The sequence below is a fragment of the Mustela nivalis genome (genome assembly GCF_964662115.1).
Source record: "Mustela nivalis genome assembly, chromosome: 7".
NCBI lineage: Eukaryota > Metazoa > Chordata > Mammalia > Carnivora > Mustelidae > Mustela > Mustela nivalis.
The window spans coordinates 5160508-5440438 of record NC_139026.1 but is presented as its reverse complement, the minus strand read 5'-3'; the positions used below and the strand labels follow the sequence as shown (position 1 = coordinate 5440438).

Genomic DNA, 279931 nt, shown 5'->3' with positions numbered 1-279931 from the left:
CCTGGACTCCAGGTTCCCGTGTCCCAGGGCTCTCGGGGCTGGCTGTGGGGTTACACGGCCCCGCCCTGATCTGTGTAGACTCCGCCTGACACCTGCCCAGCAGCAATTCCAGGCAGGGCTGGCCGTGTGTGTGGAAGGGGGGTGGGGGGTGGCTGTCTTTTAACCCAGGGCCCAGCGGAAACTCCCCGACCCCACCATGTCCCTGGACTCCCAGGGGTTTGCTTTACTTTCCTCCAGGGGAACCAAGCCCCTTTCGTTTCTTGAGAATGCCCCCACCTCCTCCCCTGAAAGCTCCGCAGGCACCAGCTTCGAGCTGTCACAGAAACTATTTTAAAATGTGGTTTGAGGGGGAGAGGTGATTCAAGGGCAGAGGGAGGAAGCAGACCTAAAACAGGGAAGCGCGAGGTGCTGGCAGAGTCCTGACGGAGCCGGAGCCCTTCCTCTCTGAGTCCAGAACACACCGTCTGGCTTAGTCTCAGTGGGGAGCGGGGTTCAGACAACAGACCCGTTTGTGAATCCCAAAGGTTCTGTGGAGGAAGGTAAAGCAAACCAGGTGACAAGTCGCCTGCCGGCTACGGAGTGACCTGGGGCAGTTGTGACAGTCTCTTCCCGCACCAATGCTGTGAGCTGAGTGTCCGTGCTACTGGGCAAGTGAGAGAAACTGAGGCTTCCAGGCCTTAGACTGTGTTCCTGCTCACAGAGGTGGGAGCGGAAGCCCCCGCCCCCAACCCCCGCCGCATCCCGGTGCAACCGCACCTCTCTATCACCTCTCCATCCTACGGATCAGCATCAGGGGGAGCGCTGAGCCTCAGTCTCCGGACTTGCAAAATGGGATCATAATGAGGTTCCCAGAGACTTCCCAACAGCTCCATCCATAGAGGCACTAGCTGTGGGGTAGGGTACAGCACAGGAGGGCCAGATGTGCAGACAAAGTGGAGGGAATGCTGCCGGCCAGCTGCAGGGGTGGAGGCCAGGTGCAGGGGGCAGGCCAACTGCAAGGGGGAGGGGCAGCTGGGCCTTTCCACTAGTTGGGTGGAGGCGAGGCCCTCTCAGACTCAGGGCTTCATTTGCCCTCCAATACCAGTTCACATGGCTGGCAGGTCCAGTTCCTGAAGATCTAGTCCCTCTCCTGCTCAAAGTCCTTCCGTGGCTCCCCAGTACCCACAGGACAATAGGACAGAACCCATCTTACTCTTTTGGTCAAAATGCAGCCCCTTCTCCTAGCCTTCAAATCCAGCCCTTCAAAGACCTCCTCTTCCAGGAAGACTTTCCTGATATGTTTGAGTCCTCTCTAAGGAGCTGGACTCAGTTTTCCCTTCTTTTCCGTCTCCTGAGGTCTAGCACTTTCTGCCTGAGACCTGTTATGTACTGCTGTCCTGGTCTTATCTCACTTGGAGCTAGGGATTTGCCATTGTCTCTGGCCTAGCTCCATCCTGAGACAAAACCAATCTTTAGGGCCATCTGAGTGGCTCAGTGGATTAAAGCCTCTGCCTTCAGCTCAGGTCATGATCCCAGGGTCCTGGGATCGAGCCCCATATCAGGCTCTCGGCTCAGTAGGCAGCTTGCTTCCTTTCCTCTCTCTCTGCCTGCCTCTCTGCCTACTTGTGAAAACAAAAACAAAAACAACAAACAAAAAACCAAAAAGAAAACAGTCTTCATCCTTGTCTTAAAAAAAAAATTTTATTTTTTTGGATTACCAAGTTAATACACGTATCTGTAGAGAAAATCTGGAAAATACAGAAAACTACAGAAAAGCACAAGGCAAGAAATTATACCACTTATCCTTAGGCCTAGAGATGACCACTATTCCCATTCTGCAGTCCTATATTTCTTTCCAGACTTTTTTTTTTTAAGATTTTATTTATTTATTTGACAGACAGAGATCACAAGTAGGCAGAGAGGCAGGCAGAGAGAGGAAGAAGCAGGCTCCCCACTGACCAGAGAGCCCGATGCAGGGCTCCATCCCAGGACCCTGGGATCATGACCTGAGCTGAAGGCAGAGGCTTTAACCCACTGAGCCACCCAGACGCCCCTCTTTCCAGACTTTTCTACATGAATTTTTTCAAAATGTGGGATTGTACTGGGCACATTGGTTTGTAAAAGTGTGTTATTTCATTTAATAGAACATGTACCTCCAAGATACTGCTCCTTTGCAAACATGTCAAGTGGACTCCTTGAGAAAAGCCTCTGGGCTCCCTGACCACCTACTGCGTGCCAGGCACCACCCTGAGAGCTTCCTGTCTTTTACTCCCTCAGCAGCAGGGGAGATAGAAAACTTCCAGAAGCCATCGTCTGTGGCCATACAAGATATCAAGGCAGGATCCACATTCAGTGCCGAGGGATCCCACGGTCCCAGGTCTCACTCACTAGGCTGCAGGCTCCCTCTCCAGAAAAAGCTTATATTATACCCCACACGAAATTCTCCTCCATTTGAAGGGGTTCAGACTTCCTGAAGCCTATCTACAGACCTCACGTTAGACAGGATGGAGGGACCTGGATTCAAGCCCCAGCCCTCGAATCTCTTGGCTATGTGGCCTTGGACCCGTTAGGACACCTGTCTGACCTCAGTTTCTTCATCTGTACCATGGGGATACCTACCCTGCAGGGGTGCAGGAAGGTTACAAGAAATGACCCCGGCAACACGCCCAGCCCAAACAATTCTTGACAGCCTCTCCTCTCACCCCACAAAGGTGCCCCCCCAAACATCCACTGGGCTGGCGCGGGTGATGGGCTGCTGGGAGGGGCCGGCTCCTGGAACTCCTCCTGGCAAGGACCTCAGGCGTAACCCAGGAGAGAACAGCAAAGCCCTTTAATGGGTCCCTCCTGATATTACAAAGCCTCTCAAAGCTGGAGAATTTTCCAGATAAGGTGTCCCAAGGCGAGGACAAGAGTCTGGGATGGTGAGTGGAATGATAGGACTATTGAAAAATCTCACCAGAGCCTGGTTCCCCAGGGGGGGCCCTGGCCATGGAGGCTGGCACTTTGCAGACATACTTTCTGGGCCAGCCCTCTGGGATGCTCCTAACTCTTCCTCCTCCCCTCTCCCGCCTTGGGCAGGGGACCGTTCTCTCCTGCAGAAGGCCCCGTCCTCAGTTCTTGGTCTTTGCAGGAAGTCTCCTGTGGCCATCCTGGCTAGAAGGCTCCACTGTCCCTCCTTGAGCACCTGTGTGTGCCAAGCTGCCCATTGCCCTGTCTTCCTGTTGATTGCTTTCTCCTCCACCAGCTCCAAGATTTAGGGGGTGCTCCCTGCTGGCCTGGGTCATCTCTAGACCTCCGTCAGCTACCACCCTGCCTGCCACAGGGTGTCAGTCAATATTTGTTAAATGAGTGATCCCCCCAAAAAGTCATATCAAGGACAAAACTCAACCCTAATTTGGTGCCAGAGGAACTACTGGATGGTGGATCCCTAAACCACTGAGAGAAGGGGTCACAGCCTCAGCAGGAGGGTTTCAGCTGGTGCTGGAGGATCCAAGACCCCTGGAAGCAGCTCCTTGGGATGGAGGACCCCTGGGAAAGAAGGGGCTGTCCCTCCGGGTCATGATGTTCTCTTACAGAGCAGGATCCACGGCCTGATGGCCCTGGACCAGGCCAGCAAATCCCTATGGAGAAAGGAAAACTGAGGTTCAGGAGGTTTGCGCCAGCTGTAAAGGGGCGAAAAGGGTAAGAGGGCACTGTAGGACGTGGCACCAGGACTCTCTCTGCTGCCCAAGGGCCGGCTGGGTGGTCTTCAGCAATTGGCATCCTCTTTTTTTCCTTCAAAGATTTTATTTATTCACTTGACAGAGAGAGACAGAGAGGATGCGGGGAGAGGCAGAGGGATAGGGGAGCAGATGCCCCGCTGAGCAGAGAGCCCGACACAGGGCTCCCTCCCAGGACCCCGAGATCATGGCCTGAGCCAGTCAGACACCTAACCCACTGAGTCACCCAGGTGCCCCTATTTTTTTAAGCTTATTTATTTAAGTAAGTAAGACCCACACCTCATGTGGGTCTCCAGCCCAGGACCCAGAGATCAAGAGTCACACTCTCCTCTGATTGAACCAGCCAGGCCCTCCAGCTTCCTTTTCGAGAGCCTCAGCTTCTGGATCTGTAAAATGGGACCATAATTCTCTCTGGATTGTTCTGAGACCGTTGATGGGTGCTCTGGTGTCTGTGACACCAGGATGGCCATTTCTGTTGCAAGACGAGGTCATGAGAATTACAGGAGACAATGCAGAGTTCGGCCTGGGGGACCCGAAAAGGCAGTGGTGCCTGCCACCCTTCTCCTTAGTGGTGGTAGTGTTTACCTTAGACATCTGGCCTGGGGCTTTTTCCTGGCCTAATAGGAAGCCAAGGCCAGATAGAGGCCCCATTCTTTTTTTTTTTTTTTTTTTTTAAAGATTTTATTTATTTATTTGACAGACAGAAATCACAAGTAGACAGAGAGCCAGGCAGAGGGAGAGGGAGAATCAGGCTCCCTGCTGAGCAGAGCCCTATGTGGTGCTTGATCTCAGGACCCTGGGATGATGACCTGAGCTGAAAGCAGAGGCTTCACCACTGAGCCACCCAGGCACCCTACAGGCCCCATTCTTTTTTTTTTTTTTTTTTTTTTTAAAGATTTTATTTATTTATTTGACAGAGAGAGATCACAAATTGGCAGAGAGACAGACAGAGAGAGAGATGAGGAGAAACAGGCTCCCCGCTGAGCAGAGAGCCCCATGCGGGACTCGATCCCAGGCCCCTGGGATCATGACCCGAGCTGAAGGTAGAGGCTTAACCCACTGAGCCACACAGGCGCCGCCCCTACAGGCCCCATTCTTATTCAAAAGTTTTTGCCTCCTCCTCAACTATTGGATCAGCCTATTATGTTAGGACCCTTGCAAAGCAAAATATTTTCACCCACCCCTCCCTTGCGGACTCCCGTCCCCCATCTGTCCCGGAACTGTCCTTCCTCATCTGTTCCACTAATGTTTGTTGAACACCTACTATGTGCGTGGGTGCCTTCAGCCTCAAAACCCCTCGGGAAGCATTCTCCGCAGAGAGGTCACGCCTGTTTTGGCCCACGGGACCCAGGGTCGTTGTTTCCCTTCTTTGAGGCTCAGAGGACGCACTTAGAGAGGCGCCCCCTCTTACAGCGCTCCCCACTCCTGCCTGTAAGGCAACCCACAGCTCGCGAGAGGGATGGGATGGTGCCGGCTTTCTGGAGCTTCAAGGAGATGTGACACGGGGGTCCTCAAGGGATTACAAAATCTGAAGGTGTCCGAAGAGCCTTTAGGGAGGGGCCTTGAAGTTTAAAAGTCTGCTGGTGTTTACTAAGGATTATCTGTGGGTGGTCACAGATCAGATCTCCTCTGATCCTCCCTACAGCCCTGCGGGGGGGTGGGGTGGGTCAGCCCACTGGAGGAAAACTGGGCATCACTGCCAGCCACTCCGGAAGTGGGAAGAAGGGATCAGGGGGCCCCAACAGGTAGCAAGCAAATGGCAGAACTAGGAGGAGGGGAACTCCCTTGGACCTGCTCTTCCTCCTCCCTCAGAGCCTGCAGGCCTTAAGGTAAACAAGCCTTGTTGTTGTGTTCTTGGGAGGGTGGTTACTTTGTAATCACAGCCTGGCCTCTGCCTTGCTCCGCCTCCACCAGGTTCCTGCCCCCACCTGCCGATTGTTCTCCCTTTCCCTAACCCGCCCCAGGCAGGGTCCCACCCTACCAGAACCTTTCTGATTCTCCTTACCCCCTAGGGGCTCTGCACACCTCCCCCCCCCCCCCATTTCTCCAGGCCCAGGAGCTTCAAGGCAGCGCTGGCTTGGAAGGCCAGGGAATGGGGGTGCGGTGGGCGGTAGAGTTGGTAGGGTGGGGTGGGGAGGGTGTGGGATGCTGCTGATGCTGTTTCTACCAAAGCATCACCCAGTATTCACATCTGTGAAATAGGCTCAAAAATACCTGATTCCAGGGCCGCCCCGGAGGCTCTGTGGGTCAGCGTCTGCCTTCCGCTCAGGTCGTGATCCCAGCCAGGGTCCTGGGATCGAGCCCCACAAGAGTACCTCTGCTCAGCCGGGAGTCAGCTTCTCCCTCTGCCTCTGCAACCCCCCCCTGACTGTGCTCTCTCTCCGTCAAATAAATAAAATCTTAAACAAACAAATCCTAATTCCAGGTGGGGGTCAGGGCCAGGGCGGGGTGGGGGGGTGGGCAGAAGAAAATGGGGAGGTGTTTTGTTTTGTTTTGTTTAAATAATCTTTACTCCCAGAGTGGAACTCAGAACTGTGATGGGAGTTTTAGGAGTCACCCGCTTTGACGATGGAGCCAGCAGGGAGCCCCAGGAATGAGTTGTTTTGTTTCTTGGATTTTTTTTTTTTAAGATTTTATTTATGTATTTGACAGAGCAGAAGCAGGACAAGCAGCAGGCAGAGGGAGAGAGAGGGAGAAGCAGTCCCAGCTTCCCGTTCAGCCGGGAGCCCAAAGTGGGGCTGGATCCCAGGACCTTGGAATGAGGACCCCAGCCGAAGGCAGACGCTTAACGAACTGAGCCACCCAGGTGCCCCAATGGAGAGTTTTTAATGGGTATAGAGTCTGTTTTACAAGATGGAATTGTGGGTGGTGGTGAGCACTGCACGCTGTGTATTCAATGCCACTGAACAGTACACTTTAAAACGCTTAATACGGTAAATTGTGTTGTGCGTATTTTACCACAATAAAGAAAATCGAGAGAAACAGAACAAAACCTAACTCCCCAAATGGCTGGCGCAGAAAAAGCATCACTCTTCCAGAGGGGGATTCCCGCTGCCGTTCGGTCTCTCCCACGCTCAGTTTTCTTATCGGTAAAAGGGGCTTGGAAAAAAGCACCGAGCTCTCAGCGCCCCTTGGAGGGCGCAGGGGACAATCCGTGTCAAGACCCTGGATCATACACCCGGATTCGGCCCGCGGGTGCGTCCACTAGGCGCGGGCCTTGTGCACCGCGGAGCGCAGACGGCTGGCACTGCACTTGCCACCGAAGAGCCGGGCCCGGATCCCGAGCCGCGGGGCGGGAGCGGGAACCGCAGTGGCTGCCCCGGGGGCGGGGCGGGCCGGGGGCGGGGCGGGCCCGGGGCCGGCGGTTTATAAGCTCGCGCGCCTGCTGCCGGCGCAGACAGTACGCCTCCCGGCCCGAGCCCTCCGGCCGACGCGCCCGCCGCCACCTCCAACGCGAGGTGAGTCCGAGCCCCTGCCGCGACCCTCACCCCGCTGCCCTGCGCCCCTGCACCCCTGCGCCCGGCCCGCTTCCGGCAGGTGGGCGCTCAGGGTGCTGCCCTGGTTGCCGAGCGGCTGGAAGCTTGGGGACCAGTGCCCAGGATTTTCCGCCCGGGGCACCTGTTGGGTGTGTCCCTTTCGGGCGACCTTTCGGGACCCCGGCTCCGAAACGCCCGTCTCCCCGGCAAGGTCTGCAGACCCCCGCCGGGGATGGCAGCAGCCGCGGCCCCCGCGGGCCTCAGTCTCGGCGACCGCGCAATGGGGCGGCCCCCGGATGCCGCGTCGCTCCGCACGGCCCCTCGGCGCGGCCTCCCCGGGTCCCACTCCCACGCCTTCGGGAGGGCTGCAGCGGGGAGGCCGTGCGGGCAGAGCCGGGGCAAGGGAGCGCCAGCCACGGGTCGCGGCCGCTCAGCCGGGTGTCCCCCGAGGCCGGGAAGATGGCGTCGGGCGCTGGTCCCCGCGGGGACCCTGGGGGCCCCGAGTCGCCGCGCACCTGCGGAGGGCCGGGGAGCGCCTTTGTCCGGAACAGGAACTGCGCGCGGAGCGGGGCGCGGCCGCCGCCCCGCACCTGCCCTCGCCCGGCACAGGTGCGCCCCGCGGGCACGTCCGGCCTCGCTTTGCAAACCCGAGCGGCCCGCGCGCGCTCGGCGCTGCAGTGGCCGCGGGCGTTCCGTGCGGTGACCGGGCGGGGTCCAGCCGCCAGCCCCGCGCGCGCCCGAAGCGGCCCGGGGGAGCTCCGGGCTCCGCACGCTCTCGCTTTTTGGCCTGGGCGCGAAACCGCTTTGTAAACCGTTAATCGTTACTGTAAGGTTCGCCCGCCTGAGCCGCTCCGGGGGGCGGGACGCTGTTGTTGCCGCTGCCGCTGCCACATTTCCCCCCGAGCACCCGCGCTGGCCCGGCCCTCGGCCGGCTGTTCTCCCTGAAGCTTCGCTCGGGCTCCCCGGGAAGGGCGCGTTATCGGCGTTGTCCTTCCCGCGGGAGGAGGAGGGCGGGCCGCCCGTTGAGCTCTGTGCTGCTCCGAAGCCGGAGGCCTCATTTCGCAGGTGGAGAAACTGAGACTTTGTTCCAGGCGGCAGCAAAGGCAGGCAGAGCCGTTTTTCTGGGAGCCCCAACAAAACCCTCCACGCAGCCACCTCCCAGCTGTGTTGTCTTCGACGGGCTACTCCACCTCTGAGCCTCAGTTTGTCCCTTCTGCAGAATGGGTCCGTGTGGTTTCCCACCCAAGTGTTGGTGCCTGATCGTGTTTGAGAGCGAACACTTTAACCTTTAACCGTATTTCTGATTACCTTGGGCATGCCTTTGGGGTAAATAATCCGAGTGGCACATTTTAGGTGGTTATGGTTATGTATGGCTTTACACTTAGTTCCCTAAGCAGTCTGAGGCTGCAGCCGGCTGGGCCTTCACACCTGGCTGTTGGTGCTGCTCGTGTCCACAGCTCCGGCTGTCCTCCACCCTTCCCTTCCCGCTCCAGGATTTGGGGATTTCCCACACTTCTAAACTCAAGGTCACGGGGCTGTCAATGATGGCTTTAGCTGTGGTTCCTTCAGCTTTCAGCTTTACCAGTGTTAACGTTGTATATGTTTATTTGTGCTTGTTTTTGGTTTAAAGTGTCTAGAGCATCTGGTGAGACTGGCTTTCCGTCTGTGCCTCAGAGCCCTCCCGGGAGGTGGGGGGGACCTATTTACCTATTTAATCAACCTTCTAAGATGGCTGCCAGGGTTTTTTTTTTTTTTTTTTTTTTTTTGTGGGAACACTGTCAGCAAGGATATTTCCCCAAGCACCAGGGGTCCTGTGAGGCCCTTTGTGGGATGGAGTTATACACTTAGCAGCGTCCCCCTGGGTGTCCTTTTTCCCTGTCTCCATTTTCGTGCTTGCCTCCTCTGAGAAGTCTTCCCTGACTACCTCATCTAAAGGTGCAGCCCTTCCTCTCTTCCTATTGGTTCCTCTGTGCAAGGACCTTACTGGACTGTTTACGGACGCTAGAGACAGATTGAAATTACCTACTTGTGCAAGTCCCTTAGCGTGATTCTAGCTTGCAGCTCCATGAGAACAGGAGGACCAAGTGTCCCACTCAGTGGAGTATCCCCACCATGGCACGGCCTGGGCACACTGGGAAGAGGCTGGACGGAGGGCCGTATGCAGGTTCTGTCTGAAGTTTTATTAGGGGGTTGGTAGGTATGAAAGCTCTGAGCTGAAGAGAAACCGGAGAGCAACACGAGCCCATTTGTTCTGTTCTGCTGGGCTGACATGCAGAAGCGGGTGCTTGGGGCCCGGCTCCATCCGCTGGTTGAGTTTTGAAGCTGGCCTGGGAGGTTTTTCCCCTCTCCCTGGAAAGCATCCTGTTTTTAGTGAACCTATGAAGTTTGTAGACAATTAATGGCTTCTTGCTTCCCCTGCCTCGAACATAGTGGATCCCACGAGAGTCCGGCTGTTTTTTTCTCTCTGCTCAGAACAATTCCAAGAGGTTTCAAGGAAGTCCCAGGCACGCTCGGGTTTTGTTGTCGGCAGCCACCGGGAAGCCTGCTGTGGGCCCGGAGTGGACACGTGGAGCCGCTCCCTCCCCTCGTCTCTTTGTCCTGCCGGGGCCAGGCTCTGGGCGAAAGACAGAGCGTAAGCAAACAAGGTCATGGCCCCCAGTTCCTCTTTGGCACCTCCCCACTGGGAGGCCAGGGCTGGTGGTCAACGAGCAGGCTGAGGCTGAGGCGGGCCCAGGGATTACAGCTGATTTCCCTAGTGTCAATATTAGGGTGTGACAATACGAAACACCCGCAGGGCCTTGGCGGGCCCTGCATGGTAAACCTGTTTTTCTGGAGGGAGAATACAGCCGATCACCCAGACTGAGAGGGAGTGCCCTCCGGAGCCGGGAGCAGCCCCCGCCCGGGGCTGGGGCTGGGGGAGCATCACTGGGATACAGACATTTAGAACTGAACACTCTTGCCCCTGCCTTCTACTCCCCCCCCCCCCCCCCCCCCCGCGTGTTGGCATTTGTGTGTCTGTGGCTTGGAGCTTAGAAGAAGCTAGATCAAGGTGAGGACAGAAGCTGCCCATTTTCCTGTGTGCAGACGATGACACATCAGGAAAATCCCGGCTCTCACTGAGGTGGTCAGCATAGTATGTGGGTCTCCTGAGCTCCCGGCTCATAGTCCTAATGGTGCATTAGTGAGCGCCTGCTGTGTACCGTATTCCCCCACCTCAGCCTCTGCCTCCTCCTCACAGTGACACTTCCTGCTGGCAGGTGCTCTGAGCCAGGACTTGACTGTCCCTGTAGCTCCCTTGTTCTGTTTTCCACTCTACTGTCTGCCCCTCCCGCCCCGGACTGTCCCGTGCACTAGGTCTCTGCTCTGAGCTGGGGCAGACAGACAGGTAAACATTTAATGAGACTAGAATGGGCCAAGTGCCCAATCCAGGTTTGTTTACTGAAGGTGCTGGGACCATGCAGATGAGGAACAATGAATTCTGGGCGGGGAGGAGGTGGGTTTGGGGCCAGGCCTGTGCCAGCCCCCCTGTAGCAGCCTGGGGGAAGCAGAGGGGCGCCAGTAGAATCAAGTTGAGGGTTCAAAAGGGCCAGGACAAGTCCGGGGGGGGGACTAAGGACTTTGTCCTAGGGAGGAAGTGGGAGCCCCCAGAGCTGCTGACTGGAGGGGGTGTCAGGATTCAGTGAGTCATTGAAACTGCTCTGCACAGGGGTGCCTGGGGGGCTCAGTCAGTGAAGTGTTGCCTTCAGCTCAGGTCGTGACGCTGGGGTCATGGGATGGAGCCCTCGGTCAGGCTCCCTGCTCAGTGGGGAGTCTGCTTCTCCTCCTCCGGCACCCCCTGCTTGTGCTCACTCTGTGAAATAAAATCTTTAAGAAAGAGGCGGGGAGAGACTCAAAATTCTGGAATAAAGGACCCCGAGGGCTGCATCTGTCTCTCTTGGCTCCTCAGAGCTTGGGCCTAGCAGGGCACAAAATTTTACTTTAAATGCTTAAGAACTTTATTGTTTTATTTTATTTTATTTTTTAATGATTTTTTTAAAGATTTTATTTATTTATTTGACCGAGATCACAAGTAGGCAGAGAGGCAGGCAGAGAGAGAGAGGAGGAAGCTGGCTCCCTGCTGAGGTGGGGCTCCATCCCAGGACCCTGGGATCATGACCTGCACCGAAGGCAGAGGCTTAACCTACTAAGCCACCCAGGCGCCCCTAATGATCTTTTTTTAAAAGTAATCTTTGTGCCCAACTTGGGGCTCAAACTCGCAACCCCAGGATCAGGAGTTAGATGCTCTACCGACTGAGCCAGCCAGATGCCCGCAAAACTTCTTCTAAACACATGCTTCTCAAACTTACAAACTGCAGGCCCAAGTAGTATCTTGGCCGCTGTCCTTTCTGCTGGTGGTGGAAAAGCAGACGGGCCCACTTGGGTCCCCTTTCGGGTGTCAACTGGGAACGCCTGGGTTGTCGTCATGTTCCCTCCATCCCTGTTTTCGGTTGTTCATGTCGTTGGAGCTGTGCATGACACCACCACCGACCGGGAGGCTTGTAAACCACAGGCTCTGGATCCTTGAGTGGGGGGCGGGGGACTGGGGATCTGAAGGGAGCTCTCCTGGGCCTCTCACTCAGGAAGATCACTAATCCCATTAGGAGAGCCCGCAAGGTCTAATCCCTCTCAAGTCCCCACCTCCTGATACCGTCATTCTGGGCTTTAAGAATTTGGGAGTGGACACAAACCTCCAGGCCACAGGGAAACTGGCGTAACCCCTGTCACCGAGAATTCCTCTGTTCTGCCTTCTCTGGTTGTGGGGATCTTTACAGATATGAGCAGGAAGGGACCGAAAAAGAAAATCTCCCTAATGTTTGTTTTGCAGACAAGGAATGAGGGGGTTTAGAGGGGCCAGGGAACTTGTCCAGAGCCGAATGGCCACGCTGGACTAGGACGCGGGGGTCCCCCTCTGTAAGTGACGATCAGAAGTGGTGAGCCCTGGACATTTGCATAAGTGGCTCCCGGTGGCGGCTCCTCTCGCTCCTGTTGCTCAGCAGCCAACCAGGACTTCAGCCTGTTGCAGACCCACTTGTGGCCAACCTGTCCCAAATGTGGATTCGGGGAGGACGAGAGGGTGCTGGTTTGCCTCATTTCTACTAACGGACCTGAGTGCACTGAGCCAGGCCTGGCGTGGGGCCCTGGGGACCTGCTGCCGAATCTGGCCAGAGCATCTCCCGCCAAACAGACCCAAACTGGGTGCACGACCCAGATCACGCCTCCCTGGAGCTGAAGGCCCGTTTCATGGGTGTGTGAAAAGGGGCTTCCCTTTCACCTCTGGGCCAGCCTCTCCGCTCCCGTGCCCAGAAGGCCGGATGCTGACGGGAGACGTGACAAACCATCTGGTCCTGGCCAAGCCCCATGTACAGGGCCGCAGTGTGTTCGGTCCTTCACTATCGGATTCAGTGGAAACTATTTGGCATTTCAGGCCTCAGAGCAAGACTTTTTTGGAGATTGTCAAGGCGGCCTCCCTACACCTTTTTTTTTTTCCAATTTACTTTTTGATTTGAGAGAGCACACACAGAGGGAGAGAGACGCAGTCTCCCTGCCAAGTGGCGAGCTCAACATCGGGGTTGATCCTAGGACTGCAGAACCCTGGGATCCCAACCTGAGCCAAAGGCAGACGCTTAACCAACTGAGCCACCCAGGCGCCTCTTTCTTGCTGGGGGTGGGGGGGGGCTTCCTTTTCATCCTGCTGTCAGCCAGCACTGCTGGGCGGGGTATTTTTGGAGCCCCGGGGTGGGGGGGGCGGGGGCGGGATCGCATGGTCAGGAGGCTCTGAATTTCCGTTCTCCCCCATCCTGGGTCCCCGTCTGTGAAGTGGGACGACTTCTGGGGGAGGCTAGGCAGAGCGATGCAAATAAGGTCTTGGGGTGACCAGGAACAGACTCCTGCAGGTGGGAGAGGACAGTCCTTGCCCAAGGCCATAGGGGCGGGCCTAGCCCACCCATCCTGTGGATGGCTCTGCCTGCAGCACCTGGGTTCCCAGTGACTCAGGCCAGCCCCTGCACTGGGGTACGGGGCGGGGGCGGGGTGGGCACAGTGCGGGTGAGGAGGCAGGATTGAGGGGCTGTGGCACTGTGGGCCCATTCCAAGATGACACTTCCGGAATCACTGAGCAGCCCCCACACCCCAGCACAGGTGAGTTTCCAACTTTTTACCTGAAACACCTTCTCTCTCCCTCCTTGTCACTCCCTGTCTGTCTTTTCCCCCAGTTGCTTCTCTATCACCAGGGAAGTCAGCCCTGCCTACCTGGGAGGAGCACTTTCAGGCCTCTGGGGTTCCTGATGGTGGAGGCGGAGGTGGGACTTCCCCACCAGGTGGGGACAGGCTGGGGGCGGGGTGGCTTGATTCCTGAAATAGACCTTTAAGGCAGACCTTTTCCAGAGGTGCCTGAGTGGCTCAGTTGGTTAAGAATCTGCCTTATGGTTTCAGCTCAGATGATCTCAGGGTCCTGGGATTGAGCCCCCACCCTCGGACTCCCTGCGCAGCCTGGAGTCAGCTTGATATTCTCTGCCTCTCCCTCTGTCCCTCCCCCTGGTCCCACATCTCTCTCTAAAGTAAATTTTTTTTTTTTTTAAAGAAACTTCTTTATTGCAACTTCAGCTTTAAGATGTATTTATTTATTTGACAGACACAGCAAGAGAGGGAACACAAGCAGGGGGAGTGGGAGAGAGAGAGCAGGTGTCCTGCCGAGTAGGGAGCCTGATGTGGGGCTCAATCTGAGGCCCCTGGAATCACGACCCGAACCAAAGGCAGACGCCCAACCAGCTGGGCCGCCCATGTGCCCCTTGCTGTATTTCTGGAATCCACGAACCAAGCACATGCGCGGTAGTAAAAGTTCAAGAACCCAAGAGCACAGAATTTCAAATTCAGGCCCCTTCCCAAGTGTGTCCCAGAGAGACCCCTTCTCTCTTAACCTCCTGCCACTCAGGAGATGACCTCTGCAGATGGAGGTGTGTGTCTGTTAGTCCTTTATATTCACACATGGCCGCACGATTGCAGACTGTTCCTTGCCATGTGCACAGAGCCACGTGACTTCCAGGTCCCCGCATGGGAATGCCTACAGACCCCCTGCTCATGGTTTCATGGCCACCGGGTACCTCCAGCAGGACATGCAGGATGCACCCTAGAAGGCACGGATAGGTGCACTTGGGACTTCAGGGGCTCCTGTCTCCCACCCTGCGTTTGTTGATGCCTTAGCCAGCCTTGGAGCCCCTGCTGGGTGGCAGGAAGTAGGCAGTATCCATTTCTCTTAATCCTCTTAGCTCTTGGGAGGCTGTGCTATTTTCAGGCTGGAGACCCCTCTCTGAGCTAGGCTCAGAATCTGTTGACTGATCCCGGTGGCACCTCAGAGCTGGGAATGGAGCCTGGATCTGTCTTGCTGAGGTCTGGGCTTTGCTGCTCGACGACACCCATGCTGCGACAGCGGGTGCTCCCTAAACCAGTGCACCGTCCCGTCCCCCACAGCGGCAGGGCTGGTGGGGGGGCAGGTGTGGGTGGGAAGCTTCCGTGGAAACATCTGGTGGCTAGGTCTCAGCTCGGTCCCCCCAGCAGCCGCTGGCCTGACACCCAGGACTTTGGGGACCAGGTGCTATTGCTGGAGCCCCCCGGTGTCCCCAGCTGCTCCTGCTTGGTCACCAGCATGCAGGGACACACAGGCTGGGCTGGGGGAGACAGAGCGTGCACCTGTCCCCACGCTGTTCTATGTGGGGGAGGTCATACGTCATGGGAAAGTGCACCCCGGAGGTTGGGAGCCTGCCCTCTCTCACAGGTGTCCCTGTGGCTGTGCGGGCGACTTTCTTCTGCCCAGAGGTGGGGTGGGCATCCTGAGCTCTGTGGGTAAGAGCGTGTTCCTGATGGCTTTTTTTTTTTTTTTTAAAGATTTTACTTATTTGAGAGTCCGGGAGCCTGACTGAGGCTTGATCCCAGGCCCTCGGCAGACACTTAACCGACTGAGCCACCCAGGCGCCCCCGTGGGCTCTCTCCACAGTGTGTCAGCAGGTGCGCGCATGGGCTGCAGCCGGGTGGGGACAGGTGGCTAGGTGCGCCTTCTTTCACCCGAAATGGTCTGAAACTGCTTCTTTGCAAATCTGCTGGGGGGGGAGGGATGCTTAAAAGCAGTGCGGGCTCCTGGGCCAGCGGCTTTCTCGGTGCTGGGCGGTGTTGGATCATTTGACAAACATGCTCTGTGGTGTGGGCTGGGGGCCGGAGCCGAGTAACAGTGGCAGCTCCTGGTTCGTTGCCTTCCGGGGTGTGGGGGCGCTGAGACAGGTTCCGTCGCGTCGTGCTCCCAGCTCCCGGGGACGTGCGTTCCTAGTGTCCTCACGTGGAAGGGAAGAAGCGGGGGGCACAGAGAGTGTCCGTGCTCTAAGCTACCACAGAGGGAGAAAGAGCGCCCCACGGTGAGGTTGGTTAGAGATGGGAGGGGGAGCCCCCAGCCTGGCCCAGGTGAGCTAGAAAGGCAGGGCCAGGGCTGAGTTCCTTGGTAACCAATGAGAGGGCGTGGACTAAGGGGACAGGATGGCCGGCCAGCAGCAGGGGTGGGGGCCTGACCTGTCCGCGCGCTTGGGCGCCTGGGGTGCCTGGGGTGCGGTAGGAGCGGGGGAGGGGGCGGGTGGTTGGGGCTGGGGAGGTGGCCAGGGGAAAAGGGCCCTGATAGCAGCATGACACGACCCCTGAGTGGAGCAATGACCAGGTCAGATTGGAGAGGGTCCAGCGGGGACTGGAGACCGGGCAGCCGCAGTAGAGCTGGACAGGAAGAGACCGGCGCCGGCCTGCCCTGGCGTGGTGGGCCGGCTGCAGGGACCTTGCCGCCAGCTCTGTGGCCACACTCTGATTTCTCCGACTCCGACCTTGAGCCCCAAGGCCAGCCCAGGCCGGGCTGGTCAGTCCTTTGTGAGAACCTTACCCAGGGCTTGGATTAGGACCCAATGAGGTGGGTGCAAAAATCTCAGCCACGGTCAGAACAGGTGGTTGGTGCTGGTTCTTAGAAAAATGAACCCCATTAGTGCGGGATTATTCCCATTTAATGGACGAAACTGGAGGTCTCGCCCAAGGTTCCCACTGCAGCTCAAGTGAGTGGTTGGGTTAGAAGGTCAACCCAGGCAGGACGCCCCCAGCTGTGGTTGGGGGAGGCGCCACCCCTCCGCTCACCCAGCCCCAGGGCTTGTCAGACGCGGGTCTCGGGCCCCATTCCCACTTGGTGTCCAGGGATTCTGGGACTGTCTCTGCTGGAGGCGAGGGATGTTTAGACCGTAGGTCAAGGGGAGGCGCAGAGGCCACGTCCAGGCCCAGAGCCTGGGGCTGGTGTGGAGGGTGGGGGCGGGGGGGCTCAGGGGGCGCATGCAAAGGAGGGCTGGGACTGCTTTTCCTGGGAAATTGCCATTTGCATAGTTATCAAGCCCCCTAGGGCCTGGGGGCAACAGAGGTGGGAGCTCTGTCCCCAATCCTTAAATGCTACCCTTGGAGCTCAAGGGCACCCAGACCCCCAGCGTATGCTCCCTGTGCAGTGTCAGTTTCTGTCTGGCTCCGTTACACCCTTTAAATCCTTCAGTAGAGTTTTATGTTTTTCTCTGTAAGTTTTAAAGCATTTTTTAAAAAAGATTTTATTTATTTGATAGACAGAGATCACAAGTATGCAGAGAGGCAGGCAGAGAGAAAGGAAGGGAAGGATGCTCCCTGCCAAGCAGAGAGCCCAATGGGGGGCCTGATCCCAGGACCCCGGGATCATGACCCGAGCCGAAGGCAGAGGCTTTAACCCACTGAGCCACCCAGGCGCCCCAGAGCATTTTTTTTTTTTTTTTAAATCACATTTCTTTCCTGACTAAAGGCCTCTGTACCTGCACATGCATAGTCGGTCTGCTACCGCATTTTCTGGTCGCCTTGTGGTTATTGATTTTTTTTTAAATATTTTATTTATTTATTTGACAGACAGAAATCACAAGTAGGCAGAGAGGCAGGCAGAGAGAGAGAGGGGGGGAAACAGGCTCCCTGCTGAGCTGAGAGCCTGATGCGGGGCTTGATCCCAGGACCCTGAGATCATGACCTGAGCCGAAGGCAGAGGTTTAACCCACTGAGCCACCCAGGTGCCCCAATGGTTATTGATTTTTATTTATTTATTTATTTATTTATTTATTTTTTAAAAGATTTTATTTATTTATTTATTTGTCAGAGAGAGCGCACGAGCGAGAGCGAGCACAGGCAGACAGAGTGGCAGGCAGAGTCAGAGGGAGAAGCAGGCTCCCTGTGGAGCAAGGAGCCCGATGTGGGACTCGATCCCAGGACTCTGGGACCATGACCTGAGCCGAAGGCAGCTGCCCAACCAACTGAGCCACCCAGGCGTCCCTGGTTATTGATTTTTATATGTCCATCTGGTATCTGGTAACCTTGAATCTCCTGGTGGTTCCAAAAAGTGATTCTCAGGACTCCTGGGTGGCTTAGACTGTTAAGCGTCTGCTTTTGGCTCAGGTCCTGGGATCCAGTCCCACAGGGGCTCCCTGCTCAGCGGGGAGCCTGCTTCTCCCTCTTCCCCTCCCCCCGGCTAGTGCACACGCACCTGCTCTCTCTCTCAAATAAATAGATAAAATCTTATTAAGAAAGTACAAAAGGTGATTCTGTGTTTTCTACATAAAGGCTCATTGCAGGTCTGCTAGAAATCCCTCTTCTGCCTCATCAAACTGATCACATGTTCTCTGGCGGCTTGAATGTTCTCCGTCTTTTCTTCTTCGAGCGGCTTCCTCTAACTTGCTGAGACCTCATCTGACTGAAGTCCGCTTGTTGCCGTTTGTGCTGGTGCCGCTGCCCTGACCCCGGACTGTTCTCCTGTGTGGAGGCTCCCTTTTCTATTTTTATTATTTTATTATTATTATTATTATTTTAATTTTTATTTTCTTATTTGACAGAGACAGCAAGAGAGGTAACAGGGGAGCAGCAGAGGGAGAGGGAGAAGCAGGCCTCCCGCTCAGCAGGGAGCTCGATGTGGGGCTGGATCCCAGAATTCTGGGATCATGACCCAAGCCTAAGGCAGATGCTTAACAACTGAGCCACCCAGGCGCCCCTTATTATGTTTCAAGATTTTATTTATTTGACAGTGAGAGACACAGCGAGAGAGGGAACAGAAGCAGGGGGAGCAGGAGAGGGAGAAGCAGGCTTCCCGTGGAGCAGGGACCCTGATGCGGGGCTTGATCCCAGGACCCTGAGATCATGACCTGAGCCGAAGGCAAACACTTAACGACTGAGCCACCCAGGCGCCCTCCTTTTCTGTTTTTAAACAAGCAAAACTGAAGTCTGACAGCTGGGTAGGGTGTCAGCGCCTAGGGGGTGGCTGGAGGTGGGTCCCTAGGGCTGGGGTCCTAGCTTTTAACTGCTGCCTCGCCATCTGGACCGGAGGTAGAAGGGTTACGCGCTCCCAGCAGTACCTGTGCTGCAGTCAAGTTGCTAGCGGCATCGAGGGTTTTTAGAAATGTCACCCGATCCTCCCCGTGGGGTTCTGGTTCATGCTGGTCTGTTGGTTTTGGAGGGGGCGTCGTTGCCGGGTCTCAGGCCTGCACGCTTTTCAACCCTGCCCGCAGGTGCTGCCCTCAGCAGGTGGTGAGACCCCCGCCACCGCCAGGAGCCTGCAGGGGAAGGTGCTGTCCTCACAGGTGCGGGTGGCGCGTGTCAGGCCTTTCGTGGCTGTCGTGGCTGTGTTTACATGTCTGATTTCTCTTGAGACCAATTCTGGGCACATACTCTCCCCGGAGCAGTGGTGTTCTTCTGTACCGTTTCTCAGAGAGCCCTCAGGTACCTGTCTGTGCCCTCGATGACATCGCCGCGTGTCCATCTCTCTTGATCATGTTTTGGATCCTCTGTTTCCATCTCTCTTGATCATGTTTTGGATCCTCTGTTGACTCTCCTGTCTTGTCTCGCCCCGAGATACCCGGAGGCTCCACACTGACCTCTGCGCCCCCGTGAGCTTGTGCCCTGGCTCTGTGTTTCTAGTCACCACCCTTGAATGGGGAAAGCACGTCGTGTGCACACTCTCGCCTACACCCCGCGTCCCCGGCGGGCACCTGTGCTTGTCCTGCCAAACGTGAACACTGTCCACCCTGGCCTGGGGAGCAGGGGGACTTGGCTCTGGCCCTTCTTGGCTTCATCGTGAACTTTTCCGGGTCTCATCTTAATGAATACCTATCTTGAAGGTTAGGGATCCAACAAGATAATGAGAGGGTCCTGTCCACTCAGGCTAATGTGAAGAATTACAAAATTTTTAAGACAGTGGGTTGATGTGCAGAGGTCCCTCAGCATCACACAGGTGCTAAGTAACAGCTGGGATTTGAGCTCAGGTCTGTGGGTTCCATATTCGCCATTATATTCTAGCCCTAAGTCTGTTTGGCATGGTGTGGGCTAAGTTGCGGTGGCCTCGGTCACGGACTCTCCTACCCTGCTATCTCAGGATGATGGGAACAATTCCTACGTGGGAATCCGTGGTTGTAATAGGAGAGCCTTTGGCTGCAAGGAACTGGAAACTCACTGAGTTGGGTGTTACTTTTCCTACACAGCGAGGGTGGCCGTGACTCGCAAAAATACAAGTGTTCCAGAAGGCCATCAGAGAGCCAGGCTCCGTCCCTCTCTCCTCTGCTTTCTTGGCGTCTTAGTTATTCTTAGTGTTCAGCACCTTGGTGTCACAAAGTGGCTGCTGCAGCTCCAGCCTTCCCTCCTGTACTGAAGGCAGCAAGCAGGGAGAGGAGCTGCCCTGGCTAAAACCCCTACGTCGGACTCTGAGACCCCATTGCCCAGAACACCGGTTGCATGCCCACCACCAGCTGCAAGGCATGCTAGGCAGGTGTTCAGTCTCTGTCTTTTCTGTCTTTCTTCTCCCCCAGAGAAGAAATGTCCCACACAGGACCCCTCTCCAGGAACCTCTTTCTGAGCACCTTTCTGCAGGAGCATGGCCCGGAAGTGCTGAACGTCCCCGGCATGACTAATCTCGTGGAGCACTATGGTCCAGGGCCCTCCCCTAACAGGTAGGTCCTATCAACACTCCGTGGGCCCCACCCACTCCCATTTCTGGCCAGTGACCTTGGGGGTACAGTTGGAAGAGCAGGGCCCCAGGGCAAAATTCCCCAGGTGTGCTCATGGAGGCCGGGCCCCTTGGCGCTGCTGTCAGCCCACAGAGGCCCTCAGGTTCCAGCATATTCCCAGGATGGACCTTGGGCACTGCCGCCAAAATGGCTTAAACCTCTGACTTTAGGACTGGGTATCATATCACCTGGCCCTCACTGACCATGATGTCTCATCAAGGCCTCTTGATGAGATGGTTCTAATTTTAGAAAATCAGAAGCAGCCTGAGGAAGCCCCTTCACACACACCGTCTGGGGCCCAGGCTGCCGGGACAGAGGAGAGAGGATCTTCCCAGGGCCGGCCCTAGGTTCCAGGTGCTTCCCTTCTGCTTTAGGTCTCAGGAGTCTCTTAGGCATTAGGGCCTGGACCTGGGGATGGGGGCTGGCTGGGATTTTAGAGCTGGAGGGACCTGAAAATCTGCCTCTTGCCCTGTCCTGCTCCACTTGGAGATGACAACAGGGGACGTTCAGCGTGGGGCCGTGTCTTCCTGAGGTCCCACGGGGTATCGAGATAGAGGTGGGACCTCAGGCCCCCGCCGGGGATTGCCAGCCAGACCTCCCCAGCTTCGCATCCAACCTTCGGCACCTCTGGACTAGAGAGCACAGACCCCAGAGAGGCCGGGCAGGTGGCTGGGGCTGAGCTGGGAGCCACTGGGACGCCTGTCCACTTGGAAGTTCCAGATGAAATGTGGGCAAAGCCCTGAGAGCAGGACTGAAGCCAGCCCGGAGGCTGTGGGCTGTGGAGGTCAGGTGTGAGCGCGCAGACCTCCTTCCCCATCCCGGACTCGGTCAGGGAGAGCAGGAACTGGTGAGCCCCTCCCTTCCGAAAAGGCTGAGGACAACAGGTGGTTTCACGATTGGGGGCGCAGGGAACAGGTCCTAGAATCCCTCCCCACGAGGAGGAGGGAAAATCGAGACCCCGTGGGAAACCAGTCCCAGCTCCGGGGGGTTCAGGAGCCCCAGCACGCCCTGCCCCGCTGCCCACCTTTGCCATCTTTCCTGGCAAGCCTCCGGTGGGTGGCCTCTCCCAGGGCTCCCCAACCCTCCGTGTTCCCTGAAGGGAGAGGAAGGCTGTGACAGGGAGGCGCATCTGCTGCTCACGGGCCCTGCACATGTCTCTGCCCTCCCACAAGACGAGAGGAGTGGAGCCCCCCAGGGATGGGACCTCGCCGAGGAGGGGTGCGTGAAGGTTCCCACCTCGCTCTGTGCCACCCCTGGCCTCCCAGAAGCCTGGGGCCCGATCTGCCAGGCGGGCCCAGGTATGTGGGGCGTCCCTGCGTCACCCCTAATTGTCCATGCTCTCCCGCAGCAGCAGCCCCAACAATGTGGCCATGCGGCTGGCCTTCATCGGGGACGAGATGGAAGGGAGATGGATGCTGCCCCGCGTTGGCGAGCTGCCCGGGATGGCCGTGCGCAGGTGGGCGGCCCCCAGGCCCTGGGAGGAGACGCTCCCCTTCCCGGCAGCCCCGCATCCCTCCGCCGGGAGTCCCCAGTCCCTGCACCGCGGCTGCACAGCAGAACCCAAGTGCCTTTCTCTGCTGCTTCATCAAGCCAGGACCGAACTTTTCCCAAAGGGTCTTGACCTCAAATGCTGACGGGAAGGTGGCGAGCTCAGCGGAGCTGTGTGTCCTGCTTGGTGGCCTCTGTCCCGAGCCCACTGTACTTTCATGGTTGACCAGCATCTCTGTGGGTTTCCAGAGGCTCACAGGACCGCTCACGCTGCGGGTGTATGAGCCCATCTCAGGGCCGCAGCAGTGTGGTCTCTTGGTCCCCAGAGAGGCAGCCTTCTGCTGGGGTGCCCAGGCCTCCATCAGAGCAAGGTCCTCCAGGGGGAAGACCTGCCTTCTTGGGCCCGTGAACAGTGGAGCCTTTTCCCCATGGCCGGCTTCAGAACCCCAGACCAAACCCCCGTGGACTGGTGGGCGGCGGAAGGAAACAGGAAATCAGATGGCCGTGGAGAGAGACGCTCGTTGGCGGAGCCACCAGAGCACGGGGACAGAGTGGCAATGTGGGGGGGGCAGCCCTCTTCTACCCACAGGGGTCCCCTAAAGGAAAGGCTGCAGCCCTGTCCCTGTTCCCGCAGTAATGGCGCTGCTCCCCCTCCCCTTTGTCACAGCTGGGCTTTTACCTACAACCAGATGCGCCTGAGAGGTGTTCTCCGAAGTTTCGTGGATGGTCTCACTAACCTCAGGGAGCACATACGGATCTGGAGCTTCCTGACCTTCAGGAACAGGGTAACTAAGCCTTAAGATTGACTTACCTCCTGTACATGGTGCTGCGAAGCTCTGCAGTGGCGCGATGCCGCAGACCCTACCGCTCCCTGTCGCCCTGCCCGCTTACCCCCATCTGCTGGGCTCAGGCTTTGAGAGCCGTGCTTCACGGACTCAGTGCTGGGACTCTTCAATGTGTTTGGCTGCTTCCACGCCTGTTCCCTGCTGTTGCCTCCCCTGGGAAGGCCTTCCGCTGGCGAAGGGACCGGCTCCTCACTCGTCTGCCCGGCAGATGCGTCTCCTCCTGAGCCGCTTTCCTGACCACTCCTCCTCCCTCCCAGCAGCGCCGGGGACGGTCCCTCGGGCAGCTCGTGCTCCCACAGTCCCCAGCCCATGAGCAGTCTGGGTGGGCTGGCTTCTCCTCTGCCCCCTGTCGCATCCTCGGCCATCTCCCCACCTGCCTGTGCTGCTCTTCCTGGTTTTTGTCCCCGACCGGCCTGCTTCGGAGGTGCTCCTGCATCGCCCACCTTCCCTGACTAGTCCTTCCCCACCCCGGGCCCGGCCTCAGCCTCGCGGGCTCATCCCTGTGTCCACAGGGCGGGCACAGAAGGAGCCGCGGAAGGAGCCACCCCTGTTCTGGGCTGGAGGGCCTCACCTCTCCCCCCCTTCATCCCGCAGGTGTCCAACCCCGGGCGCGGGCTGGTGCTGTCCCTGCTGCTGCTGCTGGTGCTGCTGCTAGGCTGGGGGCTTCAGGTCCTCCAGTGAGCGAGCTGCTGCTCTGGGCGGGGGGGCGGGGCTGGCCTCCCCACCTCCCTGGCCGCCACCCTGGAGGTGGCCTTGTTGGGTTTGTTGTCTTTTTAACTGTTTTCTGATGATGCCTTTTTTATATTTAAAACAGAGTGCTGGGACACTACTGAGGTTTCGTACTAGTTTTTTTCTTTTTCTTTTTGTAAGAGAAATGAATTCATTATACCTCTGGGGTCGTTGCTGGTTAACTGCCCGTGCCAAGGCCTGGCTGGGCCTGCTCTCCTGGCCCCAGCCCACGTGTGGTGGCCTGTCCCAGGAAGGAGCCTTCCTCTTGCTGGGGGGCCCTGTGGTGGGCCGTGGGGGGAGTGCTGGCCACACCCCCACGTCTGTGATACCCCGGGGCAAAGGGAAAATCTGCTGGAATAGATTTCTGAGGGGTGAGGAGAGCTCAATAAAATGTTGGTTTCCAGCTGGTCTCTGGTCCTCTCTGGGGGTTTGTCGCATGGGTTGCCTCTTGCCCCTGGCTCGAGAATCAAGGGGGCGGGGAAAGAAGGGGCGGGGCGTGCGCCTAGCCACCTGTGCGTGATCACACACCTGCGGGCTCTTTCCTGCACCTGCTGTCATGAAGTTTGGCCCGACACAATCAGGTTTACGCCGCCTCTTGTCATGCCTCGTGCCTGAGATGTACCATTAGGGATTATTTCCTTTGGGCTGTCAGGCTCTTACAATTGGGCTGCCTCCCCTCCCCACATTTGCTCATCCGGCACTCCCTGCTGGAGCAGTGCAGCCTGGGGGGCCACTCACGCAGGTGTGCTGCGGAGAAGGGGCTAGACCAGGGGCACCCACTGCGCGGGCTCAGCCCGCCCCAGACCTGGGCCTAGTGCTGTTCCTAGACCCCATCAGGCCCTCTCTCCAGAACTAGAGCTCTGACTCCTCAACCCCCCACCCCGTCCCAACAGTTCCCCTGTCTCAAAAGCCATCCCTGGGCTGGGGTGAGTCCCCACCTTCGGCAGCCTCCTCCCTGTCCCCTTCAGGTCCTGGATTCGGAGAGCCGTCCCTGCCCTCCACTCCGCCCCAGAGCTGATGCAACAGACAGTGACTCGCTTACCCTCCAGCCCGGCCGGTCAGGTCCTGCCCGCTCCCAGCTGCCCCCTCTGGCCCTCGTGACTGAAGGGACCCTCCCAGCCGCCACCGGGCTTTCCATGTCACAGCGCTCCAGAGTCTGGCCCTTCACAGCCTGACTTCACCTCCTTCCCGTGTAAGTGGCCCCGTGGGGCTGTGTCAGGCCCTCCCATGCCTCCCAGGGCAAGCCCAGAGCCTGCCAGTTCCCAGGTGCTTGCTGGGAATGTTCCATCCTGACATCCTGCTCCACCCAAAGGACACTCCGCCCCTGGACAGATACCCACCAAGTTTATAGACCTGGAAGTGAACCAGGGCTTTCCTGTGTGGCTGCACTGACCCCAGGCCCTGGGGCTCCACTGGAGAATCCATAGCTGGGGATGTGGGGAGGCCAAACCCAGATGAACCTCTTCCAGGAAGTCCTCCCTAACCACCCGGGAGCAGCTCCCAAGCACTCGGGTCAAACTGCCCACCCCTTTCTCAGTGTGGCTGGGGCCGCCTCAGCTTCTCAAGGAGCTTGGGGCTCTTCAGAGCGGAGGGAATGGAGATGCTAAAGCCATGTCTTCTCTCGGCAGGAATCTGGGGGCCCTCTTCCCAAGTGTCCTAGGGTTTGCAACATTCTTCCCGCCCGTGGATGTCAGAGGAGCCCCTACTTTGCTAAGCTTGGCCACAGGTTCTGGGGTTGTGAAGATATGGTCCCTCAAATCTCACATTCTATTTAAAAAGCACCCAAAGAAGCTAAGAACTGGGGGCTGTGTTCTGAGAGCAATAAAGGACTGAGAAAATGGGGGGGGGTGAGATCGCAGGACCAGGCCTATGGAGAGAATGAAGGATAGACAAGTGTCCTCCAGCTACGGGGGAGCAGCACATACAAAGGCCCTGGGGTGGGAGACCTGCCTGCGCATGAGGAAGGTGGAAGCTTGGGCTGGAGCCTAATCGACTGTCTTGTCTGTTCATGCCCACCCTGGGGCCGCGAGGACCTTGCCAGTTTCTGTGCCCCCACACGAGGGGCAGCCTCCTGACCTCCAAAGCCAACATGGAGCTGGCACTTGACTGATCTGCTCAAGACAGCCCAGCCTGTAAGGGGGAAACTGAGGCCCAGAGAAGAAAAGGGTCAGACCAGAGTAGCACTGGGATCTTCTGCCCAATCCAACCTGTGGGGGTTGGTGAGATCAAGGCCCAGATGGGGAAAGGGTCATGGTCAGACCCAGTCTGGCGGATCTGCGTGGCAACTTCCACAAGCTGCAAACAGGTGTTCAGCAACAGTGATAGCAGAAATCAACCCCAAAAAGGAAAGGACTGGAGGCCCATCCCTCCTAGGAAGGGGGCAGGGGTGCCATGGTCACCCAGCAGCCTCATGATCCCTAGACCATCGGCTCAGGTTGCTCCCATCTCCTGCGGCCCCTCTGCAGCGGGGCCCAGGGACACTGCCACGGGGCGGGGGTGGGGGGGACACAGACCCCTACCCTCTGGGGGCCTGGGGTGGAGGCCGCTGGAAACAGCCCCTTCCCAGAGGTGACAAGGCTGCAGGGGCACGAGGGGCCCATCATCTTCAAGGTTTTAGAGGCTTTTGATCACGGCCTTTGTGGTCCAGTCAAGATTTCTGGAGGCGAGAGCTGATTCTCAGAGAGCATGTGCCTAGGGAAACCCACTCCTTCCAGGCACCCAGGTCTAGGCTGGCTGAGGGAGGCAAGCCGCTGGGAAGAGAAACAGGCCCAGGGTCTCCATGGGCGTGGGACGCAAACGTGGTAGCAGCTGTGATTCCTACCCCGGGGCGGGCCAGCACCATGGGAACAATGATGGCGCGGGGTGGTCTCCTCAAGGGGGCACATGCTGGCCCAGATTCTGCCAAGGAACAGGATATAGGATCCACCACAGCCCCTCAGGCCCTCACCCCGGACCCCGAGCTCCCCCCAGAACTCCCCTCCCCACCCCGTGCTTCTGCCACTTACCCAGACTCAAAGTCTGCAGGGGTGGGGAGGGCGAGGGCCCATCTACCCCACCCAATCTACCCCACCCAGGGCTCCACAGTGGAGGTGAGCACTGCCTGCCTGCACCTTTGGGTTCCCCAGCTGGGCGGCCCCTGCAGTGCCGGCAGAGACGGTCGTCAGCTTTCTGGAACCAACCTTAAGGCAGCACCATATGCCCTTGGATTGCTGTTTCTTCTCCCTCCTCTGGCCTGGAGCCTGGCCAGACCCTGAGGAGAAAGGCCATGCCCAGAGAAGCAGCAAGGCCTGCCACGCGGGAACACTCACCCTCCGCTGCTTCTCCAGGGCTCCCTTACGTGGGACCACGATCTGCAGAGTGTGACTGTGATGCTGTCCTGCCCACGGCACAGCCAGAGCACCTGAGCCCAGCCTGCAGAGTCCCAGGGTCGCTGGCTAGCGCAGTGCTTGGAAGAGGGTTCCCACAGACTCTGCACTCTTTAAAAATAATAGCAAGGTTCGGGCAACCCTCTGGGTCCCCTCCCTCTTGGGGAGCTCTGTACTACTCCCCAAACTTCACTTTGCTGCCCACCGAAAATAATAATATAATAGCAAGTTTCTTTGCAAATGTTTAAAAATTTCTTAAAATGGAAGTTTTAAAAGATCGTTCACTGAACTCTCATTGTCTGAGAACACAGACTCAGGCCATGGGACAGATCAGTTTCCCTCGTCCTATGCAGGGCTCTCGGCCTGGGCTGTGGACACACGTGGGCATGTGGGGGGGTCATGACATCTGGAAGGGCTCGTGGCGCAGAGTGGCCGGGAGCCAGGACAGTGGCCCACGCTGTGCATGACAGTTCCATGCAATGAAGGCCAGTTCTGCGCAGAGGTTGACAGCGCCCCTGCTGAGAAACCCTGCAGAACTGAAAATGCGAAACCTACCCCGGATTGGACAGGCGTCTACACCACAGCCAACATTTATGGACAAACACAGAGATCTCACACCCGGACGAGTTTCCCACTATCGCTGTTGGTAAGGAAAAAAGCCACCAAGACGTCCAGAACGTGACTTCTGCTTGTTATCAGCGGAGCTGCCCATGTCCAGAACCACCGTCTGCTCCTGGGGTGTGGCTGTGCCATGGGAGGTTCACAGACACAGAGCAGACCCTTAGCGATCACCGTCTGCAGGGAAACAGGGCCCTCAGCCAGCCACCTTACACGCTTCCTGCCTGGCTAAGGACCTCTTCCCCCCAAGCGGGAAGGCCGCTCACTCACAGGTAGCCGGCAGGCGCTCAGTACTGGCTGTTGGGAAGATAAACCAGTGTGGGACAGAGTCTCCCAGCGACAGAGTGTGGGATGGACAGAATGGCTGCCAAGGCCAGCGACGTCTGGAAGCCCTTTGCTTTCAGTGACGAAAGGGCTCAGAAGCCGGTTGTGGGGACGCACGGGCTCATGGGGCAGTGGGGGCCCCTCTGGCACTGGCCTGCCTAGTGGCCACGCCAGTATGCCGATGGCCCCCTCGTGATGGGGTAGGGCACGACAGGCCACAGGCTGAGCCTTCCCAGCCTCCTGAGCACACCTGCCGGCCAGGTGGTCTCAGCCTATTTTACAAAGGAGCCCAGAGGTGTGAGATCTGCCTCCAGGGTCCCCGGGACTCTTCTGGCCCTGCTGCAGCTTCCCCCCAGCCCTGAAACATATCTCAGGGGAAGAAGCGGACCACGGCAGGTCAAGAAATACTCGCTTTTGGGCTTTTATGTGGCCTTCAAAGCACTTTGCAAACAGTGCCTCCCAGTCACTTGGACGAGGAGGCCTAGGGACAGACGGGGCAGGTCCAGGCCCGCTGCAGCGCCGCCTGGTCCCCTTCTCCCTCCTAAGCTGCGCCCCTGCCACCCCAGGCCCCAGGAGCTCCCACCGCGGGGCGAGGGGGCCCGGCCTAGGTCCCGTCATCCTCCAGCACCTCCACGTGCCGGTATGACTTCCAGGCCTGCAGGTTGCAGCTCTTCAGGATGGCTCCCAGCTGCTTCCCGGGCCCCACCTCGAAAGTCTGGGGGAACTCCGTGCCCCTCTTCCTCTCGTAAATGGCGTGCATCGTCTGCTCCCACTTCACCGGGGAGACCACCTGCCGCACCAGCAGCTTCTGGATGTGTCTGGGCTGCATGTATCTGTTCCCGTCGACATTTGAGTGGACGGACACCAGAGGCTTCCTGACACCGATCGACTTTAGAACTTGTTCGAGGGGCTCCAAGGCCGGCTCCATGAGGCGGGTATGGAAGCCCCCGCTAACGGGCAGCATCTTGGTGCGCCTGAAGTGATACTTGGAGGAATTCTTCCGCAGGAACTGCAGCGCCTAGAAGGAAAAGAAAGGAAGTCTCAGCCAAGGACATCTTAGGGGAGGAAACGCACAGCGAGGCGGCCTCCCCCGGCCCCGGTTCTGCGGACAGAAGAGGCTATGGGCCCTCCGCATGCTTCACCCCGCAGACAGCTGCGAGGACGGCCTCCATTCCCTCTTTGTTCCAGTACAAACCAGTCATGTGCACGGTGGCCCGGAAGTCCTCCTCTGGGGCCATGACTGTTCACACAGCCCACCTGCGCAGGCGGCCCCGATGGGACTGAAAGGCCGAGGCTGGGGGGCGCGTCCCCCCCAGCTCCCCACGCCCACTCGGCCTCTCGCCGTCTGTCATCCACAAAACGAGCACGATCTCAGCGGCTTCGCGCGGTTGCTGGGAAGCGACGGGACGGGAGGGGTGAAGGAGTGTGACCCCGTGAGGACACACTGTCTAGTGGGAGTTTTCCATTGTAAGCCCGCTACCCTTCACAGTTTCTAACAAGCCCGTTTTCTTACTACGCCGTAACCCTCGAGATGAAAATTCTGGAGACTCCAAGCCTCGTGTCTTTCGGTCAGAAGCCCACCATCTGAGCTTACTCTAGAGAAGAAAGGAGCTCTGTCCCCTGGAAGCCAAAAGCCTTGCCTCCCAGGCTAAGAGGCCCAAACTTGGCCCTGTTTGCAAACAACATAATTCACAAATATTTTAAAAATATTAGAGATTCTTAAAGAGACCCTAGGCCTCCAGGACACGGCGTGGGGCCTGCCACCCAGATGGCCCTTCCCGCCGAAGGGCGTCCTGTGGCTGATCGGTCTGTCGCCGTCTCTCTGGCCCTGTCTCTGGCCTGTCACCATCCGCAGCGATGCTGGGGCTGGGCCCGCTGTTCCCGGGAAGACTGAAGGTGTCAAGGTCCCAGGAGCTGCCTGACCTTGGGTGATTGTGCCGCCTCTCCTTGCCTCAGTTCCCTCATCTAGAAAAAGGGGAGCACCCTAGTTATCTCACAGGTTATCAAGGTAAACTCTGGTGCCCAAGTGCTACGTGACGGTTAGCAATCGTCTTGTATGCCGAGCCCATCCAGGTCCACTGGAAAAAACCACGTGATGGGATGGCTGCGTGTGCCCCCAGAGGGCAGGAAGGGCTCGGGCGTCCGGCTGGATGGCACTTGCTCACCCATCTCTGTGGGCCCCGCCCTGCAGGAGGCCAACACATCATTTGCGCCTTCCGCGTTTAAGGCCTCTGGACTCATCCGGCCCACATCCTAGGCGGGGCCCACAAGAGTCAAGGCCAAGGCTACAGCCTCAGGGCCCAGGAAGCAGAGGGCAAGGGTTTTTTGTCCCATCATCCGTGGTTGCAAAGGGAACTTCCTGCTCAGGGAAGCCCTGCCCTCACCTGAGCTCTTTGCTTTGGCACCGTAAGGCGACCGAGGGGTTGTCCACCCGCGCACCCAGCTGTGCGGGGGCTGCACGAGGAGATGCCAGCCCTGGTTTGGGGCCCCTCCCCACCCACTTCTGGGGTTTCCAAGGCCATTAATGGGAACGAGCAGTGAGCTCCACAAGCAGCGTGGGGCCATTGTCGCCCATCTTCCTCTCCTCTCGGGACTGTCACAAGAGAGACTCGCTGGTTAGAGGAGATTCACACAGACACCGGGCAGACGGGCAAGGCAGACGGGCAAGGCCTCATGGGATGGGAGACGGAGTGCAGTCGAATGGACAAGGAAGGTTCTAGAATGAGACAGACTGGAGCTCTGTTCTGCCGCCACCATCTCTAAGCACTAGCCTCTCGCTCTGCCTCAGCTTCCTCGTGTGTAACATGTGCGTGGAACTGCCTCCCGGGGAGCACCAGGATGCAAGCAAGGCCTATGGGACTCGAGTGGTGTAGACACGCGCCTTGCAGCCGTAGCTCCTTGTGCAGGATCCAGCATGGACTCACTCAGCATCCCGGGGCCAGGCCCCAGCTGCCCTTTGCCATCGGCCGGTCCTGGCCTCCCTGCTGGGGACACCCCCTTCCAGCAAACACACCGTCCACACACCATTCCCAGTGTCACCTCCTGAGGCCTCCTGGCAGCCAGCCCAACCCCCACTGTGCCCCAAACACACAAGTTCCTGGCTTCTCGGTCCATGTCCCCTCAATGCTTGTTACAGAGGAGCTGCTTGAGAAATGTCTAGGGAAGCGTGAATGGAAGGAAGGACAGAAGGAAAGAAAAAGAACTTGAACTTGGATAAAGGCAGACCCCTAAGACAAGGCACAGTGGGGCGGAGTAACCTAGCAGGCATGGCTCCTCCTTTTGCTAAGGGAGCAACCAGAGGTTGTGAGAACCCCAGAATTTACCCCAGGAAGGCCCTGGGGATCATCTGGTCCAACCCCTTTACCTTCTAGGAGGGCTGGGTGACTTGCTCAAGGTCCTGGTCTACGCACGGTGCAGTGGGACGGCATCCCAGCCTCGACTTCCTCTGCAGGGCTCGCCCCCCCCCCCCCTTGCCCTCAAGTACTTCGCATAGACCACAGCTTGGCAGAGCACCCATCACACCACCACGGGCTTTCTGGTGTGGGTGGGACAGTTCCAACATTCTCTGTGGACTGGGGCCTAGGAAGGCTGTTCCCATCAGCACCAACCTCCAGATGTCCTGATATCACCCGGCAATCAGGAAAGAGGTAGTTGGCCACCTCGCACACGGGGCTCTCTATGCCCAAAGTCTTGCAGTGCTCCCGGGCTTCCAAACACGCAATGTTGAACTTGGACTGAGGCTGGCCGAGGACAGACAACATCCCGCTGGGGACAGCTTCCGAGGCTTCCTGCATGGCCTCAGCTCGGACTTTCACTGCATACAAACCTATGCAGAAAGAAGTGCATTTGGAAAAAATCAGGGCATGTGAGGAAGGTGGGGGAAAGCCCAGATCTGAGACAAGGCACGAGTTCACACAGCGTGCTGGAGATGCGGACCCGGTAGTTACAGCCGTCCCCAGGGCCATGGTTCTTCCTCTCTCTATCTACTTTGCTGAGACAGCACCACCATCCTGAGAGGCAGGTGCCGTCCTTTGGCACTACACACATGAAAACACGGAGTTCGCAGCCTTAAAGCTGGCTTGCTGTGGGATGGGGGTCCTTAGCCAGGTGTGATTTTGCCTCAAGGCAAGGTCTGGGGGCCCTTGTCATTGTCACAACAGCCGAGTGTGTGTGCACGTGGAAGGGGCAGGTACGTTTGCTATGGACATCTGGGGGAAGTCAGGGATGCTGCCCCACATCCTACAATGCAGGGCCCTACCACCAAGTTAGTATCTGGTCCAAAATGTCGACAGGCTGCTGGCGAGAAAGCCTGGTGCGGGGAGTGGGGTGCACAGGAGAAGACTCTGAGCCACATAGTGTTTTGGACAAGTCATGACCTTTCCGGTCAAATTTTCAGTTAGCAGAATGAGGATGATACTATCTAATCTGCCTGGATTGTTGCAAAAACTGGGAATGAAAGTTTCAGTACCACAGCTGTCCCATACATCAGGCTTTACTGCCCCCACTTGGAGCTGCAGAAGCTGCCACTGCCAAGGGCAACGGAAGAGCAATGCAGAGCCGCTGGTGCGTGCGGCTCAAGTGCAAGGTGAGAGGTCTGTGCCCGGGGCAGGCAGCTCCCACGATCATGATGTAAGAAAGCCTGTGACTACTGGACATCTGTCCTCCTGGTTCTGGGTCTGCTCCTTGGGGGGGGGGGGGGGATGACGGGGCCAAGGAGAGGTTAAGGGACTAGTCCAGAGTTTCCTGGGACCACAGAGAGGCTCTGAGGGCACAGCCTGCTCCCCTCTTAACACATCTGCCTTCCCTCAGGACCTACATACATTTGTACTGGACTCTTGGCCCCTTACACAGACAGGGAGCAAACTGCAGAGCAAATACAATGACAGCCTGAGGTAGGAAGTAGCCGAGAACCCACAGGAAAGTGGAGAGGGCACGCGGAAGTCCTCCCGTGCAGGCATTAACAACTGCAAAATGTCAAGTGAGAAAACACAGGACATACACAGGCTCTAGCTCTGCATTTATGTGCGCAGAAAACTATGTGTGTATAAAACAGTTTTATTCGGAGATGTGCACATGCAGCATTTTTTAGCATTTCCTTACCCGTGCTATAATGCTGTTATTTTAAAAACACGGAAGTAAAAAAAAAATAAAACACTGAAGTAAAATAAATACATCAAATACAATGTTTCAAATGTGTAGTTCACTGGTAAACCACCAGCTGGCTCTAGTTTCAAAGCTTTCCATCCTTCCGTAAAACACCCGTATCACTCACCATCTCTCCTCTCCTCTGCCCTCCAGCCCTGGCACCTCTAGCTGCTCTCTCTGGATTTGCACAGTCAGGACATTTCACACACAAGGGGCCGCCTCTCTCATCAAGCAGGCTTTGAAGGCTCATCTGTGTAGTGGCGCACATCAGCCCTTTATCCCTGTTACGGCTGAAGGACACTCACTGCACGGACCGAGCACGATTTTTTTGATGAGGGGCATCTGGGCTGTTTCCATCTTGGAGCTATTTCGAATACTGGTGGGAACATTTGTACACAGGTTTCTCTGTGAGGACGTACGTTTTTATTTCTTAGGCATATTCTGCAGAACCACTGGGCCGTTCGGTAGTTCTGTGTGCAACGGCTTGAACCGTCAAACTGGTTTCCACAGTGGCTGCACCATTTTACACTCTCTCTAGCCACGTCTGCAGGTCCTGTTTTCTTTCCTTTGTAAGATTTTTATTTATTTATTTGGGGTGGGGGAGAACACAAAGGGAGAGTGAAAGAGAGAAGCAGCCTCTCCGCTGAGGAAGTAGCCTGATGCGGGACTCGATCCCAGAACTCTGGGATCATGACCTGAGCTGAAGGCAGAGGCTTAACGGATGGAGCCACCCAGGTGTCCCTGAGGGTCCGATTTGTTCACATTCTTGCCAACACTTATTATTATTCTTATTATATATTTTTTAATCGAAGCCACCCTAGTGGGTATAAGGTGTGGTTTTGATCTGCACGTCCCTAAGGGATTAGTGATGCTGAATATCTCTTCGCATGCCTGTTGGCCGTTTCTGTATATCTTCTTCGGAGAAAGGTCTGTTCACATCCTTTGCTCGCATTTAACTATAAGCAAAACAGTTTAACTGGTTCACTATGAGCAAAAATCTTAAGTGAAACTAGTATGCTCACGATCAAACATTCATTTACTTTTTCACTCCAGGACTATCTGCTGGCCATCTGTCAAGTGACAGGCACTGGTGCTGTGGGAGTGGACTGAGAGCACCCAGGACAGGGTGGGGGACAGTCAAGCAAGCAGAGTTCAGGAGACTACGAAAAGAAAATCCCCGGCGAACCCTTCAGGCTTAAAAGAGATTCAAAGGTGAAGTGTGGTCCTCCCAACGTCATTCTCGCCCATGTGTTCCCTTCTCCATCACCCGAGTGGCTCCAGAATTATTTTTGGCAGTGTCCTTGGTCCCCAGCGAACCCAGCAAGAAAACACCCCGGCACAAAACCAAACCATTCCTGTGTACCTTCAGAAAATTCCATGGCTCCAGCAAACACTAGGGCTGCAAATTCTCCCACACTGAATCCAGCAGCAGCAACACAGTTCTCAATCACCTGTAGTGACAGATGCAGGGCATGAGGCCAAGGTCTAGGGGTAGGGGCAAGGGGTTCAGTCCAGGGCTCTGCACTGCAAGCCGGCAGACTGTTCAGAGGCTCAAGGAGGCAGGAGTGGGGAGCCACCAGCCTGGTGCTCTGGCTAGAAGAGGACACAAACAGAAGAGGCCTTGGCAAGCCCTGAACCAGCCCTTTTACTGATGAGGAACTTTGCTGGCAAGTTAAAGCCCGCTGCCTGATTCTGGTGGAGCCGTGTCTCCAACGCAGGGCTCTGGATCCGTCTCTGCCCTGGAGATGCCTCTCAGGCCCAGGGAGCCGGAGGGAACTACACAGAGGAGAGAGTGACTCAGTCTCTTGAATTTGATTCTTAGCTTGGGAGAGTTCCCTGACTTCGAGCCTCGGCTGTCCCATCTGCAGGATGGGGAAAGGGCAGGACCGACCTCACAGGGCTCCTGGTATGAGACCAAAAGCAGGTCTCTCAAGCGCTTAAGCACAGACCCGGCGGAGGGTAAGGGCTCCATGAATGCCCACCACTTCTCCTTGCCTCACCCACAAAGTAACTGTTTCCCGACGCGGTTGTTGTGAGAATGGAGTGCAGGGTTCACAGCAGAAGCTTCACGTTTACTGTTCTGCTATTATCAAATGATAACAGCCACCAATTCGCACCTTCAAGTGCAGTGACATACTCACACCATCCTCTTAATGGGCCCTCACTCAAGGTTGGAGTTCACCTGTCTAAAATCATTTAGTAACAAATGACTGAGGATCATTTAAAATCGTTCAGGGGCGGGGCACCTGGGTGGCTCAGTGGGTTAAAGCCTCTGCTTTCCGCTCAGGTCATGATCTCAGGGTCCTGGGATGGAGCCCCGGCCGGCTCTCCGGGCAGCAGGGAGCCTGCTTCCCTCTCGCTCTCTCTGTCTGCCTCTCTGCCTACTTGTGAACTCTGTCAAATAAACAAATAAAATCTTAAAAAAAAATTTAAAATACCGTTCAGGGGCATAAGGAGGGCACTGATGGAACGAGCAGGGGGTGTTATATGCACCTGCGGAATCACTAAACTCTACCTCGGAAACGGATAAAACATTACATGTTAATTAACTGACTTCAAATAAAAAAAAAAAATAAAAAGAAACACACACACAAAATAAATAAAAATTTTAAAATCGCAGCCGAGGCTCTGTAGGTGGGACATGCGACTCTTGATCTGGGGGTCGTGAGTTTGGGCCCCAGGGTGGATTTAGAGAATAGTAGTAATAATACTACTAATAATAGTAACTTTTTAAAAATAGGTAGAATAAAATCGCAATCCAGCCCAGACTCCTCAGCCGCTTTCCCTGCAGTTTTCGGCCCTGCGACACCGCACTTAACACGCCCAGGGGTTCACACCACGTTTTAGTCCCCAGCCCCCTCCCCTAACGCGCCCCCCAGCGCCGCGCCCCCCGCTCCCTCCTCGCCGGGACCTGGACAAGCCCCCGCCCACTGCGTCCCACGCGGGAGCCGGGGCCCAGCGCGTCCTCCCCGGCGGGCGGCGGGCCTCACCGCGGGCTGCAGGTGATGCAGCTTCTCCACGGCGGCCAGCGAGGCCACGAAGACCGCGGGCTGGCAGTGCGCCGTGCGGTCCAGGGCCTCCTGCGGCCCGCGCAGGCTCAGCTCCAGCAGGTCGTAGCCCAGCACGCTGCGGGCGGCGGCGTAGAGCTCGCGGACGCGCGGGTAGCGGAGCAGCCCCCGGCCCATGCCCACCACCTGGCTGCCCTGGCCCGGGAAGAGCAGCACCGAGCACTGGCCCGGCGGCCGCCGCGCCGCCGCCTCCCGCGGCTCTTCCTCCGCGGCCGTGGCGTCTCGCAGCAGCTCCGCCACGTCCACGGCGCGCGGCGGGGGCGGCGGGAAGGCCGCGGCGCCGCGGCGGGAGCCCGCGCCCCAGCCCCGGGCCCACGCGGCCTGCGCCACCCGCAGGCTCATGGCGAGGCCGGGGCCGCCGCGCGTTCCCGCGGCGACGGAGGCCGGGGGGCGGCGGCGCGGCGCGGTCCCTGACGCATTTCCCGCCGGGCGGGCCGCGGCTCCCGGGGGCGGGAAGAAAGGTTCCGCGCGGACGAGTTCCGGCCCGGGGCGCGCAGGGAAACCCGCGCAGGAGCCAGCCAAGCCCGCGCCGCCCCGCCGTCCTCCCGCCGGTCCTGAACGAGCAGCGAACGCGGTGTCTCGCTCTTTCCACCTCGCCTGTGCGCGGGTGTGAGACGCTCCGGCGCTGCTTCTCGTCTGGTTTCTCAGCGGCGCCGTGCCGTCCGCCGGCCGGCAGCTCTGCCCCCGTCTCCCCTGCAAGCCGCGCGGGCCCGCGGACGCCGCCGGTTCGAGTCCGCCCCCCGGACGTTTCTCAGACGGCAGCTTCTTTGATGCCTCCCCGCAGCGCGGTGGCGGGGGCCGCCCTCCTCCAGCCCTGCTCGAAGGCTCCGAGACGTGAGGCGCAGGTGGTTAGAGACGGAAGCGGGATCCGAGCCGGTTCGAGGCTTGGGTGCAGGGCGGGAGGCGGGTCCTGGGGGCGACTCCGACCTCACGCCTCACCCGTCCGACCCCACCTGCCCTCTGCTCCTCTCTCGTTTCCTGCCAGCCCGCCTGCAGGCCGGGGAGACCGACAGACACCCCCACGCCCCAGCACACACATAACTGATGAAGCTCTAGAACCTAGTGAGGTTCGGTGGGCTGAGGTCCGGAGCCGATGACCAAGAAAGAATTCTTGAGACCTCTTTGGTGCAAAATGGTGGTTTATTAAAGCACAGGGACAGGACCCATGGGCAAGAAGAGCTGCTGCCCCGGGTTGTGAGGGTCGGCATGTTATATACCTCGCGGTTGGGGGGAGGTGGTGAAGGGATGGGAGGTTTCAACAGAGTTTTCCCATGTTAGGGAGGGCCTACAAGGTGCCGGGGTTGGGGGGGGGGGCTTGCCCTTATGGCTTCATCAGTGTCGTCTTTAGGTCAGGCATTAACATCAAGATAGTTGGGAGATTCTTGGTGGGGTGTTATGATCCTGCTATCATTTACATTCCCTTCTACCTCAGTCTCCTCCAGTTAATGGTGGGGAGGGAGACATTAGGGCTTCAGGAACTGAGAGTTATTTGCCTATGGAAATTTGTGCTATTGATCAGGTAACCTCCCTGTTTAGGTCTCTAGGACATCTGTAGAGCAAGGGAGATTCCTGTTCTGCAGGATTGCGATCCCTGCAAGTTAACTATTTATCGTTTTATGGCAGTCGGGGGTGCCTGAGGAATGCCACACATATTATGGAGGGGAGCGGGTGGAGAGGGGGTGCAAGGTGCCAGCTTTTGCTCTGTCCTCAGCCAGCCTCCTGCTCCCTCATCATAACAAGAGAGACCTAGACGGAATGACACCAGCAAAGCGACTTCAGGGAGTTTGTCTAAGAATCCGATGCACAGAGCCCTAACTCGGAACAGCCAATGCAGCCTTGCTTTTGACAAAGAAAAAGTGGGGGGAAGCCCTATATTCGACGAGAGGAGGTTCGTTAAACGGGGTTCCGGCAAACCTATACCACTCTGTGGTCATCAGAGATGCGGAGGAGATTCTCAGGTTAAGACATGAGCAGAGCTCACTGCCTGCGGAAGCCCATAAATCCGCAGGAGGGGAACCTTCTAAAGACCTTAATCCACAAGGACGGGGAGAACAGGAAAGGAAAGAACCCTTTCGAGCTGAAAAGCCGGAAGACCAGTATTACCTGACTTAGCTGACTCCAGACTGCCAAATTATTATTATTTTTTAAAGAGTTTATTTATTTGACAGAGATCACAAGTAGGCAGAGAGGCAGGCAGAGAGAGAGGAGGAAGCAGGCTCCCCACTGAGCAGAGAGCCCAATGTGGGGCTCGATCCCAGGACTCTGGGATCTTGACCTGAGCTGAAGGCAGAAGTTTTAACCCACTGAGCCACCCAGGCGCCCTGGACAACCAAATTCTTCTGGACAGTGTGGAGAGCTGAGCCACCGTCCTCCATACAAGAGCCTTCTCAAAAGGTTGGGAACCGGCAGCTCTAGCCGCTTGTAGAGCTAAGGGTGAAAGAAGATTAAAATAAAGAGGACTGTTTGAAGGTATCTCTGAAGAGCAGATCTTTAGACCCCTGTCTCTAGCTACTAAGTGATGCCCCTCCTTCATTCTGGCAAACCTCTGGGGTTTAGCTCTGGAAAGGGCTGGATGGGCCAGGGACAGAGCTGAATGTGGGTGCTTTGCCAAAACAGGTGAATACTGAATGCGGGGTGTTCTCCCCCACTAAGCTCCCAGAAACCCAAAGCTAGACCCTTACCCTCCACACAAGTGACTGAGGGACCCTGGGGAATCTGATTAGTCCAAGAAGAAATCTGAAAGACATTGACAGTCCCGGAAGTACCCAGACAAATGGGCCCCCAGGTTCCAACTTACAGTGATGCTAAACCAACAAATGCTGTGCATAGACTTATTTTCTTCCCTCCTAATCATGAGCAGCCAGCCAAGAATTCCCAAGCATCTGAGGAAAGCCTCTTACAAACAGAAAACAAGAACAAAAAACCCACAATGCATAGGATTTAGATACTGAGAAGAAAAAAGTTTTTTAAAGAAAACTATCACAGATAGTTGAGAGGTAAGAGAACTGGCTGTATCCATGAAAAATGAACAGAAAGGTATATTTAAAAAGAACATTTAGAAAGCAAATAAGAATCTCTTGGAAATTAAACATACTAAAGCAGGGGGGGGCCTGGGTGGCTCAGTCGGTTAAGGATCTGCCTTAGGCTTAGGTCGTGTTGCCAGCATCTTGGGATTGAGCCTCACAGTGGGCTCCCTACTCAGCAGGAAGTCTGCTTCTCCTTCTCCCTTTGCCCCTCCCCCTGCTTGTGTGCACACACTCTCTCTCTCAAATAAATAAATGAAATCTTGAAAAAAAATTTTCTAAAGGAAAGCAAAGCCATGTTTAACTCACAAGTTAAATGAGATCTTGGGGTAAACGGAGTACTCAGAGAGAATACCAGGAAGCCCCTGGGCCATTGGCAATCACCTGTTCCTTAACCTGGGGGGTGGACACTCAAGTGTCTTTTAAGTATTATTTTAAAGCATACCGTGTTTTATATACATTTCTGTTTGTATGGAGCATTTCACAATTAAGAAAACCAAGGCAGCAAATGTTTGTTACTGTAGAAAGAGGCATCTGATTTATTGTAAGGGGAAGAAAAATTATAAAATCATTTGTAGCATGAAGGCATTCTTGTAAAGATAGGTGTGATATGCTTAGAAAAATTCATGCAGGGGCACCTGGGTGGCTCAGTCCTTAAGTGTCTGCCTTCAGCTCAGGTCATGAACCCAGGGTCCTGGGATTGAGCCCCCACCTTGGGCTCCTTGCTCAGCAGGGAGTCCACTTCTCCCACTCCTTCGGGCCCTCCCTCTCCCCAAGCTCACGGTTGCTCTCTCTCTGTCAAATAAATAAATACAATATTTTTTTTTATTTATTTATTTGACAGAGAGAGATCACAAGTAGGCAGAGAGACAGGCAGAGAGAGAGAGGAGGAGGAAGCAGGCTTCCTGCTGAGCAGAGAGCCCGATGCGGGACTCGATCCCAGGACCCTGAGATCATGACCCGAGCCGAAGGCAGCGGCTTAACCCACTGAGCCACCCAGGCGCCCCTATAAATACAATATTTTTTAAAAAAGAAAAAGTCATACAAACACTCACTGAAGTGTTGACAGTACTTTGCTCTAGGCGGTGGGAGAGGAAGTTGCTTTATTTTTTTTTTCCCCGTATTTTCCAATTCCTTTGCAATAATTTTGAGTCACTCATATAATTAATAAAATACATAAATGAAATACAAGGATATACTGTACTTGAATCACACTTGGAAACGGAAGCTGAATGACCCACCGGTTAAGAGTGCAGATCCTGGGGGTACTTGAATGGGAATCCTGACTCCAAGGCTGACCAGCTGTGTGATTCTGGGATGTTCCCTATCCTCTCTGAGCCTGTGAAGTGCGGTTAATCCTCTGGGGCTTGGGAGGGTGTTGCCATGCCTTGTTCCTAGATCAACGGAGTCTAGAGGTAGGTTTTTTGTTTGTTTGTTTTTTAATATTTTATTTATTTATTTGACAGGCAGAGATCACAAGTAGGCAGAGAGGCAGGCAGAGTGAGAGGAAGGGAAGCAGGCTCCCTGCTAAGCAGAGAGCCCGATTCGGGGTTCGGTCCCAGGACCCTGGGATCATGACCTGAGCAGAAGGCAGAGGCTTTAACCCACTGAGCCACCCAGGCGCCCCTAGAGGTAGGTTTTGCTTGTGTCAAATCCTCTAGGGTTTGGCCCAGACCTGGCCGCCCTGAGATGCTTAGGTATATATGCCAAATGCCCAAGAGAGGCTCTGTGTTTAGTGCTATGGAGTTCAGAAGTCATTGCCCACTTAGAATGGGGGTGGCCCAGACTTGGGGTTCTGGAAGAGCTTTCTGGCATGACACTGGAGAGCCATCCAACTCGGACATGTGGACTTGCCCAGGGTGGGGGTGGGGTCGGGGGTGACCTAGACAAGGGCATAAAGGTGGGAAAGGGTGGGGTGGTCAGCTTGACCCCAGGGCCAGGGAAAAGGATGGGACAGGACCCTAAGTAGTGGGAGCTTTGGAGGGTCCTCGGCAGAGGAGGGGAGTGGCAGGAACAAGAGGGGAGCTGGGGGCCAGCTGCGGCTGCTGCTCAGAGGAGGGACAGTGGCTGCTCCGCAGGCTCGGGAGGGGTCCATGGAGTTGGACAGGAGGGAGAAAGCAGTAAGGGGAAACTTCCAAGACCAGGGGGGGGAGCATCTGCATGCAGACCTCCAGTGTGAACCCCTCTGACCCGTAGGTTGTGTGAGCTTCAGGAGGGCAGGGAGCCATGAGTGTTCGTTCTCGGCCCCTCCCTTTGGCCCTGGCATGCAGCAGACACTTGGGGGCAGAAATTTCCTTGAGCCCCATGTGTAGTAGGGGTGAGGCTGGAGGAAGCTGCCTTGTCTCCTCCCCCCGGGTCTTCCGGGGGAGGTAAGGGTGCCGTTTGGCCAAGCCACAGGCACCTCCTTACAGGAAGAGGGTGAGGGTTGGCAGCTTGCTGGGAGGTGTGGCCAGAGGGAGTTCATCCAGTAGGGCGGGTGCAGTGCCTAGGGCCACAATACTTTCAGGGACCCAGGGAAATGTTTTAACTTCTTTTAAAATTAGGAGAAAGGGGCGCATGGGTGGCTCAGGGGGTTAAAGCCTCCGCTGTTGGCTCAGGTCATGATCTCAGGGTCCTGGGATTGAGCCCCCCCCCTTGGGCTCTCTGCTCAGCGGGGAGCCTGCTTCCCTTCCTCTCTCTGCCTGCCTCTCTGCCTACTTGTGATCTCTGTCTGTCAAATAAATAAGTAAAATCTTTTAAAAATAATAAAATCATAAGAAAAAGAAACAGTCCAGACTGGATTATGCTTGTCTTTATATCAAAGCAGTCGAAGCAGGAAGGGCTCACAATGGCCAACATGGCAGGGCTTAATTTTTCCGTCTGCCGTCCAGGAGGCTAGCCGCTATGGCTGGGGACAAGAGTTCACATGGTCCCCCAAGGAGCGGTTTGGGCCACTTTGGCTCCTGCAGGCTGCGGGGCCCTGCTTGACCAAGTTAGCCCCGGGCTGCAGTGATAAAGCAGCACCCACAGGCGAGCTGAGGGGTCCAAGGCCTGCTGCTGAAGGTGCCATGCCTATCAGGGTGTGTCCCGGCCAGCTGGAGGCCACCTCTGGACCGTGACGGTTGCAGTCTCCCCTCACTGAGTGCCCAGCGTCTGCAGGGCGGCCTGCCCCATTACCCTGTAGCATCCTCATTAGTCCCACGATGTTGTGCCCATTTTACAGATGAGCATTTTACAGGCGGAGAGAACCAGTCACAGAGTGTCTGAGCCGGGACTCAGAGCCCCGCCTGCCGTCGGCCCCGGGCCCCAGTTCAAGTGACTGGGGTTTTCCTCTGGCGATGGGAACCCAGGGCTACTGTGTGGGACGGCGTTCAGGGCTTTGCTTTCAAGCGCTGTAGTTCTCCTCTCTGAGGTCGGTCCGTTTTCCCATTTTACAAACGGGAAAGGTGAGTCTCAAGAAGAAGCGACCTGCCGGTGACACGGCCGGGACGGCGGCCACGGGAAGGACCAGAGCCTCAGAGCCGCTCGGGGCCGGCCGGGGAGGTAGAGGCAGAGGGGAGCAGGCGCCGAGCGAGCTCTCCGGCCGCCGCGGCTTCCAGCCAGGCCGGGCGGGGCCGGCGCGGGGCGAGGCCGGCGCGGGGCGGGGCCTCGCGGCCGGGGCGGGGCAAGCCGGGGACCTGGGCCGCCACCTCGCGCCGCGCAGTGCCTTCCCGGAGCGCGTCCTCGTCGCTGGTGAGTGGGGACCCGACGCCGAGGGGGCGGCGGGCGGGGCGACCCCGCGCAGGTGCGACCCCCGACAGCGCCCGCGCGCCGGCGCGGGGCCCGGGGGCAAACGGAGGCAGGAGGGGGCAGGCTGGAGCTGCGGGGCGGGGACCCTAGCGGGCCGCAGGGGAGCAGCACCAGGGGACTCGGTGCCGGGGTGGCGGGCTGCCGGGACCCTCACCTCCGCGGTCAGGGCTCCTGTGCCGCGGGATTCCCGGGGCGAGCGGGAGTTCGGAGGAGGGGAACGGGCGCAATCCGCCCCGGCTCCGCCCCGCCCCTCCTCCGGCCCCCGCGCCCCGCCCCCGCGCCCCCGCGCCCCGCCCCTCCGCTCGGGTCTGGCGGGAAGCGGAGCCACCGGGAGGGACCCGACAGTCCCGATTCCCGCCCCTTCCGCCGTTGAGCAAGCCGGATGGCGGTGGACGGGGAGGGCGGGGGTGGCCGAACAGGGTACCGAGAAGGTCACGAAGTGCCCTGGCTCCGGGTCCGCTTGAGACTTTCCGTTTCTAGGCGGGGAAACCCAGAACACCTGGGCAGGCTATTTGCGCACAGCCAGTTAAGGCCCCCGAGTGTCCTAGAACCGGGTCCCGAGCTTCCCAGTTCAGTGCTCGGGTGCGCCGTCGCCTGGACAGGGGTCTGGTGTGGGCAGAAGGTGGCCTGGGACCTGCCTGCCCGTTGCCGTCCTGCAGCTGTAGGGCGCTGGGGCTTCCGGCCGTGAACACCTTGCAGAGTTCTGGGGACCCGCCTGCTGGCCCGGCCGGCCGGGGAGCCTGTCTGGCTGGCCTGCTGGTGCGTCGCGGGACCCGTACCAGCCATGTGCTCTACAGGCGGGGGCGGGGGGCGGTGCTGGGCTGGGGCCTCCCCTAGGGACCAGGCTGCGGTGTTCCGAAAGGGTACAGAAGGGTGCCAGGTGCCTGGCATGCAGCAGGCCGTGGACCAAAAGACTTGGCTAGCGGAGTGTGGGCCTCGATCCTCCGGTTCCTCGGTGGGGTGAAGTGGGGAGCCCTGCGGGGCATCGCACTGGACGTCTGCTTCATGGAGAAACGCTGTTTGTCCACTGCCTTGGAAGGACACCAGGAGCAAGGGGAAGGGGGGGCGGGGGGCTTGTTTACAGATGGCTGCGCAGCACACCCAGAGGGGGGCTCAGAGGGGACCCTTTGAGCTGAGGGAAACTGAGGCTCACCCAGGAGCCCCTGTCCAGGGTGATATAGTGACAAGGGGGGGGGGGGCAGGGCTTGAACCATTAGGGTTCCAGCCTCTGCGGGCTGCGTGCTGCTGTGTCAGGGGCTGAATCAGCCAGAAACCCTTGACCGTGGGTTGCTCAGGGGTGGGGTGAGGGGCTGGGGCTCCAAGGGAGGGAGCCTCCCTTTCCCAATATACACTTACATCTTCATTATTTTGTTTCGGAATCTGTTTCTTTTATTTGTACTTCCATTTACTTATTTCTGATTGGGCAGCCATGCCTGAATATGCTCTGTGTATTTAGAAAAGGAGTCCTTCTCGGTGGAGCAAATTCCCCCTTGTCCCTCCCAGCCCCACCCCGTCCCAGACCTCCTGGTTACCAGCTGGCAGTGGACCCTTCCCGACCTGCTGGCTGGTGTACTGGGTACTTGCATAATGAAAAAGATTCACAGAAGTCCTAACGCAGATGATTAGCAGTGAGTCATTTTAGAAAAGAAAGGAGCCTCGGGGCGCCTGGGTGGCTCAGGGTTAAAGCCTCTGCCTTCGGCTCACGTCATGATCCCAGCGTCCTGGGATCGAGCCCCGAATCGGGCTCTCTACTCGGTGGGGAGCCTGCTTCCTCCTCTCTGCCTGCCTCTCTGCCTACTTGTGATCTCCATCTGTCAAAAAAATAAATAAGTTTAACAACCAAAAAAAAAGGAGCCTTAACACCAGTCAGGGGACAGCTCGTGGCTTGAGTGAGAGATAAGGCCTAGGAGGGCCGGGTACAGTGGGGAGGAGGAGAGAATCAGAGAAACAAACTCTTTGTTCTGTGTGTGTGTGTGTAGGGGGGGCAGTTTCTGCCACCTTCTGCAGGGGAGGCCTTGGGGAACGGGGGGGCCCCCAGGGATTCACTAGCCGAGCCCCCACTTTACAGATGGGGACAGAGAGGCCTGGGAGGTGGGACCATAGGGCCAGAAATGGGTCTGGAGTCTCTTGCCGGGATGCAGGAGTGCAACTGCTTGAGGACAGGAGATCCTGAGCGCCCCCACCTCCTTGGGAGGACGGAGAGGATTCAGTTCCTGTCACTGCTGCCCTTGGCTGAGAAGGGGTCTAATGCCCTATGGGGCCTGGGACACTGGTGCTGGAGGGAGTGAGCCTCTTGGCCCTGAGAATCTTGTGACACGGGGCAGAGGGCAGGACCGCGGAGGTAGGGTGGGAGGCCCCTCAGCCCTCTGGGCAGGCCGAGTGCCATGTTGTGATGAGAAGGAGGTGACACGGTCATCGGGTGAAGTGGCCTTGTGGCCCAGATCTGAGGCCAGCAGACTCCCTGCTCAGGGGTGGGAGCGCCCAGGGCCTGAGAGTCACACAGGCCTGGAAAATTCTGGGACTCCCTGTGCCGCAGTGTCCTCATCTGGACAGTGGGACTAGTAGTGTCCCCTGTGGAGGCCAGGAGGGTGTGGCTCGGGGCCCCCAAGAGAGAAGCAGCTGGTGGCCACCCCTGCCGCTGCCGTGAGGAGTGAGTGAAGTCTGAGCATCAGGGTGAGCCAGCATGGTCACTGCTCTTTTCCCAGAGGCCTAGAACCTTCTCCTGATCCCAGGTCCTGAGCCCTCTGCTCTGGCTCTTCTTGGCCTCTGTTTTGGAAGCGCTCCTCGATGAGTGGCCCCAGGCCCGGGGGTGGAGCCGTGTGTGAAGGCTTCTGCCCCGCTGACCGTCCAGCGCCCGCCTGGCTGATGTCTTCCAGCCTTGGGTCTGTGCCACGGGGCTGCTTCTTCCCCCGGAGGAAATGGGGCAAGTGACCCCAGAACGGACAGCCACAGCCACTCACTGTCTGTTCCTTGTGTGAGTCACCGATGACCCCACAAAGCAGGCAGGACAGGTTGTACCTGCCTGATGTGAGGGAAACTGAGGCCCAGAGGGGAGCTTTGGCCTGGGATTGCACAACAAATTGGAGGCAAGCCAACATCTGGGTTCACAGTCACCGCTGTTGTTGATGGAAGTCAAGGGTGTGTGGGTGGCTTTGCCCTTCTACCGAGTCCTTTCCCAGTCACAGGTGCTCCCTACTTTCCCCAGCCCTCCCTGGGACCCCATCCCAGAGCAGATCTCTCTCGGGTCTGCCTGGGCTCGCCCAGCCCAGCCCAGTCCAGCTGAGCATGACTCAGCCTGGTGGGCCCCGCAGTGGGGTGATTCAGAAGCTGGGCAGTCCCCGAGAGGCCACAGGAAGCTCCCCATTTGGGCTTTCTCTGGGTGAGGCATTTGGCCTTTCTGTGTTTGACCTGTGAGCTGGGCAGACTCTCCGATCCCCGAGGCTCATGAAACGTGAAACACAGCCAGGGTCTAGAAAGCGCAGCGGAATGGGGGCAGGAACATGTTCTGCAGGCTCAGACCCTGCTCTGTCACCGAGGCCTTAGGAAAGACACCACCCTCTTGCGGGCTGTGGTTTGTTCTGTACAGCAGGGGGCTCAGTTGATGGGCTCTAGGGCCCACTTGGCGGGCACCGTGGGCAAGTTCTGTGTGGCACTTCCTGGGCACAGGCTGGGACAGGAGTGCTCCTGCCCACGGAACCTTGTGGAGAAATATGGGCCGGTGCTGCAGGGTGCAGAAGCTCAGAATCATGCTTGGTGGCAGAGGCCAGACCCCAAAGGCCACATACTGTTTGATTCCATTTACATGAAATGTCCAGAAAAGGTAAATCGGCAGAGACCAAGGGCAGATTGCTGGTAACCGGGGCTGGGGGAGGGAGGGCCACGGCGTGACTGCAGGGGGTGCGGGCGTTCATCTGGGTGATGGAAATGGTTTGGAACGTGGCATGGACGGTGATGGCGAGACGTCGGAAGTGCGCCAAATGTCCCTGAACCGTGTGCTCTAAATGCTTAATTTCATGTTCTGCAGATTTTACCTCGATTAAAAAGAAGAAAGTCCCGGGACAGGAGCCACTGACAGTCTCAGAGCAGGCGTGATGTGTTGGGAGGAGTGGGAGATGCTTAATTTCATGTTCTGCAGATTTTACCTCGATTAAAAAGAAGAAAGTCCCGGGACAGGAGCCACTGACAGTCTCAGAGCAGGCGTGATGTGTTGGGAGGAGTGGGAGGCTCGGAGGGCCCTGGGGGCAGGGGGAGCGGGGGCTGGGGCTGGGGTCCGGGCAGAGGTCAGGGACAGTGCAAACTGTTATCCAAACCAGGACACTTCCTTTTTAATGTTTTACCTTGAACCAATTTTAGACTTACAGAGAAGGTTCCAAAGTAGTAGAGAGAGTCCTCCCCCCGCTGGGAAGTCACCAGTGGTGTGGCCCTGACCGCCGCCACAGCCCCCTGGAGCTCCGCCAGGTGGGGTTTTGCTTTTTCGGCGAGAGAATACCGCAGCGCGTCTGTCCGCCTCTGCAGACCTTGTCAGGGGCTCGGGCTGCCCGTGTGTCTTGCCCTGGAGGCATTCACACTGAGCGCCCGTAGGAGGGACGCCTCAGAGCGTGAAGGGGACCCTCCGTTTGAAACAAAGTGGGTATAAAGTGGGACCGTCCCGTGCTGTGGGAGAAGGGACAAAGGGTGACACTGAGGAGACTCGAGGTCTGGCCCGCTTTGGTGCCTGACCCTCCAGCCCCTCCTCTCAGCTTGTGGGCCTCAGTTTCCCTGTCTGCATGTGAGGGTCAGGACGGCGTGAGGCGTCCCACCTGCCCAGCCTCGTCACGTTCCAGGGGAGGCCTCGGGCTTTGACCACAGCTCCAGTGGTGGCCCGAACCCTGTGGCTTCGCTGTGGACCTGACATTTGTTAGGCGGGCAGGGCAGGGCTGGGTCCCCGCGGCTGCTGAGGAGGCCTGAGCCCGCACCACGTGACCCGGTGGTGAGCCCACCGGGGCGGCCGGGTCCCGGGGATGTGTCTGGAGACCCACCCCCACCTGGCAGGGGCACAGAGCCAGCGTCCTCCGATGGTGGTGAAACAGACCCTCCCGCTCACCCAGGGACAGTCCTGTGCACCCCGGAAGCCGGCGGGCAGGGCAGGAGGGCAGGGGAGGGAGGAGCACAGAACATGGACCGCTGGGCGCCCGCATCACATGCCCAGCCCTCGACAGTCACCTCACAGCGCACCTGGGTCTCGGCCTTGGGGGATGGAGGGACTGTCCCAATGCTACAGGTGAGAAGACGAGGCCGGAGGAGGGAGGAGTCAGTCACTAGAGGGCAGAGCTGGAATCTGCATCTCCCTTCGTCCTGTTTAAAATGATGCTCGTTGGGGCGCCTGCGTGGCTCAGTCGGAGAAGCGCTTGCCTCTGGCTCAGGTCATGATCCCGGGGTCCTGGGATCGAGCCCCACATCGGGCTCCTGGCTTAGTGGAGAGTCTGCTTCTCCCTCTGACCCTCCCCACCCCGCTGTGCTCTGTCACTCTCTATCTCAAATAAATAAAATCTTTAAAATAAAATGAAGCTCATTATAGACCTTTTGGAAAACGATAAACAGAATTTTATCTATTTATTCTATTTTTAGAAAACAGAAACAGAATTCCCACTGCCAAGGGCAGCCCTTAGAATCCCCAGCTGCCCGCTTGCCAAGGGGCCCTGGGCCAATGCCTCCCCCATTCCCTGCCTCGGGTCTGCGCTGGCCGGTGGGATAAGAGGGGGCAGTTCCTGGCAGGGCAAGCAGCGTTAGCTCTGTGGTCATGAAGGCTGTGATTAGAACACCTTCGTGAATGTTAGTTTTTAAAATGCCTGTCTCTGTCATCTATTTTTTTTTTAAATCGGGGTGATTCTGTAGTCCACTTTATATGCCTCTTTCTTTGCTTAACATTATGTTGACAATTTTTACATTATTAGAGTCTTCAAAAGCTGGATTTGGGGGCTTGAGCAGGCCTTCATGGTCCCTGCTTGTTGGGGATGAAGGTTGCTTCACATTTCATGGGGCTTTCCGGGGCCCCAGGCTGGCAGCTGCCCCCGTCCCCAGGGCAGCCGTCACCCTTTGCTCCGAAGGCCTGATGACTGCACAGCCTTTCCCCTGCATCTGCTCTCCCTTCCTGTGTCCCTGTGCGGGAGGTGCTCACGGTCCTGGCCGGGGCCATCTTTTCCTTGGCCCCGCATCCGGGGGTGCCCTTTCTGAGCTCTGTGGTCCTGCAGGGAGTCTCCCGTCCCGTCTGCCCTGGGCCCCCAGCCCCCACCCTAGCTGGTTGAGCTGCGGGTTTGCTGAACTTGATCTGGATGGCTTCCTATCTCATGCAAACAAACACCTCCAGTTTCTCCAGGTAGGATCAGAGTGGCAGTGGGGGCCTAGCCTCCTCATTTTATGGTGGGGAACCCGAGTCCCAGTCGGGGTGCTCACAGACCGGGGATCCCACAGCAGGTCCAGTCAGAGCTGGCCCGAGATGCCTGGCCAGGGTCCCCCCGCCCGCCGTCACTCTGGACTCTCAACCCCGATGGGCAGTTCAGCCTGTGGGCCTCACCCTCTGCTGGGCGCCTAGTAGGTCCTCGAGCAGACCTCAGGGCCGCTGGGGAAGGGGACATAGCTGATGGGCGCGATGGACAGACCTGATGACTGGGTCCCCAGCCCTCAGGGTGGCAGCTCCCAGGCTGGACACAGGGCCCTTCCCTGCCTAGCCCCTGGCGAGCCTCTCAGGGTGGCGAGGGGCCCTCGCTAGTTTGAACTCTCGCAAACTCCTGTTCTTTCCCGCCTGCCACCTCCGTGAGCTGGGCTGTGGGGTGGGAGCCGCTTTTTGACTGGGCAGAGCCTGGCCCCAGAGTGCTGTGTGACTCCAAGCAGGCTGCTTTCCCTCTCTGACACAGAGGGGAGGAAAGGTGATTCTAGGGTGGGCCTTTAGGGGGGTGGTAAAATACCTGTGCGCCGGGGTAACACCCCCCCCACCGGGCGGGGCCCAGGTAGACGGTGTTGCTATCCCACTCTACAGAGGGGGAAACCGAGGCCCAGAGAGTTGAAGGGACTTGCCTGAGGTCACAGGGAGGTAGTGGGGAGTCAGGATTTGAGCAAAGCTCTGTGATGCAAGTTATTGAATGAATGAATGATTGAATGAATGAATGAATGGTGAGAGAGGGAATGAGAGGTACTAGAACGTCGCGCACGGGGTGTGGGCCGATGCGGGCTTCTCCGAGCGCTGGGCTGTCAGTTGGGCTGGGGAGGAAGGGCTGGGAGGCTCTCTGGGTGGAGGGGACATGAACTGGCCTTGAATCAGAGGAGGGGTCACTTGACAGGAGACCCAAGGTCAAGGGTGGGGGTGAGAGAGAGAGTACAGGATGCTGGCAGCAGGGAGAGGAGCCGAGGTGGGACAGGCTGTGGGGGCGGGGTCACCCAGAGGCTCCTGCCTCTCCGGGCAGCCTTTGGGTTTGGGGTGGGCGGGGCAGGAAATTTTGGGTGGAAATGTGCTCACTGGAGCCATTGCACGGGGCTGGCAGGATCTGCCCGGGTGTGCCCAGCCCCTCCCTGCCCAGGGCTGGGGGAAGCCTTGCCCCAGTTCTGGAGCACCTCCCCCTCACCCCACCCCTGTCTTCTCTTGCAGAATTTTCCAGAGCAGCAACCACCACAGCAGCAATGGCCCCGCCTTGGGTGCCCGCCATGGGCTTCACCCTGGTGCCCAGCCTGGGGGGCTTCCTGGTCTCGTACTACGTCCGCGGGGAGAGGCTCCGCTGGTATGCCAGCTTGCAGAAGCCCACGTGGCACCCGCCCCGCTGGGCGCTGGGCCCCATCTGGGGCACCCTCTACTCAGCCATGGGGTAGGTGGGCTGGGCCATCCTCTCCCTCTCGAGGCCTGGGGGCAGAGCTTCTCCTCCAGCAGGCGTTTTCTGGGCCGGAACTTTCTCCTCCAGGGCGTCCAGGGAGGGGCGGGCCGGATGGCTGGCACCCTGGCTGTTTTCGCAACTCCAGGGGGAGGCGGGCTCAGTGTGTCAAGTTCAGACCTGGGCAGCTTCCAAGACCAATAGTGGCAGCAACAGTAACAATTCTCTTAGCTACCGCTGTTGAGCTCAGTGCCAGGGTCTGGGTTAATTTTCAAGACCACCCACTTGACAAGGGGCCTCCTGCAGGAAACCCTGTGACTACACCCCTGGAGAGGAAGAGTAGGATGGGGAGGGCACCCCCTGGTGGCTCTAGTGGGAACTGCATCCAGCCTGTGAGGCCAGCTCCCTGCCCTCCTTCTGGAATGTTCCCTGCATCTTGGGTCTAATGCCAGTCCAGTACAGGGTGGGGCTGCAGATGCCAGGCACCTGGGGAGCAGGTAGCAGAAACCAGGCTGGATGCCATGGGGTCCTGATGGGAATAGTCTGTACAACCTGGGGGTCATGTGGGCACCAGCCCCAGCCAGCCCTGGGCCCTGCCCAGCCAGGCTCCCAGCTCTTCCTGTGTCCTGCTTTCTCCTCCCTGATCCTGGCCCAGGCACCTCTGGTTCTGCCTCTCCTTGTTCAGCCTCCAGGCCTCCCCACTCCTTCTTGGCTTTCCTCCGCTGGTGAGATCCTGGTAAAGCCCAAATATGACCCTCGTCTCTCCTTAGAGGGACGCTGCAGACACTTAGTGATACTGATAAGGTCAAATCTCTCATGGAGTATAGAGCTTGGACTCTGGCCCCGGCCACCTGGGTTCAAATCCTGCCTTCACCGGTTGCCTGCCAAGAGATCTTAGTCACTTTGCTGCTGCATGCCTCAGTTTCCCCACCTGTAACACAGGGGTGATAATACTGCCCATTTCACAGCATTATCATGAAAGTGAAATGAGTTAATACTTGGAAAGAGCCAGAGCAGTACCCACATGTGTACATGCTGGGGCCACTCGTTCTTATTAGCAGTGTAACTGCCTCCCCCTCGTGGTTCTAAGAACCCCCATGACCAGGTCCCCATCTGCCTCTTCAGCCTTGCCTCTCTGCTGCCCCCCAGACCTCAGCCTCCTGGCCCACAGGCCCCTAACCTGCCCCTAAGCGTTTGTAAACGCTTGTTTTCTCCCCCTAGCAGACTCCTACTTGCCCACTAAAGCCCAGTTGAAATGTCCTGTCCTCTGTGTGGGCGCCCCATCTAGGTTAGGAGCCTCTTTCTCACTCCAGATCGTGATGATAATAATGGTAGATATTTACTGAGTGTCCCACATGCCAGGCGCTGACCTAAGCCCCGCCAGGATGTTAATCAAATCCTCACAGCAGTCCTGGGAGCAAGAAAGGCCCAGAGAAGTCAAGCAACTTCCCTGAGGGCACACAGTGGTCAGTGGGAGAGCATGGCCGAGCCACCACTGTGCTGTCCCGTAGGTGAGCATGGCTCAGGGAGGCTTTTGGTCTCTTTCCTGCTGGTGCCCTGACTGATGGCCTCTGTTTCAGGTACGGCTCCTACATGGTCTGGAAAGAGCTTGGAGGCTTCTCGGAAGAGGCTGTGGTTCCCCTGGGTCTCTATACCGGGCAGCTGGCCTTGAACTGGGCATGGCCTCCCATCTTCTTTGGCAGCCAACAAATGGGTTGGGTAAGTGTGGCCTTGGCCAGTCTCCTTGGTCCCTGGAGATGGCTTGCGGAGGAGTGACCCTTCCTTGGGGGACACAGGGCATCACATCCTAGATGGGGTGAGGGTCTGAAGATCCAGGGGAGGGGATGGCACAAAGCATCTCGCAGGAGCTTTTAGGGGACCAGCAGCCTCCTGTGGAGCCCCCAGCTGCTTTTCCTCCAGTGGAGGAGGCTTGCGGGGTTCTGACAGCACCAGACGTGCTCACTGGCTTGGTTGAGGGCCATCGTATGGGGAAACATGACGCCTGGTGCCCTGTGTCCCTAACATGGCATGGATCAGGCGGGGGTGATTGTCCTCATTTTACAGGTGGGAAACCGAGGCAGAGAACAAGGGAGGGACTTGGCAGGGTCACTCAGGGTGGGATGGAGTGCTCCCTGGAGTGCACCCCACGAGAGGCCAGCTGGGACACGCACCCGGTGAGCACAAGGAACTTCAGGCCTCCCTGTCCCTGGCGCCCCCGTCCGTGTCTCTGCAGGCACTGGTGGACCTCCTGCTGACGGGTGGGCTGGCAGGAGCCACGGCCGTGGCCTGGCACCGGGTGAGCCCGCCGGCCGCCCGCCTGCTCTACCCGTACCTGGCCTGGCTGGCCTTCGCAGCCGCCCTCAACTACTGCGTGTGGCGGGACAACCGAAGCTGGCGCGGGGGCCGGCGGCTCGGCGAATGAAAGTGCACCGTCCTCTGCGGACCCCAGCTGCTGCCGATCAGATGCTGCCCGGGGTGGCGGCCCATGTGCTTCTGTGGCCGCCCAGCCTGCGGGTCTGTCGGGTCTCGGCCCCGGGGGTCACCGCCGGCTGCAGAGGTGCCCCAGGCCGAGCCTCTATGCCAGGAACGGCGTCCTGTGCTTCCTGCTCCGCTCCAAGTGCGCTCTCGGAACACGGGAGGCTAGAAGCCAAATAAAGTTTGTAACCTCCTGGCCGTGGCTTTTTCACTTGGTGGGGGGACTCCTGGCTTTGGGGAGGGAGGGGTGCTTACCCCACTGCCAGATGTGGTCAGCGCTTCACCAGTGCTTCTCGGGTCCCTCCCAAGACCCTCTGAGAGGCGAGGTGGCCTTCCCGGAGCAGAGCAGCTCAGGTTCGGCCTGGAGCCCGCACCCAGGCTCTGCTGTGTAGACTGGTGCACAGCAGGTCCGGGGTTTAGTCCTGTCCACTCCCTAAGCCCCCCAGCTTTGTCCAGGTCCAGGTCCTCTGCAGGCAGCCGCTGGGGGCAGGGGAGGCTGGTGGAGGCCTGTCACCCACGCAGGCTCCCGCTGGGGCGACACCCCTTCTCCAGCCAGAAGCCGTGGTCTGGGCCTCCACCGCATCGCCGCCGGGCACTGGGGCACCGGGGGGCCTGGGACCTGTGGGCCTTTGGCGGCTTGTTTTGTTTGGTTGTTGGTCACTCACACAGGCAAACGGGTTGTGTTTCACTGTCATTTGGGCAGGCCGGGTGCTCTGCTGCCAGCTCCCCGACCTTTGCCTTCTCACATTCAGACGGGATCCAGTTCCAACATCAGGAAAGCTCCGGGAGGGACAGCAGACCACACACTCGGCCAAGAGCAGGGATGGCTCTCTCCCAGGGCTGGTCACCTCCGCTGGGACTGGATGCTGGCAGATCTGGCCCTGCAGGGAGTGCCGGCAGCACCTCGGCCAGCTCCCAGGCTCTTTCTCCAATGCTCCTCAGAGGACAGGGCTCTGATGGGGGACTCTTGGATCATCCTTTCTATTATTTATAAAGTTCTCCAAGATGGTCTGGGTGGGAGGGCCCGAAGTGTCATCCCAGGCTCCCGGGGGCCCCTCAGATGTGCTGTACTTAGCACTTACGTGCCCCTGAGACTTCTTTAATCCTGTGATGCTCATGCAGGTTCTTTTTTTGTCTGTCCCACTCGCTGTGGCTTTGTTCCTCTCTAGCGGTATCCCACATGCCTCCTCCTGGCCACACGACACGCGTAGCCACAGAAATGGCTAGAAAAATGGACAAGACAGATGTACTTAGCCATTGCGTCTGCCGCTTTTTTGTGAAGCTCTGTCCTCCGCCCCAGTTCTTCCTAAGTAGACCGCCTTCTCTCATTTTCTGAGCTTTGGCTTCTGCTAGCAACCCGAGGCTCCTGACATGTCCACGTTGGTTTGATAGGAAAGTCTATTATCTCACAGATGTCAAGTCCTTCTGGTCTGCACTCCTTCCTGGAGCTACTTCGAGCTGTTGAAGTCTTAAATCTGGGCATTTGCTTTCCTCTGTAGCCAGCTGGCCACAAAGGACACAAACAAGGTGATTCACACAGCTCAGGAGGGCTTGGCGAGCCGGCCATCGGCAGGGACACAGCAGTGACTGTCAGGCATGTGCCGAGTGCTTTAATGTTTCCATTGGCCCCTGTGGATCTCTGGTACCAAGAGGTTCTATGTTGGTGCCTCTCCAGGAAGGAGCTGCCACGTTTGGTGGTATTTCTTTTTTTTTTTTTTTTTAAAGATTTTATTTATTTGACAGAGAGAGAGAAATCACAAGTAGGCAGAGAGGCAGGCAGAGAGGCAGGCAGAGAGAGGGGAGAAAGCAGGTTCCCTGCAGAGCAGAGAGCCGGACGTGGGGCTCGATCCCAGGACGCTGGGATCATGACCTGAGCTGAAGGCAGAGGCTTTAACCCACTGAGCCACCCAGGTGCCCCGTTTGGTGGTATTTCTGTGGCCATGGATCATCACTGAGGACCTTTCTAGATTTTGCTGTCAGCTTCTCAAGCTTTACCTTTTGGATTTCTTTTGTGTGGTTCTGTAGAACTCTGGTACAATGATTACTATGGCTGTGACTCCCTGGTCAACTCCAGATTCCCAGCTCTTACAGATTTTGCACTCTGATGAATTCTGAACACGGAGGTGCCCGGGGGGCTTGTTGGGCGTCTGCCTTTGGCTCAGGTTGTGATCCCAGGGTCCTGGGACTGAGCTCTGTATCGGGCTCTCTGCTCCGCGGCAAGTCTGCTTCTCCCTCTGCCTCTGTCCTTCCTTCCTCTACCCCCGTGCACTCTCTCGCAGATCAAGTCTTTTTTAAAAAAAATTCTCAACACAAAGTGACCCCAGTGAAGATACTAGCAGATAGAAGCATTTCCAGAGCTAAGAACCATCTACACTGCAAGCGGTCTGGTCTTGAAGCACAGAGGGAGCCCTGCCTCAGGCGTCATCTGATTTCCACTGATGAGAGGCGCAAGGACGTCTAGAATCGGGGAAAAGCCCGTTTATAAATTATAAAGAGCCTGGATCATGTGGTCCTCTGATCACTGTTATCCTGGGTAATCGGGTTTGAAGTGAACTGGCAATGAGCAGGCCCACCCTCCCCGTTGGGCGTGCGGATGAGTTCCCTGTGTGAGTGCCCGTCCAGAGGGGCACAGGCGGTCCCCTGCAGGGCCTCTGCCCACCACGAGGGGGCGTCACTGGGCTGGCCTACAGTGCTCAGGCCCCTCCTGCATCCGCCCCCTGGACCCTCTGGCTGTCCAGAGCAGCTGGGGTCTCCCACTAACCCCAGCCCCAGGCTGAGGAAACAGGTAGGAAGAGAATCCCGTGTCCTGAGGCCCCAACAGCGAGCGCTGAGCCAGGATTCAGGGCTGGCACCAGGACAAGGCTCCTGGGCACTGCCCATGATGCGGAGGGGAGCCTCAGCTCCCCATCTGTCCCTGCTGTGTTCTGCTCTGAAATGGAACCAGTGCTGGGGAATCCAGCTTTGGGGGAGGAACTGTGGTCGGAGTGTTCCCCCAAACCCCTATGTTAAATCTTACCCTCCGCTGTGTCACAGGAGGTGGGGACTTCGGGAGGGGATTAGGTCACAAGGGTGGCGCCCTCATGAATGGGGTCAGTGTCCTTACAAGAGACCCCACAAAGTTCCCTTGCCCCTTCCCACATGAGGACACAGTGGCCACCCGCGAACCAGGAAGAGGGCCCTTACAGACACCAAGTCTGCCGCCCCGATCCCGGGACGCCCCCACTCTGGAACCGTGAAGAAGCAACTTCTGTCGGGCGAGGCCCGGGGTTGTGGTATTGTTACCGCAGCCCTAACGGACCCAGACGGGCACCTGGCAGCCCAAACGCCATCTTCTCTCGTTTCTCCAAGGGGATGTCTGGATATTTTGGTTTTCTTCGACAACCTAACAGGAAGACGCTGACACACGGCGCCGGACCTGTGGTTCTGGGGCCTCCACACAGAGAGGGAGGCCGAGGTCAAGAAGGCCGAGTTTATTACGGTACAGGTCGTGTCAAGGAGAGGGCAGGACGCCAGCGGCTCTCCAGGGGAAAAACCAGAGACCGTGTGTCCTGCTCGCTACATCACGGCTTGGCTGGAGGGAAGCGGCGTCTCCCCAGCCGACAGCTGAGGTTCTGGGTGACAAAGAAGATGGACACACACAGCCAAGTGGACACACGGACAGGAAGTGCAGCCCAGCCCAGTTTTGTTTCTTGGCTTCACAGTGAATGAAGCTCTGTGCCCCACCCCCACCCCCCAAGGAGGGGGTCAAACTCGCCCCCCAACCCCACTGTCAGCCAGGCCTGGGGCCACTGGGGCTACACAAAACACACCAGCATCTGACTCCAAATTTCAGAAACAAAGTTACGGAAATAACAAGAATCTTTATATATTCCTCCCATAAATGAAAAACTAACAAAAATCCAACATTTTGACGCTAGACTCAGGTGAAAGGTAGCACCTGACAGTAACATCAAGTTCTCCCTGGAATCATCTTCCTTGGCCATCTGCTGCCGGGCTCCGCCACCCACACTTGTCCCTGAGGCCCCAGCCGACGGCAGGCGAGGGGGACAGCTCTGCCGTGCCCGGCAGGCAGCCTGCTCTTGCCATGGGGAAAGGCAAGAGCAGCCCAAGGCCATGGCCCTACCGGCCGGGAACCTCATGGGAAGCTGGCTGGGAAAGGTTTGGTCGAGTGGGAACCAAGAAGGCGCAGTCCAGGAAGCAGGTTCCCAGCTGTTCTGGGGGGCAGGGGTGGGGACACCCCGCCCCAGCAGTCACGATACACGAGCAGGCCCCCTGGAGAAGCGGCCCACCCAGCTCCCCGTTCGTATGTGGGCTCTGCAGGTGTTGCTGGGGGAACCTCGTGCTCCCCAGAACCCGCAGCCGCCAATCCCCTGGGAAACAGCAGCCCAGGAACCAGACTCTCCAGAAAAAGCCCTCAGCGGAGCACGGATGGCGGTAAGGGAGCACAGACAGGGGCCTGGGGCTCAGCGCTCGGCACACCCTGCCTGGCCCTGCTCCTGACCTCGGAGGGAGCAGGACACTGAGCCCCCCAAGGTGGCACCAGGATGACAGCTCCAAGACGAGGCTGTGCCCGAGGGAGGAGGGGAGGGGCTCGCGGAAGCAGCTCCGCCCGCTGAGGCCGGAAGGGGCTGGCAGGCAGCGCGGAGCCACGAGCACCTAGACCAGGCGGGTGACGTGGCAGTGGCTGGGCTCGTCCAGGTACAGGGTGCTGAAGACGTCGTTGAAGAAGCCTGGGTGGTACCTGCAGGCCCGCTCACAGTCCGGGTTGAAGTTCACCTCCAGGATCTGCGGCTGCATCACTCGTGTCCCTGACGGCACAAGAGCACGGGGCACGAGCTCCCCCCTGGCTCTGCCGTGGCTCGCTGCCCTTCCCCCTCACGCTCTGTCCCGACCTGAAGGCCACCCTCTAACGGTGTGCCCCCGCCCCAGATCTCTGGTGGACCCGAGGCAGACACCATCTCAGATCTGTCTCTGTGCCCGGGCGGGGGAGGGCTGGATGATCGGCTTTGGGTGAAGCAGGGGGGGGTGGTTTGGATTACGGGGCGGGGGCACCCCCTCACCATCTGGACGGTCGTCCCACTTGAGCATGAGGTCGATGGCATACACGGCCCGGGATGAGGGATAGTCGCAGAGGCCCAGGGGCGGCGGCTTGGCACACGCCACCTGGAACAGCTCCGTGAAGGCCTGGAAGATCTCAGCCTGGAGGACAGGGAGGCCGGGCTGGGGGCTGCACAGGTCTGAGGCCGGGACCACCCCCACCCCCCCGAGCAGCTCCTTGTACACCTCCCTGCCTCTACCTGAGCTACGGCCCCAAAGCCCACGATGCTTCCTCCTCCAGCCTCATGTCTGTACCCCTGGCTGCCACTGCCGTGTCTGATGACTGCTAAGCTGCCTGGCTACTGCCCCCGAGTCCCCAGTCCCCTCTGCGCAGAGGTGCACGCCTGCGGGGACCAACCTGGATCTCGGGCTGTGCCCGCCCCCTCAGGTCTGCCATTTCTGGGACCACGTAGGGCCTACTGCCAGCGGGCGGTCCCAACCATGCCCCGAGTCCCTCCGGAACACCCCGCGAGGCCCGGTGTGGGAGGAGCAGGACCATCCCCAGGCCAAGACCCCCACCCAGCCCACGCCCGCCCGCAAGGGAAGGCCTGGCCTCTGCAGCTCTGCCCAGGACTCACCTGGACGCTCTTCCAGGGAAATTCCGGGTATTGCTTCTCAAACTCAGGGATGAACTCATCGTAGTGCACCTGCGACAGACACGCGGCCCATCACGCTCTGCCTGGGGCTACCTCGGGGCAGGGAGCAGGGAAGCCTGCCTTGCCTTCATATGTGGCTCTGGCACTCGCTGGGGCCACAGGTCAGCGCCAGCAGCCTACGAGCAGCCCCGCACCTGGGCACAGATGGGAGGCAGGAGCTGGAGTCTGAGCTCCGGAGCTTACTCGGTGACTCAGGACAAGCAGATTTACTTGTCCGGCTCAGCGTCACCATCTGGGAAATGGGACAGTGCCCCTTGTCTGGCATGCTATCGGTGGGGCTACTGGGAAGCTGGACGGACAAGGCACCACGTGGGTCTCAGAACAGTGCGCCAGAGGCAGAGGCTGGACCCAGGCCCGAGCTCGCTGCTCAGCACCGGCAACAAGCACCGCGCATAGCAAGGTCTCTCAAGCCAAGCCCTCATCCAAAACACACGGGCGCGAGCCTGCAGGGAGCTCGGGGGCCTTCCTCAAAGAATGAGCCAGGACAGGCTCCCTGCGGAAGCCTGACGCTCACATCCTATTGGCGACACATCCCCCTACCCGGGAGCTTCCAGGAAAACACGACCCTTGGGGTGCTGGAGAGAGGCACTCCGTTCTCTCAGAGACAACTTCCAACCATGTCCCAGGGCCCTGCGGGTGGCGCAGTGTCCCAGGGACCTGCCTGCAACACAGCCCAGGATAGGCAGCAGCGGTGGGGCTGGGCGTGAGCAAGGGCACGGGCGCTCTGAGGCCGCCATCCACCCTCGAGGGCTGCTGAGACACGGGCACAGCGAGGTGTCCCCAGGAGTGTTCAGTGCAGCATATGTACTAATGGGAAAACCCGAAATGACCTGAATGTCTACTAACAGGTGAATGACAAGAACATCCCAGGACAAGAACGCCCCCAGCCCCATTTAACAATAATGACAAATCTTGGGGCGCCTGTGGGGCTCAGTCCTTAAGCCTCTACTTTCAGCTCAGGTCATGATCCCAGGGTCCTGGGATCGAGCCCCACATCAGGCTCTCTGCTTGGCAGGGAGCCTGCTTCTCTCTCTCCCACTCCCTCTGCTTGTGTTCCCTCTCTCGCTGTGTCTCTAGCAAACTAAAAACAAAACAAAAAACAAAAAAAAACAACTTTATAAAAAGAACAATGACGAATGTACACGTGATGCTCAGAGAAGAATAAAACCATAGAAAGGTTTGCTCAGCAGGACAGCATTCACGCAAAACCTTACATACATATGCAGAATCGTCACCTGAAGAGTATTAGGATATACTCATGCTGAAAAGAATCGGAACACGCCTGGAACGGGTAATTCTCACATTCAGTGGCCGAGAGGGCCATCTACAGGCTTTGGGGTGAGCAGCGTGGGTGAGGCGGTGGGGAGGGTGAGCCCTACTTCCTGTTGACCTGAAACAACCACCAACCACTTCTGGGACGATGTGTGAGGCAGCCTTTCTCTCCTCCACCCAGAGCTGGCTCTGCCTCTGCCTGGGCTGAGCCTACCTATCCCAGGTGCACTGCTGGCCAGCCAGGGTCTGAGGCCCTCACCTCGGAAGGAGCTCTGCCCTTGATGTCCCTTTGCCCAAAGTGCCCAGACAGCATGGGGGACAGCACGGATCCAGGATCCAGGCAGGGTCACGGTCCAGCAGCAGCCTGCCCCGGGGGCCATGGGACTTGCACCCCTGTGCCGCCCACCCTCACTGGTCCCCGTGCTCGGGGGGGGGGGGGTGCCGGACGGAAGGCAGTCTGGGCCTCCAGCTGAGACCTGCCACAGGACGTGGGGGGGCTCCTGCTTTGAGATTAACACGGGTACCAGAAGGCAGCTGGTCTGCACAGTCCGCCCAGAAAACAGGCTGAGGGGTGTGGGGTCTGGGTCTGGCCTGCATCCAAGTGAACCCACCTGCTTCAGCACCACTTCCGGGTCATAGTTCATGACAGTGAAATGCTTCTCGTAGTCGTCCAGGTCGTCGAGCGCGAAGGGCCTGCAGGAGGAGCACATGGACACAGGAGGGTCCTGAGCACGGCCGCGTCCCAGCAGGGACGGTGCTCTGAGAGACCCCGCTGGACGCCTGCCCCCCCATTAGAGTGAGGGCTGCCCCGCAGCCCCTCAGAGCTCGTCTGTGAAGACACCCGGATGGCCCATGAACGTCCTCACGACCTGCTCCGCTTGGTGCCCATTTGACAGTGACAAGCGCCGTCCGGGTCCCCGCCCGTGGCTGAAGCAGGCTGGGCGAGAACTCCCGCTGGAGGACAGAGCTGGGCTCAGGTGTGTGGCGGAGAAGGAGCTCCAGGACCGGCTTTCCGACCCCGCGATAAAGGGGGCCCCGTCGCCCACCCCCCACCAGCGTCCCAGCTACCGGTTGGAGAAGCGCAGCCAGAACACGTCATAGACAAACAGCCTCAGGGGCTTCACCGAGCGCAGAAGCACGACGTAGCGGACATCGAACTTGACCCGCCCCACATCTTCTCGAAGGAACAACACTGGGCTTTCGATGTACTTGGACACGACCTAGAAGACACACGCAGGGCTGCGGGCAGCTCTCCCTTGACCTGGGCCTGGAGATACCCCAACCTCGCCCCATCGGCCTCTGTCCTCACTGGCGACGGGCTCACGCCTGTGGGACATCCGGACACGGTCCCCACCTCCTGGAGAAACCGGCACACACTCCTGCTCTGGCCCCAGGAGCCTGCGCCCTGCACCTGGCTCCTTCCTCTCGGACGTTTCAGACCCTGTCTAGGCTGCGGCAAGTTCTGAATCTTCACCTTCACTTTAGCTGAAGGAAAAGGTCCCGACAGTTTTCAGGTTTTGACAACCGCATGCGAGTTCTCCGCTGTAATCTCGACTCCTCGTCCGCTGCCTGGAATCCCGCTCAGCCGTCATCCCACTGGCACGCTTTCCTCGACCCATAACCGTTCCCCTATCCCCCCACCCCGATACTGTCCCTGCCGGGCTCCGTGTCACAAGAGCACCCTAGTCTCGGGGCTCCCTGGCTTGGCTGCCTCCCTCCTGCTGGGCGGTCTCGAGTGGGGCAGCGAGTGAGGACTCTGAGGTCAGACACGCCTGGGACAGCTCTGGACAAGGGCTTCTCCCTCCCCATCCCCGCTGGCCAGGGCACTGGAAGGAGCAGGGTCTGGGCTTCAGAGACACCAGGAGCCCAGCCCCGGCCCCGCCTGAGTCCCCGCCGCCGCAGGGCCTCACCTTGGGGCTGCTCTCCCGGTGCCGGACGATACTGCGCAGGCTCCTGGTGACGTGGGTGTCCAGGCTGCGGGCCAGATTCCAGGGCTTGCAGATCCAGTGGTTGTCCTGGCCCCTGAGAGCACATGGGTTTGGCTAGGCTGTGCCCTGCACCCACCTTCTGGGGACCGCGGTCGCCTTTGGAGAAGGACACCCAACCCCTCCCAGGGAGCAGTAGGAGCTGTCCCAGCGGGGCCGTCAGGGGCTGACCTCACGGAGTTAGGAAGAACTTGCTCCAGCCAAGACATGGAGATGTCCGTGGCCATGGTCCCGGCCGTGCCCGGTGCCCACAGCCCTCAGTGCCGTAGCCAGCACGCAGCAGGGGCGAGCCGGGTAGGGGGAGGCTGGGGGGTGGGGCTGCAGGAGTGACGGGGGCCCTCACCGCCTCTCCCGCTGCTGGAAGCAGCTCACAAACTGCGGCAGCTCGGTGCGCAGGTTGAAGGTGCGGGGCAGCCACGCCGGGCCCTCAGGGCCCCCAGCCCGGCGCGCGATGGAGGCCAAGCAGTCCTTCACCGTCAGCAGGTTCTCGCAGGGAAACTGGTTCAGCAGCACGTTGGGCCTCTCCTGGCTGAGCCTCCTGTGGGGCCGAGGCACACGCCCGTGGGTCAGGGGTGGCAGGGGCTCTGGGGGCATTCCCCAACCCCAGGCCTGGCAGGGGGGTGCTCACCTATAGTCCTTGAAGTGGGAGAAGTTGTAGAGGATGTCCGCGTCCGCCTCGCTCTGGGCGAAGGTGAAGCGCGGGTGCGTCAGGTGCCTGAGCACCTGCTGGATGTCTGTGTAGACCCTGCGGGCAGAGTTGGGCTGAGCCAGCCGTGCCCCCCCGCCCCACCCCGCGCCCCGGGGACTCGGGCGCAGCCCAACCTGGGCTGGCGTGGAGGAGAAGGGGACAGATGGGTGGGCTCGGGCCCTGAGGCCGGACAGGCAGTGCTGGCCCCACCCTCTCTGCTGGCCTGCAGGGTAGGGCGACGAGGATCCTTCTGACCCCAACGTCCCCGCCTCTAAGATGGGATCACAGCCCAACTCACTCTTGTCACTGGGGTGACACGGGATAAGCCGAGTGTCTAACAGGTCCTGCCTCCCACATGGAACCAGGACGGACACAACCAGCCTCTCACTCACACACTGAGCACCGCTGGCCGAGAAGGCAGCTGGAGTCCAGGGGCCTGTGGGGGTGCGTGTAGCCAAGACGGGTGCCCCGGGCCAGGCCCTGTTCCACACCAGTCTTCACTACTGCCAGCCCGGCCCGGCCCGGCCCCCACTGGCCCCGGGGAGAGGTGAGGACAGAGCCCAGGAGCTCAGGGGGCGCGGCGCAGAGGCAGATGAAGGCAAGAGGGGGGCCCAGCCTGGAACAACAGTCCGGGGGAAGAGCTGAGGTGACTGCCAGGGGCAAGGCTGGCATGAAGCCCTCGGTCTGTGGCTGGAGCCTGGGGCAGGACTGGGAGCAGGAGGCCAAGACTAAGTTGGCCTCAGTGGGGCCTGTGACCCTGAGGGTGGATGGACACTGGGTAGTGGGCCTGGGCACCAGAAAGGACCCCCGGGCTGGCCTCAGGGAAGGGGCAGCGGGCTGGGCTGCCCATTTCTGGCTGGACCAGGCTTGGGTAGTAGCCTGAGGGAGGGACTCCCATGGAGGCAGAAGCCAGGCTGGGACCCACCTCTGAGCCCGTGCCACATCCAGCGGGTGAGCACGGCACACCCACCTCTCACTAGTACTACGGGGTGTCTGCTTCCACCTGGCGTCCAGCCTGCCTGGCGTCACCTCACCTGCCAGCCCACACCTGCTGGTGCCTGCAAACCGCCCCTCGCGGCAGCCTGGCCGCCTCCGCTAGGCGCCCCACACCTTCACGGTCGGCTCAGGCTCCCTGACTCCTGGGGCAGGCCTGGCTGTTTTCACCCCAGGACCAGAGGAACCCCAGCAGCCTGTCACCTTCACAGCATTCTCTCTGTGATCCTGGACTCTGCCCTGGGCTCCTGCCACTGCTGCCGTGCCACCGGGACATGGCAGGCTTTCGGAGCGCCTCCCTGTGCCAGGCACGGCTCTCGGAGCCGGCGGGGGGGCTTGGGGGGTGCGGGGAGGCTCATCAGGAGCTGAGGGGGGCTACGCACTTGAAGACGTGGTCGCAGGGATAGGCCACCGGGCTGATGGCGAGCGGCAGCTTCTCCTTGTTCTCCTCCAAAATGGCCTAGAAAGAAAGCACTGAAGGTAGAAACAGACCTCCAAGACAGGAGCGCGGGAACACATGCCACCCCCCATCCTGGCATATCAGGGGGCACCCCGGACCACAGGTACAGCCTTCCGACAGGCCCAGCAGCAGCCAGAGCCCTTGGACCACCCTCGCCCCGGGACTCTGGGGCTCAAGGCCCCTCAAGTGCCAAGCGACCCATTTGTGTCAAAGAAAAACGGAAACACTGTTCAAAATCTTCAAAATCTCTGCGCTCCGCTTGCTCCAATGCGGGCAGCTGGGGAGGCGTGAAGCCTGCCTGGCGGGGGGGCGGGGGGCGGGTGCCTGATGCTAGCGGAGTGCCAGAGTGCGGTTCTGCGACTCCGGGAGGTGGGAGGAACTCATCTCGTGTGGGTATGGGTGGGGCCGAAGGGGCTGCTCCCTCGGGCGCAGAGACGGGGAACAGAGACGCTATGCGGGGAAGGCCCCGCAGCCCTCTCTCAGCTCCTGGGCTCTATGACAAGCCCGGCACACTCAGAGAGGGGCTCCGAGGCCAAATCCCCCCCTCCTGTCCACAGAAAGCATGGGGGATGACAAACGCGTGCTGTGTACCCCACGATCCTAAACTCATACAGCAGCCCCCAAGCCCAGAGCACAGGCCCAAGCTGGATGTCAGATGGGGACAAGCAACCAGGATGCTCTGGCAACTGGAGTTTGGCCTCCGGTGGGACGCCCAGGGCTGGCCCCGCCCCATCCCGCCTGCTGGAGCCACCCAAGATCAGGAAGCCTCCCGCCCTAAGCCACTCTGAAGGCTTCCGCCTCAGCACGCACCTATTTACTAAGTACCTACAGGTACCACGACTCTACGGGGCTCTGAAACACGCCAGGGACTCAAGACAAGTGACCACACAGCTTCCTGCGCGGACAGTCCAACCACTACGGCTTACATGAATTCCCGGGAAAGGTGCCAGGAGGTCCCACCACGACGGCCCAGCCTCTCCCCAACCACAGCCCCCATAGACCGGCTGACACCCCACGGTGCTTCCCATTCTCGCTCGAGCTAACCAGGCTGCTCCTCTGATCGAACACCTGCCGAGGCCCTCAGTGAATGTGTGATGTGCCCACGTGGGCAGGCAGATTTCACAGTGGGGCAAGGCTTGTAGCCTCTGCCCACGGGCCGTCACAGGCCCCCTGGGGTTGTACCCCAGCTCTCCTATGAGCTGTGTGACCTTTGGCAGGTTACTTAACCTTTCTATGCCTGTTTCCTCATCCTCAGTAAAGACTGACAAACAGGACCTCATGCCCTTACGCTGCAAGGACTAGAGTTACACACGCCCACAGGTGCCAACTGCAGGCTTGCTCGTGGCTGGGTTCCAAACTGCAGGCAGCCAACGGGAGGCGTGGCAGGAGACCAGAGGGCAGGGGAGGGTGTTCCCTGTCCAGCCCTGCCTGGTCTCTTAGAGGCCATGTTCCTAGAGGCTCCACTTCCTCCCTGGCCCGGGGCCTCCTGAACCCTGATGCCCTGATTTGCCCCAGATGCTGCCACAGATGAAAAGTGCCGCTGGTGCGGGGAACCGCAGCACCGATGATGGTGGGACTCGCTGGGGGCCTACTGTGTGCCAGAAAAGTCGCCGTGTGATGCTCGAACAGAGTCTTCATATCCCCGTGGAGGAAGAAACAGTACGGAGTTGGGATTTGTAACCAAGCCTTGCAGCCCAAACCGTGCCCCCCGACCCCAGTCCTGGCAAGGAGCCCCCGAAAACGAAGAGAGCAGCCCTGACTACCAGCACCCAGCTCCGACCCTCGGACAGCATGGCCCCTGGCTTCTGGGCTGGACAGCCGCAGGAGGCCCCGGCCCACTGCCTGAGCTCGGAGACCCTGGTCTCTCGAATGTTCACAAACGCTTCACTCCCTCACAGGGCAGCCAGCTGGCGCCCGGTAGCATTTGGTGGCCAAAGAACGTTCCAGAAGCCACCAGGCCCCGAGGTCAGGGGCAGACGGTCACACCTGGTAGTGTTCGGCAGGCGGCTCGGGCGTGGAGGAGCTCAAGTCCAGCAGGTCGGCGGGGACCCAGGGCAGCAGCATGCACTTCCGGATCAGAGGGTCGGTCTCTCCGTAGGCAAAGTCCCGGGTCACCTCCTCTGCATCGAGACACGTGGCCCATCAGGGGGCAGCGGGAAAGCAGGGCCTGGGCCCGTCCTTTGGGGTGGGCGGGTGTGGCACTTACCGCCCGTGTCCAAGTCCCGCAGGGGCCACAGCAGCGTGTAGGCCACCTGCTGGGGCATGTAGAAGAAGGGCGCGGTGGCAAAGCTGGGCGTGTCGGAGTGCTGGATGCGCGAGCCGAACTCGTCCATGATGTACCACACCGGCACCTTCTCCTCGGCCGTCTGCAGGCAGAGCACACAGAAACCGGGTCCACTGGTCCGGCCACTGCCCCTTCTCAGGCACCCTCCCACCAGCCCATGCCCCCAACTCCCGGATCCTGGAGCGCCTACCAGGCACCCAAGCCCCTTCACTGGGCTGGACGTTACACAGTACAAGGGCCTGGACGAAGACACACAGCCTACCGGCTACACGGGTACGTGTGGAAGGGAGAGGGCGAGGGGCACTTCCTGGAGGTGGTGACGTCTGAGACCATGAGAAACACTCAAAATGGTGAGGCTGGGTCTGGGGAGGCTGGCAGGAGAGGTGGTGATGGACACCGAGGACATGTGCTTAAGGGACAGGACTCTTTGGATGTGAGCAAACCCTGACGGCTTTCAGGGGATGACAGAACCCGGCAGCACTGGGCCACAGGAACCAAGTCATGAGGCCCACATCTAGAGGTCTGAGGTTGTGTCCTGTGAGCTCAAGGGCTCTGAGAACCGGGTGGCCCGAGGCTGAGTAACGGCCATGAGGGAGCCCTGGGGAAGAAGGGGGGCCCTGGAAGAAGAGTCTGCTCACTTCTGGGGCAGAGGCCCCTGGGGCTGGGTCCTGGCTCCCCCGGGCTGTCCCTGCTCACCCCGTGTGCCAGCTGGTAGGTCTGGTTGAACCGCCACATCTCCTCCAGCACCAGGTCCTCGGCCTCGGCGCTGGGCAGCTCGCCGTGGAACCCGATGCCCATCAGGTTGGCCATGCGGAGCAGCAGCCCGGGCACCTGCCGTAGCTGCTGGCGTGCGTGCTCCACGCGGCACGTCCAGGCGTGGTCGATGAGGAAGATGCTGTGGGCACAGCCGAGGGCAGGGGTGAGGGCCGGCGGGGGGGGGGGGTCTGCCTGGGTGACGAGGGGGAGCAGAGGGGGAAGGCCTGCAGCTGTGGCCTGGCGAGCTTCCACGCCCTCTACCAGTTTCTGCAAAAACCAACGGGGTCCATACCTCCTGTCTGGGGGCCAGTGTGAGACTCAGAAGAGACAAAACACACAACCTGCTGCCTGGACCAAGTCCTTGCGCTCTCGCTGATTGTTACCATCGACTGCTGTCGCGGTGAGTGCCTCCAGCTGCACTTGCACCAGCCGGACCGGCCGCGCCCCCCACCCTGCCACCTCAGCTGTGGGCGCTCAGGACAAGCAAATGCCGCACACAACGGGAAGCCAGTGGTGGGGAGGCATGCAAAGGGGCTCCGGCGGGCACAGCAAGCCGCCACGCATTTGGACCTCTGTGGCCCACATGCCCAGCCCCCCTGGAAGAGCCCAGGGGTGGGGCCACCGCGGAGGACCAGCCAGGCGTTCCCACGGCAGGCCCAGGGCCACACCTGCCCTCCTACCCCTCAGGGTAGGGCTCCTGGACACCCTCCAGAGCCCTGCCGGAACGGGAAGCTCTGGCACCCAGGGGTGTGGTCTGCCTGCCGAGCAAAGCGACCCTCACCCCCCTTCCCTTGGGGGACAGCAAACATTCCAGCTCTTGGGCTGGGGGGCAGAATCAGCAGCACTTGTTCCACTGGGCTTCTAGGACTGTACGTCTGTCTGCACGCGCAAAGCAAGCGCTTGTGCTCTGTGGTTCTGACCCCGGGAAGCTGCGCTTCAAGGTGGGACGATGCTCGGGAGGACTGTGCGGTGCTCGGGAGGACTGTGCGGTACACAGCAGGAGCAGGGAGAGGATGAAGCTGGGGTGTGGCCCTCCGGGGAGACTCCGAGCTCTGCAGGCAGAAAGGCCCGGGCGCGGGGAGGGCTGTGCAGTGGGAGGAGCTGAGACCAAAGGCAGGACTCCGCTCGCGTCCCCTCCGGTGCCCGCCTGGCAGAGGTATGCGCTCAAGGGTGTGGAGGGGCAGCGAGCTCCCGGAGGTGGCTGCGGGGCCCAGGCCCCAGAGCAGGTGCACTGAGCTGAATGTGACCGGTGAGCCTGCAAGTTTCTGAGTCAGACAGCCCGCTAGTGGAGGGGACCGGCTGCTGCTGTTCCCTGAGTGACCACTCCCGCCCCTCACAGGCTGCTCTGCGGACGAGGAGGCCGGCCAGTCTCTTCCCTGAAGAGCTATGGACACAGGGGCCTGGGGACCCTGAGAGGCCAGCAAGTGTCCTCTCCAAGGGTCCAACAAAGTCTGACAGACGAGCCTGCAAGCCTGCCGTGGCTGGAGGCAGGAATCCCAGGGTCCAGTCTTAGCTGTGCCCCATGTACACCGAGGCCCAGGGCCACGCCAGGCCTGCTCTGGGCCCTGGTGTCCTCCCGAGGAATCAAGGAGACCACATTGCTCACAGCCTGGACATAAAGCCCTGGGAGAACCTGTTACAATCCCTGAGTAGCCCTGAGACTGGGATTCAGCAGGCCCGGGGGAAGGTTCTCCCAACAGTCCGGGCTCTGAGTCAGGCTCTCGGCCGGCTGTGACTTTGGGCAGGTCCTTCCCGTCTCACTGGCACAATCGGCACACATCAACCCCCGACTGTGGGACCCTCCTGGTGGGGGGGAGGTGCCGGGGAGGCTGCGCTCGGGTCTGTCAGAAACATGACTCACACGGGAACGTCAGCAGCTGTCGGGGCCAACCCGACCACGGGGCCCGGCTGGAACCTCGGGTGGCCACGAGCACCCGGGACACGGCAAACACGAGGGCCGCCATGGCTGCTTCTCTCCAGAGGAGCCTGCACTGAGGACCACGGCCCACGGGCCTGCTGCTCCTACCTGTTGGGGTCGGCCGCCTGGAGCCCGTTCTCGCTGGTCACGATGACCTTGTAGCAGAGCTCGCCGCCAGGGTTGGGCTGCTGCTTCCGTGCTTCCCGGGCCTCGTCGCCCTCACTCTCCTCCTCCACTTCCTGCACTTGCATTATCCCGAACATCTCCCCGGCATCGAAAACCTGCGGCCGCGAGCAGGGTGTTGGCGGGCTCCCCAGGCCAGAACCCCTGCCTCGCAGAGCGCACACCCTGGCCTCAAGGACCGATCCAACTCCTCAGGGACGCAGGACCTGTTTATTAACCAACCACCCATCGTCTGGGTGGGGAAACTGAGGCTCCTGGAGATCAGCCAGAACTGCGACCTAACCAGGGTCACCAGCTCCTGTCCCGGGTGTGCTCAGAAGCGGGCTGAAGGCACGCGTGGCCAGACCAGAGGTGAGTCTAAGAGCTGGGATCTTGGCGGGGCCGGGGATCTCACTCCAGTCCTCCAGCAGGACAGCAGAGGTGCCCCTGAGAACCTCCCACAGCCAGGGCGCCGGCCCTGCCGAGAAGCGGCTCGGGCCTGTGCAGCGTGTGCTCTGGGCTGGTCTCCTGAGGTGCTGGGTCAGAAAGATAAGGACCCTGGTCCTTGAGTTTCCTTGCCAACCACACGCACATGAAGCCAGCCAGCCTGCCTCCCTCAGCCACACTCCCGCATTGTGTGTCTGCCACCACTTGGCAAGGGGCCTCAGGACAGAGGCTGGAGCCAGGCCGTGGGGCCTTGAACAAGTCACTGAACCGCACCGTGCCTCCGTCTCCCCATCCATACGACGGGAACAGCAGCACCGACTTCCCAGGGTTGTGGGAAGGATGAAATGATGGACAGATCTCCAAGGCTTGGAGGAAACTAAGCTCGGCCCCTGCCCTGTGAGCACGCCACCACCGTTCTGCTGCTGAGAGCAGCCCCTCCCGGGGGAAGCAGCGTCCTCAGCCTTCCAGGAGAGCTGAGTGTTCCATCAACAAACAGTGCACGGACAGTCCCTGGCACAAGCAGGGACTCAGCAAGTGCCAGTTCCCCGAAACCCACTTCTCAGGACCCTGACGGAAGCAAGCTTCACGCAGATGCAAACCAGCTCCCTACTCAGGCACACACCGCTTCTCTGTGCCGGGCTCCAGCCTGTGAGGCCGAACCACTCACCATCTTGCCCAGGGAGCCGGCCGCGGGTGCGGAGCAAGGTGGGAGGCGCAGGTCCCCGGTGCTGGGGCGTGATGGGAGCTGAGGGGCACAGCAGGGCAAGATCTGAACACGTGGCTGGGGGCAGCGGCGCAAGGACCCGCAAGGACCCCTGGCCGGGGTACAGAGGCCGAGGGCAGGGAAGGCTGTGGAACCGGTGGAGCACGCCTGGGCCCTCCGAAGACAAGGGGAGCTACCTCAAGCCAGGATCCCTGAGCAGTCAGAAGCGGGGGTGGGGGGCTGGGGTGCAACCTTCCCTCCAGGACAGAGCTTCTGAGAGGACCGGAATTCACTCTGGGTTTCAATCTAGAACCCAAATCCCCAGTCCTCTTCCCCAAATCATATGGGAGGGAGGGGGCACACAGTGAGGTAGCCTAAGGCCCTGGGGACAGAGGGCCTGCCTCCTCCCTACCCGCACTGTGAAATGACAGGTACCACGATCCCTCCACGGAGGAAAAGCCCCTAAGAGGTATCGAAGGGGAATGGCTTTAGCTGGGAAGTTCCTGCTGGGAGAGTTGGAATTGATCTTAAAACACTCCCCATCCTTTCCAACTGATTTGAGGCAAGGTAGCAGGGTAACTGGCCTTGCGGGGAGGTGGAGGTACCCCATTCCTGTTGGCAGGTGCCCTCCCCCACACCTGGGCCCAGAGGAGAGTGGTAGGTTTCACCGAGAACAATGGATGCAGGTTTTGGGTCTAGTAAAGTGATGACTCACAGCTCTGCCCATAACCCCTCACGGCAAGGGAGGGTCATGGAAAAATACTGGCTGCCCCCTCGGTAGTGCTACAGCAGCCAAGCCAGAGGGGACGCTGCCCTCTGGTGACTGCCCTCCATGTGCTGGTGCCGGCTGATGCTCGTCTCAGGCCTCCCCAACCGGTCCCCTCTAAAACTATGAGAACTGGGGCCCTATTCCACCATTGGGCTTTCCAGAAGGAGACTCTAGCTCAGATGGACTAGTGTTGCCTAATGAGGTTTTACTGCCCAGAGGCTGGCTAGGCCCGGGGCGGGGGGGGGGGGGGGGTGTCCCATATCGTGTACCTTTCACCCAGAATGAGGACCTTCTTCTCATCCTAACAAACTGGAGGAGGTTCCCAGCATATGCTTGGGACCAGAGCCAAGGGCTCAGGAAACACTGGTGGAGTGGAGGGCGAGCCATACAGGAAGGAGATTCACAAGAGGCAGGGACCTACTGTGTGTCACTGACACTGTCTTTTTTTATTACCTCTTCCTGGCTCTGGGGCTCCGCTTCATCACCTGTCCCAGTCTGTCTAGGTCTCCAAGGCAGCCCCCCACCCGAGAAGAGCCTTGTTCCAGCTAAGAAGGCCTCCCTAACGGTCCTGTGTAGCGCTCTGACTTCAGCAGCTGCGCAAATGACCCCAAACCAGGGCCTGCTCACTGGCCAGTACCCATGGGGCGCCCCCTGGAGGCCCAGCTAGAGAAGGCAGGTGGGCAGAAGGGAGCCAGTCCCCACAAAAGGGCAGAGAATCTAAAAACATGGGAACCTTTTTCTTTAGATTTCCGTTTCCCACAATCTGTTTTCTTCATCTGCAAAAATGAGGGTGACCGGGGATCCAATCAAATGATGAGACAAGAAATAATTCTGTGACCCGAACAGTTAAAGTCACACAAACTCTCGGGGCATCTACTCTCCCTGGAGGTGGCAGTGGCTGAAGGCGCGGGCCAGGTTCCCAGCTCAGACAGGCTTTGGGAAACTCACTTCCTCTTCCTGTGACTCCGTTTTTTCAACCGCACAATGGGGATGACAAAGCTGCGGGACGCAGGCGTGCGGAGAACTCAGGGTAGGTCCCGACGCACCAGGGGAGTCGCGCACACAGCCCGGCCAGCCCCAGACACTGGCAGAACCGGGGCCACAGGTGCTGGGCCCTTGCTGCCACTCTTAGGCCCCAAAGTCTAGAGGCTCCTAAACCGCCGAGGAGGCGACATCTAAGTCGGTCACCAGGGCACTGGCGCTCTTCACCCCCCGCGTTTCTCCCGCCGCGTCCCAACACGGACACGCCCCCAGCGCGTCGCACCCCGGCCGAGGCTTCTGCCGCCCGGCAAGGTGCGCACTCCCCTCCCGCCCCGGACACCCTCCCAGCCCCGTGCGCACCAGTCGTCCCGGGGGCCGCCGGCCGCCCCGCAGCGCCCCTGGCCCGGCCTCCCCGCGCCGCGCCCCCGCGGCTCTCGGCCAGCGGCCCGCCCGCAGCCACGCCCTTCCCGGGAGAAGGGTCCAGCGCCGTCCGCGCCCCGGCTCCCCCGGCCCCGCTCTGCGCCCCGGTCCTCCCGGCCGGCGCCTCGCCCGCCCGCCCGCGCCCGCACCTCGTGCTCCAGCTTGTGCAGGAGGCGGCCCCAGTACCGCTCGGGGACCCCGGACGCGCGCAGCGCCGGGCCGTGCAGCGCCGCGAACTCGGCCCGGGCCCGCGCGTCCTCCTCCGCTGTCCGGTCCGGGTCGCGGCGCTCCCCGTTCTCTGGGTTCTGCGACCCCGCGTCGGCGTCCATGGCGGCAGCGCCCGCGCCGAGTCCCACTCCGCCGCGGACCGCGGGCCCGGCCCTCCGACTCGGCCCGCCCGCGCGCGCCCCGCCCTCCTCCCGAGCTCTCCGCGGCCCCCGCCCACCGCCCGCCCGGCGCCGGCTCGCGCGGGCCGCCGGGAGCCAAGCTCCGGGACCCGAGCCCGGAGCCCGGAGGCCCGGCCGGCCGAGGGGCGCGTGCGCGATGCGTGAACGCGCGGGCCTGCGCGGGGGGTCCGCGGGCGTGAGGCGCGTGGGGAGCTTGGCGCTGCTGGCCTATGCGCACGCGCGCCGGCTGGGGGCGGTGTTTCCTCCCTCGCGCCCCGCGGCTGCCCCGGGGGATGCCGGGAGCCAGGTTGTGCGGCGTCCACGCGGTCGGAAGCGGAAGAGTACACGCACAGTCCGGAAAAGGGACCGGAGTCCGGCCTGGAAGCTGGAATGTTCCGGGCGTGGACTCGCCTTTGACGCGTCGCAGACCCCGGGGGTGGGAGGGGATCCCGGATGCTTCCGAAGGATCCGCCAGGTTTAGGCTGCAGAGTCGTGGCCCTCCGTACTTTCCGTGCGTTTGGATCCAGCGCGCGTTTGTTCAGTGAAGCCCGCGCCGGTGCCGGGGACGCGTCGCGGAGGCATTGCGCAGTGCGGGGGGCGGAATTTCAAAACCAGGCTTCGGACGTTCTGTGCTTCCAAGGTGTCCCGCGTTTCACTGTTGTGTTTGCAACTTTGCAACCGTTGCTAAAAGGCGCGAAGGCTGATTTTTTTTTTTTTTTTTTTTTTTTTTTTTTTTTTGGTGCTTTCGTTTCTGAATACTTTGATTAAAAGTTTTAAGTTGTGTTTGGATTAAATGCAGTGGTTCCGGGGACTTGTTCAATCCTGCCGGGACACGTCACGTTGGTGTGCAAAGGTTCACACTTCCAAAGCACACTTGGTGAGGGCACAGGGAAAACGTTCCTCCGGCGCTCAAGGACTTTTATGTATCTGCCACCAGCTTCGTCACAGACATTTTGTACTTCAATTACTCTAATTATGAAAAAATGTGAATTTTGACAACAACGATTTCTAATTCAAATGCTGTAATTTACAGCTTGTTTGGATGAAATTATTAACCACATCCAGTTCCAAGTACACTTCTGGTCTGTGGGGTTTTAAAAAATACCTTTGGTGACACCTTGGTGTCACCAAAGTAAACACCTTGGTGCCTTTGGGCTGTGCCCATTGAACGTTTTTTTTTTTTCTTATTTATTTATTTATTTGACAGAGAGAGATCACAAGTAGGCAGAGAGGCAGGCAGAGAGAGAGAGAGAGAGGGGGAAGCAGGCTCCCCACTGAGCAGAGAGCCCGATGCGGTTGGATCCTGAGACCCTGGGATCATGACCTGAGTTGAAAGCAGAGGCTTTAATCCACTGAGCCACCCAGGCAACGCCTCCCCCCTCCCCCATTGAACTTTATATGAACGTTATCGTTGCAAAAAAAAAAAAAAAAAAAAAAAAAAAAAACATGGCTTTGGTGTTCAGCTTTTTAACTGAATTTAGCTGAATAGCATTTTTAATTTTTTTATTTTTAATTTTTTAAAAAAGATTTTTATTTAATTATTTCACAGACAGAGATCCCAAGTAGGCAGAGAGGCAGACAGAGAGAGAGGGGAGGAAGCAGGCTCCCCACCGATCAGAAAGCCTGATGCCGGGCTCGATCCCAGAACCCTGGGATCATGACCTGAGCAGAAGGCAGAGGCTTTAAAACCCATTGAGCCACCCAGATGTCCCTGAGTAGCATTTTTTAAAAACGATTTTATTTATTTGACAGAGAGGCAGAGATAGAGCACAAGCAGGTGGTGGGGCAGAGGCAGAGCCACCTCCATGCTGAGCAGGGAGCCCAATGTGGGGCTTGATCCCAGGACTCCAGGACCATGACCTGAGCGGAAGGCAGACACAACCAACTGGGCCACCCAGGCACTCCTAGCTGCTTAGCATTCACAAAAAGGTTGTGTGATGTGTTGTGGGCCAGGAGGGAATGGTCAAAAATTCTTCAGATGTTTTCAGGGCAAGAGGGTGTTTTCATTAAAGCACAGGGCAGGACCCATGGGCAGGAGGAGCTGTACTGGGGTCCTGAGGAGCGATGAATTATATACTTTTAAGTTGGGAAGGGAGTAGAGGTAAAGGAATTTCCAAATGGGTATTCATGTATTTCTAAGACTTAAAGGATTGTGAAGATCTGGCGGTTGTCCAGCTAAAGTTGCTTTTTGCCTCTAGCAAAACATTAAGGTGGTAGCGAACTCCTTGAGAATGTCAAACTCTGCTGTCTCAGGTATTTATCAGGGGCTGCAAATTATTAGGAAGTTGGGGCGCCTGGGTGGTTCAGTGGGTTAAGCCTCTGCCTTCGGCTCAGGTCATGATCTCAGGGTGGTGGGATCGAACCCTGCTTCCGGCTCTCTGCTCAGCGGGGAGCCTGCTTCTCCCTTTCCCTCTGCTCCTCCCCTTGATCATGCTCTGTCTCTCAAATAAATAAAATCTTTAAAATACTTTAGAAAAACGAGTGAAATGAGTGTAGAACAAGTCATATGCTGTAAATGAAGTCATGACTTCAGGAGTGGCAGGTCAGCCCACTTCTGGACACTCTTTGGAAATAATCACTGACTTGTGAAAATAGCTGGGATGCTTCGGAGTCAGAATTGCATCGCCTGGTGAGGCTTGTGGCCACTGACGTCTCTTCGGCCCCCACAGTGGAAGCTAAAAGCCAACAAATATCTTGTGGAGGTCTCGGTTTCATAATTGGCTTTGAGAAATGGAGATTCAGAACCGATTTTTAAATGAAACATGGGCGCCATTTCTGTAAGTGAACTGCTCCTGAAAAGATGTACTGCCCAATCGGAACAAAATACAAATAAAAAATTTCCACCATACACGGGCCAATCTGCTGCCGCAAAATGTTCAGACTCTTCTGCACAGCCCGGGGCAGGACCACTCAGCCTCTGTTTCCCCCGCCCGTCTCATGCGTGCACAACTACCCTGTAATTTCCCCGAGGCCACCTGCGCCTTGCTGCCTACAGGATGGCGCACAAATGAGGAGGCAGATGGACGGCGGGGACAGCTCCCAGTGAAGACTGAGTACGGAACGGTATTTTAACTCTAAGAACGATCCATTTCGCTGACCTGATCATCATGAGTAACAACTGTATGGTATTATTTATCATGCATTGCAGTCGGGTGCCTATGTAGATAGCGTGTGTCATACATTATTATATTATGAGCAGCTACACGTTGTACCGGCTGAAAACCCACTTGTTCTCTTTGATACCTCCACCTCCGCCCCCTCCCCCTCCGCCCCTCTGCCCCCTCCCCTTCCGCCCCCTCCCCCTCCCCTAGGCTGCAGTTTATCTACTCCAAGGACAGTTAACTCCCACTGGGACTGGCTTAAGGATAAAGGGTATTTATTGACTCACACCATATTATGCACTGAATGTTTGTATCTCTATAGATTCGTATGTTAAAGTCGTAACCTCCCCCCCCCCCCCCGCATGACGGTATTTGGAGAAAGGGCCTGCGAGGAGGTGATAAATGTTAAATGAGGTCAAACGGGTGAGGTCCTTATCTGACAGGGCTGAGGTCCTTACAAGAAAGGGAAACTATCTGCCAAGTGAGGACACAGTGAGAAGCCAGGAAGCCAAACAGGCTGGCCCCTTGATATTGGACTTCCTAGCCTCCAGAAAACGAATTTCTGTAGTTTACGCTACATGGTGTCATTTTGTCATGGCAGCCAGAACCATGGAACACATAGGCATTCGTGTGGGCTTCAGGTCCGGCTTGATCGAGGGGCACACAGGCATCACAAGGACCCAGTTTTTCTGTCTACTCTCTCAGCTCTGCTCTTCTGTGCACAGCCTTTCCTCTCTGATAGGCTGCCCCCTTGGAGCCATAAAGCAGCTGCATCAGCCCTGGCCTGTCTCCTGCCAGAGGTCACTCCTGTTGGGAAGGGGAGCTTGAGGATCTGTGTTTCTCTTGCATGATTGATGAGTCCTATGAATATCGCTGACCCATCCCCCCCGACAGGGCTGGCCTGTTTCGCATTCTCTTCATCAAATGCAAACCCAGCAGTATCAGGTCCCTACTTGAAATCGTGTGTTTCCCCAGTGCCTGGAAGTAAAAGCCCAGCCTTTCGTGGGGCCTCAAAGGCCCTGCTGACCTCTCCAGCCTCCTCTTAGCACGTCTTCCCTGTGTTTGACTCCTGCCGCTCTGGCCATCTCCAGCACTTGCAGGGGGACACACAGCCTCCGTCTCGGGGGTTGTGCTTCTCCTGCCTGGTGGCCCTTGCCCTCCAACTCCTTTCTGGGGTCTCAGCTGAAGGGGTGTCCCCTTAAAGAGCCATTAACTGTGCATTCTGGTTGACATTAATTTCTGTCTCTGCTTCCCTCATCCCCAGGGGGAAAAAAAGGACAGATAAATAGGAAAAAAGGAACTTCTATCTGGAAAATCACAAGCCTAGGGTGAACTTTGGCCCCTGAAAGCTTCTCCTGGGGAGGGCTGTGCTGGGAGCACACCCAGGAGCCTAAGCGCCCCTTTACCTGCTGCTCAACTGAAGAGGCAGCGGTCATCTTCTGTCGTGGCCAGCACGACAAATTGACCAGGAAACGTGAGGGTAAGAGGACGGTGAGAAGAAATGAAGAGACAAGGAGATGGGAACAGGAGAAGCACTGGGGTTGATGTCCAACAGTACTGATTTTATTCCACATCTTACAAGCATTTATAAGGCAGACCACAATAGAAGGAGTAATACATCAGTCCCTAGTCAGATGACCGCAAGTTTCTATAACAAGTTTACATGAACTACAAGCAAACCTCCTAATGCCAGGTAGTCTCGGCTAATGCCATTAGCAAGACAGTCAACCAGGGAGTGGGGTATGGAGGTACAGGACCAACAAGGACCAACTGAGAATTCATGACCCTGACCTCATTGTTCCCTTCCGGAGGGAGAGGGTGTGGGAAGTCACGTAGGTGAGCGCACAACACATAGGACAGACCCTTTCTCAGCGTTACTTGACTTTCTTGTCCTTGACTCCTTATCAAGGTGTCCGGACTTTGAAGGAGGCACAAGTCAGGGCCTGGTTTGATCCAGGACTCCCACCATGCCCTAGCCTCCAACATCTCCCCCTTCTTTTTTAAATAAAGCAAGCATATGAATTTGTGCCTGAGTACGCAGCCGTTGTTGTCCTGTACAAAACAGGGAAACCCCCCATCCTACAATCAATATAGCCAAGACAATGAATATAATGATAAAAATCCAAAAGGGATATTTCATTGTATTTCCAGGATTAAACCCGTGCAACCCTCCAAAATCTGAGATACTAGAGTAGCAGGATTTTGTACGTCTAGTTGTGAGTGCCCTGTATTAGCAATTTCCTTTCGCAACTCTGCAAGATCTAGACTTGGTTTACTATGAAACCATATTCCCTGCAAATGTTGTTTAACAGCATCCCAAGAATAGTTCAAGGCTTTCAAGGGAGTGACACAAATATGTTGAAATCCTCCATGACATACTAAAGACATTGGAGTTCTTTTTTTTTTTTTTTTAAAGATTATATTTATTTATTTGACAGAGAGAAATCACAAGTAGGCAGAGAGGCAGGCAGAGAGAGAGAGAGGGAAGCAGGCTCCCTGCTGAGCAGAGAGCCCGATGCGGGACTCGATCCCAGGACCCCGAGATCATGACCTGAGCTGAAGGCAGCGGCTTAACCACTGAGCCACCCAGGCGCCCGACATTGGAGTTCTTAACACCGATAATCCCCCCCCCCCCAAAAAAAAATTCTGCTTCTTCCACTCCTTCCCACTGGCTTAAAATTTTTTGGTCTATATGCTCCTGAGTAGCCAACGCGTGAGAGAGACTTTGGGCTAAAGAACTCACATGTGTGGCAGTTTGTACAGATTGCGAAAGAGCTATGGTAGAAACAGTAGCCGTAGCAATTAGAGAAATTAATACAGTGATCCCAGCAGTAAGTAACTCTATGAAGCGCCTAACTCTTTTCACCTGTGCCTGTAATTCTAAGGCCAACTGATACCCACAACTGGCATACCAGGAACGCTCCACTTCCACCGGGAGGAGCACATATGGAGGTTGCATCATTACAAACACTATCATGGGACCTGTGCCTGCCGAAGGCAGGGACACAGGTAGACAATTTGTTAACACACAATGGTCCAATAGATATTATACAATAGATGTCCCCCTAGGAAAGAGGTGAGAACTTTTGATCCTGAGCCCACTACTAGTAAAAAAGGTCCAGGAACACAGGCCCACAAAGTCAGATTACCGTCTTTTGTGGCAGTATAACCACTCCTGGCTATTTGCACTCCGATTTGTCCCAGGGCAGCAGTTTCCTGAGTTCTGCATGAAACATCCCTCTGGCTGTTAGGGGGGAGACGTCTTTTTCTCCGTCTGTTCTGGCTGTTCAACGTGAGGCGAGCCATCCTCTGCTGGAGATGTGAGGATTCGGCACCATCTTTCTGGGAGCCATCGTGGGGTGTCCTCATCCTATGGGAAAATACAAACAAACTTTCGCCCCTTTCGAAGCACTGGTTCTGGACCTTTCCATACTCCGGTCAAAGGATCTTTCTACCGAGTGTATGAAGTGGAGAAAAATCAGGGTGCCAGAAGTGCTCAGCTGCTGTCCAACCGGTATCATCCACATTTAAAAATTTTAAAACATACAGGGTTAAAGTTAAATGCATATATGGGGAATATTTTACTTTTCCCTATAGTTATCTCCCCCTCTTTTAATTTTTTGAGATATTATTTAAGGGTACCATTAGCTCTTTCGACAATGGCTTGTCCTTTTGAATTATAGGGATGTCCATTGAATGTTCTGATTTGTTTGCAAGTAAGTATTTTTACATTTTTGTAAGTCACAGATATCTTAAGAAAAATATCCATAGTCTGGAAGAGCAAGCATTAGAGAACCAGCAATGTTTAAAATAAGACAAACATTAAGAGACACAACATTACAACTTCCTTCAGTTCATCTAGTCCCATGTTACTAATTCTGGTTTACTCCGAATGCAGCTTTTTTTTTTTTTTTTTTAAGATTTTATTTGACAGAGAGAGATCACAAGTAGGCAGAGAGAGAGGACGAAGCAGGCTCCCTGCCGAGCAGAGAGCTTGATGTGGGGCTCGATCCCAGGACCCTGGGATTATGACCTGAGCCGAAGGCAGAGGCTTTAACCTGCTGAGCCACCCAGGCGCCCCCCCCCCCCCAATGCAGCTTTTACTTCTGGAAATCTTTACTCATTTCAGTTCCCAGGATTTTAACATATCAAAGACCTGTATTTGTCCCGAACATCTCCCGTTTGACTTTCCTTTAGGGCGGTTACCCAAATGAAACGCGAGGTTTATCCTTGGTTTAGCAGTACTGAGTAACTTAGCCTATCAGTCCTCGATTCAAAGCCTCGATTCAAAGAGGCCTCATTTACAACTCTGGGCAGGCAGAGAAAACCATTTATGGATCCACTGACCTAAGAAAACTTGGCCCTTTTAAACCGAGAAAACCAGCCTTTCTACCCCAGTGTTTCGCTTGTTCTTCCTAAGACTGCGTTTTCGGGGTCTCCCTTCCATCCTGAATGATGTCGCAGACAAAGGGAGGGGATCTTTCAGGTGCTGGCCTGCTCGCGTCCCTCGCAGGAACTTAGGAGCGTCTTAGCTAAGGTCTGTCCGGATAAACCCCGGACCAGGCTACTCCGTGGAGTAGATGGAGTCGATGACCGTCATGCCATATGACACCCCGCAAGACTCAGGGTGCAGCCCACTCAAGACTCCATAGCGGTGGAGTCACACAGACACATTCACACAGCCAGGCACTCTTCAGATTCAAACAGGTTGGACACCCTCCCCCTTGGGGTATCCCTGGCTAAGGCGAGGTGATCAGTCTCCCCTTCCATTCTGTACGAATGGGTCTAGCTCACACAGTGGCCCTGGGGCTGTTACAACAGAATTCAGTTAAGTGCAAAAGATGTTTACCAACAGATTTCAAAAGCACAAACCTAGTTCCAGCGACTAGCACTCTCGCATTTTATCCCATTTGATTTAAAGTTTCAGGTTAGCGAAGACTTTGAAAGCTACTTTAACAATTACCCATTAAAACTTTGAGACAATTAACCATCAATTTAGTCATCTCTTTGCTAACAGAATTTAACCCAACAGATTTTAACAAATAACATGAGCTTATTTGACTTAAAAAGACTCTGAAGTTTCACATTTACTACTGTTAACTCAAAAGACATGTTTATCCTAATTAACCCAACAAACTTAACTTAGTTCAAATACTGATTTATGTTCCACCTGGTTCCACTCGGTTTCGAATGTTTATCTGAGACACAGGTGGGAAGATCTGGAGTGGGGGGTGGTGTTAGGTCCGGGGGGCGCTCTTGTTTCCGGACAGTGAGGAACAGAACAAAGTGCCACCAGGAGGCAGAGAAAGGGTGCCCAAATCTGTCCCTTTGGGAATGACAATCATTTGCCCAATGAAATCCTCATTGACCACGAGGACATAAGGCACTGGGAGGAGGCTTCCTCCCAATATTAAAGGAGGAAGAAGTTCCGGAAGGAATTACTCTCGATTGCGGGCGCTGAGCCTTAACGTGCTCAGGTTGTCCACATTGAAAACAAAGACGTCTTTGTAATTGCCCCTTTGTTATCATAAGTTTTTGCATTTCTATTGGCGAAATACCCTTCAATGCAGCCGCTAAAGTTACCCTTTGGATATAGGATGACCCGATCTCCGCACATAAGCACATATAATCCTCTAAAGTACCTGTTTTCTTCCATGCGAGGACAGCGGCTCTGCAGGCAGAATGAGCATTCTCAAAGGCCAATGTTTGACAGTAAGAGTTCCAGCTTCTCCATCTACCACAATTCTACCAACAGCCTTTAAGAGCCGGGCTACAAAATCCTGATAGGGTTCATCTGGGCCCTGCCGAATTTTTGACAATTCCTCAGTTCACACTCCTGATGAAGGAAGACGCTTCCATGCCTTTAAGGCACACTGTGAAATTTGTTGATAGGCAATTTCGGGATAATCAGTTTGTGTTTGTAGCTCAGCATAAGCCCCATCTCCTGTCAACATTTCGTAGGATATAGGAGTATTAGTTCTCCTGTTATAGCCATTTCGTTAGCCCTTTCAAAGAACTCTGTCTTCCATAAAAGATAATCTCCCCCTGACAGACATGCCTGTGCTATGACTTTCCAATCTCCAAGGCACAAGTCTTCTCAACTGACGCTATCCAGTAGAGACAAGGTATATGGAGCAGTAGGCCCATATTGTGATGTGGCCGCTTTAATTTCTTTTAGCATTTAAAAATTTACAGTATTATAAGCCCTTCGGCCATCAGGCGGTTGTGTCACAGGGTAAGCGGAAAAGGCAGAGGTATCCTCTCCCGCCTGTTGGGCTTGATCAAGTGTCCGCTGTAGCGGCGTAGTTTTTAGCGGTTCAGCTCCTTCAGGAAGTTGTTTTGGATAAACGATCGAGTGTGGACTTACGGGAGACGTACTTTTAGGCATAGGCTCCCCATCTTTGTCAGGTTCGCCCGATTGAGAACGCTGCCTTACTGGAAATCCTACACTCAAGTCCTTAGGGGCAGAAATCTTAAGTGATTCAGTCGGAATTTGTCTATGTCTCATAGAAGTTGTTTGAGCCCCAATAGACTCAAAATTTTTTCCAAAGTGGGGATACTCTGGCTGACAAACAGAAGGGCTTGGGCCTACAGGGCAGAGGCAGGGAATACTTCTTCATCATCGTTCAGAGGCACTCCATCTCCAGGAGTATCAAAAGGATCGGGATGAGAATCGGCGAGGCCAGCAACTAACTCAGGAGAAATACCTGCACCGAGAGGTTCATACTCATTCTCCAATTCATCTATGGCCAAATTACGAAGAGAATCACGAGAAGCTATAGAGGTTAATTCTATAGAATGTTGCGGATCTAAAGTCTCTCGAATATCTTCCCCAACTTTCCTGGTTCCTTCAGGGCAAGCACATGGTCCTCTAATTCTCAACTGATTTTTAATTTCTTGCCCTACTTTCTGCCAAATTTGTAAATTTACCGTTCCTCTTTTAGAGACCCAAGGACAAAGGTCAGACACCACACCAAAAAATTGCAGTAAGGCCTTGAGTGCTGAGACCCCTTCTGCTTTAAAAGGGCCTGCAAGGCCGTAACAGAAAGATCCTCCGGTCCCATAGACTGAGGCCGCCCCGTGTTATCTTATTCCTGCCATTGCCCGTCAACCTGGGCTCCTCTTACCGGAATCTTGATAACCAGTCACCTGTACTTGCGCGCTCCCTTGAAACGTGCTCACGGGTCTCTGTTCGGGTGCCACTTGTCACAGCATTGACCAGAAAATGTGAGAGCAAGAGGACGGTGAAAAGAAATTAAGAGACAAGGAGATGGGAACAGGAGAAGCACTGGGGTTGATGTCCAACAGTACCAATTTTATTCCACATCTTACAAGCGTTTATAAGGCAGACCACAACAGAAGGAGTAATACATCAGTCCCTAGTCGGATGACCGCAAGTTTCTGTAACAAGTTTACATGAACTACAAGCAAACCTCCTGATGCCAGGTAGTCTCGGCTAATGCCATTAGCAAGACAGTCAACCAGGGAGTGGGGTATGGAGGTACAGGACCAACAAGGACCAACTGAGAATTCATGACCCTGACCTCATTGTTCCCTTCCGGAGGGAGAGTGTGTGGGAAGTCACGCAGGCGAGCGCACGACACAGAGCACAGACCCTTTCTCGGAGTTACTCAACTTTCCTGGCCTTGACTCCTCATCAAGGTGTCCGGACTTTGAAGGAGACACAAGTCAGGGCCTGGTTTGATCCAGGACTCCAACCATCCCGTAGCCTCCAGCAATCTTCCAAGCGGAGGAGAGGCACGGGCAGGCGGCAAGCTGGGCTCCAGGCTGGTCTCCAGGCCGGCAGCTTCGTAAGGAAATGTGTTGAAACCCACGCTTTGGCTCCGCAGTCCTGTAAAAGACTGAATGCATCTAACACCAGAGTGTGTCGCGTGGTCAGGCAACAGCGGCGCTGCCCATTCCCGCATCACAGTCCCTTCCACCTCCGGGAAGGACGTCCTGGTGTGGGAGAGGACGTTGCTTACTTCCAGGCTTCAGAAAGTTCCTTCCTCACATGTGTCTGCGCGTACGTACACAGTAGATTGTTTAGTTCAAGGATACGATGTGATGTTCTCAGGAAGCTTTCATTTCGCGCCACTTGGTGATGTTATCTCTTGTTTAGACCGGAACCGGTTTTGCTCCCATCTTCGACACCAAGGGGCTCTGCACCTCTCTGAGTGTTTGATTCTGACAGTGTCTACCGGGAGTCAGCACAGGACCCACAGGTTAAGGGCTCAGTCCCCAAGATGCCACGCTCTGGGGACCCCCGGCATGTCCCAGATTGTCAGCCATGCTCCTCACCAACCTGATATCAATTCAGGAGGTGCCCATGACCTTCTCCTTGGGTCTGATGATTTGCCAGAACGGCTCACTGAATCAGGAAAGTGCTTTATGGACTATTCCCGGCTTATCATAAAGGGTACAATTCAGGAACAGCCAGATGCAAGAGACATATAAGGCAGAGGCTGGGGCGACTGGGTCGGTGAAGCGTCTGCCTTTGGCTCAGGTGGTGATCCCAGGGTCCTGGGATCGAGCCCCGCATCGGGCTCTCTGCTCAGCGGGGAGCCTGCTTCTCCCTCTGCCTCTGCCCCTCCCCCTGCTCCTGCTCTCTCGCTCTCTCAAACAAAATCTTAAATAAAGGCGGAGTCTACCTTGGGAAAGGGCTGTATGCCACCGTCACAGAACCTCCACACATTCACCAACCTAGAAGCTCCCTGAACATTGTTATTTGGGGAGTTTTATAGCAATTCCATTATGTAACGAGTTTTGATTAAATCATTGGCCATAGGTCGCAGGTGGAACGGGAAGCTCCGATCCTCTGGTGACCAGCCCCACCCGGGAGCTCTCTGGGGCCCAGCGCCCCATCCTTCATTAGTACCCAAAAGACATCCTTCTGGAGACTTCCATGGGTTTTAGGAGCTGTATGCTATGAGCTGGAATAAAGACCAAGTAACTGTTGCTTATTGTATCAGAGAACAAATTCACACCCCATGACGTTCGCCCCTTTAAGGTGTACAATGCTGCGAGTTTGAGTGTGTTCATTTTGGGAGGTGGGGTCGTGTGCAAACATCGCCAGGGTCTAGCTCCAGAAGATGTCCATCCCATGAAAACTCTCCACTCTTGGCAGCCACGTACCCACTTTCTGTCTCCAGGGATTTGCCCGTTCTGGACGCTCATGAAATGGAACCACACAGAATCTGGCTTTTGTGACTGGGCTTCCTTCATGGAGGATTGGATTTGTAAAGTTCATTCATTCATAACTTAGCACGGATGGGTGTGTCATTTCCTTACACGGCTGAGTACTCCCATCTCGCTGTGTGGGTCTCCCACATTGTGTTTGTCTGTAGGGAAGGTCATGGGCATTTGGGCTGTTTCTACTCCTTGGCTGTTTTCCTTTTTTTGAATTTAATTCAATTTATTTATTTATTTGTTTGTTTTACTTTTGGGGTGTTAACGAGTCACTCTGCAGTGAACATTCACGTACACATTTTCGTGCCAACATTTCAGTTTTCTTGGATGTACACAACCAGGCGTGGAATTGCTGGGTCACAGACTGAGTTTACTAACTGAGGACCTGCCAAACTGTTTTTGCACATCATTATGAAATCTATTCCTAAATATTTTATCCTTTTTGATGCTAATGTAAATGGATTTCTTTTAAAACTAGGTGCCATGGGCACCTGGGTGGCTCAGTGGGTTAAAGCCTCTGCCTTCGGCTCGGGTCATGATCCCAGGGTCCTGGGATCGAGGCCCGCGTCGGGCTCTCTGCTCGGCAGGGAGCCTGCTTCCTCCCCTTTCTCTGCCTGCCTCTCTGCCTACTTGTGATCTTTGTCTGTCAAATAAATAAATAAAAATCTTAAAAAAAAAAAACCCAAAAAACAAACTAGGTGCCCTGCCCGGTGGAGCCCAGGGTGGGGCTTGAACTCCCAACCCTGAGATCAAGATCTGAGCTGAGAGGGAGAGTTGGACACTTAACTGACTGAACCTCCCAGGCACCCCTGAATGGATTTTTTTCTTAATTTCATTTTCAGATTATTCGTTGTTGATACATATGCTGTAGTTTTTTGAATCTTGGTGTGTTGGTAACCAATGGTCAAGAAAGAATTCTTGCAATATCTTTGGTGCAAATGGGGGTTTTTATTAAAGCATGGGAACAGGATCCATGGGCAGAAAGAGCTGCTGCCCCCCAACGCCCCAACCCCCCCCCCCATTAGTGAGAAGCAACTGATGATAGACTTTGGGGTTGGGGGAAGTAAAGAGAAGGGAAGTTTCAAAAGGATTTTCATACGCTATAGAAGACACAAGGGGTACCAGAGGCCTCGCTTATTGTCAAACCAAGGTTGCTTTTCCCTCTAGCAAGGTGCTGAGCATCAAGGCAGTAGGGAGTTTCTGGGAGGAAGGTTGGTTGCTCTCTGTCTCCGCAAGCACTTGTCAGTGGCCGCAGGTTAATAAGGACAATTTTCTCTACCTTCCTTCTACCTTGGTTTCCCACATCATAGGAAAATGTAATTGTTTTTTAAAGATTCTATTTATTTGAGAGAGAGAGAGAGAGAGAGAGAACACGTTCACAAGCAGGGGAGGGGCAGAGGCAGACGTCCCACTGAGCAGGGAGCCCGAAGCGGGGCTCGATCCCAGGACCCTGAGATCATGACCTGAACTGAAGGCAGAGGCTTAACCCACTGAGCCAACCAGGAGCTCCAAAATCCAAAATGATTTTTGCAGGTTGATCTTATCCCCGGTAAGCTTGCTGACCTCATTTATTAGCTCCAGTGGCCTTTCTGTGGATTCCTTAGGGTTTTCTGTGCACAGGGCAGGCTGTCTGTGAACAGAGACAGCTTGCTTCCTTCCTTGTCTCATCATCCTGGTGAGAGCCTCTCCTACTGTGACTGAACGGACACCCTGGTCTTGTTTTTGTATATCACATTTAAAAAAAATTAATTTAATGTAAATCCCAGTGGAGCTAAGCTAGCAGTTACAAGAGTTTCAGGTGTAGGACGTGGTGATGCCACGCCTCCCCACAGCGCCGGCCGCTCACCGGGACCCGCTGCCCGTGCCCTGGCTGGGTGGCGCTCACGGCTGTCGGACAATCGCGTGTCCCTGCCGCCATCGCCCACGGACAGACGTTTCACTTCTGTAAATGCAAGGCTGGGGGGTAAGAGCCTCTCCGTTTCCATCGCAGAATTCACCCGCACCCCCTCCGACTCTGAGTCAGGCTTTATTTTTGCCAGCCTAGCGCCACAGTGGGGTCCGTATGTTGGCTTCCTTCGTATTTCTGTTTCCATGAACGGGGCTGCACATCTTTTCTAATGTGAATCGGCCGTCCCGCTCCGGGGCCGCCACAGCCCACGGAGCAGGCCCGAAGGAGCGGGAACAGGGGGCCTTCCGCTCTCTGAGGAACCTGCAATCCCTCTTGGGCTTGGCGGGCTGGGGAGTAAGTCCACTCACCCCACGTCCTCTCCTCTGCGTGAGCGGGGCTGCGCGTCCTCCGGCTCGTCTTCCAGCCTGAAAGAAGCCTAGTTTTTTTTTTTTTTTTTTTTTTTAAGATGTAATTTATTTGTCAGAGAGAGCTCGAGAAGCAGGGGGAGCAGCCGGCAGAGGGAGAAGCAGGCTCCCCGCTGTGCAAGGAGCCTGATGTGGGACCCGATCCCGGAAACTTAAGATCATGACCTGAACCGAAGGCAGACGCTTCGCTGCCTGAGCGCCCCGGGGAGCCCCTGAGCCTGTGCTCCTGGGAACTTTGCGGGGGTGGGGGGGCAGGATATAACTGAATTGTCTGCTGTGTTGTATGTTAAGCAGATGTTATTATTTGCTTCTTAGACTTTTTAAACATTGTGGCAAAATACACAGAAGACAACATTTATTATTTTAATCGTTAAAAAACCATGCATTCTGATGGCATCAAATGCATTCATGTTGTTTACAACCATCACCACCCTCTGTCCACCTCCAGAACTTCTCCATCTTTCCTAGACTGAAACTGTCCCCACTGAACTTCCCCTTTTGCCCCCTCCCCAGCCTCTGACGCCCACCACTCTGTCTTCTGTCTCCTCTAGGAGATGCGGGAAACAGAGGCAGAAGGAAATGGAGATAAAATTAAATGTCTTTATAATCTGTAGCTCGCTGACAAATACTTCAGGAGACAGATTATAACCTTCCTCCAGGAAACTCCCTGCTGTCTTAATGCTAATGCCTTGCTAGAGGGAAAAACAAACTTGGTTTGACAATGAGCAAGGCTCTGGTATCTTGTGTTTTCTTTTTTATTTAAAAAAAAATTTTTTTTTAAAATTTTATTTAGTTATTTGACAGACAGAGATCACAAGGAGGCAGAGAGGCAGGCAGAGAGAGAGGGGGAAGCAGGCTCCCTGCTGAGCAGAGAGCCCGATGCGGGGCTCGATCCCAGGACCCTGAGATCATGACCTGAGCCGAAGGCAGCGGCTTAACCCACTGAGCCACCCAGGCGCCCCCTTCTTTTTTATATTTTTAATTTTTAAAAAATATTTTATTTATTTATTTGACAGAGAGAGAGAGAGAGCGCGCGCGCGAGAGAGAGAGTGAGAAAGGGAACCCAAGCAGGGGGGAGTTAGAAAGGGAGAAGCAGGCCTCCCGCTGAGCAGGGAGCCTAATGGGGGCCAATCCCAGGACCCCGGGATCCTGACCTGAGTGGAAGGCAGATGTTAACTAGAGAGCGACCCGGTGCCCCCTCTTGTGTCTTCTTTAGCATATGAAAATCCTTTTGAAACTTCTCCTTAGTTCCCCCAACCCTGAAGTGTATCATCTGTTGCTCCTCTCTAATCCCTGGTGTGCTGGGGGTCAGCAGCTCTTCCTGCTGAATCCCGAGGCTTTAATAAGACCACTAGTCTGATGGAGGCATAACACTCCATTGTACATACGACCACATCTTCTTTATCCATTCGTCTGTTGAAGGGCGTCTTGGCTCTTTCCACAGTTTGGCGACTGTGGTCATTGCTGCTATGAACATTGGGGTACAGATGGCCCTTTTTTTGGTTCCATCTGTATCTTGTAGCAACATGGACGGGACGGGAGGAGATGATGCTGAGTGAAATGAGTCAAGCAGAGAGAGTCCGTTATCATACGGTTTCACTTACTCGTGGAGCACAAGGAATAACACGGAGGACGTTGGGAGATGGAGAGGAGAAGGGAGTTGGGGAAATCGGAGGGGAGAGGAACCCTGAGAGACTGCGGACTCTGAGAAACAAGCTGAGGGTTTTGGAGGGGTGGGGGTGGGGGTTTGGGTGAGCCTGGTGGTGGGTATTAAGGAGGGCACGGCTGTTCATGGTGCACAAAAAATGAATCTCGGAACACTGAAAAAATAAAATCAAGTTTAAATAAAAACCAAACCAAACCAAACCAAACCACTACTTTGCACCAAGGGCCTCTCAAGAATTCTTTCCTTGGGGCGCCTGGGTGGCTCAGTGGGTTAAGCCTCTGCCTTCTGCCTTCGGCTTGGGTCATGATCTCCGGGTCCTGGGACCGAGCCCCCCCGCACCCCCATCGGGCTCTCTGCTCAGCGGGGAGCCTGCTTCTGCTTTCCTCTCTGCTTATTTGTGATCTCTCTCTCCATGTCAAATAAATAAATAAAATCTTAAAAAAAAATTAATTCTTTGGACGCATGGGTGGCTCAGTCGGCTAAGTGTCTGCCTTTCGGTTCAGGTCATGATCCTGGACTCGAGCCCTAAATTGGGCTCCTTGTCAGCAGGGAGTCAGCTTCTCCCTCTAACCCTCCACCTGCTCCTTCTCCACTCTTTCTCTCTCTCTCTTCTTCTCAAATAAATAGAAACTTAAAAAAAAAAAATGTAGGATGCCTGGGTGGCTCAGTCATTAAGCATCTGCCTTGGGCTCAGGTCATGATCCCGGTCCTGGGACTGAGCCCTGCATCGGGCTGCCTGCTCCATGGGAAGCCTGTTTCTCCCTCTCTCATTCCCCCTGCTGGGCTCCCTCTCTCGCTGTGTCTCTGTCAAATAAATAAAATAAAATAAAAAGACTAAAAAATATTCTTGGCTCTTGCCACCAGACCCCATGGAACCTCACCTACGTGCGAAAACGACACCCTAGGGACCTCGGGTAAGTGGAATCACACAGTATTTCCCACAGGAAGTGGAATCTGCTGCTTGCGACTGGCTTCTCGCGCTCAGCACCAGGTCCTCCAGACTTATCCTGCTTGTAGCTGGTGGTCGAGCCTGGTTCATGCCGTGGAGGGACGGTGCGATTATCGGCTCATCCGCTGACGGACGCTTGGGTTGCTTCCAACTGTTGACTATTGCAAGTCACGCTGCTATGAACACAGGTGTACAAATATATTTTCGAGACCTAGCTATGTATATTCTAGAAATTTCCTTAGACTTTTAAATCATTGCGTTAAACCAAAAACCAAACAAAATGAGCCAGAGTAACATTTGCCGTTTCCTGTCACTTATCTGGAATATTAGTATCACTTATGAAATTGCTTTTTTCTCCTGTCGAGGGCCTGATGCTGGAGGCTTCTCCACATTTCTGAGGAGAGGAATGATTACCAGCCTTTTTGGTGATGGTCTAGGTTTCTTTGAGAATCTGATGAAAGCCAGGGGTCGTGTTCCCAGATAAACACATTCGCGTGTGCGAGCATACACGGCACTGACTGTGCGTCCAGCTTCGAGGGGTCCTAGATCTCCCGAGGCTCAAGGTGACCGTGACTCCGAGATCAAAGCCACGGCGGAGAGGAGCAGCTCTCACTCACGCCGTCAGGCATGAGAAACAGTGGACCTGGAGCTCTGACGGTCCACCTCCCTGCGGCTCATCTAGGAACAACTCTGTCCCCGAACTTCGGGTGCCCTTTACGTGTGGATCTCAAACCTACTGCTTTGCCTTCCAGAAGCTTCCGGAAGCTCCTTTACTTGCAGCCCTTAATGATAGCCCAGGAATGTCTGAAAAGTTTTTTTTTTTTATTCTAGTTGACTTTCTGCCCTGGATCATGACCTCCGATGAATGAGAGAAAGAAGCAACATTTAGGTTTGTTTCCTGTTTATTATTAAAGTGATTTCCACAAATGTTTAATTACATGCATATGTATGAACACGATGGAGAAGACAAAACCTTGAATATTCAAGGCAACTAAAAGAAAAACATGATTATGCCGGTATAGGTCACTCTTGTAGACAGAGGGGCTGCCAAAGCGCCTGGACAGTCCGGCACCTGCGCGGATCCCGATGGGGGCTGGGGGACGAGGGCCCAGCTCTCTGCTCCTCTTCCCCCTCCCGGGCCCCCTGCCCCTCCCCCAAGCCCCCAGTGGTGTTCAGATACCCCATTTCAAGAGCGGTATGGGCTGGTTCTGCCCAGGCTGTTCAAGGTTCTAATCTCAGCGGGCTAGACCTTTCCTGGGGCCTCCGTGGCCTCTGAACAGGGAAACAAAGTCCTGGGCATCAGCGAGTTTTCTTTTTGCCCCTACTTTTCAGTCCATGGTCTGCTGAGGGACACCCACATTGTCGCACATTTGTGCGCTCGAGTTGGGAAGAGGGGCCGACGGCGGGCAGCCAGCAGGGGGGTAGTGCCGGGCTGCGGCTTACCTTGCTCTGTGGGCCAGAGTCTCAAAGGACACGTCCACCCTGTCCACGCAGCGGAGAAGGCAGAAGCCAGGCTTCCTCTGGGTTTCTAGTGCTTGTCCCACAGGGAGGGGAGGTCACGATGTCCGCACCTCCTCTGCCTCCCTCCTCTCTACCTGCCACATCCCTGCCCCGGAACTCCCCAGCGCGTTTCCTAATCCATACAATTTGGTCGTCGGTCTCTCACAGACAGACAGACAGACATCTCCTACCTTGGGTTTCGATGGGCTTGGGTTTGAGTCTCAGTTCCGCCAACTACTAGCTCTTCCTCGCCTGAGGCATGTCACTGGGCCTCCTAGAGTCTCCCCGTCCACATCCGAGGAGTGTCCGGCCCCACGCGCCCCGCAGGGCCCTGAGGATGGCCCCCCGCAGCCTGGCGACTGGGGGACTCAGGCTTTCACTGCTTCCTGCTGAGACTCGAGGGGCCCAGTTTCAGAGGGTCCATCCGGGGGCTGGGGGTCCTCCGAGAAACAGAGGGTCCTGCTTTTGGGGGCCGCCTGTGCAGGGTGCTGGGAGGGAAGGCGCGGCCATGCCTGCGGCCTCCGGGCCTGGGGCTGACCTTCCCCCTCCCACCGCCCTCGTCAAGCCGCCAGGCAGCCGGGACGCTGCGCACTGCAGCTCCTCCTTGCCGCACCCGCGTCCGGCTTACAGCAGGTGCTCAGAACCGCGCCTCCAGGGGCAGCCATCTGGGAGAATACGAGCTCTCTGCTCGGACGTGTGGACTGGGAATGTCTCTCAAACGTCGGTCCTTCTGCCTTTGGCCAGAACGAAGTGGGCTTGGTGCTGTCACCCGGGTCAGAAGGGCTGAGCGGCCCCCATGCGGATCCGTGGGGAAGAGAGGGGCCTGTTGTGTGTGTGTGTTGCGGGGTGGAGGCCGCTGTCCTGGGCAAGCAGGCTGAGCTCTTCTCCGCCTCTGTCTCTGCTGGTGGAGGACGGCGGCCACATCCTGAGGCTGGGCGGGCGGCAGCTCCTCCCTTGGGGGACGGACCCCGAGACTCCTTTGGTGAGCCCTGCTCCGTCTGCGCTCCGTCTGCGCTCGCCGTCCCAACCCGGGGTACTGGGACCGGAGCCCTGGGCTCTGTCCGGGGCCAGCCTCCATCATCTTTATCTCGGGGACCAAGAGGAACTTTCCAGAGGATTCTGCCTGCCCCATGGCTGTGGCCTGGCACACGGTAAGCACTTAGTGACCTAACTTAGCTCAGTATTTTATTTTCCTCCTGAGTGTGGCAGATGGAGGTGTTCAACTAATTACCCCATCCCCCAAATGTCACTTAGGTGCCCACTTTAGGTCCAGCAGGTGGGGCCTCCTGTCGTGGAAAATGGTTGATCTTGGCCGTGTCCCCAGGGGAACGGGGGTTCAGGTAGGAAACACGGGTTTTAAGAGATTGAAGGAAAGAAGATCTGTCTTTGGGCTCTCAGAAGCGGCTTCTTGGGGCCACTGCTCTCTGGTGACTTTTTGGCCCGGGTTACAGTTCTCTTTTATCTGCGTGTCCCAAACCAACGGATGGCAGGAGGGAAAGCTGTCTGAGGCTGCCACCTTGGGCCCCGTGGCCTCCTCGAGTCTGTCACCATTCTGCCTGCCAGGACGGGCTGGCAAGGACTGCCCCTGGGGAGCCAGAGCCGGGCAGGGCAAGGTCGCCACCACTGGCCAAGGCCTCCTGTCGGGGCGAGGAGCACAGAGTCTGAGACTGAGTGGAGAGCCCGGGGTGGGAGAGAGGCCAGCATGCCGCCGCAGCGGCAAGGCCCTGGCTCAGGCAAGAGCAGAGCTGGGGGAGGCAGATGAGGCGACCCCAATGTTCCCTTGCTGAGGACCCAGCTGGCCACTGGACCTTAAGGCCGGTTCTCTTCTTTTCCTCGGCACGTGTCCATGGAAGCAGAGAGCCAGGACACGCCAGGGGGGCGGGGCTGAAGGGCTTCTTCTGGGTCCGCCACTCCTGGGTCCCGCCGCCACGGGGCACGCGCTGCAGGGGCAGCTCGGTCTTCCACTGCCACCCTTGGAGAGCCTCCCAGGCTGCCCCATGAGGCACAGAGCCAAGCTCCTCAGGACTTCCAGGCTTGGCAGCTTTCAGTCCTGGCCAGCTGGGCAAGATTTTGCTTCCAGAAGCTTGATCCTTGGCTCTTTGCCTTGGAGTGATGGACTGGCCCGCTGAGGAGGGTCCGTGCCACTCAGGGGGTGGTGGTGGCGGGGCTGGGCCTGCGGCTGCTTGAGGTCAACGTCCCATCCGGGAGTAGGCCGTGCTCCTTCTGGTCAGCCCCTCCCTCGGGCAGCACGGGCCTCCCGCACCCTTGTCCTGTGCTGTTCTTCCCTGGGACTCACTGCCGGGACCTATCCTCTCTGGGGCCCGTCCTTTCTACCTCCACCTGCTCCACCGACGCCAACCTGTCACCAGCTTCTGCAACACGGGAACATGGACAAACGTGCTTTGTTGCCCAGGGAGCTCTCCCCCCGAGCCACCAGGCTCCGATGACCGGGGACAGATCTTGTTTAACAGGTGTGATCCTCAGGTTCCCCAGGGTGGGGCTGAGGTCTGACATCAAGATTAAGGACAGACCCCACTCCTGGCCTTTGAGTGCCCCTGATGGGAATGTGCTGGCAGCTGGCAAGCTGGGGTTGCTGGCTCCCTGGTACTTGCGAGGGCAAAGGGTCCCACATCTGTTCTGCTCTGCTGGGGGAACATCGGGCAGGTCTGACCACAGTGGCGGGGAGAGCCATGCAACATGGCGAGGCTCCCACTGGAAGGGCCGGTGGGTTTAGTGGGGTTTGTGGGTAGCGACTGTCCGAAAACACCCAGAGGGGTGGCACGAAGTGTTCAAGAAAGGTTAGAGCTCTTCTGGTCCTCTATGTCTTGAGAACACTATAAAAAACCCCTCTCCTGGGTGGTTGGTATTGGAAGCCTATTCTGGAGGACACTCAGGTAATTCCTGGGGATAAGCAAGGACTCGGAGGGAAGACAGGGGTCTTTCTGGAGACCGAGGCTGGCCTTCAAGGCCTGTGACCAGGGGAGGGTGGTGTGGGCCGGGACAGAGCTCAGGGCTCACACTGACCTGCCCACCAGGCCCCTTCCAGACCTGAGTTGGATTTTGGCAGAGAAAGCCCTGGTGGCCGCGTTCATTAAACTGGGGACTCGCTGTTGCTGACGTGGGTGGCAGCAAGGAACGATTTGAGCCCCCAGCCCTGTTTTGTATTGTGACATCGCCGCGGCCTGTCTTGTCATCGACCCCCAGACCCTGGTCGCCTGGCCTCAGGCTTCACCATCGGCGTCGTGCCGTGGATGAGTCTCAGACCGAGCCCACTGCTCAGCGCGGGTGTGGGGGCAGGAGGAGGAGACAGCCTAGAGGCACCTGGGACAGATGACGGGTTCATTTTAAGATTGTCCCATGTGTTTTGCAACTGTGATCATTTGTTACCCTAAAGATACAGACTGCTTCCCACGCAAGGCTCATAGGTGGCAGCCAGCAGTCGGTCAGCAGGCGAGGACTCAGAGCGTCAGGGACGTTTCTGGCTGTGTCCCGGTGCTAAATTCCTGACCGAGGGGGACACCATGCGACGGGGTCAGCCTCTGGCCTTCTCTTCTTTAAAGACAGACTCTCAGAGGAACCCCAGCGTGGCACAGCAGAAAGTAGACAGCGCTCCGGGGGCCAGGCCTCCGACACTGGCTGCCTGCCTGCCCTCTGTCGCACGTTCTCCTCACTGGTAAGATAAAGGGGTGGGCTGCTGCCCTCTGAGGTCTCTTGCGGTGGCACAGCCTGTGCTCACGTGGGGACAGCCTTGTTTCCCTGTGGCACGAGGCCATGGCACAGACCCCAAGGTCATGGCCTCAGGGCCAGCACAGGTCCCTTTCGAGATTTCCTGCTGGGCCTTGGTACCCATAGGAAAGGGCCCAAGGGGAAATGGCCTTCTACAACATTCCATCAGAGGGCAACACTCCAGCAAAGCATCGGGGCCCAGTTCTCAAAGAATGTGCGTTCCAGAGCGTGTCCAGAACCAGCTCGCGCTACTCCCCCCGCCCCCCGCCCGCCCTCACAGAACCAGGCGGAGAGCGCCTGGAGGGGCTTCACCCCTCAGGGAGGCTGGGGCCAGCTCGGGAGGGAAGGCGTGGGGCCGCAGTTTGTATTTACAGTTACTGAAGAGGATTTTCCTAAAGTACCCACAGATAGAAGTATATTATATTTATATTTATATTTATATATATATAGTACTTAATTAGATGCTCTATCAAGGAAAAGCACAAATCTACAGTTTCCTCCGCTAGCAGCTCTTCTCTGTCCCATCACAGAATCCTTAGAGCTCTGCCACGTGGCGCCCGCGTCCCGGACCCACGGCTGGAGGACAGGGGCGGGTGCCTTTGCCGGTGCAGACACTGGCTTATCCACGCTCCCCAGACGCCCTCCCACAGCCCTCCTCCCACAGCCTGGCTTCCTGTCGCAGATGATGCCTCCCAGAGCCTGCCTGCAGACAGAGGCAGTCGCGTCCCCCTCTCTCCTGAGGCGTCAGGCAAGGCCACATGTGACCCCCAAACGTGCTGGCTGCGCGGCGGCACAGAGTGTCCTGGCCCAGGTGGGTCCTAGTGTCGCGCAGGGAGGGTGCCCTCCCGGGACAGGCCGAGCAAGGGAGGGAAGGAGCAGAGCCGCCCCCCAAAAGCAGTGTTTTCCCAGCCGGGCGACCTGAGGAGTGCAGCGGCCCAGGGTCTCCGCCTGGATGTGGTCTCACCCCCACAGGCTGGTCCATGTTTCCGAAGGGCAGACGCTGTGGTGACTTCCCAGGGCAGCGTGGAGGCCCGCAGAGCCGCCTTCTAGCCTCTCCTGTGGAGGGAAGGCGCGCTCCCCTCCCCATCGGAATACCCGGCCATCCCCGAGCAGAGCAGCTGCCGGCATTATTTGTAGGGCCGCAGGAACCGGGAAACTTTGGAGCGCAGCAGCTTGATGAAGGACCGCGGGAACATCTCCTTGGACTCCTGGGCTGTGTACTTGAAGTAGTTCTGGGGGTGCGCCAACACATCGAAGAGGGCCTTGATGAGTTTCTTGTCCTGCAAGACACAGTGAGGCCGGTGGTGAGGCCGAGTCGGGGGCCGGGGTGCAGGCCTCTCTGATGTCTGGGGCCCTGGCGGGGCCTCGGGGGTGTCTGCAAGGATGAGGGAGGAGGAAAAGACTGTGCTGCTGGGCGGGTTTCAGACCCCGGGGACTCTCTTCACCATGCACTGTTTTTTGATTTTCTTTTTTTAATATTTTATTTATTTATTTATTTGACAGACAGAGATCACAAGCAGGCAGAGAGAGAGAGGAGGAAGCAGGCTCCCTGCGGAGCAGAGAGCCCGATGCGGGACTCGATCCCAGGACCCTGAGATCATGACCTGAGCCGAAGGCAGCGGCTTAACCCACTGAGCCACCCAGGCACCCCTGTTTTTTGATTTTTTAAAAAAGATCCATTTATTTTACAGACAGCCCACACGATGGGGGAGGGGCAGAGGGCGAGGAAGAGCAGAGACTCCCCGCTGAGCACAGAGCCCAGCGGCACTGTGGCTTGATCCCATGACCCTGAGATCATGACCTGAGCTGAAACCAAGAGTCGGACCCTTCACCGACGGGGTCATCCAGGTGCCCCATTTTTTGATTTAGAAAAAAAAAAGTTTATTGGTTTTAACTCTTGGTTAAAGAGTTACTATTAGTTACTACTCTAATAGTATTTTATTTAAAAAGAGTTCTGCAAAATAAAAAAACCCAAACCATCGCATTGAAACCAGAGGACACGGAGCGGGGCAGAGGGTTTCGAGGCGGACAGATGGAGGTCGGAAAGCTGGGCCCCTTGTAGAGACGAGCACAAGCTGCGTCCTGAGAGCTGGGAGGGAGCCCGGCCCGCAGCGGAGCTCAGGGCTGGGTGCTGGGAGGGCGCAGCTTCGGGCACCGGCCAGAGGCTGTCTGCATCATGTCCCAGTGTCAGGCGAGATCTCGGGCACATTTGCTGCCCAGCGTCGCTCTGTCCTGGCGCACACTCGCGCTCTCTCACGGGCATGCGCGCCGGCTCGCACCCTCGCCCTTGAGAAACAGCCCCCCCCACCCCCGCCCCGTGAGTTGGGCGCGGGGGCCCATGCTGGGGATGGCAGGTCAGGCAGGAGCTCCAGCGCCTCCTCTGCCTCCAGGGAGGCCGGGGCCCAAATGATCCTAGACCAGAGCTGACGGCAGGACCAACAGGTGCCAAGAGCCAGAGCCACGTGGGACTCTAAGAGCCTGTGATCCGCCCAGAGGAGGGATGCCTATGCTGAGAGCAGGACAGGCGGATGTTCATGGAGGCGAGAGGCCTCAGCCGGGGAGCGGAGGGAGTGTGGAGGTCGGAGAATGGCTTCAGAGGCAGGTGGGGGCCATGCCTAGCCGGGCCTCGCGGGTCAAGGATTTTGTCCTGAGTGACGGATGGATCGATGGAGGGGCCAGCACGAGCCTCCGGCTCCCCCTGCACAGATGGGCTCCAGCTTTGCTCCTGGGGGCAGCAGCATTGGGGCGAACCTCTCTGCTTACAAAGTGCCTACTGCGTGCAGGACCGTGAAGCCCACACTCTGTGAGCCGCCTCTGTTTCTCAGAGGGCTTGCCCAGGGCCCCCCAGCTGGGGCGGGACAGCCAGGGAACCCAACCCCGCCTCAGCCCCGCCACCTCAGCTCCCAGGCTGGGAGTGTCAGCTCCCCAGAGCCTGCCGTATGACAGACATAGAGCCCCTCGATGACAAGGAGGCTCTGCTTCTTAAGGTCACGAGCAAGATGAGGGGACAGGCAGTCCCAAAGGTGGGGGCGGATTCTACCGATTTTAAGCTCCCACCACATCTCACAGATGAGGGAAGTGAGGCTGGCAGCTGGCAAGGAGCCTAAAGGCCAGTCAGAAGGTCCTGGGCTGGACGCCACCAGGGAGCTTGTCTCGGGCCTCCTGGTCTGCAAGGACAGAGGCCCGGAATCATCACAGGCCACCATCCCGGGATCACACGGACCCTTTTCCATAAAGAAGCTCACTCACTTTTAAAATTTCTTGGTGATTCTCTGAGGCGTAGAGCCGTCCATCACGAACGATATCTTCTATCAGTTGCTGGTAGTCCTCTGTGAAACCCACCGGCGAGGAAGAAAGGAAGGTGAAGACACCAGACGCCCCCTGCTTCCCCCTCACCTTCTGCCTCCGCCTCCCCCTGCTCCACATTCAGACTCAGATCTTGGCCACAGGCACTTCTGCCTCTGAACCTCTGTACCCTCCACCCGAATTGTTTTCCTTGAGGCTTGGCTAGCTAGAAACTTCTATTCAACCCTCAAAACCCTGCTTGGGCAGTACAGCACGCTGAAGGCCACAGACACCATTCATGGCTCCTTCGCCTGCACCACCCCCCACCCCGTATGTGTCTGTTGCCTCCGTGTCCGCAGGGCCAGCGTGGGCCGGGCACACAGCGCAGCCACACTGACCGTCGTAGGTGACATAGGGCACTTGGAATCCTTTGCCACTGTTGCCTTCATTGGATTTGAACTGGATCCAGAGCTTCCGGGAGCGGGAGGTGAAGGCGATGGGCCTCTCATAGGTCTGGCAGGTCTCATAGGTGGTGATAGACGCGGGTGATGCTGGGGACAGAGTAGGGGGCCTGAGTGGTTGGTTGATCCACAACCCTGCCCCGGCCCTTGACCTCCTTCTGCAGGCCACGTGCTTCCCCCACCAGGTCAGCCACCCAGTTCCCACGCCCAGTCCCCCAAACAGTCCAACTCTAGGCTCCACCCATGTTACCTCTGCCTCAAAGGCCAGTCCCCACCCTCAACCCCAGTTCCTTCTCATCCTACAGAGCAGGTTTCTGTGCCTCCTCCTCCAGGAAGCCTCCCTGACTGCTCCATCCTCACACTACCATGTTCCTGCTCTGCCCTGGTGAACCCCTGGTCACTGCCCCTCTCTGTCGGGTTGTCACTGTCTTTCTCCGGCCGGCTGCTCCCCCAAACAGGGCTCACGCCCACGCCCAGCACAAGCCAGGGCTGGGGCGGAGGGTCCCAGCTGGGACGTCCCCTCTCCCTGTGAGCAGATGAATAAGGGTGAGCCTGCTGACCCTGGGTGTGTGGGCCTGGCCAAAGGGTGCCCCACCTCCTCACTGCTCCCCGGCAGCCTTCCTGAGGTGTCCTGAAGGCGGGAGAAGCTGACCTCCTAGAGCTCAGCCCTGTGAGCAGACGGTGGGTCAGAGGTGGCTGTGAACCACCCCACCCCCGCAACGGGTGACCCTGGGGGGCCCCTCCGCTGCTCCCCTTCCCCCGTGCGTACCGCTCTTCCTCATGACCAGGACGTCGCCACACTCGTCCTCCACAGGCAGGAAGATCTCAGGGACCACGATGAGGATCCTGCGCTTGGGGGGCGGCGAGATGTGCCACACGCACTCGGCGTTGGCCGGGTAGTCGCCGGGGTAGTTGGGGGACTCGATGTAGCCTGTGTAGTCGCCGAGCTCGCCGCCACAGTGCTGGTCTGTGGGCACCGGGGCCACACGGGCCTGCTCAGGCCTGCTGCACGGGGGACGGGGAGGGCGGGCCCTCGACAGCCCCGTGGCCGCCTCCACTGGCCTCCCCACCAGCTAGCCTGGCCCTGGGCCACTCATCCCACGGGGTCGTCTTCCCGGGGGGCACCCTGGGACAGGCCCGCCCGGTGTCGGCTCCCCTGCCAGCCCTGCTCCTGCAGGTGGTGGTGTGAAAGCTCGGTGAATCCCCCGACTCGCGAACCCCCACCTCCTCTCTCCCTCCCTGCCCTCCATGCTTCCTGAGGGCCTGCCAGGGGCCCAGGGTGGTCACCCTCCCCGCCGAGAGGGAAGGCTCGGGGAGAAGCAGGCAGTACAGTCAGGACAAAGAGACATGCTTCCCTTTGGAGCTAAGCTTTGGAACCCTCAAGAAGCCAAACGCGGCATCTCTGTGAGCTAAAGGTTCCCAGCCTCAACCTTACAAAAGAAGTCACCTTAGGTCTGCAAAGAGAACTGAACCGATCACTAAATATACACAATTTTCTCATGCCTTTTTGTTTATGAAAACCCTCACATCAAAATTCCTGGGAAACTTTTCATGTTTACCTCACCTTCCAGAAGCTTCCCTACTTGCTTTCTCTACTTTTATTCAGGAGGACGTTTCAACCCTGCCTCTGTGGAGCCCCACACTGTGCCTGCTCTTCTGTCCCCAGAGGCCATGAGCCTGCGGGACCCCCTGGGGAACTGGGGCAGCTTCCCGTCTAGGGTTCAGTCCTCGCCATGGGCCTTTGGCCTGTCGCAGACACGACCGGCAGCACAGGGAAAGGGGTAACTGGCTAGAAATTGATTGGGGGAGGGCACAACACTAGAAAATCTGTCCCAGAGGACTCCAAAAAATGAATTAAAAATATCTAAAGTCAAGTCTGTTATGCCCAGATGACCTGCCGGGGTAGCTACTTCCCTGGTCCTCAGCCCCTGAACCGCAGCCCTCCCGCCACGGGCCCGGCTTTCCCCTCCACAGACCCAGAGCCCTGGGCAGACCCGCCGAGCACAGAGACGCCGGGGCGGGGGGTGTCACCTTGTGGACGTGCGGGTGTGCTGGAGCCGGGCGGGGTCCCTGGGGTCCTGTGGGCACTGTGTGGGGTGAGGGCTTGCCCCGGCCCCAACAGCCCGCCCCCCTGCGTCCCGCCCCTTTCCCCCTTCCGGCCGCACGGAGAGCTGTACCTACTTTTGCAGTGTGTGACGTTGGTGGAGCCATCGAAGTCCGTGCTGGTGTTGCCCGGGCAGGTGATGCAGTGGTTCTGGCCAAACTCGGGCTGGTAGGTGCCCACGGGGCAGCGGATGCACCGGTGGGTGGTGGTGTTGTAGTGGTGGCCCGGGGAGCAGTGCACTGTGGGCGGGCGGAGGGTGCCGGTGGGAAAGGGCAGGGGACATTCTCCCCAGCGCCTTCCTGCCCTTGAGGTCTGTCTTGGTGCGAGTTCAAAGCCTTTCTTTACCACCCAGTGGCCGCCCACCACGCACGCCCGGTCCTGTCCACGGCTGTGCGGAGCTTGGGGGCCGCCCGGAGCTGGGCAGTGAGCTCCGTGACAGAGGTCCGCCCGCGAGGGGCATGCGTTCCGGGGCGAGAAATAGGACATGAGCTGTAGTAAGGCCGGGTGTGTGCCGCTCAAGGGGTGGGGGACCTTGCGTGGAGGCTTGAGCCGTGTGGAGCCAGCTGGGAGGCGATCTGGGGAGGGAGCGGGGGGGCCAGAGCGGAGGTCACAGGCCATGGCCGTGAGCTCCTGGGTCCCGGGGTCCTGCTAGGCTTCGCTCTGAGGGAGAAGGGGACCTAGAGCCCCCGCATGGTCCAGGCTGCTGCTCTGGGAGTGAGCTTGGGGGTGAGGGGTGGGGGGGCCGGGCAGCAGTAGCCTGGCTGAGGAGGCAACAGCGGGGTGCCGAGAGGCCATCATTCAGAGCTGCTGGCCGGGGCCGCGGACAGACTGGAGGCGAGGTCAGAGGGAGGGCACTCTGGGGGGTTCCGAGGTCTCCCTGGGCCCCTGGTAGGACAGAGCTGGTGTGAGCTGGGTTGGGGGGCACTGTGTGGCCAAGAGGAGGGGCTCTGGCCATGTGGGATATGACCGGGGCTGTCTCCCAGCAGGAGGGTGTAGTACTGAGTTCAGGACAGACGCGGGGCTGGGGTCACTGGATGCTCTTCCTACCCAGACTCTAGAGTCCGTGCCAGGCCGGGGACCCCAGCACTACCAGCCAAGGGGTGGCTGGGTGAGGCTGAGCGGAGCCTGAGGCCGCGGGGCCGCGGGAGATGCCGGCTGGGAAAAGACGTGGCTCCAGCCTCGATGGGGGCAATGACCGGGCGCGGTGGGGTGAGAGTCTGACCAGGGGAGAGAGGAGGTGTAGACCACACGCTCCTTCTACAAGTTTCACAGCAAGGAGCAGAAATCCTGGCAGGAACTGGAGGAGAGGTGGAGTTTTCTCTTCTAGAAGGGAGGGTTCTGTCTGTCTGTCCCCAAGAATACCAGGGTCAGCGGTGGGAAGCATTGTCCCAAAGGCCCTTGGCAGGGCGGGAGCGTGTGGAAGGGGAGGCAGTGCCATCAGGGGGATTTGGTGACCGTGGAGGGGAACGTGTGGCTGGACAGCAGGGCCCCCACGGGCCTAAAGGGAGGGTGTCCAGGTAAGGTGAGATGGTCCGGCCTTGTCCCACGGCCCCTGCATTTCTTCATCCCCCAAACTGCCCCCCCGCACCAAGAGCCTTTCCTGCGAGTCAGGTTCAAAGTTCTCATGTGCAACCACTGTGTCTGCCTGGCTCCCCCATCGGAGACCCTCGGTGGGCTTGTGTGGTCCCCGCTGCCCCTGTCCCAGGTGTGGCATGGTGCGGGTCCCATGTCTACTGCCGGCAGCTCCGGGCCACCCCTCAGCCCTTGGACATCGGCCACGTGGGAGGTGAGCGGTGCTGAGGGAAAACGTCCCTGCACAGCTCCGGCGACTCACCTTTGGCCTCGCAGTCTTGGAAGGAGACCGTGCCCTCGTGCTTGGTGAGCAGCCCCCCTCCGCAGGGGAAGCAGCCCGTGCGCCCAGGCTCAGGCTGGTACGTGCCCACCGGGCAGGGCTGGCAGGGTCGGAAGCCATCCGGGGAGAAGCAGCCTGGGGAGCACTGGCCTGGAAGTCAGGGGTCATGGCTCAGGCTGGCGGGAGGTCCGGGCGCCTCGGTCCAGACCCTGCTCTCAACCCTCACCGGCCCTGGGGAAGGGGACCATGGCTAGGGGTGGTGCCGGGGGCGGGGTGACTTGGGGGAAAGAGCTGGGCGGTCCCCCACCCGGTCCGGATGCTGCCCGTGTTTCAGGCACTGTGCAGCCTCGGCCAGGCCTGGCTTCACCTCTCCCACTAGCAAGAACAGGTGGCTTTGTGGCTTAGCTGGGACGTGCGGACCCCACATGTACAGGGGAGAGATCAGAGGAGCTGCTCTCCGGGGGGCAGGCCACACTGTTCCCTCCACGTGAGGAACCGCGCTCCAGTCTACAGGGCTGGGCCAGGCAAGGAAGTGTAGGGGGGGTCTGGGAGGTCCCTGATGGCATGGCTGGGACAGAGAGGGGACAACACCCAGCATTAAGTTGGGATGCAGAGGGTGCTTTGGCATTGAGTAAGGGGTGGGCTGGAGACCCTCTTGACCCAGACCCTGAATTCTCTGCTCCTACCAGTGGCCGCTCTCTGCTCTCAGTCACCGGCCCTGCTAAGGGCAGAGACCACAGTCTCGGAGGGCACAGCCAGCTAGCCTGTAGGGACTCGGGGCTGGACTCTAATCCTTTCTGTACCCTGGAGAAAGCTGGCTGGTGGTCCCTACTGTCCCACCCACCCACCCTCACAGGCACACTATTCCCCGTCCATTGTCTTGGGTGGTCCCCACGACGGCCGGGGAAGGGCGGCTGTTGGGTGGGGGTGTGAGCCCATACCGCAGATGTGGTTAAGTGAGGCTGTAAATGGAAAAGCTCTTTGCAAACCAAGCTGTGCTGGGTAAACGGCCAAAGGGCTTCCCAAACCATCTACAGGGCGAACCGTAAAGTTCTTCAGGTGGAGAGCACCGAGGATGATGCGGGCTCCACACCACGTAACACGTCTGGTCAACCGCATCGCACCACGTGCCTCGTTACAGACGATATGCGGGCCCATAAATGACCAGGAGTTTATTAACCGTAACGTCCTTTCCAAACTACGTGCTGCTGTTCTCCAGTGCACTAGGCCCAGCCTGGGGCCTGCTGGCGCACAGATGCTTCGCGGCCCCAGTGGCCACTGTGAGTGTGGCAGCCTGGAAGTCACGCCAGGCTCTGCACATGGCTGAGAGCTTTATGGAATATCACTAGGGATTGGGCTTTGGCTTTGAGGAGCTCAGTAGAGACAGAAGTTGTCGCCGGATCCCCCTACCGCAACCCCCAGCCCCTCCTCCCTCCAGGGGGGACCCGCACTCGCCTCCACACTCGGATACGTTGCGGGCACCAGCCAGGCCGAGCCCATCGCTGCTGGGGCATGGCGTGCAGCTGAGTTGGCCGTCCCCATCCTGGTAGGACCCCGGTGCACATGGCACACACTGGCCGGGCTCTCCGCTGAAGTAGGTGCCAGGTGCGCAGGCCACTGCGGAGGCAAAGTGGAGAGATTGCCGGGGGGCAGAGGCGGGGAGCAGTGGCCGGGCGCTTTGTCTCCTGGTACCTCAAACCCAGGCTTTGTCCTCCCGGATAGGGCACATCCCTCGTCCCTTTGGCTCAGGGATCCCAGAGGGGCCGTGTTAGCAGTGAGGACCCCAGCGCTGGCTTCCGCATGTTTTCCTCCTCTAGGGGTCCCGGAGTCCCTGACGGACTGCGAAGGCTGGGGCAGGGGAAGTAGGGGTTTGGTGCCTTAGAACCCTCAGCAAGTGACGGAGGCGGGGAACCGGCCTGACTGGCTACACGGGGAATGATCTGAGCCCTGAACTAAGTAACGCTAGGCTTGGATTACAGCCCCGTAAAGAAGAGAGGAGTCGCGGAGCCCACACTGATACACACACACTGACATGTAGGTGCTCAGATACATCCGTGGGTGAGGGGGAGGGGAAGCTCCTCCTTACAGAACGCTAATGCACCCGGACAAGGGCCAGCTGGAATAGAGGACACCGTCAGGCAACCAGTGGAGATGTGGCTGCTTTGGCGGGAGCGGTCACTGACTGCGATGGCTGCGGCTGGGCCGAGGATGTCTGACGACGCGGAGCAGTTTTTTGCATAGACTCAGAATTCCACCCCCAGCAAATCGGCCTCAATGGCAAAAGGAAAAGGGAGGGGGAAGGACCTGTGGGGGCCTGGGTCAGTACCCCGCGCCTCCTGACGGGGGCGCTGAAGAGCAGGCATCGAGTGGGGTTTTCCCTCCCAGCGGGTCATGGAAATGGGGGATGCAGCCTCATGAGGGTCATCCTAGGGCGGGAGGACAGGAGAGGCAGGGAAAGAGCCAAGGACTGCTCCACACTGAAGGAATCTGGAGAGACAGGACACTGAACGTGCGGGACAGGGACGCTGGAATGGGCTGTGTGGGCTGGACGCGCTTGGGGCAGCACACAGGGGAACCCGGACGAAGAAACCATGGACGTTTCTTGTTCTGCCTGGCAGTATTTCCGAATGTTTGAAATGATTTAAAAATAAAAAAAAAAACAGAAGAAGGGGGTGCCTGGGTGCCTCAGCCATTAGGCATCTGCCTTCAGCTCGGGTCATGATCCTGGGGTCCTGGGATCGAGCCCCGCATCAGGCTCCCTGCTTGGTGGGAAGCCTGCTTCTCCCGCTCCCACTCTGTCACTCTGTCACTCTGTCTCTGTCAAATAAATAAATAAAAATATCAGAACAGAGCGCCTGGGTGGCTCAGTTGGTTGCACATCCGCCTTTGGCTCTGGTCTGATCTCTCCTGGGATGGAGCTCCACTTGGGGCTCCCTGCTCAGCAGGGGGTCTGCTGCTCCCTCTCCCTCTGCCCCTTTCCCTGGTGTGCATTCTCTCTTGCAAATAAATAAAAAGATAAAATCTTAAAAAAAAAAAATGACATCACAAAGGCCCTGCCCTCCTGCCACGCTCTCTCCACTGCTTCAGCCGGAGCCCCTCCTTTCCTCCACACCCCTAAATCCCACCTCTTCTCCAGCAGCTCCCCGATTAATCTCCTGGCCCAGCCTATGCTTTGTGCCCCAGGTTTGTGGCTCCAGCCATCCTAACCATTCAACGTCTTCACAGGGATGACTCACGGGTGTGAGCTAGTGAGCACAGACTCTCTGTCTCCTCCAGCCGCGCCTTCCCCAGGTTCCCCAGATCAGAGCATGATGTCGCTTCTGCCCCGTGGCCCTTGGGGGCTGCCCTCGAAGCCTCCTTCCTCCCAGCCACCCCTCCAAAGTGCTCTCTCTGTCTTGTTCCTTCTTGTCCTGCTGCGAGCCCCCACTCCCCGTTCAAGGCTCTACCAACTCCCTTCCCTGGTCTTTGCTCGTGGAAGCTTCCCCTGATGAGAGAGCGATAATGTTCCTCTGCTTGGAAGCTTCCCGTGGCTTCCACTGCACCAGAGAAGCACCGTGGCCCTGCGGTAAGGCCCTGAGGTGGCTGTGCGTGTGGGTGTGGGTATGCCTGCCTGCTGGCTGCCTTCCTTCCCTGGTACACGTGAACCCCAGCAGAGCAAGGGCTCCGTCCATTCTCCTGTAGGCAGCCACCGCGGCTATCTCTCGACCCATCCGCTCAACAGTCCCCGGCCTCCCGGGCCTGGACACAGGCTGGGTGCCCCGCCTGAGCTCCTGCCGTGGGCCCGGCCTCATCTGCTTCCTGGCAGCCTGTGCTTACCCCGGGGGCCCTCAGCCTCTGCCCTCAGCTTGCATGCTGCCTCTGCTGGGAAGCCCTCTCTAGCCACAGAGACTGGCCCCCGCGCCCCTTCTGCTCCCCTGCTGCTGCGGAGCTGGCCCACGCTCTCCGTGTCCTGCCCGGCCTCAGCACCATGGCGAGGATTTTGCATGCCAGCGTTAGCCCAGCAAGAGCCTTGCCCAGGCACGGCACCGGGCAAGCGCTCTTCCAAGGACAGCGTCATGATGAGCATGGGACTGCTTCGGTCTGGCAAGCTTTTGTCTCGCTGTCCCCTCCCAGTGTGTCTGTCGCCCCGGGCCCCCCGTGGGAGGAAGGGCAGAGAAGGCTTGCCGAGTGGGCATCCCAGTGGCCACGGGCAGGGACGCACCGCATTTCCCGTCCTGTAACACCTGGCCTGTGCCGCACGCCCCCTGGCCCTCCAGGGCCTTGGCCGGCCACTGGGCCATCGCGTACTCTGTGCCTGCGACCTGGACGGAGAAGTGCTGCCGGCCGACGGACTTGCGCAGAGTCTTGATGGCGGCCTGCAGGCTCTGCTCGGCTCGCTTCCGCAGGCAGTCCGCCTCGCAGGTGTCTGCAGGGGCAGGAGGGACAGTGACTCGCAACCGCGGAGCGGCCTCTTCCCTGACCTTCCCCCGCCCTGCCGCCAGGCCTCTGCTCCCAGCACGGTTCACGCAGCAGCTGGGGGCCGAGGCACCACTGTGGCATCCATCCGACAGAGGCGGAGACTGAGGGCCCAGGAGGGGCGACCTGCTCAAGGGGACACCGCAGGTCGGAGGAGTAACTGGGGCTCTGCCATGGCAATACGTCACCTCCCCCGGACATAGCTCATGGGACATAGCTCCTCCATGCCCCCCCAACACCCTCGAGGCTTTCACCGCTCCCAGGATAATGCCCAGCTTTCTGGCCTTGACTCCAAGGCCCCTGGTAGTGGAGCCCTTGCCCGCCTTGCTAGGCCTCACCCCCAGCACTGACACCCACTGCGAACTCCACTTTCTAGCCGCTCTGTCTGGCTCACCGTCTCCTGGGCACATCTCATTCCCTCTGACCTCCATGCCTTTCCCTATTCCATTCCCTCTGTCTGAATGCCATTCCCTGCCACCTCCTCCACTTGGTGAACTTTAAGTCCTGATTCAAACGGTGCCTCTTCTGGGAAGACTTCCTGGGCCCCTCTCTTGGGGAGACCGCTCAGTTGCATGTCCTGTTTGCTCTCATGCCCCCAGGGTGTCCCTTAGCACTGGGTAGTTTGTGGGTCGGTCTGCCTCCCTGTGGCTGGGAGTGCTGCCAGCGCGAGGGCCCTTGTCTGGTTCCCTCTTTCTGCAGTGCCCAGGGCTCAGCACACACAGCACGGGTCCGTGTACAGATCTCAATTCCTCTGTCACAACTCAACTCTCATTTACAGCCAAGAGGAATGCACCGATATGAAACACAAGCCAGCATTACAAGCCCCCTTCTGGAGCCTGGGAAAGACAGGCCCTTGTCTCAGTTGTTCCAGAAACTCTATAGGCATGAACCTTTCCAGGCCCCAGTGAGGGTGTGACGGGGTGGAGAGAGGACTTGTGGCTGTCACCATGGGCCCCTGAGCCCTGTCCCTCTCATTGCCCTGGGATTCCTATTCCATCCTGGGTGACCCGGCGCCTCCCTCCCCTGCCTCCTGGCCTCTGCCTCCAGTGGCCGCAGCTCAGGTTGTCACCAGCTTCAAACCGGGCAGACCCTGCTGGCCCTCCCGGCCCCTGCCCTCCCCGAGGCCGTCGAGCGCCTCACGCACCTGACGCCTCTTCCGTCTTCATCTCCACCTCGAACTCCGCTGTGATGTGGGTCACCTCCTTGGATGGGGATTTTTTGCCACGGCGCCTCTTCTTAGAGGAGTCACATTTGAGGGTCACAAAGGTCAGGTGGCAGTTTTCTGGACAAAGAAGGGACCACTATGGCAAAGGTGGCACAGGGCAGGAAGCAGGGTCCTCTGGAGCCCTGTGCACAGATCACCAGCAGCGAGGCTTCTGCGTTGTCTAACAGTCTGCGGTGCAGAGGGGAAACCAAGGCCAGAGGCCAGGCTGGCTCGAGGTCTCGCAAGGGGCTGGTGGCTGAGCCAGGCCTTGCACCAGCCATCTGAGCCCCTCACACTGCTGCCCACGGAGGCACTCGTGCATACTTGCTCAGTGACGCTGTGCAGCTCGGCTCCATGGGGCTGGGCGCAGGTTGGGTCTGCCTGAGGGCTGCACTCTGTTAGCTTTGGGGAGGAATCAATCCTAAGGTGTTCAGGAATCTGCATGGAAGCAGCTGGGACGCTCTTCTCCTGGGCTCTTCTCACCAAGCTTTCCCCTGGAAAGCCTGGAACGCCCTTCTAGGCCTCCCTCGTTCAAGAATGTGCTACCACGTGAGGCCTGGGAGGCCTTCTGGACAGTTGGGCTGCACACCAACACTGCCCTGGGGAGCTCAACTAACCCCGGGTGAGATAGGGACCGTGGGCCCCAGGAATGCTGCGGGACCCAGATTTTCCACTCAAACGCGGCCCTGGGACACCACCACTGTCTACAGTGCTCCAGGCCTGGCTCCTGGGGCTTAGGGACCATGACTGTGGGGACGAAGCGAGGTCCCCATCCTTGGAACCCAGCCCCGCTGGACCCTGGGCTCCCAGCTCTCAGGCGCGGGGACCCCTTCGCCCTTGGTGCGGCCTGGCGCCGAGGCAGCCCACTCACCCGGCAGCAACTGCCTCCGGGCCTCCTTTGCCGGCTCCCTGCTGTGGGGTCGGAGGTGGCACTTGGCGTCTCGGATCTTGAAGCGGGCCTTCTGCCTGATGGCGGCAGGTGCACCTGGGGAAAGCCCAAATCCCCCCAGGTGTCTGGTGGGCAGGGAGGGGGTAGGGCCGGGGGCGACGTTGGAAGTGCCTGAGCAGGAGGGGGCGGCTAGTGGGACCAAGTCACTGGGGGCTGGAGGAAACCCGCTGCCTCTTTACTCTCCCTGCCAGGCCTGAAAAAGGTGCGGGCAGGGATGCTGAAGCCACGCTCAAGCGGGGGCCGGCCGGCCGGCGGTCTTCTGAGGAGGAGGAAAGGCAGGCCTCCCAACACCTCCCCCACTGCCCTGGACAGTTCCTGTGGCTCCTGCTGTTAGGAAAGGGGCAGAACAGAAGAGAGGGGGAAGCAAGGAAGGGAAGGGGCTTTGCAATAGGACAGACGCCCCGAACTGCTGATTCTTTCCAAGAGCAAACCCCAGCTGCCTAGATAAAGAACCCGACCATGGCAGACCTCAGCGTCACGTCCCATTACACGCCCACAGATGCCCCCGTGACATCGAATTCGACTTCCGGAATAGGCAAAGCTGCCAAAGACACGCCCGCAGGCAGGGGAGCTGGCGCTGTGTGGACCAGGACCCGGCTGCTGGGGCCTGAAGGGCACAGGTCTTCTGGGCCCTCAGGGTCACAGTGGAGGCGACTCGCTTCACTGGAACGGAGCTGGAGACCCGAGGAGTCCTAGCATGTCAGAGTCACCAAAGACCGGGAGTGTGGCCCAGGGGTCCCGGGCCTGCTCTCAGCTCACCAGCACCCCGGACGCTTCCCTAGGCAGTGTCCCTCCCCATCATCCCGCTCGGAGGTGGGCTGCAAGGTCCGGGGTGCAGTGGGCGCCAGCGGCGCAGACAAGCGGAGCTACCTGAGCAGCTGCGCCCCACGCCGGAGCCGGTGTCGTTGTGCTTTGGCGGCGTCTTGCCCTGGAGACCCGGGATGCCGCAGCTCAGGCTGTAGCTGTTCTCCGAGTCTGCAGAGAGGCCGGGGGAGAGATGGAGGCCTCAGATCCTGGAAGCCTCAGAGGGGTCACTGTGGGAGGGAACGAGGCCCCCGCACTGTGGAGAGGACTGCTCGGGTCCACAGGGAACCGGACAGTGGGCCAGGGTCTCTCAGTGATCAGGGCCGGGGGGCCTCGTTCCTAGGTTGGGCTCCTTCCTGGAGAATGGCAGGGAGCAGGGGGTGGACCCCAGGGAAGGAAGGCTCCCCCCCGCACCCCACTCCCTCATCCCTTCCCGGGGTCGGCCTCAGGTTACCTGGCACGAAGAGTGAGTGGGCTGGGCAGGAAAGGGAGCAGCTCTCCACACCGCCCACCTTGCTGCAGGACAGCTGGGGCCAGGGGGAGGCTTTGGCACGAGAAAGGCATTTGCCTGTGTCTGAGGAGGGGAAAGACATGAGAGGGCTGGAGGGGGCCAGGGTGGAAGCTTCTAGAAGCCCTGCCCCTGAGTGTGAACCATGGGGGACTCCTGCCACATCCCCACTTTGTGACCAGATTCGGGGGGGGAAGGGGCTAGGAGATGGAGGGGTCCACGTGTACTTGGATGTGTGGGGATGCTGGGCCCAGAAAGCTGGCTTGTTCCCTCCTCCCTCTGACCAGCCCAGGCTGTCTGTGAGCAAGCTCGGGCCACAGGCCCAGGCCAGAGGGCAGGGCTGGATTCTCCAGAGCAGGGCCATGCCCCTCTGGGTAAGGGAGCAGGTGGAAATGACATGGGGTTCTTGGCAGTGACCAAGCTCTGAGTATGTGAGGGTCACTGGGAGCCCCTCCTTGGGGCAGTCACTGACACCCATTAGGTGTCCGGAGAGATCCCAAACTAAGTTCTTCAGAGTTTCATAGGTGTTTTTTATTTATTTACTTACTTATAAAAATATTTTATTATTTGGCAGGCAGAGGGAGATGCAGACTCCCCGCTGAGCCCGACTCGGGGCTCGATCCCAGGACCCTGGGATCATGACCTGAGCCGAAGGCAGACGCTTAACCGAATGAGCCACCCAGGCGCCCTTCTCCGGTGTTTTTGACTCTTTTGAGGACTGACAGGTCTATAGCCCCGGTGAACTCAGAACTGATTTCTCTCCCGTCTGGCTGGTCAGGGACAACTGACTGCAAAGGGCATGCCGCCGGAAGCATCCCCCGGAGGCTGTCGTCAATGGTCACGTCGCTTTTGGGAGCAGGCTGAAGCAGGGGACTCAGCCAGAAAAACAAAATGAAGTGGGAAATTGTCAATGTGGGTGATTTTCAACATGTGGCTTGACATCTTCAAGGAATCTTAGAAAGTTAACAATCTAGAAACGAAAACAAATTCGCAGCCCTCCAGATAAAACAGCTGGCCCCCAAGTAGATATAAGGCCGAGAGTCCTCTGTTCCCAAAGAATCAGGAAGTTTCAAGTAAAACCACCTGCAGATAATGCAAGACACAAAGGCCACGGGAAGAACCAATGTTCCCGCTGGTTGAGAAGCAGGAGAAACATCTCTAAGCTTCCAAGGGAGACCTAAGCCCCCAGGACCTTCCCTGAACTTTCTCCAGATTCCTAAAGGGAATTGACAGTGAGAGCTGGCAGCTCTGCTTTCTGGCGCCAGTGGGGGCCACTCATGGGGGAGCCAAACCAGCCCAACCCTGAGCATCCTGGGGGCTCTTGCTGGGGGCTCTCACTGGGACCCCCCAAGGACACAAAGCACTGATAGCTCTGGCCCCAGACCATTTCTCAGAGTTGGGTTTGCCTTGAAAAGCTTCGAGGGATGAGGAACATCTCCTCCTAGAGAAAGAGCCCACTGGCTGTGTTCACTATAGAAGTGGTGAGTTTCCCAGGCTGGGTGGCCCTCAGCTGTGATGTAATTTCTCTGCTTGCATGGCATCGAGGGGACACAGGGGACTCGGGGGTAGGGCAGGGGGACCCACACAAATGTGCTCTCTACCCTGATCGCTGTGCTGAGTACTGATGTCCTTTGTCTCTGGCCCTGGGGTTCCGGGATGTCCCACGCATCTGGGAAACAGCAGCAGGCCAGCTGGCGAGCTGCATGTAGGCGACATTTCTGACCCCACCGTGTGTACGCACTGATCTCATCACCGCCCAAAACCAAAGTCCAGAGAAAAGTTTAAAGTCACCTAACAAGCCAGAGGGAAGGCAAACTGACAGACAATAAGAAAAAAAAATCATTTGCCTTAAAGTAAAAATGCCTGGTTGTGGGAGAACATGAATGGAGATAGAAGAAGCAGCTCTGAACGCAGACAGGGAGTGGCAGAAGGCTGGGGACCATGACCTTGATTGGCTCTGGTTTACTAAAACAACTGAGGCAGGGGACACTCTGGACAAGCCTTGGTTCTTCCCCAAGTTCCAACATGTAACTGCTCCTTGGGAGCTGTTATGGGAAGACAGCCCTCTCTTCCGTGGATCAAAGCCCCTACCCATGTCGTGTGGCACGGTTTCCTCTGCAAATGGACCCACCAGCTAAAATACGACTCCAAATAAATACACCTGAAATAGACCTGTGAGATTATTTCTAGAAGTCCCCGAAAATTCTCCTACACATGATTCAATTTCTAGTGGGTAGGAGTCTTCATATGCATATCACGTATGATTCAAAACAGGATCCCTGGGGCAAAGTTTCCACAGCATCGGCAGAACAAATGGAACAGGGCTCCAGAAGAGTCCAGACTGTCATAACTTTTTTTTTTTTTTGGTATGAATACGCCAAAGTTAGGTCATGCTCTCAGGATACAAGCTCAACAACATGGCAAACATCCATGATCAAGGCTTGTCCCCCCTTGCCTCAGGGCAAGGCCTTGGCTAGGGTAGTTGGAGCATCTTCAGATCTTGTCCTAGAATCACCTTTAATCCGAGGGTACCATGTGCAGAATGATCCCCACTGTGAACTGAGAGCACCCAGCATTTCTTCTGCTTGTCATTGAACTAATTATGGTATCTGGTTCCTTTATCCTTCTCACATTACCGCCGGGCAACTCCTACCCTTCCTGATGGAGAAACTCATCTCTCTGTGTCTGTACTTCAGACGTGCTCGTATCCAAAACAGATCTTTTGGACATTCCACACCAAGCCCTGACTCAATTGTCGATTGATGGCACATATCTTAAAAATGAAGAGACTTATAAATTCATGTGGAAACTCAAGATAAGTCCAAAAATAGCCAGATCAATCCTGAGCATAAAAAACTACGCTGGAAGGCTCTTGCTTTGTGACTTAAATACTCACTGTAAAGCTACGTTAATCAAGACAGGGGGATATGGGCATCAGGACAAGTGGATCAAAGGAAAAGAGAGCCCAGAAATAAACTCACATATTTATGGCCGATGGATTTCAAGAGGATGGCAGGATAATTCAACAGGGAAAAAGAATGGTGCTTTCAACAAATGGCACGGGCAAAACAATGAAGGTGGACCCCTGTCTCACACCATATACAAATTAATTTGCAACGGATCAAAAGTATAAGAGCTAAAGTGTAAGTCTCCCTAAGTATCAGACCTAAAACTCTTATAAAGTTCTCAGAAGAAAACAGCTGTAAATCTTTGCGACCCTGGATTAGGCAGTGGTTTCTTTCTTTCTTTTTTCTTTTTTAAAGAATTTATTTATTTATTTGACAGAGAGAGATCACAAGTAGGCAGAGAGGCAGGCAGAGAGAGAGGAAGGGAAGCAGGCTCCCTGCTGAGCAGAGAGCCCGATGTGGGGCTCGATCCCAGGACCCTGAGACCATGACCTGAGCTGAAGGCAGAGGCTTCACCCACTGAGCAATCCAGGTGCCCCTAGGCAGTTGTTTCTTAAAAATGACACCCAAACCACAAGCAGCCAAACAAAAAAAATTGGTAAATTGGACTTTATGAGGATTAAAAGCCTTTAGGCTTCAAAAGACACCATCAAGAAAATGAAAAGGACAGCTCATAGAATGGGGAAAATCCCCTGCAAATTATATATCCAGTAAAAAACCTGTGTCTAGAGCATATGAAGAACTTTAAGAACTTTTATAACTAAATAATAAAAACAGGTAACACAATTAAAAAAATAGGCAATAGATCTGAATAGATATTTCCTGAAAGAAGATCTACAGGCACAGGGGAAGGTACTCAACACCACTGGCCGTCAGGGAAATACAAACCCAAACCACCGTGAGAACCCATTTCATATCCCCCACGATGGCCGTAATCCGAAAGTCAGAAAACAGCAAGGGTGAGCTTGGACGTGGAGAAATCCCACATGGCTGGCGGGACATCAAAGGGCACAGGCTCTTTGGAAAAGCGCACGGTTCCTCAAAAGTGAAACCCAGCATAAGTGCACGACCCAGCAACTGCACCTGGCGCACACCCGAGCAAACGGCACCTAATGGGACCGTTCACAGCATCATTCTTCATGATGTGCCTCAAGCTGGAAACCCACGTGTCCATCAACCGATGAGCAGACAACCAAGATGTGGTGTAAGCAGACAGCGGGCTATCATTTGGCTGTCAAGAGGAATGAAGCAGTGACATGCACTCTGACATGGGGGACCCTTGAAAATACAACACTAAATGGAATAATAAGGCCCCATGTTGTATGAGTCCACTTACGCCAAGTGTCCAGAACAGGGAAATCTACGGAGACGAGGTAGATGACGGTTGCCTAAGGTGGGGGTAGAGGGAGAATGAGGAGTGACTGCTATGGGCTTAGGGTTTCTTCCTGGAGTAACGAAAATGCTCTAAAATTCATTGTGGTCGCACAGTTCTGGGATTATATGAAACACCACCAAACTGCACATGAGGGGGTAGGTGTAGGGCATGTGAATTACAGCTCAGTGAAGCCACTACTAAAAACAAAAAACAAAAGGAGGCAGGACAACACTCGGTTGGATTTACAAGAGCTGTCCAAGCTGGAATCAAGCCACCCTGACTGGCTGAACCTCTGACCATCTCTAGGGCACGCTCCATTGCTCAAGATCAAGGGTAGCTTTGTGTACCGACCACTGTAGCGTTCAACTTAGTGGTGGTCTGGAAATGGGAGGTTTCTGCCCATAACGGCGGCTCAGAGGCCACAGCACGAGGGATGGAAGTCAGAGGCCCTGTTTCCTGGATCATCACGCTGTGTGGGCTGCTCTGACCGTGATCCCTAGGCAAGGACTTCCGACAGCACAGAGAGGCGTGAGGATTCCGCCGAAGACCCACTGCATTTGCCTTCCTACTCTGAGGAGGAGCCAAGGGGAGCAGTCGCGGTACAAGCCCCCTGAGGATGGTATCCCAGTGAAGCCAGGACGGGCCCCCTGGACCCACCAGACCACCTCACGTGGGCGTGCGCGAATGTTTCCTTTAGACAACTCATCCTGGGGGTGGGAGACAAGCCGTCTGGTGTCAGACGATGGGGTGAGACTCTCCCAGGCCAGCAGAGGAGATGAGCGGTTCAAGGCTCGCTTGTAGTCAGCAGAACCCTGGGTACCGTGTAAAGACCAGAACAAACCCTAAGGGACCCTTTGGGTATCTCCAGATGGATTTTTTTTTTTTAAAGATTTTATTTATTTATTTGACAGGCAGAGATCACAAATAGACAGAGAGGCAGGCAGAGAGAGAGAGAGGGAAGCAGATTTCCCGCTGAGCAGAGAGCCCGATGCGGGCTCGATCCCAGGATCCTGAGATCATGACCTGAGCTGAAGGCAGAGGCTTCACCCACTGAACCACCCAGGTGTCCCTCCAGATGGATTTTATGGGTGATAAATTGTGCACTCATAATAGCACATTTACTTTCTGGGTGAATCGAAGCAGTCACTTGGAAAAAATGCTGCGCGTATAGGAGCTAAACTACTACGAGGTCTTGTATCCCTTATCTGGGATGGCTCAACTTACTTAGTCACATGCAGCACCTTTTACTGGGAAGGCTACTCATAGATCACTCAGAGTTCCACTGTCTTTCTACCCATATCCCTTGGGAACACAGAAGTGGATTTTTCAGAGCTTACTAGGAAGTCACGACTTATAGGCCGTTGACTGCTGTCCTCGACAGAACCCTGGAAGAGGACCGTGCACCCAACCAACCATTTCCCAAGATTCTCAGGACGGACAGAAGAGGATACACTGGGACGGCTCTCAGCCAAGGCCACGGAATAATTCTCCCTGACGTCTGCGACTACTGACTCCCACGCGCTCCCTGGCAGACCCCTGTTCTTGGTTCTTGGGCTCACGCTCTCCCACCTCACGTGTTTAAGGTCACGCACTGCTGATCAGCTCCATTATGCTTCCCTCTCCAATAACTGGCCTGGATCTGGGCCTTGCTAGTGAGAATCACCATCTGAATTCTTTAAATCCGTCCTCCCATGCACTGCTAGGGAAACGGATATTGAACAGCGGTATAAAGTACGTCACACACAGCTTATTAACGACGACATCGGCTGTGGACAAACACAGGAGAAGGACAATGCCCACGGGCTGGGGGAGGCACATTCGGCTATCCTGCAGCGTGGCGGGCTGGTTCTCACAACGACACCACAGACAAAATCCCTACAGCTCCACTGGGGTAGATCCCATGTGTTATAGGGGATCTGGCTCGTCAAAGTCGCCTGGGACCACAGCTGACAGTTCTGGGGGGCTACTAGTCTGTTCTAGGTGCATGGCTTCCCCAATCCCTCAGTGAACGAGGCCTTCTTGCAAACGATCTGAGGACAGAATTCCCTTCCAAGGGACGTGTATGAGCAGATTGTGGAGGCTGTTGGTCCCACCCCCAGGAACGGGGCAGCTCCAGCGATCATCAGGAAGGTGCCCCTTGCTGTGGGTGCTATGAGACAGCCGATGGTGTGGGATGAGGGACATCCCGGACCAGGAGGACTTCCTAGGGCAAGCGCTCAGGGGAACAGTGAGACCTTGGATTTTCTTCTGACCAATCAGGGGGTTGTCACTGCCAGCCCTTCCCTTTGGACCTGGATTCACAGCAGAGATGAGGGGAGACAATCCACATCGCGGTTACAAGGGAAAGCAACCTACACGCTGATGGCAGACTTGGGGAGTTGGTGGAACCAGTTTTCTTGGTCAGCCCTGGGATCTCTTGGGTCCTGGGTCTGGAGGGCCTTCCAGAACCTTCTAAGAATGCTATAAGTCATGACTGTCTGTCTCAGTCTTCCCACATCTAGTACCCAGAATGTTAACTGCTCTATGTAGTCACCAAGGTCCTAGCAGATGACTTGGAAGAAACGGGATAAAATCACACTGACTGACAGTGACCAACAATCAGACTCTTGGTGCAGGGTCGGTGGCCGTGTGAGGACCCAGACAAGACCCAGTGGCCGCTCCTGAAGCTCTGACCATGGGAGGGATGACCGATAAGGTGCTGAGGATGAAAGGGCCCCTTCCCCATATGCCCAGAGAAAGCCTGCCGATCCGACAGCTTTGGTAATAAGTCTACACGAGACCCAGCACAACCTCATTGATTAGCAGACACGCCTCTGAAAGCCAATCCATCCATGACTTTCCAGGCTCGGAAAGTCAGCTAATAGATGGCAGATTCACTCCGTGCAGGCTCCTAAGGCGGGTCAACCCATTCAGCCCTAGTACCCAGCATGAGCCATGCTCCTGGGATGGACCCCACAAGGACAGGCTCCTTCCTGCAACTCAGGACGAGACCAGCGGTGGGCTTTGCTGACCAGGACTGCCTGAGCAGCCCAGCAGTCCTTATTGAAGTAAGCAATACTTTCAGCATAAATTTTATATCAGATGCTACGTGATGGAATCCATTCCTTGATACTTCCACTCATTCATTCGACAAGTATTTACTGGGGGCCTACACTTGCCAGGCTCTGTCCTAGGTGCTGGGGATACAGCAGTGAACGAGACTGCCGAAGTCTCTGCTCCACTGTAGAGAGCAGGCATAGGCTGTGTCTAGCGGCGGGAAGTACAGTGGGAGAAAAGAATATGAGGAGGCAGGGCGTGGTGGGCGGGGTGCAGGGAAGGCCTCCCAGAGCAGACAGCGACAGGGGTGAGGAGCCCTCCAGGCCAAGAGGGGAGCACTGGCGTGGTCATGTTCGTTGGGGGTGGGCAGCGGCCTCAAGGTCCCCGAGGCGGGCGGAGGAGGCAGGTGAGGGAGAGGGAGAAGGCCATCAGGCCAGGGTCCAGCAGCCGTTGGGCCATTCTAAGAACTCTGGCATTGCTTCCACATGAAGAGGAGTCACGGAAGGCTCTGAGCAGAGAGAGACACATTCTGAGTCAGATTCAGCTCTTGGGGGTACCTGGGTGGCTCAGTCGGTTAAATGTCTGACTCCTGACCTCAGCTCAGGTCTGGATCTCAGGGCCGTGAGTTCGAGCCCTGTGTTGGGCTCCATGCTGGGCATGGAGAAAAAAAAGTTTAAAAAATAAAATCGAAGGCTGCTCCGGCTGCCCCGGGGATGTTAGGGCCTGGAGGGGCAAGGATCTAAGAGCCATTTCAGGGCCGTGGTCCCAGCATCCACAGCAGCCCGGCACGCAGTGGGTGACCATGTGTTCGTAGAACCAGGGAATGTGGGGGCTGTCCGGAACTTAGCCTGGAGCTGCCCCAAGTTCTCCGGAGCCCACAGCAGAGGACGCAGGAACCCTGGGCTCACTGGGATTTCCCCTCCTCTTCCCCTTCTGGATCTTGTGGGGCCGGTGGCCTGGGCAGGTGGTGGGGCTGTGGAGATCCAGGGGCTCTGCTCTAGACCTTGATGCCACAGCAGTCCAAGCAGCCACCGCCTTTCCTCCCCCAGGTTCCAGGGCAGGACCAGGGGCAGATGGGGGAGCCGAGGCCTCTGTGCCCTCTGAGCTTCCAGCTCCTCCTAAGCCCACAGCTCCGAGGACCCTCAGATCCTCAGCTCTGTGTCCCCCTCCCCCTGCAGGTCCATTTCTGGGTCTCTGGAGGACACCCAGAGTGCTCTCCCACCGATGTCCCCTCTTCTTCCGAAGCCCTTCCCGTTAGCCCCCTCTCAGCAGCAGAGATTCCCTGCCAAGATCGCCTCTCCTTGCGAGGCCCACCCCACGCTCACCCCTCCCTGAGAGGTCACTGCCCTTCCCATCCGGGCACCTGGTGGGAGCGGGGAGGCCAGCACCCAGCCCGTCTTAAGGGGTCCCGGTGACGGCCCACCCCACGGCACTCACCCACACAGTCCTTCCGGTTCCAGTGCAGCCGCCTCCCCGGGGGGCAGACGCACTCGTAGCTGCCCTTGGTGTTGACACAGCCCTGGTCGCAGCTCCCGTTGTTCATGCTGCACTCGTCCACGTCTGGAAGCGCAGGCGGGAGGAAGGGCATCAGGGCGGGAGGCTGGCTGGCAGGGCAGGGCCACCCAGGACAAGAGGGCCGAGACTCCCCTGACCCTGCGGGCAGCCGGCCACGCGTGAGATGCAGACAGGCGGCCGCACGTGTCACACGCAGGAGCGCGCACCCCCGAGGCTGATGGACACAGACAGCAGCCCCTCCCCATGCCCCAGCGGTTTGCAGAACTCCTGCAGCTGCACCCGAACTGGGAGGAGGGCAAAAAGCAGCACAGAATTCAAGTGGCAAGCAGGTCTCACGAGGCAGGAGTCTCGAGTTTTCTCTTGCTGGGGCTTTGGACAGGCCGTTGCCCTCTGTGCAAAGCGCCCGGGGGGTGAGAGAAGCCACCTCCAACCCTCCAACGGGGAGACAGACTGGCCCAGGCTCATGCTGGGATGCCGGGCTCTCAGCGTCTGTGCGGCCTGCAGTGGGAGCGGCAGGCCCAGCGGAGCCAGTGCCCAGGTTTTGGGGTCCTTCCAGAAGAATCTGGAACCCACCCCAGGAGCCCCTTCCCCTGAACACCAGCTGTGCTCGATCACTTCACATCTCACCCTATCTGACCTCCACGGCTGCCCAGCAGAGGGAGTGTGGTCACAGGAAATGACACCCTAGGACCTCGGGGCCATTCTTGGCTCCCCCACTTTTCACCTGCCAGGCCCACACACCTCCAAGTCCCATCATCTGTAGCTAAACACTTCTAGAAACTTCCCCTTCTCTGCACACTTCCCACCCTGCCCGAGCTCAGGGGCTCTGATTCCCATGCCTGAGTGGTCTCTCTGCTGGTGCTCTGGGTTCCACTCTCCTGAACATGTGGCAGTTAAAGTGATCTCATGACCTGAACATGCTGACGTCACACCTCTACTTAAGCCCTCCTTTGCATTAGGAAGAAAACCCAAGTCACCTGCAGGCCTCACACAGCCCTGCTTCCTCTGTCTGCACTGTGCACCACATTCTCCTTCCCTCCCGGGGCTCTCCCTGCTGCTTCTGGATCCCTCTGTGCTACCTCAGTGCCTTTGCATATGCTGATCTTTCTGGCATCCTCTCCCTCATCTTGATCCAGAAGATCCTCCTTTAGGAACTCCAGCCCCCTCCCTGCCCCCCGTCTCCGTTTGCAGCCTTTCTCTTTCGTCACCTTCTCCCACTGGGACGAATCTTCTGTGGGACTCTGTGTAGTGGCCATTCCCCGTTCTGGACTGAGGTTCCCTTGCAGCTGCCGTTTCCGGGGGTCTATGCCCACAGCCTGGCCTGACGCCTGCCACCTAGCAGGTATTTGCTCCTCCCCAGCCCCATCTTCCCACCTTTGCTCTCAGCTGAGCCCTTCTGCCCACCAGAACCTGGCCTTGCTTTAAAGTCCCTTCCAGGCCCTCTGGAGTCAAAGTCGGGGTCAGGGTGTGGGGTGCAGCAGAGGTGGCCATGCGGCCAGGCGCGTGCCTCAGGGGGGAGGTGGCCCTGGCGGGCGGGCTGCAGACCTCCGCAGTGGGTCGTCCCATAGAGCGTGTAGCCACGGTGACACAGGCACTGGAAGCTGCCCGGGGAGTTGATGCAGATGTGGTCGCAGGTCCGCTCGAAGGAGCACTCGTCAATGTCTGCGTGGCCACAAGGAGACAAAGTGCAGGGAGGAGCGTCAGGGTGCGGGGGGTGGGCATGGCCTGTCACTCACGCAGTCTCTCAACACACAGCTGCACACAGACAGTCCCTGAGCCCTGCGGCTTGGGGCACAAGCCAAGTGAATGTCGGCCTTCCGGTCAGGGCCCGATTTTCCAGTCTGTCTCCAAGAACCTTACATTTCTGGGTTAGAAGCCATTTCCCATCTCTTCGGGAGGAGGGCAGGCTGGAAATACTCTGGATACAAGGTCTGATGGATTTTTGTCATTTTAATATCTCCCATTCTATTGTGATCAGGATGAGTATTTAATCTACATCTGCAGAAAATAGAGAGGGGCTTGCTTGAGGAGACCAGTGAACTGGGACACGAAACCAGGCCATTGGGAGCCTGACCACAGTGTGTTTTCTGGCCACTCCAAGAGGTCTCTTGAGAAAACAAGGAAAACAGCTCAAAGAGAAAAGGTATGGGGGGGGGGGGATATGCTGCCCATAAGGGATAACAAAAAAGCCTTGATGGTATATGAAATTTGATTCTGAGCTAGGGTATAAAAGGAAAAAGGGTCACAGAGTGCTGTTACTGGAAAGGAGGAAATGGACAGCATGCTCATAGAAGACAAGTCTGTCCTGGCCATTAATTCTGAGGAAAATGGCTCTCATGGGACAGCTGATAGGGGCTCCTAAGGGCAAAACAGCCACTGACCCACCTTACCATGGGCACCGTTGTTGGAGGTCATTCTTTGAATATACTACCTCATGGGACTATCCATGTTGATGATATACGTGTGTTGGTAATAATTCTAGCACAAGGAAGGAATCACACTGGGGTGCTCAAAGGAGGATGTGATTCCTCCCAGCAGGAGAATCTGGGAGGATCTCCTGGTACTGGTGGCACTGGACTAGACCTTGACGGATAAGACTAGCTTGGAAGTAAGGAATGCAAGTAGAGGAAGGGCACTCTGAGCACAGGCCGGCAGAGGGCAGCACGGGGCCTCCAGGGAGTGGAGAAGACCGGCTGGATCCCAGAAGCAAAAATGTCATGGCCCCTCCTCAGCGGTGGCCCTCCAGCCCCACCGGCCAGCTGGGGGTATAAAGTCAAGGGCCCTCCCTTAGCCCTCCACAGAACTTAGCAAGGCAGATGGAGAAACTAAGTCAAAGTGCAGAGGAGTCTGGAGACGTGACGTGCTCCCAACGGCCCCATGTGCTAAGGGGAGGACAGAGCCAGGAGACCCACTAGGGAGGAAGAGGCGAAGTCAGGGAGGAGGCTTGGGTCACAGGAAGAGTCCAGGACAGGCTGGCCCCAGAACCCCCTCACCGGTCTTCTGCTCTTGCCTTCCTCGGTGTCCTTGGGAGAGCACATCCCTTGTCCCTGAGGGCCAGTCCTGAGCGGCACAGATATGCCGACTCAGCCACGTGCGGTCTGCCAACCTTCTGGGAAAATGCTTATTCACCAGTGTCCCCTCCCCCAGGAAGCCTTCCCTGACTTCCCACTGCCCATCCTCTGGGCTCACACTGCATCCTGGATGACTCCTGGCTTCTGCCCAGACCTCACACCATGCCTCTAAGGTGCCCAGGAACCCTAAGGACTGCAGGAGAGCGCCTGCAGTGTGCCACACTGTCCACCAGGTGGCGGCAGCCCACCTCCGGAGCCTCTGGGGGTGGGGTTGGGGGTGGGGGTGCACCACCAGGAAGGACAGGGTGCTGGAGCTGACGAGCTCTGCCACCGGCTCACTGTGGCACTGCCCCCTGCCGCCCTCCCTGCACATGAGCGCGCGCGCGCGCGAGCGCACACACACGCTGATGCGCCTCCGGGCCTTAGTTTCGCATCCATAAAAGGGGCGGGTTGACTTGAGGAGAAAGTGGAAAGGCCAGTGGGGGCTGGCACACCCCGGCCCTTGCCCCCCACCCCCACAGGTGCCCGCGCAGGCCCGGGAAGGGCGGGCAAGGCCGCCGGGGGCGCACGGGGTGGGGCTCACCTTGGCACGTCCGCTCGTCGGTCAGCAGCTTGTAGCCCTTCCGGCAGCCGCACTCGAAGCTGCCCACGGTGTTGCGGCAGAAGTGGTCGCAGCCCCCGTTGTTGGCCAGGCACTCGTTGATGTCTGCGGGGCGCCCAGCGGGCAGGGCGAGGCGAGTGGGCTGGGCTGCCAGGTGGCGGGGCCCCTGCCTCCGGGACTCCCTGCGCCCGCTGGTGCCCCGGCCTCGTCCGGTCCCCGCATCCCCATCCGAGTGGCCCAGGGGCCTGACTCCCAGCAGCGGGGGGCAGGGCGGGAGGCTGAGTTACGAGGGCCTGCTGCGGGTGCATCACACATGTCCCCCCGACTCACTCGTGAGTTCCTTCCCGCCCCCGCCTCCGCCTGCTTCTCCGGGCGTTGCTCTCTGGGCTCCAGGCCAGCCTGGCAGACTGTGTCTTCAGAGACCTGTCCCTGAGGTGCTTCTTCTGACTCCACCGTTCCTCCTGGGCCCCGACCCCCAGGCTCGCCATGCTGGCACGACCCAGCACGTAGTAGCAGAGCTTTAGGAACGGGGTTCTCACCCTGATTTGGAGGCGCGGGAAAGAAGCGAAGGAAACCAGAAACGACTCCTCCGAGGTGGTCATTGGCCGTGTCTCAGCGGAGCTGCTGACTTGGACCCCTACCCCCCTGTGCCTGTCCTGAGTGTGAGGACCTGGGTGCTCTGTCCTGTGCAACTGGCACTGCCGTACGAGCGAGGCCCACCTGCCCCCTTTGTGCAAAGCCCCACGGAGGGGACTCTGTCCCACCCCGGCGACTCCAGATCGCGGATGGCGCCTCACTTCTTTTTCCGCAAACCAAACAAGCTAGACCCGACACCTGCAGGACGGTCCTAAAGTGGTGTTCCCATAGAATGCTCCCAAAACAAACCCCAGCTGTGTGGTCCTGAGCAAGGCTGAGGCGCCCCGTGGGCAGTCCTCAGAGCCTCTGGGAGGGGGTGTGGCCTAGCCCAGGACCACAGCAACCAGGGTGGCTTTCCTGGGGAGCCCCTGCGGGACCTGGCGCTGCGGGGCACCGGGCACCCAGCGGGCATGCTGCTGCATCTCCTTGCCCTTGGCTGTCCTCCTCCCCACCCCAGGCACTTCTACCCCAAAGACCCACTCTGTTTGCATGTTCTGGTGACTTTGGCACCAGGAAGGTGGCAAAGGAAGGGAACCCCAGATAGTCCCCAATAAGGGAGGCCTGTGGGTTATGGTTATCAGATCTGCCCCTGAATCCTGGCTATGCTGCTGCCTGGGTGACTTCAGCCCACTGAATACAGTAGGTGCTCTATATGTGCTCACCAAGGTGATCACGAAAAACAATAATTTCTCAAGTCCGGGAATTCTGCACACATGTATGTTCCAGGAACAAAAATGCCTAAGGATGAGCCCAGACCCCGCAGCAGGCAGTCAGACCTTGTGGTGCTCACCGTACCTACTGGGCATTAGCTCATGCTGGTGCCCAGGCCAAGCACTTTCTGTCGAAGTCTTGTATGATCTTCAAAACACCTGGGGGACCAGATCCCCCATTCTAGAGGGGATCACAGCGACACGTAGCAACCAAATTGGGGCCCGGCTCCAGCTGTCTACAAAGACAGGCTCTCTCCAGAGCACCATGCCAGCCCCACAGCCTCCAGAGAGTGGACATTCAGTTCAGCTGAGGATCTGTCCTGGGTGGAGGCTTGGGCATCTCTGTCATCCTCTCTCCTTGGGAATTATAGGAAGACGGGGAAATTTCTAGCTAAAAGCCTCTGGCAGGAGAACAGAGACCTATCTCAGCTCTGTCCCAGCCAGCTGTGTGATCCTGGGCAGGGAAAGGCGCCTCTCTGAGCCTCACGTTCCCCATCTGTGAACGGGGCTGGGAACAGGTGCCTCTCACAGACTAAATGTGCAGAGGCGGTCTGCCTCCTCAGGAATGCCTCAGACCTTCTGGAACCCCCACTCCTGTCCTCATCCCCATCTGGGCCCGTCAGCCGAGGGGCTGTCATGACAGCCAGACAGGCCAGGGGAAGCATGTTTGCTTGAGGCCAGGCTGGTGTGGCGGCAGCCTGGGGGTAGGAGTGGGAGAAGCACCCCGCAGCTCTAGCCAGGGTACAGTCACACAGCCCCTGGACCTTCATTCTGAGGGGAGCCTGGGGTGTGGCTTCTGCCCCTCTCTCCCCTTCCTGCCCTTCTAAGGCTCCTCTCTTTCCTCACTGGGCTCACACTGGTCCTGATCCCATAAGGCAGCCAGCAGACCCCTACTTGTTTACAAGTCTCCCGTGGCCCCCGGGCATCCCAGGATGAAGGGCCAGCCCCTTTCTGTAGGCCCTTCCCCGGGCATCCGGGCCTGGGTGTCCTGCCTTCCCCTTTCTGTGCGCTTGGCTTCTGCCTCCGCAGCCCAGACTCCGGCGGCCTTACCCAGCGGGGCCCCCACACGGCCTGTCCCTGCAAACAGCTGCCTCCCTGGGAAGCCTTCCCTGACATCCCCTCCAGAGTTGGCTGTCCCCTTGTCATGGACACAGATGGGGGAGCTGGCTCCTGTCTGGGGGCCCCGGACCCAGTATGCAGCCTGCACCGTGTGACTGCCCGCAGCGTTCACTGAGGAGATAAAGAATGAAGGAGTCGGAGTGGCTGAAAGTAGGGTCAGGGGAGGGAAGGCGGGGTGGGAGCTATAGGAACACACAGAACACAAAGAAGGACAACGGTTCCTGCTCCTTCTGCCCATCCCGCTGTGGGGGCTGGCGTTGCCCTAGAGCAGCCTTGTGGGGAGGGCGTGCTCCTGGGCAGAGGGCAGGTGAGGGAGAAACAGAGGGTGGGTGGGAGTTCTCCCAACTCTTCTGGAAGGTGTTGGGAGGAGGGGCCAGTGTCTCTGAAGAAATCCAGGTTCCAGCTCTGGGAGTCAAGGCCCCAGACCTCCCTGCTTTCAGAAGGGCCGATCAGCGAGGTGCCCCCTTCCCAATGTCAAGCAGGTGCAGCAACTAACAGGAAGCCTTGAGGCTGGAGCCCTGCACTGTCCACACTCTTGAAACAGGGCTTGGGACGCATCCTCCTGATCACACCATGGCTCCTGGGGCTCCGGCAGAACTACCCCCACTTTCCCAGGTGTGTCTCCACCTGCCGCGTGACCCCTGTGGGCCCCGGGCTTCGACTCTGGATTTTCCAGGGCCTTTGTTACCTTCACCCTCCAGCCATTGGTCTTGCTTCACAGTGGCTTGTGGCTTCCAGAATACGCTGAACCTTTGAAATCACTCCTTTGATGTCCCTTCTGGGCCCTTGCCAGGACCAGGGCTGTACGCCCACTGCGGAGCCGAAGCCTCGGGGCCGGGAATTCCCAGCTGGGCTGGTCCCGCCAAGTGCCCGCGCTCTGACCTGCGTCTCTCCGGTTGGCCCCAGGGAGCTCGGCTGTGCGCTCGAGGCTCTGAGACACCAAGCCCGGAGGTCAGCCTTCATTTTCCAGTGTTCTCTGATTTGAGGACATGATGCAGTTTTTGACTAGTCCCCTAATCCTTAAATTCTACCTCCAAGGACAGTATCCAGATACCCGGGTATCAAGGACAGCATCTCATCTCTACTACTGTGGCCAGCAGCTGGGTCAAGCTAGGTCATCTCCAGCCTGGGTGGCGACAGCGGCCGCCTCCCTGCTCTTCCAGACCCTGCCTAGAGAACCCCGTCCAAGCTGTGGTCAGGGACTGGCTCAAAATGGAAACCGAGCCGGTGCTTTCCCTGCCCGGGAGTGTCTGGGGGGCGTGCCAAGGTTTGGAGGAATGAAGGGCCCAGCCCCCCAGCACACCAGCCCCCCAGCACACAGCCCCTGCACCATCTGGCCTGGCCTTCCCCACGTCTCACATCCCTGGGCGCCCTGGACCCCTTCGGGTCCTTGCACCCTGGGCCACGGTGCCGCTGGAAAGGCCGCCAGGATGAATGCCGCCCCCCACGGCCTCCCAGCCCCGGAGCAGGGCGGGCTCTGGTCCTTGCCTGCTGCCAGACTCTACGTCTCCATCCGGCACCAAGCAGTCAGTGACACATGTATAGCTCGTGATTTAAAAAACTGAGAAACTGTCTTCTGCATCCGATAGAGGATCTCCAGGGACAGGGAAGCTCTGGTTCATGCACCTGTCTCCCCAGCCCCTGAACACGGGGCGGGGGGAGCCCAGAAATCCCATCTGGTGGGGCAGTGAATGAGATCTGCCTGCAGGGCAGAGGGGGGAGGGGGTCCAGCTGAGGGCAAAGGGCTGAGCAGGGGCAGCCCTCGTTAAAGAGCCGGAGTGGTTCAGGAGAAGCTGCGGGAAGCAGCGTGGGGGGCTCATCAGGGTCGGCCTCCGGCTGTGGGCAGCTCCCCTCGGCACCACCCGTCCCCCAGACATGAGGTGGAAGTGGGGCGGGGACAGGCGCCCCCCCCCCCAGCCTCCCAAAGCCCGGGCGGGGGCAGCACAGCCCCCCACAGGTGCTCTGCTGGGGCATGGCTGTGGCACGGACAGCTGGGCTTCTGGTGCCAGCTCCCGGCCTCAGGTCAGGGACTGAGCTGTGCCGCCCCTGCAGTTCCGTGCCCGAGAGGGAGGCAGCGTGGGCCGACTTTACCCTCTTCTGCCCCAGTGCTGAGGGCACAGGGCTAGGCCTACTATGTCATTGCCGGCTGTGGGGACGGCTGGGCCCGCGGGGAGCCCTGGTCCGTCCCCCTGGCATCGAGTCCACGTGTTGCGGCTCGGCTCCAAGTGGGCCGGGCAGGGGCCACAGAAGGGCTTTATTTTCAAATAAACAGGTGCGAGGGCTGTTATTTCTGTCAATAACCCCTAGTTTCTTCCCAGCAGAGCAGCTAGGAAGGGGAAGTCACATGCTATCTATTTTTATAGGCTTGAAAATAGCCCCCCTCGGACTATTTAAAACCTACAGAAGCCTCCACTGTCCGAATCTTCAGCCACTGGACTCAGGGAGTTCAAGCCCCTTTGCCCTTCCGCTCGCGCACCTCCAGCCTGGCCGGATCCCTGGCAAGGTGGAGGCAGGGGCCCACGGCTGCGGGGGGGAGGGGTGGGGCTCGCAGGGCCAGCCTGGCGAAGGGGCTGTCCCTCCCTCCCTTGCAGGGGCGCTGGCGGTCCCCTCTACTCCCTGCCCAATGGCTGTGGCTGCTCGGGCTTCTCTACTGGGGCTGGGGGGTGGCCCTTCAGTCTCCAGAGTCCTGACAGCTCTCGCTTCTCTGCTCCCCTTGCTTCTTGTTTCCTGAAGGAGCCCTAGCACCCGAAGTGCCCTCGGAGGCACTTAGGAACTCTGTGGGGCTGAGCCAGCGAACCCGCAGGAACAGAGGAAGGTCTACCTGCTCTCTTCCAGAGGCTGGGAGACTGGCCCGTTCGCACAGGCGTCCCCTCATCCTCCGAGAGCCTCATTTCTAACTCTGAGTGGAGTCCTTCTGCCTCCCCAGTTCCCAGTTGACAGCCCCCACCGTGTCAGTCCTCCAGCGACACGGACACACAGCGTCCGCATTTTTCTATGGGTGGCGAGAAGACAATCCCATCCCTGTACAAGGAGACTGGTCCTTCCCAAACTTCCCCGGGTCATGCTGTTGCCCCAGCTCTGCCGGATGCTACCACGAGGTTGAGGGTGAAGAGATGGCCGGCGCGCACCTCTGCCCCACGCCCCACCCGGGCCTCAATGAATCACTGTGGGCCCAGGAGTTCCTGCAGTGAAGACACCGCTAGCCTAGCACAGCGGGCAGCCCTTTCCTTGGACAGCAGGACCCTAACTTGAAACCTGCGTAGTGCCCTGGCGTGGACCCTCCCTCTCGTCGGCCTCTCCAGCAGAAGTACGGCTGACCCCGGACTCCCCCCTGCCATCACAGGCAGCCATGGTCACACGTGCAGCGCGAGCATGCAGCCCCCACCCCTGCCTGAGTGGCTCTGAGCTGACCTTTGCACGTCTTCCCGTCGGGCTGCAGCGTGAATCCCACGGGGCAGCTGCACCGCACGCCAGTGGCCGTGTCCCTGCAGGTCCGGTCACAGCCTCCATTGTTTACCGCACACGTCTCTGGGGGGAGGGGGAGAGACAGAGATGCTCAGTGTCCTCCGACAGCAGCCACCTCCTTTCTCCATCTCTGCGGGGACCAACTGAGGCAGGAGACCCGAATTGGAGTTCTGGCTGATCCCTCTAGCTGTGGGCTTCCCCAAGCCCCAGGCTCCTCATGTGTGAAACGGGAGAATGGCACCACGCCTGTGGGGCTGCCGGTGAAGACCCACCGTGATGATGACGGTGGGTAAAGGTCTGCACGCTCCGGAGGGCTCTGCTGGAGTAAACGTCACTGCCAACAGGTCCGCGCTCCTGAGATCAGCGTGGCTGGTATCTAACTGCCTAGGGCCAGCTTCTTAAACCCTTGCCCTGCCCGGACTTGGATTCCAAACCCAGACTCGCAGTCCCTGGGGCTCCCAAAATGGTCTCAGCATGGACTGGCTGGTGGTCCTGGCTGTGGAGTTTCCGGGGCGGGGTTCCCCAAGCCCGCACACCATCCATCACCTTGATGAGACACTCAGCTCAACATCTGTTCTCACTGAGCCGTAAGCTAAAGGCGTCTGGTTTTTGTCCACTTGAAGCTTGTCTAGTGTTTTTTTTCCCTTTGCAAATTCAAAGGGCCTGGAATGGCTGGGGCAGGGCCTAGGTCACCGAACCCGTCGTGTGGTGAGAATGATCCTCCCCAGGCCTGGAGAAGGGGCTGGCAGAGCTGGGTCACCAGGGCGCAGGTGGCCCGCACACAGAGGACCCCATTTCTGGGCCTTTCAACCTGGGTTTCTTCCTGAGCAGCTGTGTGCTTTGATCTTGTGGAAACCGTGCCTGAATGGGCTTCTCTCTTCTCTTCGTTGTTGGGAGCTGAGGAGTCAAAGGCCCCATTTTTTAAAATCCAAAACTCTTCGCCTGCCTACCTTGGCTTCCTCTGGGCACCTGGCCCCGTGGACCTTTTCCCTGAAGGTTCCCCCTAATTGGTTTATTGTCTGTCCTTCTTCGCTGTCTGTATTCCCAGAGGCGTGATCACTGAATAAATATGCCAGTAGCCAGGAGTCCCTGCTGCTCATTTTACCAAATTCCTGATACCTTTCCTTTGAACTTCAATTTGTGTGCGTGTGTGTGTGTGGGGGCTTGGGTGGCAGGGCAGGGACGGGGGGACATCTGGCTTTCCCTTCTGTGTCTACATCTGCATCTCTGTGAGCCTGCCGGGTGGAGGTGGGGCATAGCAGGTGTCGTCCTGAGTGTTCTGGACATAGGGGCTAGGGGTGGCAGACGGCCCCCGACCCTTCTTCCCAAGGCTGAAGTCTTCACCATGATAGGATGAGTTGTAACTACTTGTGAAAGGCAAGTCCCCCTGCCTCTGACTCCTCCTGGCCTGTCTCTCTGTGCGTCTCCACAAATCTTAGACCCCAGCTGGGTGTGCGCAGTTCTGTGGGTTTTCCTGTCCATGTGTGTGCTGGCCCAGCGGCGTGGAGGCCTCTCACGAGCTGGTGTTCCCAGGCCCAGCTCAAAGGCCACCTCTGCAAGGAGCTTCCCAGGCCCCAGGCACAGAAAGAAGGCCACCGCCCTTCCCTGTACTAGGGTGGCCTTTGTTAGCGGAAGCCGGGCTCTGCCTGGAGTCTGGCCTGCTCAGGCCCTCTCGTCTCCCCACCGGCCTATTTACTGGGACAGCGCAGGTGGGCAGGGCAGAGTGTGAGCTTTGCCCTGTCCTCACGGACTGACCCAGGTAGGCTACCCCCCGGGCTGGACCGCGACACCCGCACCTGGCAGGTGAGGACAGCACGCGTTCCCTCCAGGGCCGGAGGTGAGATCAAACGGGTTCCTGCTCGAAGCGCTCGGTCTGGGTCCTGGCATGTAGTAGCTGCTCCACAAACGGCAGCTGCCCCTCCTGGGCTTCTAACCAGAGAGGAAGTCCCGCCTCCCAGCCCCACATCAAAGGGCCAATGCAGGCTCCAGGTGCCTTTTCAGCCTTTCATGTGGGAGAGCCCCACTGAGGGCCTGCCTGCTCTCCAGGGGCAGGGAAGTAAGGCTCAGGCCCTGGAGAACTGGGACTGGAACATAGCTATGACCTTACTCGGGGACACTGACAGCGACTGGGCCTCTCTGTGGGGAGGTGGGCTGCGGCTGTGTCCCTGAGATATGGACCTGGTCAAATGGGCTCCTGTTGGGCCTTCATATCTCTGGGGTCCTGGGGGGACTCAGAACTTGGCCTTCCAGAACTGATGGGACTCCGCACACACAGGGCAGGTGGAGGCCAGGAGGGGGCTGGGGTCTGCGTGAAGACTCATCCACTCTCTAGCTTCTCCCCTGCATGGTCCACATGTGTAATCTCCTGTGTTGCCCTAGACAACGTCTGGGGTCTAAACTTCACGTTCTGAGTGAGGGGCTCGGGGGCCCCGGGGAAGGCCCTGTGGGCTGTTCTGGGCGCTGACACCATCACTCCACAGCACTTGGTTATGGCGGGTCCCTTGCTCCAGTCCCAGCGCAGCCCTCCAAGCCTGAAGTCCCCCAGACTCTCAGCAGCTCTGAGAGGCAGTTCCCGCCCCTTCCACCTCCCAGGCAAGTAATCAGCCCAGGGTTGTGCGTTAAGTGGCAGAGCTGGTGGGACCTGCTGGGTCCGACTCCAACCCGCGTGACAGCCTGAAATCTCCAGTCCCAGCTCCAGGGCCCTACAGCGCCAGCAGGTGCCACTCTCTCCACATTCCACCCTGACGGCTCCTGTTCCAGTGCTCCCGGCCTCCGAGCATACCACTCCCTGGGGCCCCCAGGCCTGGTCTTGTATTTCTTTAGCATCTGATGCCAGTCCCTGCCCTTAACAGCTGCCGTTCTGGGCCTGGCGACCAGAGTCTGCCTTTGTGACATTCATAGCCTTGCCAACGGTCCCTGTCTTCCTGGCCACTGCCTCACTCTGGGTAGCCGCTGCCTCCAGGCTCGTGCAGTAACGCTAAGAGCCAATACTTACTGAGGCCAGGGCCTGGCTGGGTGGGGGAGGGGGCAGTGCACCGAGCAACCAGCCTCCAGCCTGTTCTCTATGCTGCCCACGCCACTGTTCCTGCCAGGCCCCTAGCATCCCCTCAACAGCACAGGGTTGGTGGCTGTATCCTTCTGAGGACAGCAGATGTCCACGGCACGATGTGAGATGCACAGAAAGGAGGAGGACAAAGTCTACGCAGTCCTTCGGGCTCAAGTCAGGTTCGGGGATTAAAGTCTACAGTTACAGGATGGGCCGGCCTGGGTGGCACTGGGAGCTTTGTGCCTGGGAGTTTCCAAGCGGAGGCTGCTGGGAGCTGCAGAGGGAGCTCCTTGCCTTGGGTGGCCATCAGCCTGGGACAGGGTCCCCTGGACCGCTTTCTCTGCTTGCCTCAAAAAGCAGCCTCACCTCCCTGCTTCCCAAGACTAGAGGCACAGAGGCCTGGCACTGGGTCATCACTGTCTCAGATGCAGAAACCAGGCAGCCTGTCCTCTCCTCTGACTGCAGGATCCCCCACGTGCAAACAGCAAACACGGGCTGGGGACTGCAGTGGTGCTGTCTCTGGCACCTCAGGGTGGGGGTGCAGATGGGGTGCCGCTGCTGCCCTGTGAGGCCACACCCCATCTAGGAGCATATGCTGCCAAGGTAGGCTGGAATCCAGGCGCCAGACCTTTGGGGGTGTGAGGGGGAAGAGGGCAGAGCCATACCCTTAGAGTGTGTCCCAGGGAACGGAAGACGTTCTTTCTGGACTCTGAGAGCCCTCTAGTCTCTCCAAAAGAGCTACTGGGTCTTTCCAAAGTCTCTCCTCTCCCCCTGGGGGCGACAAGGGGAACAGCCCCCCCCCAGAACACAGTCCTCTACAGCCGACAAAAGGACCCTCTCATCTACTGGCCTCGCATCAGCCCCAGAAGTTGGCTTCTTCTGCAGGCAGAGAAACAGAGGCTAGGGGAAGTTCAAGGACTTGTCCAGGCAGGACCGACTACCCATTGTGACATCCCACGCAAAGAAAAAATGAAGGGCCCTCGCTCAAATATTGGAAATTTCAAGACAGAGGCAACCAAACACTCAACCAGTTGGGGGCCCTTCTGAGGGCAGGGCCTGGGGCAAGTGTATGGGTCACACACCCGTGAAGCCAGGCCCGTGTCTCAAGTCTCTCCATTACTTAGAGAAGCCAATATTTGGACCCAAGGTTGGGGGACTCCCGACGGATGAGTGAGCCAGACCAGGTCAGAGAGTCAGGTGTGGTCGGGGGCCACGCAGCTGGCAGTGGGGCAGTGGAGATGGGCATTCATGGTGCCTGGTCTCCTTCCCAGCAAGGGGGGCCAACTCTTACCCTGCGTGGCCGGGCTGGAGGCAGGGGAAGCTGGGCATGGGGTGGGGGTTAAAGCGGGAAGGGGCCTGGGAGTAAACCCCTTTTCAGCAGGTAGAAAAACCCTAGATGTGTCACCAGGCCAGTCTTTGGTCTTTTCCCTACAGAGGCAGAGCAGATGTGAAGACGGGAGGCCAGCCCTGGGCTGGAACGGCGGGCGGCTCTTTGAGTTGGAGCTGTCTGCCTGCTCTGCCCTAGGTCTGGGCCAAGGTCTGGGAAGGCCTGTGGACAGTCTCGGTGATTGCACAGGGGCTGACATAGGAGCTGCACACCTGGCCCTGGGGCCTTAGGCAAGCGCTTGTCCTCCTGGAGTCTGGGCTTCCTGACATGTGACATGGAAGTGATGGCATTTACCGTGGAGCTTGTGCAAGGCCCGGACAAGCGTGGACATCATGGTGCTTTGTAAATTGTCCCAACAGTGACCACAGGCTTGGTCCCGGACCTCCATGTGCAGAGTCTTAGCACTGAGTCTGTCGAGGCTTCATCTGAGCTCCTGCTCTGGCGGCGCAGATATGCCTCAGAGAGTCCCTGGGTGACTGGAGACCTCAGCTTGGTGGGGCAGCAGATGGGTTCCCTGCTCTGTCTCAACAACAGTTTGGGAAAGACTCCTTGGTGCTGGGAGGCTGAGAGAGGAGCAGAGCTAGAGATGCGTCTGACACCGACCCAGGCTTCAGGGCAGACAGAATGGGGCGTGGACTCTACCTACTGGCCCAGGAGTCCGGACCCCCCTCCCCCCGGCTCACCCCATCACATCCAAGCATGGGCTCCAGGCCCGTGCACCCCTCAAGACTCAGAAGGCCCCTCCGAGTTCTCCTGAGCCCTGCTGGCTCTCCCAGGCCCCAGGCTTCCATTCGTGTGGTTGTCTCCCCCAGAGACCACTCACTCCCCAGGAAGAGCTGTGTCAGGGTTACCCCATGCCCAGCTCAGGACCGATTTCTGCTGAAAGAACAAGCCCCTGGAGGAAGGAGGCGGGGCGAGGTGACCAAGCCCCGGCCCTATGCTGGGCCTGGCAGGGGGAGGCAGCCCGACGAGCCTGCCAGCACAGAGGACCTGCGAGTGTAGCCACCTGCGAGTGTGGCCGCGCTAGCCAGGGGCACAGGCATGGGGCGAGGAGGACGCTCACACGGGCTGACGGCAGGCCGAGCAGCGTCCCCTGCTGAGAGTGCCCCGAGGAGAACTGGACATGGGTCCAGAGGCCCGAATGCCACCCTTAGTTCCCAATGCACTGGGGGACTTTAGGCAAAGGATCCTCCGGTCCCTAGGCTGTGGCTCTCCCCCTGGTGTGACTGGGAATCCCAGGAATCCCAGGCTTGTCTCCAGGGGACGGGTCAGGCCCCGCTCCGGAGGCTCTGGTCGGTGGCTGAGCTGTGAGCCCCAGGACCCAGACAGACCCCGCTGGCCCAGACATCTGCCCTGTCCCCTGCAGGCCCCACCCTGGTGGCTGGAGGAGCCCAAAGCTCTTGCTGCCACCTGTCTAGGCCTCAGTCAGGGCTGGCCCACCTGCCCTTCTGCCGCTAAGACCAAGGGAAGCCTGCTGGGAAGAGGAGTTAGGCCCTGGCTCTCCCTGCCCAGCCTCGGAATCTCTGCCTTTGCGCTCTCCTCTCTCAGCTGATTCCTGAGCCGTCCGTGGCTCCTGTCACTTTGGGGTACAAGCCATGCTCCCTGGCAGAGGTCTGCACACTGGCCGGCCTCTCCTTCACAGCCCACCTCTTTTTGCCGGCACCACTGACCTGTGGGTGGCCCTGTGGCCTGTCGTGGGCCTTGCCAGCAACGGATGACCCTCTGGCACAGTGAGCCTGCTGGTTTTCTCGAAGTCCCCTGGGCAGGTGACAGGGGTCGGGCCCCCAGCCCCTCTGCAGGGAGGGGGAGCAGGGCTCATCCCTGTCTGCGGCCTGCCACCCCTGCTCCTGCCTCCCTCCTCTGCCCAGTGACCCTGCTCTGCCTCGGCTGGCGGATGCCCACTCCTGAGAGCCGTCTGCAGAGAGCGGCTCTTGCCTGTGCGGGGAGAGGCGCCATGAGGGCTGGGCACTGGGTGACTCTGCCCTGGGGGCACCTGGGGCTCTGAGGGAAGCTGGGCCCTGGGGGACACCCTGGGGAAGGCGGTGCGGGGAGCCAGGGCGACTGTGGAGGCCAGGACAGCAGCCTCAACGGGAAGGGGCCCAGGCCGGGTCCCAGGGAAAGGGGGCCTTGGGAGCCCCGCTTGCCACCCAGCACTGTTCTCTGTCACATCTGAGGCCAGAGGACCCCTTGGCCCGTGGTTTTCACGGGCTGACCTTGAAGCAACCTGGTGGGTTCTGGATGCTGCCTCTACAGCCCATAGTGGGTGACCATGAGACCCAACCTGGGCCCTGTGCTGACTCTGGTCCAGCTGCGTGGAGGGAACAGGCCCTCAGGCCCGCAGCACCCCACCAGCGCCATCTACCTGGGACCTGGCCCTGCTGAGGGCAGTTTGCTGTCAGCGTCAGTGGAACTGTCTTCTGGAGGCACGGGGCAGGCCTGTGATCTCAGGGGTGACACCTCTCACGGGCCTGTCTGCTGGGTGGGATTTCCACACTGGTGCTCAGAGAGCGGGACCCTTCTGGATCTGAGGGACGGCGCCTGGCAGTCTGTGGCAACAGGCGTGGGGGCTGCGGGCAGAGAAGAGGCTGACCAGGAGTGAGACGAGCAGACCTTGGGGAAGTTTCTTCAATCAGAGCCATGCCAGCAAGACTTCTCCTGGCCTCTGGCTCCTGCCTTCAGTCTGGCTACTAAGGGGAGGGGCGCTGCGAGCAGACAAAGTGGGGCTCACGTGCACCCTCTTGTCGGAGGCCATCCCAGGCAGGAGAGCGAGAGATCGTGACGCCCATTCTACAGCAGCCTCATGAAGGCCCAGTTGGTGACCCTTCCTCGGCACTGCCTTGCCCCTCCCAGATGTGGGACCTTCTCAGAACACCCACCACCAGCAGCAAATGCCCGCTGAGCCTTCACATGCCACGCGCGAGGCCCTTGCCCACCGTTCCCTGGAGGGAGCCTGGGGTGGCATCATGCGCAGAGCAGGCCTGTGTGACACATCCCTGAGCCTCAGTCTCCTCATCTGTGGCCTGAAGGGCACCCCTGCAAGTTGCTGGCAACTTTTCCATGTCCAGGGAGCCAAAGACTCAGCCCAGACGCTGCTCAACAGAGGGGAACTTGTTCCGCATCCCCGATGGCTGCCGGGACTCAGGGAAAGTTAGGGCAGAGGACAGCCTGGGGCCCAAGGAGACAACGCCCGGCATCCACGCGCCCCTCTTCCCCCCCGACCCTGGGACTTCCGGGGGCCAGTGAAGCTGGCACATGGATTCTGCCTTCCCTCTCCGAGTCCTGGCCTGTGAGCCGGGCAGACCTCACGGAAGCGTCCAGACTGCAGGTGCCCGGCTGGCCGCCGAAAGGCCCTCGTTCACGTCGCTGGTTCTTTCGGCCCGCTTCCCTATGGCACCACCACCTCCGACCTGATCGAGGTCAGGCGGGCCCCAGGCTTCTCATCTCATGGCCTGGGCCCAGCATTCCAAGGCCCCTAGGAAAGCACCAACGGCCTGGGCAGGAGAAGGCGGGAAGAAAGAATGGAATGTGATGGGGCAGTGCCTTGTGCCACATGTAGGCCAGGCGTTCCTCACTGAACATTTCATCCGAGCTGCTTCAGAGTACAGACTATGGCCCCCCTTCTAGCAAAAGAGAAAACCAAAGCTCAGAGACGTGAAGTGCCCCCGGCCTGGAGACGATGCTGATCCCCGGGGAAGTCAGGACAGAGCCCAGGTCTGGCCGCAGAGCCTGGGCCTGGACAACAAACTGGAAACAATCACTGTCAGCAAAACTCCAATCCCGTACCTCTGAGAACAAACGCACAGTTCTTCAAACAAAGGTACCGCCCGCGGAGCCACCCGGCCCCACCCCGGCTTCCTTGGGACAGACCCGGGAGTCTCGCTGCGGGAAGCCCTGAGCTCTGGTTACTCCTTGGTCGAGAGGCAGCTGCCGACGCCTGGTCTGCGGCCAGCACCGGGCCTGCCCTTGGCGGAGCCAGCCAGCCACCCTGGAGGCGAGGGGAGCCAGCAGGAGGGATCAGCAGCCAGGAAGGCTGGACGGTCGCCTGCCCAGGTGGCTGGGGCGGGAGGGGAGCCGTGGGTGGCTGACTGGCGCTCCCAGTCACTTCCGCTGTCTCTGCACTCGGGGGCTCCTCGGAAGAGCGCGGACGAACCAAAAACTGTATTGGTAAATAAAGGTGCCCTGGACTCTGTGGCTTGGAGTTCAAGTTCCAGGACCCTCTGGAGTGTGGCAGGACAAGGAGCCTTGTCAACCAGTTCACACATCAGGAAGTGGGCCATCAGGTGGCAGAGGGCACGGGGTCACATCCTGCTGGGCTGTGGGGCCCATTTGGACCAAATCCTGAGGGGCCAAAACACCTAGGGAAGGGTGAAGGCAGGACAGGGAGGGGCTGGGGACAGGGTGTGCAGGCCCAGAAGGAGCACGTGGGGGTCAAGTGTACCTAACTGCCCGTAGGATGGGGTGGCATGAGGAGCCGTTGGGAGCAGGCAGCCACCTACCCGCGGGGCTCCCCTCAGACAGGCTATGTTGGTGGGGAGCTCTGGTGGCACACAGGCTTCAGGGCTAAGTCAGAGGGAGGTTTGGGGGGCTGCTGCCACAAACCAGGAGGCATTTTGCACAAAGCCTGGGAGCTGCGCCAACCACTGAGAGTCACTCTGACTGGGGAAGCACTTGCCCAGGCACCACTGTCCCAGCTGACCCTTGTCACAGCCCCAGAGTCTGGGGAAACACGAGGTGCTTTTAAGTTCTGACAGGGGAAGGGACTTACCAAGGCCATCCAGGGGAGGGAGCAGCACGGCAGGCCAGGTGTCCCCATGCCCAGTTCTCTGGTTCATGCATGGTCTCCCCCAGGGAAGCCATGAACACATGCCTCCAAAGAGCCATGTGACCCTGGCTCACCCCTCAGCCCCCCTGAGCTGGGCCAGCTCTGTCAGGAGACGAGGACGGCATTATCTCCCTCAGTTCTCGGGGTCACCCCAGCTGCCCGCCTGAGCACATCCCTCTCTCTGTAACACCGTTCTGTGCTCCTTGCCCTCTGTCTCCAGCCGCACGAGCACCCCGAGCCCAGGCCCCAGCCGTGCCACCATGCACTGGCTTCAAGCCGTAGGATTCTCTACTAGCTGCTGTGCCTCCAACACCCCTGCCTGCTGAGAGTTCTGAACCCCAACCACTGGGCCTGAGCGCACGCTTCCTGCTCTGTTTGCTCTGACCCCACCACTCAGGGACAGCAGCAGGGACCCCCCCGCAAGCTGCAGGAACTGGGGGGGGCGGCTTGCCAGCACTCACCTGTCTGCAGAGGGGCAGGGCACACATGACCTGTAACTGTCCCCCTAGCCTCATTCTAGGGGCTGAGAGAAGAGTGTTCAGAGTATGCCTTGTGTTAGCTGTGCCCCCCGAGGGGACAGCTCCCCTGGTTTTTACACTTCATGAGATGAGCACACAGCCTGGCTAGAAGCAGATTCAAACTTCATCGGGGGCCCAGAGAGAGGAGAAAGCACTAAGGCCTCAGGCTCCAAAAGAAGCCGAGGGGCTTACAGGTGAGTGCTCTGGGCCTCTCCAGGACAGGAGTAGGACCGGTCCCTCCAGCCAGGCTTGGGCTTTGGCACTGGGAACCCTGGGTCTGGTCAGACACACTTTGAGTCTGGGGTGAGTTATGTCCCTCTAGGCCGCAGCTTCCATCTGGGCCAGCCGATGCCCTGCCCGTTCTTGTCTGCCAAGCCCTGCCAGTGCCCTGCCTCCACCCTCCCCTGGACTACTCAGCCAGTCACCAGGACCCGCCTCCTCCTTCCACCAGCCCTTAGGGCATATGTGTGTGTGGGGGGGAGGTTGGGGTGTGTGTGTGTGTGTGTGTGGCGCTAAACAGAGGACAGGACCACAGCCAGGGTCTCCAGCTGACTAGAGAGCAGTCACGCTTGGCAGCAGTTCATGGAGAGGGACGAAGTCTAACTGCGCTGGCTCTTCCTGCGCAAGAGCCCAGTGCCTGGAGCTTGGCCCAAGGTCTGCCTAGCCTTCTCCTCCGGCCGGCCTCCGGCTAAGCGCCTGGCTGGGAAACTGCCCCGTCTCATCACCTCCCTCGTCTCAGATCCCCACTGCCAGGCTTGCCCAGCCTTCCAGATCCGCGTCTGCCCCCTTTCTCTCCCAGCTGGACACCTGCCTGTGGCAGCGGGGAGCAGCAAGGCCCCACTCAGCCGCAGGTGTGTCCTCCAGGAAGCCTTTGTTCCTGCTCTGGGCCGACCGGCCTTCCCTGTGTTCCTGCTCTGGGCCATGCCCTGTGCTGTGCTCCCGGGGGCTGTGAGAGCTGGCAGACTTGACCTCTGTCCCAAGTTGGGGAGCCCCAGGCTTGGGATAAAAGAGGGTGTTGGTGGAGGAGGGGTAAGAAGTGGGGATCGGGGTGGCAACAAAAGTCCGGTTACGTGTGGACAAGCCTTTGCCAGGTAGAACCGGGTCAGATGGCACCTGGTGAAAAGTGGTGGGTGGCGTGGCCCAGATGGGAAGCTGCACGTGCAGGGGTTCTAGGAGGGGACTTCCAGGAGGTGACTGAGGGGTGGGTCTGGAACCAGCGTGGGGGGCATGTGGTTGCCTGGGAGAGGAAATCAGGAGAGGCCCAGGGATCCTGGAGATGATGGCGGTAGAGAAGAGGTGGCAGGTTGGGGGACAGAGGAGCGGGGAGCCGGGCAGGAGTGTGAATGTGTGCGACATCAGCTGGACCTCTCAGGGGCTTGTATGGTTAAGAGATGGGGCTGGGGAAAGCACAGGGCTCAGTCTGCAACCCCCAAGTGTCAGCCTTGAGCACAACTGCCCTGCTTTGCCTGGTCCTCCCTGGCCTTCCAGGGCTCCATTCCCTGGGCCCCCCTCCCAGAGCTCTCTCAGCAGCTCCCCTGTCTGCCAGGCCCCTCCGCTTGTTCACGCCACTCCCTGGGAGCCCCGCTAGGTGAGAGGGTTATGGGACCATGCCGACGTAGGAAGGGAAGCCTGGCTCAACGGAGGGACAATGGAGACGGGCCGCTGTGGGAATGGAGGGAGCCAGCTCCTGATACTTTTTTGGGCCTCCGTGTCCTCAACTGTAAAATGGGAACTGCTTTAGCGCTAAGCCTCAGGGTGGCTGGGAGATGAGTGAAGGCCGGGACAGAGCAAGGACAGAAAGGCTGGGGTTCTCGGCTAACTATTGCTGTGCGCACCGGACCTGGAGCACCTGGCTCCCCTGGGCTCAGAGGGACCCCTAGGTGCCTATGAGGACACATTCCAGTCGGGAGGGCTGATGCTACTCAGCTCCTGACTTAGGGTCCTGGGCTTGGGAGTCCACAGACCTCAGACCCTGGCACAGATCACGGTGAGGAGGAAGAGTCCTCCAGAATGAGCGGGCTGATGTGCACGGAGGCTGCCGAGGAAGGGGTGGGTGCTTGCTCTGGGGGCACCTGCCGAGGCTGTAAGTCCGGGGCGGGGGGTGGGGGCTTCCTGTGTGGACCTGCACATCCCATGCTGCCAGCTGTCACTGTGCCCACCCCTGTGCCCCGAGATCAGTGCACCAGTCGGTGGAAGTGAAGAGGGCGGACGGGGGCTCTGCCTCTGGAGCTCACAGCAGCCAGCCTGGGAGTTTCCTCCCAGACTAAGTCTGAACCATTTGTGGTCAAGAGAGTAACAGTCCCCTGAAATGTCCTTTTCTTAATCCTCCATGATATAATGTGGCAAAATGGACTCAGCAGATATGACTAAATTAAGACCCTTGAGAGGGGTGCTTGTCCCGGATGATCTGAGTGGGCCCACGTAGTACAAGATTCCTTAAAGGTAGAGAAGGAAGGTCAGAGAAAGCGAGCCTGATGGAAACAGGGTCAGGCAGATGCAATGCCGTAGGCTCTGAAGACAGGAAGAGGCCTAAAACCAAGGAATATGGGTAGTTCTAGAAGCTTCTAGAGCTTCCAGAAAAAAATGCAGCCCTTGTTGACACATTGACTTTAGCCCAGTGAGTCCCAGGTCCATCTTCTGACCTATGGAAGCTGAGGTGCTGCTGCTGCTGTAAGGCACTGAGACTGCAGAACCCTGTGAGCAGCAACAGAAGGCTAGCAGGGCGTCCATTCCATGCACACTGCGGGACTGACTGAATACCTGGGTTGGCAAGAATGCCCCAGAGTGTCTCATCAGTCTTGCTGGGACTGGGGTCCCAGGAGCCCATGGTAAACTTAGCTGGGTACTCAGGTACCTGTAGTCAGGTCTGCACAAGTCAGCCAGATACTTGAAATTTATCACTCCAACCCTCATACCCAAATATTTTAACTGATTTTAATGTAAATCAAACGTCTGTCACATATTTTGAGCCTCTTTAAAGAAAACATAACTGCCCCCGTTCTTAGCCTGTGCTCCGTGACTGGGGTTAATTATAGATGGCACTTGCTGGGTATAGCTGAGACCCCACGGCTGGCTGAGGCAGGGCCACTTAGCCCTGAATGGCCCCCGGCTGCTCTGCTACAGGCCACCACCCGCTCTGTGATGTGGAACGGGGGTGTCACCCTGGGCCTGCAGAAGCAGTCTGTTGCTGATATGGTCACCAGAGGAGGGAGGTTTTTTCCTGCCTGGGGGGCCGAATGGGTTCTAAAGGGATGTGTGAGGGGATTTCTATCACGAGAGGTGCGAATTCAGGGCAGGCCAACCATTATCCTTTTCCCTAGCTCCTTCCAAGCCCCCCAGTTGGCTCTCCTAACACTGCCTCCCAAACCTGGAGCGAGGGTACCTGTGTTCTGAGCTCATTCCTTCTCATCTCCCTGACCGCACTCCAGGCTAGCACTCGCCGACTGTAATTCGAAAAAACAAGTCCACAGCTCCTCTCTGCACCTTGCCATCACCTGCTTGACGCGAGTTCAGCTCAGCCCTCTTCCGCCATCACTCTCCTGCTCGGAGGTGTACAGGGCCTCTGGGGACCCAGTACATGGCCCTGCCCTGCTCTGGAGCTCTGGTCTTGGGCAGCAGTACCCACCTCTCCCAGTAAGTGAGGCTGGGGCCTCAGCGTGCCCTCAGAGCACCAACAGCTCTTAGGTTCCCATCACCCACCTCCAGCCACCTTTCTGACTCACACCTTCCGGGATGGTAGTAGGCAAGCCTGTCTGCTGGGGCTTTCAAGCCCATTCCTAGGCCATATCCAGCCCTTCCCAGGCCAACCCAGACAGCACAAGTCAACATGACAGGCCTGTCCCGAGAACTTATAGAGAGGGAGCTTCCAGACAAACCTTGTCCCATCTGCCTGTTACCAGAGGTGAATCTTCCAGACTCTTTGAACCTTAGTGTTCTTGTTTGAGAAACATGGCTATGGCCTGTCCTGCCCAGCATGGACCACAGGCTGCACAGAGCACCAGCAGCCCGTCCAGATCTCCTTTGCTCCTCCAAGCCCCACTGGGGGAGATGGGCTTCAAGCTTAGTCCCCAACGTGGAAGGTCATATTCCTTCCATGGCCCCACTTACATCTCCCTTTGCCCTGGGTGCCTGGACTCACTTGAGGTTCTTATGAGGACCATAAAAGCAGGCGACCTCTCCAGGGCTCTGTGGCTCTGACTTCCATGGTCCTGTGACCCTAACACAGCCATGAACTTAGAGCTTAGCTAGGCTGTGCAGGATAGTATGTGACTGTGGGCAACCCAGGGTACCCCAAAGACCCTGTTTCCTCCTCCAGGACAGAGGAAATGTACCACCTGGCCCCACAGCTCCCAAGGCTGCTATGGCCTATCAGACTGCCACAAAGAAGGTTGTGAGGATCCGAACCCACCCTAGAGCTGTGCGCCAGAGGCCTGGGAAGCTGGTACCATCCAGGGACCAGCAAGTGCAGAACCACGGAACTAAGGGGCAGACTTGCTCTGTGAGCGAACAGCCATCTCCCGCTCCTTCTCTTTCCTCACCCTGCCGAGGGTCAGCCACACCCGCAGGCCTCCCTGAGGAGGCCTCCCTGAGCCACCCTGAGCAGTACCAGCAGTTTTTGGGCAAGACTCCCTAGAATCTGGATCCAGGCCAGGGTCAGTGTCCGGAGTGTAGCCCACATCACACCTGCCTCTGCTCCTTGCGCAGAGGCAAGTGGGTGCCTAAAGTTCAGGGAAAAGTGGGCCAAGGCTGCCCACTTGCACCCACCTCAGGCTGGGTCATTCACCGAGTCAGGAGCCTGGGGACCAGAAGGGGTTGAATGAACCTTGTTTTACCCAGGGCCTGCCAGATGGCCCGAACAGTCCTCTCTGGGTAGCAGATTTCCCAACTACAAAGCCAGTGCCCACCCGAGCTGTCTTTCTCGCCCTGGATGTGCCTTCTCTCCGGAAGGAGATGGAGAGGCGCCCTGCTGCGGGAATGCCTGCTCTACGCTGCGGCCCTCCGTCGCTTCTGGGTGTCCCTGTTGCCTTGCTGGTCCTGCTTATGTACTGGAAGAGGAGGAACGCAGAGCAACCGTGTCCCCCGCAGAGGCCACTGGGCACTGGCTCTGGGCCCCTCACCACACACACGTGCTTGATGAAGGGCGTAAACGTTAACAGAGAAAAGGTCAGCTCCCACCGGGACTGGAGCCCCCACTCACACACGGCCCGTGCGACCACACGCACGTGGACACTCCGCAGACAGCCCCCCCACGCACACCCCGTGCGCCGGCACGCACACACGCACGCACCTCCCGCGCGCCAGCACGCACGCACGCACGCACGCACACCCGCGCGCCGGCACGCACGCACAGCCCGACACAGCAGCACGCGCACGCGCACACACGCGGACAAAGGCGCGAGCACAACAAAGGAAGTGGAAGAAAAGTGTTACCCATGAGGAGCCGCCGTTTCACCCGCTTGTCCACATCAGCTACTGACGTGGCATTGAACTGAGAGCGCTCAATTGCAGCCTCATCCTTCTCTAAAACACAAGTAAGGGACAAACACGGAGCCGGTGGTTAATGACAGCCCACTTCCCGCGGCCCAAGACAGTCAGCCTCTCGGCGTGGCGCACACACAGCCAACGCAGCATGCCGGGCCGGGCGTCCGCGCCGAGGGGCGAATCCCGGCAGCCTCCAAGGTGGCGTGTTCAGGGCAGGGGCAGGAGGCGGCAGGGGTGGGGGGTGCAGAGCGGGGGACGACCACACAAGGGCACAGGTGGGACCCAGGGCCCCGCCGCGAACACACAGAGGCAGCGGCTGAGGTCAGAGTGGACAGACCCAGCTGCGGGGGTGGGGGTGGGGCACAAAAGCACACACACCCCCTCAAGCCGCACATGGAGGCAGAAGTGATCGCAGATGCCCCCTGCTCAGGCGGGGGAGGCAGGCACAGGACAAGGCACATGACAAAGGGACAGGGCCATGAGGTCCGGTGATGGCTGTGCCTGGACAGCAGATGCCCTGTGTCAAGGCAGGAAAGTGTGTCAAACACTCATGCAAAGTTAAGAACAAAACATAACAGAGGAATGAACAAAGACACCACAATGGATCCAGTCGAACAGACAGAAAGAACAGGGGCTCGATTTGGGCAGCGCTGGTTGCCTGCTTGTCTATAGAGGACTAGAGCGAGACATTCAAGTGCTTGACGAGGGGCTGCACAGATGGGTCAGTCATTTTAGGAGCGTGCGGAGAGGCAGGTGGGCAGCCGGGGAGCATTCTGGCCGCTGGGCAAGATGCTTGGCCAAGATGCTGCCCGTGGAGGAGCACGTGAGGTTAGCTGTTTGGCGGCCCTCTGCTCAGTGGGACACACGTGGAGCGCTCCGGAGAGGGGAACCTAAACAGCAGTGAGCAGAGACAGAAGGAAGGTTCTCCTGGCCAGCAGAGGGCAATGGCCCAGGCGCTGGGTCTGGAAGAGGGTTTCTAGGGGTAGGGGAGGGGAGGAGGGGTGAGGGAGGTTACATTAGAAAGTAGATCCAAGCAGGGACCTTCACATGCAGCAGACACTAAAAGATTAAAAAAAAAAAAAAAAAAAAAAAAAGGAGAAAGGATGAATCAGGTGGACAAAGACAAGATGTGTTAGACGAGGCTGGGTGTGTCTGGCCGGCAGCTGTTTGCACTGGTCCCGTGGCCGGCAGAGCCAGCTGCGCTGCAGACACAAACAGTGAGGGAGACCCAGCAGACAAGACAGGCAGGGGCCGCTGGGCCTCAGAGGCCCCGGGCAGGACAGAGGAGACAGGGAGAGAGGTGGGAGAGGGGGTTCTAGATGGGATCAGGCTGCAATAGAGACACTGGTCTGACACCAGGTTTTGCTTTGAAAAAATATATATATATTTTTTTGGTTGTTTGGTTTGGTTTGGCTTTTGGCTCTGAAAATAATTAATGAACGTCAGTTATCAGACAAGACAGGCAATCAGGGACCATCACCAGAAAAGCAGGAGGAATGAGATAAAATGAAACCAAAACGGCCATCTGAGAGGAGACCACACAGAGGAAGGGGAGAACCGGGCAGCAGTTCCCGGGACGATAGCCGGGACTAGGGTGAGCCGCTGGTGGCCTGCCGCACCCTGGCACCCCCACCCGGCTCTGAAGTACCAGGGAGTAGTCACAGGGACAGAATGCGACAGCAAACTCTGGCTTCACGGCTTTGCTTGCTTGCCACCCCTTTTTTGTTACTTCAAAGTCCCTCCAGAAAAATCTTCAGAGTCAGTAATGAGAGATGGGGTTCCCCATTAAAAAGAATGCATATGGTCACTGCCTGTGGGCTTCTAATGTTGCCCGACATTGAAGAGAAAGAAAGCAAGAGGATGAACAAAGTTGGATGGGTACCAACTTTGAAATTCTTCTTTTTCTCAGTTGAAAGATAAGCAGGGAAAGACGCTACTACTGATTATGGCATGAGGAAACCATGGAAATTCTAGCTTCCTCCTGCAAATATGGACCAGGAGGAAGGAGGTGACCAAACTCAAATTGAGACTCCATGAGACAGGAGGTGACAGAAGGGGCATCGCTGAAAAGAGACTCCAGCTGGGAGAAGAAGTCTGGCAAGAACCCCATTAGCTCAGGAGCAGAAAGCAGTTAAGAACACCCAGAACCCCTTGGGATTCTTCCATCCAGTCTCCCCTGGTGAAGACAGCGAAGACTTAAAGCTGCTTTCTCAGAAAACCTCCTGGTTTTCCAGGCTGGCGGTCAGCTCATGTTGCTAATGGGGCTGATATGCAGGTTAAATGAATGTGCCACGTGTTCCCAAATCAGGGAAGAAACCCGTATGCTTTAAAACAGAAGCTGCCCTCCTGAGGCACCCCCCCCCCACAGACCACCCCCACGTTGAGGATGAGGACCCACAGAAAACCCACAGTGACACAAAGCAGAGGTGCTTGGTCCCGGGTGACTGGGTGGCCCTTGATAAGTCTCTCCAGAAGGCTTCCCCTGGGGACATCTGCCAGCCCCATCAGTACTGTGGGGTGCCTCCTGTTCTTGTTCCCTTAAGCTTCCTTCTTGGAAACTGGGACATGGTGGGGTGATGCTGGGGTGCCGGCCAATGTCAGGGCCACAGGGTGCACCCTGGCGTGGGGGCAGAGTGGCACGAGGTAGAGGGGTGTACTTACCAATGCACGTCCGCCCGTCTGAGTGGAGGGCGTACTTCTGGTGGCAGCCGCACATGGGGCCCGTGTCCGTGTCCTCGCAGCTGTGCTGGCAGCCTCCGTTCCCGTAGTTACACGTTACTAGTTAGGCCCAAAGTGTACGTACGTGTGTATAAAAGGAATGACAACAAAGACGGTTAGTTCATCGGTGTTGGTTGGTTCTCTCAAGGGATGGGGAGCAAAGTGATGGCTTAAGGCAATCCGTGAATACAGGCGCACATTTCCCCAGAATGCAGCCCCCGCAGGGCCTCAAATGGCATGGCTCGCTCTCCTGATGGGACCTATGACATGGGGACAGACCTGGGTCATGTGGGCTTCCAACAGGGCTGGCACCAGCTGACAGACTCAGATGGTGTCAGGTGAGGAAAGGGACAGGAGAGACCATTTTCTCCTTCCTCAGTCCCAGAGACACTTAGAAACTGTCTCAATGGGACAGCCGTCTGTTAATGGCAGGCATCCTCCACAAGGTGGGGGAGGGCGGTGGCAGGCCCTTGCTGACGAGGACACTCATTCAGTTCTTGCCCAGCTTGCTCTCCTCTGCCCGGGACTTGGGCCAGTGGAAAGATGTCCCTGCAGAAGTCTAGTCGGTCCTAGTCCCAGCAGCCATCTCAACCCCTGTCCCCTCACAGGCTGGGTCCTCCCAAGGCAATGTCCGAACAGACGGAATCTGGGCAAATTAATGTCAGCTCACGTGCACTTTGGAAAATGACCTTTTATTTAAACGTGTTACATAGTCTGTTTGCAGGGTCTATGGCCTGGAGGAGCCGGATGGAGCCCTGCAGCCCAGAACCCTGACATGTTCTCCAGCATCAGCAACCTGGGGAGGCTGGAAGGGAGCTGAGCAGAAAGGAGCCAGTCTGAAGTAGGAAAAATGATAAATGCAAGTTACTTTAAAACAAAACTGCTTGTTACCATATTTTAAGACAAGCAGTATTGCCGAAGGGGATCCCAGATCTCTGTAAAGCAGCCCTGCTTTATTCCGCTCACAAGACAACCCTAAAGGTGCTCAAAGATGCAAAAATCAATCTCAGACCAACCAAGCCAAAAGTTCCGATTTGGCAGTTGGGGTTAATGTTGTTCCATCAGGTTGATGCATGGCAGGGCTGGTGCCAGAGGGAAGCCATGGGTGGCAGCTCCCGGAGACGGATCACATTCCAGAACTGTGTCCCGCAGCTGCCTCTCCCAGGCAGTGCTCTCCCCAGGGGCACAGCACACAGCCTCTGGGGCGTCCATCCCTGATGGTGGCGGCCCTGTCAGCCTGGACACGTGCCGTCTCCCTGCCAGCTAAGGAGGACTTGAAGAGAGTGGTTCTGCTCAGTGTCCCAGACGCTGTCCTCACGACCAGAGAGAGGCTCTAGTGGGCTGCCTCTTCCAAGGGGAACTAATGTCCCGTTAGCAGGAGGGGCCCGACTTCCGGGACGCCGTTTCAAGGACCCGCAGAACTGCTCCAGCTCCCTCTGGCCCTTTCTCCAGAGGAGCATCTCTTCTCTCAGTTTTCCCGGGAGCTCAGCGACCTGCAGTCACATTCTCTCATCTCTGAAACAGCTCGTCTCCCTGCCTGGGAAGAGCCCCAGGGAAGCACTGGTATAGACCGGCGGGGATCTCATGTGAGGGCAGAGCCCCGGGAATAGCCCTGCCTTGGCCCGGACCTCACAAGCCCTTCCAGACCGAGGAGAGCCCCGCTTCAGACCAGGCAGGAGTGGAACACCACAGCCAGTTCTTTCCGAGCTCTGAGCTCCCGGCCATGGGCCGTGCCCTGCAGGTGACTCTAAGGAGGATGGAGAGCTGTCTGAGGCAACCGGAGGGAGGGCCATGCTTAGGGTCCATACCCCTCACCGGGGTTTGTGCATCTCATGGACCCCAAGGGCCGAGCTCGTGAGCACCTAGGGCCTACAGCTTGTACATGGTAACAGTACGGATGCTGTGGGCTCTTGGATGACCAAGAAAGGACGGAGAGAGCCCCCTCTAGCCCTGGAGTGGGTCCTGGACTCTGGAGAGATGGAGTTTGGTGCAGGGGCCCTGTGTTCTCGCTGGTCCACAGAGGCTGGCTAGGCCAGGCCCTGGCCCCCACCCCAAGTCCAAATCTAGAATTTCCTAGACTCAAACTGGCTTCCAGGACTAGAGAGAAAGCTTCAGAGGTAACATCACATGAACTCAGCATGCAGACCGCACAGCAGGGGCCAAAGCTGACCGGATTGCCAGCCTTTCCCAGGAGGGCTGCAGGGTGCTCGCCCGCTCCTTGGCCCCAAGGCTGGTATCTGATTCTCCACACAGCTGGACGACACCCAGCGCCCGAGCCGAGAGGCTGGGGCTGCTGTTTCTTTCACCAGCAAACATTCAGGGCAAGGGCTTAGCTCTTCTCTGTTGGGGGTGGTGGGGGCTTTGCCACTCACAGCACTGCCTTATCCCTGACCTCTCGGATCAGGTTGGTCCCTTGGGGGATGTTCTCTGAGCAAAGCGTCCCCTTGCCATGCTCATCCCAGACGGACCGGTCAGTTCCAGCCACTGCCTGTGGCCTACGGCTCTCTCCCCAGCACCCAGTGCAGGGCCTGGCCAGTCTTGCCGAGTGAAGGAATGCTCTTTACTTGTGGCTGAGCCTTTTAACAAGCCTTGGCCATTGTCCAGAGGACTAGGAAAGCTGGAGCTCTTCGCTTTCTGTTCTGCCGAGGGGCAGCAGGTTTCTCTGTAGCAATAGGAACCGTCTGATGTAGAGGACGGGAGGGCCTGGCTGGAGTCCCGGGGCTGGAGCTGGGCGCCTGCCCGTGGTGACCTTGTATATGTTAATCTGTGTGATCCCACTGGAAAGCTCAGGAACAAAGAGGAAGGCCGCCCACATCTCAGAATATACCTGGCCAGAAGGGAGCATCTTCACATGGGGAGTGGACAGATCGTGAGTGGGCCTGGAGCATGGTCTCCGTGGAGACAGGGGTAGTGTCTAGTGCATGTGGATCCCCAAGACCTTGCTGACTGAGGAGGACATGGGTTGGGAAAGGTGTAGCTTGTGCCAGAGGAAGCTGATGACAACCAAGACAGTCAGACTAAGAATGACAAGCCAGTGAGGGTCAGTTGTTTCTTGTCCACAGAACGAAGGCTGGAAAGCAAAGCCCTTTTCTTCGTGAGAGCTGGGCAGCTCAGTCTCCCATTTCCGGGGCAAGTTTGGGTCTGCTTCTCTACTGGGAGCTGGGTTTCCATTTCTCTGTATCAGAAAGTGGGCCTGGAATGAAGTCCTTGTCTCTGGCCAGATGCGGGCCGGGCTCACACCGGTCTCTCTCAGCTCTTGGTACACACAAGCCAACCCGGTGCCAGCACAGGCTGCCCAGCTGCCCAGTGAGCACAGGCCGCCCCACCCCTCCCCACAGAGCTGCTGGGAGCTGGGTCTGAAGCTCTCGAGGACTATGAGTGTGTTCAGCCCTGGTCCTACTTCATTTGCCGTCTCCCACTGCTCCTGGGGAGCTGGGGGACCACATTAAGAGGCTGCCTAACACCTGAGCCGGACCTCCAGCCTGATCTTGGACGGCACCTTTGGCCAGAGGCCTCATTCAACCCAGATCTCACAGGGCATCACCATTTACAGCGGGCCCTGCAGGGGCGGACTTGATCTTTGATCCTGGAATTAAGGTCAACACAGGCTAGGCTGGGACCCCCCGGGTCCCACAGTCTAGCTCCTCTCCTCCTTCCCCACCCTGTTCCAGCAAGGGCTGCCCTGGTCCACCAAGAAGCCCGGGCTTGTAGTCCTCTGTGCACAGCCCGCCATACCCGCTGGAGAGCTCAGGCTCAGGGCCTGTGGGGCTCTGGGGCTGGGGTTACAGCAAGCACCGTGGGGCTCTTGAGCAGGGTCCTGTGCTGGGGCCGTTGGTGGTGGTATGCCGGGGGGCACAACACCGTGTCTGGAGTCCACAGCCCCTGTCCCTCCTGCCTCCCCTCGCTTCTTTGGAGACCCTGCTCTTCTTTCCGCCCCGAGGTGCCGAGAGCCCTCCCTGGGCAACGTCCAGCAGACTGGACCGACCCTCCCACCCTCCCATCCCTCATAAAGCAATGGCAGGAGACGCGTGGGGATGTCTGACCCATTTGCCTCCATCTACCTACGTGTGCAGTCCTTCTGGTTTTGGGCAAGGTCAAAGCCGGGCCTGCAGTCACAGGCCACCCCACCTTTGGGCGTCTCCCGGCAGATGTGGGCACAGCCGTGGTCTTTGTTCATGCAGTTCATACCCTCTGGGAAGAGACAGATGGGGGAGGAGCAGGGGCCGGGGGGAGGGAAGAGAGAAAACATTTTAGGCTGAAGAGAGGCGGCCTATGAAATGTCGCCGTCAGACGCGGCGCTCCACGGCTGCTTCTCGCTAGTCCCCCCGCCCCCCAGCGCGTGCCAGGGTGACCGCCTAGCCGTCCACGAGGGGAATCAGGGAGAAACCACCGACACCGGGCCCAGGTCTCGAACCAGGGCTCACTCTGAGAACAGCACTGTGAAGGCCTCCAGGGAGCCCACGAAGACGCGTCCCTGCCTGGGTCAGGTCACAGAACCTGGTCCGGCTCAGGGGTTTAGAGCGTTTCTTCATTAGGGCGGGTGCGTGTCGGGAAACGCGGCACCTTTCCATCTGCCCAGGGACGGCACATGCCCCACACGGGCAGGCGGAGACTTTGGTTTCAGACTGGGCCCAGGGCGGGCACTGACGGGTCAGGGGACTGAGTGGGTGGGCAGCAGCCCTAAGCTAATGGGCCCTGGCGGGCTGGATCTTGTTCCCTGGGAGGCCTGTCCATCCTGCACGGCCACCTCTCACTGCGCCCCTGCACAAGTCGGAGGCTGCCAGCCTGGTCTGCTGGACCTCCGGGCTCGTCCCTCAGCAGCCCCGTAGCCGTGCCCTGAACTACTTTGCCACTCATCTCCCCTCAGCTGCCCGAGGGGATCTCTCTCTGTCCCTGGTCACTGCAGGGCTCCCAGGACCCATGGAACCCTCACTCCCAAATGCAGAGCCCTGCACGACCTGCTGCTGGCCTCCAGCTTCACGGCACATCCCATGCCCCACGGAGCCTGTTCCTGGTCCAGAAGCACACGTGTCCCTATTTCCAAAATCTCAGCCCAGGGTTCCTGCTGTTTGGCAGGTTTCTTTTTAAAGGAAAATGTCTGCCAGCCTCAGATACCTTGTTCTGTGAAGCCTCACTTGAAAGGGCAGCCGGCAGCAGGCCTCCTTGCTGGCTGGGAGGCCTCAGAAGGGGGAGAAGGCCCCAGGGTGCCAGGGCCGGGCCCCCACTGCCTGCTAGTGTCTAGCCCTCTGGCTGCAGCGGCGGAGTCACCTGGGGCCCCGTTCCTCTTGCCCTTGCTTCGGCCCTTCCAGCTTGTTCTCTGGGCCGGCTCGGAAGCCGTGTCCCTCACAAGGCCGGCTTTTTCTTGTCTCGTCTCCTCCCAGGCTCCCCGAAACTCTACTGTGGTGCCAAACCCTAGGCAGCGGCAAAGTTCTGGGCACGTTCTGGGCCCCTCGCCCCTATAAAGGCAAGCACGCCCTTCAGAGGTGGGAACACAGGGTTAAGACACCTGTCCAAAGGCCGATGGGGCTCTGAGAGGCACCACCAGGACTTGGACCGGCACCTCAGGCTATAAACCTCTGTTTTGCTCCTGCCCCAGAGGCCTTGTGCAGTGCAGGGCTGGGCTGCCCCGGATTTCCAGGGCAGGCACTGGGGACCATGAACATGGAGTCTCCAGAGGCCTGGCCTCCACTCAGTGCATGCTGAGGATTATACTGAAATGTGCTCTGAGGGCTCTGGGATGACAGGGACAATGAGGCTCCCTGGGTGGGACCCAGTCACCCCTAGTTCCTGGGACGCCCACCCTCCCATGCCCCATCCCAGGAGACTTGATCTGCCTGGAGTGGCTCAGACCCCTTTCAGATGACCCCAGTTGATGTTTATCTTCCTAGTGATTTGTGAGGAGTTTCCAGATTTTATGAGGTCATCAGGGGTCAAGTGAGAGGTTATAGGTCACAAGTCCATCAAGAGGCTAAAGGCAGATGAAAGGAAGAGCGGCTGTCTGCCCACACGGCGCCCTGAGACCTTACTTCCATGAACGGTCCGAGAGGAGGCAGCCCCGGACAGAGCGAAGGAAGCCACAATCGGGGACACGCAGCAGCCTCCTTTCCCCAGGGTGGCTGCCCCGTGGGCCAGGACCAGCTCCATCTTGACCCTGTCCGCTGTAAGCATGGGTGTGGGACAACAGAGATCTGACATACACTTAAGAACACATACACCCCAGCAGCTACCACGAGGATTTTTTTAAAAAGTCTGAATTTAAGTGGAACAAAGAAATGGTCCTGAGGGAAACCTGCCCTGTGCTGGGCGCGCTGACCTCTGCGCTCACCTGGATTTCCCCCTTCCCCAGATCACACCGCTGGACCAACGCAGAGTGGGACCAACTACCCAACGGCTGAGTGAGCGAGCGCTCCGGTGCCAGGGCTCCTCACTGGAAGCTTCTGGTGCATGTGGAGGGACGCCCCCTCCTCTCCCGGAGTCCACAGCAGCACGTGCCCACCTTGCAGGGCGGCGTGGGAGACACAGCGGGCAGCGGAATGATGGGTGGCGTGGGGACGGTCTGGGGCTGGTGTGGCATTTCTGGGTGCTCCACTCCGGGGAGAGGTCTCTGAAGGTGCAGTGGGGGAGGGGGCACCGGGGGCCCTTGTGGGCCGGCAAGAGCCAACCTCACACGGAAAGTATGGCTCTCTGAGGTCACAGGCTTAAGTCAGGCAGCTTGGGGTAGGAGTCTGGTCTTCTTACTAGTTGTGTGTCTCAGAGAAAATCGCTTCTTTAATAAAGTGGCCATGATCATCTCTGCCTCACAGACAAGGCAGGGTGGGTATTCTGACACCAGATCTTTCCATGGGGGCGCTGACTGCAGAAGGCTGGTGCCTTCTCCTGTGGAGCCAGAGAAGCACAGCTCCTCGTGGGGACCTTGGCTAGGCCGAGCAGCCCCTCCTCAGGTAAACTGTCAGTGGAGGGGCTCTCCTGGGCCACGGAGACATATGCAGCCTCTCACCAGGTCTCCGGAGAGAGGCTCGCTCAGAGACTCGCTGACCTGAGGTGCCGGCCGGCAGGTGGTGGCCACCAAGTGGCCTCCCGGGCCATCATCATGGCTGTGTTAACAGTGGGCTAAGTCCGGCGTCCCCCTTCACTCTACGCTTAAGTGGCCCTTCTGGCTCCCCAGTGCCTACAAATGTACAAGGACTTGTTGTTCCTGCCTCTTGGCAGCCTTGTCTCCCGCCACGGACGACTCGAACTCCACCGCCCACAATTCTGCACTGCCCACTGAACGCCCCCGGAGTGCCCCATCCACGCCCCTGCCTCTCTGGTCTTCCACAGACAAGATCCTGGGCCTCTTCAAACCCCACCAGTTCCACGGGGCTTCCTGACTGCTCCCCTGTCGCCCCCACGGGGCTTCCTGACTGCCCCCCCCCCCCCGTCGCCCCCATGCCGCCGCCCCGCCTTGATCTCCCAGGGCCGCCCTGTGGCTGGCCCAGGCGATCGATGCCACTCACACAGATCTGTGCTTTCCTCCTAAGCTGGGAAGGGCCCAAGGGGCCCTGTTCAAGCTCAGGCTTATATGTGATGAGGAAAGGGAGATTGAATTTCCATTCCCAGCCAAAGAAACACAACTTACGAGAAGCGCTGCTAATCATCACTAACCATAAATTTGTCACTGGGGAGCTGATGTGGCCCTGAATGTTGGATGCTAAACAGAGCCTAAGACTTTAGAAGTCACTCAGCTTTCTCCCACACCATGGACTTGTCATGAGGCAGTCTTTCTTCCTGAGAATCTAGACTTTTAATAATGAGCCAAGATGTTGATGTTTTGCTGACAAAGGATAATTTGGGGTGGGGGTAACCCAGTGTGCCAGTCCAAGTCGATCTAGAAGCAAGCAGTGGAAACCCGGAGCAGGGAGGGTAGGCCTCGGGCCTTGATTGTGTCCACGTCAGTGGGAGAGGCAGGCAAGGCCCCCCATCTTCTACGGAGAGAACGGAGTGAGGTCACCTGACTCACTGAGGCTCTCCCCGCCCGCCACCCCCAGGCTCCGGAGCACAGGGACCTCCTTCTAAAGCCGAGCGCAGGGCCAGCGCTAGGTCTCCCGTGAAGAGGGCTATGGGACCCCTTTACATTTCTGACAATTACAGAGGAGCCTGAAGAGTTTCTGTTCAGGTGTTGACAGGCTATAGCTACTCATGTTTACTACAGCAGAAATTCAACGGGGGAAGCTTACATTTAATAATTTATAACAATAGAAATTAAAAAATGTATTACATGTTAACATTAATTTTTTAAAATTAGAAACTGCATTTTCCAAATCAAGGCAGAGCTAGCCAGGAGGAGAGTCCTGGCAGAGGAGAAGGGAGTGGGGACGGGCGCTGACTCCTGACCCTGCTGTGTGAATCCTGGGCGTGAGGCTGGGCCTCAAGCCACGTGCCCCCTCCCCTCATTCTCCAGGCTCTTGTCACTTCTTGTCTCCACTGGGTTAAGGGGGTGTCTCAGTTGGCTGCACCTGCCGCAGCCTGGACGCTACAGGAAGTGGTCAACCCGTGGTGGCACTCCAGAAGGCGCAGGCTCTGTAGGGCCAAATGCCACCGTGTCCCTCCTCCAGGAAGCCTTCCTCGGTCCCCCAGCCCAGTCAACGGCCTTCTGGACGCCTGTGCTCCCCTCGCTCACAGCACTGACATGGTGGCCATGTTTCTCCTCCCTGGTCTTCCTGTGACTCTCCGACCAGCCCCTGAGGACAGGCTGAGCTCTGAGCCTGTCGGTCCTCACTGTCCAGATAGGTCCTGCCCGGGACGGGCTCCTCCGTGTCCTCACCGTGAAGGGAGGGAAGTGGAATAAGCCCCCCTCCACAGGGGGCTGGGACACAGGTCTGGCCCTCACACGCCCGCAGCCACCACGCTGGGAGACAGGCTGACAAGGAGCAGGCCGCCCCCAGCTGCCGGCCTCACGGAGCCTGGAGCCCTCTCAGCCTCACAGCTTCTGGAGGAAGCTCCTCCGAGCTGGTGGCCATCAGGGTGTCAGCCTCACGTCGGCAACCATCGTAGAGAAGGTCGCAGCTGCCCAGCCTGGGGCGGAGGACTAGGGTTTGCTCTGCGCTGGTAATTCAGCTCCTCAGCGGCTGGAGACACAGAAGCCACATTACCTTCCCCTGGGCGCCGGGGCCCTCGGGCTGCTGCGGGCCGCGGGAAGATGAGTGTCACGGCGGGGCAGAGCCACAGGCTGTCAGGGCTGGGTGGAGCCTTGCAGTCCTGTCCATCCATCTTGCAGATGGGAAGAGGAGGTCCCGAGATGGGGCGTGTCTGTCTCAGGCCAGACGGCAGGACTCCAGCCCAGGCTGCTGGGCTCGCAGCCATCTTGTCCCGCCCTGGGGTCCCGCACTACGCGTGTGGGACCCAGTAGGCTGACTGGCCGCAAACTCTTCCTGGGGTGAACAGAACGGGGAGCCTGGCGCAGAGGGTGGTAAGCGGCGGCTGCCACTATTAACTGTCTTCAGAATTACGAACCTATTAACGTTCAAGGCCAGCGCAGATGCTTCTTCCTCCATGAAGCTCTCTGGGCAGCCCCTCAACAAAGCACATAACCCCTAGCTCCTATGACCTTGTAGCAGCTGCCCCTGAGCACAAGGGGGGAGCCTCAGCTCACCAAAGAGCCATCAGGTGACTCTGCTTGCGTCACCCCACTAGCCTTTGGGAACAGCGCGAGGGTCCCCCCAGAAGCCTGGCCCGCCCACCCTTCACCTGCTTGTCCTCTGCACCCCGCTCTCCCTCGGCACCCTCGCCGGCCCCCCCACCTGCTGCAGGCACCACAGCGGCCTCTGGCAGGCCTGGCCCCCACACACAACCGGCTCTCAGCAGAGCAAGGGGATGGTCCATGGGCCAGCCTACGACAGCCATGCCACTGGCCAGCACTGAGAGGCGTCTCTGCCACAAACGTGCTTTCTCTGGACTCCCCTCGCCGGCTGCCTGATGCCCCCGTTCTTCTAGTGTAGCTCAAGACCGGACCCTGCAGACCAAGTCTCCTGGCTCTCTGTCTCTCCCTTTCAAATGGCAAAGTGCAGATGGGGTGGGAGGCAGGGTCCACTCTGTTTGTCCCCCTGTGCTCGTCTACCTGCCGTCACCTCTCCCACCAGCCAGAAAGCTCCTGCGGGCAGGGAAGGTGTCCTGTTGGTGCTACGTCCTGCTGCAGGGCCTCCACAGGGCAAGGCTAGCTGCCGAGCCTGGAAGGTGGCCAGTCCCAGTGCTCACCACCATCAAGGAACCCTGAGGAAGGGTGTGCCAATCCCAAGAGGGGTAGGGGCTGGAACCCACCTGTGTTGTACCTGACTGAGCCTCTGGTCAGACCTTCTTCTCTTTTCTTTTTCTTTCTTTCTTTAAAAGATTTATTTATTTATTTGACAGACAGAGGTCACAAGTAGGCAGAGAGGCAGGCAGAATGAGGATGAAGCAGGCTCCTCGCTAAGCAGAGAGCCCGAAGCAGGGCTCGATCCCAGGACCCTGAGATCATGACCTGAGCCGAAGGCAGAGGCTTTACCTCACTGATCCACCCAGGCGCCCCGGGTCTCTGTTTTCTTAGCTGCGAGATGGGCTGTCATATCCTTTACCTCCAGGGGTTGCCGTGAAACTCAAACGAGAGAACTATGTAATGGTGTGGCACAGTCCGGGTTCCTGACTCAGCCTACCTGGTGCTACAGGCAAATCCATGCTAAGCCACCTCTCCCACCCCCGTGGGGGAACTTCAAGGGACCTCTTTATCCTTGCCTGGGTCCTTAGTGCCCAGCACAGGGCCTGAAAGAAATACTAGGAGAGCAAAGGTAGGAGAGAAGGAGGGAGGAAGAGGAGGAGAGAGACAAAGGTTGCCCAGCCTCCGCGCGCCTCAGAGAACTGTGAGAGCATTCTGCGGCATTCGCAGCTGGGTGTTCTATGAAACAGCCCCTCAGGGACCCCACGGCATACATTAAAGACTCTGAGAAGTCCTGTAGTCACTGGTGGGACAGGGCCCTGCCTCTCCTCTAACACAGCCCGCTCTAGGATGACCATGTCAGTTCCTCATCACCTGGCAGATGAGCTTGTGGTGGCCCAGGGACCGAGGCAGTGCAGGCCTGGGCAGGGGATGGGGCCCTGGAGCCTGCTGTGGCTCCCTTGGCCTCAATCCCAGGGTCGGAGAAGGTGGCACTCCCTCTGCCCTCTTCTGGGAGGGCTGTCCTGCGGACAGTGAGCGAACAGGCAGCACGGCCAGCACGGCTCCTGCCAAGGGTCCGTGAGTTTGGCAGGGGAGCACCGAGGCACATGAGGCGCTGGACACCAAGCACTTCTGCTCCAGGGGATGGCCCCTGAAGGGTCTTCAGGGTCCTTGGCTCTACCCGCTCTGCTTCCACCCCACCCCAGCTCCTCTGAGGGGGCCAGACCCCTCTGGCCAGCCTGGCTAGCCCATAGTCTCCATGATGCCAGTCCTCAGGCTCCTTCAGAGCAGGGGCCAAGCCCAGGCCTGGGCACAGATTGGGTTTCTGTGAGCCTGCAGAACCCAAGGGCCCCAGCCCAAACTCTGCCCGCCCATGGCTCCTGCTTTGTACCACATCTGCTCTTGGGGGTCGAACAACAAGATGGCTGTCCCGGGGCCACGTGCGGCCTCCCCTGGCCTAGCTCCCTGTGCTGATATGGGGAGTGACACAGAGCCAAGTTCAGCAGAAAGCCTTGTTTACCTCCGTGCCTACAGGGGAAATAAGATTGAATTTCAGAGTCGTTTCCAGAAATCCTGGTCCTCAGGGGCTTGGTGCCAGGCAGGCCAGGCTGCTCGCCAGGTCGAATTTAATTCGATCTAACCCATCCAAATCCAATTATGTTCTGCAAACTCGGACCGAGTGTCTCCTTGTGCCCAGGACCGGGCAGGGGGCAATGAGGAGGCAGATGCTCCGCTGCCAGGACACTGGGCGCAATTTCAGATTCTGCCACTTGCCGCGTGACCTTGGGCAATCACTTCCCACTGAGCCTGAGTTTCCCCGCCGTATAACAGTGGCTCGTCGAGGCCCTGCCTCCCAGGTGTTCACTCAAGCCACCTTCCCCTTCTTGGGCCAGTGAGGCTACGGACACAGGTGAGAGCTCCAGGGACGGCAGCCGCGGCCAGGGGAGCCACGGAAAGGTTGTAAATAGGGTGGGGGTGCGCTTATGTGGCAGGAAGATCTGTGGCAATGCAATTAGGAGCCCCTTTCTCTGGCTTTTCCAGAACACATGGTGTAGGGAACTTGGGCTCTAACAACCCTTTCATCTATTAACCCTCATCACAGAAGCGAGTATCACCATGTCCATTTCACAGACAAGCAAATGGAGGCGGGATCCGGCGGGGAAAGAGCGGCCAGGGCCACACCATGCCTGAGAAGCAGGGCCAGGTTCCCAGCCTAGCCTTTTGCTCCCCAGAGCCCAGGACTTGCTCGCCATGTCCCCCTACCCCCATTCCTGCCTACTCTGGGCCCTGGGACAGGCTCTGGCCGTTATTTTCCCCAAAGGCTTCCTATCATTTTTGGAAACTCCATGAGGGTATGCACAGAGGTAATCGATGGCAGAATCTGCCTGCCCCAAACTGTGTGCACCTCGCGTCTTCGGCAAAGCAAAGTTCACGGGTGCATCTAAAGCAGGGCAGGGGGAGGCGGGCCCAATCTGTTTGTACTTCAGAGCTGGCCCTTTCTCCTCGTCCTGGCCCAGGATAACAAAGCCGGAATGTGTGCCTCCCAAGGGTCGTCGCTATGGCGACGTCAGCAATACCATCACTTTCCGCATCCATGTCCCTTGACCACAGGGAAAGGAAGGCGAGCTGGGAAGGCAGAGCAGGGAGAAAAGAACACTTAGCCCGCTCCACCCTTCCCCCCACCTCAGCAGGAAGGGATTTTCCTCCCCTGCAACCTCATCAATAGAAAATTACGGAGCCCAGAAAGAGGCTGGAGCCTTGGGGGTGGCGGGGAGAGGCTGCTGCCTCTCTCCCAGACTGGGCAAGCCGGCCGAGCGAGGCAGGCAGAAACAAGCATGGGCTCCCACATGCTCTGAAGGGGAGTGAGGCAAAGCGGGAAAGGTCCTGCCATGGGGCAGAGGCACGGGAACGGGGGCAGGGACCGGCCTGCTGGAGGGGTTTCGGTGCGGAGCTGTCTCACGCCCTGTGGGATTCTCCCCACTTACCAGAGGAGGGTACTGAGGCACAGAGAGCTTACAGCTGATGTGAGGCCACGGGGGCCTGCATGTAGGGGGTCCAGCCAGAAACTCGCTGTGGGCTGATGTCAACCACAGCTACTGTTAGTGAGCACTTACTGTATTTTTTTTTTTTTTAAAGAACTTTTATTTGACAGAGAGAGAAACCACAAGTAGGCAGAGAGGCATGCGGGGGGGTGGGGGAGCAGACTCCCTGCTGTGCAGAGAGCCCGATGTGGGGCTCGATCCCAGGACCCTGAGATCATGACCTGAGCTGAAGGCAGAGGCTTAACCCACTGAGCCACCCAGCCGCCCTTGAGCAATTAGAGTATACTAAGCCCTTCACGAGAATCATGGCCTGTAAGCCTCACGGGCACTTCTCAGAGTAGACACGGTTATCCCCACTTCACAAGTGAGGAGAATAGGGTGAAAAAAGGCTTGGTGACTTGCTCAAGGGACACAGGGTGGACAGGCGAACATGGGTTTCATGGAACCTGCTCTCCCAGGGCACTTCCAGGAAGTGACAGACCGTCAGGTTGAGGGGAGGGCCAGGGAAGCCCGGGTTCGTCCCCTTCGGTTCCTTAACTTTCCCCTCGGCGACATGGCGCACTGGAACGACCCAGCTCCTTGTCCCCACTGCCTGTGTCCACATGTCCACATCCTGTCTCTCCAAGGCAGCTCAAATGCCAGCTGCTCCAAGAGGCTGAGCTCTCACCCTGACCCTGCCTCCAACCTCCGCGTTCCTCAGACCCTTTGCCTGAGGCTCGCCGAGGCTCCCGACTGCCCAGGGCCTAACCCCAAGCCTGGCACAGAGACAAACGACTAGACTGCAGGTCTTTGTAATGGCACCCTGCACGGCAAGTAGCTTTCTCCTCGTTTTCAGAATTCACAGAGGTTAAGCAATTTACCCATGGCCATTTAGGTAGGACGTGACACAGAGGAGACTTGAACCTGTTCCCTGTGACTCAAGGACCTGCCCTTCACAAGCTGCAAAGGGAACTTTCTAGAGCATAAATCTGTGTCTTCCCACTGCTAAAAACACATCGATGTCCTCTTAGTGCCCCAAAGGCAGTGCCCAGAGGATTAGGCTGAGTTCTCAGTATGGTACTTCAGGTCCTCCTGACCCCACATGGCCCGCGGTGGCCCTAGGTAACAGGGACACCGTCAGCCTGCACGTCCTGCCCTCCCGTCTCACCTTGGGGCCTTTAGGGATGTGGTTCCTGGGACACACTCCCTCCTCCTGTGAATGGCAGCTCCGACTATAGTTTCTTGAGATTGTGACTAAGTGTCACCTCTTCTAGGAAGCCTTCCTTGTCTCCATCCTCCTTCAAGGTCCCTGGGCTGCATTTGGGGATTGGCCGGGGCCTCTGAAGCCCTCGCACTTCCCTCTCTCAGAGCACCTACCGTGCTAACTCTAACTGCTGGGCCTGCCAGCCCCCCAGACTAGGGGCTCCTGGAGGAGGCAGGGCCCAAGCCCAAGTCACCTCTTTACCCCGATGCTCTGCACGGGGCCTAGCCCAGACTGAAGGCCCGAGAAATGTTCTGTGCTGGTGAGGGGCCTGGGCTTGGCCACTCTGGGCTTTTGACTCTTCATCAGAACAGGGGCCAATGCTCAGGCAGGAGTACATCTGTCTGCAGGCCCAGATCCGGCAGCGGCCTACGGTTATGGTGCCAGCTGGGACCTTGCATATCTCCCCGCCTGGTTCTCCCTAGAACCCTAATTACACTCCGACAGTATCTACGCTTGGCTGGTGCTCTGGGAGCCTCTCGTGACGAGGCCTGGGCTTGAGTGAGGACACAGGGCTCTCCCTCCTGCCTTCTGTCCCTGGAATTACATCATCCTGGGCAATGCCCGGCCTGGCCAAGGCGCCAGCAGCTGGCTGCCCCAGACCAGACCCCCGGGGGGACCCGGCGCCTAGCCCGCTGCAGGCTGTATCTCTGGGGGCAGCCCCGCGTGGGCAGTGGGAGTAATGAGGACTGTGGGCTTCCACTTACCCCGAGCTCCTCAGGGCCAGGTCCCATGCTAGGCCCCTTACACGTGTCCCTGACGGTCTCTCGCGACTCTGAGCGCCAGGTCCTGTTAGCAGTCTCACCTGACAGGGGACGATGCTGGGGCTCAGAGACAGATCGCCCGACCTGAGTCGTGGAGCAGGGACAGGAGACCCTTTGGCCAGCAGGCTGAAGGCGGTTCCAGCCCCTCACCTCCCAGCCTACCTACTGCCCCCTGGGATCCCCTGGGCTGCCTTAGGGGCCCTCAGGGGACCCAGCTCCTTTCCTCCACCTTGCCCGCATCTCACTGCCTTTGCCTGACCTTCCTCACTGCTCCCCCAACCCCACACTCCCGGGCGGGACCCCTCTGCCCTCTCACGGCCACCCCTCCTTCAGGCGCAGTACCCCCCGTCAGGGCCCCAACAGGACTGGCCCTTCTGAGCTGGCCTCCTCCTCTGGTGCAGCCATGAAAGTCCAACCCTTCTGTGACTGGACGTCCAGCACCTTCCATGTTCATCTGCTCACTTGCCTACTTGCTGTCTCTTTCTACAGATACTGAGGTGGGGTCTCCTTTATACCTCGCCTCTCCACAGGGCCGGCCTGCTTCTCGTCTGTGCCTTTCACCAGCGCTGCGCTCCCAGGGGCCGACCACCGGTGAGCCCCTCGTGGACATTCAGCGTGCACCTCAGGGTGGCGGGTTCGAAGTGCGCTGCTGACAGGCAAGGGGCATGGCTCCGCAGTGAAGCTGGTCTGCTCTGAACGACACGCGTGCGAACAGCCAGAGCGGACCGGGTTTCTGCAGAGCTAACACTGGAAGGGGCCTTGGAGACCATCTAGACGAAGACTCGCCTTTTCCTTGAGGAGGTTGAAGCCGCCGGGACAGTGACCTGCCCTGGCTCATGCAGCTGTCAGCGTGGGAGTCACACAGAACCTTTCGACGCTCAATCCCCTGGGGTTCCCAACGCCCCAGCTCTCAAGTTCAGCATTCTCGTTGCCACATCAGATGGTGGCTCACGAGGCACGGCTGGCTTAGGGCTGTCCACCAGCCTATAAGGTGCATACGCATTCTGTAAGCCTTTGCAAAGTGCCACCTGTGTGAGGCTCTATGTGCAAGCCAAGAGCAAGGCCGGCGGACTGCCGACCCGCAGAGCTGACACTAAGTCCCTTGTCACAGCTGCTCCCTAGGTGGCAGGCCCCGTGTACACGGACATATGGACAGACGGATGAACGGACTGCTGAGACCGTGGCTGGCTCCTGGCATCCCAGGTGATGCCGGCCTTCCTTCGGCCCCCACCCCGGGGCCAGACCAGTCCTGACACCGGGATCCTGGGAAAGCTGTGTCTGTGAGACAGGTGGCAGCGCCAAAGAGCCGCAAGGACCACGTGGCACTCCGTGCAGGCATGTGTGCGCAAACAGGGGCGGAGCTGCAGAGTCCCACAGGAAGGCGGCACCACTGTCGGGCGGGCCTGGCTCCCCGGCTCGGCCTCACACCTCCCATTCTGGCCCATTCTAAGGCGTGTGGCCCTGGGAGTTGTGCTGCTTCCTGCTCTGTGAAGTGCCTCGTGACTCAGGTGTTCAGCGAAGGCGGCCGGTCTCCCCGCCCCCTCCCCAGGCTGGCTCTGCAGCACCTGTCCCCTCTTCACTCTGGCCCCTGGGTCACCTCCCAGCACCCCCACCCACCCCATCCGGCCCCCTGAAGTTCCCCTGCTGACCACTAGGTGTCACCGTGAGCACAGCCAAGCCTCTCAGGCCTGGAGTTCGGGGACCCAGAGGATATCTCACTCCATTGAGGCTGGGGAGGCCGGAGGCGCTTTCCCCTCCGGGGGCTGCCAGACTTCCACACGTGCCACACGTGCCGCATAAGCACATCAGATGGCTGGTTAAATCTGGATTTCAGATAAGCAACAAATACTTGCAAGTATTAAGTATGTCCCTAATGTCGCATGGGTCATACTTCCACTAAAACAGTATTCAGTTTATCTGAAACCCAAACATAAACGGTGTCCGCTATGTTTTCCAGCAACCATATCCCTCCCTCCACGGGGACCCACCCAGGAAGCCGTGGGGGTTCAGTCAGCTCATGCAGCCCCAGACCATGGCCTGGCCCAGACCAGGAACAAATCGCTTCTCTCTCCTGAGAGGTGACTAGATGGAAGGAGCCGAGCTGCCGGCGGGGCCCCATCCCAGCCTTGAGAGAGTTCCTGCAGCAGCCCTTGGGCACCTGGGAGGAGCAGCCAGTACGAATGCGAATGCAGGGGACATGCTAGCAGGAGATCCTCTAAGGACATGAGCCGCTCCTAGCATGTCAGGCCGTGCCTCTCCTCCGCTGCCTATCACAGGATGGTGCCCGCCATGATGCCCACCATGAGATGGTGCCGTGGAGCAGAGCAGGGGCTCGAGAGCTGTGGCCGCTTGGGCTCTGTCTGGCTCCATCCCAAACCAGCGGTGCCGCTGCCTCCCCGCATCTCTGTTCCCTCCTGTGTTCACTGTGGCGGCAGGTGTCACTGCCAGGTGTCCTTGAAAAGGAAAGGGTATAAAGCGCTCGGTACACAGCAGGGCCCCAGCAAAGGCTGAGTTTTCTCCCTTCCCCATGAGCTCGCAGCAAGGGCAGGTACACGGCCTGTGGGGGCTTCGGCACTCCCACTCTTCACTCTGACTCGAGCACACGGCCAAGCTGTGGCTCTGCTGGGTAAACAAACATGCGGGTGCGTGCCGGCTCCGCTGCTGTGTTGGGGGCCCTGGGAAGAGGAGGACAGCGCTGGGGCAGCGGGGATGACAGGTGTCCCAAAGAGGAAGCAGCTGCTGCAGAGGCACAGAGACAGTAGTGGCAGGGGGAGTCCCCTTAGCTGCGGGCAAGCTCGGGCCGTGGCGGAGGGTGAGCTGAATGCAGCTGCGGAGCCAGCTCGACCACAGCCAAGCCCCACGCCGTGGGCAAGTCCTCGCAGGGGGCTGTGCTCACTGCTCAGAAGAGGGGCCCGATGCCGCCCACGGGGCAGATCCAGATCTCCCTCACGACGTGAATCCCATCTGGTCCCACCGCCACTCAGCACGTCTCCTCTGCCTCCTGCCCGGCTTAACACGTAAGAACCACAGCTGTGTCCTCCTGAGGAGCCCGCACACCGGCACTGCCAGAGAGAGGGCCGAGGAGCCCCTTGTATCTTGTGGTGCACACCGAGAGGAAAACATGCAAGCCAAGAGTCAGAGATGGCTTCCTAGAGGAGGTGAAAGCAGGCTGGGTTTTGAAGGATGACGATGAGTTCTCTGAAAGTGAGGGGACGAGGAAGGGCACTCGAGGTGGAAGAAATAGCACAGACCAAGGCCCCCACTGGGCAAAGGGCATATGCAACAGGGCTCCTTGGTTCCAGGGAGAACAGAAGGCTGGTGGGCGGGGGGGTTGGGGAGGAGGGGCAAGGCTCGGAAGGCAGTGCAGGCGGATGTCTGGGGCAGAAGAGATGGGCTCGTGGTGGCTGCTTCACAACATACACAACAAGGAGAGGATCACGCGCAGGTCCTGAGTGGGGAATGACATGGCTGGGGGAGCTGACCAAACCGCGGTTCCAGCGGCCATCAGTAGGTCAAGTGGGGCAGGGAGGCTCAGGAGCCAGCTGCTGCACCAGCTCAGCACTGGGGTGAAGCCTGACCCGGAGTTGGGGCCCCTGTGCCATAAGGAGCTCCAGACTGTGGGCCACCCCTGCCTCCACCCTCCACCTGTTTGTTCTCAGCAGTACCTTTGGTCTTAGGAGTTAGCTGGACCTGGGTTTAAATCTTCACCGTGCCCCTTACTCACTATGCACAGATGTCTCTGCTGCTCACGGTCCATTTCTCCCCCGCCAAATGAGGACAGTAAGAGCTGTGTGGCACAGGATCGCTCTCAGGATCCCACTGCCCGCAGCAAAGTACGGGCTCAGTGCCTGGCGCACAGTGACGCCCGGTGACAGCTGATGGTGCTGCCGTGCGCAGGTCGGCCCATGCCATCAGGGCACTCAGGGTGTCCCCAGCTGTCCTCATAAACAATTCTTTAAAGAATACTCATGCTTGCCCCACTTTACAGACTAAGAAACTGAGGCCGGAGGGCTTGTGGTCGAGAAGGGAGCCAGGGCCAGAGCAGCTCCCTCTCTGCTTGGTGCTCACCATCTGCCCGGCGCTGTCCCCTCTGGGAGGCCTGAGGGGCTGCAGCAGGGCAGATGCCCCTGCCGACGTGGTGCCGTCGGTGCTGGGGTCCCGGTGCCTGGCCAGGGCTGGCTGGAGGCCAGGCCAGGAGAAGGGCGTGAAGCTGGACTCACCAGCCAAAGGAGTTGTTTATGGGGTGGGAGGCTCGTAAAAAATAATGGGCTGGATTTATTGTCCCCGCCTCAAGGGCCGTTCCGGACTGCACAGGGCCAGGCCAGGCCTTCTCCGGCAGCACCATAAATCTTCCCGCTAAATGCGAGAGCTGTTCGTTCTCCCGCCCACCTGGTCTGCAGCAGGCAAGGGGAGCGAGGAGAACCTGTGCGCCCCTGCCCTGGTCCCTCCTCTAGCCTGGCCGGTCCACCCCAAGGAGCAGCCGGAAAGGGTTGCCCTGAGGCAGGAGTTGGATTCTCCGGTGTGGCCATGCTATTTCCCCTCATTGAAAACAGAACATTCCCACCACCCTCACTCACAGGGTCCCCAGCACCCAAAGCTGACGACAGAAAGCCCTGGCACTGGGCTGGGGATGCTTCTGGGCCTGTGGGAGCCACACTGTAGCCCCCTGGGTCACGGCCTGGCCCGGATCCCGCGATGCGGGAATCCATCTCCGGAGGCCATAGGAGCCGGCAGCCCGGCGCACAGGCAGGAGGCTCAGCCGCGGCATGTGGCTGGGGTGATAAGAAGGGACCGTGGGTCTGCCCGTAGGCTTGCTCACTGGAGTCTGGAGGTGCATGGAGCAGCAGAAGAGAAACTGGCTTTGGCATTAGAAATGTGTCTGTCCGCCACCCCCCTGCCCTGTCCTGAGTATTGTCTCACAGGGTGGCCCAGCTCAGCATTCTGTCTAGCGGTGGGGATAACCATGTTCACCCAAAGCGCTTCCCAGGGGGTTACAAGCGTGGGAGCGACTGGGAGTGTAAGCTGAGCGGCAGAGGACTGGGGGTGAGCCTAGCAAGGGAGGGCACCTGCTGGCTGAGAAGGGGGTTGGGGGATAGAGTCCAATCTGCCTGCAGACCAAGGCCAAGGGCAAGTGAGAGTAGGAGGGCAGGGTGGAAGACAAAGTCCAGAGGATGGTCAAGGACCAGCCCTGGGGGAGCATGGAAGGAGGGTCCAGGACAAATGCCGCTGGGCCAGGCAGGAGGTGGGTGCCGCCAGAGGCTGCTCCTGGGGCTCTGGGGCTCCTCGGGCTTGGTGGCCTTCTGCTCTGGCCCACCCCCAGGGGTCTGCCCAAACTCCCCAGCAACCCTTGCCAGGGAGCTCCCCAGCCAGTTCTTCGGCAGTACGGGCTTGGAGCAGTGGACGCAGGGCCTGACAGCGAGGCGCACTCAGCCTCCTTGGAGTCGTCTCGCTGTGGCCGACTGGAGGGCCCCCGCCCTGCAGGGCCTCTACTGCGCCCTCCCAGGAGTCTGGCTGGAAGGACTGAACCTGAAGGGCGGCACCAGCAAGCAGACGGTCTCCTCTGCCGCCGGAGTGAGCCCAGCAGCCCTCCCCGCCGCCCCGGGCCCCTGTGCCAGGGCCCTCCACACACGGACGCTCAGGCCCACGGCGCACGCCGTCGCGTCTGCCTCCCCAGGTCTGTGTGCTCCGGGAGGACGGGCCCTGGCTCAGAGGTGGGGCTTCTGAGCACTGCGGGGTTGGGGGAGCCCAGCCCCTTTCCATGCCTGGCCACAGGTCACCGAGTGAAGTAAGGACGGCAGAGTGCTGTCCCCAAGCCCTCAGGACACCTACAGGGGAATCAGAAACGCCAGTTAATTATCCCAAGCCCCTAAACCCTGATGGAGCCCCAGATTTCCGAGTTCTCCTCATACCAGTCAACTCCCAGCGACCTACTCGGGCCCCAGGCTGGGGCCAGGCCTGCGTCCGCTGACCGCGACAGGGGGCCGGCGCCTGCCCTTTGCACGAGCCTCTCCTGGACATCTGTGAATCAGGACCCCGACTGAGAGGGCTGGGATGACCTGCATTTTCTGCGTCCCGGGAAGGGCGGCTGCTTCTGAGCCTCCAGGCTCCCCTCCAGGGCTCCGTGGGTTGAAGAGGACACGGCCCCACCTTGTCCAGAATCAGCTGCCACTGAACTAGTCTGCGCCTGCGCACAGCACGCCTCTGCAGAACTCCCTGCCTACCCTGCCTCTCACCTTTGCCTGGCCACCTCCTCTCCCCCTCCTGTCACCTTTCCCTCACCTTTGTGTCACCTTCCCCTCACCTTCCTGTCACCTTCCCTCCATCCTCCTGTCACCTTCCCCTCGTCCACCTTTCTGTCTTCTCCTCAGCCACCCTCCTCTCTACCCACACTGCCCCGGTGGAAGTTTCAGACCCTGATGGCCGCCAGTGCCGCTTGCCAGAAAACTGCTTTATCTCTCTGTCCACCCCAAGGTGTTCAGGGACAGTCTCAAATGGTGGGCCATGCCCCGACCCCCAGGACTGACAGGTGGCCCATAACACTCACAGCAAGTCCAAACTCCCACTGAGCACCTAATCCCGACCCTCCGATTTGCACCCACTTCAGGTCTGGTTTCAGGGTCCGGGACTCACTGTCCAACAGGCGAGAATGACTGCGGGGACACAGCCTCCCCTGGCCAATGAGAACAGAGCTGAAATCTTGGCTATCAGAGGACCCCCGGCCAGAGGGGAGGCCAGGCCAGCCGCATGGCCTGTGGGGAAGAGCACAAGAGTGCTGGGGGCAGGAGCAGTTGGAGACCCAGAGTCTAGGTGAGGCTGGAAGCAAAATCCAGAGCAACCACATCCGAGGAGCATCAGGCACGCAGAGGAGCCTGGTGGGAGCCGCCTCCCCGCCCGGCACAGACGTGACCTGACATTGGCGCAAAGCTGGCGCCCAACCTGTCAGGCTCCATCAGGTGGCCCCACAGGGGGTGGTGCTGAGGGCCCTTCCTGCTCCAGGTGATCCCAGAACTCGGGCCCAGGACGGGAGGAGATGGGCTCTATGTCTGTGACCCTGCGGTGGTGGCCTGCACCTGTGTCTCGGGCTTCTGCCTGTCACCATGGCCTACTTTGAGTGGCTTTTCAAGGTCAGCTGCATCTGATCCGTTACTTTCAACCAAGGCCTGGACCCCGATGGTCCCAGCAGCCTCTCACCCTTTCCTTCCCTCCACAAGCACCACGGCCCATCTCCCTCCCCAGTCCTCCAAGAGACCCAGGCCCACTGCCCGCCCACTCACTCTGCCAGTTGGCTACCTCGGGGGCCACCTGCTCTCGGGGGCTTCTTCCACACGCTCCACCTCTCCGAGGCTCCGGGCCCCAGACGGCGCTCCCTCTGAGCCGAACAGGCCACTGGCCGAGCCCCTCAGTGCTGCTGCCCAGGGCCCACGCTGACCACCCAGCACACCAGGCCACACCACGTCATGCCCAGGGTGCACCCTTGGGCATCACAACCTCAGTCGGGGTGCTGAGCACCGGTGGGTGAGGAAGTCCCTCCTCTCTTTAGAAGCCCATTTCACGGCTGACTGAAGAAGGTGAACTGTGGGATGGTCGTGGTTGCTTTAAGTGGTGGCAGGCAGCCCCAGGAGGTGGTCAGGGTCAGAAGCCAGGCTGCCCGGGTCGGGGGTGGGAGCCCTGGGCACCCCGTGACTCTGGGCACAGCTGCACAGGGGAACAGCCAGCATCTCCCTTCAAAGGTTCAAGGTGTTAAATGAGGTAATATTAGGGTGACCCGAGGCCTCGGATTGCCCAGGACAGTCCCAGGCTATCCCTGCTGCCCTGTCACCATGAATCACGCCTCCTCTCACTCTCGAGGCATGTGGTTTAGACGGGGCCTCGTACAGCCCCCAGTGCAGAGAGGGCGAGAGCTGGCGGTGTGCCCAGCGGCGTACTCAGCTAGGCGGTTGCTGTGACGGTGGGAATGCTTTTCAAAAACGATTCTGTATTTATTGATGCAATCTCTCCACCCAGCGTGGGGCATAAACTCGCGACCCCGAGATTAAGAGTCACGAGCTCCATATGTGACTGAGCCAGCAGGCGCCCCTCTGATGCGCACTGCGGAGTGCAGGGGGGCTCCGCGGGTCCGCACCCAGGAAGAGGCACAGAACGGCGTGCGCACACAGTACAGACACCAGCTCCCCGGGCCGGTGCTGCTCTGCAGAGACGGAAGATGCTCTCTAGCGGGGAGACGGGGCTATGCGTTCATGGGACCTCTCTCTACTATTCTTGCATTTTCTTATGAATCTGTGACTCTTTCACAATAAAAAGTTTAAAAAAAAAACCTGTTGTTTTGGGGAGCCTGGGTGGCTCAGTGGGTTAAAGCCTCTGCTTTCGGCTCAGGTCATGATCCCAGGGTGCTGGGATGGAGTCCCACATCGGGCTCTCTGCTCAGCAGGGAGCCTGCTTCCTCCTCTCTCTGCCTGCTTCCCTGTCTACTTGTGATCTCTGTCAAAGAAATAAATAAAATCTTAAAAAAAAAAAACCCACAAAAAACCTGTTGTTTTGTCTTCAGCTACCCTGGGGTATTTACCCTCACAGACTTGGAAATGAAACGAACAGACTCTAACACTATTTCATGTCGAGCTCTAAGAGACTGATTTAACAGAGGCCATCCTGGCACAAGGCAACCACCCGGGGTGTAGCTATAAGCTCCGAAACAAGTGAGAAGGTTCCCACGAGGCAGACAGCTGGTGCGAAGCCCAAGCATGTCCCCGGCGAGCCCGGAGCCCAGTCTCCGACCATGTGGGCGCGTGGAACACCCCCCACCCCCGGCCCCGTGGTCTTCCCAGTGAGACCCACTGCGCAGCAGCAGGACGGAACGGCTGACACCTGCCATGGCAGCCCAGGTGTCTGCGGACTCCGCACCGGGACAGACACTGACGGGCTCTCTCCCTCGCCCGGACGGGAGCGGCTGTCTTGGTAACCCCAGTTCATAAAGGTTTTGCGAACTACACAGAAAAGAGGTAAAGGCCGACTGGGGCTGCTTCCGCAGTGGGTGAGCCGCTTCAGGAAATTTCCATTCCCTCCATGCTTCGCGAAGCACCTGTGCCATAGGGAATGCTCCCTTGTGGGGACCTGCGGGTGGTGCCGACTGAGGAGGTGTCTCTGCTGTCCCTCAGGGCCTCCCCTGGGTCTCACGTAGCCTGTGCCAGCTGAGCCTTGTCAGAACCCTCTGCATAGTCCGCCTGGGCTTTAGGGCCAGACTGCCAGAGCAACGGCTAGGCAACCTTGGGCAAGTTCCCCAAGCTCTCTGTGCCTCAGTTTCTTATTCCGGAAAATGGGCTCACTTAGAGCTCGTGCATGACAAGTGCTCAGTGCCGATGTCTGGCAGGCAGTGAGCGCGTGGTAAATGCAGCTCGCGCTATCAGCAGCGTCATTTAACATAAAGCAAGCTGCACTTTCCTATTCCACACTGCACCTCCGATTTTTGCTGGAGTAAGGGTCACCTTGATGCCAACTCTTGAGTTCTGTGAGACATTGCATGAGGAATGCACGAGGTTTCCTAGCTGTACTGAAACAGGCTCGGAGGCGTATTAACCGGAATGTTGGAGGCACTCAGGTAAACCCGTGATGCCCCTGTGGGGAGAGTGCCAGGCTGGCACTGGCTCGGCGGGGGCCTCGGGCTCTGAGGGGGCACAGAAGCTCAGCTGCCCTGAGGCCCGTTCCCGTGCATCAAACATGGGAAGGAGGCACTCAGGGACCCGCCAGACACCTGGTATGAGGATGAATGAAACGCAGCCTGCAGACCCCCTGCTGATCAGACCCGTGCCTTTCTGAGCACCTTCTCCTCTTAAGCCAATGCTACTTAGACCGAAAGAAAGAATTTTTTATTGGGAGGAAAGAGACAATTTCATCAAGGAGGCAATACCTTCTTGGAGCACAGACGTGACATAAATTTAAGAATAAAGAACAGGCACGGGACAGAGAGAGCTAGAAGGTTCTCACTCCTTGGTGGCCCATCCACTCTGGGACTGGAGAGGCTCCCAGAGCACACGACCACCAAGGTGGCAAGGCAGGCTGGGACTGGCCAGGACTGGCGGCCAAGGCTGAGTGGGAGCAAACGCGGGCTACAGTGGTGCCAGAAGCAGCACCCATGTCCCCTCCTGTCCAGTGCTGGCACACAGGGACAGCTGTCTCCCCAAACTGAGCCTGAGTTCTAAAGATCGGAGGAAGCTGCCTGGGAGCGGCCACCCCAGGGAAGGGATTGCATTTGCCTGCTTCAGAGCATCTCCCTAGTGGCTCCCTCACTTGCCTGCGGGGGCTCACTGGTCCCAATTTACAGAGGAGGAGATCAGAGAGGCAGGAGTGGCTGCGTCAAGGTCCCATGGCCGGTGCAGACAGAGCACAGCTGAAACCCTAGAACTCCCAGCCCCAGCCTGGCCAGATCCACGTGCCTCAGGCCAGGGCTTGCACTGGTGCCTAGGAAGTGGGGGCGCTCAGGAGGGCCGAGTCCCACGCCCTTGTTTCTCGGCCAGGAGCCTAGACTGACCCCGGCTGACCTTGCTCATGCATCCAGGCCCCTCTAATCAGAACCAGCCCTCGTGTGTTTCTCTCTGCTCTGGGGAGGCTCCGAGAAGCTGACGGGCATTAGGAAGAGTCAGGTGACACGAGAAGTCTGATTCGCCAGATGGCTCTGGACTCACAGGCTGTCCCAGCAGCAACAGGGATCAGAGGACACTTAGGTGCAGAAAAAGCTGGGTCCCCACACCCTGGACACTCTGATTTCGAGCTCTGTAACAGTCGTTCCTCTGGTTGACACACAGTTGTGGTGGGCAATTGTCACAGCCAGTGGAGGCTCAGGAGGGAGGCAGCGGGCCGAGCACTTAGCGTCTTCTTCGGACCTTCCACACAGCCTTTGGGGAACCTGGAAAAGCTGCCACTTGTCCCTCAGGAGGGATCCAAGATGGTGTCTGCTGCTTTTTAGACTGACTCATTGCCCAGATTTAAGAACTGAGAGATTCGTAGACCACGTGGGTGGCTCAGTGGGTTAAGCTTTTGCCTTCATTTGGCTCAGGTCATGATCCTCGGGTCCTGGGATCGAGCCCCACATCAGGCTCCCAGTCTCCCTCTGCCTTTGCCACGCCCCTGCTTGAACACACACACACACACACACACACACACACACACACACACTCTCTCTCTCAAACAAATAAATAAAATCTTTAGAAAAAATTCAAAAAATAATAAAATTTGGGAGAGTCACACAAAAATCCTCATAAGAAAAGGGACTTCTTTAACCAGTATGCTGGTGGGTGCTGGTTAACAAAGATTAGGGTTGAGGCCTCCACATCTGTGTTCCCGCTAAATCTTAATTCCTGGCTCAGGATCTGGCTCCCCAGCGGCCTTTGGGAAGGGTGAGGCATGTGGCCTCAAGGCTCCCTGTACAAGTAATTTGAGGTCCAGTATCTGAGATGCTCTGAAGGCCTCCACTCTCCCCACCAGCACATTTCCTAGGGCTGTCCTCTGCATGTGATCCAAACTCCTACCCACACTCTACCAGCCTCATGGGGTCTGGGCCCTGCCAGACTCGCTTCATCCTGGGCTCCCCTCCCCTTGGCTCGCGGTGCTCCACCATCCTACCCTTCATTCTGCTTTTCACCAGAGCCTGGTCCATTCCTACCCCAGGGCCTTTGCACATACACTGTCTGGCATGCTAACCCCCCCAACTCCTCCCATGGCTGGTCTTGCCGGTCATCTGGTTCCAGCTCACATGTGGCATCTGCCTACTCCTGTCTATTCCTCCGGCTTCCTTCCTTCCTCCTCACCAGCCCCATCATCACAGCTGAACACCTGCACCGGAGTCCTGACTCTGCCACTTCCCTATGGTGTGACCTTGGGCGAGGCTCCTAACTTGACTGCTTTGTCTTCCCCACCTGTCCCAGGGTTATAACATCCCTGCCTCACCAGGTCGCTGCAAGGGCCTGGCCCGGTGTGAGCACAGGACCCAACAGCAGCCTGTGTCGCTGCCTCCACACTGTCACGTGCCTCCCACCCTACTCTTCTGGCTGATGCTGAGGTTTGTCTGGTGGCATCTGTAGCCTCCAGGCCAGACCAGGCCCCGGTCACAAACAGGACACAGCTGTGGGCTCTCATCTTACATCGCACTGGCTCCCCTTTCTGCGCGCCCCCCTTTCCTGCAGGGGCCTGGCGACCTCACCTGGAGCCCTGTTCGTGGGAAAGCCGTTCTTCAAAGAAACAGAGCACGGACAACCTGGCTGGAAAGGAAGCTCAGGCCAACCTGGCCTCAGGGACTTGCTCAGAGCAGCCCCCTGTAAAACCCCCTCCTTGATGAAAGCAGGACCCCCCCTCCCACCACCACCACCACCACCACCACTCACTCACTTCCCCATAAATCTGCTTCTTATAAAACTTGACTTGGGCGCCGGGTCCTCCTCTTGGGCAGCTCGACCCCATAGCCCCACAGCCCCACAGGGCAGCCTCATGGGAGGTCCACGCAAGGCAGCTGCGGCAAGTGGCCAGGGGCCACAGTGCTCAGTCTTCGTGTCCTTCTGGGGACACTGGGGACCACCAGGCCGGTCTTGTCTCTGAGGAAACTGCCTAAACAAGCACCAAGTACCGAAAGGCAGCCAGGAAAGTAAGTTTGCTTCTTTGCCTTGGGCTTTTGTACTTTGAAGAGTTTCCCTCTTTTCTTTCTCAGGAATTGCTCTCTGGTAACAAGCACACCCGCCAAGCCCCGCCTTGCAGCCTCTGTAGCTCTAGTGCGTGGCACCCCTCACTCCCGAGCTCCAGCCCCACCGTCCAAAGACCCCCGTGGGTCAGCGCCGCATGTCCACTTTGTGGGTGAGGAAGCTCGGGGTTCAGGGCGGTAGGGGCTTCCCCGGCCGGGAGCAGCAGAGCTGGGTCACATGTATCAGGCTGCCCCGGAGCCCAGGATTTGTCCCCTCTCAGTGTGAGCCCCTCCCTGGTCTCCTGCCGGTGCCACAGATCGCAGGCCAGGCCCCTCGAGCACCTCCTCCTTGGGGACGGGGCTCAGGCCGGGGCCATGTGGCCGTCCTGGCCTCTGTCCCCATCTACTCTTTTTTTTTTTTTCTTACTAAACTTCTGTTTTAATGGGTCTTAAAATTCTATGACAAATTTCTGGCCAACTTGTTTTCATTAAAAAGTACTGACTAAAAAAACGGGTAACTTAAAACCATCACTCTCTTGACCACACACAAAGGCCAGGCCCCAGGAGCGCGGACTCTTGCCCTCACCCACAGCCTGCTCTGCTGTGGCGCACAGCCCGCCTCAGGATTCCAGACCTTGCCTTTATGTTCAGAGGGATAGGCCTCCAAGCCTCCGCAGATGCTGTTCCCTCTACCTAGAAGCCCCTCTCCTCTAGGCACGTGGGTCCTGCCTTCTGGCCCGCTGTCTCACCTCACGGTCCTGCTGCCCTGGGCCCAAACTCTCAGCAGCCTCCCCCGAAACCAAGGCCTTCACCTGCTGGCCTTGGCTGGAGGCCAGGCTTGGTCCCAGCCTGGGGCCGTGCCCAGGCTCCTCTGGCACTCCGGCCAGCCCGCCACCTCCCCCACTCCGGCATCCAGACGGCAGCAGGCTCCCGGCCACAAGGACTCTCTGCCGGCCGGTGACCCGGTGAACATGCGGGGACCGAGAAATTGGCACTCGGCCTGGTCAGGCCTCCAGCTCACCCTGGGGAAGGGGACCATGGGAGATGGGGCCCCACTCCTCCTGGCCACAGCCGGCCTTCAGCCCAGAAAGGAAAACAGCTTCTCTGGTCACATCTGCCCATTCGTGGCCCCACCTCGCCTCCACAGAAAAACACCGGGAACACCGACAGCCCCGGCGCGGCGGGCGGCGGGTGGCGCTGGGAGGAGCTCTGGGCAGAACCAACACCAGAAGCACAAAACGGCCATTCAGGCCGCCACCAAAATTCCCTGCTTGGACCCTGAGGCCCCCGGAATCAAGACGCGGGGAAGGGAGTTTCCAGGGCCCGCCTGTTTCTGGGGGGCGGCGGGGATGCCCGGTCAGCACGGGCAGTACTCACCGTTGGAGCGGTGGATGCAGGTATGCTGGTTGTCGCTGAGGAAAAAGCCACTGTGGCACTGACACTCGTAGCTGCCCATGGCGTTGACACAGATCTGCTGGCAGCCGCCGTTGTTGTCCTGACACTCGTCCACATCTGCAAGGACACAGAGAGGGACACGGATGTGATCAGTTTCCCCAGGCTGCTCAGCAGGCACTGCCCGGAGCGACACTACAGTGACCCTCCACAGAGGTACTCTATGTGGTACTCCTCGGCGGTACTGCACAGAGCGATGCTATAGCAACACTCAGAGGTACTCCACGGCAACACTGCACAGAGAGAACTAGGGATACTCCATGGAGCTGTATCCTCAGTGATACTCCACAGAGGTACCCCGTGTGGTACTCCACAGAGCTGCATCCTCAGTGATACTCCACAGAGGTACACCATGTGGTACCCCACAGCACTATACTATGGTGATACTCCACAGAGGTACCCAGTGTGGTACTGCACAGAGCTATCCTACAGTGATATTCCACAGAGGTGCTCCACGGTGATCTGGCACAGAGCCATAGTATGCTGATACTCCCTGGATGTACTGAATGTGTTACTTCATTCAGAGTGCATACTACAGTGATACTCCACAGCGACACCACACAGAGCTATACTGCGGTGACCCTCTCTAGCAGTATTCCACAGCAGTACTCTATGGTAGTACCCCATGGACATACTCTACACGGTACTCCATAACAGTACTCCACGGAGTTACTCCATAGAGGTAGAGAGTTACAATGGTTGTTAATGCTAACTGACCCTCAGCATTCTGTGTGACCCATGCCCATTCTAAGTATCTGACCTGTCCTAACTCCTTTAACCCTCACGGCAACCCCGTACATCAGATTCCGGTAGTAGCTCATTTTATAGATGAGGAAATTCAGGTCCAGAGGGGCCAAGTCACCTGTCTGGAGGTCCCACCTGGGAGCCTGGCTCCTAGACTGTGATCTTACTGACACTGCTGGCCTGTCCCTCTCTAGGAAGACTGTGCAACTGGCGCTGCCTGCCCCCAACACACGGAGCCTCTCCAACCCAACTCTAATGCCCCCTCTTTCTTCAATCGCACCTCAGATTCGCGACCAGTAACACAAGATCTGGCTGCCAGGGAGAGGCAAGAGGACAGGTCAGCCTGCCTGCCTCACAAACTGATTTCAAAAGTCTAGAGAACGGGGAAGTCTTCCAAAGGCCCTAAGCTCTGGCTGCCAAGACAGCCACGGAAGGTCCCCGACTAGTCTTTCCTATTCTCCGGGAGAGACACAGCTCAGGGCCGACACTCAGTTTGACCAGAGGCCGCTGGCACAAAGGCTGCTCTTGGCTGAAAAGAGTCTTTATGGAGTCCTGGTCTTGAAGAGAACAGCATGTTTCAATTACCAGAGTCCTAACCCCCTACACTGTCAGTTTGTTTAATGAAAGAAGGGCTTCTTGAACCTTAATGTGCCATGTCTGTATTGTCATTTTAATAGGCAAAAACATGAAACCACAAAGCCAAGGTGAGCTACTGGCTGCTTCTAGCCAATCCCCTGCCCCCCCAGCACGCACATACACAGACGCGCACACACACACACACACTTTGACAATAAGCTTTTCATATGGTTCTTTTAAACACAGCTATCATTTAGTGCTGGCACGAAAAGAATGTGGATATTCTTCACATCTGCCCAGGTCAGAAGAACCAGGCAGACTGACCTGCACTGAACCAGAAGAGGACTCAGCTCTGGAACGGTGTCAGCTGGGTCCCACTGAGGCTTAGGGATGACAGCCCGCTTCACCACCCGAGAGACCACACGGCTGCCTCTGAGGTCAGGGCTGAGGCAGGCTGTTGTTCTCCGGCAAGCTCAAATGTCGGCTGTGTGGCAGCCTGGAGGGAGGCAGAGCTCTGAACTCTTTAAAAGCCACCAACCGTTACAGCTAAAATGGGGAAGGTGGCTCTTGCTGAGAAGAGACCGCGTGCGTGTGTGTGCGCGCTCCCAGGGGAGCTGGGAAGTCCAGAGAAGGATTATTCTGAAAACTTCACAGTCTCTGACTTAGTGAGGGCTTCCTCAAGGTCCAGTGCCAGTGTCACCCTTGGGGGGCACCTCCCCTCCCCCTCAGTAGTGTCTGCCTCCGGGGATCTGTCCCCTGCCTGCACTAGACCATGAATGGCTCTAATCCGGGCACCAAGTTCTGCTCATCCTACCAATAACGCAAAGCGAACATCCCTTAAGCACTCATTACGTGCCCGCATGGGCCTCACAGATACCAGCTCACTCCATCCTTGCTGCCGCCCTGACAGGGATGCCCTGAGGTTGTCGGATGCCTCCGTTGTACAGATGAGGGCACCAAGACACAGATGGCCAGAGTCACTTGAGCAAAGTCGCACAGCTGCTCGGAGCAAAGGCAGGACTTGAACCTGCTGTCCCCTTCTGAGCACGAGCCTTTGCCCCATTCCGAAGCCAGCTGCGCCAGCAAGCACATTCAGACTACGCCTGTGAAGAACCAGCTCTTCTGAATGTGGGCTGGAGCTGGGTCACCTTGAACATGTCTGCGAACCCCTGATGCACATGCACAGCCAGAGCCAGCCTGCCAGAGCATGCCTGGGGTTCCGTCCCATCTCTGCCCCAGGGACGCCCCACAAAGGCACGTGTGGTGGCACACGTGTAAAGGTGAGATCTGCTCGTGGGACTCGGCCCAGTCCTCTTCGAACCACGTTCTTTGTTCTTCTTCCTGTGGTTCTCACATTCCTTGCTCTGTGCCTCGGCCTCCCCAGCTCTAGCAAAGGTTCAGCGGAAACCAAACTAAACAGAGGCCCTGAGTGCCAAATGCATGGTGTGAAAACACTACTCGGACCCCACCGTGAATGAGCTCCCCAGTGCCACCCATTTGGCCTGGCCCCTCTCCCCACTTCCCTGGGAGCCGGGAGCCAGAGAGCTGTTGACGCTGCACATCGACAACTTCAATGAGCGGGCGGAGCGCTGGGCCTTGGGACAGCGCTGTTTACACTAGCCGGGAACAATGACTCTCCAGCACTGGTGAATAATTTGAAACAAATGCAAGGCCGTGTAAACATTTCTTTTCCCCACTCCTAAATGACAAAGCCCCAAGATTAAGCAGGAGGGAAGAGGGGGCTGCCCCCTCTGCACCCTTTTCCACAGTGGACCAAACACACGCCTCCCTCAAGCTGGGCAGGAAACCACGGTCTCAGAATCCCTCTGGGTAGCCCGTGGTCATGACCATCTTCTCTAGGGGCTGGATGAAGGGCCTGATGCCCTCTTCACACCCCTCACGCCCCAGGGCTCAGCCCCCCCGACGGCACTCACAGTGAAGTCTGGAGAGTGGCCAGCAGGAAGGGCTGGGTCCATGAGACGGCTACCCATGGGCCTGGGGGAGGCTCGGTTGACCTGGGGCAGAGCACTATGGGAAATACCTAACCCCCAGCCCTCCTGAGGGGGCAGCCGGGCACACATTGTTCCTTGGCCCCTGTAGGACTCAGAAAACTCTGGGATGAGAGATCCCCCATGGCCAAGAGGGAGCCTACATCTGGGAGTCAGACACCCTGAGTTCTGGCTCTGGCTCGTGGCCTGTGGCAGGTGCTCAGGCCCCATCTGCGGAGGAAATGCAGACTGCTCCCCCCAGGGAAGCCCTCCTAGATTGCAGGAGGCACACAGCCGTCGTCCCGTGGAACTGTTCTGTGCACGGATGGGCCCTGGTGGGGGAGTCCCCTCCCACCACGCCCCTACCAGGGAGCACCGGGGTCGCCTGCACAGGGCCGGCAGTCTGGACAGAGAGGTCAGGACTCGTCAGTGGGGCACACAGGGTCTGTCTTCACAGATCTGCACCAGAGCTCCATACCGGGGGCATGTTTCTTACCAGACAGATTCCCAGATGAGAAAATGGAGACTCCGGGACGGGAAGAGATATGCCTAATGCTATAAAACAGGAAGAAGAGGGAATTGAAGCCAGATGAGTGCGGGTCCACAGCCTTTCCCTGCTCTTCTGTGATCTGGCTTCTCTCAGTGAGGACACTTAAGTCCGATCATGGCAACCAGAGTTGGTTTCCTGGGTGTTTCTGCTTAATGCACCAGCCCTGATCTTATGTGCTCATGTCTTCCAAACTCCTAGTCTCTGAAGTCTCCCTGGTGCCCAGGAGAAATTGCTCACCTCCTATGCCTGGACTTGCCCTGCCCTGGACCTTGGGCTTGGTCATCCTGTATCTGTTCTGGGCTGAGGAGAGACCCGAGTCTCCCCTATATGCCCGACCCCAGTGGCTGGTCAGACTGAGTTGGCACTAAGGATTAGCAGGATAAACTGAATGGCACCTGTGTGCTTGTACATACCAGCGATGGGGAGCTCACTAGCTACAAGGCCAGTCCCCTGGTGCAGACAGCCGTGCTGGTTCCTTCTGGGCACACAGAGGGGTGCATTCAAGGCTCTCCACAGCGTGCCATCTCTCCTGTAGCGGCACCCACTTCTGCTGTTCTCTGAACATACCCTCTGTTCACACTCGCCTTCGTATGCATGCACGTACCTCCTCCTGGGGTACCCTCTCCCACCACCTCCAGACTGAAGTCCTTACCTTCAAAATTCACCTGAAATGATTTTGTTCATTCATTCCCTCTACAGACCCTGAGCACCTGCTATTTGCCACCCTCCCCAGGAGCTGCCAAACGTCAGTGAATATCTCCGTTAAGTCCCCATTCACCAAGCTGCTGCCGGACGACCCCGAGCACAGAGAACAATGGCGAGCTGGGCCCAGGAGGGCAGGGAGATTCGTGCCATAAGGCTGGAGGACCGAGAGGTATTGTGGAAGCAAAGCCTTGTGGGCATGATAGAGCACAGGTGGGGAAGAGCCAGTGACCCCCTGGGCAGAAGAGGAGCTCTGAAAGCTTCGTGGCCTGCACACCCCCTGTTGAGGAGACCCCAAAGGCTCTCACAAACCCTGGCTCTGTCTGGACCCCACTGACCCCCATTCCCATCAGTGCTGCTTGGGGAAGAAGCCCGAGCACCATCAGCCAGTGCGGCCTCGGGCAGAGGCTGAGCCCGTGTGCGGGGAAGGTGTTCCCTCTCTGCACCCTGCTTGAAGCTCATGGTCCTCCCTCTTTCTGCCACAGCAGAATGAATATTCCCAGAAGTCAGGGAGCTCCTGGGCACAGGGACTTAGCTGCAGAGCAGAGAGGAGGCCCTGTGGGTTTGGGGGCAGGCCCTGGGCTCACAGTGGGAAACTCTCTTCACTGGCAACGGAGGAACGGGGGGATGTATTGTGGCAGCCAGACCGCAAAGCCCCTGCTCTGTGAGGGTCCTGTGTGGCCTTCCATCATGGGCGCCTGGACCAGCCAGATCATTCTCTGGAAGGCCCTGGCCTGCAGCTGCCTCCCTGCCCGCCCCTGGGGACCGTGCTCCCCCCTTGGACACACACACCTTTGCGCCATGATGACTGGCAGAGCCCCTCTTTTGGGCTGGGGCGGGGCCAGAGGGCAAGGGTGCAGGGAGGGGAGGGGAGGGGCAGCTGAACTGTGGCTGGTCACGGCCTCAGGGAGCTGTTTGCTGGTGGGGCTGCGGGGACACCCTCAGAAACAGATCATCCCGAGGTATTCTGGGATAGAAGACACATGGCCTCTGCTCTGGGCAGGCTGCTCTCTAGCCCGAGGCCCAGCATCTCATTCATTCAGCCAACAGCTGAAGGCGGATAGAAGGTTGGAGGGAGGGAAGGAGACTGGGGTGTCACAGAGGGCCTCACTCCACACCTGCTCCCTATCCCAGCCACTCTGGCCTGAGAAGCCCCCACCCCACCCCCGACCTGGGCAGTCACCAAGGCTGCCGACTTCCTTACGGCCTTGCCCGTCTGTTTGCCTCCATGACCACGGCACCGTCCTGGCTTGCGCCGCAGCTCCCACCCAGAGGCATAGTCCACATGCCCCTCCTTGACCTCCAGGCCTCCGGCCACCCCTCCCAATCACGGTGGCCAAGGTGACCACGCTGGCACCGCAGACCAAGTCCAAACAGAGTCCCTGGGGTCAGGTGAGCCCCCCTGACGCTGTAGGCCTGACAGGAGGTGTGGGTGCCGGGTCGGGGAGAGAGCTGCCAGCTGTGACTATTGCCTAGCTCTGCTGGGGGTGCCCATCGCTCATGGGCACAGGCCAGCCAGAGGGCCGTGTCTGGGATGGGCCCATGCGCTGGGATGGCCGCACTCGCTTCCCAGCGAGGAGGTTTCCAGAGCTGACACCAACACGCTGCAGCTCGATCCGGTTCCGGAAGGCCTCTGCAGGCAGGACTGTGGTTTGCCCTGAGGTCTGCTTTTTGGCCCAAGGTGCTAGTGTTTATTTTTATTAATAGCTGGCTGTTTGTCCTACTTTGGGCCAAGAATCCAGGTTTTCAGCTATTTATAATAACTAAAAATTACTTCTGGATCCAGCTTTGGTTGCTTTGTGTTTCCCACAAACGTTTCACGATTTGAAACAGAGACTCTGTGTTCTGCGTGGGCCCCACCCATGTTTTCCTGGCTGCCAAGAGCCTACTATGTGTCAGACCCTGCGCCCGGCTCCGGCATCGCAGACCCCACTGAGGGTCCAAGAACAGAGGTAGAGGCCTCGGCCCATCACAAGAACCAAACTTGACCTCCGACCCTGACAGCTCCCTGCTGGTCCCTGAGGGCTGAGGACCCAGCCCTTCCCTGGCCCCTTTCAGAAGGGAGTCTTAGGCAGAAAAGCCTCTTGGCTATCGAGCGGCTCTTGCAAAATTGCATTTGATGAGTTAAGTGTAAATAAATGCGAACCAGATGGATGAGATTTCGGGTAAAATACACACGGGTCTTAGAGCTTTGGGGCCTGGGTTCTGCCAGATCCAGGACACTCCCTGAGCTGTCAGAGCTACTGGCAAAGGCAGGGGGGAGGTACGACTAGGATCCCCTGGGACCTGTCCGCTTCCTGGTCTGGGCATCAGCTGGGGCCTTCTCTGGGGCGCCTGCCTCTCCAGCAGGTCAGCCAGATGTGGGAGACACGGGGTCTCCCACTGTGGTCCTGCTCTGACACCAAGCCCCTCGGGTTGGACCTGTGACCAGCTTAGGAACCAGAGGTCAGGCACATGACAGGTAGGGTCACCTTTCCAGACCTTCAAGCTCACTGTTCATGTCCAGACCGGAGGAGCCAGCCCACAACAGGACATAGCTCTGCGGAAGATGTTGGCCTTGACGCTCTGGTTGCCTCATCCCTCATCTGGGCCCCAGCTTCAATCCTAGCAGCTGCCTCGTGGTCCTCCGGAGATCAGGGAGCAGCCCTGACTGCCCCTAAGGACTGGAGATGCCGCTGGCGGCATCTCCCCCTGACGAGAGTCTCCATGGGGTCTCCCTGTGACCGCTACCGTCAGGTGCTCATCCTTGCCTTACCAGCTGGGGTACGAGATTCAGTGAGTAACCTGCTGTGTGACCTTGGGCAGGTCGCTTAACCTTTTGGGACCTTGGTCTCCTTCTTTACAGAACAGGGATAATAGGTGCCCTAACTTGTACCGGGAATTAAAGAAAAGAACACGGTAAAGCACTGAGCACGGTGCCTGGCACACAAAGAGCGCCAACAAATGTCACCAACCGGTGAGCGCGGCCACTGTGAGTGCTTCAGAGAATCGCAGGTGTGAACTTGCCCTAAGGTCCCTTCCAGAGTGTAAAAGTGACAACGAGCCGCATCCTAAGGGAGCCCTCGGCCTGTGGTCTCCAAGCAGGGCAGCTTCAGCTTCTGGAACCGCTCCCTCCTGACACAGGTGTGGGCTAGCGAGCCACCCTGTCACCCTTCCCTGGGGACCCCAGCCTATCCTCAGAACTGGACACAGAGCCTTGTATGTGGCCTCCTTGGGGTGTGGAACAAACCCCACTCCCTGTACATGCTACCTATTTTATTTGTCCACATAGTCTTAAAGACTTTTTTTTTTTTTTTTTAATTTATTTATTTATTTTACAGAAAGAGAGAGACTGAGTGGGGAGGGGCAGAGGGAGAGGGAGAGTGAACCTCGAGCAGACTCCTGGCTGAGCACAGAGCCTGATGTGGGGCTTGATCTCATGACCCTGAGATCACGACCTGAGCCAAAACGGAGTCAGATGCTGAACCGACTATGCCACCCAGGCGCCTCTCCACTTAACTGAGATATGATTCACAGTATGTAAGATTCACCATCTTAAAGCATACATGTCAGTGGTTTTTAGTGCATTCGCAAGGTGGTGCGAACATCACCGTGATCCAATTCCAGAACATTTCCATCACCCCAAAATGAAACCCTGTGCCTATGATCAGGCAACCCCAATTCTCCCCTCTCCGCTGCTTCTGGCAACTGCTTGTCTACTTTCTTTCTCTATGGATGGGCCTATTCTGGACATTTCCTGTCAGTGCAACCAAACAGCATGTGTTCCTTGTTGTCTGGTTTCTCTCACATACCATGACGTTTTCAAGGCCTATCCATGGTGAAGCACGGGTCATTCATTTTTACGCCTGAATAGTAGTCTACTGTTGGGAGCGACCCATTCCCCAGCTGATGGACCTGCGGCTCGTTCCACGCTTCAGCGGTTGTGATGAGTGCTGCCGTGAACATCGTAATCAGGTTTTTGTGCGAACATGTTTAAATCCTCTTGGGTGTAGACGCAGGGGCAGCACATCGGGTCACATGGTGGTTTCATGGGTAACCGCTGGAGGAACTGTCAAAACCGCTTTCCACGTGGCTGCACCATTTCCCGTTCCCATCAGCAAACCAGGATAGCTCCGGAGTTTCCACGCCCTTGCCAACGCTTGTTGTTGTCCCATTTTCAAAAATTAGAGCCATCCTGGGGGTGCGAGGCGGTGCTGATGATGGTTTTGATTTGCAGGTCCCTGACTGACGGTGTGGAGCGTCTCTCCACGTGCTTGCTGTCCATCATGCGTCCTTCTCAGGGCAGTGTCTATCCAGTCCCTGGCCCACTTTGACACAGGATTGTCCCTCTCTCTGCTGTTGAGTTCTGAGAGTCCTTTAAACATGCACGTACCAGCCCCTTGCTGGATGGCGGCAAAGATACTTTTGCATTCTATGGGCACGACCTCCTTAAGGCCGCCTCAGGAAGCACTATGCCCTGGGAGCTGCATGCTGGCGGGCTCTGCTCCGGGAGAGGCCACCCTGTCCTGTGGCTTTTCTTGCCGCCTAGTTGCCAGCACTGCACACAGCTCTGGGCTCGCCTGCTCCGCCAGCCTCAGGCATCGGCATCAACGGCTGACCCCCGGCCTGCACTCAGACCGCCAAAGGCATGACGAACCTAATGCAGCCATTGTTGGACTGCTAATTCGACCTCCCCTGGGAACAGAACAGAACCAAGCAAGGCCTGGCTCCGCCCTTAGCCTTCCCATCTGGCCAATGGCAGCACAGCTCAACGACACTCCAGCTGTGACACCTGGTAGTCAGCCAGGGTCCCTGGAATCCCGAATCCCGTTAGCAGGTGCAGTCCTGTCAGCTCCGCCCACAAACACATCTCCTCGCTCCCACCCCTCAGGCCCAGCTCCACGCTCCTCTCTGGTCTGGGTTATGGCGGTGGTGTCCCCACGGGCCTCCCTCCTGCCACCCTGGTCCCGCCACCGCACACAACCTCCTCTGAGAGCGTCAGCTAGCTGTGTCATGCCCTGTTCCTTGCTGGCTTCGGATAAAACACAAACGGCCTTCCCTGGCCGACCAGGCCCAAGTGAACGGTCCCCACCTCGTACTGGCCGCCTCCCTGCTCGCCCGACTGCCGCGTATGAAAGAAAACTACAGAAAACTTGTGAAGGAAGTTGAGAAAGGCACAAAGAAATTGAAAAACATTCCATGCTCATGGACTGGAAGAACAAATATTGTGAAAATGTCTATACCACCTAGAGCAATCTACACATTTAATGCAATCCCTATCAAAATCCCATCAACTTTTTTCAAAAAAATGGAACATATAATCCTAAAATTTATATGGAACCAGAAAAGACCCTGAATAGCCAATTACCGTGCGTGGCCTCCCCGATGTCCCCTGACCCCAGTGGTCTTGTTCCCATCTGGAGGCCTTGGCACTTGCTGCTACTCCGCCCAGAATGTTCTTGCTTGACCTTGGCAGGGCTGGCTCCTCCTTACTCAGACCTCAGCGCCCACCCCCCCCTCCCCGAGCAGAGCCGCGGAGCTGCTCCATCCCATTGTCCCTGCCATCTCCCTGCTGTCTTCCCTGGTCCCCAGGGAGCCCAGAGTCCTTGACAAGAAGGGGGACCTGGCTGTCTTGAGTGTTGCCGTATCTCACGGTTTGAAATAGTGCACGAGGCACATAAGTCACGTTTGTGGGCCAAGTGACTGACTGACAACTACAAAATGTGGCCGGGGTGGCAGCTCTGGCCTGGAGGCTCCGGTGCTAGGCCTGGCCCATGAAGGATGCCCTGTGTGGCCCTGAAGGGGCTGCCTGGGGAGGCGGAGTTCCAGGATCCAGTCAAGGAGGGCAGCTCCAGGGGAACAGGGAGAGTGAGTGCCGGTCTTCGGGACGGTAGGGTGGAGGCCATGGGCCCGTCAGGAAAGCGAGGGGGGGCTGGTCAGAGAGATGCTGTGTTCACTCATTTGCCTACTTCAGCCCTGCCTGGTGGGGGTGAGGTCAGCATGGAGGGGGCGCGGGTGTTCCTCGAATCCTAGCAGCCTGTGAGCTTAGCTCCTCCACGGATGCGTGAAGCCAGGCAGGACTCCCGGCAAGCCGGCCCAGCTGTGTCAGTGCCTTCATGGGTATGAGGACAAAGTCCTCAGCTGAAGAAACTGGTTCTAAGCGGGAAGCAGGTAGAGAGGATACTGGCTGGGAGACAGCGGGACGCCCTGAAAGATTTTTTGTTGACCCCCATCTTTGTCCCTTCTGGCAAGACCAGCTTTTCCTTTTATCTCAAGCACATGGCCAGGAGAGGAGGCTGCCGGGGACAGAAGGGGAGCCACGTCCCCTCGGGCTCCTGCTCGGCGCCGGGCACGCTCGTTTCAGTGTCACTGAGCCACAGCCCGAGGCAGTGGCCGTGTGTAGTCGGGAGCTCCGAGGGGCGAGCGGCCTGCCCGCAGTCGTGGTGCGTCAGGGACAGAGCCAGGCTGGGAACCGGACACTTCCGTCCCTCCAGCCTCGGGCCTCTGACAGCACAGCTGTGGGCATGATCCTGGTTGGACATCTGTGGGAGGCACTGGAACTTTAAAAAATTTCTTTTGATGGGGATAAGAACAGAGGACTGGAAAGCGGGAAGGGGAGGAAAACCAAACAAACAAATCCTGGGACCAAAGAGAGACGCTCTGAGAAAAGACAGGGGAAATGCTCTGACAGGATTCCGCGCGAGCATCCTCAGAGATAAAACAGGCCCCGCCGGCTGCGGCTGCGGCTGCCTCCGCAGGCCCATGCATGGGGTGGCCAGAGGGAACGCGCCGCCCTGGGAGACACTCCAGCGAACCAAGGAGGGCCTCAGAGCTCCCCACGCCACCCGGCCGGCACAGCCCTTCCTGCCGCGCTCCGGCCAGGTCAGATGACCGACTCCCAGCATGCGCCTCCCGGTCTCGGCTCTGCCTGGAATTCTGGACTGATTCTTCCCAGTTAGACTCTACATTTTCTTCCACCTTCCAAACTGTCGGCCTCTTCCTTCTTCCCACCTGTGTCCTCCACACATCCGTCAGCGCCATCGGGAGTTCTCCGTGAACGTGGGGCCCCCAGCATGTCCCGGTCCCGTGGCCTCCTGCCCACCCTGCCCTGGCTCCTTAACCGGGCTTGCCGGGAGCTGGCTCGTTCCTTCCCGCACTAAGTGGGTCCTCGCTAACAGGCTCTGGCTGGGCTGTGCAGCCACAACAGGGTGAGAAACAGTTTTGTGCCAACAAAGTCAACACACTTCAGAAAGCTGTAGAGAGGCTGGAAGAGGGTAGACGTGGAGGGGTGAGTGTGGGCACCAGGGAGCTTCATGGGAAAGGGGGGCACTGAAGGTGGCTAGAGTACTGGAAAGATCGCCAGGCCAACCCCTGGCCAACCCCATGTTTTCTAGCCTACTTGTGGCCACTTCCTTTCCATGGCATTTGTCCCTTCAAGGACCTAGCATGGCTCCCTATCACTTGCCCAATAAAACTGCTTTATTTGAAATTCTGTATTCAGGGCACCTGGGGGACTCAGTCACTGGGCGTCTGCCTTTGGCTCAGGTCATGGTCCCAGGGTCCTGGGATCTAACCCCACATTGTGCTCCCTGCTCGGCAGGAAGCCTGCTTCTCCCTCCCACTCCCCCTGCTTGTGCTCCTTCTCTCACTATCTCTCTCTCTCTGCGTCAAATAAATAAAATCTTTAAAAAAGATAAAAAGAAAAAACCAAAATAAAATTCTGAATTCACAAAGAATTCTGAAAAACAGAGACAACAATGGATCAGTAGCCCTACATTCTAGCTACGACACCTATTTTGTTCATCTTTTTCATGCACCGGTTTTCTCCTGGCGCAGGCAGGTCACGCCGTAGGGGACCTTTGCACCCTTCACTGAGAGCCAAGTTAGGGTGTTTAGCAGGACTCGGTCCTGGTGCCCTTCTCACCTGCTGCTGGTCCAGGGGAAAGGGGACCCCCTGCCCCGGCCCTCGGGGCACTCGTCTCTATTCCGCTCTGTTAATTAAGGTCCCCGTGAGGGACACAGGGCAGCCGCAGCCCCTTCCGTAGGAGGATTCTCTTCTTTGGATGGGTTCCCCGAGGGAGGGTCCCAGGCCAAAGACTGACAGCTTTTCCCCTCTCACCACTCCTGGCTGGACCGCCTTCATCTGCGAGGTCTGCCCCCGCGCAGTGTGCCTGTGCTGGCCGCTGCCTTTGCTGAAATCACTTTCTCGCGCCCTTGCTGCCCGCAGAGGCCCGCGGGTGCGCAGCCACGCCAGTCTGTCCGTGTGCGCGCTCTCTCTCAATAAGGACACGGCGAACATGTGGTCAAGGCCTGCCCGCAGGGAGCGGTCCGGCCAGTGGGGCAGAGAGGAGGGGAGATCGGTGCAGGTGAACCACTGACTGGGGTCTCTGAGGGCTGCGTGTGAGAAGGCTCGTGAGGCCACACCGACGGGTAGGGGAGCCCCTCCCTCAGCCACATGAGGACCAGGGCGGGGAAAGGTGGGTTCGGGGGTGGATGCAGGCGTGTGCAAGCGTGCGTGTGCATATGTGTGTGCGCAGCGAGGCTGGAGCAGCAGGCGGGGCCCTGGCGGCTGTGGAAGGGGGCTGGGGGCCAGGCTTGAGTTGACGCTGTCCCCACCACGTGGCCAACCATCACCCCCGACGCGCGTGCATCTGCAGGGACACAGCTCCACGCCTCAGGCCCGGAGGGCGTCTAGCCGGCAGAAACCCCTGTGGATCCATCTCCCTCTACTCCTGAGTCCCCTCTCCCACCTGGCTGAGCTGCTCTAGGCTTTGCACAAGCTGTTCCTTCCTCCCTTTTCCCCATCTCCACCCCCGCCTGGTGACCTCTCAGCCATTCCTGGCAGACGAGCTGTCCCCTGTGCTGGGTGTGGTATTAATTACATCGGGGACAGCACTCTGGAAACATTCCTGCACACAGACTAGAGCTCCTTGAGGCCAGACATCCCATGGAAATCATCTCCGGACCCCTTGACCTGGCAGATAAGGGCACTCGAGGGGCATCAGCTGTTCCAGTGGTCACGCACCATCCCTCCCGACGTTTCTAAACCAGCCCGCCCGCCCCAGCAGCAGCAGCGCTCACTCGCAGGCTGCCGGCTCTCCTGTCCTGGGCTCTGATTCTAGTCCCGCGTCTTGGCCAGATGATTACGGGTCAGCAGAACCCCGGGAAAGCAGCGTGCAAACCTGAGTGCGTGCCCGTGAGCACACCGCGTCAGGGTGTGCGGACGGTACTGGGCAAGAGCGCTGGGACAGGAAAACTGCAGAGCTGGGCAGCTACCTTCTGTTTGGCCTAGTGAGTTCGCTGAGCACATCTGTATAATCGTCACACATGTGGAAGGTGGACACGTAAACAGAACTTTCGACTCTGCGTGGTAAGGACTACGACTGCCGTCAATCCGAAAGGAGGCGGGGAGGCAAGAGCCCTGGACGGGCGGGGAAGATGTGCAGAAGGACGACCTGGAAGGCTCGGGACAGGCAAGAGAGACAGCCAGCTCTCCAGGCAGAGCGGAGCACAGGGCTGCGAGGTGCCCCAGCTGAGCCTTAATACACACGTGAACCAAGACCAGGCTGGCAGAGCCCAGACTAGGAGGGGCCGGCTGCCGGGCTTGGGAGGTGAGCTCCAATGGCAAGAGGGGCCCCCAGAAAATCCCACTCAGGGGGACCGCCACGAAAGCTTGTCCCAAATGACTGCACTGGCGTCTGACCTCTTGGTGGCCAGTGGCTGAGCCAGGGGAGGGCAAGTTGGCCTGTGGGATCCTCTCCCCCATGAAGGCAGCCTGCGAGGTGACTAAAGCCCCCGACCAAGCTGCTGGGCGGCTGCCATGGCTACCCTCTGCCCACAGACCGGTGTGCCAGCTGGGCACTAGGCGTCTCCGCCAGCCCGTCTATTTCTAGCCACATGCGGTGGGTACGAGGTAGGTGACAGGGCGGGTTGGTGCAGCAGGCCATACATGGGGCTGGCTGATGGCCACCACAAACAGCCAGGGGCTGGTGCTGGGGGAGACGGGTCATTGCAACATCTGTCCAGAGGCAGCCAAGGCCCAACAAACGTCCACGGTAACCCCAAGCCCCGTTGAGGGCCCAGGCTGCTCCAAAATAAGTGAGCTGGCGGGCAGAGGAGGTGCCGGACTAGAGGTTCTGGGTCGCTCACACTTGTTGATCTACGCCCCCTTTTAGGCACGCGGCTCATCTCTGGTTTGGGACGCATAATTTGGTGGTAGGGTGTTTTTAAAGAGTCTTCACCAGATTTTTTATTTCTTTCTCCACGTTCTCAACAAGCCCCTGGCACACAGACTGCAAACGAGATGGAGAGCGTCTGCCTGCCTGTCCTGTCCTCTGAGACCCGGTGTTTTTCTCTGCTGTTCAAGCACTTGGCATGCTCTGCCCGGGGACAGGGTGGGTCTTCTTCCTCAAGCCACCGAATCAAGACTTAGTCAATGGTGGGGCTGGCACAGGAGGAGGGACGAGAGGTTTCGGCCCAGTCATACCCACGGGAAGGGCAACCATGCGGTCCCTGCCCCAAACATCCAGTCAGAGGGAGTGCGGGAAGGAGGTGGGCAGCACCGCTCTGGATGCCGACCAGGCACCCCTGTGCTTTCACAACGACCACCTCGCAGTATTTCTATAGCCCCATCCCCGGGGAGAGAGCAGACAGCTAGCCCCAAAACACTGCTAGGAAGAGAGCCAGGAGCCAAGTCCCCATCACCCCTGGTCTGGAACGGAGGCTAGCAGGAGTCGGGCATGAGGCTGGGGACACGGGGCGCTGTCGTCACACAGGCTGCTAGTCCTCCCCAGTGGGGCTCTGCAGCTCTGAGGGCGCTGATGCTCTCTGTCCCCTGTGGCAGTTTGCACGCCCACCGCTATCAGATGCTGCTCCTCCAGGGGGTCGGCATCAGGTACTCTGTCCCATGCCCCAGCCACCTGCCATCCCTCCATCACACAAATGAGCTTGTGCTGGGCCGGGCGAAAGGAGCAAAGTCATGTCAGAGCCTGACCCCACTGGAGCTCCTGAGGCCATAAGGGAGACCTCAGATGTCCAGTGACAAGCGTGGGGGCTGTGGGCACCCAGGGGAAGAGTGTGCAGCGTAAAGAAGGCCCTTGGAAGGGGCTGATGCCTGAACCGAGTCCTGAGGGACGAGGGGCAGTCAACCAAAACAGCATGGGGAGGGGTTTGGGGCAGAAGCAAGAGCCGGGGCAAGGGCGCCGCCGAGCAGGACAGGGCGGTGTGTTTAGGGGGATGAAAGCTGTTTGGTCTGCTGGAGATGCCAGTTCTGAGAACTCAGACAGAGGCAGACAGGGACCGCGTCTGGCAGAGGCAAGGAGGACACAGCATAGGGCTTGGCCCCTGTCCTCAAGAACATGCCATGCCACCAACTCATCAAGTCACAAGATACCGAAGAGAGAGGCGCTCTGGCACCACAGCCCACTAGGGGTTCCAAACAGCGCTGCAGGACCCGAGGGGTCTTCCAGCAGTGGGCAGGGGTGGCGGAGGGAGGGTACTTGCCGGAGAGCAGGACTCTCACTTCCTGCCAGCCCTGCCTCCCATTTCAGCCTGAGCAGCAGCACCACTGCAGGATTCTGCTTGAAACTACGGGTACTGCTCCTAGAAATCTGAAAACCACGGTCACATCCCATCCTTCCATTTCACACCCGATGGGGAAACTGAGGCACAGAGAGGCAGGGAGTTTTCTAAAGCCCCCAGACAAGTCCGTGGTCCAAAAGGGCCAGACTTGGTATACTGCCTTTCCGCCCAGCACCACCTACCCCTTCTGCTCTCCCGCACCCCTCCCTGTCCCCATCCTGTGCTGGCTGTAGGCGTGAGGCCACTGAAGGTCACTCTACCCCTGAAAACGCCCCAGGTCTCCATCAAGCCCCTCCCCACCCCCACTCCATGATTTCCCTGGTCTGGTGGTGGTTTGGGGAAAGCAAGAAGCCCATTTATAAAGACGCACAAGTGCCCAGTGGTTTCCTTTTCCTCAGGCCAAAGAATTTCCACCAGAGGAACAGTGGTAAAAACCTGGGCAGGATGGGAAAGTGGGCCTGACCCGGCTCGCGCCTCCACGGCAAATCCCTCCAGCCGCGGGTGTGCACATGGCCTGAAGGGGGGCCAAGAGTGGGCGTGGGGGCAGAGGTAAAGACAGCAGGAAGAAACCTCTGGAGTTTACCTGAGAAAACACTGGTGTTTATGGAGTGAGTATATGACTGTCCGATGTGGTTTAGTTTTACATTAAAATGGTTGGCATTTTTTTCCCAGCAAGAAACGCATTTGAGCTGTTGGAAGTATAAAGACAAATAAACAGAGGCAACTAGAGCCTTCATTAGGGGTTTGAAGGAGCAACACATTGTCTCCAGCTGTCCTCTGGCATGAGAAGGGGCGCCTTCAAAAGGGCCCAGGCAGCACGACCCTTTCATCCTGCCAGGGACGGTCCGGCTGCCGGAGCCCGCCGGGACTTCCCCCGACGTGTGCAGCTGGGCTCCTGGGCCCCCTCAGCGTGCCCCGAGAGCCTCTCCCTCTCCTCTTAACCCTCTGCGTGGCGGCCTGCACTGTCACCTGCACGTCCATGTCCTCATCTGACCTGCACGGACCAGGATGGTGCTACTTGGTAGAGGAATAGGTGACATGTATCCAAGCTCACAAAATGGGTATGGGCAGAGCTGGGATGAGAAGCTCTGGGGCCACAGGACCCGTGTCAACAGCAGGGGCCCGAATCCACATGAGACAAGGGGAGAGCCTTCTGACCCCAGGAGGGTGGGGAAGAGAGGTGGGCAGGAGCACCGTGTGGAACAGGAGGGGTGGTCCCCAAGGGGCTTCATGCACAGCCCGGCATCTTTGCCTGCTCAGAAAGCACATCTATTGTCTTCGCAAAGTACTGTGACTTTACACGCTAGGAATGAGTGAAATTAGGTAATTCACATCCGTCCGGCCCCCTCTGGGCCGCGCACTGGGTGTGTGCTTCACGTAGCTGATCTCACTCAGTGTCTGCCTCACCCGTCAGATAAGCTCTGCGGGTAGCTCCCCACGCTAGAGGAGGACTCGGAGGCCCAGGGAAGTGAAGTTACTTGCTCAAGGTCACCCAGCAAGTGAGTAAGCGATGGAAACAGGATTCAAAGCTGGGCAGGCTGGTTCCCCGTCCTCCTTGAGGGCTGGGCCTGTGTCATCTAACTCCTAGTTGTGAGCTCAGGGCAGGTGCTTGTGAAATCTTCAAGAAAGGAACGGATGTTAAAGAATTCCAGCTTTCACCGCCATTTAGAAGCTCCAGACTCTCACATCCCCCTGCCCCAGACCTGACGACTCCACTAACTTCTGAACGGGCACCCCATTTCCATTGGGATGGCTGTCGGTCACCCCAAATGAAACATGGCCAGACTGGCTGTCGAGTCTGCCCCTTCCCACTCCAGCCTGTCCTGCTCCCAGGTTCCCCACCTGAGCCACAGCACTGAGCCACCCATGCACTCCAGGCAATAACCTAGCAGTTGGTGTTGGTTTCTTTTTCTCTTACCTTTTCCACTGAACCCATCAGCAATTCCTGTGGGCTCTCCTTTCAGATATATTCTGAATTCAACCATCTGTCCTCACCTCTACCACTGGCACTCCGGACTGAGCCACCACCATCTCTGACCCTGACCGTGACCACCACAGTGGTCTCTGCCTCTTCCTCCCTGGAATATATCCCCAATTTGGGGCCAGAAAGCAAATCCCTTTAGGTTAAAATGTCAATCAGATTAGGTCAATTCCTAGTTAAAATCTCCCATGGATCCCAGCTAATTTAGAATTAAATCCAACCCCGTTCTAGAACCGGGAAGGCCCTGCCTACATCCTGACTTCATCTCTGGTCCCTTTTCCTCACTCTCGGCCTCCAGGCACACTGACCTGCTCTCAGACTCCCCGAGTGTGTCGCCACCTCACTGGTCCTCTCCCTTCTGCCTGGAGGGAAGGTCCTCCCTATTATTTTCTAGAGGTATCTTCCTCCTCCTCACTGAGGCCCTGTCTTCTTGTCCCCTCTGCTCGAAGGTGGGCGAAGCTTTGTAACGGCTTGAGGCTGGACCGTAAAACTTCGTGGATGCAGTGGCCACGCCATGAGGAAGCCCACACCGACCCGTGTGGAAAGACCACATGGAGAAGTTGCCCCGAACGTTCTGGCCAACAGCCAGCATCAACCACCTGACATCAGCAAAGATGCTTCCAGATGATTCCAGCCTGCTGTCAAGTCCTCCCCAGCCTGGGGAGGACCCAGACCCCGTGCAGCAGATGAGCCGTCCCTGCTGCGCCCCGTCTGAACTCCTGCCCCGTGGAGGCCAAAAGCTGACTTCAATGGCAGTTCGTGCTGCAGAGGGCGGGGTGGTTTCTCGAGCACTAGCGACCGCAGCGCTGCTCCGTCCGGCACCCCAGCCTTCTCCCCGTCATTTTTCATCGCATCGTTTCAGTATTTTCCACTGGAGCTTCCCTGACTGCACTGCCCTTCCTGAGCTACGTGTCGGCGTGTTCACGGTCCCCCCGCCCTCCGGCTACTGGAGTTCACACGTGTGTGCCTGTTGGTGGCTTCGTTTACACTCCCTGGTCTCTTCCCCACCTGAAACCGCGTCTGGCCCACGGCAGGCGCCCTGCAGAATTGTTTGGAATAAACAGGTAAACCCGAGGTGGAAGGCTTTGGCGTCACTGCTATCACAGCCCTTCTACCTGTCCTCGCAGTCGTGAACACCTCTGCCCCTCTGATGCTCCCGGGAGTCCTGACAGAGATGCCCCTGATCTTCGCCCTGAGCCCGGTGCGCCGTCTGCTGAGTGACAGTGCCCAGATGATGAGACACCTTGACAGATTTGCTTATTTTCTTTCTTTCCTTTTTTTTTTTTTTTAAAAAAAGACTTTTATCTATTTATTCAACACATAGAGAGCGATCACAAATAGGCAGAGAGATAGGCAGAGAGAGAGGGGAAGCAGGCTCCCCGCCGAGCAGAGAGCCCAATGAGGGACTCGATCCCAGGACCCCGAGGTCATGACCTGAGTCGAAGGCAGAGGCTCAACCCACTGAGCCACCCAGGCACCCCACAGACTTGCTTATTTTCTCATTCTCCAAATACTTATCGTATGCCTAGGATATGCCCGACATTGCACCAGGCTCTCAGGAGGAAGACAGGGGATGAAGAAGACAACTTCTGCCATCAGGGGAAAGTAGAGAGCCACAGCAGTGGTGCATACAATATGGTCATGGAAGACTCCAGTGGAAAGGCAGGTGAGTGACAAGAAGGACCTCACTGGGTCCTTGCTGGGAGCAGCTGTGAACAGCAGGGATGTGCAGAAAGACTCCATGGGTTTAAGGAAGGCTGGGCCAGAGGGCAGAAAATAAGCAAATCTGTGGGGCGCCTGGGTGGCTCAGTGGATTGGCCCAGGAGAGAGCAAGGGGGAAAGGCTGACAGGGCCCTGGTGAGGGGCCTCATGAGCCAGTGGGCAGATGCACTAGGAGGCCATGAGAGAGTGAGTTCTGGAAGAACAGGGCTCTGCAGTCACACGGGGTAAGGCCAAAGCCTGAAAGAAGTTCCAGGGTGACACAAAGCTCCTACACAGGTGGCAGGCTCTTGCCTTGGCCAGGGGAGGCAGTACTGGCTTTGGGGAGGAGGTGCCCTTAGGAGGAACTCTCTGGAGCCAGGGGCTCCCTCTTGGCCCCTGGTACGCCACCCACCTGCCTGGCTTGGCAGATGCTGGGATTTCTGGATGTCCTCCATGACTCCCCAGCTCATATGGGGTACGTCCCTAACACCCAGGGAGGGAAGCCAACCCTTCCCTGAACCTGGCCAGCCTTCCCGAGCTGGTACTGGTTTGGGCACTGTGGAGCAGGGGGTTGGTCAGCGACTGACAGGCTTGGGCTGGCAAATGGTCCCAGCACTGTCACTTACTGGCTGGGTGGCCTCGTGTAGGCCACCCTCCCTCTCTGAGCCTTGGTTTCCTCATTCATAAAAAAGGGCCATGAATGGCTTCTGCCTGTGGACACCGTGAGGACTGACTGAGGGAACGTGAACACAGCGTCTTGTACAACTCTGGGCGTGTGGCACAAACTCCAGCCTGGCTCCCTCATCTCATCCAAGTAGAACTGCCCACCTAGCACAAGGGTGGGCACACAGTAGGTGCTCAATGAGCATTAACGGGAAAGTAGCCATCTTGTTAATAAAACAACTTCTCTGTGGGACCTGGCTACAGATGACTTCTCTTCATGGGGGGAAAAAGTGCTGAGAAGCAAGTTCAAAATTCAAACCGTGAGCAACTTGAGAAACATATTTTTCAGTAAGTCAAGGTAAAGACTGGGGTCGAAGAAAACATCTGGCTAAGTGAACTAATGGCTTTAGAGAAAAAGGACCCTTGCTTTGTGGAGACGGGAAAAAATTATCCACTGCTGGTTTTAATTTAAGATGAAAAAAAATCTGATTCTATTAGCCTAAATATTGCTCTTATGTCCAATTGCATGGAGTTTGGAATAATATTTTTCAAACAGAACTACTGCTATTTCAAGTAATTACAATGCTAAAAGCAGTCATTTGGGGTTGAGCAAGGATCTCATCATGGTTTCAATTCCCTCTGGTGTCATTTTCTGTTATATTTGAGAAATTCCTCAATAAAGATGTCAAATAGAGAGAGGGTTTTGCTCCCCAGAGGACAGATTTGGCCACCCTCCCAGGCAAGCCATCTCTATAAGAAAATAACCTCTTTTGCTCAAAAGAAAAGGTCCAACTGTGAAAACTCAGGCAAGAAACTAACCCCAAAGCCATCAGCCTCATTTCTCCTAATTAACTCAGAATGCTCTTCGTACTCTGCTGATCAGGATTTAGTCCAGCCATCATCCCCGAGGAATTCAGTAGTGGTTGAGAGAGGAATGTTACAGCTGGACAAGACTCCTGACCCAGACTCCTAGAGACCAAAAAACAAGAGATGTGAACAGCCTTCACTGTCCCTGATGGGTGATGGGCTGTGAGTGGGCTCCTGGTGATGGACCAGAGATGGTCAGGACTGCACAAGGCAGCAAGAACAGAGAATCTTCGAACAACTCCATTAGCCCCCAAGGCCACTGAGCACAGGGGGGCAGGCCCTGTGCCGGAAACTTGACCAGGAAGCATGAACATGATCCCTACTGAGACCAAGCAGGTAATTAAATGCCTAAAGCTACTGATGGTGAGCAATAGGGCGTGGTGAGGATTATAGCCAGCAGGAAGCATACCTCCTCCAACGTAGGTGGCTGTGGCCCAGCTCCTGTCAGTTGCCCTAGTCCTACACTGAGATGTGGGCAAGAGGTACCCTTGCCCTGGGCCCTACACTTTGGGGGTCCCTGCTCTATCTCCGGTAGCTACAGCCCTCCCTGTGGAGTAAGGAGCCCGCAGAGGATCATGGCATCTGGAACACAGACCTACCCTTCTAGACCACACTCGAGGTATTTCAGACCCTACAATTCCCTGTCCAAATGGCCCCAAGTCTGTTTTCAGAGTGACAGATAACCCTTAGGACCAAGCAGTGGAGAAAGGAAAGGTGGTTTGGGAGCAAATGGCCAGAGCTTGAACATTCAGGTGAGGGGGTCTTCAGGCTCCTGTGGTATAGGATGGAGTCAGCCATGAGAGGGACTGCCTACACAACCACTTTCTGACACAAAACTCCAAGGAATCTCAGATTTGAAATTCCAGTGTAGCCTTCTGGGTCATTAGGAAGGAGTATTTGTCAAGGCAGAAAAGACAGAATATATTCTGGCTTTGAACTTTCTCACTCTACCATATTTACCTATAAGTATGTGCCATGAAGGCCTCTATCTGCACTCCTGCCCAAGGTCCACAATTTCAGGGGTCAGATGACTGTGGCCGAGCAGGAACAATGCTGGAAATACTGATTTTTATGTGACATCCCTTGCTTTTTTCCAAGTTATTTTTATTAGTTACTTTTATTTACTTGTTTATTTTTAAGTTTTTATTTTAATCGCCTGGTGCTCATCACAACAGATGCACTCTTTAATCCCTGTCATCTGTTTCTCCCACCACCCCACCCACCTGCCCTCTGGTAACCATCAGTTTGTTCTCTATAATTCAGAGTCTGTTTCTTGGTTTGTTTCTCTCCCTCTTTTTTTCCTTTGTTTGTTTTGTTTCTTAAGTTCCACATGTAAGTGGAATTATATGGTATTTGTCCATCTCTGACTGGCTTATTGCACTCAGCATGATACTCTGGCTCCATTTATGTTATTGCAAACGGCAAGACTTCATTCTTATTAATGGCTTCTTTATCCGTTCATCAGTTGATGTACACTTGGGTTGCTTCCATCTCTGGTCTATTGCAAACAATGCGGCTATAAACATGGAGGTGCCATAAACATTAGTGCCTTCATATTCTTTGGCTAAATACCCAGTAGTCTGATTGTTGGACCAGAGTGTAGTTCTATTTTTAACTCTCTGAGTACCCTCCATACTGTTTTCCATGGTGGCTGCACCAGTCTGCCTTCCCACCTACAGTGCACGAGGGTTCTCCTTTCTCCACAGCCTCGCCAACAACTGTTGTTTCTCGTGTTGTTGATTTTAGCCATTGTGAGAGGTGTGAGGTGATGCCTAATTGTGATTATGGTTTGCATTTCCCTGATGATGAGTGATGATGAGTGATGATGTGGGGCATCTTTTCATGTGTCTGTTGACCATCTGTATGTCTTCTTTGGAAAAATGTCTATCCATATCTTCTGCCCATTATTAAACTGGATTATTTGGGGTTTGGGTGTTGAATTGTATCAGCTCTTTATATATTTTGGACACTAACCCTTTATCAGATATGCCATTTGCAAAGAACTCCTCTCATTCCGTAGGAAGCCTTTTAGTCTTGTTGATTGTTATCTTCATCATGCAGAAGCTTTTTATTTTGATGTAGTCCCAACAGTTTATTTTTGCTTTTGTTTCCCTTGCCTGAGGGGACCTACCCATCAGATTTCTCTGATGCCAGAGAAATCATTACATGTGCTTTTCTAGGAGTTTTATAATTTCAGTTCTCACATTTAGGTCTTTAATGCATTTTGTATTTATTTTTGTGTATAATGTAAGAAAGTGCTCTGGTTCCTTTTTTTTTTTTTTTTTTTTTTTTACATGTAGCTGTCCAGTTTTCCCAGCACCATTTTCCCCCCATTGGATATTCTTTCCTGCTTTGTCACAGATTAATTGACCAGATAACTATGGATTTGTTTCTGGTTTTCTTATTCTGTTCCATCGATCTATGTGTCTATTTTTGTGCTGGTACCATTCTGTTTTGATTACCACAGCTTTGTAATAGAACTTGAAGTCTGGAATTGTGATGCCTCCAGCTTTGCTTCTCTTGTTCAAGATTGCTTTGGCTATTAGGGGTCTTTTGTGATTCCATACAAACTTTAGGATTGTCTGTTCTAATTCTGTGAAAAATGCTGTTGGTATTCCAACAGGGAATGCGTTAAATCTGTAGATTGCTTTAGGTAGTATAGACATTTTGACAATGTTTGTTCTTCCAACTCACGAGCATGGGATGTCTTTCCATCTCTTTGTGTTGGGTTCATTTTCTTTCATCAGTGTTTTATAGTTTTCAGAGTACAGGTTTTTCACCTCTTTGGTTAGGTTTATTCCTAGATATCTTATTATTTTTGGAGAAATTGTAAATGGGATTGCTTCTTTAATTTCTCTTTTTGCTGCTTCATTATTGGTGTATAGAAGTGCAACAGATTTCTGTAGATTGATTCTGTATCCTGTGGCTTGACGGAGTTCATTTATCAGTTTCTAACAGTTTTTTGGTAGTTTTCTACATAGAGAATCATGTCATCTGCAAATATTTAGAGTTTTACCTCTTCTTTACCAGTTTGGATTCCTTTTATTTCTTTTTGTTGTCTGATTGCTGTGGCTAGGATTTCCAGTACTATGTGGAATAAAAGTGGTGAGAGTGGACATCCTTGTTTTATTCCTGATCTCAGGGGAAAGGCTCCCTCTTCTTCCCACTGAGAATGATGTTAGCTGTGGGTTTTTCATACATGGCCTTTATGATGTTGAAATATGTTCCCTCTAAACCTTTGTGGAGGGATTTTATCACGAATGGATGTTGTACTTTGTCGAATGTTTTTTTGTGTCTATTGAAATGATCATAAGATTCTTATACTTTCTCTTATTGATGTGATGCATCAGGTTGGTTGATTTGTGAATAGTAAACCACCCTTGCATCTTGCGAATAAATCCCACTGGATCACGGTGATTGATGTATTTTTTGATGTACTGTTGGATTTGGTTTGCTAGTAGTTTGATGAGGATTTTTGCATTTATATGCTTCAGAGATACTGGCCTACAGGTCTCCTTTTTTGTGGTGCATTTATCTGATTCTGGTTTCAGTGTAATGCTGGCCTCACAGCATTCTCTTCTACTTTTTTGGGACAGTTTGAGAAGAACAGGTATTCTTTATCTTCTTTAAAAGTTTGGTAGAATTCGCCTGTGAAGCCACCTCATCCTGGACTTTTGTCTGTTGGTGGTTTTTTGATTACTGATTCAATTTCATTGCTGGTAGTGGGTCTGTTCACATTTTCTATTTCTTCTTGTTTCAGTTTTGGTACTTTATAGGTTTATGGGAATTTGTCCATTTCTTCCAGGTTATCCATTTGTTGACATATAAGTTTTCATACTATTCTCTTATAATTGTTTGTATTCTGTGGTATGTGTTATTGTTTCTCTTCTCTCATTTATGATTTCATTTATTTGAGTCCTTTCTCCTTTTTTTGCTAAGTCTGGCTATAGGTTTATCAACTTTATTATGTTTTCAAAGAACTAGTTCCTGCTTTCATTGATCCATTCTATAGGTTTTGCTTGTTTGTTTATTTTATTTATTTTTGCTTTGGTCTTTATTATTTCCTTCCTTCTGCTAGTTTTGGGTTTTGTTTGCTGTCCTTTCCCTAGCTCTTTTAATTATTTTTATTTAATTTTTCTTGCTTCTTGAGGGAGACGGGTAGTGCTATAAACTTCCCTCTTAGAACTGCTTTGGTTGTATCCCAGAGACTTTGAACCATTGAGTTTTCATTCACATGATTCCATGTACTTTTTTATTTCTCTGTTTATTTTCTGGGTGACCCATTCATTGTATAGTAGCATTTTATTTAATCTCCATGTATTTGTGGTCTTTTGGGGTTGACTTCTAGTTTCATAGCATTGTGGTCAGAAAAGATGCGTGTATGTCTTTGATCTTTATTAGAATTTGTTGAGGCTGCTTTTGTGGCCTAGAATGTGATCTGTTCTGTGACATCCCTTGATTTTTAAATGTTGACAAATCATTTAATGAGATGACAGTGACAGTGATGATTACAAAAACACCGGAGGACAAATGTGTCTGCGGGCTGCAGGAGGATGGCAGGCTGCCTGCTTGAAACCTCCATGACAACATGATGACAGTACCCAGCACCTGTGCAAAATGTGACATCTGTACATGCAGCTCTCCAGACCTGCTTTTTAATTTAACTGTCACGGCACCCCTCTGAGACCAGGATTACAGTTAGGGGAACCTGCTTGGAGAGTTTGAGTAAGTGGTCCCAACTCACTGACTCATGCGTGGTTGTGCCAGAACTTGAGCCTAAATCTTCAAACCCCAAGCCTGGCTTCCTCTTCCATCATTCTATGTTTCTGCCAACACTTATCCTGATGCCATATCAGGCACTGTATCTCTCACCACCTGTTATGGAGGAGGGATGTGAGGCTCTGGGAGGTCACGTGGTCAGCGTGGGATGGAGATGGTTGGAACCAAGGTCTGACTTTTCTAGAGCTAGTTTTGTCTTGAGAAGGAAAAAGCCCAAACAAAAACACGTCTGTCGGGAAGGTTCTGCCCTCAGCTAAAAGCAGAGGAGCAACAGAGAAAGCCTTTTCTTGGCTGCCGTATGTGTGAGTGAGAGCCGTGTGAAGTTGCAATCTGTGCTCGGAGGTGGGGGTCGGGGAAGTCTTATCCAGTTCTTTAAGTTAATCAGTGTAAAAGAATCTGTTCTAAAAATAAAAATAAACCCACCCAGACTCTGCCGTTAGTCGGGAGGCACTGGATATACCTGCCATCGTCCAGAACAAGAGGATTTAGGAACGGGTGGTCCTCCACAGGTAAGAGTGTTAGGACGAGAAAGGGAGTCCCACGGGTCAGAGGCAGTGCAGGGAGTGCAAATGGCTGGCTCTGGCCTTCACAGGCCTAGCCCAATGCATTTCTTACTGAAAGCTGGTGAGCAGGCTCAATGCCCATGACACTGTGAGTGCTCGATGCCAGGCCTTCTCTAGATGTTCTAGAGCCAGGATCTCATTCAATCCTCACGAGATAGGGACTATGAATTCCATCTTACAGGTGAGGAAACTGAGGCACAGAGGTGAAGTGACTGGCCAAACGACACACAGCTGGTAGCTGGCAGAGCCAGGACCTGAGCCCAGAACGGGCAGTTCCCAAGGCCTGTCATCTGGACCACTGGGTGCTACTACCTGTTATCTCACAGGGATATCAGCTCTGCCTTCCCAGACTAATCAGTTACTGAAGTGAACTCCTGCTGTCATCTGAAACAGTGGCAAAATTGGTAAAACTCAGGGCTCATGCTTTGGGAGGATTAAACAAGATAACGTCCTACGGCACAGCCCCAATCTTTACAATCTAACCAAATGCCCAGCCCACTGCTGTAGCCTCCTGGCACTCCAGCCTCCCGCCCCGAGCCCAGCCCCCAGGAGCCCCCTGTGGCTCTCTGCACAGGCATGCCCTCGTCCCAGCCAGCTGCTCCCCGACCTTCGCAGAATCTGTTCCGTGCCACCTCCTCTTTGAAGCCCCCTGGGGAGCCACTCCATTTCCAGCCTAACCTCACCCAGTGCAGGGGCGTCTCTTCACAGAACCCTCAGGGATCCCACAGCCTGCTGTCCAGACCTCATTTCAGCCCTTATTTTGGGTATAATTACATGTTCACAGATCTGTTTCCCATAACAAGTCTGTCTGAGAGCCAGCATCCACTAAACAAAAGCAGCAGGGAAACCTACAGCTAATGCGCCACTGGGAGGACGGGTTCCAGAGGACTCGGGACGCCGCACTTGCCCTGCCAGGCACCCACAGGCCAGCTGGCACAGGCGAGGTCCGCCGAGCCCTTGCACGAAGTACTGCACCGAAAGCCATAAAAACATCCCAATGACCCTCTGACCTAGTCATTCCATTTCTGGGAAGAAAGGGTAGAGGAAACAATTAGTAAATTAAGAAAAAATAATTTTCTGCCAAGAATCACACCTTGGGATTCTGAGGGTAGGAATAAAACAAAACATAAACAAACAATTTAAATGTCCAACCACAAAAGGGAAGCTGAGTCACTCAGAGTAATAGTAATGCCTGTTTGTTGATGATTTGTGCCCGGTAAATGCCAGTCACTTCACCTCGCCGTGTCATTTTGTCTTTGCGCACAGCCTGGTGAAGTAGGCAGCATCGTCATCCCCCTTTCCAGCAGGGCAGCAGGCTCAGAGGTTGTGACTGGAGTGACGGCTACTAGCAGGGGAATGCCGGGCCAGGCACGCCTCTCGGCAGCAGGACACTGTCTCAGTCACTGCTCACAAGAGCCCAGGACGAAGCAGCTCTTCATCCTCTCCCTTTACCAACAAGGGACTGAGACTCTGAGACAAGAATAAAGTATCCACAGCCACGCTCCTGCCCAGTCCACAGTCTTACCTCCTTGGCTCTAGCTGTTGGGGCCTGTGTCACTCAGCAGCCAGCAGCAGAGGAGGGCCTAGGGGACAGGCACAGCTGCTTTGAGACCCCATGCTCTCTGCCATGAGATGGTTCTCCGGCTGCAGATGGCAAACCACCTCTGTTACGAATTATGCCCCCCTAAGATGCTGAAGTCCTAAAAACCAGTCCCTGTGAACCTGTAACCTCTGTTGGAGATAGGGTCTTTGCAGAGGGGTCACAAGCCTAGGACTGTGTCCTTCTAGAAGAGGGGAATTGGGACACAGAGACAGATGTGCACGGAGCAAAGGCCACGTAAAAGCACGGGGAGACAATGATCTACAAGCAGAGAATGCCGGAAGCTAGCAGAAGCCAGGCGAGAGGCCCGGAGCAGATCCTCCCTGGAAGCCCTCCGAAGGAACCAACCCTGCGGACGGCCTGACTACAGACATCTTGCCTCCAGCCTGGGAGAGAATAAATGTCCGTTGTTTGGGCCACTGAGTTTGTCACATCGTTACAGCAGCTCCGGCGCACGAGTCACTTCTCACACCATGAGACAACTGGCAAAATGGTGATAACGGGGGCCGGGGTGGGGCAGGGGTGGAGGATATCTGGGGGGCGTGTGATGGGGGCCACCGATTGCCCCCACAGGAAACCACATCTGGGGGCAGGGAGGGCTGCGAGGAGACACACCAGCACAACAACGCTGCTTTCTAATCTCTCCTTCTTCTCCTACACGTTCCCAATTCAGTCCAGCAAAGCTTACGTTACTCTTCTAAATTCCATACAGCTGGCTTAAATCTATGTACTCGAGCCATGAGCATCTAGAGGTAGATGAGAATCCTTGTGATGGGTCATTGTGTTCCCCAAATCCAGATGTTGAAGCCCTGACCCCAGGACCTCAGAACGTGTTTTACCTGGACACAGGGCCTTTCAAGTGGTAACTGGGTTAAAAATGGGTTCTTAGGAGGGGCCCCACTTCAATAAGACAGGTGTCCTTCTAAGAAAAGGATCCGAGGACACACACAGAGAGGCAGAAAGAAAGAGACCGCATGATAAACCAGCTCTAGGTACACCCAGATTGGAGTACCACATGAACACATAGCAAGAGGGTGGCCATCTGTGAGCCAAGGAGAGAGGCCTCAGAAAAACCACACCTGCCAACATCTGGCCCTCGGCCTTCTAGCCTCCAGAACTGAAAGAAAATAAATTCCTGTTGTGGAAGCCGACCAATCTGTGCCGCTGTGTGCCGGAGGCCCCCGCAAAGTAACACAAGGAACCAGAGGAGGGCGAGGCTTCCCACCGCCCCCGCACTGTAGGCTGGAGCTGAGGGACAGGCAGGGCGTGCTCAGCGAGCGGGGCACGGCCGTGTCACTCACCCAGGCAGTTGTGTCCATCATGGGCCAGCATGAAGCCGTCAAAGCAGGTGCACCTGTAGTTCCCTGGGATGTTGATGCACTCGTGCACGCAGCCCCCGTTGTAGTAGTCATTCTCACACTCGTCGATGTCTGCAAAACGAGGGCCGGGAGAGCATTCAGAGAAAGGGCCGGGGGGTCCCCTCTCCCCGCTATCACTGAAGCCACCAGGGTGTGAACAGTTCGGGGAGGACTCAGTAGGTCTCTGCTGAAGTCCTTGCTGGGTGCTGGGGCCCCAAAGATGGCAAAGAGGAAGAGCCCGGCTCTGGACTAAGGCCGGCCCCCTCCTCAGGGGGCAGCACCGGACGCCCTCACCACAGAGAATTCGGCAAGAATCCACCCCCAGCTCTGCCTCCCTCAAAAGCCTCTAGACAACAGCATGCGGGGACCCTGGAACCGGCTCTCTTCAGCTCATGTGAAAGCCTCCCAGAGATGGAGAGCTCCGGACTGCCCAGTGCGCAGTACTGAGTAAAATCAACCTTGCACGCCACCGAGAAATGTAACCTCTGGAACGAGAGAGAAACGCTCAGACTCCGCCCAGACAGTTTCCTTCCACCGCCGCGCCTAAAGCCTGAACTTCTAGGGCTCCAGAATCCTTGTTATAACAAAGGCTTCTGTCTCTGAACAATGGCCAGTAGCCTTTGTAAAGGTCACTCTTTTTGCTGTTTTAAGCCTTTTTCCCACATTTCCCATCAGGGGTTAAAGGGCTATCCGTTCTGGAGCTCCAGAGAATTGGAGACCTCGGAGAGTAATAGGAACGCACGACACCCAACGAGCGGCTTCTGTGCCCAAGTCCCGGGCAATCCTGTCTGTCATTCTCTCCTCACAGCCCGCAGGAGCTCAGGGAGGTGGGCACCGTCATCCTCCCTCCAGCTTCACACGGGCACTGAAGAAAGCCGGGCCCAGGGAGGCCAGACCCCCGCCCAACGGTCACACACCTGGGAAGTGGTACCAGTGGGATTCGAGCAAGACAGTCTGGCTTGGGAGCTCCTGGGGACCCAAGCCGCCACATCTCTGACGGCAGCGAGCCAGGGACGGCGGAGGCCCAAGGGGAACCACCAGCTTGGCCTGTGGACCTCGGTAACCCCGGCCCAACCGCTCCCGGGGCGCGCTGTCTCAGCACACACCGGCCCTGACCTCCACAGAAAACCCGTGGAGGCAGCGAAGAGGAAGCGGAAGTGCCCACCTGGGGGAACCGGAAGTATCGTGGTTGGTGGAACCGGAAGTGTCGAACTGAGCACAACCGGAAGTGCCTCACAGGAACAACTTGTCCCTCCCCTCCAGGGTCAAAGAGGGAGGTTTGAAGCCCTGTTGCAGCTACGAGTGCTGGCCGGAAGAAGAGAGGGCACCGAAGGCAAGCCTGGCTGCTCCCTTAAAGGACCTAGGAGCTGGCCCTGGACCAGTGAATAATAGGTGATTTGGTAAATGGAAGGATAGTCAGCTGCAAGCTGCAAGACACCCAGCTGCAAGCTCCCTCCATGCTGGTCCTGAGCCAGAGCTACACGTAGTGGAGGAAAGCCATGGGGGGCCAATTAGAGTCGCAGGTAGGAATGTCCATTGGAAAACTGCTCACTCAGGAGGTGGTGAGCTCCCTAACTCCAGAGGTGACCAAGCACTGTTCAGCTATCTACCTGCCAGTAGAGGGGATAACTTCAGTCAAAAGGGCAGCACGAAAATGCCAGAAAACAGAGCCTGGGCTGTGCAGTCCGCTTCTTGTGCCCACCCTTCCAGCCATGACGAGGGGAAAACAAAGTAGCCCGAACCTCCGAAGGAAAGAGACAGAAGCTTCAGCCCAGCCCAACTGCAGCGGTCATCAGCATCAGCTGGGAAGCTGGCTCAGCTCTGCAAGTCCTTTGAATGGTTTTTAATCAGATTTAATATTGAGACATTTTATTTTTTATTATTTTATCATTTTTTAAAGATTTTGTTTATTTGACAAAGGGAGACTGCGAGAGAGGGAACACAAGCAGGTGGAGTCAGAGTCCCCTCCTTCCCGTGGAGGGGAGCCTGAGGCTGAGCCCGAGGTCGGCTGGATCCCAGGATGCTGGGATCATGATCTGAGCCAAAGGCAGACACTTAACGACTGAGCCACCCAGGAGCCCCAGACATTTTAAATAACATCGAAGGGGGATATAAGATTTTATGTTTGAAAGGGCACACAGGCCTAAGAAGACTGAGCTATTGATTACTTCTCATTCTCTGCAGCCCTGACCTTTTTGCCACAGCCCCAGATAAACCAATCTGACTGCTTCCTGCTTCCCACCCCCGAATCTCCCAGACACTCCAAAGGAAACATGGCCTGACTTTAATTCATCAGCCTTGGCTTGACTTGGGTTCCTTGTCCCTGTGAATATTGTTATCCTTCCACTCCTCCACAGACATGGAGTCAGCTACCAAAGCATGGTTTTTCTACAGCGTTACCATGGGTTCAGTCTGTCCACTGGGCACCCATTCCACCACCTGCTCATCATGGCCATCATCTCTCATCCAATCTCAACCGGCAGCCCCAGACCATTCCCTCCCTCATTTCTTCATGTAAACAGGTGGCTCGGGAGAAAATGGCCTGGTCCCGACTCTGGGGTTGCAGCCTGGTTGTTTAACACAAACAGTATATGTAGCAGCAACTCTTCGTCCCAGGGTGGGCACATGACTTAGGTTGGATCAGTGAGACTAAGGGGAAGCACTTTTACCCCATGCTTGGGTAAAAGAATTCTCTCTTGCTCTCAAGTTGTAGCTGTGAGGGAATTATGCAGATATTTACTGAAAATACACACCAGGTCACTTAATTTTCATAGCAACCCTCTGGAGTGGGTATCTTCACTTCATTTTATGAGTGAGCAAACTAAAGTGCAGAGAGGAGAGGCAATTGCTCAAGGTCATATAGTAAATGGTAAGGCAAGGGTCAGAACAGAGGCCTTTCAGTCTCAAAAACCTGTGTCCTTTCTAATAAGTTAGAACACCCATGACATGCCAGTCATTGGCAAATTACTATATACACATTATTACAATATATATATGTACATTGGTACATCTATACTGTGTGTTGAGGAAGTATTATCTAATGCTCCAAGCACCCATTTATCCATTCATCCTTCCCTTTGTTCATGCTAAAATCTATTCATCTAAATATCCAATCAGCTGACTATCCTTCCATTTACCAAATCACCCATTATTCACTGGTCCATTTATCCAGCCAGATATCTACCCATGTATCAAATATGCATCCACCCATCTACATATATGGCCAGACACACTCATCTTTTCATTCATCTAAACATCTAAACATCCACCCATTCACTCATCCATCCATCCACCCAAACATCTAAACACCCATCTATCTATTCATTGATCCAAATGTCCACCCATCTACACACACACACACACACACACACACACACCCCACCCACTCGCCCTCTGTCTATCCATCCACTCACGAATCCATCCATTTACATATGGACTCATCCACCCATCGACTCCTTCAAGCATGATCCATCTAAACATCCTACAAAATACACACAATTAGATTTAAAAATAAAGATAGTGGGAAGAAGAAAAAGAAATGAGGGTTTAAGAATAAGAGAAAACTGGTGAAAGTATACAAATACACTTAGTAATTTCAAAAAGTTGGCCACAAATATGGCTCTAAGCTGCCCGGAAACCAAAGCAAAGAGGAAACGCAGAGTCGCCACATCCATAAAATGCAATTAAACTGGTTTGAATGGTGGTGAGGTCTAAGAAAAATGTCTCTTCCCCTGGTTAGGATAATCATATGCTCTGATCTGTGTGGCACATTTCCACTTTATGCTGTTGTCCGGGTGTCATTATTGACAGCACACTTTTCACTCTCAAAATAACAACCTATTTGGTCACCATACCCAAAAGGCATTATAAAGATATTGCTGAATAATAAATAAAACAACTCTAGCCTTTTCCTTCCCGTGATACCCTATAGTATGGGCCACAATAGATGCCAGTAGGCAGTAGAGTGAAGAAATGTTCACTGCTCAGACCTCTTCCCTTAACATCTCCAAAGGATTTCCCCCAGATCCAAGCATCTCTTAGAACCATCAGTTCCTCTCCAACCCCCAGACCTGCTGTGCTACCACAGGCTTCCTAGACCAGCCTGCAGCATCTGCTCACAACTAACGCCCCTCCCCTGATTTCTGTGCGGATGTGTTGAATTTTTTTTAAATCATGTAAACCTCCTCCTTTAAATAAGAAATAAACACACAAATAAATCAACCCAAAAAAGTCTCTGCCAAAGCGAGTGGATTTATTCTGTTAAAAAACATGTTCATGAGCCACCAGGCTTGGGGGAGGGCCCACAGGCCTCCAAGATGCCCAGCAGGCTCAGACCACGTTTTAAGGACTGTTAAAGCCAGAGAATGAGGAACAGGCAAATGGGGTAGGGAGAGGGTGAAGGAATGGAGGGGGACAGAGCCGAGCTCTCTGGATGTTTATTCTTGAAGGACTATTGTGGGCTGAATTGTGTCATTCCCAGAGATGTACTAACCCCCAGTATTGTGAACGTGACCTGATTTGGAAATGGGATCTTCGCAGTTATGGTGAGGTTATGCAGTAGGGTGGGCCTAATCTAATGCTTGGTGTCCTTATAAGAAGAGGGAAATTTGGATACACACAGAGAGGATGTCGGGACAGAGAGGAGAACACCATGGTGAAAGGCGCAGAAGGAAGACGGCCACGTGATGACCACGGCAGAGATCAGAGTGAGGGAGCTGTGTAAGAGCCTGGTGTTAGTTAGTCCCATTTTGCTGATACAAAGCCTGAGGCACGCATGGCTGAGCACCTAGTCTCCTGGCCCTGAACCAGTGGCGGTGTTCGAAGGCAGATTCTATACCTGTTGGAGTCATATCCTCAGCATGCATGAGATGAACACTTTCTAAAAGGGCATCAGGTCCAGAAGTTATTAAGGAGGAAAGTGGGAAGGAGACATCATGTGCCTCATTGTTTTTTATTCCCAAGGTGTGTACCTGCCCTGAGGTTGAGGGACAGTGACAGGGACCTGAGTGCTGGGGATGACAAGTCCAGCAGCTCACCCTAGCCATCCGGGCTTCTTCTCAAGCTTGGATTTTTGTTGTTGTTGTTGTTATGTTTTCAACTCAACAGAAAACAGCTTCCAACATCTCACAGAGCAGAGAAAAGCAGCACAGGAGTGGCTCATTATGAGATTTTTAAAAGCACACAGTGTCATTTTTCCTGTGTTAAGGGCAGCATGCACACGCGATCGCACAGCTGTGGTTGTGTGCCAACAGTAGCGGTTTGGAACGCGAATGGAATGAGTTTAGCCCTTTTTTTCATTTAATTCAAAATTGATTCTCATTGCGCCATAAAATGTATATTTACTCTGTGGTGCCTGGGTTCTAGAAGATCGCATCGCAATGTGTCACAGCTCCTTCTTGTTTCATCTTCATACTATTTCAGAGCCTTTTCCTAAAAATCAGGACCGACTGCAAAAGTTCTCAAAATGAGGATTTTTTTTTAAAGCTCCCTGCTCTCCGCTTTCAGAGATCATTACTGAAAAACCTCTTCCCAGGTCCCCTTGAAACTGGCATTTTTCTTGACATTCCTTGAAGACAGTGGAGACCAAGTGCTCTCGCAAAGGCCCCTTCCCTGGCTGGGCGCTAGCCTCTCTTCTTTGTCTGGGGGCTTTAGGAAAAACCGTGCACTCCTCAGATCAGGCAACCATTCTGGGAGAGATGTATGGCTTAGGAAGTTGAGTCCTTATTGGTGAATAAATCTTAATCCGGTTTGTTGGCTAATTACGCTCGGGGGAAGGTAGTTTCTCGGGCCGCCTAGCAGGAAGGATTAAGCCTCCTGTCTCCAGTGGCACAGGGTTAAGCTCTGGGTTTGTAATGATTGAGTAATGAGACGCGGCTCTCTGTGGACCCCTGGCAGGTTTCCCTTCTGCGGAGACAATGCCAGAAGTGGGCCCAGCAGTTAATTATGGGAAAGGTCAAAGGTCATGCAAAACCAACACACATCTATATACTTTTTCATTCCTCACTGCGCACAATGACCATGGCTCAGCCAGAGGGTGGGAAGGCCCTCCCCACTGCCTACCTCGTGATCCCCAACGACCATGGGGTCCGAGCGGCTTGCCAACCTCCCCCAGGGGCCACCACACTTCTTCTCACACCGTGCCCTCGCCTAGGGCTCCTTCCTCTTCCCAGACACCTCTGACCATCTGCAGGCTGAGCCCCAGCATCGTCTCCTACCTGCTACCTGTGCCGTTCCCCAGCAGATGTGACTCCTCCTCATCCTCCGGACCCCAGAGCCCCATAAATGGACCCCACCATTACTCTTGCTTGCCGTGTACCTGTCTTTTGGGGCTGTGAGTTCCACGGCGGCAAGAACGGTGTTCTGTTCAGTGTGAGCTTTAGAAGGACAGAATGTGTTCAACGAGAGTGTACACCGCACTGGACAAATGAATGAGCCTCTGTCGACCGGCACCCCTCTCCCCGCATGTAGACGGTATGCTGGCCCCTCGCCCATGACTACCCTGAGAAGTGCATACCAGCATCTTTATTTCATGGCAGGCGAGACCAAGACCCAGACAGGTTACCTCCCCTGCCCGAGATCACACAGCTAAGACAGGTGGAACCAGAAAGGGGGTCAGGACACCCGACTTCCAAGTTAATGCTGTCTTAGTCACAAAGGACCACATATTGTAAGATTCCATTTATACGAAGTCTCCAGAAAAAGCAAATCTGTCGAGACAGAAAATAGATGAGTGGTTTTCTTGGCCTGGGGAGCTGTGGAGCGATGGTGAAGGGGTGCAGGTTTCTTTTTGGGATAATAAAAAGTTTCTAAAATTGACTGTGGTGATGGGGACACAGCTCTGTAAATGTACTAGAAGTCACTGAACTGTACACTTTCAATGAGTGAATTGCATGGTTGTGAATTATATCTCAATAAGGTTGTTACTATATATGTCCATATATGTCCATATATATATATTTAGAGAAAAAGAGAGAGCGTGAGTGTGCACAAGCAGGGGGTGGGAGAGGGAGAGAGAAAGAATCTTAGGCTCCACACCCAGCGCAGAGCCTGACATGGGGCTCAATCTCATGACCCCGAGATCATGAACTGAGCCAAAAGTCAAGAGTTGGCTGCTTCACTGACAGAGCTACCCAGGCACCCCAGATGTTTACAGTTTTAAAAACTTAATGTCATCAATGCTATCTGTTGCACTGGCTGAGTCCCTGGCACTGTGCCTGGCTGCAGGGACAACACAGGATGCTTATTCTGAATTGACCTCAAATGCACCTGCCTGGTGTGGTCTCATGGCGGGTGCACAGCTCTCAAGCCTCAGGTGGAATTTTCCCACGAAACCAACCAGTTGATTATTCCCTTTCTCCCTCAAAAAGGCCCGGAACCTTTCACTGGGGGGCTGTTCCCAGACTCTGACATCAAGCCTCAAGGACCTCAAAGCAATCTGGTCAAAGGAAAGCTGATCTGTCAGAATGTTCTAGATGGAAGTGAGAAGTTGTCCCAGGCTGCCGACTCAGAGTTGAGGCCCCACTCCTCCCCTCTGCAAATTATAGGTATGGCCATTCTCCTGTCCCCTTAGCAAAAGGCAGGGGAGAAGCCCAAACCACGAAGTCCCCTGAGCCCCCCAAACTGCAAACTCCAAGGGGCTGCTGCCCAGGCCCAATCACCTGTGAACACAACAGGAAGACACTCAGACAAACGTAGCTGCTGGAAAGCCTGAGCTGCCACTCAGAATGGGTAAGCAGGTACCCCCCAAGAGCTTCTCCGATGCCCCCACCAGATTTTATTTTATTTTATTTTATTTTTTAAAAAGATTTATTTAATTGACAGATCACAAGTAGGCAGGGAGGCAGGCAGAGAGAGAGGAAGAAGCAGGCTCCCCACCAGGCAGAGAGCCTGACGTGGGGCTCGATCCCAGGACCCTGGGATCATGACCTGAGCCGAAGGACAGGCTTTAACTCACTGAGCCACCCAGGCGCCCCCCCCCCCATCAGATTTTATAAGGGGAAACCGAGCCCAGAGAGGGGCACTGAGGCTCTAAGCTTATTAGCAAGTCAGGGGCAGATAGCAACTTGAACCCAAGGCTCGACTCTCCGGGGCCTCCCTGTGGGCTCAGGCCTCAGGCCAACCTAAGCTGGCCCGGCGCAGTCGTCTTTCCTTCTTTCTCTCTCCAAATGCCCCGTGCAGTTTCTCTCCAACACACAGCAAAGCAGTGGCAACTCCCCGCCAGACACCAACTCCGTTGCAAGTGCCTTACCCCTCACCATAGCCCAAGCAAGAAGGCTGAAGTTCCCTTATCACAGAAAAAGAAACTGACCCTCAGAGAGCTTAGTGATCACCCAGCTCGTAAGAGGCGAAGCCAATACGGGAGCTCAGGCAGGCTGGTTCCAGACTCTGCCCTCCTCGCCTTGACACAGTCCTCTGGAGAATTTCCGCGTCTCCACAGCCCAGGAAGTCAGGGCTCTTAGTCCTTGCTGAGGATCAAGCCGCCTCCCTGCCTTCTTCCCTCCTGTACCAACACCTTCTCCAGGCTGGCCCCCCAACCCCAGGTCAGACCCTGGCCCCAAGGATCTACCAGCCTATTGGGGGACCATGACCCGTATGCAGACAAATTCATCTGAGGAGAGCCTCCTCTGCCAACACACCAGCCAGGCCCAGGGCCTGTCTATGGGGCTGCCAGTAGGAAGGGACTGGAGACTAACAGTCCAGCCTGAGCCCATCTGCCACCCCCAGAGACTAAGCCAGCATTAAGCACCATCAGGGCAAGGAGGATGCTTAAGAAGGAGGTGCCCACCAGGGGGTGGGGCTGTGGGGGGCTAAAGGGACCTGAGATCTAGCTCTGGCCCTGAACTCTGCAGTCAGACTGCTAGAGCCCAAGAGGCCCACAGACACCCCACACCCCCGCCAGGTCACACCAAGCTTGCACCCAATTCTCCATATACCTACGCCTAGCTCTACTCCCCCTGGCACAAGGGGCAGGAGGTCCAGACAGGAGGAGGGTGGTTCCCGGAGAAAGGAGTACATCCCGGAGTGCTGGAAGGGAGTGGGGAGTGATCGATACCAGAGCTGTTATTAGCCAGGCCAGAGTCCAAGCTGGCTGGCTGGCTGCGCTCTTAAACTCTCTCCTCCCAGGACTGCAGCCCTGGCCCATCTGGAGGACCCCCTCGGAGCCCCTCCGAGGCCCCGTGACCTTGCCCGCACACACAAGCCCTCTGGCCCTCTTTGTCTCAAGGCCTTGGGGGAAGGCTGCCATCCCTTTCAGTAGCATCCCAAAGGCCGACAGGCCCGTAGTTTATTTTCTTAGAAATAATGGTTTTTTCTGGTTAGCATTCCTCAGATGGAAAAACAAATACAGCCACTGTAATAAGAAGCAGCCAAGAGGAGGAGAGAGAGCCCAGAGGAAGGGGCAGAGAGGGGCCTGCCGCCTGGGGCAGAGGCTGGGCCTGCAGGGGTGGGGGCAGGGGAGAGACCCTCTAACCCTAGGAGAAATGGGGATTTAGAGGAAAAGGAAAACATCACACGCAGGCCCTCCTCTGCCTTCCACACACGCTCCCTCCTCCTCCCATCTCTGCTCAAATAGACCCCTACCAGGCAGGTGCCATTGTTCTGACCAGCTGGATCAGGAACCAGGCCTCTGGAAGGTTCAGTCACTTACTGGACTTACTGAGTCAGGGGAGCCCAAAAAAGCCCTCTGCATTCATCTGCAGATGGCTTCCGGGACCATGAGAGCTGGAAGGAACGTCTGCTTTCCTGACCAACACCTCTCCGGGGAGCCTCTCCAGTTTCTTCCCTTCCAAGGCAGAGATCTGTGCTCTCTCTTCTTTGCCCCCGGGTCTGGTCTACATTCTCATGGCTGCGCTTCCCACACTGGCTTATGTTCCCGTCTTTCCTAGTCCCAACTCTCCCACGGACCAGTGAGGTCACGAAAACACATCTTGGCCTCGGCACCGAGTCTGGCACAGAGTAGGTGCTCAGTGAACATTCTCAATGCTAAGCTGAATCTAGCCCAGCGGATGCATTTTACAGATGGGCACACTGAGGCTCGGGAGGTGAACCTGCCTCCACTGCTTAAACACCAGTGGCATGACATTTTCATTTTTCCTTCTGAAAAGGAAAATTTCAAGCCCAATCTCTGCAGCAGAACTGGGCCCCCTTGGAAGCAACGCCATCTAATTGCTAGCTGACAGCAACTTGGAATTTTAAGTCACATTTGACTTCTTCCTGCCTGCTGGTCTGCTGGACTAGAGGGCTTTCATCTTCAGTGGGGCTCACACGTTAGCATGTATAATTGCACGTTTTAAGACTTGAAGAAGAATTTCCCCTCCTCTCCCCCACCCCTGCAGCCCACCTCCTACTGCCTTTCCTGGCCTCCCAAAAAGCAGATTTTTATCTGGAGTTTCAATAAAGTGTGCAATAATAATGAGGAAAGTGACTTAATAAGGTCGTAGAGGTTATTCCCTAAAAAGGCCAATTGGTTTCAAGTTTTCTGTGGGTTTTTTTTTTTTTTTTAAGTTTCTGATCTTAAACTAAACAGATCACCGGGTTTGTTATTAGGAGTTTTGTTAAAATGCCTAATACCATGCCCTGTAATCTACCTGACTTCAGTGACTGACAGGGAGGCGGTGGGGATATAAAATTCAGGAAGTGGCTATTTACTTTCATTACATACACGCTAATTTGTGATCTCTGATGCCCACAGGTTGTCATTTTTTCCACTTTGCATAAAAAAAGGGGAAAATAATATATTTGATATTCTGTGGCCAAAACAAAAGGTTATTTCCCCCAAGAGTTTTAATTATAGCATTCTGGAAAAGGCCCGAGTTGGAACTTGCAAGTGGAATAAACGACTTGAATAAATAAGTCTAAAAAATTAAGTACACATAGAAGGGGTGATGTACACTGCTGGTTCAGACTAAACAGTGATTATCAAGAGGGTCTTAGTTATTTAAACAAGCCATTTGAGGGTGGTTTGCTCCTCGTTTGGGGCCTGGTCCTGATTATAAACGAGAGCTTTTAATTAAGATTAGTAAGACCCAATTCAAGCTATAATTTGGTCCTTTTCCTTAGCAAATGTCTATGAAAACAAAGCAATTAAGGTTAAATGAGTTGAAGCATTTAAAAGGGATGAAATGCCCCCTCCTCGTCCCTGGCTTGCCCCCTTAGCCAAAGGAGCAAAAACAGGCCTGACTAATTCAGACCAGGAGGCCAGCATAAGGGTATGGAGAGCTGGGGGAAGCATAGGCGTGGCTTATTGAAAAGAGGCAGGGAAATAGAATGTGCAAAGGTCCTGTGGTAGGAAGGAGCTGGCAAGTTTGAGGAATCAAAAAATGAGTGATGCTATGGTATGGTCAGGGAGGGAAAGGCTGAGAATGACAGCAGCTCAAAGGCATTAGCTGAGTGCCGGGCTCAGCCTGAGGGATGTCCTCTCTCAGCTACATGGATGGGCGGTGTGCTTCCTGCAACTCGCATTCACAGAGCCTGCCTCAGATGAGCTGGTGGCAGCAAGGGGCGATATGAATAAAGGAAATGGTCTCTGCAGTCTTTTCTGACTCCAGAGCTAAGGAACTCTTCCCACTTTGTTCAGACAGGCTGCTGGGGGCCTGTGCCATGGCCTAGGGTTGGGTCTTGGCCCTGCAGCTTCTCAGCGGGGTGACCTGGCCAGAGATTGACCTCCCTCAGTCCAAGTACCACAACCTCACTCTGCCACTGGCCTACACCAGATGTTCTCACACTAACCCCTTCCCTTGTCAGGCCTCAGCTTCCTTACCTATAAACCCCCCCAGAAGCTGGAGGCTCTGCGAGACTTTTACTGGTGTCCCTGGGATTTATAATGATCACTCACTACCCACTGACGCTTGCTCTGGACCCAGCCCTAAATGAAGTCATGTGGGTCATTGCAACCCAGTGTCACAGGCACTCTGAAGGAGGGATGCTCACAGCTAACATGGGCAGCATGGAAGGCTTCCTTTAAGAAGTAACTGCTGAAACTCACCCTCCACCCTTTCACTCAACAGATGCTTTTCAAATTCTGGGCCAGCCCAGAAGCATTGGCTTCCAGGGGATGGAGCAGAACATGTCACAAACACTGTCCTTGAAGAGTCCACATTGCGGGAGGAGACACAGGGAAACATAAATGCAGAGACGCATGGACACAAGCTAGGGGTGTGTGGGAGGGGAGGGCAACAGAGAGTGCTGGTCATCTGTAGAGCGTGGGGGCTCCCCTGGACGCCCCTTCCAGTTCCTTCTAACTACGCACGTCCATGAGCATACCTGGAGTCACTTCAGGATCTTTCAAGACACATATCATCAAGAAAACACAGATTTTTCCCAAGCCTTGCCTGGAGCCTTTTGGAACCCTCTGAGGCACCTCAGCCTGGTGACGGCAAGCCCCCTGTGTGGAAACCTGCTCATCGTCACACGCGCACTGGCCACGTGGCAAGATGGCCTTGAAACAGTGATGAGAAACTGTCCTTGGACAGTTTCCTTGGAGGGGGACAGGCTGCCTAAGCTGCTGGCTTTGCTAAAGGGGTTTCATAACCAGCTGCTGCTGGTTCGGGGTGAAGCAGTTAAGGGTATGAGAGGCTCAGTTGGCCCCTCGCAGGGGTTCCCATAACCTGGGTCCATTTGCTGTGAAGAACTAGTGAGCTTGTGGAAGCCATGTTCTCTGGGCAAACTTTGTGGAGAATCTGTCCTCTATGCTTATCACAGTGAGTGGCAAAGTCTATCAGATTTGCAGAATGGGATGCTCACTCCCCCAAGACTCCAACCCCAGCCTCCGCACAGCCCCACACCGGCTCAGCACCTGGGATGAAAGGGCCTGGGGAAGAAAATGGGTTTCCTCTAAGGTGGAAATTGCTGCCTGGAGGGGGCTGTGATCGATTCCTGGTGTCTGCTCTGGCAGAATGGGGCAGGCTGTTTGCCAGCCAGCAGTAGGTTTCATGGAGCAAAGGAAGGCCTTCTGTCCCTTGGAATTTTTATCATGCCTTTTTTGTGAATGGTCATTTGTGAATGGCCAACGTGTCTGTACATCTCTATGGGGATATGGACATACGCATACGGTTTATCTGAATAGTCCATGAGCCAGAACACCCCATTCCCATTTCCCAGCCATTTTAGATCCCAGCAACTGTTGGAAAAAGACAAAGTTTTACCCCTTTTCATATATTGAACAACATTATGACCAACATTATCATGAGGCATCAACATCAACATGATGACAACGATCAATATCACCATCATTGCCATCATCACCACCATCACCATCATCACCGCCACCATCACCACCATTATCGCCACCATCACCGTCAACATCATCACCACCAACACCATCATCATCATCAACACCATCATCACCATCACCACCATCACCATCATCATCACCATCACATCATCACCACCAACATCACCATCACCACCATCATCACATCATCCCACCATCACCATCAACATCATCACTATCATCACAACCAACACCATCATCACCACCATCATGACCACCACCATCACCATCATCACCATCACCACTGTCACCACCACCATGACCACCATCATCACAGGAACAGCAGGTAAAGCTCACACAATGTGTCCTAAGTACCAGGCTATGTTCAAATGCTTTATGCAAGTTACCCCACCTAATTCTCACACTATCTCTGTGAAGTAGATATTATTGTTACCTCTACTATATAGACAAATGGAGTCGAGTAACCTGTACGGTCTACATGGGCAGGATGTGAACCCAAGACATCTGGGTCCAGAGTCCATGCTTTGATCACTGTGCCCAATGGCCTCCTGACCATCTATCCCACTTCCCAGAGCAGAGAGCCACAGACAGCAGTATGAGAACTGGGCCTACCAGACCTGGGCTTTGGTCCCAACCCCAACAAGATCCCTGCCTCCTCAGGCCTCCATTTCCCCATCTGTAAACCAAGGAGGTGAATGAACATCTGGATGACCTCCAAGCTCCTTCAGGCTACCACTGCACGTGATCTGCCAGCCCCTCCAGACTTCAAAGCCTCCAGAAATCTCTGTGTGGTCCTCCTGGGGGAGTTGGTAGGGGATATTATGGCCCAGGAGGGAACACTCCAGTGGGCTCCATTAATTCTGACTGATGCCTGTCCTTATGGGTGAGAAAAACCTCAGTGCCAGTGGAACAGTGTCCACCCAGGTCCCCAGAAACCCTTATAGAAGGTATAGGGAGTGAGTGGCCAAATGGTGTCCTCTTAGTTCTTGACCACTAGTCTCCATACTTTTCTTTTTTAAAAGATTTTATTTTATACTTTATTTCAGAGAGAGAGAGAAAAAGAGAAAGAACACGAGTAGTGAGTGGCGCAGAGGGAGAAGCAGGCTCCCTGCTCAGCAGGGAGCCCAATGTGGGGCTCGATCCCAGGACCCTGGGGTCATGACCTGACCTGTAGGTAGATGCTTAACGACTGAGGCACCCCCCCACCCCTGGGTACCCCAGTCTCCATACTGTTAACAGGGCGACTCCACAGGTAATGACTTAACCACCCATAGGACCCTGTTGATTAAGAATTTCTATGGATGTGTAATTTCAGCTCATGCGGCCTGACCCAGATCCAGAGCTCCTCAAGGAGAAGGGCTGGGTTGCACGGTCATTATCGCCCGAGGTGGGCTGCACGGAACCATTTTCAAAGGTCTTCACCATTGAAGTCATCATTAAATGAGTCTATTCACACCACCTCTGCCAGCCAGCAGCCACAGTGAGAGGTGGTGAGAACATAAGACAGAGAGGGTGACAGTGACAACAATGCCACTGTCAATTGTGTACTGAGCTCATACTCTACCCTGAGTGCCTATCACGAGCCGGGCACCGTGACGGGCAGCCTTGGGGTTCACCACCTGGCATTTCATTCCATCTTCAGGAAGGCTTACGGTGAGGGGTATTTGGGGCCATACAACCAAAGGAGAAACCGAGGCTTGGGAGGGCAAACGATCACCTAGACTTTCACGTCGAAGGTGGGCTGCAACCCAGATTCCCGCCCAGAGGCTGGGCCCGTTCTTGCTTTCCTCTGCCATTAGACAGGGTGGAGAGGACATTGTGACCAGAGCAGGTCCTCCCACGGCCCCAGCACACCCCCTTCCCTGCTGCCCGCACAGCCCCTCTGTGGGCAGTTTCTATCTATGAGGCTCCTCACCTCCAGGGAACTCCAGTCTGAGCAAAAGAGAGCCAACTCAGACTAAACATTTTCTGCACACCCATGCTACGCCAGGCTCTGCCCCCCAGAGCGGGGAAGATGGGGACAAGCCTGAAAGGCAGTTTGGGCGCTCACTGTGAACCCAAGTTGGACAGCTGCTGTGTGGTGGGCCTCAATGCTGAGCCCATCGCCAGCCCTCAAGTGGGCTCACCGTTCAGCGGGAGAACAAGACACATAATTATATCCAAATGTGGAAGTGCTCTGAGGGGAGGCATGGGGTGGCGCAGTCAGTTAAGGGTCTGACTCTTGGTTTCAGCTCAGGTCATAATCTTGGGGTCATGAGATCACTTCCCCCCTCACCCCCATCTGGCTCTGTGCTCAGGATGGAGTCTGCTTGACATTCTCACTCCCTCTACTTCCCCCCAAAAGAAATAAATCTTAAAAAAAAAAGAAGTGCTATGATGGAGAAAAGCACTCAAGGTGGCTGTGTGTGTGTGTGTGTAACTGTGTAGAAGCAGAGGTATCAAGGAAGGCTTCCCAGAAGAGGCAAATCTAAAGCCTGATTAGGAATTGGCCAGGACACAAAAGGTAGAAAAGGAGCTCCTGGTAAGGGGAAGACCTGTGCTGAGGCTCAGGAACATGGAGCGGCCTGGTGTGTAGGTGTGCGGCCAGGACATGAGGGCCATTTGCGGTTTCAGGAAGTGAGGGGCAGAAGCCAGAGCCAGACTAGCGAGACATGGAGGCCCCTGGCATTTCCAGAGGCACATTCACAAGCCTCCTCCTTTCTCATTCTTACCCTGAGCCAGCGAGTCTAACCCCCAGCCTGGGCTCAGGCAGAGTGGAGAGCTAAAGCTGGACTCTGGAGGACGTCAGGGAAACAGGCAGAAGAAAAAGTGTGGGCCTCCAGGCCTGGGGACAGCAGAAGGGACCCTAAGGAGCTGGGCTGGAGTAGGAACAGGCTGGGTCAGTGGCTTAAACAAGCAGAGATAGAGGGCTGCCCTTGGCCCTCCCTTGTCAGAGCACTGGGCCTGGAGCAGGGAGCAGAGAGTCAGAAAATGGCCACGTTAGAGCCTCACATGTGCCACATGGAATCTCCAGGCCCTGCCAGCAGGGGGGCCAGCCCGTGCCACCAGGCTCTTTGCTCATGACCTGGTCTACCTGACTCCAGCCAGGCCTTCTTCCAGAGGTCTGTGGGTATGCGCCAGCTCCCCACTCAGGCTTCTGGGCCCCAATCAAGGCCAGAGATGTGGCCAAACCAGGCACGATCCAGACCACTGCCAACTGCCCAGCACTCAGCCCTAAGAGACACCAGCAAGTGAGATGGATGAATCATGTCAGCGTTCCAAGAAGGCATATCTGCATCTCCCACAAGCTCCGGCGCCTGCAAAGCTTTAAAGAGAAGGAACGGGCCCCCATCACACTCTCATGGGTCGTTTACTTAATAGAATTTCGTGCTTTGCGAAAGTAAGCTGGCAGGGCATGGGGAGAGGCAAACAAGAAGCTAGGGAGCCATGGAGGGGGAGTCCGGGGTCCTGGGGTTCAGTACTCGCCATGCCCTGTGGGACCTGGGGGCTGGTTTCTCTTGGGGCCTCAGCTTTCCTCATCTGCAAAGTGGGGACAGACAGGGAAGATTCGGAGCAATGATTCTCAGCCAGGTATGCATGCGGGACACAGAGAGAGCGGCTTCCAGCTCCCTGATGATGGGGTTCTCCAGAACAACACAGAATGGCCACACAGTCCCTCCCTGACACATGCTCCCCTGAGTTCCATCCCGCCTGGGGAGTCCTGCTTTCAAGGACAGCCAAGGCTGCTCCTCTCTCTCTGACTTTCAGCTTGCCAGGGAGGGAGTTTCCAGCACCAGATAGTCAAACCCAAATCCCAGGTGCAGGGAAGAAAGGCTGGCAGACAGACAGACAGACAGACATGGCACAGATGTATGTCTTCGCCCAAGCTCTCGTACCTGAGCCAGCCCACGAAAGCTGTGGCTGGCTACTAAGCAGGTCCTTTGGGGAAGCTACAGCCACATGGGGTGGGGTGGGTGGTTTCGAAGTTAGGGACCTGGGGAGGGTTACCCCAGGCCTTTACCCCACATGTAGCCAGAGACAAGAAGGATGAACGTGCCAGTCAACACTTCATCTCATTTAAAATAAAACAAAAGTTTCAATTCCCAGGTGAGTCAAGTACCCTGTGACTCCAGATTCCTCCCTCCAGGGAAGCAGCTTAGCTTCCCAAGAAGCCCCCCGGCTCCCTCCCACGGCCGAGGGAGGCCTGTGCTGCTGGCACGCCACGGGGTGGGCATCGGCCCCGGGGTCCGGCCAGGAGGGCCAGGCTGGGCTCACCTTCACACTGCCTGCCTTCCCCTTTGTAGCCCGGCTTGCAGAGACATTTGTAGGACTTGGGTGTGTTCTGGCAGATGGCATCGATGTGGCAGTCATCTGTGCCCTCCGAGCACTCGTCCACGTCGGCTGGCCCTGGGGTGGGTGGGGGAAACAACTGGTGAGATGTGGTCCGGTCGGAGGGGGTCGGAGGGGGTCGGAGGGGCAGACCGCGGTGGCTGGGGGGCAGGGAGCTCCTTCTGCCCTCTACCTTCCATTGATCGCTGGGGTAATTAACAGTAATAGCCATCACACGACAACCCGGCGTGACGAGTGGTGACTGGTAGCATTTTGGGGGCAGCTACTCTGTGGCAGACCCAATGCCCCCTGAACGTGGCCTCCCATTTAATTTTCACGACGGTCCTATCAAGTTGATCCATTACTCCCGCGGAAGAGATGACAAAACCGAGGCTTAGGAGCACGGCCAGGAAAGCCTCTCCGTGTGTCTCGCTCTCCCGACAAGCACCATCCCTCCTCCACTCTCCTTATTCTAGAATTCAGAGCCAGAAGGGCCTTGGAGGAATTTAAATCTATCCCCTTTGGGTTACAGTGGGGGCGGGGCGGGGGTGGGAAACCAAGGCTCGAATGGAGCCCAGAGCAGCGGCCAAGCCAGGAGGCCCAGGGTGGGTGATCTCACCCCGCTCAGCCCCAAGGCTGTGGAAATCGAGGATTCTTCACCCAGTTTCCAGGCCTCAGACTGCAGCGGCCAACCACAGAGCCACACCCTCAGCAGGGCTGACCCAGCTCACCCGGGGTTCTGACCTCCCCATCCTCTCTCCTCTCCACATTAGACACCTATGACCTGGCTCTCAGATCCCAAATTCCAAACTCAAGTTCAGTCTAGGTTTTGAGAACTCCTGGCACTCCCCACCTCCCATCCTAACTCACACACTCACACCTTCGGTCTGGAATAGCTGTTGGCCGAAGTAGAGCAAGATAGATCTTGAGTTTCTGTCTCTCTCTCTCACTCTCTTCCACATACACACACATAGCACAGAGCTCAAACAGGGAAAAGGACCCTCGGGACACGGGATAGCACAGCCAGAAGAACTTTAGTTATAATCTGGGTTACAGATGAGAAACTGAGGCCCAGAGAGGTCTGTTGTAGGTCAGTAGCTCATGAGGGGCAGAGACTAGAGCTCAGATCCAGAGCTTTCTATGGGCCGTGTTACTTCCAGCTAGCCACGAATAAAATACAGAGGGATGACAGATAGAAGGCCCAGACGGGCAGCACAGGGAAACCTCAGCAGCTACTCCAAAGGCAGTCACCCAAGGGCAAGGCTGGGGAAGTGCTGGAGAGACCTCCTCTCTTCCTGACCCCAGCCTTCCCCTAAACTGTCTGGTTCTCAAGACTGTCCGATCTGAATTACTCCCCTGGCTGGCATCAGGGTTCTAAATCTGTGTGTGTGGGGGGTCTCTCTAAAAGAACAAAGCTCCTCTCTAAGTGTCTAAGGGCTGCAGCCTCCCGCAAAGGAAGAGAGGCATCAACAAGGAGGCTAAGAGCAAAAGTTCCTGACACAGGCACGCACACGCACGCACACACATGCACATGCACATGCACGCACACACACACGCACACACAGCAGGTGGTGCCACTTTTCAGGGTGGTTGTATCTGATCAGGTCAGCAGCCTGTTCTCTACAGCTGCCCCAAGGAAGGTGGAACAGGAGCCAGGCACGGGCCAGAGCCAGCCACCAAATGGTCAGGGACCAGTGGGAATGTCAGACCAGCAGAGCATCCCCTTCTGGGGAAATGCCAACACAGGCCACCCCCACGCAGGCTGAGCCCGGCCTCCAGAGCAGGAAGCCAAACGCCAGGGAGGGCCAGTCTGCATCCTTCCACTGGGGAGGCCTAGGGCCACTTCTAAGATAGGACCAGCAGGGAAAACGGGCCACAGATGCACATCCCAAGGGTCAGTGCACAGAAATGAGGGAAGGGAAACTGCCTGGAGTTCTGGAGCCCCTTTTGCCCCGTATCCCTAATCTTTGACCCAGGCAGGTAACCTCGTGGGAAGGGAAAGGGATGAACCTTAGCCATGGGACTGGTGCGGGGTGGGGAGGCGGAGAACACCTCCCCACACATCTTCTAAAGATGTCTTTAGGTGGGGGCTGGGGAGAGGGAGAGGAGCCAAGGCCATTTGTTCCCCTGGTCTGACCTTGCTCCCTGCCCAGGGCTGGGGACTCCCTCCAGAGGGCAGCCCAGCCCTTCCTTGGCCTCCTGCTGCTTGCTTTGACTGGTTTGTGTCACAGCACAAGGCTTTCAGGGAGTGGGACACACACTGAGGAGGGACAGAGAGGTAGAGAGAGGCACACTTTCAAATTGCCAAACAAGGGCAAAAGATCCTAAAGTCTGAGAGAGACACCCACAGCCACGATGGGGCTGAGGGCCGCAGGGCCCAGCCTCCAAGGGCTCCAGCTGCGGGAAGAGTTTAAATGCCCGGCATCCTCAGGGAGCAACTCCCAGGAATAGATTTCTATGCCACCAAACACAGACTTTGGGGAGCCCAGCATGGTAGCTGGGGGGAGGGGTGTCCAGAGAAAGCCAAGGACAGCAGAAGCAGGCAGGATACCCCCCCACCCCACCCCTCCAGGAGAGAGGGAGGAAACTCCTCCGGAGCAAGCTGTGGGAGGAGACACTGCTTCCCGCTTTGTGGGAGCACCCCTGCCAGACAACCAGGAGAGTGGGAGGGGTGGGGAGAGGGTGCTGGGGAGCTCCTGCGAAATCCTGCCCCTTTCCCCTGCGCTGCTAGCCTCTTCTGCCCTGCCCAAACCATGCCCCAAATGCTTGGGATCCGGGATGATCCCTTTCTTCCTTCAGTGCCTCTTGCCTCCCTCTCCTGGGCCTCCTCCCCTCGGTCCCAAGCTTCGGCTCCCCTCCCTCTGGTTCCCACCCATCTCCTTTGCTCTGTGTCAGTCCCTCTGCCCCTCCAGTCCTGTCTGACTGTCTGTCTGCCCGTCCCTCTCCAGCCACGTCCCCTTCTGTCTTTCTCATGCGTCTGTCTTGCTCCCTCCCTATCCCCCACCCCCAGTCTTCTCGTCTCTTTCTCCGCTCATCTCTCTCTCTCCCCATCCCTTAGTCCGTGCCTCACATCTCCCTTTATCTGTGTTTTTCCTTCCAGCTGCCCGTTTGCCTCCTTCTCTCTCCCTTGGGCTTCCTCCTTCCCCTCCGGTCTTCTGTTCTCCCTACTCTCCGTGTCGGTCTTTCTCTGGGATTCTTTCTGCGTCCTTTTGTGTGTTCCCTCCGTGCCTCTTTTTCCGTTCGCCGGTCCCTCGATCCACCGCCTCCCCCCATCCCCTTTCTCTCTAGGTCAGTCCTCCCCCCGGCTCCCCTCCTCTCCGTCTCCCCTCTGGGCCTCCTTCCGCCCGCACGCCCCTCTTCCCTGGGGGAGCGCCCGTCGGGCTCCGGGGTCCCCACTCCCTCTCGCCTGCGCTCTGAGCGCCGGGGCTCCCCTCCGCCGGTCGTCGCGCTTTCTTTCTTCCTCCCGCCCTCGCACTCCCTCTCCCGGGGGCCCCAGCCCGTCCCGCCCCTGCTGCGGCCCCGCCGGGTTCCCGGAGCCCCCCCTCCCCACCCCCGGGCCGCCGGGCTTCGGGGAGGGGGCGCCCGGCGTCGGCCCCAGAAGTTACTTTGCGAAGAGGCGGGGCGGGGCGCGGGGCCGCGCGGGCTGCAGCCCCCTCGACGGCGCGGGGCGGGGGCCCACCCGGGACCCCGCCGCCGCCCCGCGCCCGCCGCCCGGCCGCTCGGGGCTTACCTGGGAGCCCGCTGCCCCCCGCCAGCCGCCCGCGCGCGCCCAGGGCGAGCAGCACGCACAAGTGCCAGCGCACGGCCGCGGCGCCCATGCTCGCTGCGAGCCTGGCCGTGCCGGCCGGGCGTGCGGGCGTGCGGGGCGCGGGGACCCCTGCGACCGGCCGCTCGGCGAGCGCTCCTGGCTGCTGGCTCCTCGGCCACCGCTCGGGCTCCCAGCCACCGAGCCGGCGCGGCTGACGAGCTGACAGCCGGGCGCTCATTGGCCCGCGGCTGCCGGGGGCGGGGCTCTGCGCGCGGCCGGCCAATGGGCGCCGGCCGCCGGGCCGCGGGGGGTGGGGCGGGCGCGGGCGTCGGGGGCGCCCCCTCCCCTCGGAGCTGGCGGCAGGTTGTGGGGTGGGGGCCGGGACCCGCTCCGGTGGCCGCGGGGTGCACAGTCTCCGCCGGGCTCGGGCTCGCTCGGAGGCTGCTCCCTTCCCCGGCCCCTACCCCCAGCCCGCCGTGTCGAAGTCGTCGAGGGTGACCAACCCCTCCGGGGGCAGCACTCCCATCTCTCCAGCACGCACACTCTAGGGAGGGGAGGGGGCCTGCCCAGCGGCCCTCAGAGGTCGAGAAAGGCCCGGAGACATCCATTTGTAGTGGAAGAAGTAGGAATGCTGAAAGCAGAATTGTGCGCTCACCCAGCGGGGTGGTGTTTATTGAGAGTCTACTGTGTGCGCAGCGGGGGCCCTGCAGCCAGAATGAGCCAGAAGGGAAAGAAGGGAAAGAAATCCTGAGGTTTGATTAAAAATCGACTTTTAAAACAAACTTTTTACCACTCCCCAAAGGACAATGGCTTGTAAGTGTGCTTGTCATAGAACAGCCGCAGAATCCGCATCCAGAAAGTTCCCTGACGGCGGACAATGTCACTTTGCAGGCAGTCCCGGCCCACGGTGCACCCCATCTGCGGGCTGACCCCCTAGCCCACCAAGTTGGATGCTCTGAGTATTCAGGGCGGGGGCCCTCTGCAATGACAGCCCTGGGCAGGCAGGTGACGGGCTGGGGGCTGGAGGAACATCACGGTCCTTCCACCCAAACACTGCTTTGGCCTGCTCTGGGATCTACACCTGACACTTGCCGGCCTTTGGGCCTGAACCCAGACCCCCAGCCCAGGAGGCACAGCTGGAAATAAATGGCCCCTCTCAGCCCCAGGCAGGACGCTTTAAGGGAAGAAAGTTCAGCAAACCCCAAGGCCCATCTCCTTGACAACCACCAATAAGAGCTCCTTTTTTCTTCTCCTGCTCTCCAGGCCCAGCTCAAAGACAAGACTTTCCTCTTTTTGTCCACTCTGCCCGGCTGGGTCTGCGCCTGGCTTTCCTTTCCGTACTGGCTCCCTTCCCTGCCCCCAACACACATGCGAGTGCGCGCGCGCACACACACACACCCCTCCCAACACACATCTTCAGGCATACAGACACATGTTCTCTCTCTCTCTCTATCTCACACACACACACACACACATGCATGAACACACTCTCACAAGGCCTTCTGTAGACAATCACTGCTGTTCTGGAAAGTTAAATCTGCATCCAGACACCCATACTCCCAACCTGACTTCCTATCACAAATAGCTCATGGCACTGGCCTGGTGGCCGAGGCAAAGGGTCCCCAAGATGGGGGGACAGGAAAGGGCCAGCTATGGCTGTCCAGGATGGGAGGGAGGTGCTTCTCTCTGCCTCCTCTAAGACTTTCCCTCTGCATGGTCAGTCCTAACTGGTGGTTTAATTTGGGAAGACCCCCTTATCTTTATAGGCTTTATTTTGTCCTCCTCCCAATTGTGTGGTTTTGGGTTTTGAGGGGGAGAAAGTGCCCTTAGAAACACACAGTATCTTGTGCATCAGTGACAAGGGCAAGCAATGTGAGTTTGATGACGAGGTAGGTCCTTTTTGGGAGCTTTAACTGACCATAAACAATGCCTTTTGAATGCCTGTTCCTTGGCTAGGTGTCTTCTAAGCTTGACAGCAGCAGGCTCTGTCCCCCTAGATCAAGGAGGGAATGGACGCACAATCTTTTCAGATTGTGACCCCCACAATCTGAGGGCAGCTCTCACCCATTCCAAGTTCTTGTCTTCAGCCTGCCTCCTGCAAGGTAAGAAGATGGACAAAAGGTGGTACCTTCCAGGAGACTGTGGTCTGTGCAGAGGAGCCCAGGAGTGGAGACGGGGATGGAGAAGATACTCATGTGTAAGTCCCCACAAACCCGCTAAAGACAGCGATAGAGAGACAGGTGCTTACTTCTACTCCTGGGGTGGTTTGGGAAGCATCCTAGACCCCAGAGTTGGCTACAAAGTATGAGAAGATTTTCCTGGTGGTCAAGAGAAGGGCCAAGGTCCACTGAAGAAGGTGGAGACCGAGAAGTGAGTGTTCTCGAAGTACCTTGCCAACTGTAAAGCCCTGCGCCTGAGTGGTAGTGACATGGGGGAAAGCTGCCCACAGAGATGGCAGCATCTGTGAGGTGCACCTGGCTGGTGGGCTGAGAACACGTATGCCTGGTCTCCGGCTAGGGGCATCTCAGAGCCTCTGGAAACTGAACTAGGAGAAGAGAGACCCAGGGATGAGCCTGACAGTCACTTTGGGAGGGAACACTCCATAGCTCCCTATCACCTTCCAAGCAAACCCTCAATGCTCCGTGCAGCTAACAAGGCGCTGGCAGCTGTCCCAGCCTCATGCAAACACCCTGCTCTCACACCCCTGAACCTTTGCCTCTGCCGGGAGCCCTTCATGTTCTTCTCCACAAAGCTCGCTCCTTCTCTGCACACGCCCTCATCCTGTCCCCTCGCCAGGTGTAGGGGCTCCCCTGGGCTCCCACACACCTGGGGGCTGCCCTCTCAGAGTCAGACTCACCTTGGGTTTCCCGTCTGCCTCTTCCCAAACTGTGGGTTTCTGAAAACAGGGCTCACACTCCATCTGCATCTGGGGCCATAGCACCACCCCCCCATCCCCACCCCTGGGGCCTAAGAAATGATTGTTGAACGAATGAACAAAGAAACAAGACGGACATCACTTAACCAAGAATTCGCATCGCTCCAGGGAGGGGTTAAAGATTCTTTGGCTATGTGATGGGGTTTGGGGGAGTGAATCCAGCTGCCCACGACCTCCCCGCCATCCCCATCCTCTCTGCCCTGTGGGGAAGCTGGGCAGCCTGGCACGACTGCAGTCCTCTGGGGCCTTTGGCTCCCCCTGGTGACACCTTGTAGAAGTCCCAGGAAGAAAGAAGGCAGAGGAGGCTTCCTTCCAGCACACACACAGCCTCTGCCCCCTGGGGTGTTCCCGCTGACCCCAGTCCTCACAGAAGGAATACCTTACTTTAAAAAGAAAATTTACTCAAGAACAAGTCTCTTGATTAATAACGGTTGTGAAAGCTCTTTAAGAAAATAATGTTCTCTGCAAGCATAAAATGTCATTCTGAGATGTTAGAGGCTTTGTTGCCTTTTCTTATTAAAAATGGGGTTTTGTGGGGCGCCTGGGTGGCTCAGTGGGTTAAGCCTCTGCCTTCGGCTCAGGTCATGATCCCAGGGTCCTGGGATCGAGCCCCACATCGGGCTCTCTGCTCAGCGGGGAGCCTGCTTCCCTTCCCCCCCTCTCTCTACCGGCTTCTCTGCCTACTTGTGATCTCTGTCTGTCAAATAAATAAATAAAATCTTTTTTAAAAAATGGGGTTGCATAATAATCCTCCTTCATATTGGACACATTTTTTTTTTTTTTTTAATAAAGGGAAAGGGGGGAGGGACAGCAGGAGAGGGAGAGAGAGAATCTTAAGCAGGCTCCATGCCCAGCACCGAGCCTGATGCAGGGCTCCATCTTACCACCCTGAGATCATGAGCTGAAATCAAGAGTTGAAAGCTTCACCGACTGAACCAGCCAGGTGCCCCCATGTTGCACACTTCTTTAGCGCTTTGAGGGGAATCTCCTTTGCAATGCTCCCATGACCGTGGGACCCACAGTTGGGTTTCTTGTAACAGCCCCAAATTCATGGGGCCGATTTTAAGTACCACCCAATTTTAAGCTCTCTCATCTTTCTAACAGGAGCAAAAGAATTTTTCCTGTGTAGGAGAGCAGGACCTCACTTTTGGGAAGGGCTTGAGTAGAAGTGGAAAGCAAGGGGTCATGGGACTCACCTGCACACCCACATCCCATGTCAATGAATCCTAGAGGTGGCCCAGGCCACCCTCCTCGTTTTACAGATGGGGAAACTGAGGCCCAGCCTCACAGATCTGCCACTCCCTCAAGCACCTCTGCCTGGGTCACGTCCCAGGTCACGTCCCCTCAGGTCCCGCTGCCTCTGGAGTGGCACCTCATGCTTCTCTCCTCACCACCCACATCAAGTTCTGTCAGCTCGGTATTCGCGACCTCTCCTCTGTGTCCCTGCAGCCCCTGGCTTTGTTGAGACAACACCAGCTCTCACCGGAATGACTCCACAGAGGCTCAAACTCATCGCTTCAGGCTCGCTGGAATCCGCTTTCCAAAGGCCGACCTGACCTCTCCACTCCTTGCTGCCTCCAAGACAGAGTTCAGCCAAGACCCGGGAGGTGGGGCCCCGTCGATCTGTTCCTCCTCAACCCTCTGCTGGTAGGCGTCCCTGCTTCCTCTCCACTCCATGCTGCCTCACACCTCTGAGCCACAGCCTGCAACCTTCCCTCTTCTCCCAATGCCCTTCCCACCCATGTGTTTGGCAGACCCAGACTCACGGCTTGGCTCAGACGCCCTGCCTTCGGAGCTTCTCTATCTGGCTCAGGGCCTTGGGGAGGGAATCCAGCTGCCCGCTTTCTCCTGGCCATCTTCATCCTCTGTGCCCCATAGGGAAGCTGGCCTGGCCGGTCAGACCACTGTCCTCAGGGGCTCAGTGTGGGTGATCTGGGGCTCTTTGGCGCTCCATGATCCCCCTCCATGGGTACTGGTTCAGCTTTGAAACCTGGAGCGGATTGGTTAATAGCTCTGTCTTCTCTTTAGGTCAAGGTGAAGAGGTTAGTTAGACTTTCCGGTCTAACTCTGGCCCAGTAGTGAACGGGTGGCCCAGGGTGGGCCATTCCTTGTATCCCACTCCCCCAGGCACAAAACTGGTCTGGGCAAGGATTTGTGACTAAGGCAAGCCAATCAGATGACTTCCCTGGGAGTCTCTAAATGGGCCGGTGGGCATGACTACTTCCTATGGGGGCATGGAAAAAGGGTGGGGCTGATTCCCTGTCGTGGATCTGCCGCAGTCTAGACAACTGGACTGAGAGAATAGACCCACCAGTCAGAGAGACACCGAGTGGAGAGATGAGGGGGGAAAGGACAGCAGAGGAGAAGGGAGGGGAAGGAGCCACCTGACAGTGTTGAAGCCCTGGCTGAGTCATTCCTTTGCTCTCAAGACAATTGTTTCTGTCTTTCGAGGTCAAATGCATGGGGTTGGGGAGTGTCTCCAAGAACTGACACCATTGACGAATGACACATCCAGGCCTTGTCCTGAACACTTGACCTATATTAATTCATGTAATTCCTCATCAGAGGAGGTAGGTGCTATTATCCTCATTTACAGATGTGGAGTGCAGCCCAGAGAAGTTCAGTGACTTGCCCAAGGCCACATAGGAATAAATGAATGAATGAATGAATGGGAAATGTTGCCCTTGGTCACCCAAGGAGAGGAGACTGTGGGCTCCTGATTCCCTGTCTGGGGTCCCTTGACCCTCCCTCCGACCTGTTGTCGTAGATGATCTGCAGTGGAGTACAGGGAAAGAGCAGAGGGTTGGCGGATCAGGACCCGAATCCGTGCACTGTCCCTCACTCGCTGTGTGGCCTTGGGTAAGCCGCAGAAGCTCTCCGTGATTCAGGATCCTCATTGGTAAAACCAGGAATGCTTGACGATCTCCTAAGATCACGCTTGTAAAGTCCCGGGTACAGAGTCAGCATTGAACGCTCAGTGGCCAGGTGGGCCCGTCATCCAAAGGATGTTTATCGAGCACCTGCTTTGTATCAGACACGGTTCTAGGTCTCGGGGCTACAGCAGTGAGCGGGCCAGGCTGGATTCCTGCCCTCGTGGAGCTCACGGTCCGTTTGAGGGAGGCGGGCAACAAGAAACGAGAAGTAAGAGAAGCCCAAGATAGAGACGAAGTTCTCTGCGGAGGGCTGAGGCTGGGCGGTGGGATATACTGATGGTGGGGTGGGGGTCCCGTAGGTGGGGGCGGTCAGCAGAGCTCTTTCCCAGGAGCTGATACTTGTACCAAGACCCAGATCTCAAAAGCAGCCTCCATGCCAAGGTGAGAAATCTGTCTCAGACAGTCACAGAGTGGACTTGACCTTTAAATTATCTAAGAATCCTTTTTTTTTTTTCAACTACAGTGGACCCTGTGCCGCATCCCCCACAAGGATGACCCAGGCTGCCAACAGTATTTAAACAGCACTGCGGGAGAGGTGTGGGCTTGGGTGTGCTTCAGACGAGGGCACGAGTGTGTTCTTACCCCATGCCTGGCAAATGCTCATTTGTGCAAGAACATATTTTGTGTAAAAGTCACACTTTTTCCATATTAAAAGTTCTGTCTGCTCAACACAGGAAAGACCCAGAGAGGATGACAATGAACCTTTTCCCAGATTCCTTCCGGTCTTTTTTCTATGAATGTATACATTTAAAAAATAAAATTAAGACCACATTACACACAGCATATTTTTCCAACCTCTGTGTTTATTTGTTTTAAATTTGTCATCAAATTATTTTTATACAGGCATGCTTTACATAAAAGAAAATGCACCAGTTTAACTGCATGGTTTGTTGAGTTAAAAAATCTTTTGTAGTAGGGGCTCCCGGGTGGCTCAGTGGGTTAAAGCCTCTGCCTTTGGCTCAGGTCATGATCCTAGGGTCCTGGGATCGAGCCCCACATCAGGCTCACTGCTTAGTGGGGACCCTACTTCCCTGCCTCTCTGCCTACTTGTGATCTCTGTCTGTCAAATAAATAAATAAAATTTTTAAAATAAAAATAATGTGTAGTAAAATATATGTAACAAAATTTACCATTTCAACCATTTTTAAGCGTACAGTTCAGTGGCAGGAAGTATCTTTATGTTCTTGTGTGACCCTCCCCACCACCCATCTCCAGAACTTTTTCATCCTCCCAAACCCTGTCCCCCGTAAACACTAACTCCCCACTCTCCCGTCTCCCCGGAAGATGGCACTCACCATTCTGATTTCTGTCTCAATGATTTCGGTGCCTCATATAAATGGAATCATACAATGTTGGTCCTTTAGGTCTGGCTAGTTTTACTTTGCCTAATTTTTCAAGATTCATCCGTGTTGTATTATCATCAGAATTTTACTCCTTTTCAGGACCAAAATGATATTTTTTTCCCACGTGGAGAGCATATTTTCTTTAATTGTTCACCTATGGATGGGCATTTGGAATGTTTCCATCTTCGGCTACTGTGAGTGACTCTGCTACGAACAAGGGTGTGCAAATATTGGCTTGGGTCCCTGTTTTCAATCCTTTTGGGGGATATGTAACTACAAGTGGGATTGCCAGATCACATGGGAATTCTATGTTTAATTTTTGAAAAACTGATGGTTCCGCAGACACTGCCCGTTCTGTGAGTTTTGATGGACATGCACACCTGTGTAATTTCCACCATAATCAAAATAAAGAACACTTACCACACTCCCCAAATCTCTGCTTGCCCTTCCCATCAATTGCTCTGACCCCCCTGGCTCGGGCGACCACCGGTCTGATGTCTTGGACTACAGATTCGAGTCACCTGTTCTAGAACTTTGTAAAAAATGACATCATGCCCGGTGAGCTACTCTTCTCATCTGACTTCTTTTCCGCAGCACGCTTTTCGAGGTTCGCTCCACACCAACAGCTTAACCACCCGCTTTCTCTCATTTCATTCAGAACCAGAAGCATTAAATCTTATTTTCAAATGAAATTTTACAAACTGTCTATATAGTACTCTGTTGCAAGGATGCACCAGAACCAGTCTAAGCTGATGCTGATCTTTTCCTGTTATAAACAACACCGAGTGGAGCATCCTTGTACCTAAATCTTTGCCTGTGTCTCTGATCTTGGCTTCAAGATAAACCTGGAGGTAGAATAACTGGGGGGAAGGGAACCAACGTCTTTTGTCTCCTCACATCGCTTGCCAAATTGCTTCTCAGAAAGGTGTTACCACGACAGGTCAATGTCACCTCCTTAGTGTTCCTTGAACCTGTGGACCCATAGCCTCAATGTCCTCTGCCCTTTGGGGTCACTCCCTGGCACTCTCCCTGGGGCTGCTGCCCAAAGTGCTACCTGTCTGAGTTGGAAGCCACCCTCAAAACCCAAGACCATATGGTCCTCTAAGGAGGCAGAACCATCGGGAAGCTAGGCAAGGGCCTCGCGGCGGCAGATGCCACAGAAACCTTGATACTCAGTCCAGAGCGAGGGCCCTGTGAATGAATTAGGGGTCACTAGTCCCTTTCCCTGCCTTCGGATGCCAGTGCCCAGCAGTGGCCCAGCAGAGGAGGCACAGATAATGTTGGGCTGTTGTTTGGGCTGATTCGTGGCTACGGAGTTACCAATCAGGAGGCACTGGTGCTGGTCAGCGACATCCCAGGGTGGGTCTCCTAGGGTCCAGAAAAAAGGCAAGGGCTCTCGGGCCAGAGACCCACTGTTTTCTCACCCTTGGGGCCCTTCCCTGCGTGGCTATTTAATGGCAGGTGCTAGCCCTTCTCAGGTCCCAGGCCTGGTCTAGTTCAACTCAAGAATGTCCCTAACACAAAAGAGGAGGGGCTGGTGTGGCCATGATAAACGTCTCCCACAGCCGCCCACGCTAGGCTGCAGACTGACGGGGCTCCTGGCGTACAATGAGCCTTTATGGCATTCTTGCCTGCAGCCTTATCTCTCAGGAATGTTGGGGGAGTGAAGTAAACTGACCTGAGAGGGCTTGACCAGGGGACCTGGGCTCTCCGGCTCTGCCCCCAAGGTCAGCTGAGCTCTTTGGTAACTAGTCTCACAGGGCAGGTCATGCTGACCGTGACAATGGGCATTTGTGCGGGACTTTCCAGCTTACCAGACTCACTCACACCCATCATCTTGTTTGATCCTCAGAGTCAAAGGCTGACAATCAGGCGTTTCATAGCCTCCATTTTGCAGATGGGGAGACCGAGTCCAGGAAAATTAAGTATCCCTCTCACCACCCCCCGCCTCCCAGGGTGTGCTGGTCCCACCTAAATTATTAGAGAGAGAAAAGAGGTCCTCCGTCATGCTAGTGCCCAAGAGAGACGGAGGAAGTTGCCCTCCATTTGGAAAGAAAGGATGCCCAATGCTAAGAACACAGGAAGAGACGTTGTCCCTGCTCATGGTGGGCTGGAGACGGAGACTCTGGCACATGAATTTGGCAGAAAGCAGCCAAAACTCCAGCCAGAGGGTCCTGTTTCCCCAAATCCACCCTTGTTTCTTTTTGCTACATTGCGGGTCTCCTGCCACGGGCGCATGAACTGGTTTTAGACCCCGGGTGGACACAGTACATATACGTAACTCGCTGTGTGCCCTCAAGGAAATGTCTCAGCCTCTCTGAACTTCAGCTTTGCTGTATGTGAAATAAGAATGAAAAGCTCTCATCACAGGGGTGCAGGGAGGGAGAGACCAGATGACACCTATAAAGTCCCTGGCATGGTCATTGGCATACAGAGGGCACTCAATAAATACTGATCGAAATTTTAGATAAGCTAGAGTGCCAAGAAACAGATGTAAAGAACACTGGGTGGGGGGCCCGCCTGGGTGAGATGAGGAACGCGGCTTGCTGGTGAGGGACACAATTACCAGGGACAGAATGTGAGTCTTGGTAACTTCAAGGACATGAGACCTGTTGCAAGGAGGTGGGTCTCTTTGGGGGAAAAAAAAGAAAAAGGACAACCTAAAACACAGGCCTCAGAAAGAACAGGGCAAGGCAGATTCAGAGTTCAGGCAGCAGGAGCAAGGGCCACGCTCTCCGGGCCCAGGATGAATCGGCTTCAAAGATCTCTGTCCTCGAGTCAAGATTCAAGTTCCCAGGAGGGAGTCTCGTGGGTCAAGCGAGGGTCCCGTGCCCATCTTAGCCAGGGTGGATTAGATGCCTTGCCTGAAGAGCCCACCAGAATGCAGGCTAGAGGAGGCTGGGGAGTTTCCAGAGGAGGTGTCAGAGCCAGAAGGGACACGGTAGATATCCGCTCGAGGAGAGGAGTAAGAAGAAAAAAGCAAAACAAAACAAAATTCTGCTGAGAACTGCTCTGTGCCTCCTGGAGGGCTTTTGGGAGGAAGCGGCACTGACACTAGACCTTGAAGTGTAGGGAGAATGCCATTCCCCAAGGGTGTTGGGGAGAGGAAAAGGGATGCTATCCTCAGTCACCATCCTCAGGAAGGACTTAGTGAAGGATGTCACCTCCCTGGAGCCTAAGGGACAATGACATTTTTGGCAGTCCCTCTTCTGCTAAGCCAGTGACCTGGCTTTAACTTCCTTTTTAGGTTTTTGGTACTGGATAACCAATCCACAGAGCTTGGTGAGAAGAAAGTCACAGCATCCAACTACTACCATGAAACCATTGTGCTTTTGTTTGGGTCACATTCTGTTAGAGCAATCAGCCATTCAACAAACATTTACCAAGCACCCACCCATTCCTGCTGAGCTGAGTGTAACTGAGCTATGCTGAGCACTGTTCTTGGCATGGAGTCTAGAGTCTCGTCAGGGCTAGAAAGAAGTAGATAGTTATCTCTGAGAGAGGTATTTGAGGCCGCACAAGGTGCAGGTTAAGGTAAAGGAAGAAGGTGTCAAAGCAGCCAGCCTGGTGGGATGGGGAGGAGGGCATTTGTGAGGGTAAAATTTCACAGAAGAGGTAAGGCAGGTTTTGTCAGATGAATAGGAGTTCGACAGGTGGCTGTTAGCTGAAGGACATTCCAAATGGAAGAACAGGTGCAAATTATCCCGAGAAACAGGGACAACTGCACATAGATTCCTCAGGCCTAGAAGCAAAGCCATGGACAGTGGAGGCCAGTCTGGTTCTCCAGGAGCTCTGGCTCTATCCTGAAGGTGGTGGGGAGCCACGGGAGGACTCTAGGCAAGGGAATGACCTGGTGGATCTATGTTCTAGAAAGATCCCTCTGGCCTCGGTGGGGGGCTGTGAGTGAATACGGTCAAGGCATTTGTTTAATCCTATCCCGAAGTCTTCTTTGCAGATGGTTCTCTCTGAGAGCAAAAGCCTGCTACTCTGGGGAGTCCAAGGTCAAATCCTTCTAGGAACAACCTCACTTTATCTGCACCTCGTCCTCTTAGAGAATCGTCCCAGCTATCGGCCTTTATTAAGGGCTCTAGGAGAGCCTGCTGCAGAGACATCCTATGTCTTGGCTTGACTCCATGTGCTTCCCATTGGTTTGAACACAGTCCCTCACCTCCTTTATTTTAATCGTGATACACCTATTAAGCTTCTTTGGGACATTCTTTGAAGAACAGCCTAGGCCCTTTTTGACCACAATGGCTTCAAAAAACTGGTCTCAAGTAAATTTTGGGGTCCTCACCACCGTGGACCCGGGAACCTCTAGATCCCCAGTCATTCCTCGCCTTTTGGCCTCAGGAATCCAATTCAGGGGGCTCCATTTTGAAACCAGAGAAAGGACTGGAAGAATCTGGTAAAGGCTGGGCCTGGTCACCTTTCCTGCTGCTACCATTCACCCAATTCTCAATACCCCCAGCTGGTCACAACCTCACTTCATTCCCCAAAACAAACTTGCCCTGAGGTGTGACTATCTCTACTGTACAGATGGTGAACCTGAGGGCCAGAGAGGCTAAGTGACACGTCCAAGGGTTTCAGGGTAAAAATACCACAAGGTGGGTACCCGGAAGCAAGCATAGGAGGACACTTAAATTCTCCACTAACAGTGTAAAGAACGTGGAAATGTGAAGCTGGATGCGGGAAGGAGGAAGGAGCTCAGACCCATCCCAAGTTCCAGGAGGCCAAAAGAATGAATTCTTGAGGGATGGGAGTGAATTGGCAATTTATGGGGGAGGAATTTCTAAAGCAGAGGGTCCTGCTGGAGAAAAAGAAGTCTGGGCCCACTCTCATCAAAGGGGTCACCTAGGTCAAGGGGATTGCCAAAAAGACAAAGGTCCACAACATCCAGTGCTGAAGAGGTTTTTGGGAGACAGGCGGTCCCAGACACTGTCGCAGGAGGAAAATTGGAGCGGGACTTAGCGAGGGCTTATCTGTCAAAGCTTGAAAGTCCCCCTTCTCGCCTCTAGGGAGGGGGGTAGACTGGGAGGGAGCACAAAGGAGACTTCTGGGGGTGCCGGAAGTGTTCTATGTCTTGGCCTGGGTGGGATTATGCAGATCCACACTTGCGGAAAATGTTAGGGAGCTGAACAGTGAAGATTGGCCTATATCATGCAAACCCATGCACGTGTCCTATAAAAAAGGAAAAATAAAATAAAATGCAACAACCTTTGAGACAACAGTCCCCCATCCTGGAATCTACAGGGTAGGTAAGGAACCCTGGGGTACGATCAAGCTTTCAGCAGGGAAATGGTGCAGAGTCAGTCACGGCAGGGACACACCAGAATCTCAATATGCGACCACTGAAGAGCTTCTGGAAAGAACGTTCCTGCTGTATTGTGACAGAAGCAAGTTTACAACAAAATCGGTTTGTGAAGCTGTGTTTGCAAAAGCACAACCAAAAATCGCTCTCTGTGTGGGCCCGTGTTTGGATAAAGAAGCCCCAGAAAGCCACATCTGAATGTTAACATCATTTTCCTCCCTGGAGCGGGATTAGGAGCGCCCCGGTGGGAACTTTCTACCCTGTACCCATAGTGTATCATGGGCTAGCTAGCTTTGCAATCCGCATTCCCTGCTTTTGCAATGAACAACAACAAATCCACGAAAATAAAATGAATCAGTAAAGATGCTTGGCACATAGTAGGTGCTCCCGGAGTTTTTGCTGAAGACAAGGATTCAGCTGTCTGTAGGCTCCAGTGCCTTGTCCCTCAGTTGGGGTCTGCGTGGGCTGGCCACCCCTGATGCTGACTGGGTCCCCTATTCCCTCTCCCCCACCTCTCGAGGGGGCTCTCAGGGGCTCAGATGCCGCTGGGATGGATGTCAGGGAAGCTGGAAGCTGGCGGCCACATTTCGCCGGTGGGGGACTTGCTTTAAGGCCAGAGTTCTGTTTGGTTGGCCCCAATTTTTATTTGTGGGGAGATTAAGGGAAAATAAAATAAAACATTAGAGCAACCCAGCCCTCCTTTCCGACCGCGGAGGGTGAGTGGTGGGGCCTGGGGCGGTCGCAGCTGCCTGCGGCATCGTGCCGCAGGGGGACGGAGGCAGACTCCGCGCGCCCGCCCGGGGTCCCCGCAGCCTCCGCGCCCTCCCCTCCCGGGCCGCCCCCGCCCTGGGCCCCGCCGAAGACTTTTTGAAGTTGATCAATGAAACATGTTTTATTTACGGGGCCGTTGGTGCGCGGGGGCTCGGGGAGGCGAGGCCTTCATTGCATAAAGGAAGAGTGGGCGGACTCGGGGAGGGGAGAGGAAGGAGGGAAAATCACCGTTCCGTCTGCTCCCTGGAAAATAAAGGGGGAGCGGGGAGGAGGAGGAGGGTCGAAATTGTGGATTTGCTCAATAAAGAGCCCGCGGGGAGAGAGGTCCGCTCAATCCTCTTAGTCCGGACAATGTAGGGCCCGGGCGCGCGGATTCCACCCCGGGATCGAAGGGCCGTGGGCTGTTTAAATTGCTACTTAGGTTTCCAGCTGTTTTACCAGTGATTTGCCCAACTTAATAGCTCTTTAAGGCTTTAAACAAGAAAATAGCTCTTCTCACGACTCAAAGGAGCGGCCCTGGTTAGTTCAGACGGCGCCCATTGTCTGAGGCTTAACCCTTCCCGGTGCCCAGTCCCCTCCCCCTCGGCCCAGACTTTGTCCTGCTGGAGACTGTTTATCCTTTTAACATGCTGGTTTTCCGGGCCTCCGTCCAGAGGACTTCTAAATAAGTACTTATTTGAGGGGACTGCCTGTCTGCGGCCTTTGAGCGTCCCCCAGCAATTTCATAACAGATAGTAAGAATAATTATTAGGGCCAGAGCGCCTCCTTAGTGAGAACCTACTATGTGCCAGACCTTGGGTGGACGTTTTTCTTCATGCCTCCGGTTTCACTCTCAAACTCGTCTGTGGAGGAGGTGGGCGCTCTGCGCTCTGCTGTGATGGCCATCGTATGGATGGGGAAACTGAGGCACAGAGGAAGGAATCATGTAGGGGTGTACAGCAAGGTCACGGCTGGCCTGATTGCCAGGGACCAGACTCCTGACAACCAGCCTGCTGCCAGTTAGCCGTGGAAGCTTGGGCTGGTTAGGAGAGGGGACTCTTGGGCTGTGGGGGTCCGGCATGGTACCTCTGACCATGGGCACTTAGAGGCAGCTGTGGGGCCCAGTTTCCAGGGAGGCTGGAAGTGGGGGTAGAGGCTGGGAGTGGTAGGAGAGGAAGGGACCATCCAGAAGGTGGGGGGAGGGGTCTGACCTCAAGCCCCTGTATGCAGAACCTGCCTTTGACTGCATGAAACCAATTCTCCATCTACCACAATTTGACTCGAATGTGCTAAAAACAGCAGTGGCTTCTCCCATCATGAGAGTCAAGCACATAAACTGTAAACGTGAGCTACCACCATCATCATCACTGTCCCTGTTATCGTTACTTCGAGATAAGAGCGCTTGGTCCTGCTGTATTTCCCTCAGTCTTATTTTTCACATGTATCTACATACATGTGTGTCTGTGTAATTACAGTACGCCCTACTTCGGATCTGTATGCTTTTATCTTTTCTCGAAGATTCACCAAGCCAGAAAGCTTTGGTGAAGGCTTGTCAATTTTCCCTGTCGACGCTATGCCCTTCGATTCTTACACCAGATCACACACGTAGATTATATGCAAGGGCTTATAATCGTGCAAAGGCAGTCTTTAGAGATGGATGGGAGAACTTCGCAGGTGAACAAAACACAGAGGAGGAAAAGGTGCCAGATAAGGTGTATGTTCAAGGCACAGTTTTCTGGGAGTGGACACTGTGTATCTGGCCAGACCACAGAAGGAGGTGGGGCCAGAACCTGGAACCTCAGGACTAGAATCAGTCCAAGGGTATAGCTTTACTCCTCAGGTCATGGGGAGCCATGGATGGTTTCTGAGCAAGGGCTGTGACCAGATCCGTGCTGGACGGCCCACAGCTGAGACTCCAAGAAAGACAGCCCTGGGGTCTAGCCTGCCTCCTGGCAGAATAACGTCCGCTTCTCTAACAGAGTGGAAATTGGCTTCCCATCCTTCTTCCTTGGGCACAGCTGGGAAGTGCGACCCAGCCCGGTCCTCCCTGGACCGCTGCAGTCCTTTGTGTGACTGTGTCTCTGGTGTATAGGAGAGAAGAGAGATGACCTCTTATCTGCCCCTGCAGACTCTCACAAGTAAGATCGCTTCCTTGTCACTTGGTGAGTAGGTTTTAAAAGGGCCACTCTCTTTCAGGCCTCTTATTTTACAGATGGGGAAACTGAGGCCCAGAGTGGGGAAGGGAGCATGCCAAGAATATCATGGTGGGTAAGTGGCAAAGGCAGAACTGAGAAAAATTCCTTACATTTGTACCATGGTTTGTTATTCCCATCCATTTCCATCCAGTGCCTCGCCTCATTTTTTTTTTTTTTTTTTTTTTTTTTTTTTAGTAACACACTTAACAAAATGACGGAAATGTTACAATTCTTGGTGTTGGCCAGAATATAAATTGCCGTAATGCTGTGGGAAGGCAATATGGTAAGGTACATCAACATTGTAACACAAAGGTCCATTGACCGACCAGTTGCATAGCTGAGGACCGTTTCCACAAATAGATTCACACATGTACGCGAAGATGTATGTGCAAAGATGTTCATCACAGAGCTGCTTTGTATACCCAAAACTTAGGGGGAAAAACCCAGCAGCTCTAAATGTCTATAAATGAGGACTGGTTACATACATTTCACTATGGCCAACCGTGGAGTATTACATAGCCATCAAAAGGAGTGGACTAGACCAATTTGTAACTCTACTAACAGTGTTTGAGAATGAGTATTTCTCCAGAAGCTTGGGGATCCTCAAACATTAAAGTCTTCGCTCGTTTGACAGGTTAAACAAAGAACATCCAATCATTTTCTCTCACATCTAGTAATTATGAGGGAGGTCGAATACTTTCCCATATAGCTATTGCTCACTTTCAATCCTTTTCCTGGGGATTTCCTTTTCATATCCAGCCTTTGTCCCTTTTCCTGTTAGGCTTCGAGTCTTCCTCACTGGTATGACTATTTCCTAAATTAAAGCAATTAATCCCTGGGAATGTCACTCCCTGTGTAGCTTTCCTCATGGTATTGTTTATACTTTTTTCCTTCATTCAGAAACTTAAAATTTTTTATGCGGTCTTACTCTTTTAACTTTAATTTTTGGGGGTTCAGAAGACATTTTTAAGAAATAGTTCTCCTTACCCTTCTCTGATTTCCTCAATCGTTTTGAAGCCTGGCAAGTTCTCATCCCTCCAGAGAGCTGGTCAATATTCACTTATATTTTTGGCCAGTCTTTTGAGGATTTGATTTGCTTTATAGACATTTTACTCATCCATATATTTGAAAATGCAGTTAAACTTATATTTTCCCTTACATGGTCTCCCAACTGTCTTTACTCAACATTCTTTCCATTGGCCATTAGCTAGAGAGGACAGTGTTATGCTTTGAGCTAGTTTTGTGTAGGAAAGACAATTCTGTTTTCCACTAACCAAGTATTTTAATATTGGAGAGGGCTTATCCTTCTCTTTTTGAAAATAATCTTTGGATTTCTCACTCATTTGTTCTAGCAAATGAATTTTATTATGGCCTCTGTGTATCCTGCTTAGAAAGATCTTTCCCCCTAAGATCCCTAAGATTATAAATAACTTCACCTATGTTTTCTTTAAGAGTTTTTATGGTTTGATGTGTGTGTGTGTGTGTGTGTGTGTGTGTGTGTGTGTTTTAAATCTTGGATCCGTCTGGAATTTATTTTGGTATAAGGGGTGAGGTAGGGATTCAACTTAATTTTTTCCAGATGGCTGACTACCAGTTATCTTAATACCCTGCTTTGACTAGTACACCTCTTTTCTCTGATATGAAATGCCTCCTATTTCTTTCCCCCACATGCTGACTACCCACATATGTTTCTACAGATTTCTGTTCTCTGGGTTGGACTGGGCGTCTAGTTCTCTTCCAGTACTGAACTTTAAAAATTATTGTACTTTCATAATATGTTTTAACATCTGGTAAAGCCAGTCCTGCTTCATTAGTTTTGTTTTTCCTTAGAATTTCCCTGGCTAGTCTCACGTGTTTATTTTTCCAGATGAAATTGGTATCATTTTTTCAAGTTCCACAAAATAGAAGAATATAAAACCCAATTGGTTTAAGGGTTTTCTTATTAATGAGAATACTCTTGTTATAGATTATTTTTATTAACCTTTTGCCATTCGCTTGGTTGTCAGTTTGTTTTTTTCTCATCAATTCCTCCTCCCCAACAATTTTTTTTTATATAGTCAGCCCTGTTCTCCTTTTCCTTTAAAAAAAAAAAATCTTACAAATTTTAAAGCTTGGAAACATCCCATTCTCCAGCAATGTGGTCAATATTCACTTATATTTTTGGCCAGTATTCCTAAGATTTGATTTGCTTTATAAGCCATTTCTATTTTCAGCATGTGTGAAAGATGGGAAGCATGAGTCCAAGCTGGTTTTTTCTGTGCTGCCCCTTCATGGTTCCTTGTCTCCCAAAGACGACGCTATCGAATATTAAATTCTTCTACGTGAGAAGGCTCTTTGGCTCCCTATTCTGTCCCATCCGGGCCTGCTCTGCAGTTTGATCCAGGGTTTAATCATCAATTCTAGCTTCCGAGAGGGGCTGATTGCTTATGTTTCTTAAAATATTCTTTGGATTTCTCACCCTTCTATTTCCCAAAATACCCCAGGCTGCGTGATTCATTTGGCCCCACGAGAACCCTGTGAAATAAGCAAGAACCATTAATTCTGCCAGCTGCGTGTCTGCCTGGGCTGCGGGGCTAAGCGACAGACCAGATGACACACGGCCGTCATAGCTCTGGGGGAACAAAAGCGTTCCTTTAGGATCTCACGTTCCCCTGCCAGGAAAGGACTCTGGTTAGCAGCAATATTGGTTGTTTGACACGAACAGGAAGAGAGTGGGGATGTGCGTGTAGCCCGCATCCGATCCTCAGCCTCAAACCGTCGGGGGCCTGGCACCTGGGGCTTTTCAGGAGAAGTTGACACCCACAACTGTGAGTCAGTGTGGGGCGCCAGGGAAGCGGGGCAGGGAGCCCCATCTGGGCTGGAGGGGGGCGGTGCAAGAATGGATGAGGTCCCCGCATGCCTGAGGCAGGCCCTGGATGGATCCGACTTTGTCTCTGTGACCTCGGGGGCTGGGAGGGTCTCTGGAGGGCCCGGAACTGATGTCAGCCTGTGCCCACGTCATTAGCGTGTGTGGTGACAGCCCTTGCCAGCAGGGCTTAGGGAACTGGGTTTTGGAATGAGGGGCCAGTCGTAGCATCCCTGGGAGGATCCCTCATTAGCCACTGACCTCGATGTATTAGCAATCTTGACCCCGGTCCCCGAATGAGGGGGAAGGTCCATGCAGTTGGGGTCTCAGCGGGCCATTCCCCGCCAGGATCTGCATCCAGTCTGGGGCCATTAACCCCCCAGGAGGTGGGGGTGGAGGATGGCCCTGATGATGCTGGAGGTCTAGAGGGGCTACTACCCGGTCACCTGAGAGTCACGGAAACGAGAAATAAAGTGACAAGCCCCGCCCCCGGACCCGCCCCCGGCCCAGCTCCAGGTCCCGCCCCCGGCCCCGCCCCGGAGGGCCGTTCTTTGGAGGATCAGGGAGACGTTGTTTATTTCTCTTCTTTATTTTTAGCATTTATTTTGATCAAACGTATACAGGCAAGTAGTTCTACAAGGTTTGCTAAGAGAAACAGCAGTCCCTGCCTCCGTGCCCCCGCTCTCCCGTACGCCCTCGCAGAGGCAACTTTCGCACCTCCTCTGATTATTTCAGGCTCACCTCCAGAGCTCTGGGGCTGCAGGTTGATCTTGGCAGCTGTCGGCCTTGGCGGCTGGCTTGTCCCTCCGGAAGGCGAGCATTTTGCTGTTCCCTGCCTCACCCCTCACCGCACACCTCTTCTCACGCACCTGTCCGCAGAGTCTTCGAGTCCTGCTCACCTGTGTCCGGTCATGAAGGGCGTATGGTCCTGAGCCTCCTTCCCGGGATCCAGTCCTCCTCCCGCCACTTACCAGCTGTGGGTCCTGGACAAGTTACTCTACCTCTGGGCTGACCACCTTGCCCCCGCCATGTCTTGCTGGGCTGGAGCTTTCCAGGAGTTAATTCACCTAAAATGTTCACTTCATTTGAGTAGGGTATGATAGACAAGGCACTCCACAGGGGTAAGAGGAAAAGGCTATGGCTGTGACAACCTTCTCTGCACAGCGGACCCCTGCCCTAGCTAATAATTGTCTTGTTTCTCCTTTGCTTGGTTTTCTATGTCGTTCATTCCATCTTGAACTTTCCTCACAGGACTTTCTGGATGCTCCAGGCCTTCTCTCCTGGGGTTCCCCAGGCCTGGGCCCCCTCCCCTAGCAGCAGGGTCATCCCCTTGCCTTTAACTATTTCCTGTATCCCAGGATTTGCCCCCTCATCCTGGTGAAGTATGTCCCCTAGTAATCTCCTGAGGAACCCTATAAGGATAGTGGGGGTGATGCTCCTTTTATGGAGTAGTTACGTTCCATAAAGTCACCAGGCAATTGACCCAGCCAACAGGGAACCCTCACTCCTGGGAGAAATACAGGGGCAGGGTTCTCCCTGTCTGTGGTCACAGCATTTTCATCCACTGATCAGTGACTAACCTTATATTACGCATGTTTTATGTGTACTTTCTATCTGAAGACCACTTAACCAATAGATGTTGTAATTCATTAACCTTGAACTTATGCCCAGCAATGCTATGCCATGTCAGAATGAAGCACGTCTAACACACCTGTTTTCTCTATAAGGCACGTCGTTGCCTTCCTGTGCTTGGAAGCACTGCACAGCTTTCTAGCACTATGCTTGGGATCATTTAAAATAGCAAGATCACCAACAAAAAGCCCCAAATGTGAAACATGCGGCATCAGACAGATGGCAAAGGGACACTTGCCTATGGGCTGACCCTGGGGCAGAGAGTCACTGAAGCCTGCTCATGGGTTTTTTTTTTGTTTTTTTTTTTTTGCCACTCTGTACGTGTCTGCAAATGACCGTCGATGCACCATGAGGATCGATTTTGAGGTTACACATAATTTTTAGTGAGTAGATGAATTTGCACATAAGGAATCTGTGAATAATGAGGATTAACTGTAAATGTCTCAAGACCCCACATACTGAAAGATCTTCATTCTGTCCTCACCCAGGATTGAGAGCTTGTCTGGGGAAGGAAATCCAGCTTGAAAATCCATTTCGCTCAGCACTTTCCAGGCCATTCTCCCGTGTCTGCTGGAAGCCGGTGCTGTGAAGTCCACGGCTATTCCTGGCCCTCGCGGTGGCCCTCCTCCCTGGAAGCTTGTGGAAGAGGAAAAGGACCTCTGCGCCAGCGTCTCAAGTTTTCATGATGATGAGCCTTGGCCTGGGTTTCTTTTCATGCTTTGATGGGTCCTTGCAAGCTATAAATTTACGTTCTTTTGTTTTGAAAAGTTTCCCAAGTTGTTGATGAATTCTTTCCCTCCATCTTCTCCGATCTGTCTTTCTGGAACTTATTTTAATTGGACATCATGGCTCTTGCTCCATTTTTTTTTTTCTCCTTCCTGTGTTATTAGTTAGGATTCTCCAGAGAGGGAGAGCCTTATCTGCATTTTATTGGTTCTCTATCTATCTAATCTCTCTTTACTCACAAAATTATGGAGCCTTGCCCCTTGGCTACCTGGAGTTGGGGAGAAGGTGCTGGGTTTTTAACTCTTCCTTGGGTGGATGACCAGTCAGTCTTCCTCCTCTTTTTAGGCAAGTCCCATTTATCTCCTGGTACAGCCTGTCCCCAAGCCTTTTGGGGATTGCTGAGTAAGTCCAGTTGGGCTTAATTTCCCTCACCATTGTCTGGAGAAGTCCCTTCACGATTCTTTTTGGAGGGGTTTGGGAGAGAAAAGGTAGATGTAGGAATTGTTGGATTTGCCACCTTTACTGAAAGCCCCTGTTTATTTCTTTAAATGTCTACCTGGCACATTCGCCCATGAGTTCTCCCAGGATAGGGAGTGCGTGCAGTTCATTTCCAGGTGCCCTGAGTGAACACAGGACCTAGCCTCAGCTCAGAACAGTTGGATGTTTTGTTTTTGTTTTTGTTTTTAAAGATTTTATTTGTTTATTTGACAGACAGACATCACAAATAGGCAGAGAGGCAGAAAGAGAGGGGGAAGCAGGCTCCCTGCTGAGCAGACAGCCCAATGCAGGGCTTGACCCCAGGACCCTGGGATCATGAATTGAGCCAAAGGTAGAGGCTTAACCCACTGAGCCACCCAGGCACCTCCAGTTTGATGTTCTAGAAGAGAAAAATAGGGCTGGCCTCCTCATGAGATCGCAAGTCAGATCTGCGTACAAATCCCAGTTCTGCTACTGACTTGTTGGAATCAGACAAGTCATCTTATTTCTCTGTGCCTCAGTTTCTCCATCAGCAAAATGGGTATACCTAGACTAGCTCATGAAGTTGATATGAAGGAGAAGTGAGAAGGTATGTATGTGAGCACTGATGGAGCATCAGACCACTTTGGAGGTTTAGCTAATGGTGGGACAGAAGGTAGGACCACAGCATTAGAAACGAGCCGCAGGGAGGGACACTAGGATCGGAGGTCAGGAGAGCTGGGCTGAAATTCTGCTTCAGCTGCGGCTTTGTTTTCTTAAATGACTTTAATCATGTCTCTTACTCATATTCGATTTCTTTTTTCTTTTTTTTAAATAAATATAAACTAGGAGAATTCATTGTGAGCTCTCCTGAACTAATTTTATTTTATTTTTTAAAAAAATTTTATTTATTTATTTGACAGGGAGAGAAAGATCACAAGTAGGCAGAGGCAGGCAGAGTGGCGGGGGGAAGCAGGCTCCCTGCTGAGCAGAGAGCCCGATACAGGGCTCTATCCCAGGACCCTGAGATCATGACCTGAGCCAAAGGCAGCATCTTTATCCCACTGAACCACCCAGGCTCCCCTCACATTTGATTTCTTCCCTTCCATCATCATCGTCGTCATCATCTCATAAGTACCGATGCAACAACAATAACCAAAAAATGCAGTTTCTAAGGTGGTGGCTGGCTGGCTCTGTTGTTGGAGCGTGCGACTCTTGATCTCAGGGTTGTGAGTTCCAGCCCCCCATGGGAGGTCGGAGATATTACTTAAAAATGAAATCTCTAAAAAAAAAAAAAAATGAAATCTCTGAAAAAAGAGGCAGGTTCTATCATACAAGAAGCACTTACTACACTTTAGGACCTTGCTAAACACTATGACTGTGTGTGATGACACATCTGATTTTATGTGATTGTTAGAACAACCTCATGGGAGAGGTTTATTAGCATCACTTCTGTTTTATGTTCAGAAGGTGGAGACTCCGGGTGAGCGAGTGGCCCAGGTCGGGGAGCTGTGCAGTTAAGGCTGTGCTTAGCTCCAGTGTCTCGGGACGCTTCCCAAGCCCTGAGGCCACACATTCAGGGACCAAGAGGCTACCTCGGATTATAGCTTGGGAGAGTTTCCTTTCTGACCCTCATTTTCACTGGTTTTAGCTCACAAGCGTTTGAAGGTGCTTTTTTGTAAAGTTAAAATACACTTTCACGAGGTTGGCGGATCCAAGGCAGACTTTGAGACACTGTTTGGCTTGGCACGGCTTCCAAACGTCTCCCAGCCACTGTTGCTCCATATTTCTTTGCGCCGGGACCAAGATCAGAAATAACTCAACTGTGAAAAAAATATATAAGCTTGCCAACAGCCCCTGAAGAAGATGAATTGCTAGTGGGTTATTTTTCCCCCTTGAGTCAGAAGTGTGAAGGTAGGTGGGAGAAGGAGCAAGGTTTTGAAAGACCTGTGTATATTTAGGTACCAGAATGCGTTCCATTTTAAGAAAGATGAGCACCGTCAGACAGTCCGGCTCACTCCCTGCCAGGCTCTTGACGCCCGGCAGCCGAGCCTTCTGGTCAGGACTGTGGCGGTCCATAGGCCCCAAATTTGGTTGGTGTGATTCCAACTGGCAAGAGGAATTTTCATTTTGTGGCATTGAAACTTGTTATTTTGCGGGTCAGTTTTGAAGCTCTCTGTGACCATATCCTGCTTGAACTGGGGGCCCCGGGACCGAGGCAGAACTGTGATGAGCAGTGGGTCACGTGCAGATAGTCTGTGCAAACGTCGTCCTGCCTCCCTGCACTCCAGGAGGCTGTAAGACAGGCCAAGGGTCCTGGCTGTGCCTGTGTGGCCAGAGCAGGTTAGATGTCATAACGAGGGTGCATTCATTCATTGTCCAACTATCCGCACACATTTCTCAGGAGGCTTCATGGGTTTGTGTCCACATCAGGATGGAGAACTCTGAGCTTCCCTTCATCCTGGCCCTCAAGGAGCCCACAGGTTTGTGCGGAACACAACCACCACAAACCCACCGATAATGACGGTGTGCCGTCCGGTGGGTTAAAGGGGAAGAACAGACTCAAGGGGAGTTCTGGAACGTTCTCACAGAGAACATCTGTTTCTGGCCCTCTGCCAGAGTAGATACCTTTTAGAACTCCCCTGATGACAATTAACATGCTGGATAAAATACTTTTTAAAAGATTTTATTTATTCATTTATTTGAGAGAGAGAGAGAATGCACAAGTGGGGGATGGGAGATGGAGAGGGAGAGGGAGACTCCCCATGGAGCAGGGAGCCTGATGGGGGCTCCATCCCAAGACTCTGAGGTCATGACCTGAGCTGAAAGCAGACACCTAACCAGCTGAGCTACCCCAATGCCCCAAAATATTTTTTTAAACTCTTTTTTCCTTTTTCTTTTTAAAAAAACATTACTGAATTGATAGGAAAGTAAGTAAATGATAAATCTCCAAAATGAAGCAATCTCCAAAATGATAAATCTCCAAAACGGCTGTGTGAGGTGCAAGGAACAGGAGGTAAACACCGAGCACCACCCAAGAGGAGGGTCCACCAGGAGACCCCTCAGAGCTGGAGTCCAGAAGGGCTACATCCAGAACGTAGGAAAGAATGTGCAAGAAACTTCATCCTGCACACGGGACGGAAAGGAAAACTACCTCTGCTGACCTTGATCTTGGGTTGAAAGAAAAATATAGCTCTCTTGAGAATTTGTAATCACAAACTGGCCCTCCCGTGACTTCCAGTTTGAATTCATGCAACTTGTGTGGTTTGAACAAACCCAAGCAGAGAATTTCACTTGAGGTGACCCTGCCTGGTGATACCTCCAGTCAATGGGCTGGGACGGGCCCTAACACTCTCTTGAGGAATTCAACGACAAGTCAGCCTTAGAATATATCCACAAATAAGGCTCCAAAGGAAAGGAACAGCTCTCAGTGAAAAACAGGAGACTTCCCAAGGCGACAAAAACACCCAGAAGAAACAAGAGACAGTAGAAATAGAGCCTTAAAGCCTTTAGATTTGAAATTATCATGTGAAAACTACAAACCAATTTAAAAGAACTATTTCTGTGTTCTTAAAGAAATAAAAGAGAAGTTTGAAAATATGAGCTGGGAATAAGAGACTGTAACGCACAGCCAGATTTGGAAAAAGAACCAAAGAAAACTTACAGAGATGAGAAATAGAATGCTTGGAATTTGAAACTCAACAGACAGATTGAAAAGCAGATGAGATACAGCCAAAAAGAGGATCAGTCCACTAGTGGAGCCAAGGGGACTATCCAGAAGAAGAGAGAGGACCCAATGTACATCTCCTTCAGAGTTCTAGCAGGAGATCGTATAATAGTGGAGCAGGTGGTACATGGAGATAGTGCCCAATAACTTGGTGGAAACGGTATAGATACCAAACCTCAGATCCAGAAGTCCACTGAATTCCAAGTAAGGTAAATAAAGAGAAATTCATATGTAGACACACAACAGTAAATTTGGGGCATTTTGAGGAAAAAAGGGAAGATGTTAAAAGCAACAGAGAAAACAAGAGTCTCTCAAAAGGATCAATTGTTAGGTTTACAGCTGATTTCTCACTGTCATCAATGGAAACCAGGAGACAGTGGAATTGTATCTTCAATGTGCTGAGAAAAAGAATAACCATCATCTTAGAGCTCTGTACTGTCCTTTGGGAATAAGAGGACAGTAAAGACATATTCAGGCAAGTACGAGCTGTGAGATTTTACCACTGAAGGATACTTCCAAGAGAAAATTCTAAATGGAATGGACTCCAGGCAGAATAAAAATTACAGAGGAAAGGCCAGATATGAAAGGAAAAACGAGCAAAGATATTGGCAAATATTTGGAGGGAAACTAAGAAAAATATGGATGGTATGACTCCACAATAATAAGGTCTAATTTATGGGAGGGAAAAACAGGCTAGTACTAAAATACTGGTTGATACCATATAATTTTGGAGGAAGTGGTCAAAGTTAAAATTTTCAAGTCCCTTCCATTATTTGGCAGGAGGGAAGCTATACTGATTAAATTTAGACTTTGTTAGTTAACTGCTCTGTGTTAAAATAGCTAGGGGAAGCATAAAAAATTAGTCATTGGGTGTATAATTTTTAAACAGAAAGAAAATGAGCATTAGAAAAATAAGATAAGGGGCACCTGGGTAGCTCAGTGGTTTAAAGCCTCTGCCTTTGGCTCAGGTCATGATCTCAGGGTCCTGGGATCGAGCCCCACATTGGACTTTCTGCTCAACAGGGAGCCTGTTCCCTCTCTCTCTGCCTGTTTCTCTGCCTACTTGTGATCTCTCTCTCTGTCAAATAAATAAGTAAAATCTTTAAAAAAAAAAAGAAAAATAAGATATAAATTGCAAATGATTGGAAGGAAGGTGAGGAAGGGGGCTGGGGACAGGGAACGTTAGAATGAATTGAGAAAATATTATGAGACCATAGAAATTAATCTAGATTTATACTATCAGTAATATACATCAAAAGACTAAACTCTTCAGCTAAGAAATGATGGTCAGACTGGGTTTGTAGAATATCTAGGTCATGTTCTGTTTCTAAGTGACAGGACTCAACCTTGGGGACCCAGAGCTGTTGAAGATCCAAATACAGAAGAAATATCCGAAACAAATACTAACTTAAAAAACGTTGCTCTCGCTTTGTACTCAAAAGTAGAGTTGGGTGTCTGGTGGCTCAGTCGGTTGAGCAGCTGGCTCTTGATTTTGGCTCAGGTCATGATCTCAGGATTGTGGGATCGAGCCCCACGTTGGGTTCTGAGCTCAGTGTGGAGTCTGCTGTCCCTCTCCCTCTGCTCCTCCCCCTGCTCTCGCTCTCTCTCTCAAATAAATAAATAAGTAAATAGATAAAATCTTTAGAAAAAAAGGTAAAAGTAGACTTCTGGAGAGAAGAGCATTATTAGAGGTAAGATGGTAATACATAATGATTCAGGGTTCAGACTGACCCAGCAGCTGTAACAGTGCTTAATTCACATGAGACTACCATCACAGCTGCATGAAATAGGAACAAAAACGCAAACAATAAGACGTAGGGACACACCTGCCTGCAGGCAGGCCATCTCAGTGGAGATGCAGAAAGTCTGAAGAATACAACTGCGGGTTTAATGTGAATAGATGTAGATTATGGAATCCCAAACACAGGCTTCTCAGGCTCACAGGGAACATTCAGAAAACACGCCAGACTATGCAGCTGACCTCAACACATTTCAAAGATTAGGGTTGTAGACTGAATCTCCCAGTCTGACATGGAGACTGGGGAGTCAGAAGTTTGTGGGGGAACGGTCCTAGGAGGGCCTGGCAGCAGCGAGAGGGAGGGAAGGAAGCAGGCTGGGAAGCAGGAGATGCTGAGCTGAAATGCAACAGCAGCCTTAGCCAGCTCTGGGGAGAGCTCTGCAGCAGGGCCATTCTTCAGAGGTTGTCCTTGGTTGGAGTAAGAACCCCCTGACTTAGATGCAGGCCGCCATATTGGAAACCCAGGGTTGGTGTGTTGCATTAAGAACATGTAGATTAGGCCTGCTGAATGAAGAAACACTAGCTGTCCACCCGGGGTCAGGAGGCAACTTCAGTGGCATCTGAGCTCCTACTCTGGGGAAGTGGAAACCTAGGGGTCGTTCTGATTGAAGGTGCAGTTTCAGGGCACCCACACAAAGGAAGTAGAATCACAAGATTTGTTACTTACCAGTCTCAGAATGGGAGCACAATGAGCCGGGGAAGGGCAGCCGTCCTTCCCAGATCTACCGCAAACAGGAGACAGAAAGGGGGTAGCAAGCCCCTATTATCTATAAGGTGGTTAGGGCAGAGGTCACTAGGATTCCCAGGCTCAGCTCTGAGTGGTCATTTTAAAAGATGCCCCAGGAGAAGCAAGGTGGGAACTGAGGCAGCCCCAGTCTTTCTCTGAATGTCCAGACTCTGGGTGAGAGCAGGGTGGTCACACTGTTAAATGCCTGAGTATCAGATTGGCTGTGTTCTCATCACAGCTTCCCTTGGAACAAGGCATGGCCTTGTTTGGGCAAGGTCGTTTCTTCAGCCCAGGCAATCCCCAAGGCTGACTGTGAAGGGCCACCTTGTGGGAGCTTCCCAGCAGCTGGGGGAGTAAGTCTTCTCTCCCTCAGGGACACCTGGGCAGTAATCACAGAATCCAGCCCAGTTTGTACATGGACTGTATTCTCTGATCACAATCCAAAAAACTCAGAAGCAGACAACCAAAAAGATAACTAAAAAAAGCTCAGACTTCTGGGAACTTGAAAACAGACACCTAAAACAGACTCGCAGGCTGAAAAAGAACTCATAACCAAAATTAGAAAATACTTAGTACTGACCAATAACAAAAATATTTGTGTTAAGCCTTATGAAATGTAACTGAAGCAGTACTTAGAGACTTCAGAACTCGGAACGCTTGCATTGGCAAAGAAGAGATGGTCAGAATCAACACGCTGAGCATCCAAAAGTTAGAGTGAGAACAGTCAAACCCAAAGGAATCAGATGATTAGGATAAAAACAGAAATTAATGAAATAGAAAACAAACACGGAGAGTGGGATGACTGGAAGCGAAAGACGATTCTTTGAGAAGATTAAAATATTAGATCTCTTACAAGATTGATTAAAAGAGCACAGATGCGTAATACCAAGCATGAAAGAAGAGACATCATTATAGATTCAGCACAGACTAAATGGATAATGTAAAGATATTGTCAATTACTTTTATGCCATAAATGTCTTGAAGAAACAGATTTCTAGAAAAATACAATGTGTCAAAATTGACTCAAGAAGTAATAGAAAACCTGAGCGGTCCTATAATTATTCAATAAATTAAATTATTAGGTTAAAATCTTCCTTCCCTATAAAGAAAATTTCAGTGCCAGCTGGGTTCATAGGTAAATTCTGCTAAATCTTCAAAGCACAGATCATGTCAAGCTTACCCAAATTTCTACCCCACAGTGGAGAAACGTAGCCAGTCAACATACTTTATCCTGATCGTCAGGTAGACAGAATACTAAAGAAAAATTTCAGGTTAATTTTACTCATGAACATAGACGGAAAACTTCTTTTAACATATTAGCACTGTGAGGAGCACCTGGGTGGCTCAGTGGGTTAAGCCTCTGCCTTGGGCTCAGGTCATGGTCTCAGGGTCCTGGGATCAAGCCCCAGGGCTCTCCGTCTGCTTCCCACCTCCCTCTGGTTGCCTCTCTGCTTACTTGTGCGTGTGCGCGCTCTCTCTCTCTGTGTCAAATAAATAAATAAAATCTTACAAAAAAATCCATATTAGCACAGTGAACGAAGATACAGACTTAGCTATAGAGAACAAACTATGGTTACAGGGGAGAGGTGGGCAGGGAGAGGTGGGGAGGAGAAGTAGGGGGTGGGGGGAGGAGGGGGAGATGGGGATTAAGGGGTCCATTTGTACTGAGCTCCAGGTGTTTCACCAGGAAGTGCTGAATCACTATACTGCACGCCTGAAACTAATGTTACACTGTATGTTAACTGGAACTTAAGTAAAAACTTAAAAAAACCCAAAATATCGGCAGAGCGAATTCAACAATAATAACTGAAAAAATATAGTACATCATGATTAAATTGTGTTTATTTTATGAATTCAAGTTTGCCTAATTGGCAAGGAATTACTTAATGTAATTCTTTGCATTAACAGTTTTAAAAAAAAAGATTTTATTTATTTATTTGACAGACAGAGATCACAAGTAGGCGGAGAAGCAGGCAGAGAAGGAGGAGGAAGCAGTCCCTGCTGCGAGGCTTGATCCCAGGTCCCTGGGATCATGACCTGAGCCAACGGCAGAGGCTTTAACCCACTGAGCCACCCAGGTACCCCTGCATTAACAGTTTTAAGGAAAAAAACCAGTCATCACATTAGATTATAAATTTCAGTACAATTCAACATTCATTCATTATAAATATTTCATATAAGCCAGGAATTACAAGGAATGTCCTTAACTTGATAAAGAGAAACATATATATTTAGATATATAGAGATAGATAGATCGACAGAGATGCTATCATACATACGAATGAAGTCTTAAAATATTAACTTTAAAATCAGAAACAAATCAATGATGCCAATTCTTTTCAATGTCGTGCTTAGGTTCTAGCCAGAGCTGTAATACAACAAAAAATAAATAAAAGACATAATGATGGGAAGAGAGAAATAAAACTAATACTATAGATAAATGGTAGGATCATCTATACAGAAAACCCCCCAAAGAATCTCCCAATCAACTATTAGAATCAAGCATCTAGCAATTTTGATAAATATATAAAAACACAAAAAGTCAATTATATTTTTGTATGTCTTCAATTTTAGTTAAAAATGTAATTTAGAAAGGATACCATTTAGCAATGTTAACAAAAATATAAAGTACCTAGGAATTAATCTAACCAAGAATGTGAGAACTCCTTATAGAGAAAATTATAAACTCTAGAGTGAGATTTTAAGGAAAATCTACACAAATACAGAAAGACACCCTGTTCTTGGATTGGAGGACTCAATATTTTAAAAACTCAATTCTCCTCAAATTAGTATGTGCAGATTCAATGCAATTTCGAAGAAAATCCCAAAAGAAATTTTTATAGTATTGAAAAGCTGAGTTTAAAGTGTGTGTAGAAGAGAAAAGGTCTAAGGGTAGCCAAGACTTTCTTGAACAAGGGAAAGACCTGTTCTATGAGACATTATAAAGTTATAAACCTTGAGACAGTTAAGTTGTTGTTTCATAGACAAATAAATCATCCATACGTGGAAACTTGCTTTATGGCACAGCTGGTATTTCAGATCATTGAGGAAATGGGTATCCATATGGAAAAAGTAGATCCTTTCCTCACACCATACCAGATCTGACGAGTTATATTGACATATAGCAGGCAAGTTACATAAGAGGATAATAAAGGAGAGTATCTTTATGACTTTGAGTAGAAAGGTAAAGGAAGGGTTGACAAAATTTCATTACATTAAGATTTTTTGAAAATCAGAAGTCCATCAGTAGATGGCAGAGACCAACCACAGTGCTGGAGATACCCACAAATTGAATAACCAGCAAAGGGTTATTATCCAGAATGGATCCAGAATTACTGAGAACCAACAAGAAAAAGTAAACAGTAAACAATCTGATAGAAGAATGGTCAAAAAATAAACATCATTTCACAGAAGTAGAAACCCAGATGGCCTGTAAACGCATGAAAAGAGGACCGACTTCATCAGAAATTAGGCAAATGAAAATCAGAGCCCCAGGAAAATCGCTGCACGCTCAAGATTTAAGACCTGTGACAAAACCACGGATTGGGAGAGATTTGGAATAACAAGAACTTTCCCATACACTAATAATGGTACAGTCACTTTGGAGGACATCTTGGCATTATCTCAAAAAGCTGAAGTGGCCCACCAAAAATCCTCTGTGGTCCAACAGTTCTCCTCCTAGGTGTGTACAGGACTGGGGAAGAGACAAAATGAGATTTGAGTTTTAAGTAGGAGTGAGGTCCCGTTGCAGGAGGAGCATGAAATCAAAAGATTTAGTCTAGATGCAGCCTTCTACCCCCCACAGTTAACAAAGAGAGGTGGCATTAAAGCGGAAACAGCTCTGGGATTCTGAAAGATTCCCCAGCAGAGAGGGTGAGAGCTCACACAGCTCGGGTATGACAGTGGGCAACGGGGAACGGGAAGGGTCATCGACTCTATGGTCTAGACACTTTCATTCTTCATGAGAGTTTAGACCAAACCACAAATACTGTCCACCTGTAAGGGGCCAGCCTCAAATGCAGGAACAGGGAGCCCCGGGTTTTGGTGGGGTGAACTCCAAAACGTAAGCAGGTCCTAGAGGTCCAGGTCCGCTCTGAGTCCATCTCCCTTTCGCCAAAGCTGGTCACTGCAATTGGCAGACTGGGTGGCACTAGGCACCACCAGACAGACGGCTGAAGCAGAGAGACCAGGCAGTGGGAACTGGATGGGGAGACCGAGGAGGGGGTGCACGGGAGTGGCCGTGATCGTGCATCAGGTTGGGGATAGAACCATGCCCACACCCGCTACTAGGGACTGGAGAGGAAACCCAAGTAACTCTCCTCTGTGACTGCTCCGGCCCGAGGGCTCCAAAGACTGTAGTGACCAGACAGGTGTCAAAGAAGGGCATCGTGACCTAAGTGTAAGAAATGGCATGCAGGGCGCCTGGGTGGCTCAGTGGGTTAAGCCGCTGCCTTCGGCTCAGGTCATGATCTCAGAGTCCTGGGATCGAGTCCCGCATCCGGCTCTCTGCTGAGCAGAGAGCCTGCTTCCCTCTCTCTCTCCCTCTCTGCCTGCCTCTCCATCTACTTGTGATTTCTCTCTGTCAAATAAATAAATAAAATCTTTAAAAAAAAAAAAAAAAAAAAAAAAAAGAAATGGCATGCAAACCCACGGTGGCTACACACCAACCCCTAGAAGTTGCCTTCTCTTCCATGAAGGAGGTTGTCTCTGATTTTTTTCTTCAAACAGGAAGCCTGCTCTGCCCAGCTGTCTCTCCCGCACTGTCAGGAGCCCATGAGGGCAACCCAATGCAATTGAAGGTGATGTGGAGACCTGACCTCAGAGATGCGGCAGGGAGTGGCAGGGCTGGTGTGCGCTCCAAAGGGACAGGATGACACCTGTCATCCTGAAAGGTGGGCCTGGGGAGAGTTGATAGGGCATGGTGAGAGTCCGGGTGTGCGGCTGAGGGACACAGAAAAGTTGAGTTCCAGGTCTGAGGGACTCTGTGCAGTGGGGCCACTCGCCAAGTGGGGAGACAGGAGAGGGACTTTGGCTAGGTTGTGTCTATGATAGGCTGTGGGACACCCCGGAGGTGATTGTTGGTGGGTCTTGGTGGCAAACAACCCAGCTCTCTCAGGACGATGGTGGGGCGTTAGAAATGAGGGAACCAATATGGTCTCCCTGTCCTGGCTCTGCTCCTACCTTACCCCGACGTGAGACCTTGGACAAGTCGTGGCAGCCTTCTCCAATCTACTCATCATCATGGAGACAGAGACACCCACCAGGCTTCCACTTCTTCCACAAAATGAAAATTTGAACACTCGGTGGATCAAGGATCAGTCCCTGATTGTCCTGCCATCCCCAGCCAGACCCCATGGTGCGAACGGTCTGTGTTATCTAAACGCCGGGCGGAAGATGTGATGTCTGGAGCCTGGGCTGCCTCATTGGGGTTGCACGCCCCAGACCCAGAAGACCTGGTGAAAGCTTCAGACTGACGTGAGCACCCCTCCCACAACTTCCCTTATGGGCTCACAGCTCATCGTGAGGGGGATCCTAGAAACCAGAGGGTCAGATGTCCCCTGCTCTCGGAGGTCCCCTCATCTGCTGTCCCAGAGTCTGTGTTTATGTACTTGGGGGTGTCACTGACCATCCTTTAAAGCGTGGGACATCCCTCAGACAATAAAGAATGATCTGACCCCTAATGTCACTAGCGAGGTTGAGAAAGCTGCCGTATAGGACTTGCTGCTGGGGAGCCCCCAGTTGTCTCAAACAACAAGTGCCTCCTGAAACTCAAGGGCCGCAGGAATGAGTGTACATGTCGGGGTGGGGGAGGACAGTGGTGCGAAAGGGGACAGAGATGTCCAGCCCAGCTTGTCACTTCAGGCAGGTAGGCTGGGCACCCTGTGTTGCCAGATTTATTTATTTATTTATTTTCCCCCCAAAAGCCTAGAAATCTGAATCTGGGTATGAAAGCTGGTTTTTAACCGCTGGCAGCCAATTATAATTTTGGAAAAACTCTGTGTAGGTTGACTAAAACCATAGACTTCTCCCTCTGTGCCTGGTCCTGCCACGACCCGGCCCCTCCCGCCAGCCTCCCAGGTCCAGGCTGAGCTCCGCGGGGAACGGACGCGCTCACGGAGAGGCCCGGTGATGGCCGGGATGCTGCTGCCCCCGTGTGGCCTCGGCGGGGAGGTGCCGCCTGTGATGGGGATAAAGGGGTGTGGACTTTCCACAAGGACCCAGGACCCAGGGTCCAGGCTCCTCCCTTGCGCAGTGGACGCTGACAGTCCCCTAGACCAGGCTCTACTCCAGAGCTGCCCGCTTAAATCCAGCTCCAGCCCAGAACAGTGTGACGCTGGGAGGTCGCCCTGGGCCGTCTCCCCGTCAGGGTTGGCTCCCCTGAGCGCTAACCATGCCCCGCTGTCCCGCCCTCTGTGTAGAGATCCGACCCTCCCACCACGCGGGGGACGCGCGTGGCCGTCTTCCTCATTTCACCGGAGAGGAGACTGGACGTGAACGGACAAGTTAGGTGGATTCCAACCTGCCCTTTCTTCTGCCACGTTTATAGAAAAGTGCATTAACTTACCCACCAGGGGGCTTGGGATGCCCGCTCTGGGAGGGTCTGCAGATACAGCGAGTGGCCACAACTCAGAGAGGGAAGGGGCTGGGCCTGGAGGTCTGGTCTGCGGAGCCCCGGTGGGGGCCTAGGGTTGCATCACTGTCCCAAGGGGAGGCAGAGCTGTCCCGGCAGCTGCGGCCAGGTTTGCCTTTACGGTCCAAATCATTTTGGCTTTGGTCTCCCAAAGATGGGCCACCGTGGGGAAACTGAGGACGCTCAGCCCTGCTAAGGGGGTCTGTACGTCTCTGCACTCACTGAGGAAGGGAGGTGGGGGATTGTAACACTCTGGTCAACCTAGGTCTCGAGAATGTCCAGCCTGATCCCTTGCTAGGCAGAAGAGGAAACAGGCAGGGGAGGAGATGGTGAGTCCCAGCCGGCCCAGGGACCTCCACTCTGGGGTGGGCTCATGCAACGAAAATGGGATGGGGTGGGCAGAGCGGAAGCTGGTCTCTGGGGGAACATGTTTGGGGACTTAACATTCTGTCTGATTATCCCTTTATGTTTTAAAAATTATTTATTTGATAGTGCAAGAGAGAGAGGGCACGCGGAGGGAGAGGGAGAGGACTCCCCGCTCATCAGGGAGCCCAAAGCAGGGCTCGATCCTTGGTCGTGACCTGAGCCAAAGGCAGACACTTAACCGACTGAGCAACCCAGGCGTCCCTGCTCATCCCTATAGATGGGAGAAGAGCACAGCTTCCTGCCTGCAGGGCGCACGGGGACTGTGGTGATCTTGCTGGTCACGTGTCAGCAGTGCCTAGCCTTTAGTGATTGACACACCTATAGAGTGACACACCTCTGACATGTAAAAACGTCACATCTGTGAAAGGCACGTGAAACAGCTGTTGTGAGAAACTTCTGGCAAGGAGGAGGCTGCGCTACCCTCCGCCCTCCCACTCGGGCCCCCTCAGGACACACCTGCTTAGGGCATCGGAGTTCTGAGCGTGGGCTCAGACGCGAGGACCAAAGCCGGTGCACATCTCCCCTGCGCCCGGCAGGTGGCGCTCGTCCCCGCCCGCCGGCCGGTGGGCGCCCCGCGGTCGCGGTGGGCTGTAGTCGGGGCGTCGCATCCCGGGGTTGCAGGGCACGTGTGCGCACAGCTTCCCGACGGCGCAGCGGACTTCTGCTCCTCCTTCTAGGCCTCGCCGAGGGGCAGCTGCACGCGGGAGTGACTCTTACTCGGAGCCTGCCTGGCACTCGTCTGGGGAAGGGGCTCCCAGGGGACCTCAGCGCAGGAGGGAGGCTGGGGAAGCCAGAGAGGAGGGCCCTGGCCCGTGGAAGGGGGAGGATCCCTGGGTCTCGTGTTTCATTTGTTAACAACGAACAGATGTGTAAATACATAAAATCCTGTTTTTGAATAGGTAATGTGGGAGGGAGGGGAGGAGGGAGAGAAAAAGCGAGCAGAGAGATCCAAGCGGTACAAAAGGGCATTAAGTACGAGCTCGGCCTCTGCTCCCCTCCCTGCCAGCTCCCGACCTAGCGGCCCCTGTGGCCCTGGCTTCTGAGCTCTCCTCCCGGGGCTTCTACCCAGACCTGCGTGCGTGTGCGGTATGTGTGCATGGGGTGTGTGTGTGTGTGTGTGTGTGTGTGTGCGCGCACACGCGCAGGGCCACGACTGTGTGGGAAGAAATGGTCTTCTCTCAGAAAACCCCTTTTTAGCCAGACAGACTTGGGTTTGACTCGAGAAAGATCTTCTTGGGAGTGGAGAGCAGGTTGGAAATTTGACCCCGGGTGGGTGCTTCAGGGCCTGACTCCCAAGATTGCAGACAGTTTGCAAAGCCCCCCCCCCCTTTTATTTTATGCTCAACATTGTGTTTGGGGCTCCCAAAGCTCAGTGGGAGAGTATTACGATTTCCTCATTTTACAAATGGGGGCCAGGGCCAGAAGGACAAAGGGACAACTCCGTGTCACATGGCTGGTGGCAGAAAAGCTGGAGAGCAGAGGTGGGGGTCCTGGCAGCCTCCCCATCCCCCACAATTTTCTAGCTATCAGTGGTGAGGGAAAGGACAGAGGACTTGGGGGGCTCTGACCTCTGTGATAGTCAGCGTCCCAGAGATGGGCAGGTACGTGGACACCAAACCAGCCCCCCATAGCCAGGCCCTTCCAATCCCAGGGATCCTAAAGCCACTTAGCGACCAGCCTTCAAAATATTTTCCTCTTCTCCTTCCTCCTCCTTCTCCCTCCTCCCTCTTCTCCGCCTTGTCAGGAATCTGTAAGAAGAGTGGAGAGCGGATGATAATTGCCCCCCACGGAACTCACCTGCCATGAAAGGGTGTTAAATAACACGCAATTTACATGTCTTCCCTGTAGGAAATTATAGAATCAGAGCTTTCAAATTAGCAATAGATTTTTCTAATTGAATCTATTTCCCGGACGGCAGGTGAAGTGAGAAATGATCAGGTAGTTCAGTTTCCCCTGCAAATGGACCACCAGACAATTGAAGGAATTAAATGCTTATTAAAAGTGCAGGTAAAATTGATATTATATTTCTGGGAAATATGTCTGCAGAATGAGGGTGCAGGTGCATTTGTGTCCATAGGATCACTTGCGTGACAAGACAAAGGGTGTCTGTGCTCAAGGAGGAAAGAGGATGGATCTCGGGGTTGGGGGGGAGGGAACTGGCTGGTCGCCCCAGGCTTCCTCCTCTCTCTCCTGCCAGTTCTTAGCACACAGCCAGGCTCCGGGATTTGGGCCTTGCTCTGCTGTGTCTTTCTGAGCTTGTTTTCTTCATCTCTGCGTGGTAACCACAGATGGTTATGGCGAGTGTCAGGAATAAGTGAGACAATGCACGTGAAGCCCTTAAGATGGTCCTTGGTGCATGGTAGGTTCTTGATAACGTCAGTATGTCTTCCTAGTATTACTACTTGTCATATGATGTTTGCCTTGTGTCTTGGTTGTGTGTTACTGCATTAACTATCACAGTATCAGTGGCTTAAAACAACATACGTTTATGATCTCGTGGTTTCTGTGGGGCAGGAGGCTGGGGAGGGCTTAGCTGGGCCCTCCCAGCTTCAGGGGCTCCCCCAGATTAAAGTCAAGGAGTTGACCCAATGTCTGCAGTCTGACCTGGAGGCTCGAGCAGGGAAGGCTTCACTTCTGAGCACACGTGGGTGGGGGGGGGCCTTCAGCTGCTCGCTGGCTGTTCGCTGGCAGCTGCCCTTTGGCCCCTGCCATGTGGGCCTTTTCCAAGATGGCGGCTCAAAACATGGTGGCATGCTTCTCGAAGCCAGCAAGGGAGGGAGGCTGCTAGCAAGACAGAAGTCATAACCTTGTGTGACCTCATCACAGAAGTGAGATCCATCACCTTCACCATAGTTCCTGGTTAGAATCAAGTCACAGCCCCTGCTCAGACCCAAGGGAATCGGCGGGAGCCTTCTTAGAAGCTTAGAAGTCCACCACAGCAATACTCAGGGCCCTGGGCACACATTTGGGTACGGAGGGCTGGTACCCAGCTGGCTGTGGTTCCTTGCCTATGGGATGACCCAAACCCACATCCTTCTTCTTCTTCTTTTTTTTTTTTTTTAAAGATTTTATTTATTTATTTGAGAGACAGAGAGCATGAGCAGGGGGAGGGGCAGAGGAAGAGGAAGAGGGACAAGCAGACTCACCACGGAGCAGGGAGCCATCCATGGGGCTCAATCCAAGGACCCTGAGACTATGACCTGAACCGAAGTCAGATGCTCGACTGCCTGAGCCATGCAGGCGCCCCTCAAACCCTTATTTTAAAGGGTCTGGGCTGTTAGTGGTACTGCCAGACTGGGTCGTTGTCACTTCCCTTCGATGTTTTTCTAGTCCTGGGCCACCTGCAGGCACAGGGTGCTCAGACTCCCGGGCTGTGTCCACTCCACCACGTGCCCTGATCTCTAAAGCTCTTTGAGGCCAGGAGTCAGCACAGCCCTCGAGTCTTTCACTCAGCACGGGAGAAATCTCACCAGGGGAATCACCCAGCCCAAATCAAACTCCCGCACCTTATTCATTTAGGGGTTCAAAGAAGGATCAGACCTTCTCAACAAATTTGGAGTTTGCAACATCAGTATGTGAAACCTTGGCCTTGGCCTAGAAGAACTATCACCCAAGGAATTGTCACCACAGCAGAAGCCTGGACAGGCGAGATGCTGACATGGCAGAAAGACCGTGTGAAAGGCGAAACCCTCAGTGAAAATGCCGTAGGGCAAAATACTGATCCTGTGAAAATAAGCTCAGGAAAGTGAAAACGAAAATAAAAATAATAAATGAGGAACAGTTTAGCCACACTTGAGAAGATCAGCCAGGAGGCTAAATAATCCGGAAAATCTGACTCTTGAAAATTACACAATGTCAATGAAATTTTAAAAACGTTTTGATTCAGAAACAAGAGGTCAGAAGGCTGGGCCGGGTGTCCTGTTGTCCATCATGCCTCGTACCGTGTCCCCACCAGGCCCCACGTGGATCGCCCGCACGAGGGGCTCACGGAGCTGGGCGCAGGCTGTATCTAGCATCCAACAGTGGTGCTGACGCAGGCCCTATGCCCCTTCCTCAAGAGAGGAACCTGAGGACAGGGACAGATACGCCTCTCCTCAGGGACCCCTCAGGAAGGGGACAGGGGTGTGGTGCTCCATACGACAGCAGTAACCCGGCACCCAAGGCAGAGTTTCTGCTGCACAGACTAGGTCCAGAGCCTGCCCTGGGCTCACGCTCGAGAATGAAGGCCCTCCTCGGTGCACCCGGTCCCGAGCCCAGGAGCCCAGAGCAGGAGGCGTGCCAGGGGACACAGGGGGAGGGGACCCTGCCATGCTCTGGGCTCCTGGGGTCAGCCCCGGGGTGGGCAGCTGCAGCTGGGGGATGGGAGGGTTTAGAGTGAAGGAAGTCTAGGCAAGAGAGTGGGGAGAAATAACTCTTTATTGAGCACTTACTGTGTGCGTGGCCCCGACATCTGTTACCTAATAGAGACTCATAGCGAGCCCATGGGGAAGGCATGATTATTACTTGTCCATTTTACACGTGAGAATACAGGCTCAGGGCAGGGAAGTTCCTGGTGTAATGCTGCACCGTGGGCTGGTTTCTAGCCCGTGTCTGTCTGTCTGTCTTCTGTGTCTCCAAAGTCCCCCTCAGGCGCGTGGCCTCCTAGTCCAATCTTCCTTTGGGATCCTTTCTTGTGGATTAGTCCCCTTCCCCCACGCCCCCCAATTTCCCCTCTAATGAAAAGCACCCTTGTCTTCCCCTTGGAAACTCTCCCTCTTGGGAAGGGCTTTGCTCCCCTCTGGCCCTTTGTCCTAGACCTCAGCCTCCAAGCTTTCCCAACCTGGGCCTGGCCAGCCCCCACCCCTTCTCCCCTCCTGGGCCCCATCTCAGGAGGCCCCGGTGAGGTCATCCCTGTGTCAGCAGGAGCCGCACAATAGGGGCCAGGGTCTGCTTTCTGCTGAAGAGGGAGACTCGGGGTGGGGGCGAGAGGCAGGGGCCTGCAATTATGGGTTCCACAATGGGGCGCTGTCAAGGGGGCCTCTGCCAATTAGAGCTGCTGCAGGGAGCTGGGGGAGGGGGAGGGCGCAGGGGGCCAGGCAGGCCTCAAGGATCAGGTCAGGTAGGCTCCAGCACTCACTGTTCGCCCATGTGTGCATTCATTTGTTTATCCCCATGCACACATGCACACGCACACACACACACATTCATTCATTCTGCTCGTACCGTCTGGGCACTTACCACATGCTAGGCGCTGTGCTATAAGCAACAGGGACCCAGCAGAACACAGGCGTAGGCAAGACAAGCAAGAAAGAGATAGATACACGTGACAGATAAACGTGAGTCACATTTGCGAGACAAGAGCCACAATGGAAAGAAGACAGCCTGAGATCACAGAAAGCAGCAGGCAGGTGGGTGAGGGGCAATATTACTGAGGTGGTCAGGGCAGGCTTCTTGGAGGAGGTGGTATCTGAGCTGAGACCTGGTCAGCCATGCCGCAACCAGAGGAGGAGCGTTCCAGGCAGAGGACATAATACATACACAGGCCCTGAGTTCGGAGCCTGCCTGGCTGTGTGGGGGCCAGAAACATGGCCTGTGTGGTTGGAGGGCGGGGTGGGGAGCAGGGGAGGGGAGAAGAAGGGGGTTGTGGGGTATTGGAGCTGGCTTTCATTGGGTCCCGAGAGCTACTGCACACAGCTGTTCCCAGCTCAACCGCACAATAGGGGCCAGGTAGCTTGAAATGGACCATACTGGGAGAGTTTACACCCTGAAAATCAGCAAATGCCACAAATCAGGGCTTTCTCCCTGGGGAGCCCACTGTTAAAGGTTCACAGCACACGCTGGAGGGGAGTATGTGGGGTCCCCTTATTGCCATGGAGAGCCAGGATTTTATTCCCATGTATTTAACCTGATAACCACCCCTGGGGGCAACCAGGGGGCTTCTGCCCATTGCACATAAAGAAGACTGAGGCCCAGAGAGGGAAACATGTAGTCATGGTTATCCACCGTGCTAGCCGCGTGGCCACTGGCGGTGGGGTGCCCCCCCCCCCCAGCCCAGGCTTTTCTTTTCCAGGAATTGAGCCCCTCACCCCCCTCCCTTCTGAACTCAGGCTCTCCAGGGACTCACAGGTCAGGGCGGTCCCTGCCCCTCCTGCTCAGTGGATCCAAGCACCTGTGCTCTCGCAGTGCCTTGGTGATGGGGGCCACTCAATGCTCATTGACCTTGGTCTTCCCCAGCAGTGGGGGGACTGTGTGCGCAGGGGGCTGTGTGCGGGGTGCATGAGAGAGAGAATGCACAAGCAGGCGAACGGGTGAGCCTCTTTTCCAAGCCCTTCGCAAGTTCAAGGTGTGAAGTCTTACTAAAACAGGCATCCATCTGGCTCCTGCTGTTTACAGGTACTCCCTCGGCCACTTCATGCTCCTTTCCCCATCGAGTCGTCGCAGAGAGCTCTGGCAAGGTTAAACGACATGACCAAGGGCACCCGGCTCTTGCCTGATGGGACCATGTCTGCCTCACCCCTCCCTGGGGCTCCGCCCACTTTGCCTGGCCTCGGGCCCCACACCCATCCTTCTTTGTGACCCCTGTACACACTGCCCGTGACTATGCCTCATGGCCATAGCACTCTACAAAGCTTTCTCCCAGGAGGGCTCAGGGGACGGATGACAGCAGAGTGTGCTTCGGCTGAGTGTTTACGGGGTACTGTGAGCTGTCACCTGTTGGTCCCAGTCTTGGGCATTTCTCTCTACAGTCCCATAGCATGGACCCGATGTCACCAGCCCCATTTGACAGAAGGGGCTCATGGTGGTTCGTTGGGCCCTGGGCCTCCCCGGGCCGCTGTGTCTCTCAGGAGGCTGGGGCCCAGCTGCTCCCGGAGCGGGGGTTTCTGCTTATCCTGAGATACCGTCCCGTCAGGTCCTGGGGCTCAAGACATTGACGACGACATGAAATGGGCCTCAAGGGAATCCGGTGCAGGAGACGCCGGCAGGGGCTCAGAGAGGACAGAAATTCCCCGCGGCCTCTTCCCACCCATCTGCTCTGCGTGATGGACAGACGTGACTTTGGACTGCATTTCGCCCCAGAGGAAGGAAGGAAGGCCCCAGAGGGTGTGAGGGCTCCGTTGGAGCCAGAGCCCTGGGGAGCTTGAAGACCCTATGAGAAAGAGGGGACCGTTAGGCCAGGATCCACCGCCCAGTGAGAGGGATGGCCGCCCTGTCCCTGCCCGAGATGTGGCCCCAGGGCTGCTGGCCTCCTGGGGCGCACGGACTCTGGGATCAGCTCCCGGGGAGCCCCTGACAAGGCACTGTGCCCCCCTCCCTCTCCCAGTTGTTTCCAGCTGCCTGGAGGATATGGGGTGACCTCCATGGTCTCCTCTATGAGTCTGACCCAGGCCAGCCAGCAGGGTTTACAGGAGTGCAGGTGACAAGGAGAAGCACCATTGCCCTTCCTCTGGACCCACAGGTCCCAGCACGGACGATGACCGCAATAGCACGACCGGTGACCTCTGCTCAGTTCCCACGCTGAACCAGGCGCTTTTGAAACTTTACCTGCCCTGCTTCATGCTCGTGATGGCCCTCCGAGGGGCGGCTTCTGATGAATGTCAGCCCATTTCACAGGTGAAGAAATAAAAGCTAGGACAGTGCAGAGACTTGTGCAAGATCGCCCAGCCGGGGAGTGGCAGGCCTGGGGGGCCAGCTCCTGGATTCTTCTCTCCCGTGGGCGGGAGCCTGGCTCCCTTGCTTCACCCTGCATTTCTGCTCACAGGCGCACTGGGGCCCAGGCACTGAGCGGGGAGAAGCCGAGCTCCCTGAGGGAGAGCCCACACAGGCTGCCCCCCAGCAATGTGGGGGGGGGGGGTAAGGCGCATCCCTCCACCCCCACACAGCACACACCGTCCTGCATCCTGGGATGACGAGTGGAGCTTCTCAAGCTCTGGGGTGCAGGGCAGGCAGAGAGAACCCCTGGGAACCCGGGCAAACACACCCTCCAGGCTCCTGGGCCTCCCCTCCTGCTGCATCTCCAAAGCCTCTGTTTGCAGTGTAAACGCTTAGCTTCCTGTGTGCCTGCATGCCGGGTCCTACCTGCCCTCCCTGGGTGCCAGCCAGAGCGGTGGGGGGTCCGCCCAGCCCAGGGGTGGCTGGTTGTTTCGAACAGGAGTTTCAAGCCATCTGGGCCACACGATGACCGCTGTCAAAGAGAGGAGCTCAGCGAGGACTCAGCAGGGACAACGTGACCAGCTCCGTGTTGAGACATGTCAGCCTGGAGGCCTCCCAGGAGGGGTGAGATGCCGCCACGGCACAGGCCACGGCACAGAAGTAGGAAGTGCGAGATCACATTCTTAGGACATACGGGCACTCTGTGGGCCCCCCAGCCTGCTGGGCTGAGTCCCTGTCGCTCTGTCCCATCAGCTACCTGAGGGCTGATGCTTGATCTTTAATTCCCTTCTGATTCTTGTTGGTCAACACCCAACCAAAACACGGCTCCTCCCTCTCCAGGCCAGGTAACCGTCCCAAGCACAACTCACTTAAACCTTCTACCAGCCCTGGGAGACAGACATATAAACCTGTTTTACAAATGAAGACATCCAAGGCTCTGACAGCTGTTCCCAGCCTCACGGGAGGGCCTCCAGAGGTCTAGTTCAGGCTCCTGGATGGCAGGGCTGAGGCCCAGGAAGAGGGAGTCTAACCCCCTCGCTCCCACCCCTGTCCCATCCCATGACCTTTACTCACAGTATCTCTTGGAGCAAGGTCAGGGGCAGAAGGAGGTACTGCTGCGTTGGGCACCAGGGTCTCTGGTCCCAGTTCTGCCTCGGACTGCGTGTCCTTAGATGAGCAGCTTCTACCTGTTTTCCCATCTGTGAGATGGGAATAACCTTGGCTTTGCGAGGGGGCCCTGGGAATGGACTGCTGCTATCTCCCACACGCTTCGGACCCTGGCTCCTTCTAGCCAGAGATCTCTGCCGCGATGGGCACTGCGGTCCTTGTTCTCAACACGATGGAGAGCTGTTCCCAAGTGTGGAGAGTCAGGGGTACGGGGAGTGCCTCTCTTCTCTCTTCCACCATTTCCGCCCCCTTGGGGACCCTCTCCTCAAGGTCTCCTCTGACCTTCTGGTTCTGAAGTCCAAGTTCTCTTACTGAGGCCCTCCGGGACTGGGGCTCCCCCCTCCCTTCTCCTTTGGCTTCCTCCCCCACTCTTTCCTGCCTGCCTCTCCAGAACACGGGGCTCCTCAGAGCTGGCCCCGACGGCTCTTCTTTCTTAGGCCTCCCCCAGGCCTCCCCCATTCTCCTGACCTTTCAGGCCACCTCAGTCCAAATCCCTGAGGGCAGCCCAGGCCTCTCTCCCCTGTGGCCACCCCCCTCTAGCCCTCCCTCCTTCAGGCTCAGGAGCTTTCCCACGGGCCTCCCGCGAGCAGCTCCCACCACCCCCCTCCCCGCCCCGGATTCTCCATCTCACCCAGCAAGTGTGCTGCGCCCTGGAACCCTGGCCAGTCGTTCGCCCTCCCTCCATCTGCCCCCAGGGGTTTGGGTCGCAGTTTACCCTCCTGTTCCTGTCTGCATCCACTCCCTCTCCTCCTGGATCCCTTGCTGGCTTCTCATCACCAGCGTCATTGCTCAACACAGGCCCCTCGTCATGTCTGTCCGGCCGCACGCCCGGAAGTCGGCCACCTGCCGTCGGGGTCCTCTCCATTGGGGTCTTGCCCCACATCTTCTCCCTTAGCTTCCCCTGAAGCATATCGGGCTCGCTCCCATCACGGCCCTTTGGGTTGGTCCAATGATGCGGGGACACACTACGGAGGGACATTGTAACCTGGCGGCCTGCCAGACTCCCAGGCGAACCGAGGATCCACCTGCTCGCGGCTGCCCCGCCCACAGGTTCTCCGCTCTCTGGGATTGGCCAGACTCACCCTGTACTGAGGGCCCCGCCCCCTACCGTGGCTGATTGGTCCAGGCTGAGCACCTGACCCAAGAGCGGCCCAATGGGATTCTCGCTCATTAGTCTACAGCGGGGACAGGCGGACCTGGGGCCTGGAGCGGTCCAGCCCGTGGGTGCTGAAGGTGTCAGGGTCAAGGGCGTCGGAGCTGTATGGGTCAGTCCCTCCCACACACTTGTTTCTCGACCTTTTGTCAACTCACGACCCTCCTGGATAGCAGCTCCTCTCCCTGCGTTCCTTGGATGCGGCTCCTGCGGCAGACCCTCTCCTCCCTCTCTGTGGGGCCAAGAGGCCAGCCCTCGACCCCTGCCCCCAGCCAGCCTCTGCGGCCTGTGCGGCCTGGGCTGTGCTTCTCTGCCGCAGCCCTGAAGTGGCAGATGGGGACCCCGGACAGGACCGGCCGCGGCCTTTGCCTCTTTCCCGCGGCCCTCCGTTGAGCACAGCCGTCTCCGACGGGAAGGCGGCGGGAGGACAGGCAGAGGCAGGGCCCTGCGTCTGCCGCCTCCTTTCAGCTGTCACCAGCCTGACCAGGAAGAATGTATCTGGCAGAGGAGCAAGTGAAGTGTCCGGGACTTGAAGGAGGTGATCCTGGAGCCAGAGCCGGGCTCTCGTCCAAACCTCACTGCCAAAGGTGTACCATACAGTTTCCTAGGCTACTGGCGCCTCTGTGGGGTCAGGTGTCCTTGCCCAGACCTCAGCTGCCTCTGGGGGCTTGAGGTCAGGATAGGGACAGAGGTCCAGCCTCTAGAAGCCAAGCACAGCTGTCCCGAAAGGCCAGACTCATGTCTGCACGTGGAGAGAAGCAGGGCTGCGTGTGAAGGGACAGTGGAGCCCAAAGAACTTCCTTGGTCCTGAGCTTCCCACCCTGGAGCTTTCTTAGCCCTCAAGAGCCCCTTGGGCTGACAACCAGCAGGGGGTCTTCTGGGGGGATGCTATGAACACTGAGAGGGAGCTTTGACCTGGTTGAAGGGCGGGACCCTTTAAGGAGGTGCCCTCACTTGCTGAGCTCTGAGCGGCTCCTGGGGGGTTGACTGGAGAGCATTTCAGCACAGGGGGGTGCCTTCCATAGACACTAATTGTTACCCGGTGGGTCAACTTGACCAATTCAGACATTTCAAAAGAGGCGGACTGAATCCCCGCCTCAGTTTCCTGATTTGTAATGGGGAGAGCTAGATCCCCCAGCCCTGACCCTTTCCTCCTCCCGCAGCCATGGGCCTGGGGCTGGGTGCCCACCCTGTGGGCCTGATGTCTGTGCCTGAGAACACGTGGCGGGTGGCCGGAGTGGGTGTTTGCTGGGGAAGCTGCTGGCACTCTCTCTGGCTGCCTTGGGGTGATGAAAGGAGCTGACGGCTTGGCAGGGGTCCCTGGGGACGCAGCAGCCAGGCTGGCGGCTAGGCGGTGGAGATGGGGTGGGGGGACTCCCAGGGAGGAGAACAAAGAGTTGTGGGTGCTGGGCTCCAGGAGCAACTGAGGGGGGAGGGGTGGGACAGGCAGGATTCTGGGGTCCATTTGGAGTGGGTGGCCCCCGGAGGCCATGGCATGTGGGGATAAGTGGGTGTAGTGTTTAGAGTTTACCTTGTGGCTATGTGAGCCCAGGCAGGCCTCTTAGCCTCTCTGAGCCTCTGGGGCCACACCTGCACAGTGGAGGTGATAATACCCACATCGAAGTTCAGGGTGGTGCCCTAGTGCTCACAAAAAGGCGCGGCACATAGTAAGTGCTCAATAAATATTTTTGGAGTCAGCAAATAAAATAGAGTTGAGGGAGGATGGGGTTAGCTGGTCTGTTTCAGCACGACGCCTGGCATGTAGTAGTTCTAAATAAGCCACTGCTTTGTCATTGCTGTAAGTATTTGTCGTGGGGGCAGAAGACTGAGCCAGAATGGAGTCCCAGAGCCAACCAGAAGGAACTGCGTCAGTCCGGAGCATAAGGTTGAGGGTGGGGTGTGGGGCTACCTTGGAGATGTCCCCAGGACCAGGATGTGTAGATTTCAGGGTCACAGCCGGAGGCTGGAGTCTGTGCTGGTGGCGGGGATGGCAGGAGGGCTACACAGCTGGGGGTGAGCTGGACATTGTGGGTACCGGGAAGCTGTTGGTGAGGGCAGTGTGGGAGGGACAGAAGTCTTATTTCTTGGGTCAGGAGACACGAGCAGGTAAAAAGGCAGTCAGAGAGGAGCTGGTCCCCTGGGGATGCTCAGTGATGTGGAGAAGGGGTATTGGCTGCAGGGGGCCCAGAAATGGGAGGGGCAGTCTTTGAGGGGGCTTTAACTTCAGGTTTAGGCTAGGGTTTCGTGGCTCAGTGGTGCAGAGACATGGCCATCCTCAAGGTAGGGTTGGCTGGGGCCCTGGAGAGCTACAAGAAAGGGGCCAGTGTCTGGGAAGAGAGGCGGTTCTGCAGGACTGGGGAGCTTGGCGACACTACAGTGGGCCCCTGGTCAGCTTCAGACCCAACCTGGCAGGGAAGTGACTGCGTCTGTTACACACAGCAGGGCAGAGAGCTGCCTGGCGAGGCCCTGTGGACAGGCAGGAGATCTGCAGGTCCAGCAGGTCCTTTGAGAAAGGCAAGTAGATGCTCTTAGGGTCAGTCCTCAGTGGCCTCCTGGGGCCCCCTGTGGGGATCTGAGGCTCTAGCCCCGGGAGCACATGAGAGCACTGTAACTGATGAATGATGTCTGCTCTGGGCACCGGGGCAGCACCAGAGAGCCAGAGGCCACGGATGAACTGGTACCACAACTGGGTGACATGGCAGCCCTCCCAGGGACTCAAGGTGTGAACTTGCGCAAGTCCCTTGTCTCTGTCCCAGCTTGTCCTCTGTAACCTGGACACAAGAAGGCCACCTTTCCAGGTGGCTAGATGGATTAAGAGCTTAATGAGTGTGCTCAAATATAGAAGTTTCTGTTCCCTCTGAACACACTGCAGGGGGGTGTGGGAACGGCAGCCAGGAGGGAGGCTGAATGAGTGAGGTTTCATTGGGGTGGTGGTCTGGGGACAGCACACGGGCACACATCTTTCCCTTCCCCTCAGCTGCCTGCAGAGCACTGTCAAGGATGGAAGCATGGGCTGGTCAAGGTCAGGAAGATCAGGGCAGTTGAAGTGCACCTTTGGTGAGTCACTCAAAGGCTCCGACCTCGCTTACCTCATCTGTCCAATGGGTGACCACTTACAGTAAGGGTTATTAGCCACCCCTATGGGCTCAGGCATCAACAATCCTGGATGGGAAATCACAAAAGTCTGTCTTTAGCCCCCTCACCCCACTCTCGACGCTCCTTTTCAGGAACTGTTTATCCTTTCCTCTAATCTGGGGACAGAATATTATTCCCTTTCCTATGTTTCTTTATAATTGGGGCCTCAGTTTCCTATTCGTGCAATGAGGAATTTAAGGTGAGGTTGGAATAGAAGGGCACCGAGATCTCTCCCTACCTACCTTTGATGATTCTGGCTCAGATACCCTTAGGAAAGGCTTGGGAATATTCAGACTAGGGTGTGAATGACTGCCACAATGCTGATCAGGATGTCACACCTCGAGGCAAGAGAGAAGCTGGGACTTTTCTAGAGAGGAGAGCCAAGATGGGCAGGGGGCATGTGGCCAGTATAGCTGAGGGACAGTTGCAGGATGGGACTATGAATCTGGGAAGGAGCAGACTCAGGGAGTTCAGCTGGTGGCCGCAGGGCCCCTCATGGCTCTTGGAGGGAGACAAGGATGCTTGCGGCTCTGGAGGTGGGGTGGGGAGCAAGGCAGAGAAGAAGGTACAACTCAATGGAAGGAAGAACTTCGGACATGAAATACCCCAAAGATGGGACTGGCCCCTGGGGGAGCAGGGCAGGACGGGCATGGGATAGAGGATTCCCCGCAGGAATGTGGAGGCCCGAGAAGGCTGGCTTGGCCTCCCCCAGCTCGGCTGCTCCCCCACATACTGTAATGCCGCGCTGGGATTTTGCCTTTCACCAGGATAACAGCTCCCCAGCCCGGAGATTTCAGGCATCACCAAGAGTGGGGCTGCTTCCTGGGGTTCCTGTGTCTAATACGTCTGGCGTGTAAGTGTCCGCGGAGAGGCTGCTGGTGGTAGGAAGGGGGCTGGGGCCCAGCAGTGAATGGCCGAGCACGGGGACACCAGCAGGCAAGAAGGGCCTGGGGCAGGGGCCTGATGGCTCTCCCGGGGACGGTCACGGATTCGTACTCGCTGACAGTATAGCCAGCGCTCGGCTGCCCATCATCCTTATCACACGTGGTCAGCCTAACAAGGCAGGTGGCTTTACCCTCATTTTACAAGTGAGGCAGCAGGTCAAGTGCCCTGCCTAGGACCCCCAGCCCTGGCCTTTGGGCATCTCAGACTATGCTCTCCCCTCCCCCCTGCCTTTCTCAGGTGTGGGGTGCTGGGAAAGGGGAGCTACCAGCAGGAGAGAAATGGGGTGGGGTTTTGGGGTGGCTTAGGGTCTGGCTTCAGGGACGTCCCTGGATGGTAGGAAGCCCCAGCCTCACCTCTGGCTGGCCCCCAGGCCTGCCTGGCTGCCCCCTTAGCTCTTGATCCCACTCCTTGTCATGGGCTGAGGCAGAGGGTAGAGCAGTTCCGGTCCCACGGTGTGCCCAGGAGGGGTAGGGTGCCAGGACAGGTGTACCCTGGAGAGGATGGCCAGGGTGCAGACTTAGGAGCTGTGGGGAGACACCGAGTGTTTCCACACAAGGGAGGGCAGCATGACGGCAGTGCGGGGAGCAGGGAGCCCCTGAAGGGCCGTGGATGTGGGAGGGCTTGATTCGGGAGAGAGGGATGTGCAGCGGGGCACAGGGTTTCAGGTTTTATTGCATTTGCTGCAGGTTCCTGCTCTGAGCTCCCAAGTGCCTTCCCCTCCTCATTCCCTGTTTTCTGGGATGTTCATTCCAGGGTCTGGCCCATCCTGGAGGCCCTATTGTCTGTTGGGTCCTGGTTGGGTACCTGTGCAGAGACCCAGGCCCATGTCCTGGACATCTTATCCAAGCTTCCCACAGGCTTCCTGGTGTGGCTGGAGGCAGCAGTGGTCTGGGTCTGAGCTCCCACAGCCAGAGCCAAGACCCCCCCTCACTCACCCTTTTCCTGGGTTCCGGGACTACCCCTCCTCCCATTTGCTCCCTTCTCCGTGTTTGGCTCCAGCACCAACGCTGACCTGGCTCCTGGGTCAGACAGTCTGATTCCAGTCTGATTCTGAGCTCCTGCGACTGGCCGCAGCCCCTGGGCCCTCTGTGAGATCTTCATAATGCTGGGGTCCATGCCCACAAATCCAAGCTGGTTTTGGACAGAGTAATTGGGGTGGGGCAGCTCCTAGGTGGCTGTCCCAGACAGAGATAGACACAGGGGACCCAGCTGATGCCAGAGCCACCCTGGGAGAATTCTGGTGAGCTCCAGCAGTGGAGTCAAATGTCCCCAAGGACAGAGAGCCTGATACTCAGGTCAGGTTGACAGATGACTCAGTCCTCACCAGGACTGAGCCAGGCAGTACTTTCTCTTATTTTTCAGGTGAGGACACAGAGCTCGGGAACATGGAGGAAATCCTAAGTTCAGCTGGAGGGGGATGGTGGCAGCCTTGTCCCACTATGTCGCAGTCCCTGCCCACTGCTCCACACTGGGCTGGTGCATGGTTATGAGCACTGAAGGAGGAGACACACGGAGAGTGACTGGGACTAGTTACTGTTACTAGATCTGAGTCATGGAGCTCTGGGCTTCCTCTCTCTGGGGTTGGGGGGGATGGTGTCTTTCGGCCATCTCTGTCCACACGTCACACCAGCTACTGCCCTTGGGATCTGACCAGGTGCACCAGGCCTACCCTCCCCTGGGGCTGAGCTCTGGACTCTGGAGGTCCGGGGCCCCTCCCTCCTCTACTCCAGGCTCCCTTTGGACTCCTGCCTCCGGGTCTTTGCTTATTCCATTCTTGCCCCAGAATGCCCTCTTCCCTTCACCCTTGCCACCAGGCACTCCCCTGGCACCTCCCCTTTTCTGCTGTCTGTGGGGGTGGGAGGTCCCTTGTGCTCCCCCCAGCCCGTATCCCCCTCTGCTCCCCAGTGTGTGGTCATGGTTAGTTTCCAGGCTCCACACTCTCTGGACCCATTGCTCAAAGGCAGGCCCAGGTCCAGTCCCTGCAGCTCTGGCTTGGCTGGGCCCCGAGGACAGGCTCTTGTATCTATGCAAGTTTACTGAATACGAGCTACCTTCTGGCCCGGCCCAGTGTTGCACCCATTCTTCAGAAAATGAAACCAACTGTGAGTTGAATGTGGTTTCTCAGGGTTCACAGGGAGCCCCAGGACAGACCCAATGCCCCGTGTTCTCACTTCTTTTGATATCCGGGAGGTGGGAAGAAGTGACAGCCCGGGGAGGGATCAGAGCAGGCTTGGGGCAGGGCTGGGCCTGGCCAGGACCCTGGACAGCTCAGCAGAGCCCAGCAGCCCCAGCCCCTGCTAGGACAGTACCTGTCTTGTGTTGGGGCCTTTAGAGGGGTTGGAAGGAGCTGGCCTGGCACCTGATGGGGGCGGGGTGTGTGTGTGGAGGGGAGATCAGGTGCCCTGAAGTCTGAAGACTGGCTTTGCAGTCTCAACTTTAACATACACTGCCTGGACAGGTCTCCAAACCTCTTGGGGGCTCAGTTTCTTCATCTGTAAAATGGGCTTTACGGTCTTCCCTCACAGGGCAGATTGCCCCCAGCCAAGGTCCCAGCCAGGCTGTTGTGAGTCATAAACCAGCTACAAGGATTCTGGAAAGACTCTCTAAAAACAATGAAGGGTTCACAGGCAGCATGCGAGGGGCTGGGCCATGGGACCTGGCAGCCCAGGCCACCCACAGGGGGATGCTCAGGAGTGGCGACAAGACGGTTAGCAGGGGTGTCGCCTCCCCTATTCTCCCTGCCCCAGGAGAGCCGTGAGCTATGGCGCCCTCCTAGCTCCTGCCCGGGTGTGGCCTCCGTCCAGCTCCTGGGGACTCCCAGCCTGTAGCAGCATCACATGGGGGCAGAGGACACCCATCCCAAGGCATATCTTGGGCCAGTTTTCCAATGACAAACGCCTCCCCGTCCAGGTCCTTCTGCCTGGAGCCGCCCCCGTGGCGTAATCAGCTAGCTAGTGTCCTGAGGCTCGCTCTACACTGGGCCCGTCTCCGTGCCCGGCAGTCTGGGTGATGGCTCAAGGGTCATTTTGCGGGGGGGGGCTCCTGGAATGGGGGGGCTCATTTGGATAGCAGCCTGGCTGGAACCTCAGTCAAAGGCAAGAGGGGGAGCTCCTGGGGTCCTTCCACGCTTCCTCATTTCATCTCTGACCAAACACAGGAGTGAGCGATTACATCATTTTTCTCCCGAAGCTGAGAAAATCGAGGCTCAGGGAAACATGAGAATGTGCCAAGCAAGTTGGCAGAACTGGGTTAAAATCCTGATCCCTAGGCTTGGTATCTTGAACAGTGACAGCAAACACCACTAGCTGAACGCCCGCTGCGTACCAGGCCGTCCACGTGCACTGACCTCGGGCATGTGATTGTTGTCTCAGCTTTACAACAATGAAGACCGAGAGACCGTGTTTCAGAGTCGGGATAGCCGTAAGTGGCAGAGGCAGCATTTGAACCAATGGTCAGAGCCTGGCTCCGGAGTCGGGTGCTGTTATTGTGGGCTGTACTTGAGTCTGACCAGAGGTGGGCAGGGCTTGAGTTCCCTGCAAGGGCATGGCTTTTCCACTCGGGCCCTGGGTCTGGATGAAGGTCCTGGTTGTGCTCTGGGTCAGACAGCTGCCTTGATCTTGACCTGCCTCTGGGCTGTGTCAGAATCCAGAGAGACCTGGGCTGACAGGCAGAAACCTTGGCAGTTATAACGGAGGCAGAGGTGGGGCAAACCCAGGCTTCATCCTTCCCACCCCAGGGAGTTTCTCCCGACCCCTGCAGCACATACTGATGTCCCCTCCCTGAAATTCCCTGGCTTCCCCTGCTAGGATGATTGCTG

The 279931-nt window shown here is 56.2% G+C and overlaps 5 protein-coding genes and 1 long non-coding RNA gene across 9 annotated transcripts; 3 read left to right on the top strand and 3 right to left on the bottom strand.

The window, feature by feature from the left end:
* The first annotated feature begins 7087 nt into the window (after positions 1-7087).
* Positions 7088-34005, top strand: BIK (BCL2 interacting killer). 3 transcript variants are annotated; one of them, XM_082738949.1, is made up of 5 exons: positions 7088-7156; positions 20077-20217; positions 21626-21730; positions 22430-22547; positions 33842-34005. In XM_082738949.1, exons 2-5 carry the CDS (start codon positions 20084-20086, stop codon positions 33896-33898), a joined length of 414 nt encoding a protein of 137 aa, XP_082595075.1. In that variant the 5' UTR covers positions 7088-7156; positions 20077-20083; the 3' UTR covers positions 33899-34005. The 3 variants fall into 3 exon arrangements, with proteins under 3 accessions (XP_082595075.1, XP_082595074.1, XP_082595073.1); XM_082738948.1 differs by lacking the exon at positions 33842-34005 and adding an exon at positions 23202-23739 and having other exon boundaries at positions 21629-21730; XM_082738947.1 differs by lacking the exon at positions 33842-34005 and adding an exon at positions 23202-23739.
* Positions 27372-36226, bottom strand: MCAT (malonyl-CoA-acyl carrier protein transacylase). Its single transcript, XM_082738946.1, has 4 exons — positions 35779-36226; positions 34152-34239; positions 31252-31469; positions 27372-28661 (listed from the first exon to the last, which is right to left on the bottom strand). Exons 1-4 carry the CDS (start codon positions 36196-36198, stop codon positions 28248-28250), a joined length of 1140 nt encoding a protein of 379 aa, XP_082595072.1. The 5' UTR covers positions 36199-36226; the 3' UTR covers positions 27372-28247.
* Positions 36227-36493: 267 nt separating this feature from the next.
* On the top strand, positions 36494-37282 carry LOC309868783. The gene is made up of 2 exons (XR_014313844.1): positions 36494-36644; positions 36681-37282. It is a non-coding gene; the product is annotated as an uncharacterized lncRNA (long non-coding RNA).
* A 5217-nt stretch (positions 37283-42499) lies between these two features.
* Positions 42500-53156, top strand: TSPO (translocator protein). Its single transcript, XM_082742741.1, has 4 exons — positions 42500-42590; positions 50269-50482; positions 52066-52204; positions 52719-53156. Exons 2-4 carry the CDS (start codon positions 50301-50303, stop codon positions 52905-52907), a joined length of 510 nt encoding a protein of 169 aa, XP_082598867.1. The 5' UTR covers positions 42500-42590; positions 50269-50300; the 3' UTR covers positions 52908-53156.
* A 3644-nt stretch (positions 53157-56800) lies between these two features.
* Positions 56801-73164, bottom strand: TTLL12 (tubulin tyrosine ligase like 12). Its single transcript, XM_082741011.1, has 14 exons — positions 72701-73164; positions 69178-69350; positions 67092-67290; positions 66318-66477; positions 66098-66231; positions 64035-64111; positions 62599-62715; positions 62314-62508; positions 61896-62007; positions 61054-61205; positions 60597-60678; positions 58636-58704; positions 58021-58159; positions 56801-57768 (listed from the first exon to the last, which is right to left on the bottom strand). Exons 1-14 carry the CDS (start codon positions 72878-72880, stop codon positions 57617-57619), a joined length of 1941 nt encoding a protein of 646 aa, XP_082597137.1. The 5' UTR covers positions 72881-73164; the 3' UTR covers positions 56801-57616.
* A 22954-nt stretch (positions 73165-96118) lies between these two features.
* SCUBE1 (signal peptide, CUB domain and EGF like domain containing 1) lies at positions 96119-227840 on the bottom strand. Of its 2 annotated transcripts, XM_082739858.1 has the most exons (23): positions 227636-227840; positions 223852-223983; positions 206310-206438; positions 176661-176795; positions 151475-151600; positions 147353-147469; positions 144641-144730; positions 129384-129500; positions 123490-123612; positions 121381-121497; positions 119758-119880; positions 110950-111069; positions 110562-110666; positions 109614-109727; positions 108683-108820; positions 107285-107488; positions 104539-104700; positions 103066-103233; positions 101309-101470; positions 99897-100094; positions 99065-99217; positions 98631-98710; positions 96119-96661 (listed from the first exon to the last, which is right to left on the bottom strand). In XM_082739858.1, the coding sequence occupies exons 1-23, from the start codon at positions 227721-227723 to the stop codon at positions 96509-96511; spliced, it is 3054 nt and encodes a 1017-aa protein (XP_082595984.1). In that variant the 5' UTR covers positions 227724-227840; the 3' UTR covers positions 96119-96508. The 2 variants fall into 2 exon arrangements, with proteins under 2 accessions (XP_082595984.1, XP_082595985.1); XM_082739859.1 differs by lacking the exon at positions 144641-144730 and having other exon boundaries at positions 227636-227839.
* Positions 227841-279931: the final 52091 nt, after the last annotated feature.

Bases quoted from the DNA above. Each gene is read 5' to 3' on its own strand.
- BIK (XM_082738947.1), top strand. From the start codon at position 20,084: ATGTCCCACACAGGACCCCTCTCCAGGAACCTCTTTCTGAGCACCTTT. The intron at 21,731-22,429 runs GTGGGCGGCCCC...CCTTTGTCACAG, and splicing joins CCCGGGATGGCCGTGCGCAG to CTGGGCTTTTACCTACAACC. The intron at 22,548-23,201 runs GTAACTAAGCCT...TTCATCCCGCAG, and splicing joins TCCTGACCTTCAGGAACAGG to GTGTCCAACCCCGGGCGCGG.
- MCAT (XM_082738946.1), bottom strand. From the start codon at position 36,198: ATGAGCCTGCGGGTGGCGCAGGCCGCGTGGGCCCGGGGCTGGGGCGCG. The intron at 34,240-35,778 runs GTGAGGCCCGCC...CTGTCACTACAG, and splicing joins TGCATCACCTGCAGCCCGCG to GTGATTGAGAACTGTGTTGC. The intron at 28,662-31,251 runs GTTGGTGCTGAT...TTTTCCTTCTAG, and splicing joins TGATATCAGGACATCTGGAG to GCGCTGCAGTTCCTGCGGAA.
- TSPO (XM_082742741.1), top strand. From the start codon at position 50,301: ATGGCCCCGCCTTGGGTGCCCGCCATGGGCTTCACCCTGGTGCCCAGC. The intron at 50,483-52,065 runs GTAGGTGGGCTG...CCTCTGTTTCAG, and splicing joins ACCCTCTACTCAGCCATGGG to GTACGGCTCCTACATGGTCT. The intron at 52,205-52,718 runs GTAAGTGTGGCC...GTGTCTCTGCAG, and splicing joins GCAGCCAACAAATGGGTTGG to GCACTGGTGGACCTCCTGCT.
- TTLL12 (XM_082741011.1), bottom strand. From the start codon at position 72,880: ATGGACGCCGACGCGGGGTCGCAGAACCCAGAGAACGGGGAGCGCCGC. The intron at 67,291-69,177 runs GTAGGAGCAGCA...CTGTGCCCACAG, and splicing joins CAGGCGGCCGACCCCAACAG to CATCTTCCTCATCGACCACG. The intron at 62,008-62,313 runs GTGAGGGCCCCC...ATGTGCTCTCAG, and splicing joins TTCCAGCAGCGGGAGAGGCG to GGGCCAGGACAACCACTGGA.
- SCUBE1 (XM_082739858.1), bottom strand. From the start codon at position 227,723: ATGGGCGCCGCGGCCGTGCGCTGGCACTTGTGCGTGCTGCTCGCCCTG. The intron at 119,881-121,380 runs GTCTGCAGCCCG...CTGCGCTTCCAG, and splicing joins TGGGACGACCCACTGCGGAG to ACGTGGACGAGTGCAGCATG. The intron at 101,471-103,065 runs GTGAGTCGCCGG...GCCCGCCCACAG, and splicing joins CCAAGACTGCGAGGCCAAAG to TGCACTGCTCCCCGGGCCAC.